Genomic DNA, 285,748 nt, shown 5'->3' with positions numbered 1-285,748 from the left:
ATAAAGGACAGATAACTAGAATCTATTTAGAACTCAGGAAAATCAGCAAGAAAAAATCAAACAACCCTATCAAAAAGTGGTCAAAGGACATGAACAGAAACTTTTCAAAAGAAGACAGGCTAATGGCTAACAAACATATGAAAAAATGCTCAACATCTCTAATCATCAGGGAAATGCAAATCAAAACCACAATGAGATATCACTTATGTCCAGTGAGAATGGCCTTTATCAAAATATCCCAAAACAATAAATGTTGGCATGGATGCAGAGAGACAGGAACACTCCTACACTGCTGGTGGGACTGCAAACTAGTGCAACCTCTGTGGAAAGCATTATGGAGATACCTCAAAGAGATACAAGTAGAACTACCATTTGATTCAGCAATCCCATTACAGGGCATCTTCCCAAAAGAACAAAGACATTCTATTAAAAAGACATTTGCACTAGAATGTTTATAGCAGCATGATTCACAATTGCAAAGATGTGGAAACAACCCAAGTGCCCATCAATACATGAGTGGATTAATAAAATGTGGTATATGTATACCATGGAGTTCTATTCAGCCGCAAAAACCAGTAGTGATCTAGCACCTGTATTTTCCTGGATAGAGCTGGAACCCATTCTACTAAGTGAAGTACCCCAAGAATGGAAAAACAAGCACCACATGTACTCACCATCAAATTGGTTTTAACTGATCAACACTTAAGTGTACATATAGTAATAACATTCATTAGGTGTCAGGCAGATGCAGGGGCGGAGGGGATGGGTATGTACACATGTAATGGTGTGGTGTGCACTGTCTGGGGGATGGACATGCTTGAAGCTCTGACTTGGTGAGGCAAGGGCAATATACATAACCTAAACATTTGTACCGCCTTAATATGGCGAAATTTAAAAAAAGGCATTTGACATCCTCCTGTCCAAATAAGGGGCTCTTTTTCTCTCTTTTCTAAAATTACTTTTCTTAAATCTCTAGCTAAAATTTCTCCAAAGATGGTTAAAGAGTTTTAAATCTCTGGGGGAGGACAGTCAACAGTATTGGCTTTGGGTTTTAGTCCTTAAGTCCTCCTATGCAAAAGCAAAGAGTTCCTGTGATTCAGGCACAAGGGGATGCAAAAGAAGGCACCTTCTATGTCTATTACCAATAACCCAGCAAAACTGCCAGACAGAGTAGTGAGAAGAGTGTAGGGATTAGGCACCACAGGCTGAATGCCTTCCACTAATTGGCTTATTGCTCTCAGATCCTGAAGACAGCAATATTCCCGAGTTGCAGGTGTTTGAACTGTCAAAATGGGAGTGTTGTAAGGAGAGCAACAAGATCGGAGAAGTCCATATGTTAAAAAGGCCACAACCAGGAGTTGAAGACCCTCTCTACCCTGAAGCTTTAATGGGTACTGCTTGCGTCAAGGGGGAGAAGTTTCTGTTTTTTTCCTTGATATGAACAGGGTCCACATGTGCCTTTGCAGGTTGTCCAGGAGCCCATACCTCAGGGTTGACTTGATTGAGAACTTCAGTGGGTGGCTTTTGAGAGACAGCCAAGGGGGCAAGCAGGGCTGCTTGAAAGGACAGGCATGTTCTGGGGTAACTGCGATGTGCACTTGTTTATTCTGAAATGTCACTTGAGCCTGCAATTTAGAGAGAAGATCTCAACCCAGCGATGGGAGAGGGCACTCAGGCATGTACAGAAAGTTGTGTGAGGGGAAAGAATTTCCAATAGTACAATCCAATGGCTGCAGAAAATATTTTATTTATTTATTTATTTATTTATTTATTTATTTATTTATTTATTTATTTTTTATTTCAGCTTATTATGGGGGTACAAAAGTTCAGGTTATATATATTGCCCATGTCCTGCCCATCCCCCCGAGAGGGTTCTCCAGATACCCTGATCACCAGCATTGAGTCTTTAGTAAGCTCGGCCAATTTAAGGTTTAAAACTGAGTAGTTTGCACCACTGTCAATCAGAAAATCAATCAATTTTTCTCCCACTTTTATGGTTACCCCAGGCTCCTGGTGTGGGATAGTGATCACTAGCCATAACGTGGTGGATTCTGGGGAGCCCCAGGGACCTGTCATTGTATAGCTTCAGAATTTAGCCCCATCAGTGGTACAGTAGGTCCCCCTTAACTCTTTTTCTGTTCTTTAGTCTGTTCATGGTTTATAAAGACTTTATAAGCCACTTTAACCAAATAAGATATGGGCAAAGTGAGAACCCCCTCTAACTTCTGTAGCTTTTGCTGGATAGCAGGCATGTTCTGGCCAAAAAAGTTAATGTTCATTAACCTTGAATTATCAAGACTTTCTGGATCTATACGAGTATATTTCTGATTTGCCTCCACAATCCTATCTAGGAAGGCTGATGGATTGTCATCCATTTCCTGTGTTATTTCCTGAACCTTTTCAGGCTTTTAGTCTTGGGGTCCCCTTTCCTAAGCCCAGCCAGGATGCAGTCTTGAAAATGTTGAACCTTAACTTCATTTCCATTATCTGTGTTCCAGTCGGGGTCCATTCTCATTTATTCTTCCTCAAGGGACATGTCTGAAAAGAAATTGCCCTGTTGGGAAGGAGGGAGGACTTGACCGAGTCGTGTACCCTGCTGGGTCCATGAAGGGGAGCGCATGCCCCCATGCTCCCCGTGACTGTTATCAGAGAAGGAAGAAAGCGAAGGATAGACGGCTGGAGGAGCCAGCGGGGGTGAAGAAAGGGGATCCAGAGCCATGAGGGGGGCCGGACAGCCAGGAGAGGGATCTCTGAAAGAAATCAGAGCTGCAGCTAGCCCCGCAGCCACAGCTGGAGCTGCTGTCACGGCTTCGCTAAGGTCATCTTCAACATGGGAGTTTTCTTCTGATGGCAAGATGGGGTTCTTAGATCTGGCTTGTTGTTCCCCAACCTTTCTGAAGGCTTCTGTCCCCTGTACTAGAATCTTACACTTAATGTACAGAAACATAAGAGATTGTACACAAGGGATTTTATCCCATTTCCCAACACAGTGACAAAATAAATCTAATTGGAGAATAGTATTGTGGATCAATAATCCATTAAGCAGTCATGTTTCCCAAGACCTGAAAGAGTACTGGGGCCAGGCAGTATCATACAAATACAACATTTTTTAAAGGTTTATAGCCATATTCAGACCAGTTTGCAAAAGATGGTTGGATCAAATTGTTTTTGACAAACTTGGAATTTATCAAACTTTAGCTGCCCCAATTGTAATGTAACGAAAACTATGGACCAAGGTTTTGGGTAAAGCAGCTTTCATGGCAGTTTGAGTCTTTCTTTAAAAGGCCTCTTTAACCTTTTCTTTTCCTTCAGTTCCAAAGGAGTTTTCAACGCTCACATTACTACCGGAACTGACTGCTTCAACTGACCTTGAATTAATAAAACAGACACAGAGTCTTATCTCAATGCCAGTAACACAGCAACCACAGTTCACAAGCAGGCAGGAAAAAAAATATTTAACAAACTCTACGTTTTAACTCTAGAGTGGCAGGTTGACCATTTGAGCTCTGAAATTTTCTTGATGTAATTTGCCTATCAGTTTAAACGTGCACAAGAACAGAACATATTATGTGGAGATCAGCTGTAGTCCTAGGAATCCTGGCATTTCCTTAAACTTCCTCATAGACGTACATTTATATGCCACACAATATAGATAAAACACTCAATACAAGGAAAAATGTAACAGGTTTCAAACACAAGCCCAAGAACACCACATCAGACAAAACAAAACTCAAACAAACAAACAAACAAACAACCCCCCCCCCCAAAACAGAGTACTTCCAAACAAATTTCTACAGAGGGAGACTGGAGAAAACTTTCCAAGAATCTTATCTCAAACCAACCGGGTACTGCAAATGACCTGTCCTAGGTTCCAATGGCATAAGAGCCCACGCAGCAGAGACAGAGGATTTCCAGCGTGCACACCAGCTTTGAAGATTGTAGTGGAAAGGGCTACATTGAGGGATCAAATTCTTATTTTCCATAGTCACAGACACAAACACATTCATGCAGCAAATGCACTGCAGTTCCAACATACAAGCCTGAGGAGTGCCAAATACAAACAGCCAGAGGTCCTGCTCTCCTGAATGAATGGTTGAGGCTTCCAACCCAAACTGATTTTCCCTTGAAACGCCCCAAATGGAGAGAGGAGCCAGCAGGTCCTATTGTCCCAAATGGTTGAGGCCTCTGGCCCAATGGGAACTCCAGAGAAATTCCCCAGGTGGAGAGAGGAGTTTTAGGTGCTACTCTCCCAAATGGCTGAGGCTCCCAACCCAAACAGAATTCCAGAGAATCTCTGCAAATGGAGAGAGGAGGTTCTTCACTGTGCGGTACCTTCACACAGCACTGCCCTGTCCAGGCACAAATGCTAAAATCCAAAGTTCAGATGTCCATCCTTCCCTGACAATCAGGCACATGTTTGGAGCTGGTGACAGAGAAGCTGGCGGGAGAAACCAAAACCAATCTCCAGCAGAAATCAGCCAGGCAGCCACTAGGGAGGCTTTAAAGTCTCTCCCCATTCCACAGCCACCAAGCCACGCAAAGGGGTCCTGGACGAGCTGCCAAATTGTCAATGAAGCCACGGGGGCGGGGGGGAGTTCACTGTTCCTTGCTGCACAGAAAGCCAATTACTGACACAACAATCGTTGTCAAGGGAGAAATGATTTATTACAATGGCTGCATCTATGGGGGGGTGGGTATGAACTGCCTCAAATCTGCCTCCCCAACCAACAGGGTCAGGGTACTTTTCTGGAGGCTAAATGAATAATGCACGAGGGGAGTGAGCATCATCACATGTTTGCGGTGGAGTGCAGGGCACACCAGGGCAGTGAAAGATCACATGTCCCATGATCAAAAAAATGGTGGCTAAGTCCCAGAGCAGGAATTTTGGAATAGTATTATAATAAGCTCGGGATTAATATTGGTCATTCTTTCAGCCTTGTGTGCAGGCTGAGTGGGTCATCAGGCATGATCTGTGATGGATTATCACTTACCTTGTCTTCTCCAAACAGGTGGTGTCAGGCTTTGTAGCTAAACTGTGGCTTCAAGGAGATCTGCCCATTTCTGGGAAAGAAACTCAAAAGAGAATGCATCACTGCAACGGAAAGGTACAAAGTTCTGGTCAGCAAATCTCACTGGCCTGGGAACTTGAAACATAAGAGAACTACAAGGGGAAAAAATCACGTAAAAATGTTTTCCTCCTTACGGAGCCAGTTACAAAATTTTGAGGGCTCAGGAAGAGCAGCAGGGCATGTGGCAGCACCCAGAACCTTCCCACCTGCCAGCCATGGCCTGGGTGTGAGCATGATGGGCCACCAAGCCTCTAACCCAACCACCTGCTCCTGCCCAGGACCAGCCACCCCCCATGGCCACTTCCCCACACAAGGACAGCCGGTGGGGCTGCCTATGTGGGACTGGAGGGGTGGCCTTGTTTAGCCTGCCTTGCCCATCCCATGTTACTTTGGGCCCTTCCTGCCAACATATCTGAGGCATCAGGGGTGAGGGCTGAGACCCCTTCTTCAGTGCTCGAAAAGACTCCCACTCTGGGCTTTCCTGAGTCCAGGACCTTGGGCAGTCAGGACAGAGCAAGAGAACATCCGGCTTTCTTGTGTATCTCCTGCCAAGTGAGCTGGACCAAGGCTATCTCCGGAATGTGGGTGCCTGGGTACCAGGGCTCCAAGTTCTGTTGGGGTATATTATCCAGAAAGTGGAGTCACCCTCCTGAGGTCCACTTTCCTGGGCTTCCTCCTCAGAAAAGACCTACCCAAGGGCCCTGTAGGCTACTGACCACTCACACTCCCCCCCCCGATGTGTCATAACTGTGCACAGTTACAGGCACACAGCCCACCCTCAGCCCTAGGTTGGGCCCAAGTGCAGCCAGGGCCGCGGCTTGAGGAGACAGAGCTGGATCCACCCAGTTCCTCTTTCTGTCCAGGACTATGACCGTCAGTTGAGCCTCTCAAGTCTCCCCTTCAGCACAATGGGAATTATATTATTCTAGCATCTACTTTCAAACAATGTCACCAAGTGTATATACCTATAAATACTTACATCCTCCACGGGCCAGTATCCCATGTGGCTAACGCACAATCTCAGAGCTGGAATTATTACCAAAAGTAGCATGGCGCCTCTCAAAACAGGCCTGGGTCAGGCTCTGTTATCTGGGGCAATTCCCTTCCCTCCTTGTGGTGTTGCCCAGACTGTCCATGGGACAGTGGAAATGAACTGGAATTCAGATGTTGTCCCCTCTAGCATAAAACCTTCCCATGCCTTCCCATCATACTTAGAATCAGTCTCTAGTGTCTCATGTTGAGCTGTGTCACAAGAAGCCCCCACAATGGCTTCCAGCCATCCACACCTCCTGGCCCACACGTTTTTGTGTAATCACCTGCCTTTGAGGGGGATTGAATTTAGCACCAGCCTTCTAATCTTTAAGGAAAAGAAATGAAATGTCACTTTCAAGACTGAGTCATAAAATTCATGACTTCTTTGTAACTCCCTCTCTCATGTGTTCATCTCCTCCCTCCCTCCCTTCCTCCCTCCCTCCTCTCCCCCGTCGCCTTTCTTCTTTCCTCTAGGGAAACAACTGAGATAGGATAACCTGCCTTACGGAAAGGCTCCAATGTCAAAGAACGGATGTAATGCCCTGAGCAACAGGGAGGATTTGAACAGAAACAGCTTGATCTCCACTCCCTGGGAAGGGCACCAGGAACACCCTCCCACTGAGGACACCGTGTTCCGCTTCCCCCACTGCCTCACAAACACAAATGGCTTGAAGGACAGTGTTTCTTCCAGAGTGCTGGGCGTGCTCTCTTCGCTTCCAATCCACTGCCTCCCACAGAACACACCAGGTTCAAACTCACAGCTGGTTTCTTCACCAGACAGCCCTGTCCACACTGGCCCTCACACTGAAGACTGACGGACCCAGAATGAGTGACTCTACTTACGTGAATCTCAGCTTTCACACCTGCAACATGGGGTCACAGCACATATGGTCATGAGACTTCAATGAGATAATACAAATAATGTTTCTTGGTGCGAATCCCTTTCCACACCTGGATTGAGCAGTTTCTGGGTGATTTTCAAGCAGCCTCCATGGACCACTGCCACTGGCATGGGCTCTGAAGTTCCGACTGAAGAGTGCTGGACCCCAGCCTTGGGGCGTGGAAGACAATGGACTCAATGACTCAGGAACAGGGAGTGACCTGGGAACGACCCTCAGGAGCATGAGGTCATGTTGGGGTGTCTAACTGACACAAAGTAACCTGACCATGAGGGGCACAGTGGACCAGGAGGCAGAACCCCAGGGTTGAAAACCAAATCACAGGCAGAGTCTCCAGGCCAGACGTTGCTTGCCATTATCTTCCCAGAGCCAAGGACAACACATTCTGTCTGTACCACGGCCCCGTGGGGCCATTTAGACCAAGCCCCTCGGCTCTCGTCATAAGCTTATGGGCCTGTCCACACTGGAGAAATTCATCACAATGGGGAACCGACACAGCTCAAGCCCCAACCCGTGGCAACGCTCAGCAGTAGGTCGCTGCTGAGCCTGTTTGCGGCATTGTTAATACTGGGAGGATATTGTTAATACTAAGGAGGATCCTGGCCACTACCGGTGCCACTGAACATACCCCAGGGGATCTGCCCAGGTCTTGGACATCTTTACTGCTGCTGCACCTTTCCTCCCTGGTGACACTCACGTTTGTAACTGCAACTGGGATCACTCCTCTAAGCCCTGCGCCTGTGTATCCTCGTCAGCACTTGGTATTTCTGCCCTGCTGTCACAGAACCCTCCCCAACAGACTCATTCCAATGCCCCTGTCCACGTCACTCTCTGCCATCCCTCCCTGCCCCGGTGAAAGGCACCCCCCCACACAGATGCCCCCAGAGGAGCCCCGGTCCTCATCTGGACTGCCCTTTCTCTGCACCCGCAGGATCAGCGAGTCTCATGGTCTCCGCCTGCAGCTCAGGGCCTGGCCCTGGCCCTGTCTCTCCATCTCCACACCCACTTCCCCCCCGGTCAAGATGTCACCATCCTTAGCCTCTGTCACTGTCACGGTCTCCCACCTGCTCTCCCCGTGTCCACGTTTGCCCACATGAGAAATTCTGAACTTTCACATTGAAATTAAACTTTATCATAGTGACAGCTTCTTTTCTCATCTGGACCACAGTAACATTGCACAGTTCATTCTGCCACCGTTCTCAGTTTTCAGGCCAATCTGACCTATGGCTGGTCCTCAACCCACCAAACTCATGCCCACTTCAGGGCTGTCACCAGTTCTGTCCTTTCATCCTGTAAAAAATTTTCCCCAGGTGTCCTCACTGCCCAGGTGTCCCCTACTCAGAGAGACCTGCCTGACCACTCTACTGAGATGGCCCCATTCCGGCACCCATCCTCCCAACTCTCCACTAGTTATTCTTCTCCACACATCACCACTCCTGGTGGACAGTGTCTATTTAACTCATTTCTTCTTTAAAATGTCAGCACCACAAGGATGCAGACTTTCTTCCTAGTCTCCAGTCCGCTGCGTCCAACCCAAGCACCATTTCATTAAACCACTTTTAGGAGAAGTCATTTACTTTCTCATGGTGCCATCCCTGTCATTTGTCTCATGTCCACCCTAGTTGCTCAGTGTCACTTGCTGCTTACCTTCCACCACAAGCCCCACTTCGTGTTCACTGCCTAATAAGGGTCTGCAACTACGAGATCTGATCTTTGGAAACTGGGCCCACAAAGTAAGACAGCAACCCCTTGAGACTTCCCCATCTTTCCCCTGAGGCGTGTTAGCGGGGGAATGAGGCAGGGATGAGTGGCAGTGAAATGGAGGTTCTCCAGTATTGTCCAAGGCATTATTTTGGAGACAGGGTCTCACTCTGACACCCAGACGGGAGTGCAGCAGCATGATCGTAGCTCCCAGCAGCCTCCAATTTGTGGGCTCCAGTGATCCACCCGGCTCAGCCTCTGGAGTACCTGGGACTACAGGTGCACCACCAGATCCAGCTAATTTTTTTTTTTTTTTCGTATGCACAGGGTCTAACTATGCTGCCCAGACTGTTCTTGAACTCCTGCCTCAAGTGATCCTCCCCCTTTGGCACCCCTAGGCACTGGGATTATAGGCATGAGCCACCATGCCGGGCCAGAATTTCTTCTTGGTCAAAAATATCTCCTATAACACTCTTACAGTAAAAGAAAACCATCTCTATGGAATTTATCAGTTTTGTTTTCTGAGAGAAAAATATCTAGCCATCAGTGTATTAGAACATAAATATTAAATAGTATAAATTTATCCCCAAACATATCACTTAGGTGAATCCCCAAAACACACATGGCTTGATATTTTCAATTAATACACACTGTGGCAAAAAAAAAAAAATTGCATTTACTCTCGTGACGGTCGGGAATGAAACACGAGAACAAGCACATTGCTGTGCATGCAGGACACCAGGCAGCAGAGCAGGTCAGCAACACAGAGCAAGAGAAAACTCGCCCCTGGCGTGTGATCAACATCTAGACATCCTGCTTACGGTGCCAGTGGTTATAGTCACCTGAAAAGGTGTGGTTCTGATGTTGACGCAGATGGCTGCGTGGCACGCACACACTGAGAGAGCGTTAAAAGTCCTATTCAGGGCAGAGTTGAGGTCTCAGGCAGAGCAGGGCAGGCCTCTTGAGGAGATGTGAAATGGACTGGGAGATCAAGGAAAACAGCATTAATACCTGTTACGAATGCTGATGGAAAAAGTCCTCAAACATCAGCAACTCATAGGAAGTAACATATTAAAAGCATTATTTATACAACATGACCAAGTGAGATTTATTCCTGGAATGTAAGGATGGGTCAACATATGAAAATCAATCAGTGTAATACACCACGTTATCAAAATGATAGAAAGATAACCATCGTCTCAATTGAGGCCAAAGGCCCTTTGATATGATTCAACACACGTGCAAGATAAAAATCTGTAATAAACTGTGAACAGGGAACAACTTCCTCAGCTGGCTTATAAGCCATATGGGAAAGACTCACCACATAATTCTGAGTGGTCAGTTTATTTTGAGTGAAAAACTAAAGTTTTGATATCTAAGATCAAAACCAAAATAAGGATGTCTCTGTTCTCACCAGTTTTACTCTGTGTGTTAAGGGAGGTGCTCCCAGGGAAATCTGGTAAGAAAGTGAAATGAAAGCACACAAGGCCTTCTGGACTCTGCTCCATGTTTTTCTCCTTCCTTAATAATAACCCCCATGACACACTGGATATTTTTGCTTGTTTTCTTCTTTCTTCTCTTCTAGAATGTCAGGTTGAAGGAGCAGCTTTGTTCACTACCCCAATTAAAGAACCTGTTGTACAGAGGATATTAACACTTATTGAATACCAGGATTCTCCCTCCCTCTCCCTCTCACACACACACAAACCTCATCCTAGACCCACATTCACGTGATTCCACCAAATGAAGTATTCCCACCCCATTCCAGGGGGCAGAGGGGTATCTCGTAGCTCCCGACCCTCTCCTAAAAGGTGGCTCTTCAGCCCATCCTGATGGGGAAAACATTTCACACTACCTGAGCACACAGACTACAAAAATTGCTTTTCTAAAACACACACACACACACACACACACACACACACACACACACACACACAGAAGGATGCAAAAGGGCCTGAAATGGATTAAATAATGACGTCCCAACCCCTCACACTGTTATAAAGATTTTCAGAAACATCCCATAGACTTGATGCTTTGTCAGTTTACCTTTTCATTCAGAGCTCAGTGAGTACAGCAAAGACAATGTATCTCATGGCTCAGCCAACATGTTGCCCGATGTGTTCTCTGTGACCTCCACCTTCACTGAGGACTCATCTGGCAGCAGACCTCACTCTTGATAGCCTCATGTGGCCCCACCACATTCACTGTGCCTTGTACAGCTGCCAACTGGCACACAACTACCGTTCGGGGAGGGTGGAGGGCTAGGAAACTCCGATGGCAAATCTCTAAGTGAGAGAGAGATTACTTCTGGGGCCCAGGTACATATCAGGTATTTTGGGGAGGTTGGATGGTGAACTGGATTTAGTAGTTCCTGCCACTCCCCTTGCAGACACTCTTATTACCCAAGAAACAGCGGGCACTGCCTGTGACAGAGGAAGGACTTGATATCTCCCATGCCTGGCAAAGACAGAAATGGAGCAAATGCAGAAGTCATCGGCAGTGTCAGGATGCAGTTTATTGGGGGTTCAGTATAACTTTTGTTTGGGGAGTGATGCGAAGTGAGCCACCCCCATAGCATGTGGAGCCTCCCTAACGTGGCCCCCAGAAGGTCGGTGCTATTCTGAAAGGAAGTAAGTTCTGGCCTTGGTGGGGAGGCTATGGAACCTGCCCTGGAGCAGCACACATGCAGAACGCATTGGGGTACAAAGGTCATGGCACGGGCAGTGCATCCACCGCTGAATATCCCAGGATGGATGGAATGTGCCAGAAAATGTGGAGGCAACAAGGTAGGGAAGGTAAGAATTTTAAGTGTGTCCTACAGCTAGGACATGGCAGGGCGTATCTTTGTGACACCAATAGCAGTTTTGAGAATGTTCTGACTACAGCTGTGGGTGCAGAGCCGGTGACTATCTGACAGTGGATGCTGTGTTGTCAAAGGGGCTGCGTGCTGCAATGCAGGTTCTGCCACTGCTTTCTCATCCTTCACACCTCACACCCACCTAGTGTTGCCACAGACAATATTTCCAGTGTGAGGCATTTGTGAATTTTTAAACATGTTTTCTAGCAAAAACACAGTGTAGGATTGAGAGGGGGAAAATGAAGCTGAAAATGACCTCAAGACAGCCCTGGAATGACATGACACTGATGCCCATGAGTGAGGTGGGGTCCAGGCAGATCCCACGTGGAGAGAACTGTGGGATGTATGTTTGTTTCAGAACCACAGCATTCCCCAAAGACACTGATGCAAACTAAAAGACAGATCCTGGGAGCTCCCTCACTTTTACCCAGCTTTGTAGGTGAGCTGAGGTCAGGTACTGCCCTAGATGGAGTTTTGTAACTTCAGACTATGTTCCAAGAAAGACCTGGTAGGGCCCAGGTGCTTCCTCCATAGTCCTTCTGTTCTTCCTACAAAGGCTCATGAAGAGATTTGCACAAGAAATTAAACATGTTCCCACATTGTATACATTCAAGTGTTTCTCTTCAGTGTGAGTGGTACTAGTATAAAATGGGATGAAGAATTTCCCATGGTGTTTATGTCTATAGGGTTTCTCTCTAGTACACATTCGCCCACGTGCTCAAAAATCTGTGTGAAGGCTTACCCACATATGTGACATTCACAGGGTTTCTGTCCACTGTGAGTCCTTTCATACAGTCACTCACCTAGAAGAGAGCTGAAGGTTTTGCCACAATTTTGTCAGTTTCACTGTAGCAGGAGTTTTGCCTTTGAAACAAATTGGGAAAACTGAAGGCTTAATTGCAACATTTACAGTGATTTGGTTTCTGACAGTGTGACTTCTTTCACACACTCCTGTGTTCAAAACAAACCGGAACAACAGAGGGCTTTAAACAGTTTGTATTTAAATAGTTTCTCTCCAGGATGAGTTCTTTCATGTATTCAGAAGGAATTGGAACTGAAAGCCTTAAAACTTTGTTTACATTCTTCAACTTTCTCTCAACTATGAGTCTTTTCATGCCCTTGAAGGTGATGGGGAGAAATGAGCACTTTGCCACATTGTTTATATTCGTTACTTTTTTCTCCAGTATGAGTTCTCACATGCACTTGCACTGACTTCACCAGTATGGATTCTTTCGTGTTTTCAGAAAGAACTTGAACAACTGAAGGCTTTACCACGTTGTTTACATTCACAGGGTTTCTCTCCAGTGTGAGTTCTTTCATGCATTCAAAAGGAACTAGACCAACTGAATGATCTGCCACATTGTTTACATTCATGGGGTTTTCCTCCAGTGTGGGTCCTTTCATGCACTTGGTGGGATTTCATTTTTCTTATTCTTAACCTGACAGACACAAGTTTGTCCAAAATACTACCAGCAACAATGTATCTGGTAATTATAGCTTATGGATAAGTGACATATATAACAGCAGTGCTACAAAGGACAGGAAAGGAGGAATTGAGAATATTTTTTGAGTTTCTTCCACAACCAGTGAAGTAGAACAGTGCTACTGAATAGAGGACCAGGGTTACTTGTAAATGTGTACTGCAAACTCAAAGGCAGTGACTAAAGTTGTAAAAAAATAAAAAATAAAAAAATAAAACAACAAATAATAATTGATATGCTAATGGGAGAAAAATGGCATCAGATAAAATGCTTAATAAAAGCAGAGAAGATAGAAAAAGAATGGAAGATGAAAAAACACATAGAAATCAAATGTAAATAGATATCAATCCATCTAAAGTAACAATCATGTTCACCATTTATGGTGTGAATACAACTATGGAAAGACAGAAACTGTCATAGTGGATAAAATAATTAACACATAGTACATACTGTCAAAAAGAAATGCAGTTTAAATATATGCTTTAAATATCTAAAAATGAAGAAAATTTTATTATGCTAACACTAATAAAGAGCAAGCTGACATAGCTATATTAATTTCAGACAAAGCTGACTTCACAGCATAGAAATCTTAGTGGTAATTGGGCATTACATAATGATAAAGTGGTCAAGTCACCAACAAGACAAACATTACTGTGTATATACATAAAAACAGACTGACAAAATAATGATGCAAAACTGAAAGAACTGCAAGGAGGCATACATACATGAATCCATTAATACAGCTGGATACTTCAACACCCCTCTATTAGTATTAGGAGATCCTGCAGGCAGAAGATAAGGAATAATATAGTTGAGTTGAACGACACCATCAAACAACAGGACTTAACTGAAAAACAATACTTCCTCAAGAAATAGCAGAATATTTACTTTTGTTAACTTCACATGAAACTTTCACAAATATAGCCCACATTATGGAACACAGAACACATCTTAGCAAATTAGAAAGAATATAAGTAATAAAAAATATGCTTTCAGACTACCATGATATTAATCCAGAAGTCACAAACAAAAAGACAGCTTGCAAGTCCCCAAGTACTTGGAGATTAAACAACACACTTCTAAATAACATATGAATCAAAGAAGTTTCAAGAAAGATTAAGAATTATGTTGAATTCAATGAAAATAGAAATTATCAAAATGTGTGGAATGAAGCAAAAGAGTAGAGAAAAATTTATACTATTGGACACACACACAACTACAAAAACAAAAAGGAAAGCTCTATAATGAAAAAACCTGTATCTACCTTAGAAAACCAAGAGTAGAGGAGCCAATTAAATCTAAAGGAAACACAAGACAAAGAGTAACAAAAAGAATAAACAAATAAAATTATGGGAAATAAACAGAGAACGGTCAAAAAAAGGTCAAGTGAAACATGTTTACTTAAGGTAACTTAGAAAAGAGGGGAAAAGTAAAATTATTAATATGAAAAAAGGAAAGGGGGGAAATGAAAATACATAAGCATTTAATAAAATCTAACATCCATTTATGATACCAAACTAGGAATACAGAGACACTTCCTCTTCTTCAGAAACAACATCTATAAGAAACCTGTAGTTAATATCAAACTGAATGGTGAAAAACTAGATACTTTCTTGGTAACATAAAGAACAAGGCAAAAAAATTCCCTCTCACCATTTCTATTTAACACTGTACTGGAAGTCCTAGCTAATGCTATAAGACAAGAAAAGGAAATTAAAGCTATACAGATTGCAAATAAAGAAATAAAACTGTCTTTGTCGACATGACATCATTGTCTACATAGAAAATCTCAAAATATCAACAATGACACAGAAAACTCCTGGAACTAATAAGAGTACAGGCCGGGCGCGGTGGCTCACGACTGTAATCCTAGCCCTCTGGGAGGCCAAGGCGGGTGGATCGCTCGAGGTCAGGAGTTCGAGACCAGCCTGAGCGAGACTCCGTCTCTACTAAAACTAGAAATAAAAAAAAATTATCTGGACAACTAAAAATATATATAGAAAAAATTAGCCGGGCATAGTGGCACATGCCTGTAGTCCCAGTGTTAGAACCGGTTCCCCGTTCCACCCTAGGAACAGAATGGCAGAGTCCAAGGCTGCAAAAGGCAAAGGAGTTTATTGGCTGGCTCGAGCCAGGGTCCAAGTCCCAGAGCACCAACGCAGTGGTCTCTTTACGAACTACGACCCCGCTCAATGGGACATATGCCCTTTTATACTCTTTGCTACAGCTTGTTACAAAAGATTGTCCAATATTGATCGCCCAAACCCCCCCCACACACACACCCTGCACAAGCCGTTTACGTGCGATTAGGAATGTTGCCCTGGCTGTTAGGCTGTTTACATGCTGATCATGCCTCGGCCCCTTTATCAGTAAGTTACTTGTAGTCACCCCCCCAGGGCCTGGGCCTTGTTTACCAAGCATTTGAGCAAGCAAGCAAGCAGTTCACAGAAGCGGAATTTGGCCGTTAGCTATAAGCAAATTATTTTACTTTTTAACACACTTAGTTCAACGAAATAGCACAACACACTTGTAGGGGCTGCAAATTATTTCTGCTCTTCATTCCCCCCTTTTTCTTGTTTATACGAGCACTCTTGCTCGTATTTGGCTTATGGGCCTCTTATGTCCCTCATTTTTAAGCTCTGGTATTGCTGTCGCAAAACCATTAATTGTACAGTGTTAACCCGTTTTTTTACAAAGGCAACCAGCCTATTTAGGATACATGGTCCGAAAGTGAGGATGAGCAGGGTTATAATTAGGGGTCCTAGTATAGTGGAAAGCAAAGTAGTCAGCCAAGGGGAGCTGTTGAACCATGACTCAAACCATCCTTCTCTTTGTTCACGCTCCCGTTTTCGCTTCGCCAGTCCTTCCCTGACTTTAGCCATGGTATCTCTAACTATCCCAGTATGGTCAGCGTAAAAACAGCACTCTTCCCCAAGGGCCACACATAATCCTCCCTGTTAGAGGAATATGAGGTCCAGTCCTCTCCGGTTCTGTAGCACCACCTCAGACAGTGAGCTTAGGGATTTTTCTAAAAAGGAGATGGATTTTTCAATCCTGGCTATCTCTTCATCCACAGCGGCCCTTAGATGATCGAATCCTCTATGTTGCATGGCTAGGGATGAGATGCCTGTCCCTGCTCCTATTATACCCAGGCCAAAAAGGGTGGCCAAGGTTATTGCTGTAAAGGGCTCTCTCTTTTTTTTAGCCAATCCGGCTCTGTCTGTGCCCTTTATCCATGCATCGTATACTATATCTTCTTGATGGTAAATAACCTTAGGGAATATTAGCACCTGAATACAGAATTCCTCAGACTCATTAAGCACAGACAGGCTGAGACATGGAGTCAGGCCTATCTTAGAACAAATCCACCACCCATTGAGCGCTGGAACGATCCACTTTGTTCTTTCAGTCTGGTTTACAGATGGGTGGATTTTGGCACAGAACTGTGTATGACTAGGGGGCACCTTTCCTATGCAGGTTCCGCTCTTGGCGATTACCTGAAGTGTTAGCCCTGGGCCCTTGCGGTCCCACATGCAGGACCCAGGGGTCTCCTCTCCCGAGTAATGGAAGGGAGCAGCCACTCCTACTGCTTCATAAAAAGGGGGTCTAATATCATAGCATAACCAGCAAGCTGCCGTAGCGTTGGGGTCGGAGTGGTTTGGGAGCCTCTGAAGGTATAAGTGGGGTGCTTGTTGGTTTCAGGGTCGTCGGGTGCGAGGTGTATTATTTCTCTATCAGCACTGCATTGGGTCCCACAATATCTGCGATGGGAGAAACCTTTAGCCTAATTTGTATCATAGTGCTAAATTGTGGGCACTGATAGAGAAATAGTCCCCAGATTAGTCCCGAGGTCCACCGTCTATCTTTCTTTCCTTTATCTGTAAACCTTACACGTATTAGGTTACAGTTATGGCCATATAGTCTGCGTGTGCAAGGTCGAACAAAAGACATCTCAATAAAAAGGGGAGTTGTCTGCCATTTGCTCTCTCCATCATTGGTGGTTACACACTCCCAGGCCACGCAGAAATGAGAAAGGATTCCCCCACATTTGCGCTTCATCTCCCCTTCTCTAAATCCAGGACACGCATAAAACCCATTTATGCTCATGGTTATTCGCCTTTGGTACTGTCTCATCTTTGGCCCTTCCATATCTTCTAGAGGGTTAACTTTTTCCAAATTAAAGTATAAGTCCGGCCACCAGGTGTTTAGTGGGGCTATCCCTGAAGTCGTGTTAAAAACTTCATGGGTTTCCACACTACTGATTTCCCAGGTGAGGCTATAAGGCATGTGGGGATTTGGATCAGTCACTATTTTTCCCATAAGGGTCAATACTATAACAGTCACCACAAGCATCTTCATTCCGGGTACTTCCATCATTGGTCCGACGCCAGTCTGGTTGCCACGCGAGTCAGTCTGGTCCTCAGGGGATTCTTTGGATCTGCCAAGGCCCTCCACTGATCTTGCTGCTGCTCTTGTTTGCCCTCGCTGGCAGGTCTCACGTGAGAGTGGTGTATCCAGGTTGCCACACCATTAACCTTTAGGGCAGTGTGGGTGACAAGAATAATCTGAAAAGGTCCCTTCCACCTGGGCTCTAGGGTTTTGTTATTATGCCTTTTCACCCATACCCAGTCTCCTGGCTGGTAAAGGTGCCCAGTATCCTCTCTCTTCCCGTCTTGGGTTGTCTGGTAAAAAGCTCGGAGCGCAGGCCAAATCTGGCCCTGAACTCGCTATAGCGCCTGTACAGCCTGTAGCACCTCTCTTGGCGCTTCAGGCGCAGCCCCAAAAGTTATTTTTGGCACTACTGGTGGAGGAGCACCATACACAATCTCAAAGGGGGTTAGGCCTAAATGATAGGGGGTGTTCCGTGCTCGGAACAGGGCGAAGGGAAGGAGGGTCACCCAGTCTCCGCCAGTCTCTAGGACCAGTTTAGTCAAAGTCTCCTTTAGAGTTCTGTTTATTCTTTCTACCTGCCCCGAGCTCTGGGGATTATATGCACAATGTAATTTCCAATCTGTCCCCAGCGCCCGGGCTAGTCCCTGACTAACTTGACTTGTGAAGGCTGGTCCATTGTCAGACCCTATGCTCTCTGGCAGCCCATACCTGGGAACTATTTCCTCTAATATTTTCTTTGCCACTATTAAAGCAGTTTCTCCTTTAGTAGGAAAGGCCTCTACCCACCCTGAGAAGGTATGTGCCATGACCAGTAAGTATTTGTACCCATATTTCCCTGGTCTTACCTCTGTAAAATCTATTTCCCAAAACAACCCAGGTTGCCTCCCCCGTTCCCTGGTACCTGTATGGGTCCCTCTGACCTTCCCCGGCTGTATAACCTGGCAGACACGGCAGTTTTTGACAATGTCTTCTGCCGTCTTCTCTTGTGATTTGAATCTGAGTTGTGCCATGGCCAGCAGCTGTAACATCTTCTTCTTGCCAAGATGCGTTGTCTGGTGCAAGTGTCCTAGTAGGTGATTTCCTAAGGCCTCAGGGACTACCAGGCGATGTTCTCCGTCTTGGAACCAGCCGTCCTTGTTTGGCGTCGCCTGCAGCTTTTCTGTGGCCCACTTTATGTCCATGCTGGAATAGTCTGGTTGGGGGAGCATCTTTCCCATCCCAGGGGGCGGCAAGCTCAGATGCAAAACATCGGTTAGTACCGGCCCTTCCGCAGCCCTTTTTGCCTCAATGTCCGCGGCCCGGTTGCCCCTGGCCTCAAGGGAGTCCCCCCTCTGGTGCCCCGGGGTATGGACTACAGCCACTGCCTTGGGTAGCAGGATGGCTTCCAGTAATTGGAGTATCTCCGATTTGTGCTTAATCTCTTTGCCTTCAGCTGTAATGAAGCCCCTTTCCCTATAGAGGGCTCCGTGTATATGCACTGTCCCGAAGGCATAGCGGCTGTCAGTATACACCGTCAGCCTCTTCCCCTGGGCCCGGCGAAGGGCTTCTGTCAAAGCGACCAGTTCAGCCTTCTGGGCCGAGGTCCCCTGTGGAAGGCGCGTGGCCCAGATAAGCCTGCCTTGCTCATCTACTATGGCCGCCCCTGCGTACCTGTGTCCGTCCCGGATGAAGCTGCTCCCATCCGTGAACCACGTCAGTTCGCTGTTCGCGAGGAGGCGGTCTTGCAGGTCACTCCGGGCCATCTGGGTCTCGGCCAGGATCTCAAGGCAGCTATGTTCAGGCATTGTTGGCACCGGATTTGGCAGAAGCGTGGCTGGGTTCAGGATGGCAGGAGTCCGGAACTCGATGCAAGGGGCGTCCAATAGAAGTCCCTGGTAGTGAGTCAGCCTCGCGTTTGTGATCCATCGTCCTGGCGGCTGCTTCAAGATCCCCTCTATGGCGTGAGGGGTGGTGATGTGCAGACGCTGGCCCAGGGTGAGCTTGTCGGCGTCTTTGACCAGCAAAGCAGTAGCTGCAATGATGCGCAGGCACGCTGGCCATCCTGCTGCTACCGGGTCTAGCTTTTTTGACAGGTACGCTATCGGCCGCCTCCAAGGTCCTAGTGTCTGCGTAAGCACCCCCTTGGCTATTCCCTTTCTCTCATCTATAAACAGGTGGAACTCCTTTGTGAGGTCAGGGAGCGCCAAGGCCGGGGCCTCTAACATAGCTTTTTTTAGGGCCTGGAAGGCGTCTTCCATTTGCATAGTCCATTTCCATGTCTGGCCCACTTTACAGCCTTCATATAAGGGCCGAGCTTTTTCTGCAAAACCTGGGATCCAGAGACGGCAGTACCCTACTGACCCCAGGAATTCTCGCACTTCTTGACATGAAGTTGGGGTGGGAATCCCTAACACAGTCTGTTTCATTGCCTCAGTCAGCCATCGCTGACCTCCTTTTATTTTATATCCTAGATAAGTGACTTCTGCCTTGCAAATCTGGGCCTTTTTAGCACTGGCCCGATATCCCCGTTCACCTAGCACACTAAGCAGGTCCTTAGTGCCTTTCAAGCAGGTCTGTGGGGTTGGGGCGGCTAGTAGCAGATCATCTACATACTGCAGCAAAGTCACTTTTGGGTGGTTGGCACGGTATTCACCAAAATTATCATGAAGGGCCTCATTGAACAAGGTGGGTGAGTTCTTAAACCCTTGAGGCAGCCTTGTCCAGGTCAGTTGCCCCTGGATTCCCCTCTCCTTATCTTGCCATTCAAAGGCAAATATTTCCTGGCTGCACGGGGCTACTGCCAAACTGAAGAAAGCGTCCTTTAAATCCAGGACAGTATACCAGGTTTATGTCGGGGGAAGGGTGCTTAGCAGGGTATAAGGGTTGGGAACCATAGGGTGGATGTCTAGGACCCGCGCGTTGACCCCCCTGAGGTCCTCCACTGGCCTATAATCTTTTCCACCTGGTTTTCTCACTGGCAACAACAGAGTGTTCCAAGCTGACTGGCACTTTCGGAGGATTCCAGCATCTAGAAGCCTTCGAATGTGGGGTGTTATGCCCATTTTGGCCTCCTGGGGCATGGGGTACTGCCTGACCCGGGCTGGTTTGGCTCCTGGTTTCAGTTCAATATAGAGAGGCGGCCGATGCTTTGCCCATCCTGCTCCCCCTGTCTCAGCCCAGGCTTCAGGAAACTCGTGAAGCCAGTAGCCCGTTTCCCCTTCCTGACTGATCTTCATGGTCTGATATAGTCGGTACTCGTCTGCCTGAGTCAAGGTCAGGATTTGAGTAACCCGGGGGCTACTGATAAGATTGCCTTTATTATCAGTTATTATTATTCCTTCTTCTTCAAAGTAGATACGGGCCTTTAATTTTGTGAGTATGTCCCTTCCTAATAATGGGGTGGGGCATTCTGGAATGACCATGAAAGCATGACTCACTTGCCCCGAGCTTAAATCTAACTTTCGTTGAGTGGTCCATTGGTAGGGCTTGGTTCCAGTCGTCCCCTGTACCCAACTAGTCTTATTGGATAGTTTTCCAGTAGTTTTGGTAATCACCGAGTATTCTGCCCCCGTGTCCACCAGGAAGCTAACTGGGTTCCCCTCCACTTGCAAAGTTACCCTGGGCTCGGGGAGGGGCACCAAACCCCGTCTTCCCTATTCACTATCTTCTCCTTGCCCCGCTAGTAAGACTCTCTTAGGCGATGCTCTCCTCCCTGGGCACGCCTTTTTCTTGGGACATTCTCTAGCCCAATGTCCATGCTCCTTACAGTGGGCGCACTGATCCTTGCCTAGTCTTTCCCTCCGGGGTCGTTCTTTGCCATCTTCCCCTGACTGTCCCCTTCCCATGGCTGCAAGTAGGATCTTAGCCATCTCTTTATTTGCCTTACGTGCCTTACCCGCCTGGAACTTTCTATCTTCCTGTCTCATTCTTTCTAACTTTTCTTCCGGCGTCTCCCTATTATTATAGACTTTTTCTGCCACTGCCAGCAGGTCTTTCAAAGTTTTCTCACTCAGCCTTTCTATTTTTTGCACTTTACGCCTAATGTCTGGGGCTGCCTGGTTAACAAAAGCCATCATTACTGCCGCCTTGCTCTCTTCTGCAGTAGGATCTATGGGAGTGTACTGTCTGAAAGCCTCCATAATCCTTTCTAGATAAGCCGCTGGACTCTCCTCGGGCCCCTGCCGAACATCCCCTACCTTAGCCAAATTGGTCGGCTTCCGTGCTGCCGCTCGGAGACCGGCCATCAGAGTCTGCCAGTAGACCCGGAGACGCTCCCTACCTTCAGCCTCATTGTAGTCCCACGGTGGCCGTTCAAGGGGAAAGGTCTGGTCGATGACTCGAGGGTTGACAGTAGGGTGGCCGTTCAAGGGGAAAGGTCTGGTCGATGACTCGAGGGTTGACAGTAGGCCTGCCATCCTCTCCAGGGACTAACTTTCGTGCCTCTCCCTGGATTCGCTCCCTCTCCTCTGTGGTAAAGAGAACCTTAAGTAACTGTTGGCAGTCGTCCCATGTGGGCTGATGAGTGAAAAGGACAGAATCTAAAAGGTTAATTAGATCTCTTGGATTATCAGAGAAATTCGCATTTTGAGATTTCCAATTATAAAGATCACTGGTGAAGAAGGGCCAGTACTGATGCGCCTGCTCCCCGTCCATTCCCGGGGGTCCCACGGCCCTCGAGGGAAGCACCCTCACTGGTTCAAGATCTGGAGTTTGTCCAGTCCGTTGTCTAGTGCCGTACGCCGGCCCCCCTGTCGGAGGCCCTGTCCTCCCCTGGGCAGCGGGAGCCGCAGGAGCCGCCTGGGCCCCCTGGGCCACCCTGGGATCATAAGGTGGGGGTGTATGCCACTCTAGGTCTATTAAATCTGGATATAGATTAGAGTCTGGCAGCACAGGTGACCCTGTGGGCTGAGGATCCCGCACCACACTCTTCTTTATCTCTTTGGTAACTAGGGCTTGTGTCTTCTTCCTTGACGCTGGCAGGAGGGTCTTTAGCCAAGGTGGCGGATCCTGGACCAAGTCTTGCCAGACTATAATATAGGGGGCTTGGTCCAGATGGCCGTGATGACCAAAGACTATCCCTTTTATTTTTTCAATAAGCTCAGCATCAAATGTTCCTTCCTGTGGCCATCCTACCCCGAAGGCTGGCCACTCTGCCTCACACAAAGTGATAAATATATTTTTCTTTATATCCAAGGAAAGGCTGTGTGCCCTTTCCTTAACATCTTTGAAATGATCAATGAGGATAGACAGAAGTGTTGTCTGAGTCTGACCCATGCTCACAAGGGTGTTGGGGAAGGGAGTCCACTCAGGTGTCCACCTGGCTGCGTCCCTCGTGGGAACTTAGGTGCGTCTTGGCTAAGGTGTACCCGTATAAAGCCCGGGCCCGGTCACTCCTTTTCAGGGGAGTGAATCACCGTTATGCCGTACGACGTTGCCACAGAACCGCAGGTTAGGACCCACTCAGATTCCGTAGCCGTAGCCGTGGAACCTCATACAGTCACACTTCATTCACTCAGTCAGACAGACAGACTTTACCTCTTAGAAGGGAGGGTCGATCCAGAGCCAGGCTAGGACTCCCACTACGACCCAGTAGAAGAATGTAAACGCACACTTCTGTGGAGTACTCCAAGACTGGGGTGTTACAGCATATAGACCGACACCAAACACCAGGGCTAGTGAACAGAGGAGGAAGAGCGGCACCCAGAATACTGCACCTTCCAAGACCAGGCGTGTCATAGAAGCGAAAAACACAGACGAGACGACAAAGTAACGACAACGGGGAACAAAGACAAAATGACAGACAGCGGCCCCGGACTTATCCCCGCTTGGGGAGCCTCCCGCTAGTGACAGACAAAAGACAAACAAGGAAACAACAGACAACTAGCCGGCTACCGTTTGGATTCCTCGTCAAACAGATCCACCTGGTTTCGCCTTTCCAAACACTGTTTCCACCTACTGGCCCCGGACTTATCTCCCCTCTTGGGAGTGCCTCCCACTGACTGGAAACAAAAAGAAGCGAAACCAACCATGGGGGTGACGGACGTCTCCTGTCACTCCCAACCGGCGACCCACCACCGCCTAAGTCTTCTGCCGGTCTCTTCCCAGGGCCCAATCACCTACACCGTACGGATTTTAAGAGTTCCAACTCCTCCTCGGCTCCGGATTCTGTTCCGGGGGTTTGGGGATCCCGGACGAGCCCCCAAAATGTTAGAACCGGTTCCCCGTTCCACCCTAGGAACAGAATGGCAGAGTCCAAGGCTGCAAAAGGCAAAGGAGTTTATTGGCTGGCTCGAGCCAGGGTCCAAGTCCCAGAGCACCAACGCAGTGGTCTCTTTACGAACTACGACCCCGCTCAATGGGACATATGCCCTTTTATACTCTTTGCTACAGCTTGTTACAAAAGATTGTCCAATATTGATTGCCCAACCCCCCCCCCACACACACACCCTGCACAAGCCGTTTACGTGCGATTAGGAATGTTGCCCTGGCTGTTAGGCTGTTTACATGCTGATCATGCCTCGGCCCCTTTATCAGTAAGTTACTTGTAGTCACCCCCCCCAGGGCCTGGGCCTTGTTTACCAAGCATTTGAGCAAGCAAGCAAGCAGTTCACAGAAGCGGAATTTGGCCATTAGCTATAAGCAAATTATTTTACTTTTTAACACACTTAGTTCAACGAAATAGCACAACACACTTGTAGGGGCTGCAAATTATTTCTGCTCTTCACCAGCTACTTGGGAGGCTGAGGCAGAGGATTGCTTGAGCCCAGGAGCTTGAGGTTGCTGTGAGCTAGGCTGATGCCACGGCACTCTAGCCCAGGTAATAGAGTGAGACTGTGTCTGAAAAAAAAAAAAAAAAAAAAGACAAACAAGTGGATTAAAAATGAGCAAAAGTTCAACACACGCACATCACCCAACATTCAGAAAGGGCAAATGAAAAGATGCTCAACATCATATGACATTAGTGAATTGCAAACAAAACTGAATGAGATCTCACTAGGCACTTATTGTAATGGCCAAAATTCAAATCAGAGAGAAAACCAAATAACGATAAAGAGGTAGAATACCAGAAATTGGCATTTCCTGCTGGTGAAAATGGCAGCTTGTGTACCTACTTTGGAAGTTCGCAAGCTTGCTGCAAAACAATACATACTCTTAACATATGATTGCAGTATCATTCTCCTAGGTATTTACCCGAGTGTCTAACTTACGTCCATGCCAAAACGTGCACTTGAATGTTTATAGCGATTTCACTCAGCTTCCAACCCTTAGAATGAACCAAACTATCTTTCAATAGGCAAGTGGATAATCTGTGGTAAATCCATAGGATGAAGTATTGTTCAGTAACAAAAAAGAAATCAAGTATTGAGTCATGAAAATAATGAAGAAATTGAAAAGTATACTATGAAGTAAAGGAAGACAATCTGAAAAGGCTGCACATGCCGTGTGATTTCAAGTACGACATAATGGAAAAGACAAAAGTACGACACAGAAAAACTATGCCGTGTGATTTCAAGTACGACATAATGGAAAAGACAAAAGTACGACACAGAAAAACTATCTTCGGTTGTCAAGTATTGGGGATGACAGGGAGGGATGATGTGACTGATATTTTCAGGGAAGTAAAAGTACATATATGACATAGAAATGATGGACAGCAGTCAGCACACACTTACCAGAACCCATAGCTTGTATAACAGTGTCAGCCCTACTGTGAAATGTGGCCTCTGTTGGATCAATGTTGCTACATCGATTGTAATAGATGAATCATAAAGATACAAAATATTCAAAAAAGGACAAATAGTGTGGAGGAAGATAGGTTTTGTGGAAACAGGATATTTTCTGGTCAATTTTTCTCTAAAATTAAACTGCTCTACAAAATAATAAAGTCTATTGGATAAAGAAAAACAGATGAACACAGACTTGTGATAAGACTGGCTGATAAATAAAACAAGCAGCCTTCCATTCACCTAATTTGAATGTATTTTAGCAAGTAATTATGGCGCTTTCTCAGCCTGAGACTGGTGAAGGATGTAGCGGCCCGATTACAGAACGGGGGATAAACACAGAAAGAAACATATAGACACACAAAGACGGTACAAGACTGCAGCGCTGAAAAGCACCAGTCGCTTTATTTTTATACTCCTTTTGTCCAGCAGCTACTTTCTGGTACATGACTATCTTTAGAGTCCTGAGGTGATATGTTCCATTTCTTATGGAAATTGCTCAAGGAAGGTAGACATTTGCATGTTAACCTTTGGACCTCATTACTGCTGTGCAGGACAATGAGACATGCCTTGGCTTGTGTGCAGGACCTAAGGCCCTTGGCTATTTGCCATAGGGAACAGTTTGTCTGTTCAATAGGCCATTGACCTCTAGCTCCAGGGAGCATTCAGCAGTCAATAGGCTGCTTCCGGACCTATTGACTTCTGGCGTCAAGGAGTGTTCTGGACCTATTGACCTTTGGACCCAAGAAGCACGTCCAGCTTCGCTGACTCTGGGCTCAAGCCAATTCTTGCCCAGGGACGGTCCCTACAAAGGAGGTGATAGCTCCACAGAATACCGTGTTCAAACCCCGTCGCCGTAAACTCGGAAGTGAAATGAGGGTCTTGGTCAGTATCTGTAGCATCTGGAACTCTGGTGTAAATAAGGAGTGTCCTGGTGGAGCCCCACACCATGGACTGACTATATATAAAGACATGTGTTAACTTGACTTACATTTTGGGTATCTGTGAGTTCAGAGATTCCCAGAGTTCTTTTACCACAAAGGGGCAACCCAGACAATCACCCAAAAATGTGTGAACACGTGCAGATGGAGTCCATTGCTGGCCAGTGCTAATGTGACTGCCTGATGTTTGGTCAGGTGTGCTGACCGTCAGGGCTGGTCCTTCCTCAGATCTATCAAAATATAGAGATGAAAAGCAGCAACTGCCTAACGAATGCTCCATCAAGTAGGAGTCACAGGATGTCATCCATAAAGTCTACAAACTCTATTTCCACTTTTAGAACAGGAGCTATTAAAATAACTTTATTATAGAAGTAAGCCACCATGCCCAGCCCTTCCGTCTGTCCTTAAGAGTGACCTGTGACCCAAAGACTGTGGCTGCCATGTGTGACATCACCAGACAACCCCCCCCCAAGACCAGCCCTGCTCCTGAGTTTGCTCCATCCCAGCCCTGCCCAGAGGCAGCCTCTCAACCCTGAAGTCCAACAGCCACGGCCATCTCTCTCTGCTGAGCCTTTCCCAGCCCACATCCTCCCTGCCCTCTCATCTCTGAAAAATTGTCCCCTGGCAGCTCCCCCAGCAGATGAAAGCTCAGCCCCACAGGCCTCAGCAACACACCAGGGGCAGTGAGAGGTGTAAGAGGATGGACAAGACTGAACCTGCCCCGAAACCCTAGATCCCTGAAACTCTAGGGTCTCCGAAACCTAACTGAGGAGGATGAACTCAGAGATGGCCACCAGGAAGGTACTGGAGAGAACAGCTCTGAGCACACTTGCTTCTCGAAGCCATAACTCCAGTCTGCTGGGGAGAACATCAGATACACCCCAAGGGGGCTTCCTACAGGGCAACTGGCCAGTGCTTCCAAGACTGCCAAGGTCATGGGCAGCAAAAAAAAATCAGCAAGCCGTCCCAGGCTGGAGGACACTCTCAATGCAGTGGGGCGCCCTGGAAAGGATCCTCGACTCGAGAGGGGACATGAACGGAAGAACTTGTGACACCCAAACAATGCACTGTTAGAGCCGGTTCCCCTCGGTCCCAGGAACAGAGAGACAGAGTCACTGAGGCTGCAAAAACGCAAAGGAGTTTTATTGACTAGCTCGAGCTAGGGTCCAAGCCCCGAGCACCAACGCAGTGGTCTCTTTCCATCGGCAGGGACCCCGCCCTAGGGTAAGAACTACGCTTTTATACTTTTCAGCAGGTTACATGCACTGGGCATACCATCCCCCCTCCCTCCCTTAGTTCATTTGCTCCTTCAAAAGTGGCTGATCCTCTTGGCTCCTGATTGGTTGGTTTCCAAGTCACGGGACTGGCTTCTGATTGGTTGGTTTCCAAGTCGCGGGACTGGCTTCTGATTGGTTGGTTTCCAAGTCGCGGGACTTTTAGTTGTTATCAGCAGCATTCCGGGGAAGGGGAGGACCCGCATCAGGGAAACCGAAACTTAGGCCTATTCTAGGAGGTCAGTCTGTCATGGAGTCACTCCTGTTCTCCTTCCTGTTCTACATTCCTCCCTTTTTTTTTTTTTTTTGTCCCTACGAGCACTCTTGCTCGTACATGGGGTCTCGTGCTTCTCCTTTTTCTAAGCAGGAATCACGGCTCAGCCTCTGGTATTGTTGTCACAGTACCATCAATTTCACGGTATTGACTTGTTCTTTTATAAAGGTAACTAACCTATTTAAAATACACGGTCCGAAAGTGAGAATGAGCAGAAGCACAATTAGGGGTCCTAAAAAAGTTGAAAGCAAAGTAGTCAGCCAAGAGGAGCTGTTGAACCATGACTCAAACCATCCTTCTCTTTGTTCACGCTCTCGCCTCCGTTTTGCCAGTCCTTCCCTGACTTTAGCCATAGATTCTCTTACTATTCCAGTATGGTCAGCGTAGAAGCAGCACTCTTCCCCTAGGGCCGCACATAGCCCTCCTTGTTGGAGGAATACTAGGTCTAGTCCCCTCCGGTTCTGCAGCACTACCTCAGACAGTGAGGTTAGTGACTTTTCTAAATGGGAGATGGATTCTTCGATTCTGGCTATATCTTCATCTATGGCGGCCCTCAGGCTATTGAACCCCCTGTGCTGCACCGCTAAGGATGAGATACCTGTCCCTGTTTCTATTGCACCCAGACCGAAAAGGGTCGCTAAGGTTATTGCTCTAAAGGACTCTCTTTTTTTTGTAGTCAACCCGGCACCTTCTGTGCCTTTCGCCCATGCATCATATATTATATTTTCTTGGTGGCAAATAACCTTAGGGAACGCTAGCACCATGATGCAGACTTCCTCTGACTCATTAAAGACAGACAGGCTGAGGCATGGAGTCAGGCCTGTTTTAGAACAAACCCACCATCCATTGAGCACCGGAATCACCCATTTTGTTCCTCCAGTCCGGTTTACAGATAGGTGGACTTTGGCACAAAACTGTGCATGGCTAGGGGGCATCTTTCCTACGCAGGTTCCGTTCCCAGTGACTGCTTGAACTGTTAACCCCGGGCCCTTGCGGTCCCACGTGCAGGACCTAGGGGCCTCCTCTCCTGTACGGTTGAAGGGGGCATCTATTCCTACTGCTTCATAGAAAGGGGGTCTGATGTCACAGCATAACCAACAAGCTTCTGTAGCATTGGGATCGGAGCAGTTTAATGCCTCACATGCTGCTGTCAGCATTTTCCATAAGGGATCTCCTGACTCTTTTGCTCCGGGGGTTACTTGTGCTTCCACCTCTGCCACTGGGGTCCTTAAAAGTGTGGGTGGGGCGACAGTCAGGCGTGGGCTATTTTGTCTTCCCCCTAGCACTCCCAAAATGTTAGAACCGGTTCCCCCCAGCACTGTATTGGGCCCTACAGCGTCTGAGATGGGAGAAACCCTTAGATTAAATTGTATTACAGTGCCCCGCCCCCCCAGCAGCGGTCATAGAGAGTCAATCCCCAGTATAGTGCCGAGACCCATCGTCTGTCCTTTTTTCCTTCATCTGTGAACCTTACATGTATCAGGTTACAGTCAGAGGCATACCTGGTTCGTGAGCATGGCCGGACATAAGACATATTGATGAAAAGAGGTTGGACCTGCCATTTCCACTCTCCGTCACTGGTGGTCACACACCTCCAGGCTGCACAGTAGAGGGACTTGATCCCCCCACACGCACGTCTTATTTTCCCTGTTCTAAATCCTGGACATGCATAAAACTCATTCCTACTTAACTCTATCCGGTCCTGGTATTGGGTATATTGATATTCATAGCCCAATCCCTGCTGCTTAGGGTCGTACTGCAGATTGTCCATGCCTGGCAATCGTTCTAAGTTGAAATACAGGTCCGGCCACCAAGTGTTTAGTGGGGCCATTCCTGAAGTCCTATTATAAACTTCATGGGTTTCTAAGTTACTGATTTCCCAGGTGAGGTTATAGGGCATGTGGGGATTTGGGTCAGTCATTGTTTTTCCCATAAGGGTTATGAATATAGCAGTCACCACAAGCATTTTTATTCCGTGTGTCTTTATCATTGGTTCTGTGGCGGTCTGGTTGTCACGCGAGTCAGTCTGGTCTTCAGTGGATTCTCTGGATCTGCCGAGGCTCTCCACTGAACTTGCTGCTGCTCTCGCTCGTCCTCGTTGGCAGGTCTCATGTGAGAGTGGTGTATTCAGGTCACCACTCCGTCAACCTTTAGGGCAGTGGGCGTGACAAGAATAATCTGAAAAGGTCCCTTCCACCTGGGCTCTAGGGTTTTGTTATTATGCCGTTTTACCCATACCCAATCTCCCGGCTGGTAGGGATGCCCGTCAACCTCTTCTCCCTCCTGTCAAGCTGCCTGATAAAAGGCTCGGAGGGCAGGCCAGATCTGGCTCTGAACTTGTTGCAGGGCCTGTACAGCCTGCAGCACTTCTTTAGGGTTTTCAGGCAGAGCCCCGGAGATCGTTTTTGGTATTACAGGTAGAGGAGCACCGTATACAATCTCAAAGGGGGTTAGGTCTAAATGGTAGGGGGTGTTCCGGGCTCGGAACAGGGCGAAGGCAAGGAGGGTCACCCAGTCTCCAGAACCAATTTAGTCAAAGTCTCCTTTAGGGTTCTGTTCATTCTTTCTACCTGCCCCGAGCTCTGGGGATTATATGCACAATGTAATTTCCAATCTGTCCCCAGAGCCCGGGCTAGTCCCTGACTAACTTGACTTGTGAAGGCTGGCCCATTGTCAGACCCTATGCTCTCCGGCAGCCCGTACCTGGGAACTATTTCTTCTAATATTTTCTTTGCCACTATGAAAGCAGTTTCTCCTTTAGTAGGAAAGGCCTCTACCCACCCTGAGAAGGTGTCTACCATGACCAGTAAGTATTTGTACCCATATTTCCCTGGTCTTCCCTCTGTAAAATCTATTTCCCAAAATAATCCTGGTTGCCTCCCCCGTTCCCTGGTACCTGTATGGGTCCCTCTGACCTTCCCCGGCTGTATAACCTGGCAGACACGGCAGTTTTTGACAATGTCCTCTGCCGTCTTCTCTTGTGATTTGAATCTGAGTCCTGCCGTGGCCAGCAGCTGTAACATCTTCTTCTTGCCAAGATGCGTTGTCTGGTGCAAGTGTCCTAGTAGGTGATTTCCTAAGGTCTCAGGGACTATCAGGCGATGTTCTCCGTCTTGGAACCAGCCGTCCTTGTTCGGCATCGCCTGCAGTTTTTCTGTGGCCCACTTTATGTCCATGCTGGAATAGTCCGGTTAGGGGGGGCATCTTCCCCATCCCAGGGGGCGGCAAGCTCAAGTGTAGAACATTGGTTAGTACCAGTCCCTCCGCAGCCCTTCTTGCCTCAGCGTCCGCGGCCCGGTTGCCCCTGGCCTCAAGGGAGTCCCCCCTCTGGTGCCCCAGGGTATGGACTACAGCCACTGCCTTGGGTAGCAGGATGGCTTCTAGTAGTTGGAGTATCTCTGGCTTGTGCTTAATCTCTTTGCCTTCTGCTGTAATGAAGCCCCTTTCTCTATAAAGGTCTCCGTGTATATGCACTGTCCCAAAGGCATAGCGGCTGTCAGTATACACCGTCAGCCTCTTCCCCTGGGCCCAGCGAAGGGCTTCTGTCAATGCAACCAGTTCAGCCTTCTGGGCCGAGGTCCCCTGTGGAAGGCGCGTGGCCCAGATAAGCCTGCCTTGCTCATCTACTATGGCCGCCCCTGCGTACCTGTGTCCGTCCCGGACGAAGCTGCTCCCATCCGTGAACCAGGTCAGGTCGCTGTTCGCAGGGGGCGGTCTTGCAGGTCACTCTGGGCCATCTGGGTCTCGGCCAGGATCTCAAGGCAGCTATGTTCAGGCGTTGCCGGCACTGGATCTGGCAGAAGCGTGGCCGGGTTCAGGATGGCAGGAGTCCGGGACTCGATGCGAGGGGCGACTAACAGAAGCCCCTGGTAGTGACTCAGCCTCGCATTCGTAATCCATCGTCCCAGCGGCTGCTTCAAGATCCCCTCTATGGCGTGAGGGGTGGTAATGTGCAAATGCTGACCCAGGGTGAGCTTGTCGGCGTCTTTGACCAGCAAAGCAGTAGCTGCGATGATTCGCAGGCACGCCGGCCATCCTGCTGCTACCAGGTCTAGCTTTTTGGACAAGTACGCCACCAGCTGCCTCCAAGGTCCTCGTGTCTGCGTGAGCACCCCCTTGGCTATTCCCTTTCTCTCATCTATAAACAGGTGGAACTTCTTTGTGAGGTCAGGGAGCGCTAGGGCCGGGGCCTGTAACATAGCTGTTTTCAGGGCTCGGAAGGCGCCCTCCATTTGCATAGTCCATTCCCATGCCTGACCTGATTTACATCCTTCATATAAGGGTCAAGCTTTTTCTGCAAAGCCCAGGATCCAGAGGCGGCAGTAGCCCACTGACCCCAGGAACTCTCGGACTTCTCGACATGAGGTCAGAGTGGGTATCCCTAACACAGTCTGTTTCATTGCCTCGGTCAGCCATCTCTGACCTCCTTTTATTTTATATTCTAGATAGGTGGCTTCTTCCTTGCAAATCTGGGCCTTGTTAGCACTGGCCCGGTATCCCTGTTCACCTAGCACACTAAGCAGGTCCTTGGTGCCCTCTAAGCAGGTCTGTGGGGTCGGGGCAGCTAGTAGCAGATCATCTACATACTGTAGCAAGGTCACTTCCGGGTGGTTGGCACAGTACTCACCCAAGTCGTCGTGAAGGGCCTCGTTGAACAAGGTGGGTGAGTTCTTAAACCCTTGAGGCAGCCTTGTCCATGTCAGCTGCCCCTGGATTTCCCTCTCCTCATCTTGCCATTCAAAGGCAAATATTTCCTGGCTGCGCGGGGCTACTGCCAAACTGAAGAAAGCATCCTTTAAATCCAAAACGGTGTACCAGGTTTTTGTCAGGGGAAGCGAGCTTAGCAGGGTATAGGGGTTGGGAACCGTAGAGTGGATGTCTAGGACCCGCGCGTTGACCTCCCTGAGGTCCTGCACAGGCTGATAATCTTCCTACCCGGTTTTCTCACTGGCAACAACGGAGTGTTCCAAGCTGACTGGCACTTTCGGAGGATTCCAGCATCTAGAAGCCTTCGAATGTGGGGCATTATGCCCATTTTGGCCTCTTGGAGCATGGGGTACTGCCTGACCCGGGCTGGTTTGGCTCCTGGTTTCAGTTCAATATAGAGAGGCGGCCGATGCTTTGCCCATCCTGCTCCCCCATCTCAGCCCAGGCTTCAGGAAACTCATGAAGCCAGTAGCCCGTTTCCCCTTCCTGACTGATCTTCATGGGCTGATATACTCGGTACTCGTCTGCCTGAGCCACGGTCAGGACTTGAGTAACCTGGGGGCTACTGATAAGGTTGTCTTTGTCATCAGTTATTATTATTCCTTCTTCTTCAAAGTAGATACGGGCCTTTAATTTTGTGAGTATGTCCCTTCCTAATAATGGGGTGGGGCATTCTGGAATGACCATGAAAGCATGACTCACTTGCCCCGAGCTTAAGTCTAACTTTCGTTGAGTGGTCCATTGGTAGGGCTTAGTTCCAGTCGTCCCCTGCACCCAGCTAGTCTTATTGGATAGTTTTCCAGTAGTTTTGGTAATCACCGAGTATTCTGCCCCCGTGTCCACCAGGAAGCTAACTGGGTTCCCCTCCACTTGCAAAGTTACCCTGGGCTCGGGGAGGGGCACCAAACCCCGTCTCCCCTATTTGTCTTCATCCTGCCCCAGCACCATAACCTTTCCAGAGGGTCCACCCCCATGTCCCCCTTTCTTTTTGGGGCAGTTCCTATCCCAATATCCCTGCTCCTTGCAGTGGGCGCACTGATCCTTGCCTAGCCTCTCCCTCTGAGGTCGTTCTCGGCCGGTTGCCCCTAACTGACCCCCTCCCGTGGCTGCAAGTAGAATCTTGGCCATCTCCTTATTTGCCTTACGCGCCTCGCCTGCCTGGAACTTCCTATCTTCCTGTCTCATTCTAACTTCTCTTCTGGCGTCTCCCTATTGTTATAGACTTTTTCTGCCACTTCCAGCAGGTCTCTCAGAGTTTTCTCACTTAACCTCTCTATTTTCTGCACCTTACGCCTAATGTCTGGGGCTGCCTGGTTAACAAAAGCCATCATTACTGCCGCCTTGCTCTCTTCTGCAGTAGGATCTATGGGAGTGTACTGTCTGAAAGCCTCCATAATCCTCTCTAGATATGCCGCCGGACTCTCCTCGGGCCCCTGCCGAACATCCCCTACCTTATCCAAATTGGTCGGCTTCCGTGCCGCTGCCCAGAGACCGGCCATTAGAGTCTGGCAGTAGACCCGGAGATGCTCCCTACCTTCAGCTTCATTGTAGTCCCAGGGCGGCCGTTCAAGGGGAAAGGTCAGGTCGATGACTCGAGGGTTGATGGTGGGTCTGCCGTCCTCTCCAGGGACTAACTTTTGTGCCTCTCCCTGGATTCACTCCCTCTCCTCCGTGGTAAAAAGAACCTTAAGCAACTGTTGGCAGTCGTCCCATGTGGGCTGATGAGTGAAAAGGACAGAATCTAAAAGGTTCATTAGATGTCTTAGATTTCCAGAAAAATTCGCATTTTGAGATTTCCAATTATAAAGATCACTGGTGGAGAAGGGCCACTACTCATACGCCTGCTCCCCGTCCATTCCCGGGGGTCCCACGGCCCTCAAGAGAAGCGCCCTCACGGGTTCAAGATCTGGAGTTTGTCCAGTCCGTTGTCTAGTGCCGTAAGCCGGCCCCCCCGTCGGAGTCCCGTCCTCCCCTGGGCCGTGGGAGCCGCCAGAGCCGCCTGGGCTACTTGGGCCACTCTAGGATTATAAGGTGGGGGTGTATGCCACTCTAGGTCTATTAAATCTGGACATAGATTAGAGTCCAACAGCACAGGTGATCCCGTGGGCTGTGGGTCCTGCACCCCACTTTTCTTTACCTCTTTGGTAACTAGGGCTTGTGTCTTCTTCCTTGATGCTGGCAGGAGGGTCTTTAGCCAAGGTGGCGGATCCTGGACCAAGTCCTGCCAGACTATAATATAGGGGGCTTGGTCCGGATGGCCATGATGACCAAAGACTACCCCTTTTATCTCCTCAATAAGCTCAGCATCAAATGCCTCTTCCCGTGGCCATCCCACCCCAAAGGTCGGCCACTCCGCCTGGCAAAGGCCAATGAATTTCTTTTTCTTTACTTTTAGGGAAAGGCCGTGCGCCCTTTCCCTAACATCCTTAAAATGGCCCACAAAAATGGACAGGGGAGTCGATGGTGTCTGTCCCATGTCGACGAAGCACTCCTACAAGGAAACAGACACCATTAGTTGGTCTGATTTGGTGCTACCAGCTGATCTGGCGTCACCGGCGAGTTCCTGCTGCCTACTCTTGTTGCCCACTGGTTTTTCTGGTTCCTTGCACAAAATGGGCAGCAGGTCTTGGCCTTGGTCAGACCGTGTTTTAGTTTTATTTCTTTCCGCGGTGGGGCCTCAGAGGACGCCCCGTCCTCCTGAGTCATGTGAGGAGAAAAAGGGTTATTAATCAAAAGGGGGCAATGAAGACATTCAAAAGATACCAAATGACACAAAGCCACTAGAAAGGGGGGACAGTTCGCAGCCACACAAGGAGTCCCACCAAGAGCCAGCAGAGAAGTGTGAAGGCAGCCTTCTTTAGAGGTCCCCAAGATTGAGGGGTCACAACGTACAAGCCAATACCAAGCAGTAGCGCCAACAGGGAAGGGAGCCCCCAAAGGACAACCTGTAACCAGGAGACTGTAAATCCAGAGATTGAGAGGGCCATAGAAAAGGAGAAGCTGTTGGGCTGCTCCACTCAGCAGCACCTCAGCTCAGCAGACTCACCCACAAATCTCATTCACCATTAGTTGCACTTACAGACACTCCACACAGTAAGCATTAATTCCAATCACACACCTGACCTAAGAGTCCAGACTCGTTTCTTGGTCTTTCTCTCAAAAATTGCCCAATATTACTCAAAAGAAATCCACAAAGGCACAAACAGACAATACTAGACCGGTCCTGTGTTAACCATTTAAAACTCAGACAAATAGAACCAGAATTTCCGCTGAGTGGCCCCGGACTCACCCCTCCTGGGAGCCTCCCACTCTTTGGAAAACGAAAGAGAAACAAAGGAACAACAGAAATCAACAGAAATTTTAGCCGGCTACTCCGCTTGGACTTCCACTTCAAATGGATCCACTTGGTTTCGCTTTCCCAAATAGAGTTTCCGCCAAGTGGCCCCGGACTTACCCCGCTCGGGTGCCTCCCACTCTTTGGAAAACAAGAGAGAAACGGAAACCTACCAGGGGCGAGGGACGTCTCCCTTCACTCCCGACCGGCGACCCACCAGCGCGTCGCCTAGGCCTTCTGCAGGTCATTTCCCAGGGCCCAGTTACCTGCACTGCACGGATTCTCAGAGCTCCAACTCCTCCTCGGGTCTGGATTCTGTTCCAGGGGTTTTGGGATCCCGGATGAGCCCCCAAAATGTTAGAGCCGGTTCCCCTCAGCCCCAGGAACAGAGAGACAGAGTCACTGAGGCTGCAAAAAGGCAAAAGAGTTTTATTGACTAGCTCGAGCTAGGGTCCAAGCCCCGAACACCAACGCAGTGGTCTCTTTCCATCGGCAGGGACCTCGCCCTAGGGTAAGAACTACGCTTTTATACTTTTCAGCAGATTACATGCACTGGGCATACCATCCCCCCTCCCTCCCTTAGTTCATTTGCTCCTTCAAAAGTGGCTGATCCTCTTGGCTCCTGATTGGTTGGTTTCCAAGTCACGGGACTGGCTTCTGATTGGTTGGTTTCCAAGTCGCGGGACTGGCTTCTGATTGGTTGGTTTCCAAGTCGCGGGACTGGCTTCTGACTGGTTGGTTTCCAAGTACGGGACTGGCTTCTGATTGGTTGGTTTCCAAGTTGCGGGACTTTTAGTTGTTATCAGCGGCATTCTGGGGAAGGGGAGGACCTGCGTCGGGGAAACCGAAAGTTAGGCCTACTCTAGGGCAGTCTGTCATGGAGTTACTCCCGTTCTCCTTCCTGATCTACAGCACATTAGCCATAATCAATATTGAGTAATTTATACCAGTTAATATTAAATCATAATATTAATAACAGGTTGTTAATAGCAATGTAACTATGTCCATTTCTTTTTTTTAATTTTAAAATTATTTTACTTTTTTTTTCAGAGACAGGGTCTTGCTCTCTTGTCCAGGCCAACGAACTCCTGGGCTCATGCGATCCTCCCATCTCAGCCTCCCGAGTAGGTGGGTACAGAGCACACCAATAATTTTTTATTTTTTGTAGAGATGATATCTCACTATGTTGCCCAGGTTGGTCTCTAACTCCTGGCCTCAAGCGATCCTCCTGCCTTGGCCTCCCAAAGTGCTGGCATTACAGGTGTGAGCCACCACACCTGGCTGAAGCTGATAGCAACTTATTCTTTGTGACTAATGTGCCCTGATAATGTAAGCTGTTCATATTCCGGGAAGCTGAGTGTGGGGTATAGGGGGCCCCTCTGTAGTATCATTGTAACTTTTCTGTAAATCTCAAGTTATTCCAACAGAAAAGGTTTATGTTTTCTCCTTTTTTTTTTGAGACAGAGTCTCACTCTGTTGCCCAGGCTAGAGTGCCGTGGCGTCAGCCTAGCTCACAGCAACCTCAAACTCCTGGGCTTAAGCGATCCTACTGCCTCAGCCTCCCGAGTAGCTGGGACTATAGGCATGTGCCACCATGGCCGGCTAATTTTTTTTTTTCTGTATATATATTTTAGTTGGCCAGATAATTTCTTTCTATTTTTAGTAGAGACGGGGTCTCCCGCTTGCTCAGGCTGGTCTCGAACTCCTGACCTTGAGCAATCCACCTGCCTCGGCCAAGGTTTATGTTTTTAACAATGCATTTGCTTCTGAAGGTTGTAGGAAAAAGAAAATGCACCTGAAGCTGGTGACAGCCTGTCTGGGGTCTTGGAGCAAGAGACATAAATGCAGCGCAGGGGACAACCAAGGATGGCGGAGGGTACGAAGGTGAGCAAGACCCTGGCTCAAAGCCCAGCAGGAGAGGTTGGTGTGCAAACAAACCTGAGAGCTGTCAACTATGACAGATAAATGGCACACACCAGGAGGCATTATCCTTGAGGGCCAGGACATTGGCAGCAACATCTAAGAGGGGTTCTGAGGGATGAAGAGGAGTTCGTTCATCAGGCACACCAAAGGATGGAGGAGGGTGTGATAGGCCCATGGCCTGTCTTTATAAATAAAGTTCTGTTGGAAGGCAGTCTTACCTATTCATTTACATCTTGTCTGTGGTTGTTTTCCCTACAACAGCAGAGTGGAAAAGTCACGTCAGAGAATATAATATGACACCTCGGAAAGCCTAATGTAAGTACCATCCAGCCCTTCACAGAAAACATTTGATGACCTTTGCCCTAAACCGAAGCATGACTTGGCACTGTGAAAGACAGAGGGCAGGGCCACGAGAAGCTGAGACGACCCAGGTTCTGGGAGGAGAGTCCTGCAGCAGTGTTAGGAAGGAAGGTGGAGGAAGGGGGAGGCTAAAGGAAAACTGTGACTTATGAGACTGCTGCAGTGGTGCACAAGGCGGGAGGGCAGTGGCAACAGAAAAGAAGGTTGGGGGAGATGAAATATTTAATCTCTAAAACTTTTCCCTAAGCCAGGTGTGGTGGCGCCCACCTGTAATCCCAGCAACTTGGGAGGCTGAGGCAGGAGGATCTCGAGTCCAAGAGTTTAAAGCTGCAGTGAGCTGTGATCATGCCACTGCACTCCAGCCTGGGTGACAGAGTGAGACCCCTTCTCTATAACAAGCGAAGAACCTCCCCCTCCAAAACAACAACAACAAAAAACCCCAGCACTTTTCCCCCAAATTAGTAAGTAACTGCAGTATCTATTCCAATTGAATAGATACATGGTATATACAGTCTAATAAAGTTTGGAGTGTATCATACATTTAGTTGTAAATTCTAACTCTTGATATGTTAGTACGAGTGAATGTTTTCTGAGTCCTGAGAGAAGCTTTCACAGAGTGGCTTTTTAACAGCCTCTCGGGACTCAACTGTACACAGAGGAATCACAAGGCATGTGATCGCCCTGCTACTACTGGGCACTTGGTTTCCAACTTCTCGTTACCCTTCAGTGATTGTCCTGAATCACACGTCTTCCTGTGCATCTCTGAGCATTTCCTCGGGATCGACTCTTTCAGGTGGAATTAGATAAATGGATACAAACATTGCTGAGTCACTTGATTCAAAGAGTCACGTCACCCTTCGGAAAAACTCCATGAAAGGAGGCAGCTGATCCTTTGGAAAACACTGTGGCAGTTTCTTTAAACATTCAATATGTACCTACCATGTGGCCAGTCAATTCCACTCTCAGGAAATACCTGAGAGAAATGACACATATGCCTGTATAGAAACTGGGACATTCATGGCAGAAGTATTTCTACGAGCCCCAAACTGGAAACAACCTGAATGTCCGCCAAGCTGCGAACAGATGAACAAACTGACCACACGAGGGAACACGACGACTCAGCAATGAGAAAGAACCAACCACTGACACTCGCCAACAATACACAACGAACTCAGAATCACTGTGCTGAGTGGAATAAGCCTGACAAGAAGAGAACAGACCCAGCAATTCTGCTCCTAGGCATGGACCAAAAAGAACTGAAAACAGGGACTCAAATTCTTGTACACCGATGTTCACAGCAGGACTATTCCCAACTACCAAAACGTGGAAACAACCCAATGGCCACCAGCAGATGAATGGGTAAACAAAATGGGGTCCGTCCAGGATGGAATATTATGCAGCAATAAAAAGGAATCAGGCACTGATCCCTGCTATAATATGAATGAACCTCAAAAAGATTATGCTGAGTGAAAGAAGCCGGACACAAAAGCCCACATAGTGTGTGATTTGATTTATATGAAAGGTTCAGAACAGGCAAATCCATAGACGCAGAAAGCAGATTAGTGGTCACCAGGGGCGGGGGCAGGGGGATAGGACATGACTGCTAGCGGGGACCATGTTTCCTTCTGGGTGATGAAAATGCTCTGAAATCAGAGCTGGTGGTTGCACAACATTATGAATATACCAAATGCTACTGAACTGTACAATTTGTTTGAATTGTGCACTTTAAAGGGTGAATTTTGCGTTATGTGACTTCCCCTCAAGAAAATTTTATTAATAAAAAGGTCCATACTGTATGATTCCATATATATAAAATTCTGGAAAATGCAAACTAACCTATAGAGGCAAAAAGCTGATCGGTGTCTGCCTGGGGGTAGGAGGTGTGGAGGGATGACAAGGGGTCTGGGGACACTTTCTGGGGGATGCACGTGTTCACCACCTTGGTCTTGGTGGTGGGCTTACACTGTTTGCACAGCCACAACTCAGCAAACTGCACACTTCTGGTAAGCACGGTTTATTATGCAACAATTACACCTCGATAAAAATGCTTAAAAATTATGACAATTATGAAAGAATCCACTTTCCTGGGAGCTTATCTTTCTAAAACTTGCTCTATTTTCAAAATGTTCACCCCTTGAGCCAGGCACTGAGTTCCTAGGACAGCACAGCAAGGGAATACCTGGGAATCACCAAGTGCCTCAGGGGTTCAAAGGTGCTACTTGGTGCTGCTCACCTGGCCGGCCCAGGACATGATCAGAGTTAGTCACTGAATGTTCCTGGGCAGTGTCATAGGGCCACAGAAGGTGGACAGAGGTTTACATGCTTCCCAGCCAGGTGAGAAATCAGAGGAATGTGCCATGACGGCAGCTGCACAAAGGCATAGGTGTGTGCACAGGCACGTGTGCTTACGCCTGCTCACACGCACACATGAATACACATGCTCACACGCACAAATGTGGACACGCATTGTGCATACAACACTCTGGGGCAACCTCCAAAAGTAGCTCTTGGGAAGAGAATCTGAGATCTCTAATCTCGGGAGAAGAGCAACAGTTCGTTCTGAGACGAGGACGGTTCCTCCAGAAACCCAGGTCAGTGCTCACACAAAGAAGAGAGAGACAAGGGCACCTGCTGTCCATCCTTGGGCAAATTGTCTAACTCCCCCTGCATCCGTTCCTCCTCTTTATCGAGACTGGCTCCCTCCAAATTAAAATTGACTGGACAGCAAAATTCGCTTCCTGGTCCCTGCCCCCACTCCCATCCTTGCTGGCAGCTTGTCAGGAGCTCCACAAACACCAAAGACCCACTGGGGCAGTGGCGGGCTCCGGTTGGGAATCTGACCTTAGTATGGAGCATCAGTTCTCACCTGGGGGGCTGGGGGCAATTGTGTCCCCAGGGGACACATGGCCATGTCTAGAGACATTGTTGGGACCTTACAACTCAGGGGGAGGAAATACTACTGGCATCTCATCAACAAAGACCAAGGATGCTGTCCAACACCCTACAGTGCACAGGACGGGCCCAAGGCAAAGAACGATCCAGCCAGAAATGTCCAGGGTGGTGCGTTTGACAAAGTCTGCCCTGGAGACCTGGGCCTCACCAATGAAAGGCTACTAACGGTCCACTGTGTTCTAGAAAGCCCACGGAGCCATCTCTGAAGTCATCTCCTGCCTGGGCCTGTTTCTGCATCAGGAAACTAGGAACAAGGACCCTCTTTGCTGGTGGCTGGCAGAATAAGAGAGTTGGGACGTAGAAAAGCATCTACCATAGGAGATGTTCGGTAAAGGGCTCTGCTTGTGCAACCCCCTCTTCCTGGCTTGGGTTAACACTCGGTACCTTTCCAGCTTTGACTCGGGGCCAGACACCACTTCTGAGGAAACTTGCTGGGATCTCCCTCATCCCAAAGCTTGTGCCGGCTGTCCCGAATCCTACCCCCACAATATCTCATGCCACCTGTGTGGCTGCAGTGGCCGCCTGATCTGAGCTCCAGTCTTTCCATGGGGAGGGCACTAGCATGTCCCCCCTCCAGGGCATGAGGGCTCATCTCTGTCCCTGGGAACCAGCCAAGCGCCTGGCACGATCAGCCCTGAACTGAACTCGGGGCCCACCCAAGACACACCACTTTGGAGAGATGAGGAACAGGAAACACCAAGCCCCTGCTGAGGAGAGAAAAATGAATCTTACAGCCAAATAGAAATGGGGAGTCACCATGCAGGACCCGAGGGAGGGTCTTGCTTAGGGATTCCAACCAGAAGGTTGCAGCCAAAGCTTTGGGAACAGGTGCAACGTGCCAAAGCTCATTCCACACCATGATTTCCTATTTGGAAGATAAAGAAGTGGTCAAACATGGTTCTTGCATATAAACTGTTGCATGGGAAGTCGTACAAAAGTAGGACCACTGTAGCAAAGAACTGAGAGTCAGGGGCTGTATAAAGTCCAGGTGGCGTGTGTACTGGAGACAAGAATGTTACTGAGAGGGGTTGGGTTTCAAGGTCGAGAAACGCTGATGGAGGCCAAGCCGTTCATTTTGCAGGCGCAGAAACAGGCAGAGGCTTGACCAAGGCCAGGACCTCCATCACATGAGACCCTGCCTAGCCACACACCTAGAGCAGGGAGGAGGCAATACCGGGGCCCTGGGATCAGAAGATTCCAGATCTGACCATCAGAGTGTCTTGGCCAGGGCAAGGCCATAGTCATGTCTGCGGGAGGCACGACTGTGGGCTGTAATCGTGCCCTCGGGCAAGCAAGGCCCAAAGCCACCTTTCATAAAAGCCACAGCATTTTGGAAGTGGAACACCCCTGTGACTGTCTTTATATCCAAACTATCCAGATTCGCCTCCTGAACCAGCTATAATACACCAGACACAAACCTGGGCTCCCCAGCACTTCTGGCAGGTCCCAGACAAAGATCCCTGCAGTCGGGAAAGGAGACACATTAATGCGGATAAAAACAACCCGAGGCCCTTGCCAGAGCCGGAGTCAGACCCGTCAGACGGTGAAATAACTCTCCGGTTGCCAGGCCACCTCCTGCTAGCTGCTCCTGGACACCTCAAGACTCTGGAGACCTGAAGACCAAAAATGAACTCAGGAAGGTAGAGCTGGGACCCTCTGGCTGCAAAGCACAGTGTCCCCACCAGCTGCCACCTCAGACAAAGAGGCACAGAGAGGTCTTCCCTTAAAGACCCCAGGACTATAGGGTGCCCAAGAAAGAAGGGAGGGCACGCAGCTGCCCAGCATCTCCAGGACTGAGCTCACGGCCGCCTGGGGACAGATTTCCTGTATGTCGTTTTACCCACTTAAGTCCAAGGATGCAACTCCGCAGAGGTGGTGACAGCCCCGCACCCTTGGGTGAGTGCACACATGCTCCCGCACTCCTGAAACACAGTTCCGGCCCCACTGCAAGCCCTGAGGCTCCTTCCTTGGTCCCTGGGACCCCAGAATCCAGCCAGTTTTAAGAGGAGAATGGTGCAGTTTCCAAGACCAGGAGACTGCTACAGAGGGTGCTGGGACTTGCCTGGGTCACCCAGCTGTTGGGTGTGAAGTCAGGAAGGAGAGGAATCAAGAGCGATGGGGGGGATGGAATCTCCACAGCTGCACCCCAACATCTGCATGGGGCTATTCTGGCCCTTTCCTTCTCTCCCCTCCTCTCCAGGCCCTCCCTGGACCTCCCTCAGTTCTTGCCATGACTTCTAACCCTTTTTTCCTTCCCTTCCAGCCCTATTTCCTCCCTTCCCAGTAGTCAGCTGCCACATCAGTGGGTTCAGAATCTCTTGCATTTATTGAGCACCCACTGGGTGCCAGGTGCCCTTCCTCCGGCGCTTCAATCGTGCGGCTAGACGCCCCCAGACCAGTCCTGTACCCCTTCCCCCCACCGCTCCCCAGCTGTTCCCCCATCGGCCTGGCCCCCTCCCCCAGCCTGGGCCTCTCAACCCCGCCTCCTTGCCTTCCTCCAACCCCGTTTCCTGCGACCCCCAGTAACCACCTAAGCCACGTCCTCTTCGCAGAAGCTGCTCAAAGCCACAAGACTCACCCCTCCCACGCCCGCAAACTCCCTCTCCAGCCCCCATCCCACCCAACTTTCTTCTCGTTCGTCTCGCTTCCACTTCGTCCCCAGCAACCTCCCCACGACCCCCAGGCTCTTTCCCGCTCCTTGGACCTCCGCCGTCGCGTCCCAGTTACCCTCAGGGTTCCGTCCCTCTCCTCTCTGCAGCCCCCAAACGCGCCCTTGGAGCTCAAATCCCCAACCCGCCGCCGCCTGGAACTCACCTGGGCCTCGGCCGCCGCGCGCCGCCGGTCGCGGGCCGGTCCCCGCCCGGACGCCCGTCAGCAAGCTTGCCCCCCGGGCCTCCGGCCGCTCCGCCCCGCGCGCTCTGGCTTCCGGGTTCCGGAGAGGAGGGGCCGGGAGTAACGGCGAGCGCGTCACGGGGCGGAGCGCCATGAACGCCACGCCCCTTCCTAGAGATTCGGCCCCACCACCAGCTCCCACCGCTCGTGGGCGAGACCAAGTGCGAGGGGAGGAGGGGAAAAGCGCGCGCGTGGTCGCCCCTCCTACAGCTTGCAATTGGTCCGACCCGCCGCGAGGGGGCGGGGCCGGCCGTGAAAAGCCGCCTTTGAGTGGAAGGCGGGAAAATGGCGGATTCCTCGGAGCGCGGCGCTGGGTGAGTAGAGGCGCCGCGGGGATGGATGTGTGGGTGCCAGAGGGAGGGGCGGAGCCGAGGGCCGGGGCGGACCGGGCAGCACAGCTACGGAGTGGGGGCCCTCGGGGCGAGGCCGGAGCCGACCCCTCCTAGAACCGCTCCGGAAGCGCAGGCCCCGGGAGGCCCCGGCGGCGCGCGGGCTCTGCGCATGCTCAGGAGCGCGGCGCCGGACCAAGTTTTGCATGCTGGGTGACCGCGGGCGAGTGGCCTTGCCTGTCTGTGCGTCACTTTCCCGCATTGCGAAACGGGGCTGATGACGCCACACAACCTCGTAGGTGTCCTGAGGCTTCAACCCGCTTAGAACGGCGCCTGCCTGAGTCTTAGCTGGCCTGCCGCTCTTAGAATTGTCGTTTGCAGTAGGCAAGTGACAACTAAAGTATCTCCTTTAGTTCTCTGTCCGGCTTTATTCTGTGCTCCCCGTTTACGGAGGAGAGGATGGAGACTCAGGGAGGCGAAGTCATTTGCCCGGGGTTACACAGCACGAACAAGAAAGAAGTTGAGCACTTTACTGGGTGCCAGGCGTGATCCTGAGCTTGTTTGTCTAGTTGGTTAATTTGGCCAATCTTTATTGTCCTTTGCGTGAATTGACGTGAAATAGGCCAGCGGGAGGAATCACTCCTCTGCCCCTTGCCCGAACTGTGAGGTTGACTTTAGTGCCTCCCAGTAACAGGTGAAGTACCTGAGGCTCACACAGGTGTAGTGACTCCCCGCAGGTCCCAGCAGGTTGGGCCTGGAGCCCATTCGGTTTGACTCCAGAGCCCTGGGTCAGATTCCAGAGGGAATCCGAGTTCTGCCCCTTCCTGCCTCTGAGACTCACCAGGGGTGACTTGTGTAAACCTCAGACGCTGGCCTGGAAAATGAGAGAAGTCATGTGAACAGTTAGGAATCCGTAGGGTTGAGAGGATCCCGTGAACGAGCACAGCTGCTGGCACCTGCCGAACATTTGTTAAGTTGTCTCTCCCCATGATGGGCTGGAGGTGCCCCCATCACTTCCTGGGTCTCACTTCGGGGTTCCAGGAGCCCACTCCAGAGGAGGTGGCTGCAGTGGCCACTGGAGCCGCTCCTAGTGGTGGCAGCAGGAGTTCCAGTGCCCGGCCTTGTCCCTGCTCCTCCTGTGCCACTGGTCTCTGTTCCTGGCTTCCTCCTCCTCCCACTCAGGCTGAAACCCAGGAGTCATTCCGGACCCTCCCGCCCCCCCACAGCTGGTTAGTCAGCGATTCCTGTCTCACAGCCCCTGCTTTCCTGTGACATCAAGTGTCACTCATTCTGTGTTTCAGTTGAGGTGAAATATACGTAGTGTGAAATTAACCCTCTTAAAGGGTACAATTCAGTGACATTTAGTATGTTCACAGTGTGCGAAACCATTGCCTGTGCTCTAGTTTCAGATTTTTATCACTTCAAAAGGAAACCCCGTCCCCATTAGCACTCACACCTCACCCTCCTCCCCAAGCTCCCGGCAGCCACTAAGCTGCTTTTGTCTCTATGCATTTACCTGTTCTGGACATTTCATATAATTGGATCCTGTATGACAGAGTCTTTTGTGTCTGGCTTGTTTTACCCAGCACAATGTTTCTGAGGCTCATCCTTATTACAGTGTATCAGAACTTCACTCATTCCTTCTTAGAGATGAATAACGTTGAGGCTTCCTTACTTCTTGATAGGAGTTTGTGGCACCTTCTAAGTCTTCTGTCTGCCTTCGGTCCCAGGCTTCCAGTCACCCACTCACCACGGCAGGGGCTCTCAGCCTCAGCACTGTTGACATCTGGGGCTGGATCATTCTCTGTGGTGGGGGCGTCCTGTGTGTTGTACGGTGTTGAGCAGCGTCCCTGGCCTCCACCACTATGCCAATAGCTCCCCCTTTGCGTGACAATCAGTAATGTCTTCAGATCCAATAGGATCCGTATCCCCTGGGGAGAGACACCAGACAGCTCACTGGCTCACACTCTGTTCATGCGCCCGCAAAGAAGAGGTCACGTGAGCACACACGGAGATCGCGGCCACCTACAAGCCAAGAGAACAGGCCTGAGAATGAAACCTGCCTTGCCAGCCCCTTGAGCTCAGCCTCTGGCTTCCAGAACTCTGAGAAATAAACCTATGTTGTTTAAGCCACCCAGTCTTTGGTATTTTGCAGCCCAGACTGATACACAGGCTGTCGGGTGCAGTGAGGAGCAACAGCAGTTGGTCCCTGTCCTCCTAGAACACTGGAGCCTGTCTTCCTACCAGCTGCCGTGGTTTTCATGAAGCACGGCTCTGACGTCATCCATCTCCCCATCTCCCCGGTGCCCACAGCAGGGCTTGGCCCTCTGTAGGCTGCAGGTGAAAGCTAGAGTAAAAGTGGCCTGACTAGCAACCTATCTAACAGAAAAACTATCAAACTGAAAGCAAGAAAAATAACTCACAACACATAATTGCCCCTTTAAAGAAAAAACTCACAACACAGCTACCCCTTGTTTTAACTAAAACACCTGTGGCCTAACTCGGTAACAGTTTTTCCATCACCTTGAAAGGCCCTAAGCGGACAGTAGGGATGCGAGCTCCCTACTCCAACTCTCTGCCTCAGATCCTGCCAAGAAAACAGATTTCAAAGACTCAGTTAAGCTGGTTTCACAGAGCAAAAAAAATGAAAAACACCTACAACAGCTTTGCCACCACTTCTGTTCTCAGTTTACTGAAGCAGAGGGAAAAAACCCATTTTTACCCTCTAAAACTCCAAACAACATTCCTCAACTGCCCGCACTTTCACTCCTTCGTTAGGGTCCGTGGCCAGTCCTTCCTGCTCTCTTTCTTGGAGAAGTAAATAAACATTGTACTTCTTTCTATCCTAAACTCTCTGTGAAAGATCTTTCTTCAACCCATGCCGTGAGCCCTCACTCTAACACAGAGTGCCCCCTTTTTGTTAGGCTGGTAAGCTAAGAATGGTTTGTACATTTTTAAGTGGTTGTGAAAAATCAAAAGAATTTTCATGACACATGAAGATTGTATGAATTTCAAATGTCACTGCCTATAAATAAAGTTTTATTGGGACATAGCTCATCCATTGCATTCTCTACCATCCATGGCTGCTTTCATGTTAGAACAGCAACGTTGATTAGTTTCTAGTTTCAGCAGTGCCCAGGTGACCTACAAAGCTACAAATATTTACTGTCTTGCCCTTTACAGAGAAAAGTTGCCCAGCCCTGGGCTGCAGGAACAGGGCTGAGCCCTTAAGCTAGAATCCAGGACTCTTACAGCCTGGCCCAACCATCTGTCCTCCCTGACTTCCTGTCCCTGTTCATCTTCTGTAATTGAACCATAGGGCTGCTCAATTCCTGTGTCCACATCATTCTCACCCCAGTGCCAGGCCCTTGTTGAACCATTGTCTCAGGATGTCCTCTGTCATGTACCTGAGCCTGTTGCACTTTGTCACACCCATCCCCCCAGCCCTGTACCTGTCTGGGCCACTCCTCACACTTGCCTGCTGAGGAACATGCTGATCTTCCCTTTCTGGGAAGGAACTCTTTTGTTCACCACTATATCCCCAGTGGCGTACAGTAGGCACATAAACGGCTGGTGAACGAATGAACCTGTGGCTGATTTGAGATCGTGGACACTGAGCACAACTGCGGTCTCTTCCACACAGCTCTTGTTACTCGTCCCTTCTCAGCTCAGGTGTTCAGCTACCCTGTGTTGCCCAGGTGGGCAGGGGTGGCAGCTGCCTGTGTCACTGTTCCTGTTGAGGTGTCCCAGCCTTGCTGAGATAGTCCTCAGGCAGCACTGGGATGGGGTCGTCCTGAGGAAGCCCGAGCTCCAGCTGGCGGAGGTGCCTCAGTGGCCCCCCTGTGCTTCCTGGGCAACGATGAACAAGGTCGCTCTCTCTCCTCTTGCAGGAAGCCTGCCTCGGCCGGTCCCAGCACTTCCAGCGGAGCCAGGAGGAAGGAAGGAAGAGTAGCAGGTGAGCGATAGCAGGATCCATTTTAATAAAAAGTGATTGTTTTCTTTCATTACGTGCTTTTGGGGCAAGGAAAAACCCGTCCAGAGAAGAGGGCCTGGGGTATTACTTCCTCGTGGTCACAGCTCTGGAGATTGAGTCTGGCCATCCTAGCCCAAGGCCAGGGATGTGTCATGAGACGGTGGCAATCATTTTGGACAGTGGGGTCCCTTTCAGCCATGGGTTTCACGGGCTGTGTCCAGGACACATCCCTGGGAAGGGGGGGTGTAGGGACCCACGAGTTGAATTTATTACTAAAATCAGTCTCAAAACGAGAGCACGTTAGTTATATGGGGATGCCCGTATGTCCAATTTAACTCCCCAGTGGGTCCGGGGTCACTGTTAACAGCCCCCCAACCTCACTGAATCTCAGCAGGGCCTGGCTTGGATGGTAGATTCTTGGGTCTCGGTCGTTGAAAGCCAAGACTACGACACGATGAAGTATTTCTCAATGTCTGCCGTGTGGCATTGCCCAGTTTACAGAACATAGGGTAGGATTTTCGTTGCAAAGGGTCAAGGCTTAGGTGTTCCAGCGTCGCTTTTTAATCTTGTGTAGGACATCTGTGATATTTGTGTGCTGCCTAGTTCTTAGACACAAGCTATACCCTTGATTGTGTCATTGCTTCTCTGCAAAATTCAGCACTATTTAAAACAAAACAGGGGTATCCTAGTTTTCCAGAAATTGAAACTGCTTTTCTTCCCCACTGTGCCAGACAGCCAGAGCCTTAGAGCCTTCTTGTTGAGCAAAACCATTTGCTCATGGTCTTAAAAAGACCCAAAGCAGGATGGCCTCCCCTGCTTGGAACTGGGGGTGTCCTTTACCCCACGTCCTTGGTTGCCATCTGGTGGCAGACCCTCCATAGGGATCAGTTCTGTCCCTGAGACCCTGCCTGGTACTGGCCTTGACCCTTAGGTACCTGCACCCTGAGAGTGGCCTCCTGGTTGTCCCCAGCTTCCAGGTACCCCCCGCCCAGTGCTCTGAGCACACTTGCTCTGCCGACACAGCTCATCCCAGCCCTGGCGACGCTCAGATTGCCCACCAGCTCTTTGGCTGACTCTGGGGTCCCTGTTAACCGTGGGGGTGGCTCCATTCCTCTTACTGTTGTGGCTGCCGTCCCAATCCCCAAGGGAAGAATTGAACCCTGGCATGAAGTTATGGTTGAAGTCACAATTGCACTCACAAATGCTTTTGAGCTGTGTGGCATTGACCATGTCAAGCAAAGGGAAACCTCTGGGCTCTATAGTCACCTATAAAAATGTAGAATCATTCTTTTGACATATTCCTGAGCACCTATTCTGTGCCAGCTGGTGGAATATAGCAGCAAGCAAAGGAGACAAAATCCCAGGCCCTCAGGGAGCCCTAGGGAGGGGAGGCGGCAGTGCAGCAGAAACATAGGAGACGTGGTGTGTTAGACCATGGCAGATGCTGTGGACGAAACGGGCAGCGTGTGCTGGGATCTGAGCTGAGTGGAGCCCTGAAGAAGGGAGGTGCTGGGGGCAGGGGGCACAGTGAGGGGTCAGGGTGGCAGAAAGGAGCAAGTGAGGAAGGTGGGGACAAACAAGGTCAGAGGTGGTGCAGAGCCCTGAGGGTGCCTAGAGGCTCTCAGGCCTCCTTAGCTGGTGGACCCAGCGGGCCTCAGCCCCCAGAGGGGCAACCTGGAGGCCCAGCGAGGGGCTTTTCAGGGAAGAGGGAGCTACTGATGGCTGTGCTGACCGCTCATATGACCAGGACTGAGGGTGGCCCGTGGGCTCAGGAGTGGGGAGGTCCCGGTGGTCTGGCCTGAAGGAGTTCAGTGTAGGGGTGGGTCTGAAGGTGGACTGGGGGATTCAAGGGAAGAGGGACGAGAGGAAGAGGAGTGGGCAAGTACACGGCGCTTGTTGCAAAGGGGGGCAGAGAAATGGGAGGTGAGGTGGGCGAGGGGTGCACACTGGGATTGGTGGAGGCAGGACCTGAGGGGCTGCAGGGTGGGAGGCGGGAGCTGCTGGGTGTTTCCTTTGGGGGTGAGGGCTGGGCTCTAGCACCCAGAATGGAGAGTTCACTCTACCCAGGAGCACGGAGGTCCATCCACGGGGCAGGCAGGATGCAGCTCTTAGGCCTGGAGGGGGCTGGATGCAATGGTAGGAGGGTCTCCTGGGCCCACTTCTGTCCTCCCATGAAGCAGGAAACAGGCCAGCAGCTGAGACTGGGGGAGGGGCAGGGGGGAGGCACAGGAGCTGGAGGTGGGCGGAACAGGTATGGGGAGGGGTCTGGGCAAGGGGTGGGGGACAGAACAGAGGACTGGCTGAGCCCAGTTGAGACGCCCACCCCCTAGGATGGGGTGGGAGGTGGCATTTGCTCCATCCACATTCAGCCTCACAGGAGCAGCCCTGGAAGGGGATCTGGGGTGGGGCCGTCACCAGGGATTTGGCTGTGTCTGCAGAGGGCCTGTGGGTGGAGTGTGTCTCAGGGGAGGGTCATGAGCTGGAGGTGGGTGAGGAGAAGTAGTACCAGGAGTGGGTCCTAGGCTCATGCAGGCAGGGGAAGGGGCTGCTGGGGTCACACCCACAGGGACCGAGCTGGGAGGAAGCAAACTGGAGGCTCTCGGGGAAAGTTCTTTCTTTCTTCCTTTCCCTCCCCCACCCCAAGTGCACTTGCTGCCTTGACCTTTGGGCATGTTCCTTGGGGCATATTCCTTGATCTTGGCTCTTCTGCTACTCTGCGGTTCCACCCCTGGCTTGGGGCTTGTACACCAGGTGTCCCGTAAATGTTCTTGCATACAGTGGGTGTCCCATTCATGCTTGGGGCTGCTAAGGGACAGGATCAGAGAGGAGCAGGGGAGCAGTGGCTCCTGTTCCTGTCACTGAGTAGGGAGAGTCACAGCCTCTGGCTCTCTGGGGCGGGGGGTCCTGGGTGGGTGTGGGGTCTGGGCGTGTTGGGTCTTCTCAGGCCACGACAGTAGTTTTGTTATAAACCAACAGTGTGTCCCCCACAGGTGGAAAAGTGGTTGCGTCCCGATACATGGACTACGAGAAGAAAACAACCAGAAAGGTAATACAGTGCTCAGCTTATGCTTGGAGCAGTTCTGAACATGGTTCTGAGTAACTGGAATTTTGAAACACTCAGGTGAGCCGGTCACAACCGGGTCCTGAAGGAAGCAGGTCCCGGGCCTTCATCCAGGTGCTTTTGAGATTGTCAGCTCTTCACGCCGAGTTGGCATCTCTGTTGCGAGCAGCCCACTGCTTTAAGCATCCTTCTCACAAAGCTATGATCTCTGTTGAAACGTGAACTTGTTCTTGCCTTTCAACCCAATAGTGCACTTTCTGGACTTTGCAGCTGTCTTATCCAATGCCCAGCGCATGGTCCTTGGTGCATGGCTGGCATTTATCCTGTCTGCAGGAGAGAAGTTTTACTTTTTCCTTTCCAACCTGTTTACCTTTTGTGTTTTATTCTAGGACCTCCACTGTGATGTTAAATAGGAGTGGTGTCTGTACCTTGCAATATTCTTGCCCTGTATAAGATTTTCCTTTTGTTTTTGGTTATTATAAGGGCAGTACTCCATGTGTTGCCTGGTTCTTTTAATAAGTTTTGACAATTAATACCTGTATAAAAACTTTGTTTTTCCTGGTGACCAAGGTAATATGTTCTTTCTAGAAAATGAGCGGATACTGAAAAGTATCCAGAAAAATCAGTCATCTGTAATCTACCATGTCAGAGGTAATCACCAGCAGACATTTTGGTGGTTTCCTATGCTCTGCACATGTGTGTGTCTACTTTTTGAAAAAATTTGTTTGGCCTGTGTATATGAGATAAAATTTCCAAACTCTTTCAATCTCTCCCTTGCCTCAAAGTAAGAGTATTTACAAAAAGCAATGTAGACTGCGTCAGGGACCCTTCTCCTGAAGGGAAGGGGTCTTGCCCTCTGAATGTCATGTGTTCCCATCGCAGCCTCCTGCAACAGATGCCTTAGAGACAGGTGGGAAGATACCTGGAGGTGTAAAGAAACCCAGCCAGCTCCAGAAAAGCAAAGGTACGAAGCAGCCCTGACCCCCAGTCAGTGAGGAGCATGGTGGTAAAGTTTGTTTTCACGTATGCTGAGTCAAAGCTCCCTCTTTCCTTTCTGGGAAGGGTCAGAGCTGCTATCAAAGAGTTTGAGTGTAAGGACAGATTGGGGGGCATGTGGGGAGCTGAGTGGATGGCTGGGAAGTGGGGGGGTCACTTCTGCCCTGTGTGGTCCCAGAGAAGGGCCACTTTGCCACCATGGCGCTCCCTTGTGGCATCAGTTCCTTGTCTACGTGACAGTTTCCCCACTGGCACTCAGAGCAGCACTCTCAGAGAGGGTGTGAGGCCTTATCCTCCCACCTCTCACCACCTTGGGTTGCCTTCCTTGTCTCCTGCACCAGCAGCTGCATTGGTCTGTCCTAACCCCTCCTTCTAGAAGCTACCACCAAAGTGATATGAAAATCTTTTTAGTTTTCCTAATTGTGGATATGACATGTATTCATTATAAAAAATGGAAAACGAGGACTAGGCTGGGGGACCTCCCTCATGATCTGCCCACTCCGACAATCACCGTTGGTGTATTTGGTGTTCAAGGCCAGTCAGCATGCCCAGTCACGAAGTCTAGGAAGGCCCCTTCTCAGCGTGGCACTTCACCCTGACTCTCTGTCCAAGTCCTCATGTGCCTGCCTCTGCAGCACCCGTGGGCCGCTCTTTGCACAAGGCTCTTTGTGCTTCCAGGTCATTCATTTCCCCAGCTGCACAGTTCATGTTCAGTTCCGAGCATGAGAGAGCGCATCATACATACCACCTGCTGCTGTTTGCAGTGCTCTGGAGCCCTTGTGTAGCTGTGGCATGCTGCATGCTGGCGCCGATTTTAGGCAGCGTAAAGCAAGATTTCATGGTTTCGAATACAGGCTCAAAGATGAAGGGCACTCCCAGGGGAGACGAACAGTCCAGAAGCTGCAGGAGAAAGCAGCCGAGAGCACGGAGGGCAGAGCAAGCATGCGGCGCTGTCTCTGACTCTCAGCATCTTCTAAACCAGAAGAAAGGCCTATTTGCATTTTTTTTTTTTTTGTGGTTATAAAGAATGTCCCTTTTCTAGTTGTACTTTAAAAATGGATTCAAGTTGCTGGCTGGGAGTTTCCACAGGTTTTTCAGTCCTTTCTGCTACCTAGGAAGAAATTGGGGTTTTAGAGAGAAGTAGTATGGTTTAAAAAGGTTTCCTGTGTTTCCCCACTGACTGTGCTGACTTTCTGGGACTCTTGTCTGGACAGCAGATCGCAGTGGGGTCGCAAAGGGTGACCTGCAGTCCACGTTGCTGGAAGGGCACGGCTCGGCCCCACCTGACCTGGATCTCTCTGCCATTAACGGTAAGTTGTTCGTTTCACCCCTTCTGTCACTAGCTGGGGGTTGCGACAGATCTCAGCAGGCCCCCAAAGTACAGACGCTCCTTCACTTACGATGGGGTCTGCATCCTGAAAGATCCATCATGAGTGAAAACACCATAAGTCAAACATGTATTCAATGCCCCAATAAAGCCATTGTAAAGTGGGACAATCTTAAATTGAACCATCGTAAGTCCAGATGGTGCTCAACTTACGATGGGGTTACATCCCAATAAACCCACTGCAAAGTCAAAATATAAATCAGGGACCATCTGTATGCTTTTCTCACCATTAAAATGCTCTTCTTTATCTTAGAGAAAAGTACAGTCAGAAAGACTCCACAATTAGAGAAAACAAGATCAGAGAAAACGGAGTTGACGTCATTTTCTGCCCCTCGGAAAAAGAGCCCAGTAAGTGTCTGAGATGAAGGGGTTGCCGTTCACAGTTTGCATAAATCTGATTCTGCACCTGCCCTCCGCCAGGTGTCACCTGAGGCCCCAGGGCTCCTAGAGCAGACAAGACAGCCGTGCCCCTTAGGATAAAAATTAAGAGCACAAACGTTCTTGGATCATCCGTAGAGTTTATGTTTCCCCAAGTACACATACAGCAGTAGAAACCAACATGGGACCGTGGGAAAAGTGAGATTGCGGCCTTCTCTGTGCCGATGCTGTGCTAGGGAAGACGTGAGGCCAGGCCCCGTCCCCTGGCAGGAGGACAGCTGGGCTGTGGTCCCACCTGGGTGAGGACAGGACCCACGGGTGAGGTCTGGTGCCGGCACAGCACCGAGTCGCTAGGTGCTGTCAGTTGGCCTTTGCCTGGCTGCTGCCACCACCCCTTCACCTGCCCGGTGCAGTGGGAGGGCCAGACCTGCCTCTTCCTTCTCACAGAGTGCTGGAAAACACTAAATACGTGAGAAAATAGAAGCAGTGGGGCCGCGTACCATAGAGGATTCCCAAATTATCAAATTAAACACAGAAAACACGAGTCACGTTCTGCCCCTGCTGGGTTCACACCAGTTCCCTGGGAACTGAAAGCGTCTTTTTCCTCTTAAGAGCTTGTCCGAGGAGATGGAGATGATGGAGTCCCAGACGCTGCTGCTGACGCTGCTGGTGGTAAAGGTGAGAGCAGTTCCCTGATCACGTGTGACGTGGTGCAAGGCGGCCTCGATTAACCACCGGGAGGGAGTCCCCTCCAGCCTGAGCTTTCGTTTCTCATTTAACAGATGGAGAAGGGTCTTGCCCAGTTTGAAGAAGAGGCAGAAAAACATTTATTAAAACTGTGCAAAGAGAAGGAGGAGCTACAGAAAAAGACCCACGAGCTGAAGCGCAGCCTTCTCCTCTGTCAGAAGAAGCGGGAGCTGGAGGAGGCCCTTGACGCCCAGGTCGGTTGTGAGCCACACTTGTGACCGGAGGCTCTGAGCTGAGCATTCTGGCGGGGCCGTCTCCCACTATTTCAGGGAGCGTTCGTGGTAGGATGTCGCTGCTCGCTCACTTCTCACTCTTTGCTGGGCTTTTGGTGTCGCCCACACTCTGGTCCAGGTGTTGGTCTACGATAGTTTCCCAGAGAATGAGGCTCTCACGTGACGTGCCAACCAGTGAGGGGACCAGTGCCTTCAGCTCACTTGTGCAAATGTTCCTTGAGCGCCTCCTGATCACCATCGTGTGCGGCGACAGGAAGACATGGTCTGGGCCTGCCCTGGAGGGTCAGTGGGCTGGTGGGAGACACGTCAGTCTTGGCACCGTGTGGCCAGCACTGGCACAGAGGTGTCCACGTTGGGGAAGGACACGGAGCAAACGCTGGGAACCCAGAAAGGCCTGGCCAGGGGGACGGGCCCCCTTGTCCAACGTGTGGGTTTCCTGCGGCTGCTGTAACAAGCACCACAGCAGTTCATTATCTTGCCGTTCCGGAGGCTGAAGGTCCAAGGTCAAGGCTTTGGTGGTGGCGGCGTGGGGTAATCTGTCCCAGGCCCCTCTCCTTGGCTTGTGGACGGTCGTCTGTGTCATCTTCTCCCTGTGTCTCTTCGCGTGTCCTCCCTGTGCGTGTCTGTGTCCAAATTGCCCCTCAGGACACCAGTCATGCTGGATTAGGGCCCACCTAGTGACCTCACTTTAACTTGATGACCCTATAAAGACCCTGTGTCAGAATAAGGGCACATCCTGAGGTGCTGGGAGTCGGGACATCAGATATGAATTTGGAGGACACAGTTCAACCCGTAATGCCCAGCATGTTCATGTGAGCAGCCCTGCAGCCAGGCCCTGGGCTGAGACCATGGCCCCTGACCTTATGGAACTCACAGAGGAAGGAAAAGAAAAGACACTCAAGTGAGCAAGTACGGTTGACCCTTGAACGTGGGTTTGGACTACGTGCGTCCACTTATCAGCAGACTGTCTTCAATAAATATGTTGGAAAATTTGTTGGGGATTTGCAACAACTTGAAAAACCTCATAGATAAACCTTATGGCCTAGAAATATTGAAAAAATTAAGAGGAAGGTATATCATGAATGTATGAAATATAGGTAGATAGTGGTCTATTAATGTGCTAATCAACTGTTTGTTATTGGCAAGGCTTCTGGTCAACTGTAGGCCATTAGTAGTTCAATTTAGGGGGAGTTAAAAGTTACACACAGCCAGGCACAGTGGCTCATACCTATAATCCTAGCACTTTGGGATGCTGAGGCAGGAGGATCGCTTGAGGCCAGGATTTCGAGACCAGCCTGAGCAAGAGCTGGTCTATTTCTACAAAAAATAGAAAAATTAGCCGGGCATGGTGGTGGCGCACCTGTAGTCCCAGCTACTTGGGAGTCTGAGGCAGGAGCAACGCTTGAGCTCAGGAGTTTAAAGTTGCGGTGCGCTATGATTGCGTTATTGTACTGTAGCCCAGGTGACAGAGTGAGACCCTGTCTCCAAAACAAAAACAGTTGTATGTGGATTTTCTACTGCTATGGGTCGGGGGAGGGAGGTGGCAGCCCCAACCCCCAGTTGGTTGAAGGGTCAACTGTATATTGTCACAAACGCCCATGAAGACCCAGGCAGCACGTATGGGATGGGGGTGGGCCGTGCCAGGCTGGCCTTGGGAAGGCAGGCACGTAAGTGGAGTGCTCCGAGGCAGGAGGGCCCAGGCCCGGAACACACTGGAAGGGGACACGTGTCCGTGGTGAGGAGCCTGGGCCGCCCTACTGTCTGCTGGGCCGTTGCCAGGAGCGGGGAGCACACACCTGCCCCCCGCATCCTCAGAAGCCTCCCGAGCTCTGATCCCCTTGGGGCTCGTGAAGGAGCAGTGCCGTATCTTAACCTTGCTTGAGCCCTTAAACTTCCGGGCTGGTGACTGCAGGGTCCCCTCCCACAGCCCTCTTCCGTCCTGCTTGCAGATCGAGATGCTCAGTCCCTTTGAGGCAGTGGCCGAACGAACGCTTCAAGGAACAGTACAAGACGTTCGCCACGGCCCTGGACACCACCCGGCACGAGCTGCCCGTGAGGTCGATCCACCTGGAGGGAGACGGGCAGCAGTTCTTAGGTAGGAAATGGGACGTCCCGGCTGCGCCGTGCAGGCTGCGGCGGTGAGGAGCATGTGTCAGTGCTTCCCATGGGCCTTATTTTGACAAGTGTCCTCTTCCCCGTCCAGTGGCAGAGGATGGTGGGGACTGGCCGGGCTGTGGTTCCTCCAGGGTCTTGCCCTGAGTAAGCGACTTTTGGGATTTGAACCCAGGCCTGTGGGATTCACCGTGATCTCCTGTCCTGCTGAAAGGCATTCTTGCGGGGGCAGCCTGCAGTCCCCTGGGCCCTACACGTGCCAGTCGGTGGCTAGAGGGGGCTACAGGGCCACCAGCCCACCCTGGCTTGCCCTCTGCAGAGCAGTGAGGTCCTTTCTGTGCACAGGTTTCCCACCTCGTCCCCACTGGAAGACCTTGGCAAGTGTGAAAACTGCCATGCCCCATCCTAAAACCCTCTTCGGAACAGCGGTCCTGCCAGAGAGAGATTTCAGCTGCCCTGGAGTCTGGGTGTTCCTGAGAAGAGCTCTCATGAGTCATCTCACTATGTTTTGCCTGAGGCTGTTGCAGGAGAGCGCTGGTACCTAAGACCCAGAGGTGGCCTTCCCTGCGAGCTCCACCGGGAACGCATCTGAGGCAGAGTGAAAACACAGTCCAGGGTCCCAAAGGATGCTGCTTGATTGGCAGCCTCGGACAGAAGTGGTTTTCAATAAATCGAGCTTTCTCCAGTGTGACCTGGTATAGGCATGACATCGAACTTTGGAAAGTGAGCCAAGTTGTAAAGAAAAAGTGACAATTGTGGGTAATGTCACGGGGTTCCAGGATAAGCGCTGTTTGTCCATTGGAGTGTTTTCTTTCCATCGTTAGTGCAGCATAATGTCTGCGTAAACAGACTTGACATCGAGCCATGCGTATCCTGCTTTCCCGCTTATTTCGTGCACGTTTCTTTGTTGGAAGTCGTCATCAGAAGGGTGTAATGAGCACATAACTCATCACACGGGTGTATACAACTCAGCCCTCATTGGATGCTTGTCAGCGTCTGGGTTTCTGATTTTAAGGTGACTGCAGTCACTTCCGCAGCAGTAACTCTTGGGCTCCGTCCCTACTACGTTCCTTAGGTCGTTGCCAGGAGCTGGACTAGGGACTTGACGCATTTTCTGCGGCTGCTGTTAACAGATGGCCACAGACTGGGTAACTTAAAAGAACAGAAATGTATTCCCTCACAGTCCGGGAGGCCAGAGTCTGAAGTCAAGGTGGTGCAGGACTAGTTCCTTCCAGGCTCTAGGGGAGAAGCTAGTCCAGGCCTCTCTCCTGGCTTCTGGTGTTGCCGCTGACCTTGGTGGTTCCTTGGCTTGTGGCTGCATCACTCCAGTCTCTGCCCTGTCGTCACATGGCTTTCTCCCTCCGTGTCTTTATCTAAATTCCCCTCGTCTTGTAAGGACACCGGTTATTGGATTAGAGCCCACCCTAATGACCTCACCTTAACTCAGTCACATCCGCAGAGACCCCGTCTCCAGCTAAGGTCACACTCACAGGTAGTTGAGAGTAGGACCGGAACATTGGAGGACACAGTTCAGTCCACAACAGGACGGAGATGCTGTTTGTGAGGCTCTTAGGTTCCCGGAATGTGATCGTAATGTTCAGCTGGCCTAGATATGACGTGTATCTGAGGGGAGAGAGGTGTGTTGTCTTAATGCACGTGGCGTACATATGTGGGTTGCAGGTGTCCCTCGGCTCAGGGGATGCAGGGGTGCTAGGATCAGGGAATGCAAAGGATGGGGTTTTAAAGTTGCTCCTGGCCTGGCTGGGAGACCCCGAGTGAGGCTGGCACAGCAGAGCCTTTCCTGCATCTGGCATTGGTTTCTGTTGAGGACGCCAGAGTGGCATTCTAGGTCTGTTTGAATGAGCACCTAGTGGACATGCCTGTCCCACTATCTCAGGCCACCGTGCTCTCTGGCCAAGGGACAAAGAGAAGGTACCAATGCTCAAGTGTTTTGCTTTGGTTACCCTTGCCTGTGTGCTCTAGCAGAGCATTGCAGTGAAGTGAGAAAAATCTAGTCGGATACTCAACTCGTGCGTCTGTTGCTTTGGGCACCTTGCAATCCATCATTGACGACCACTTTCCCCCACCCTAGATGCCCTGCAGTCTGAATTGAAGACCACTCAGAAGCTCCTGAGAGAACTTGGCATTGGCAATTCAGAAACAAACGTGCAGGTGCTGGACTTGCTGGGCGAACTCAAGGACGTAGCTGTGAAAAAGGACCTTGAGCTCCAAAGGTATCTCAGAAAATATTTTAAGAAAAAGGTGGCACTGTGTCCAGGCAGGACGTGGGGCGTTGAGGGCTGCACTGTTTAGAGTGGCTCCAAATTCCCCCTGGGGTTCAGCTCCCTGAGCCAGCTGCTCTTTCCCTAGACCGTGCGTGCTACGGGAACAGCCAGCAGGTGTCGTCGTCCGTGTTGTGGAGAAAGTCTCAGTCCAGGAGCACCTGCCGCGTCTTATGTCCCCTTTCTCCCTGCTCTGGAGTCAGTTCTGAGGGAGTAGGGGTGCTGGTGCCTTGGGGATCAGAGACGTTGCAGGGTGGGCCCAGAGTCACAGTGCGAAGGTCGGGTGAGGCAGGGGGAAGGGAATGGCGGGAGAACTGACACCCGGCTCTGGAAGATCCGAGAAGTTCTCAAGCAGCCCGAAGAGAAAGTGCCTCGCCCCTCACGCACCCTTTGCCCCCAGAATAACCAGCACAGTACGGGCGCCCTCAGATCAGCCCTGTTCATGTTCTGCATGTCTTCCAGGGTTAGGGTTTGGGAGGATGTTTTTGAACTCTTTATTGAGGTATAAACACACATAGAAAAGACACAGATTCTAAGGGACTGTTCGATGGCCATCACGGAGCCCGTGCCCTTGTGGGACCAGCCCTAGATCTGACACAGCCTGTGCCCAGCCCCCCGAAACCCCTCAGGACCCCTTCTTTTCACCTTCCCCAGGAGATTTCTAACTATGAGCTTTTGCACCTCTTCTAGAAAAGAATCTTGTTTTCTCTTCCTTACGATGCTCAGTCTATCTCCTGAGATGCCTAAAATATTTGGAAAGGACTCATGAGAAACAGCTGCCACCTGCTGTGGCACGTCTTCCGTGGGTGGCTGCAGGGTGAAATCAGGGCACATCAAAGGCTTCCAGATGGCAAGGGTCACGGGTTTGAGGGGTTAAACACGCAGGTGTCACACACGCTGCTCATTTGCCATGTAAGTGGCATGGAGGCAGGGACTTCATCCTGTTCACAGCTGTCCCGCCTGCTCCTGAGACAGACGTGCCCAGCTGTCTTGGTTTTCTGTTGCTTCTCACTATAACTGAAACTGGGTAATTGATAAAGACAAGGAATTTATTTCTTACAGTTCTGGAGACTGAGAAGTTCAAGGTCAAAGGGTCCCATCTGGTGAGAGCTTTCTTGCTGGTGGGGACTCTGTAAGTCGGTGGTGACAGAGGACGTCACGTGGTGAGGGAGCTGAGTGTGCCAGCTCAGGTCTCTCCTTTTATAAAGCCACCAGTCCCACTCCCGTGATAACCCATTAATCCTTTAATTCACGAATGGCAGAACCCTCATGACCCAGTCACCTCTTAAAGGCCCCACCTCTCAGTGCTGCCACTATGGGGATTGCGTCTCAGCATGTGTTTGGAGGGGACAAGCGTTCAGACCACGGCACCAACACCGTGCTGATGCTCTGAGTATTTCTGACCCCGTGAGTCTTTCACGCCTGCCGATTCCGCCTTGGCTGTGTCCCTGACTGAGTCTTCACAGACCAGTCCTGCTCCCCCCGCTCTCCCACCGGGCACACAGGGGACGTGGAACCCCTCCCCCCCGACACCGCAGCCCCTCGCTCGCCATGAAGGGGCTGCTTGACCTGGCGCTCAGCTGTGAGTGAGAGGCCTCAACTCCTCCTCTGGCCTCCACAGGAGCTTGGCCCAGCTGCAGGAACTCTCCGCTGAGGCGAGTAAAGAGGCCGCCTTGATAAACCAGGGAGTCTGGGAAGAGGCCCAGGGCCCGGCGACCCCCAGCAGGTGGTACTTCAGCGAAGACAGCGCCTGCGAGGAGTCCCGGGGAGCAGTTGAGAGCACATCCTTGCCTGAGGACAACGCGCCACATGCCCCGGGAGGCCACACTCATGCCGTGTTCACCAACCCCAGCGAAGACCGTCCTTCCAGCAGATGAGAAGAGAGCCTGCTGTGCCTCTCGTCCAGCGGGTTTGCAGTGACATGTTGGTGAAACTCAGGACACTGGAGCACTCTGTACACGACCTTGTTTGGTGCTTAAAATAAACCCGTTTGCAATTGAAGCCTTTGTTTTCTACGCAGGGCACTTGGAAGGCCTGTGTGGTCTCAAGTTCTGGTGAAGGGCCGACCCTGGGCCTCGGGACCTCCGAGACATGGCACGTGTCCCGCTGTCAAGATGATTTCACGTCCTTCCGTCACAAGGGTGGTTTCAGTGACTGTTTGATAGCAAGACAGGAATTGGCACACAAGTGGACATTTTTTGGTCCCAAGTTCCAGTAGTTGCTGGGAGGTGCTCACAGGCTTGGGCTGTGGCTGGAGAATTCTTCCACTCAGCTCTCCAGCTTCTACCCTACTCTGTGTGGGCCTCGGGGGTCTTCCTGGTTCTCATCGCACATTTCTGATTAATAGTGCTTGAGGGCAGATTTCTGCGCCTCTGTGTGACATCTCCAGGTAGGGGAAACAAGCCCCAGTCAGACACAATATGCACCCCCATCCTACATTCGGGTAAAAGAGATGTACCTCTTCACCTCAAGTGGTTCAGGGGTACAGTTTTGGACTAAACTTTCACCTGAATACCACCAACCCTCACATTCCCCCCTGTAGCCTCTGCAAGGACTTTAGCAGCAGGTTCTGGTTTTACGATAGTAGATCAGGGGAGAGGAGACACAACTTCTGCAATTTTCATCCAAACTTCCACCCCAAACCCATCGCCTTAGTCTGTTCAGTCAACTATAACGAAATACCATAGACTGGGTGGCTTATTATTAATAACAAGAGAAGGTGATTTCTCACAGTTCTGGAGGATGGGAGTCCCAAGTTCAGGGTGCTGGCAGATTTGGTGTCTGGTGAGGCGTGCTTCCTGACTGGCCACCTTCTGTCTGTGTCCTCACATGGTGGAAGGAATGAGGGAGCTCTCTGGGGCCTCTTATAAGGGCACTAATTCCATTCAGGAGGGCCCCACCCTCATGACCTAATCACCTCCCAAAGGCTCCACCTCCTGATACCATCACCTTTGGGGTTGGGGTTTCCAGCATAGGAATGTGGGGGGTGGGCACACTTGCAGACCACAGCACCCACCAGCCCCACATTGCTGTATCCTCCCACTCTAACTAAAAGCCTACATCAGGGCTAATCTAAAGGCTCCTGCATCAAGGAATCCTGGAAACTGTTCTGCACACTTTGACTTTATTTCCAACCCATGAGCAGAAAGCTTTGAGTTCACAGCAGGGGGCTGAGCCAAGAGACCTTCGCCCTTTTGTTATTCTTTATCTTGATTAATCTGATTATTGCCCACGATGATTCCAGGTGTGGTTACACATTGTAATCTCCGCCTTCCAGCTTTTAAAATGTCTACAAACTGGAGTAAATATAGCAGACTTGTCTGGGGCTCCTTAAAATATTGAAGGACCCTAGATGGTCCCTTTGGTTCAACCAACCTTCCAAAGTGCTGTCTTAAGACCCTTGTTTCAACCCTGTGAATGTCCATGCCAAGGGTTTTAGGAACCCTGTGCCAGGAACTGTGGACAAAGACCAAATATTATATATTTTTATTATAGTATGGGGACATTATTAAATCCACATCAGATAAAAAGGAGCCACGTGCAGTGGTTCATGCCTGTAATCCTAGCAATCTCAAAGGCTGAGGTGGGAGGATCCCTTGAGGCCAGGAGTATGAGACCAGCCTGAGCAAGACCTCATCTCTACAAAAGATAGAAAAAATTAGACAGGTGTGATGGTGCTCACGTGTAGTCCCAGCTACTCGGGAGGCTGAGGCAGGAGGATCACTTGAGCCCAGGAATTCAAGGCTGCAGTGAGCTATGATGATACCACTGCACTCCAGCCTGGGTGACAGAGCAAGACTCTGTCTTAAAAACAAAGGATGTGTTTGTAAGCCTCTGTTGAGGTCTCAAAATGTTATCCTAGCAAACATCTGTCCTAGATGTGACCCACACAAGAAGAAAAGCAGTTTCAGGTTTCCAGAAAACTGAAAGTACCTGTTTGTTTTAAACAGTGGAAGATCTTCCACAGAAGCAATGTTACAGTGAAGAATATACCTTATGTCCAAGAACTAGGCAGCCTCTCAGTACAGTGCGCATTATATGCAAGATGCAGGAGCGATGCTGTAACAAAACCTGGACTCATTAGGGACTAATGTTCTGCTCTCAGTTCTCTGAATGGGGCACTGCCACATGGTACATTTTTAGGGGACACTTCATTGTATCGTAGTCTTCACTTCCAACTCTGGGGACCCTAGAAACCCCCCTCTGCTGAGGCACTTCTGAGGACCAACAGAAGGAGGGGCTGTTAACAGACACCCCAGTGGAAACTGGACACATGGGCATCCCCTAAGGCTGACATGCTCTCATGGTGCAAATTAAGAGTTTGATTTTAGATAATGAACCCAGCTCATCAGCTCCATACCCATGTTTCCAAGGCATGTCTCCTGGACATAGCCCGTGACCACCCTCAGTGACAAGGACCCCACTGCTCAACATGATCACCACCATCCCGTGACACATCCTTGGCTGTGGGGCTTGGATGGCACCCCTGCGCAGGGGGCTACCGTCAATCTCACAGGGCAAAGAGTGGTGGAGGAAACACAGGCAATTCCTGGTGTTATTTCAATTTGCACCTGGCACAATGAACATTGGCAGAACAAATAGACAAACACAGCCCTGGAATCATAACTAACAGCCGGTGTGTGTTTGACATCTCTCTTTCTCGTTCTGCTGTTGAAACCGGGGCAAATGACTTTCTCTCTCTGAGCCTCTGTCATCTCCTCTGTAAATGGGGAATGTTAAAAACTGAATTATGTCTCCCCAAAATGCATATGTTGACTTTGTAACCCCAGTACCTCAGAATGAAACTGTGTTTGGAGATATGGTCACTAAAGCAGTCATTAGGTAAAGCTGGAACTGAGAAGAAATCTACTATAAATGGGTCTTTCACACAAATGTGAACCAGAACCTTCCAACTCAGCACAGAGAAGAGGAAAAAGAACCACAAGGGGCAAGGAGAGAGGCACACTGGCTGGGTCCCTTGTGCTTAGAATGAGCCAAGACCCCAGGACACACCAGGCACAGCCAAAGCCCACCTAGCTCTGCAGCCAGGGGCGCCCTCGGCGGATTCCGGGGTCCACCCGGAGGGAGGGAGAGCTCACAGTCTGGGCAAACGCTCCTAATTGCTCGGGGTCAGTGGGTCGCTGAGCTAATCCTGCCAAGGACGTCAGGGGCTCTGGCATCACTGAGGGGGGCTTCCGGAACTCTCTGGAACCCAATCAAGTCCAATTAGCCAGAAAGGCAGGAATGTGGGCTGGGGCCAGGGCAGGGCTGGAGGGCTTCTTGGCGGGAGACCGGCCTGGCCCAGGGACTGTGTCACTCATGGAAACAGGCCCCGGGCCCTGGCCCCGTTCAGGGCAGGATGGGAAGGAACCCAGGCTCAGGTCACCAGGGTCTCTCTGTTCAGTGGGCCTTCGGCTGTGGGATCCAGTGATGTGACCCTTTGTGGTTAATTTGATGTTCTGCTCACAGGGCCAAGATCATCAAAAAGCCACATTTCAGTAAGGCACACAGAGAGGGATGAATACGGTGTGATTGTACTTCTCTGAGCGACCTGGGACAAGCAAATTCATAGTGACAGAAGGTGGAAATGAGGTTCGAGGGGCCAGGGGAGGAGCCCTGGGGAGTTAGCGTTTAATGGGCCTGGGGTTTGTGTCGGGCGATGAACAGTGTCCGGTACAGAGAGTGGTGATGGTTGAACACGTTCTGAATGTTCTGATGTCACAGAATTGTACACTTACAAATAAACGGTCGACATGATCGCTGTTATGTATACTTTGCCACAGTGAAAAAAAAGACCTTGCCTAGGTGTGAAATCAGCATTTAATCACTCAAGTCAACTGGCTCATGAAATGTGTAGTTTGATTTATTAGCTGTGCAGCAGCATTTAAAGATCGGGGAAAATGTGCTTTCTAGATATAAATGCTTCATAAACTGAATGTTAAAAATAAATAAATCTTACAGAGCTCCGTGTCAGGGCGGGCGGGAGAGAGAACGTGCCTGCCCCAGCGGGATTTCCAGGCTTTTCCACAGAGGGCTGAGGCGACAGCTCCCTCCCGCTCCACTCTGGGTGTAACGGAGTCCGTCCCCCTGTGCTCATCTGATGGAGGAAACAAACCGGTCACCGAGGCTCTGGAGTTGAGAAGCTGGATTCCTCGGATGTTGCTGTCACCCTCCCTATTTGTGGAGGAGGGTGAGCTCCCAGGGGGGTGACACGGAGTACCGCAGGGTCCCCTGAAGCACCCGGGGGAAGGCTCCACATGGTCTCTGCTCCACCGTCCTGCCTGCCCCACGTTCACAGTCACTCCTCAGGGTCACGTGGAGCTGGGATTTGTGGGAATAAACCTGCCCCAGCCCCCTGCCATGGCTGGTGCTCAGGTGAGTCACAGCAGGGAGATGGCCCAGCTGGTAGCAACAGGGATGGTTCTGCCTTGTTCTGAAGCGGCTCCAGGCACCCTGGCTGCTGACCTCCAGGGACTCTCCCAGCCTGAGGATGTCGTTCCCCATCCCCTGGTTCATCCCAGGTCCTACACGTGGTGGGCGCAGCTCCAGGATGATGCCTGGGATGACCGAACTAGGCCAGGTGACGGTTCAGAGGGCTGAGCTGGGATATCTGAGGAGAGAATTGGGGTTCATGCCGTGCTCTGTTCGATGCTGGTGCAGCCCTTGGTTGGGGGCTCAGGTTTTTTTTTTTTTTTTTTTTTTCTGAGACAGAGTCTCGCTTTGTTGCCCTGTAGAGTGAGTGCCGTGGCGTCAGCCTAGCTCACAGCAACCTCAGACTCCTGGGCTTAAGCGATCCTCCTGCCTCAGCCTCCCGAGTAGCTGGGATTACAGGCATGCACCACCATGCCCCGCTAATTTTTTCCATATATATTTTAGTTGGCCAGATAATTTCTTTCTATTTTTAGTAGAGATGGGGTCTCGCTCTTGCTCAGGCTGGTCTCGAACTCCTGAGCTCAAACGATGCACCCGCCTCGGCCTCCCAGAGTGCTAGGATTACAGGCGTGAGCCACCGCGCCCGGCCGGGGGCTCAGGTTTGAGGCCACAGACTCAGCTGCAAGCCTTGCCTGCTACAACAGGGAATCAGAAACAGATCCGCCTCTCTGTTCCTGAAAATGCTAAATATACAATGACCATATGATCCCGAGATGTCCCTCTTTGGGACATTCTCAAAAGAACTGAAAACAGGTGTTCACAGCAGCACTAGTCACAATAGCCACAGGGTGGAAACAGCTCAAATGTCCAACAGCAGATGAATGAAGAAAATATGGTTCATCCATACAGTGGAGCAGTACTCAGCCACAAACAAGCATGAAGCTCTGACACCTGCTACAGTGTGGATGAAACTCGAGGACACGGTGCTGAGTGAGAGATGCCAGACACAAAAGGCCACGCAGTGTATGATCCCATTAACATGAAATGTCCAGAACAGACAACTCCACAGAGACAGGAAGCAGATGGGTGGCTGCCAGGGGCTGGGGGAGGGGGAGTGGGGAGTGACCGCTAATGGGGATGGGGTTTCCTTCTGAGGGGACGAAAATGTTCTACAATTAGGGACCTGCTGCTAATGACCTTGGACTCTGGCCATTCGGGGATTTGCTGCCCCCTAGAGCCCATTGGGAGAATCTCCACCTCGGCCGGGTAGCTGCAGCCCACCTGCCCAGCGCCAGGACAGCAAGGTGGAGCTTCACTGAACCCAGATGGAAAGGCTGGGTAAGTCCCCTCTGTGCAGTGCTCTGCTCTCTGCAAACCCCTCTCCCCTGTCCCCTCCTTGAAGATCTGGCTGGGCAGTGGCCCCCCGGGGATGCTGTCTTCCACCACCCACAGCCACATGGAGGGGCGGCATCCACATTGAATACCCAGCTCAAGATGTGAGCCACCACGTCTGGCCCCTTATGACTTTGTTAATAACATTTTCTTTTCTCCAGCTTACTTTATTGTAAGAAGACAGTATATAACACATATACAAAATCTGTGCTAATCCTCTGTGTATGTTATCAGTAAGGCTTCCAGTCAACACTAGGCTATTAGTAGTTAAGTTTTGGGGAAGTCAGAAGTTATATGTGAATTTTCAACTCCACGGGGAGTCAGTGCCCCTAACCCCTGCATTGTCCAAGGGTCAACCGTACATACAGACCCGAGAGTTTGACAGACACTTCAAGAGCTTGGGTTGTGTCAGGGTTACCTACTGTCAACCTTTGAGCTAATCTCTATGCCTCACCTGCCAACACCAGCATTGCCCTGCAGTGTCAAGGGACCCTGTGTTGTCACAGATCTCGCCCTGTTGGTCCATCCATCTCTCTGGAAAAGCTCTTGTATAAGGTACACCTCAAACTTCAACTAGACTTTAGATTCTGGTTTAGAGGCCTGCTTCTACCCTAATTAAGGAGCTAAACTTTAATGATTAGACTTGAAGCCAAATGCAGTGGCTCATGCCCATAATCCCAGCACTTTGGGAGGCTGAGGTGGGAAGATTGATTGAGCCAGAGAGTTTGAGATGAGCCAGGTAACACAGCGAGATCCTGTCTCTACAAAAAATTAAAAAATTAGCCAGGTGCAGTCATGCATACCTGTAGTCCCAGCTACTCGGGAGGTTGAGTCAGGAGGATCATTTGAGCCCAGAAGTTCAAGGCTGCAGTGAGGTATGATGATGCCACTACACTCCAACCTGGGTGACAGAGCAAGACTCTATCTCTTTAAAAAAAAAAAAAAAGAAAGAAAAGAAAAGAAAAAGAAAGAAAAGAAAAAGAAAATGCTCTGAAATTGATTATGGTGACGGTTGCACAACTCAGATCATTAAATTGTACACTCGCACACTTTAAATGGATGGGTTATATGTGGGTCATATCTCAATAAATCTGTAAAAAAAAAAAACACCCAGAAGTAGAAACAAAACAAAACAAAATCCACATAGGTAAAAGTCAAAAAGTAATAATAAACCCACTCCCATGTGTCCACTGCACAAGTTAAGGAATGAGCTGCTTCCTGACCCTCTTCTCGAACTTCCTTTCTGTAGTAACCATAAGTTTGTATGTACGAATTGTCCTGTTTTGTGTTAGTTTTACCACCTGTGTGTGCAGTCCTTGTGATGGTTTTTAGTTTTGAAAAACTAATGGTAATCACACAAAGCCTGGTTCCACTGTCTCTCAGTTCCCAGTGCTGCTAGGGAGAATGTGAACTCCATTGAGTTTTTAAATTTTTTTTTTTTGAGATAGTGTCTCACTCTGTTGCCCAGGCTGGAGTACAGTGGTGTCATCATAGCTCACTGCAACCTCAAGTGCTTGGGCTCAGGCAATCCTCTTGTCTCAGCCTCCCAAGTAGCTGGGACTGCAGGCGCACACCACCACACCTGGCTAATTTTTTAAATTTTTTGTAGAGGGAGGGGGTCTCCCTATGTTGTCTAAGCTGGTCTCAAACTCCTGCCCTCAAGTAATCCTCCCATCTTAACCTCCCAAAGTGTTGGGATTACAGGCATGAGCCACCACACCCACTGACTTTGATTCAATGAGCTTCGATGTTGAAGCAGCCAGGACCTGAGGGTGAACTCCAGGCCAGCCAGTGAGGTCACCAGTAGAACAACCCTTGAGGAACTGAATCCTACTACTATGATCTGAGTGTTTCTGTTCCCCCCAAATTCATATGTTAAAATTCTAACCCTGAAGGTGTTGGTATTAGGAGGTGGGGGCATTTGGGAGGTGATTAGGTTATGAAAACAGAGCCCTCATGAATGGGATTAGTGCCTTTATAAAGAAGACCCTAGAGAGCCAGCTAGCCCCTTCCGCTGTGTGAAAACACAGCAAGAAGGTACCATCTGTGAACCAGAAAGCAGGACCTCACCAGACACCAAATACACCAGTGCCTTGATCTTGGACTTCCCAGCCTCGTGAATTGGAAGGTACAAAATTAGAGTAAAATTAAGTATGTGGGCAAACCCAGAATTATCTAATACTGTAAGTGTGGTGTGCAATCCACTTGTAACTCTAGTATGAAGCCCGAAAGACAAATATACCAAAAACAATAATACCTATAGCAACCTGTTAAAAAATAGGCAATATAAAAATATGTAAATTGAGACAACAAAAAGTATAAATGTGGGGGAATGGAGTTAAAAGTGTAGAAGGTTTTTTTTTTCATTTTTTCTTTGTTTCTATTCTTTTCTTTGTGATCTAAGATAAGTTGTAATCTCTTTAAAATAAATTGTTGTATTACTAAAGCAGTTTTTCTTGTAAGCCTCATAGTAACCACAATGCAAAAAAACCTATAACAGAGTCACTAAAAATAAAAAGAAACAAAACTGTACAGGGTGGCATGTGCTTGTAGTTCCAGCTACTTGGGAGGCTAAGGTGAGGAAATCACTTAGCCCAGAAGTTTGAGGCTGCAGTGTGCCACAATCATGCCTGTGAATAGCTACTGTACTCCAGCCTGGGCAACACAGCATACCCTGTCTCTAAAAAAATAAATAAAAATAAAAGCAACAAATTAAAATATACTATCAGAGAAAATCATTTAACTACAAAGGAAGACAGTAAGAAAGGAAGAGAACAATTGTAAAACAACTAGAAAAGAAGCAAAAATGGCAGTAGTAAGTCCTTACTTATCAGTAATAATACTGAATGTAAATGGACTCAATTCCCCAACTAAAAGGCATAAAGTGACCAAATGGATAAAGAAACAAGACCAAGTCATGTGCTGCCTACAAGAAACCCACCTCACCTATAAAGACACACATAGACTGAACGGGAAGAGGTGAAAAAAGATATTCTTTGCAACTGAAAGTCAAAAAAGAGCAGGAGTAGCTATATTTATATCAAATAAAATAAACTACAAGTCAAAGACTGTAAAAAGAGACAAAGAAGGTCAATATATAAAGAGATCAATCAGCAAGACGATACAGTTATTAATATAAATATTCATGAACCCAAACTCCCAGGTATATAATGCAAACATTAATAGATCTAAAGGGAGAGATAGACTGCAATACAATAATTGTAGGGGCCTTCAATACCCCACTGTCAATAACGGACAGATTGTCCAGACAAAAAAAATCAACGAAGAAACAGTGGAATTAAACTGTAATACATACTAGATCAAATAGGCCTAACTGACATTTACAGAACATTTCACCCAACTGCTGCAGAATACAAACTCTTTTCATCAGCACATGGAACATTCTTTAGAATAGACCATATCTTAGGCCACAGAACAACAAGTCTCAACAAATTAAAAAAAGTAGAAATCATACCAAGTATCTTTTCTGACCATAATGGAATAAAATTGGAAATTAATAACAATAGGAACCTCAGAGAACACACAAGCACATGAAAATTAAATGACATGCTCCTGAACAACCAATGGGTCAATGAAGAAATTAATAAGGAAAGGAAAAAATTGCCTGAAACAAATGAAAACGGAACAACATATCAAAATCTATGGGATATGATAAAAGCAGTATTAACAGGGAAGTTTACAGCAATATAATTCTATGTCAAAAAAGTAGAAAGGCTTCAAGTAAACAGCCTAATTATGTACTTCAAGGAAATAGAAATGCAAGAACAGACTCAAATCCAAAATTAGTAGAAAGAAAGAAACAATTAATATCAGAGCAGAAATAAATGAAATTGAGGCTAGAAAATAATACAGGTGATCAATGAAGTAAAAAGTTGGTTCTTTGAAAAGATAAACAAAATAAACAAACCTTTAGCTTAACTAAGGAAAAAAGAGAAGACCTGAATAGATAAGATCAGAAACAAGAAAGGAGACATAACAACTGAAACCACAGAGACACAAAGAATCATTAGAGACTATTGTGAACTACACGTCAACAAATTGGAAAACCTAGAAGAAATGGATAACTTTCTGCACACATACAACCTATCAAAATTGAACCATGAATAGAAAACCTGGACAAATCAAATTCAAGTAATGAGATTGAAGCCATAATGAAAAGTATCCCATCAAAGTAAAGCCCAAGACCTGATGCTTCACTGTTGAATTCTACCAAACATTTAAAGAACTAATACCAATTCTACTCAAACGCTTCAAAACAAGAAAACAAAAACTGAAGAGGAAGGGAATGCTTCCAAACTCATTCCACAAGGCCAGCGTCACCCTGATCCCCAAACCAGACAAGGACACAACAAAAAAAAGAAAATTACAGGCCAAAAACACTGATTAACACAGACACAAAAATCCTCAACAAAATACTAGGAAACCAAACTCAACAACATATTAAAAAGATCATTCACCATGATCAAGTAGGATTCATCCCAGGGATGGCAGGGATGGTTCAACATATGCAAATCAATAAATGGGATACATCACACAAACAGAACCAGGAAAAAAACAAACATATCATTTCAATATATGCTGAAAAGCATTTGATACAATTCAACATCCCTTTATGATAAAAATCTTCAACAAACTAGGTATAGAAGGAACATACCTCAAAATAATAATGGCCACATATGACTAATCCACAGCTAACATCATACTGAACAGGGAAAAATTGAGAGCCATTCCTCTAAGATCTGGAACAAAACAAGGATGCTGACTTTCATCACTTTTATTCAACATAATACTGGAAGTCCTGACTAGAGAAATTAGGCAAGAGAAAGAAATGAAGGACATCAATATTGGAAATGAAGAAGTCAAATTTGCTTTGTTCACAGATGACATGATGTTATTAGAAAAACCTAAAGACTCCATCCAAAAACTGTTAGAACTGATAAACAAATTCAGTAAATTTCAGGGTACAAAATCAACGTGTGCAAAAATCAGTAGCATTTATATATACCAACATAAAAACAATCTGAAAAAGAAATCAAGAAAGCAATTCCATTTACAGTAGCTACAATGAATATAAAGTACCTAGGAATCTATTTAACCAAATAAGTGAAAGATCTATACAAGGAAATCTATAAAGCACGGATGAAAGAAATTGAAGAGGAAACACACACACACAAAATGGAAAGATATTCCATGCTCAGGGATTAGAAGAATTAATATTGTTAAAATGACAATACTACCCAAAGCAATTTACAGATTCAGTGCAGTCCCGATCAAAATGCCAATGAAATTCTTCACAAAAATAGAAAAAACAATCCTAAAATGTATATGGAACCACAAAAGACCCCAAATAGCTGAAGCAATCTTGAGCAAAAAGAACAAAACTGGAGGCATCACATTGCCTGACTTCAAAATATACTACAAGGCTATAGTAATCAAAGCAGCATGGTACTAGCATAAAAACAGACACATAGACCAATAGAACAGCATAGAGAACCCAGATATAAATCCACACATTTACAGCCAACTTATTTTCAACAAAGGCACCAAGAATATATTAATACAATGGAGAAAGGACAGTCTCTTCAATAAACGGTTCTGAGAAAACTGGATAACCATATGCAGAATAATGAAATCAGACCCCTATCTCTCACCATATACAAAAATCAAATCAAAATGGATTAAAGACTTAAATCTAACCTGAAACTGTGAAACTATTGAAGAAAACATTGAGGAAACATTTCAGGACATTGGTCTGGGCAAAAAATTTTTGTGTAAGACCTCAAAAGCACAGGCAACTTAAGCAAAAATAAACAATTGGGATCACATAAAGCTAAAAGCTTTAGTACAGCAAAGGAAACAATCAGCAAAATGAAGAAACAACCTGTAGAATGGGAGAAAATATTTCCAAACTATTCAACTGACAAGGGATTAATAACCAGAATATATAAGGAGCTCAAACAATTCAATAGCAAAACAAACAAACCCAAACAATCACACTAAAAACTGGGCAAAATGGCTGGGCACAATCACTCACACCTGCAATCTCAGCACTTTAGGTGGCCAAGGTGGAAGGTTCACTTGAGGCCAGTAGTTAGAGACCAGCCTGGGCAACAAGTGAGACCCCATCTCTATATAAAAAAAATAGCCAGGTGGGGGTGATGCACACCTGTAGTCCCAGCTACTCTGGAGATTGAGGTGGGCGGATTGCTTGAGCCCAGCCTGGGCAACAGAGAAAGATCCTGTCTCTAGAGAGAGAGAGAAAGAGAAAGAGACAGAGAGAGAGGGAGGGAGGGAGGGAGGGAGATATCAAAAGAAGACATTCAAATGGCCAACAGGTATACGAAAAAATGCTCAACATCATAATCATCAGAGAAATGCAAATCGAAACCACAATGAGATATCATCTCACTCCAGTTACAATGGCTGTTATCGGCCAGGCACGATGGCTCAGCCTGTAATCCTAGCACTTCGGGAGGCCAAAGAGGAAGACATAACAGAGTTGGATCCAGGCCTGACGTGCCTTGTTCCTCAAATTATCTGTGAGCTGCTCACCTCAGGCCAAGCACCCACTGGACTGAGGGGTGGTTTTGTGCCCCGACTCTCTGTAAATTTACTTCTCAGAGATGTTCACACCCAGGTTGAGCTGGGTATTCAATGTGGATGCCGCCCCTCCATGTGGCTGTGGGTGGTGGAAGACAGCATCCCCGGGGGGCCACTGCCCAGCCAGATCTTCAAGGAGGGGACAGGGGAGAGGGGTTTGCAGAGAGCAGAGCACTGCACAGAGGGGACTTACCCAGCCTTTCCATCTGGGTTCAGTGAAGCTCCACCTTGCTGTCCTGGCGCTGGGCAGGTGGGCTGCAGCTACCCGGCCGAGGTGGAGATTCTCCCAATGGGCTCTAGGGGGCAGCAAATCCCCGAATGGCCAGAGTCCAAGGTCATTAGCAGCAGGTCCCTAATTGTAGAACATTTTCGTCCCCTCAGAAGGAAACCCCATCCCCATTAGCGGTCACTCCCCACTCCCCCTCCCCCAGCCCCTGGCAGCCACCCATCTGCTTCCTGTCTCTGTGGAGTTGTCTGTTCTGGACATTTCATGTTAATGGGATCATACACTGCGTGGCCTTTTGTGTCTGGCATCTCTCACTCAGCACCGTGTCCTCGAGTTTCATCCACACTGTAGCAGGTGTCAGAGCTTCATGCTTGTTTGTGGCTGAGTACTGCTCCACTGTATGGATGAACCATATTTTCTTCATTCATCTGCTGTTGGACATTTGAGCTGTTTCCACCCTGTGGCTATTGTGACTAGTGCTGCTGTGAACACCTGTTTTCAGTTCTTTTGAGAATGTCCCAAAGAGGGACATCTCGGGATCATATGGTCATTGTATATTTAGCATTTTCAGGAACAGAGAGGCGGATCTGTTTCTGATTCCCTGTTGTAGCAGGCAAGGCTTGCAGCTGAGTCTGTGGCCTCAAACCTGAGCCCCCGGCCGGGCGCGGTGGCTCACGCCTGTAATCCTAGCACTCTGGGAGGCCGAGGCGGGTGCATCGTTTGAGCTCAGGAGTTCGAGACCAGCCTGAGCAAGAGCGAGACCCCATCTCTACTAAAAATAGAAAGAAATTATCTGGCCAACTAAAATATATATGGAAAAAATTAGCGGGGCATGGTGGTGCATGCCTGTAATCCCAGCTACTCGGGAGGCTGAGGCAGGAGGATCGCTTAAGCCCAGGAGTCTGAGGTTGCTGTGAGCTAGGCTGACGCCACGGCACTCACTCTACAGGGCAACAAAGCGAGACTCTGTCTCAGAAAAAAAAAAAAAAAAAAAAAACCTGAGCCCCCAACCAAGGGCTGCACCAGCATCGAACAGAGCACGGCATGAACCCCAATTCTCTCCTCAGATATCCCAGCTCAGCCCTCTGAACCGTCACCTGGCCTAGTTCGGTCATCCCAGGCATCATCCTGGAGCTGCGCCCACCACGTGTAGGACCTGGGATGAACCAGGGGATGGGGAACGACATCCTCAGGCTGGGAGAGTCCCTGGAGGTCAGCTGCCAGGGTGCCTGGAGCCGCTTCAGAACAAGGCAGAACCATCCCTGTTGCTACCAGCTGGGCCATCTCCCTGCTGTGACTCACCTGAGCACCAGCCATGGCAGGGGGCTGGGGCAGGTTTATTCCCACAAATCCCAGCTCCACGTGACCCTGAGGAGTGACTGTGAACGTGGGGCAGGCAGGACGGTGGAACAGAGACCATGTGGAGCCTTCCCCCGGGTGCTTCAGGGGACCCTGCGGTACTCCGTGTCACCCCCCTGGGAGCTCACCCTCCTCCACAAATAGGGAGGGTGACAGCAACATCTGAGGAATCCAGCTTCTCAACTCCAGAGCCTCGGTGACCGGTTTGTTTCCTCCATCAGATGAGCACAGGGGGACGGACTCCGTTACACCCGGAGTGGAGCGGGAGGGAGCTGTCGCCTCAGCCCTCTGTGGAAAAGCCTGGAAATCCCGCTGGGGCAGGCACGTTCTCTCTCCCGCCCGCCCTGACACGGAGCTCTGTAAGATTTATTTATTTTTAACATTCAGTTTATGAAGCATTTATATCTAGAAAGCACATTTTCCCCGATCTTTAAATGCTGCTGCACAGCTAATAAATCAAACTACACATTTCATGAGCCAGTTGACTTGAGTGATTAAATGCTGATTTCACACCTAGGCAAGGTCTTTTTTTTCACTGTGGCAAAGTATACGTAACAGCGATCATGTCGACCGTTTATTTGTAAGTGTACAATTCTGTGACATCAGAACATTCAGAACGTGTTCAACCATCACCACTCTCTGTACCGGACACTGTTCATCGCCCGACACAAACCCCAGGCCCATTAAACGCTAACTCCCCAGGGCTCCTCCCCTGGCCCCTCGAACCTCATTTCCACCTTCTGTCACTATGAATTTGCTTGTCCCAGGTCGCTCAGAGAAGTACAATCACACCGTATTCATCCCTCTCTGTGTGCCTTACTGAAATGTGGCTTTTTGATGATCTTGGCCCTGTGAGCAGAACATCAAATTAACCACAAAGGGTCACATCACTGGATCCCACAGCCGAAGGCCCACTGAACAGAGAGACCCTGGTGACCTGAGCCTGGGTTCCTTCCCATCCTGCCCTGAACGGGGCCAGGGCCCGGGGCCTGTTTCCATGAGTGACACAGTCCCTGGGCCAGGCCGGTCTCCCGCCAAGAAGCCCTCCAGCCCTGCCCTGGCCCCAGCCCACATTCCTGCCTTTCTGGCTAATTGGACTTGATTGGGTTCCAGAGAGTTCCGGAAGCCCCCCTCAGTGATGCCAGAGCCCCTGACGTCCTTGGCAGGATTAGCTCAGCGACCCACTGACCCCGAGCAATTAGGAGCGTTTGCCCAGACTGTGAGCTCTCCCTCCCTCCGGGTGGACCCCGGAATCCGCCGAGGGCACCCCTGGCTGCAGAGCTAGGTGGGCTTTGGCTGTGCCTGGTGTGTCCTGGGGTCTTGGCTCATTCTAAGCACAAGGGACCCAGCCAGTGTGCCTCTCTCCTTGCCCCTTGTGGTTCTTTTTCCTCCTCTCTGTGCTGAGTTGGAAGGTTCTGGTTCACATTTGTGTGAAAGACCCATTTAGTTTTCTCCTCACTCTTAACTTGTGGGCAAAATAAGATTCTGCAAGAGCACTGCTTTCCTGCCCCGAGTAACCTCCCTGTAACCTTTATGGGTGCCCTTCCCTTAAGCATGTGCAGGCATGGTGGTCCAGGCTGCAGTGAGAGTGTGATGGAAACACTTAATTTACATCAGAAGCCTGTTTTCAGCCTACTGTATCTTTTTTTTTTCTTTTTTTGAAACAGGGTCTCCCTGCATTGCCCAGGCTGGAGTGTAGTGGCATGATCATAGCTCACTGCAGCTTTGAACTCCTGGACTCAAGCGATACTCCTGCGTCTGCCTCCCAAAGTGCTGGCATTACAGGCGTGAGCTGCCACGCCCAGCCTGTTTTTGTAAATAAAGTTTTATTGGTGCAGGGCCACATGCATTTATTTACACGTTGTGTGTGGCTCCTTTCTCAATACAGCGGCAGAGTTGAATCATTGTGAATGTCCCGTATTAAATCTTCTGTTAAAAGACCTCAAGTGGTTTCTATTTCCTGCCTTGATCCCTGGCTGATATGCTTCCTGATGATACATAATGAATTGATCCACCCAATTACAACCGTGCCAAAGGGCACATGTGGTAGGCTGAATGATGTCCCCTCAAAGACATCTATGTTCTACTGTTTGGAACCTGTGAATGTTACCTTACGTGAAAAGGGACTTCACAGATGTGATTACCTTAAGGATCTTGAGATAATGGGTCAATAATTTTGGATTAGTGGATGGGTCCTAAATGTAATTACAAGAGAGAAGCAGAGAGAAATTTGAGGAAGAACTAGGAGATGCAACAATAGAACCAAGAGGGTTGCAACAGAAAGGGGTCAGGAGCAAAGGAACGCAGGTGTCCTCCAGACACTTGGAAAGGGAGAGACACAGATTTCCCTCCAGAGTCTCCCGAAGGAAGCAGCCCTGTTGACACCTTGATATTAACCTGGTGACGCTCATTTTGAACTTCTGGTCCCCAGAACTATGAGAGATGAATTTTGTGTTATTTTAAGCCACCAAGTTGGTGGTGATTTTTTACCGCAGCCGTCAGAAATGAACACAGCTGTGCTTTGCTTTTTGCACCAGCCTGACGTCTCAGTGTCAGATGGCACCTCGATCGACTTAGCCATCCACACCCCTGCTGGACACTTATGGTGTCCCCAAGGTTGCCTCGTGTGACAATTAAAAGCATTCTGTCACAGCGTGGCATGAGAGTGTTCATTAACTGCATTTGTCTCTTTCCCTCTTTATGATTGATTAAAAATGTCTCATGGGTGTTCCTGCTAAAAAGGACCCCGGGGATTATGTGGATGCCCCCACAACCCCGCCCACACAGCAAGGTGGCTGTGGCCAAATCCCAGCCAGAGCCCCCTCCTCCTCTATGCTGCATTTCCCTCGACGGCCAAGCCTGGGACGGTTCCCAAAACGGTCCAGGAAGCAGTTCACTCAGCAGATGTTTGGTGATTTCAGAAAACAAAAAGGGCCGGTGGGTCACGTCCATCAGCTTCCTGAAGAGTCCCCTAGGATGGCGCCTGCTGCCTTGCCTAGCCCAGCCAACACCATGGCGATATGGGCTCTCCACCTACACTGTCCTTTTAATTGCTTCCCCAGCAGGTTAGCTCAGCTTACAAACCACACAAATATTTTCCTGTAGGCATAAAACTTTCTCCCTGGGGAGCTGGAAGCCCACAGCTGACCTTGGATGTGAGCAGTTGTACCAGCTCAGCTGCAGTGAGAGGCCACGGGGAACAGGAGGCTGTTAGGATCGTCACCCTCCACAGATATGGCACGGGGAACCAACAGGATGGAAGGCAGAAGAAATGTGGGGTTCTGGGCAGTTGCTGAGCCAAAGCACACTTGCGATCAGGAGGCCAAATAAGATGTTTATCGAAGAGTTACAGCCAGGTGCAGTGGCTCACGCCTGTAATCCCAGCACTTTGGGAGGCCGAGGCAGAAAGATCACTTGAGCTCAGGAGTTCGAGACCAGCCTGAGCAAGCGTGAGACCTCGTCTCTACAGAAAATAGAAAAATTAGCCAGGCATGGTGGTGGCACCTGTAGTCCCAGCTACTTGGGAGGCTGAGGCAGGAGGACTGCTTGAGCCCAGGAGTTGGAGGCTGCAGTGAGCTATGATCATGTCACTGCACTCCAGCCTGGGTGACAAAGTGAGACCCTGTCTCTAAAAAAAACCCAACCAACACTATGCTGAGTGAAAGAAGCCAGTCAAAAAAGGTTACATATTGCATGGTACCGTTTACATGAAGTGTCCAGAGCAGGCAAAATCCATAGAGACAGGAATCAGGTTAGTGGCTGCCAGAGGCTGGGGGAAGGGGAGTGGGGAGTGACTGCTGATGGGAACAGGGTCTCCTTTTGGGATAATGGAATGTTCTGGAACTAGATAGAGGCAGTGGTTGCACAACCTTGTGAATGTATTAAATGCCACTGAATTGTACATGTTAAAATGGTTACAATGCTTATAAAAAATTTTTTCCCACATAGATGGAAAAAACAAAAAAGCACTACAGAGACTTAAGGGTCTGCCCTGGAGTGGACACTTTGCTAGGACAAAATTTCCATTCCTCAGGGGGCGGAGCCCACCCTACACAATTCCCTCTTGTCTTTCTAAGCGATGAGCAGAACACCCCAGTTCTGCAATTAAGTCATACTCTGTCTATAAAGGCTCCATTCGTGCTTAAAGCAAACAAAAGTCACACCTCCCTCGGTGTGACGCACATGTGGTGACAGCTACTACGTTCTGGCCGTCCCTGGGCCCCTGGTGGGTGGACATCATCTGTCTGCAGCTCACATGGGGACCCATGTGTACCCCCCACTCCTAAAACCACTCAAACGTGGGGTGTGCCCCTTCTGAGGGCTCCTTTGCCACCATCCACTGGTGTGGTCCCCCGAGGGGTGGAAGGGACCCTGGTCACCGTCACAGTGAATGGCTGCATGATGCGTCCTGCCGAATTACATGACATCTCATGGCACTTTGCACCATCGTGTCCATTGCACAGGTGAGGCCAGGGTGGTGCCAGGACCCCCATCCCTGCGACCACACAGGGTCAGCCCCAAATCTCTGGCTCAAGGTCAGTCCCCACCTTCTCTCCTGCCACCCCCCTCCTGTCTGCTCAGAACAGTATAGAGGACCAGCCCTGCCTGCTGCCTTTAGGACCAGCCTTCTGGAGGGGTTGACAATGGGGATGAGGTCTCCTTTTGGGAGGGATGAGAATGTTCTGGAACTAGATAGAGGTGATGGTTGCACAACTCTGTAAATATACCAGAAGCCATTGAATTGGACACTTTCAATGGGTGAGCTTTGTGGTATGTAAATTGTATCTCAATAGAGGTATATATTTAAAAAAGCAATAAAATTGTAAAATAGAAGAAAGAAAGGAGGGCGCAAGGGAGGCAGGATGTGGGTGCTCTGTCCGCCAGAGCTGAAGCCCACTGGAGCCATGGCAGGTGAGAAGACTGTCGCGCCGCACTCGCCTGCAAGGACGACGCAACAAACTGGAGTTCTTCCAACAGCAGTTTAATGAGGCATCTAGTCTAGTTACATGGCGAGAGACCCCGAACAGGAAGGACAGTGGGCTTATATACCATTGCAGGTAGTCGTGGCGGGAAGTGATTGGTAGAGGGCCCTGACAAGGCTCCCAGCAATGATTCTATTGGCTATGTGCTCACCTGTAATCAGAGACCGCTCCCAACAGAAGACGATGGCTGGGGATGCGGGAATGGGCCAGCCGGGCTCACCAGGCAGCGGGACACCATGTCCTGGGCTGGGAGAAGCCATGGACTCAATGGGGGCTGGTGAGCTGGGCTGGCGAGGGAGCCTCAGGAGGTTTGTATTGACAAATGATGACATGTCTCCTCCTGCAAAATGTCCCTCCCTGTGGGAGCCAGCCCCTCCTGCCCCTGGGCTGTCTGGCCCCTGCGTCCCCAAGCTGTCCTTTGTGGCCCCACCAGAGCCCTGTGAGGTAAGCCCTGCTGACAGAGGTTCTGAACTCGCCTGGCTAGAACTGATCTTCCTGAACATTGTGAGCCACTGAGGCTGGGCCAGCCTGGAGTGCTTGGTTCGCTGGCCTGGTGGGCAGTGTCTGCAGATGCTTGGTGAGGGGAGGGAAGAAAGGAAGGAAGGGGTCGCCTCACCTGGGGGCCATGTCCCTGTGCACCTCTCCTGGGGGCTGTCTACACCCGTCCACTTCCCCTGGGGCCATGTCCCTGTCTACCTTACCCAGGGGCCGCCAGCTGGGGACAAATGTTTTAGGCTTTGTTCCAGCAGACATGGGCCAGCAGGGGGACCGAGGGTGGCGAGCCCCCTTCCCAGCTCCCACCCAGCATGTGCTTGGAGCTGCTGGCAGCCCGGTGGCTATTCAGTTCCTTCCTGGCCCAGGTTGTGTCCAGAACATTCCTGGCACTGAGCTGGCATCTTCCTTGGGACAGACGTAGCTGGCGGAGCTGAGGTGTGCCAGGGCGTTCACTGTGGCACTTTTATTCCCAGTCTGTTTGCCCAGACCCTGCCTGTCAGGGTGCCTATTGAATTGTCTGGCCATCAGTTTGTTCATCTGGGTGCCATCGGAGGCCTTGTCCTGGCTCAGAGCTCATGGCAGCCTCCAGGAAGGAATGGTCGGGCTGGGACTCAGCCTAAGGGACAGAAGGCGGTGCGGGCCACCAGATCCCAGTGCCTGGGGAGTGTTTGACTCCGAGTTGCACTGAGGGCCCTGGTGGAGACAAAGGGCTGCAGAGGGCACCTGCAGTCCCCTCCCAGGACAGACACACACATACCCTGCCCTGCTCCCTGCCTTCCACCTGTGCTGGCTCTGGAGGGACCCAGTCCCTAGTTGAGGTAAGCAGGTGTAGACATCCATCAGGTGGGGTTAGCAGGGACACAGTCCCCCAGGTGAAATGAGCCAGTGTAGACAGCCCTCTGAGGAGGTGGGCAGGGACATGTCCCCCAGCTGAGATGGGCAGGTATAGATAGCCCCTGGATGAGGTGGACAGGCATAGACATCCCCTAGGGGAGGTGAGCAGGGACACAGCCCCCCCCCAGGTGAGGGGGACAGATGTAGACAACCCCCAGGAAAGTTGGACCAGTATAGACAGCCCCCAGGTGAGGTGGGCAGACACGTGGTTTCCAGGTGAATTATACAGGCCCTAGGTGAGAGGGGTGGCCACACAGTTTCCAGGCGAGCTAGGCAGGTGTGGATAGCGCATATCACAAGGATGCATCTGGTGGTGCAGTCACCCATCTGAGGGAGCCCCTCAGAAAGGGGCTTATGAAGATGAACCACCTAGAAGGGGTCAGAGAGATGGAAAAGGAGCCACCAGTTTTGGTTTCACCAAGAATGGAGGGCCTCACCCTCAACATAAGAAAATATTGGTGGGGCTGGTGGCTCACACCTGCTATCTATCCCAGCACTTCGGGAGGCAGAGGCAGAGGATCACTTGAAGCCAGGAGCTTGAGACCAGTCTGGGCAACATAGCAAGACCCCATCTCTTAAAAAAATACAGAGAATAGTAAGATATAGTAAAATAAAAAACAAGTGATCAGTTTTGAGTACTTACATCACTTCACATTTGTCTTTTATAGCTAAATATTCCAACTTGTCTTATAAGTACCGATGTATAAGGAAACATGTTTTCAAACATGTCTATTAGTTCATATACGGGAATTTCCTTGTCAAACTCGTGTTTTCAATACATGTTGAGCATCCACAATCCAAAAAATCCTAAATCCAAAAGCACTCCAAAATCTGAAACATTTTAAGCACCAACAGGCCACTCAAAGGGAACACTCATTGGAGCATTTTGGATTTGGGGATTTTTGGATTTGAGATATTCCACCGCTGAGTATAATTCAAATATTCCAAAATCTGAAAAAAATCCCAAATCTGAAACACTTCTGGTCCCAAGCATTTCAGATAAAGGTTACTCAACTGTATAACGTGTTTCATTGCAAGGTTTGTGTCATTTAATTTTTAGTAATGGCTTTGTTAATCCCTCAGCTCACATGATTCCTGGAAAAGTATCAACTGACTCTTCCAAGTGGTGGGTCTTTTCCCGTGTGCCGAGTGCTTTGAGCCAGGGGCCGGGGGTCCGGCAGCACACGAGGCTCACATGCCAGCAGAGACATACAGGAAGCAGGTATGCACGGGGTAGTAAGATCATGTTCCGTGTTTGGGCACCGTGGAGACAGGTAAACTGGATGACAGGCTGTGCTAATATTCCTGCTTTCTCCTAACCACTCTCTTGGTGCAGGAGGAATCTCTGGCCCTAAATAGTACAAGATGGGGCCAAGCACACAAAACACCTGACCCTGGACAGATGCAATTGACCATGGTTTATTACTCATATATGAGGTCTGTCTGGAAAGCACCCAGCCATGTAATGTGAAAAATTAGAGACACTGATTGAAGACGATATAAGATACAAGAAACATTGTGCAAAGGAAAATGACACCTCAGTCCCCTTCAAAGTAGGCACCTTGGGACCTCACACAGTTCTCCCAGCATCTCTTGACCTGACCCGTACACGTTCAACATCCTCAGGTGGTCTGTTCATGGCGGGCCTTCCAGATCGTGGATCACTTTCAACAGATTCTTGACCCTCACTGAAGGGTTTGTGCCACACTTTGATCTGTGCCACACTCATCGCATTGTCCCTGAAAGCCTCTAAGTCATCCAAATAGTTTCTGCAAAGGAAGGTTCAAGCTTAATGCAAAATTCGATGCAGATTCGTTGCTCCACTCACTCAGTCATTTTGAATGTGACAGCCACACGGTGCACATGCTCACTCCACGGCATCCAGCGCCCCACTGACTAGTACAGTGATGTTGCCATTGCTCAGACAGGCGCATCCCAGTCCACTCTCCTTGGCTGCCGGGTTACATCGACATCATGCAAACTATTCTCGTTCTATTAACAGCAGCTGGATGCTTTCTGGACAGATCTTGTATACTGTCAACCTGCAGGGGGAGGACACCACAGGCCGAGCAGGGGCATGGGGCGGGGTTGCACCCAGAGCAGAGTGAACAAGTGGGGGCTTGGGAGGCCGGCTTTGTAGTAACAAGAGGGTGAGATGGCCCCTGGTTCCCATGGGAGGATGTGATTGGCCTGTTTGAATATTGTCTCAGCCGGCAGGGAAGTGAAATCTGGCAGCCGAGGGCCCTGTGGGGTGTAGCTGGCCTGGCTGCTACAGGAATCACCTGCTGTGTTGGGGGACAAATCTGGCCAGAGCAGGGGGACTCATGGTGAGGACTTAGTGGCTCTTTGAGGCTCAACAGTGTTGTCAAGGCAGCCCTTGAAACTGTAGGCCTTAGGACTCAGACAGTCAGAGATGGCCCCTCTGAGCTAACGCCGAAGGTGGAGGGGAGGGTGGCCAGGGCTAGAGCATCTCAAGCAGAGAGGACGGCTGCCACCTTAGCCTGAGATGGTGGTGGCAGATGGGGGTCCATGGAGCTGAGAAGTCCAGCGTGGCCAGAGTCTGATGATGAGAGGACAAGAAGAGAGGCAGAAGGCTGGCCCATAGGCTGAGGAGTGGAATTGGCTTGTGTAGGAGCAAGGGTTGGTTGCAGGCACTATGCAGGGCAAACGCTGAGTATAAGGGGCTCGGTGCTCCCTGGGTGTCAGTGCTTGGCCCAAAGCCTGTGGAGAGGGCCCAGAGGCACCCAGAGGACCCCCATACCTAGGAGCGGGGACGGGGCCAGGGAAGCGTCTCTCCAGTCTCCTGGAAGCATCTGAGCCGGCCGGTGAAGGAGGTTCACAGAGCGAAGTGAGAATTTAAGCAAAAGCAGGCAGTGGGGTGGAGACAGGGTGTCAAAGGAGCTAGGCTGAGGTCAGGACCAGCAAAGCCAGAGTTTGGACTTGGTCTCAATAAACAGGGAGTCCTGAGGATTTGGGGTAGCACCAGAGTTTTAGGACAGTAGCTGGTGGCTGGGGAGAGGGGTGGGGGGTAGGGAACCTAAGTTCCTGCTAGAGGGACCTAGGACAGGAGGATCATGGATGAGGTGGAGACACATGGAGGGCAGAAAGAAAGGGGGTGCCACCCAGCCCCCTGCATGCTGGAGGGGAAGGGGGACCCTGAGGCCCAGAGGGGGAGGGGAGGGGTCTGACCGATTTGTGGATGGTGAGGGTGGGGAGAGGGGACAAGTGAGGACAGTCTGGGGCCTGGAGCAGCTGCAGGTCTGGAAGGTCTGACTGACCCCCGGCTAGACTCAGTTTCCCCAAAGGGTCCTCCACTCCTTGGCCGTGCGTACTTCCCTGGGTGCCAGGTCCAGTCCAGGGCCCCGGGTCGCAGCGGGCCTTGCAGGGTCAGGGGTGAAGCCTGTGCGGAGACTCAGAGTATCCCGGGACTGGACGGGGATGAGGCGGGACCGGGGAGGGGGGCCCCTCCGAGGAGGGGGCAGTGCAGGGGGTCAGCCAGGCAGGGAGGAGAGGGAGAGGGGGAGGGGAGGAGTCAGAAAGGGAAGGGTGGGGGTGATGCAGGGCGGGGTGGGTGGGAGGCAGGAATACGGGGGTGGGGAGTCTGGGGGGAGTATGTGGCAGGGATGGGAGGGGTCCCAGCTGGTGCGCTGCAGGTCCGGGAAGGGGGTGACACGGGAGGTGGGCGGGGCCGGCGTCCAGGGGCGTGTCCAATAGGGGGCGCGCGGGGCGGGCCCGGGGACTAGGCGGGTCCGGGGAGGGGGCTAGCCGGGGGCTGCCCCAGCCCGGCCGAGCGCGGAGCGGGGGCGTATGGCGCGGGGCGCACGGCTCGGGGGCTGCGAACAAAGGGCCCCCGGCGGTGGCAGCGCGGGCCGTCTGCGCTCCGACCCCGGCCCTGGCTCGGCCCGGGCCCGGCCCCCTTCCTGGGCGCGGCGCCCCCACGGAGCCGAAAAATGAAAGGCGCCCTGCTCGGGCCGCTGCTCCGGCTCCTGCTCCTGCTGCTGTCGCCGCTGTCGCTGCGGGATGGCGTGCGCGCCGCGCAGCCCCAGGCCCCGTGAGTATCCCCGGGCGGCGGAGGAGGTTGGTCGCCTTCCGGGGTGGGGGTCGCGAGGACTGGCTCAGAGAGTTACGGCGACCTGTGGAAGGCCCCACAGTTTCCGCGCTGGGGGGGAAGTGCAGTCTTGTACCCGAATCGTACTGGGGAGGGGGCGCCCGAAGTGGACCCGTGGAGGCACAAAGACTCCCGAAAGCTAAAGACTGGGAGACCAGCCACGCCCCTCCCACTTCGCCCCCTTCGTGTGACGGGGCTGTCATCTTGGATGGTGATTTCCAGTTGTCCAAGGCGTGGAGGTAGGAGGGCGCGTCTTAGCAGAGACATGGGAGGGGTGTCCTGCTGTGCCTTGCCCTTGGGGGGGCCTGGTGGGGGGCGGGAAGGAAGTGTTTGTTTTGCTTACACATTTTTCTGGAGGTTTGCTTAGAGCTTCTGGTGGGTGGACACAGGGAGGCGGTGAATCCACTAGCTGCTGGGGACAGTTTCCCATTAGTTGGCTCGTAGGGCATATTTCCAGACCTGCTAAGTTTGGGTAAGTCCTGCGTGGCTGTGGGTTCAGGGGGGCTGCCCAGGCCGCACAAGCCCAGCCTTTGAGTCTAGCTGGGTGTTCAGGAGGTGGCTGGTTCAAGTAGCCCTTGTTTAGGAATTTCCAGAAAACAGGTAAGCAGTGAGACGAGGTGGACGTCGTCTTTTCCAGCTTGCTCCTTTCTGGTCACAGTTGGAAAAGTAAGACAACATGCTGTGCTCTGAGCATTGAGATTTCCCTCGAGCTCGGCTTTGTGAGGCTATGTGGGAGGCTATGTGGCATCGGAACCTTGCAAAGTTTTGTCCTGAGGCTTCTTGCAAAATTGCATCTCTTAGAATAGAATAGGCAGTTTTTGTCTCCCTGAGGACATTCGGCAATGTCTGGAGGCATTTTTGGTTGTCACAGCTAGAGGAAAGCAGTGCTGCTGGAATCTCCTGGGTGCAGGCCAGGGGTGCTGAAAGAGAAGTCCCCAAATGACTGACTGGCTTCAGGATTAGCTGGCCTTTTGGCCAGACCATGATCTTCCGCACCCCCCAGCCCAAAGGATCCTATCTTAGGAACAGCCACGGATACCCACTTGTGACCCGAGGAATTTTCGTATGAGGAATTCCTGACCCCAGAAAGCAGCATGGATTTGCATACTGTTGAAAGAGCAGTTCTGTCGACACTTAACCAAACATACTTTCCCCAATCTAGAACCTTCTGAGACCAGCAGGGTGAGAAGATGCCAGTGTCAGCCCAGATGCTGGGGGATGGAGGGGGGTCAGGTGTGATAGCGAATGGCTAGTGTTCATCCCAACAGCTGCAAACAGCTGCGACTTCTGAACAGCAGGGATGGTCAATTTGGTTACATCAGGTTCTCTGGGCAGTTGGAGGAAGACGCTAACCCAGATTTTGGGTTAGGACTCTAGAAGGTGACCAGGGAAAATGAACATGTAGATGGCGTATTTCTCAGACGCTCTTCCACACTCAGCACGTGTATTCGTGACACCCATCTAAGCTCTAGGGGTTAGAGAGAAAGAGTATGTCCCTTCTAAAGGAGGCCACATTCCCGTGCTGGAGTGGAATAGGGCACCTATGAACCTAGGGTCATTCTGTGCCCTGGTCAGTGCAGGAGTTAGATAGTACACAACATGTACCTAGAGTCTTGTAAGCTCCAGTTGGTCCTGGACTTGGACAGTCCACAGATGATCCCAGGGGACTGTGCCTCGTGGTTGTTCAAACTGAATGGAGCACAGTGTAATCCCAGGGTCAGTGTACACTGTGGCCAGTGCTATGGCCAGGCAACACACAACACAAACCCATTGTGTCTTTTGAAACACAAAGTGTTTAATGATGTTTTCATGAAGTCCAGTTTATGAGTAATTTCTTTTATGGATCATGCTTTTGGTTTCTTGTCCAAGCAATTTTTGCCTAACCTATGCTCACAAAGACCTATATTTTCTTCTAGTACTTCTACAGTTTTACATTTAGTTCTGTGACCCACTTTGAGTTAATCTTAGTGTATGTCGTGATGTAAGGGTCAAATTCATCTTTTTGCATGGGGATGCCATATTGTCCCAGAGGTGATTTTGAGGAAATAGAAATCTCTCCTAATCTCATTGCCCTGTCCAGTGTTTCCCTTTACCCTCCTTTCTTCTGGTGTCCATTGTTCTGCATGGTTGGGTTTGAGTGCCTTTTTCTTGCTGGTGCTGTTGGCACTTGCCAGCTCATTGTAAATATTTCATGAGGTTACAGAGATTTTGTAATTTTCCTTGGGAGTCTAGGGGAGGCAGGACCTCTCCTACCTGGCTATGATCTGGTACGTGTTCCTTGTTCTTCTAAAACATCAGCTTCCTATCGGGAAAGTGAGATAGCAACACTTCCTTCCCAGAAGTGTCTGCACGGTCAATCAGAGGATTTTCAGAAAGAGAGGGCTGTTTTGATTCCATTGTTCCCAGAGCTTTTCTCATCTGGGGCTGTCTAGTTTGTTTCCAGGGTTTGTTCTGAAAGTTAATGCTGCAGCAAAGCCCCTTGTTCCTTTCCCCTGGGCTGTGGTCTGGGCTGGCTGAGTTAGCATTCTGGTCTCTCAATGATTAGGTCTTGACTTGACTTCTCCAGGGCTTATGTTCTGATTCTGTAAGTGGGACTCGTGTTAGCACTTCCCACAAGGTGGCTGTGAGAATCAAGTAGCATCCTGCTGGTTACCTGGCTTATAGAGGAGACTATTTCAGACAGTGGGCATGGCATGTGCAAAGGTCCTGGGGCAGAAGGAAGTGGCTGAGAAAAGAGACTGGAGGCCAGAGTACAGAGAGTACGGGGTGTGTGTGATGCTGGGTAAGTCCAGTGAGGCCAGATTCTTATCCAGCATGGGACTTCAGAGGTGAATAAGCCAATTTCAGGCCTCAAAGACTGTTGGGGAACAAAGACATACAGAGCAATAGTGCCAGCCAGGTATGGTCAGGAAAAGGCGGGAGTCTGCCTGGGGAGTGCCCTGACCCAGCCAGGGTGGCGGTGAGGCCAGAGGTGGGTCAAACCTTCACTTCAGTTCTCATTTCCTGCAGGGGCTATTTGATTGCCGCTCCCTCTGTCTTCCGCTCGGGAGTGGAGGAAGTCATCAGCGTGACCATCTTTAACTCCCCAAGGGAAGTCACGGTCCAGGCTCAGCTGGTGGCCCAGGGTGAGGCAGTGGCGCAGAGCCAGGGAGCCATCCTGGGTAGGTCCCTTGGGTGCCTGACCAAGGCTTCCTCTCCCATTGCAAAGTGGAGCCATTTGCTAGCCTTTAGGGCTGGGGGCAGTGTGGGCTTTGCTTTGTTTCCTTTCTGCCTCACATCCCCAGACGGAGAGAGGGAGGGCAGGTTGCATTCTCCCCATTTTACAGATGGAAAGAGTAAGGCCCTGCCTTGTCTTGGAAGCCAGCATACATTGTTCTTTGGCAGCACTGATTCTGTGGGTGCAGATCTGGACAGAGTCGGGGCTCCCTTCTGTGCCAGCTTTGGGCAGAGGTAGAGCTGGGGGCCTGGCAGGGATCTCGTGACCACTTCAGACCTTTTGTTGGGTTTCCAGGACCCTTGTGCCATCAGACCCTCACCTGGGCTCACAGGTCTTTTCACTGAGTGGACTCAGGCCCTCAGCCAGTTTCTCCCCCTCTCTCCTTGCTCAAACATGGATAACAACAGTGTCAACCTCCTGCGCAAAGGTGGTGAGTGCAGGGACCTGCCTGCAGGAGCTGGAGTCTCGCAGGGCAGGCAGACTCATTCCCCATGCAGAGCCTGACGCAGCTGTGGGAGACACAGAGAGATGATGTCGGGGGCTCCAAGGCCAGCGAGGCAGCACCTGGGGACAGTGGGAGTCGTGGTCAGAGGAAGTGAGATTGGGGAAACTAGAAGAAGGACTACCTAGATGAAGTCCTCCTAGAACCTTCTAGAAGTCCTTCTAGTCCTAGAAGAAGTGGGCAGTCCTGATCAGTGGCTAGCCAACTAAAACCCAGCTCAGGTTAGCTTCAGTAACAGAGAGTTTATGGTCTCTCATAACTAGAAGGAAAATCCCTGGCATTGCTGGCTAGCTTCTTGTCCTACATCCTCATGGAGTCTGTGTTTCCCCCAAAGATCAGAGGGAGTGCCAGCTTCCCAGGACTACTGGATAAAGTCCCAGGATTCCCTCTGGTTGGCCCATCTTGGGTCATGTGATCAACCCTTAGCCAATCATTATGACCAGAAGGGATTGCCTATGCAGATTGGCACAGAGCCCCAAGAGAGGGGAGTGGAGACTTTCCAAAGCCACATGGACTGGGAACTGGGCAGGTAGCTCCCCCATGGTAACTGAGGTCCTGTTAGCAGGAGATGGGGGAATGGATGCTGGGAGGCTAAAACAGTAGGTGCCTAATTGAGTCCTGGAGGCCAGAAAACCCAGGACAGGTTTTGGAACCACAAATGACCCAGGGTGGGTAGCAGAGTGAGGTGATAGGAGACCAATCAGGTTCAATGGGCTGAGGTCCACTGGGGACCTCTGTTTCCTCTTCTTTCTCTCCACTCTTCTTCTTGTTCCTCTACCCTGGTGTTTTCCCTTTACTCTCCTCACAGCTTACTTTGGGTAGGGGCCAGGGGTGAAGTCAATTAAGTACATAGGCAGGCCAACTTTCCCCCGAATAGCTCAGCTCTGTGCGTCCCCTCCAGCCTTCAGCTCTCACCAGCTTGGAGGAAACCTCTTGCTTCTGCCAATCCCAGCCAGGCCAGCCTGACCCAGGGTGCGTCTGTCCACAGAAGAACCCCTCTGGGTTGAGAAAGTTTCTGTTTGTAAGGCCGCAGCTTGGGGAGGCAGGAAAGCATGGCTCCTGATTTAACCCTTTTTCATTTTATTTTCATTTTTAGATAAAGGGACAATCAAACTCAAGGTAAGCTGTGAATTTTTTAAATCATAAACCCTGCCTCGAAAATAAAGAATTGGAATTGGAAGGGAACAGGAGACATTGTGTGTGTTGCGAGAAAAATCATCAATGGTGATGTAAGAAACGAATAATGAAATTTAGAAAAGGCAAAATCCTCCCATAGTCGCCTTTTCTTACTTTTCACTTTGTATGTTTCCCACAAAGCCTTGTACATATATTTTCTTTCATAGTTTCAATTAAAGGGTACATACCGTGGTGTTTCCTGCTATTTTCTCTCAACATGTTGCCGTAAATGTACTTCCCTGTTTCTAAGTCTCTGTCATTGTGGTTTGCATCTTATTATAAACAACACCCTGTTGTGCCTCTCTTGTATACTCATTTACTAACCTCTATCTTGTCTAGGTTAGATTTTTTTTTAGATTATTTTCAGGGTTTTGATACTATAATCCAAAAGTTGCCAGCATCTTTGTGCATAAAGCTGCATTAGCATCTTGGATGCTTTCTTTAGCCCAAACACCCTGAAAGATTTGCAGGTTAGGATCCAGGCCTCTCTCTGGGTCTCGCTATGTCTTAGAGCTGGGGTCCCCAAGCCCTGGGGACCTATGGTGAGTTGTATAATTGTTTCATTACATATTGCAATGTAATAATAATAGAAATAAAATGCACAATACATGGAATGCGCTTGAGTCATCCTGAAACCATCCCCCTTCCCAGTCCGTGGAAAAATTGTCTTCCATGAAAACAGTTCCTGGTGCCAAAAAGGTTGGGGACTGCTGCCTTAGGAGACACAGCAGTACCCGTTCATGGCACCACCTGCAATATATTCGGGACCAAATTTCCCCATGTCCTCTTAGAATTGAATAGTGTTGTTTTTAAATTATTTCACATACCAAACTGCACTGCAAGGAATTCTCTGACATGGGTTTTTCAACTGGAGTCCTTAGATTTCAGGGGATTTTGAAGCCTTGAAATTGCAGGCATTTTGGGAGGTTAGCTGTTCCTTAAGTTTTACCAGATGCTCCAAGGAGTCCCTGACAAATGGGCACAGTTGAGAATCATTCTAAATTATAATGTGCCCACCCACAGCGATCAGAAGGGAGGCTGAGACGGTTCCTCTTCCACGGGGTGTGTCATTAGTGTCTAATTGCTGTGGGGCCTTATGTTCGATGATAGAATCCTTCCCCGAAGGTAAAGGTAGCAGTTTGCACCTGTGGGTAGTTTTGTCCCCCGTGGGACATTTGGTAATGTCTGGAGACATTTTTTCATCGTCACATCTGAAGGAGGAGGGGGCTGCTATTGGCACTTGTCAGGTCAAAGGACAGGTATGCTGCCAAACATCCTAGGATGCACAGGCTGCCCCACAGCAAAGAATGGTCCGGCCCCAAATGTCACCAGTGCCGAGTTTGAGACACTCTGCAGAACCATGGTGTGGGCATTGGGCGAAAGCCACGCTGCTCTTACGTGCGCAGAATCCCCCTCCCCACCCCCAGACGTGCCTGCCCTGGGGACTCGTCTGCGGACATGACAGTTTCGGGACACACAGTTTGCAAGCCAGTGCTGTGGGCACCCAGCACATTGGCATTGGCTGCCACGGGAAGGCCCTACCCAATCCTTGGCCTTCTCACCTGTGTGCTGAGGATGCAGCTTAGATGCTCTTGGTGGAACTTTCTAGAGAAAGTGTCCCTAAAACCTTGTGACACTTGCTTTATTCTGATGTTTCATACTTCACCCATGCCTCTGTGTAACAAATGTCTCTTAAGCATCTATTAAGTCCTGAACATGAAGCTGGACAGGTTCCCTGCTCTCTCAGCTACTGGCCTTGTTGGTGGCAGGCAAGGGCGTGGATCAGACAGTTGACACCCAATGACATCAGTAGGATCACCTCATAGAATAGAAAGTTCAATAAAAAATTCAATTTTATTTTAAAATATACTGGAGAAAGGCAGGGAGGTGTATAGGGCTACATTTTATACGGCAGGGAGAGCCCCTCTGAGGAGGTGACATTTGAGCTGAGCCCAGGAGGAGCCACCCTGCAGGATCTGTGGGAAAGGCATTCCAGGCAGAGGGAAGAGCCAGTGCAAAGGTCCTGGGGCAGGAAGGAGGAAACAAGAGGCAGTAGCCCATGGCCTGGAGCAGAGTGAACCACATGCTCTCTTGTAACCCATGCGAGGGAGATTTTCCCATCTTTGCAATCAGTCTCGCGAGGATTCCTCTGCTCCGGAGGCTATCCAGTTTGGACAGCAATAATGACACCTTGTTGCCACCATCCATGGGTGTCTAACCATGCACCAGGTGTTTTATACTCATGATTAACTCTCCTCACAGTAGACATCCTCACCGCTTTACAGCAGAGGAAACGGAAGCTCAGAGGGTCAGGCCAATCAGGTTGCTTCTCTCACAGACACAGTTGAAGGGCGACGTCCCCCTGCCACGGGTCTGAGTCTCAGGGAGAGCATGAGGCCTTCTGGGGACTGGGGTGGTGCCTGAGGCCAGGCTTCTGGCTGTTTGCTCTCCTGGGCACACATCCGAGGGATGCGATGGGTCAGTGGGCTGCATCCTGGGCTTTTAGGAGGGCAGAGAAGGGTCCTTTAAGGTGGGACACACATCCAGAGCCCGGGGGTGTCCTGGCCTGGCGGGGCGCGGCGCTGGGTAAAGCCAGCTGCCTCTGGATGTTCATGGGGGTCAGGGGACAGGCCTGCGGTGGAACTGGACACTCCACAGGGTCCTCCCCAAGGGGGGGCCTGCCCCAGGAGCCTCTTCCCTCAGCCCTGTCCCCCTTCACCTGCCATCTCAGCCTCCAGCGGTGCCAGCCTTTCCTGGCCACCTCCCTAATGGCCTCGCAGGGCACCTTTCCCCTGCGTGGGTCTCAGCCCCCAAGCCTTTGGTTGTCCTCCATGTTAAACAAGTGAACTTGCATCCCTGAGATTGGGTATGAGGGGGAGCGGAATCTGCTTAGTCTAGAATATTCCAGAAAGACCTCTGGGAGCAGGCAGGTGCAGGACCAGGTAGGACCACTGCTTTGAGCTGAGGGGACTTGGTTGCAACGGTGGCTCTGCAGCCTTCCTGACCTGGAGCGAGTCACTTCCTGTTCCCAAAGGCCACGTGTGATTCAGGCCCGGTACTTCCGAGCACCCTGGGTGGGAGTTGTCTTGTCACCCTGTCCCCAGACTTGGATGGGGGCTCTGAAGTGCTCTGAAGTGCTTGGGCACCTGATGGGAGGGAGCTGCAGCTACGCTGAGCTCCAGACTTGGAGCTGCACTTCCTCTTGTGAACAGGGACCCGTTCTGTCCCTACACAGAAGGAAAGAAGGCAGGAGAACCTCAAAGCCAGGCCCGGCCCACTGAGGGTCCTTCCTGCCTTCTTTCCCTGTGGGAGCAGGAAAGCTCTTCTGGGGGCTGCGGTTTGTGGTCTGCCCCCCTTTCTGTCCTCAGGGGAAGTCTCCTGTTCCCCCAGCCTCTCTGTCCTTCTAACATGCAGTCCCCACCCCTGCAAATTTCCCTGCTGCCCACACATGCCTTGCCCCTGGGTGGTTGGGACTTTTTCCTCCTTATTCAGCCTCAGGCCAATGCTGAGAGGTTTCTAGAAACAGAAGCAGCTGAGGGTTTTCTGTTTGGAGCAGGGAGTGAGGTTGGTTGGTTCTGAAAAGAAACTCACAGGCTCCAGAAGGCTGGTCCTAAAGGCAGCAGGCAGGGCTGGTCCTCTATACTGTTCTGAGCAGACAGGAGGGGCGTGGCAGGAGAGAAGGTGGGGACTGACCTTGAGCCAGAGATTTGGGGCTGACCCTGTGTGGTCGCAGGGATGGGGGTCCTGGCACCACCCTGGCCTCACCTGTGCAATGGACACGATGGTGCAAAGTGCCATGAGATGTCATGTAATTCGGCAGGACGCATCATGCAGCCATTCACTGTGACGGTGACCAGGGTCCCTTCCACCCCTCGGGGGACCACACCAGTGGATGGTGGCAAAGGAGCCCTCAGAAGGGGCACACCCCACGTTTGAGTGGTTTTAGGAGTGGGGGGTACACATGGGTCTCCATGTGAGCTGCAGACAGATGATGTCCACCCACCAGGGGCCCAGGGACGGCCAGAACGTAGTAGCTGTCACCACATGTGTGTCACACCGAGGGAGGCGTGACTTTTGTTTGCTTTAAGCACGAATGGAGCCTTTATAGACAGAGTATGACTTAATTGCAGAACTGGGGTGTTCTGCTCATCGCTTAGAAAGACAAGAGGGAATTGTGTAGGGTGGGCTCCGCCCCCTGAGGAATGGAAATTTTGTCCTAGCAAAGTGTCCACTCCAGGGCAGACCCTTAAGTCTCTGTAGTGCTTTTTTTCTTGTTTTTGTTTTTTCCATCTATGTGGGAAAAAAATTATAACCATTTTAATCATTTTAAAATGTACAATTTTAACCATTTTAACATGTACAATTCAGTGGCATTCAGTACATTCACAAGGTTGTGCAACCACTACCTCTATCTAGTTCCAGAATGCTCTATCACCCCAAAAGGAAACCCTGTCCCCATTAGCAGTCACTCCCAACTCCTCCTCCCCCAGCCCTGCAACCTCTAATCTGTCGCTGTGGATTTGGCTGTTCTGAACATTTCATAGCAATGGAGGCACACACTGTGTGTGTGCCATGTTTTTAGAGCAAGGTAACATGTCTGTATGTGATATATGTACATATACATATGTACACACACATAAAAATGTGCATATGTACATGAGGGCCCTGGGTTCTCAGTCCCCTGTTCATAGGCTGTGAAGTCACTTGGCAAGGTGAGAGACAGCTCTGACTGGACAGGGCTAATGAGTGAAAATAGCTTTGCAACTTTGTAGTGTTGGCAGAGGAGACTCTGTCACTGTAGCTGGGCTGGCATTTCCTAGGCTTAGCACTGTTGGTATTTGGGGATGGGTCATTGTTTGCCATGGGGGTGTCGTGTGCACTGTAGGATGTTGGGCAGCATCCCTAGCCTCCACTCACTAGATGACAGTAGCATCTCCCACTCCCAGTAGATATGACACCCAGAAACATCTCCCAAAACTCCCAAGTGTCCCCTGGAGGGGCACAGTCACCCCCAGGCTAGCACTTCCATTGGAGACTTCCAAACTACTTTCCCAACATCTTGGCCCCTGGCAGGGTAACACCTTTGTCCCAAAGCTCTGGTCTCTGCCTGCAGGTGCCCAGGGGCCTCCGTGGCCAGGCGCTCCTGAAGGTGTGGGGTCTCAGCCAGTGGGCAGAGGAGGGTCCCCTCTTCCACAACCAGACCTCGGTGACAGTGGATGGCCGGGGCACCTCTGTGTTCATCCAGATGGACAAGCCGGTGTACAGGCCCCAGGACCGAGGTGGGTGGCTGGAGCAGGCCAGTGCGGGCTGGGTGAGGCTGGCCATGGTCTGCAGGTGCCGCACGCCTCTCTTTTTCTTCTAGTGCTTGTACACATCTTCATCGTCTCCCCAGACCTGAGGCCCGTCAACGAGAAGGTGAGATCGGCTTCTAAAACCGTGTGCCTGGAGCACACCCACCTGGGACCATTGGGCCAGGGCCACCATCAGCAACCCCTGCACCTTTTATTTTCTGCCCTCCTCCTGAGGCTCTGTGCCCCTTGAAGGAAGGAGCCTCTGGGGGTGTCTTTGTGACAGAGGGAGGCTGGTGGGTGCTCCCGGCTTACTCCTCCTTAGCCAGGAAGCGCTGGTGACCTTGGAGGGCTTTCAGTGGCTATGGAGTAGCATTTAAATCCTAACTGCCAGGCATTTATTCAACCTTTATTAGAAAGAAAACATAACTGCTACATCAAATCCATCATTTTTGCTTCAGAATAATAAATACATTCTCACAAAAAGGGCACAGGTCTTCTTTTAACTTTTTATTTGGAAATAACGTCAAACTTACAGACCTGTTGGAAGACCAGCACAGAGAACTCTGTGGCCAGGTGGATTTCGTAGCAACTACTCAGATCTACTATTGTCACACAAAAGCAGCCATAGACAGTATGTAAATGAATGGACACGGCTGGGTGTCAATAAAGCTTTATTTACAAAAAGAGGCAGAGGGCCAGGTTGGCTGAGGGCTATAATTTGCCAACCCCTGACCTGGAGCAATAGTTCTTGAACTTGAGTGTTCGTCAGAACCACCCGATAGGTTTGTTCACACACAGATTGCTGGGCCTACTCCAGAGTTCTACATTTCTGCATTCCCAGTTGCTGCTGGTGTGAGGAACACACTTTGAGAACCACGGGTGTAGATTCACTAATTACAAATCTACAAATGTAGCAAAACCTACATTTTGTACATTTATGTCCCCTCCCCCTCTGTGTACATATATGTATATATACACAAATATATATGTATTTATGTATTTAGTATACTTATATATATATATACACACATATACTTATAAAATTATTTTAATGAGTCATTTAAGAATAATTTACAGATATTATGTCTTTTTACCCCTGAATGCTTTTGCCTGTGTCCTTTAAGAAAAAGACTTTCTCTTACATGAGAAATCATCACATTTAAGAATTTTGACATCGATACAGAAATGTTATCTGTTAATAATATAAAATACATGTTGTTCCAATAATATTATTTATAGCATGTTTCTTTGCTGGTCCCGGATCTAATCCTGGATAATTTCTTGCATTTGATCATCACGTCTCTTGGTCTCCTTTAATTCGAATCACTTCCTCACTGCCTTTCTGTGTCTCTCACGACTAACATCTTGGGAGAGTCCAGGCAGTTGTCTTACAGAGTGTCCCGCATTTGGCAGGCCTGCTGCTTCCTTGTGGCCAGGCTCAGGTTGTGCACCTTGGCAGGAGCCACAGAAGCAAAGCTGGCTCGTCCCTGGTGCCTCATATGGGGAGGCACCTGACGTGGGCTGTCCTGTTGCTGGAGGATGTTAACAGTGGCCAGTGGTTCAAGTAGAGTCTGCCTGGTTTCCCCTCCGCAAAGTCCCTGTTTCTCTTTTCTAATCAATAAATAATCCATAGAGAACACCTGAGACTCTGCGGACACCCTGTTACCCCTCAGAGTTTCCCCTGAGAGTTCTAGCATTGGCAGATGATGCAAAAATCATGTGAGTCGAAACTTACCATTGCAAAGTGGTGATTTTTCTAACTCAGCTGTTTCCTCTGCATTTATTTGTTGGCATTCTGCTACAAGGAGGAGCTTTCAAAAGGCATTGGTTGTAAAGAAAGAGATTTGAGTAAACTGGGTAAACTGCACCCATACATAGCAAAGATGTGAAGGTGGTCAGAGGGCAACTCCCATTTTGGAAACCCTAAGAAGACTCATGGAAGGTGCCTACTGTGTGTCAGGCTCCATTCTAGTGCTTGGGGCTCGTCACTGAGCAGATCAGACGTGGACCCCACCTGTGGGGCTATATGTTAGGAAATAATCCTGCAAAGTTCCCTGGTGAGTGGCCACCAGCCTAGAAATGCAGTTCTGTGGGTATATGCAGCTTTTTCTTAACTGGAATCACCTGCAAATTATGATGCTACTTTTTTGGTTTCATTTGTGTGTGTGTGTGTTTTTTTTTAGAGGTGGGGTCTTGCTTTGTTGTCCAGGCCAGTCTTGAACTCCTAGCTTCAAGTGATCCTCCCCCATCAGCCTCTCAAAGTGCTGGGATTATGCTACTTTTTTTTATTGGATACTCTGATGCATTTGCCCATGTTTTTGGACACAGCCTTGTAAACTCACCTCCATACCTGAGTTCCTTCTGCCCCGGGAAGGCTTCGTATCTAACCACCCACTCCCAGTGGATATTTGCATGTCTCCAGGTTTTGCTTTTGTCAGAAATGCTGCCACAATTGTCTTTATACTCGAACCTTCCTTTTCCACAGGTGTTTCCTTCCTCAGATTCAGGTAGATTCCAGGAGTGGGATTCCAGGGCCCATGGCCAGGCTGGTGTTGAAGGCCCTGGGTTGCTTTCTGAGTGCACAGTGCTGGTTCCCTGTGCTTGGATGTCTGGGGACCGTGTGCTCAGAGCCCTCCCTCTGTGGCCTTGGGCACTTGAGATCAGCTTTTGCCAGATGTGCAGTTATTGCTGAGGGCTTGATGCCCATGAGGAAGGAAAGAGCTTTGGATGTTTGCAGCTGTCTGTTTTCCTCTAAGGGTTGCTGAGAGCCCGCAGGAAGGGTAAAATCACAGGGAATTGAATCCAACGTGCAAGGCTTCTAGGTGCCTCTGGCCTCAACAGGGGCACCCCTGGATACACAGGCAGCCCTGAGCTGGTGGGACAGACCCACACACCCAGCATCAGCAACACATGGGGACTGGGGCATGTTGCAGAGTTCGGGAAGCGCAGGGCATGTGTAAGCCACGGAACTCGACTGGAGAGTTCTACAAGTTGGAGGCAGCATGTGCTACTCAGATTGATGGGCACTGGCTCACTGCCAAGTTTTGGGAACATTAGGGCCTAAGGGGACCCTGGCATGGGCCACCTGGGAAAATGTCCCAGTGGCACACCTAGGAAGGCTGCCTGGAGGAGTCGTCCCTGGGCTGGGTCTGGAAGGGCAGGCGGGGGCTTGGCCACCTCCTTGCCTATGGTGATGGTATGAGTTTGCTAGCGCTGCCTTAACAAAATACCGCAAACTGGGTGGATTAAACAACAGAGATTTGTTGTCCCACAATTCTGGGGGCAGAAGTCTGAGATCAAGGTGTCAGCAGGGGAGGTTCCTTCCGAGGTCTCTCTCCTTGGCTTGGAGATGATGTCTTTTCCCTGTATCTCATCGCGGGGTCTTCCCTCTGTGTGTGGCTGTGTCCAAATTTCCCCTTGTATTAAGGACACCGGTCACATTGGATTAGGGTTCACCCGAATGACCTCATTGTACCTTGATTTCCTCTCTAAAAACTATTTCCAAATACAGTCACATTCTGAGGTCCCGGGGCTTAGGACTTTGACACATGTAATCTGGGGGAGGGGGAGAAAAATTCAACCCAAAACAGTGACAGTGCCTGTCCCAAGGGACCCAGGCTACTCGTGGATGATGACTAAGCGTGTGCAGAGGGTTTGATCACCGCCTCTGTGTGTCTTTGTTGCAGCTGGAAGCCCACATCCTGGTGAGTGGCCTGTGTCCCTCCGTGCTTGAACTCAGGGAATGGTCAGCCCACCTTCTGCAAGATCGGTCTGTCTTTGCCCACCGCCTGCCTTCTGGGTTGAGCCCTCGTGCCCTACAAGGCTGGGACCTGGCCTCTCCTGCCTGGCCTGGTCCCCATGTCCTCCCTGGGACAGGCCAAGCATGTGTCTTTCCATCTCTGTAGATTTGCACGCAGCTCCCTAAGTAAGCAGAGCCCAGCCCGGCCCCTCTGTCTTCAGATCTTTCTGCCTCCAGAGCTTCCTTCTGCTCCCATGCTGGTGTTAAGGATTCATCTTGGGGTTTGCCTGCCACGGTTGTCTGCCCAAGACAGAGAAGGCTGGGGCATGTCCTTGAATTGAGCACACGCTGGGCTGCCCTGAGTTCTCCACGTGTGTCTGTCCCCCCTACAGGACCCCCGTGGCTCTCGGATGATGGAGTGGAGAAACCTGAAGCCCGTCTGCTGTGGTGAGTGTCCTTCTTCCCTTCCTCGCTGTTTCTTCCTCTGCAGGTTGCTGGCTGCATGTGTGATCAACTTTCCAGGTAAACAGTGTGATCTGTCCGGGGGCTCCCTCCCCAGTGTACCCCCACTGCCACCACAGCTGGAGGGGACCAAGGAGGAGCAGAGGGCAGGTACACACCCGGGAGGCAGCAATACTGTGGGTTCCGGTCCAGGAGCCTCAGCCCAGCCCATGGCCCCGGCCCTGCACATTTGGACCCTCTGCCCATGCTTCTCTGCGCAATTCCTGGCTGGGAATTGTGCCCAGAACTCAAGACCTTTCTGCAATATTCTGGCCTTGTTCATTTGCACCTGCTCCCACTGTCTTCCTGCTGCAGGTTGAAGATCTTGTCATCCACACTGCATGAGACATTTCTGTTTCATTTAGGAGTCAGAACAGACTTTGCTTTGGCCAAAGGAACCAGCTTTTTTCTTTTTTCTATGACTAGAAGGGCTGTGAAATTGACGTCGCCCTCTTTGCTTTGGCCGTGAGGGACATGGTGTCCCATCAGAGGACAGGGGATAGGTAGAATTGGGGAAGTCCAAGGACAGCCGTGCACACATTAGGGCTGTCCAGAAATGGAGTGGTGGTGGGACCAAAGGCAGAACTCACAGGGGTCGCTTGGTGATCCCCCTGCCTCCTTCTGTCTCCTGCCCTGGTGCTCAGCCCTTTTGTTCTGTTCCATTGTCCCTCTCTGCCTTCGTCCCTCCCTCTCTCTCCCTGGCTTGCCATCTTCCTACCAGCAGATACTTGCTGGGGACCTTGTAGCTACTGTGATGGAGTGAGCTTCCAGTCCCATGGGGGAAACAAACACTAACTAAACAGCCCAAATAATGTCAGTTGTGATGAGTGCTAGGGTGGGGAAGTCCAGACTCAGAGAGGGCAAAATGGGGCTCTATCTCAGCCTGAGGTAGCAGCGGCAATCCTGGAAGGCTGCCTGGAAGAGGCATCTTTTCAGTGACAAAGTGAAGAAGGAACAGGAGGTAGCCAGGCAAAGCAAGCAGCCAAGAAGCACATTCCAGGAAGGGACCCCACATTTGGGAAGAGCTGTGGGTGACTGAGGGAGTGAGGCTGGAGGCCAGACAGAGGCCTGGTGTCTGGAGAGTTGAGGGCATGGGTGAGGTCGGTGAGAGCCGGGAAAGAGTACAGACTTGATCTTAAGAGCACAGAGGAGAGGAGTGGTCAACTTCTTGTTTTTAAAAAACCCCTCAGGTGTGATGGCTCATGACTGTAGTCCCAGTGACTTGGGAGGCTGAGGTGGGAGGATTGCTTGAGGCCAGGAGTTCGAGACCAGCCTCGGCAGCATAGCCAGACCCTGTTTCTAAAAATAATAATAATAAAAAACCCTTGGGATGTATGTAGACTAAGGGTTCTCAACCAGGGTGATTTTGTGCCTCTTTCAGGGGGCATTTGGAGATGTTGGCCACAGGGTCCTTAGAAAACGTGTGCTCCCAACACTACCTTAAATGTCCTCCAGTCATCAAAGACCTCCCTTCTCTGAATACTTGGAGAAAGAATCGTCTCAGCCATCGCGTTTTCCCATTCCAGTGTGATGGAGGGAAGCTGTGGGTGCTGCTGTAGGCTCTGGGTTCTGCCTGAGTCTCTGGGGCACTGTCCTTCCTGTCTGACCACTAGGGACAAGTGCAGCATGTCACACTCAGGGGCGGAAGATCCCCCAGAGCTGCCTGGAGTCAACGTGCGCATTCAAACACCCCCCCCGCCCCCCTTCCCGTCAGCTCCCAGTGTGAAAGTAGAGCCCGGGCAGGGCTCAGGGGTGCTGACCCAGAGCAAGCGGCACCTCCCGTGCCAGAGGCCAGTGATGTTTCTGGGGCGATATTTGGAGGGTGGTGGTCTGCCCTATCCCTGTCCATCTGTCTGTCCATCCATCCATTCATCTATCTCAGTGATTCTCACCCCGGGGATGACTTTGCCCCCTGGGATACTGGCAACATCTGGAGACTTTTTAGATTGCCGCCATTAGGGGAGGCGGTGGTATCCGAGGCCAGGATGTTGCTCAGCACCCTGCAGTGCTGGACGCCCCGCCCCGGAGAAGAGCGCTGCCCCAGATGTCAATAGCCGAGGCCAGGAATGACTCCTGCTCAGGAGCCGAAGGGCAGGCGAGGCTGGTCCATCTCCCTTGTTTGTCCAGCTCCCGGCCTACACTTGACCTTGGCTGCAGGCTCTCCCAGGAACATGGGGTGCAGTCCCTTCCTGTGCCCCTCCCTCAGCCCACTGGGGGTCTCAGGCCTGCTCCGGCCCTGCAACGTCGGGCTCCTCACAGACCCCACCAGCCTCTGTGTGACCTCCTGCCCCCCAGGGGGCTGCCCAGGGCATTGGGAGCAGCAGGGTCTTGGGGTCCCTCTTCCTGGACCTCACTGCTGCTGGGTGCTGAGGCTGGGCACCCGCTGGTGGCTCTCCGCAAATGCCCTCGCCCGGCAAAGCATGTGTCTCTCCTCACACAGGCATCACCAACATGAGCTTCCCCTTGTCCGACCAGCCCGTGTTGGGAGAATGGTTCATTTTTGTCGAAATGCAAGGCCACGTGTACAACAAGTCCTTCGAAGTTCAGAAGTATGGTGAGTGAGTTGGAGGCCCTTAGAGTCCTGGGATTTCAGATCTGGGAGGAACCTCAGACGTCACAAGGATGCTGATGAAGAGGAGGAGGACAAGGGTCCCCATTCATTGAGGGCTCACAGTGGCTGAGCGTAGTGGTGGAGGACAATCCTCCCTTCCCACCTGGGCCTTCCAAAGTGCTACGATGACAGGCGTGAGCCGCTGCACCACGGCCATCTTACCCATTTGTAAGCGTACAGTTTGGTGGCATTAAATACATTCATCCTGTTGTGCAGTCATCACAGCATCCACCTCCAGAACTTTCTCATTTTCCCAAACTGAAACTGTCCCCATGAAACACTAACTCCCCACCCTCTTCCCCAGGCCCTGGCACCCACCATTCCATTTCCTGTCTCGATGAACTTGATGACTCTCGGGGCCTCAGATAAGGGGAATCGCACAGTATCTGTCTTTTTGTAACTGGCTTATTTCACTTGGCGTAATGTCCTTAAGGTTGATCCGTGTCGTAGCCACGTATCAGAATTCCCCTCCCTTTTTAAGGCGACTCTATGAGGTCTCTCCAATTTACAGATGGGGACACTGAGGCTGAGAGAGCCGTTCAGGAAATTGTTTGGGTAACAAGCGCCAAGAGGTGAACATGAGCCAGAGCTGCTTACGATGCGTCTGCGCTAAAATTCTCCCTCCTGTGGTCAAGGGCTTGTCCTCACCATCTGGGCCATGGCTTGCAAGCAGCAGGAGCCCGGTGCAAAGTCTCATAATGACAGGAAAGGGATTTGTAGCTCCTGTAAAGAGGCTCTCACAACCGGGTTCTCTCTGGTTTTCGGAGCTGTGCCCCATGTCTGTGCCTCCCTTGGCCGTGCAAGGTGACAAGATGGCTCTACACTCCCAGGGTTGTCCAGCAGCAAAGACAGAGACCTGCTCCCAGCTACAGTCACCCTGAGGATGCCTCTTGTGGGCTCCCAGGAGTCACAGCAGCAGAGTGGCTCCATCTGGCCACTTGTCCAGCCTTGGGATGGGCTGGAATCCGCCACCCTCAAAGCACATGGTCTCAAAGTGATGGGAGGTGCCACCCCCCCACCCCCACCCAGGAAAACAGGATCCTGGTCCCTCAAAGACAGGAGATAGATGCAGCTGGCAAAATCCCCAGAGAGCCTCTCCACAAAGCAGGGTGTGCACCGGTATACCGTGCCAGCTGGGGCAGTGGCAGTGCAGCTTTACTGCTGTCCTTCTGACACATTAAGTATGCTCCTGAGGCCACCTCGGTGGGAGCAGCTGCCCCCTCATCATCTCTCCACTCTGTCTGTTCAGTGTTGCCCAAGTTTGAGCTTCTGATTGGCCCGCCCCGGTACATCCGAGACCTGGACGCCTGCGAGACTGGCACTGTGTGGGCCAGGTGAGAAAGAGCTGGGGGTCCCCCGCCCCACCCCACAACCGTGCTGTGGAGGCTCCCTCCCCCAGGGCATCCCCTCCCCCACTGCCTGCCTCCCTCCCACGTGGTGTCCCCTTGCCCCACAAGCACATCCCACACCACCCCTTGTGTGCCCTTCCCACGCTGGCTGGCATCACCACGCCTGTGGGTGTGCCCCTGCCCCCAAAGCATCCCTCTCCCCTACTACCATCCCCTACCTCCTGCGGGTGCGTCCCACCTGCTGTGGGCAGGCTGTCCTCCCTGTCTGACCACTGGGGACAAGTGGAGAATGTCACGTGCTCCCCCCATGGGCGTTCCCCTGCCCCCCATGGCTGTGCTCCTCTCCCCCAGGTGTGCCCCTCCCCCTGCACTCCCCCGTGGGAGTGCCCCTCCTCGTCCAGGCTTGCCCCCTCACCTGCATGCCCCCCACGCTCCTCCCCTGCGGCCCCTCCCCTGCCTGTGGGCGTTCACTCCCCACCATGGCCTTGCCCCCTTCCATGAGGGCTTGCCCCTCCCAAATGTCCCTTGGGGTCTCTCTCCCTTGAGGGCACCTCCTGCCCCTGCAACCCCCTGACATCCCACGGCACCCCTAGCCATGGTGCTGCCCGGGGAGAGGGGTTTCTGGAGGGGCTGCGCACCTATGACCGGGTTACTGACTGGCCCCGAGCCAAGGTCGACCCAAGGGCGTCAGGGGATGCTGTCCCCTTCTGGGTGTGCCCGGGACAGCCCTGAAGGCCCCCCAACTCCTGTCTCCCCTCTGTCGCCTTCCCAGAGGTTGTAGCGGAGAGGGCCCTCCGGTCTGCGTCTCCTGCAGCTGTGTGCTGTTTCGAGTCCAGCGCGCAGACAGTGCACATGCGTTTGTAGTCTAGGAAGTACCACTGAAATGCCTGGTGTTATTTTTTTATTTGCTGAGCTGTCCCATTTTGCTCCTGTTCCCTGTGCACAGGTGTCCCCTCTGCACCAGGCGTGACATATTAGTACAGACATTTAAGTTTCACCAACATCCCTGAGAGGATAGTTTTATTCCCATTCTCTGGTTGAGGAAACAGGCTCAAAGAGGTCAGGTCCCTGGTTCAAGGTCGAACTCATTAGGTGTGACCAGGTTTCCCAGGTGCCCACAAGTGCCTGTTCCTCTGCTCTGCCCTGCTCCAAAGGTGGCACCAACCTGGTGCTCTCAGGTTCAGAGTTCCTCTCTGACCTTCGGTCTGTTTTTCTGTCAACTTGGTGCAGAGGATCACAGGGCCCTGGCATCATCTGTCCCGATTCCAGGCTGCAGGGGGTCTGTAAAGACAAAACACAGGATGGGGGAGGGGAGCTACATCAGTCACTCTACTACTGGCCTTTCTGAGGCTGGCAGCCCCCCTCCGCCCCATCTGGGGGCTCTGGGCTGTGAAATTGAGTGCCAGTTATCCTTCCATTTCAGGTATACCTTTGGGAAACCCGTGTCGGGGGCCTTGACCATCAACATGACTGTAAATGGCGTGGGGTACTACAGCCACGAAGTGGGGCACCCCGTTCTCAGAAGCACAACGGTGAGGAGTGCGACCCCCCGCTCTAGCCCCCAGCCGCAGCTCTGCCATCAACCATTTATTTCATTTCACTTTCTAAAACAGTTATGTGGGGGGATCTTGCTGAGGGTAAAATTGCCGCGGGCTGAACATAGAAACTTTAGAAAATATATAAAGGAAGAAAATAAAGATGACTGGCTCTCTAATAGGCAGACACAGCCTCCACTGGTGTTTTGGTGTGTTTCCTCCTAGGTTTTGGTATGTTAAGTTTTTTTAAAAAAAAAATAAATGTATCACTTGTAGTCCCAGGTCCTTGGGAGGCTGAGGCAGAAGGATTACTTGAGCCCAGGAGTTGGAGGTCAGCCTGGGCAACATAGCGAGACCCTGTCTCTAAAAATATAAAAAGTAATAATAATTTTATTGAGATATAATCCACATACCATACCATTCACCCTTATAGAGTGTACAAGTCAGGGAATAGTCTTCATTAAGTTGCAGAGTTGTTCCTTTTGAGGAACCACCAGATTGTGAATGTCACTGCACTATTGTACATTCCAGTGTATGCCAAGTTTTGGAGCCTGTTTTTGGTGTTTAACATAGTCACACTGTGAGCACACTGCAATATAACAGGCACCCACCTTCCTGGAGATTCCTTGTCTCTGTAGGTGCCTGCGACATTAACCCTTTTGGCCCCGGTTGCTCCCAACTCCCCAATCAAAGTTCCTTTCCTGTCTCTTTGCCACCTGGGACACATCTCCGAGGAGTGGACACCCTGGCCCCTCACCTATTCCGTGCCTGGCGCTGGCACCCTAAGTATCCCAGCCGTTCTCCTGGGGGGCTGACAGTTGGTGGCCTTTGTCTTATTCTCCCGTTTGCTGAATCATTTATTCCATAGTTCTTTCTGGACGTGGATTATTTGCTGGGCCCAGGGAGGGGTCCTGAGACAGGGGTTGAACTGGGGCATTCTGTGCTCTGGAGTGGGGCTGGCCTGGTTCAAATGTAACCCCTGCTGCCTGGGCTGAGGGAGATTATGTCAGCACCGTGGGGACCTCTTTCCTCTTCTGCCCAATGACACCAACACCCATCTTCCCTGGGACATTGTGCGGATCCAGCAAGAGACCCTCTGCACAGTCCCCATGCAGTAGACTATGTCACTTAGTGTCCCCCGGCCCTCCACGTGGCCAGGGAGTCCTGCACCTCGGGTGTGTGGTTGAGGGACAGCCCCTGAGGCTGCCCCAACCCCACGTGAGCACAGCCTGTGTTTTTCCCCCTCCAGATCCTCGGCTCCCAGGACTTCGACATCTGCGTGAGGGACATGATCCCGGCAGACATCCCCGAGCACTTCCGGGGCAGGATCAGCATCTGGGCGACAGTGACCAGCGTGGACGGGAGCCAGCAGGTCGCGTTCGATGACTCCACTCCTGTCCAGAGGCAGCTGGTGGACATCCGCTACTCCAAGGACACGAGGAAGCAGTTCAAGCCGGGCCTGGCCTACATGGGGAAGGTAAGTTTGGGGCTACTGCACCGCCTCCCGCCTGAGGACCACTGTGAGACTCCTGCCACTGCCAAGTTCCCCTGGGTCCCCAGTGGTGACTCAGCTCTGATTCAGCTGAAAACGGGTCTCCTGGTCACCCTGACATAAACTTTGCCCTGGCTGCTGTGTGGAGTGTGATGAGAGCTGGCCCCCCAGCGAGGGACACGGGACATTCCTCCACCTAAAAGGACGATCTACTTTATTCCATGCAGATATCCCTGTACCTGTAGTGGTCATCCAAGACACTGGGTGGCCATTTATTAAACCAGTTCCTCTAAGGCAATGCTGCTTCATTTTTTATTCATTTATTTATTTTTTAGAGACAGGGTCTCACTATGTTGCCCCATCTGGTTTCAAACTCTTGGCCTCAAGCAATCCTCCTGCCTCAGCTTCCTGAGTTGCTGGGACTACAGGTGTGAGCCTCCATGGCTGGTCTAGCTTCTTAATTGGGTTGATTTTATCCCCTGAGGACCTAACATCAGAGTCCCAAAAGGCAGATCCCCTGTCCTCGAGACCAACTGATTCGGACCCCCTGTTGGGGGCAAGTGGCATTTTGAACAAGCCCCTGCCTGCCACCTGCCACGTGATTCTTATGCACAGTAAATATTGAGGTGATCAGAAATTGTGATCCTTGTTGCAATTCTTTAATGGGGGTGTCTTCATGCCAGTTGCAGCTGTGAGGATGGGGTGAGGCCAGCAGAGCCCACTGTCACCCAAGGGAAAGCAGGCCATGCCCCTAGAACCCTGCCTCTGCCCGCCCACCACTTCCCTCTTGCCACCCATGGGTCGCCCACGTGGTGCTGGCTTCTGTCCTCACACTGAGGCCTGACTCTGCTGCTCCACTCTGGGCCTCCCTTCTCTCTCTGAGCCGGGGTCCCACTCACCACTGCCTCACACACAGAGACACACTCCTGTGCCCCTCCCTTTGAGGGCCCCAGCTTGAGTAGAAACTAAAGGACTTCGTGTAGGCTCAGAACGTGCTCAAGGAAGGGGCTCAGGACTCTCAGTTTGGTCAAAGGGGAGCATTTCCCATATGACCGAGAAAATCCACCTCTGCATTAAAGAGCAGAGTGTTTAATAGGATCATGTGGGCTGAAGCCTGGGTCACTCTGTCACCAGATACCTGCACAGCTGAGGGGCTGTTCCAGGGTCCTTCAGGGGCCATGATCCATGCTCCTTTCAAAACATCCATGCCTTCCTCATTCTGACTGACTGTCTAAGGGTCACACGGAAATGTTCACAGCACTGTCCACTAGTCCCTGCCCTTGTGTGGCATTGGGTTAAGGTAATTTGTACTTTGTGACTTCTTTGCCAAATCCAAGAGCATGAAGGAAACTCTTAGGTTTTCTTCTAATAGTGTTATAGTTTTAGCTCGTACATTCTGGTCTCTGATCCATTTTGAATTAATCTGTGTATATGGCATGAGGTAGGGGTCTAACTTTGTTGCATTGCATACAGATACCCAGTTATCCCAGCACCATGTATTTTTTTTTAAGAGACAGGGTCTTGCTCGATCACCCAGGCTGAAGTGCAGTGGCCTGATCATAGCTTACTGCAGCCTTGAACTTCTAGGCTCAAGCAATCCACCTTCCTCAGCCTCCTGACTAGCTAGGACTACAGGCACATGCCACCACACTCAGTTAATTTTTACAATTTTTTGTAAAGATGGGGTCTTACTATGTTGTCCAGGTGGATCTCAAACTCCTGGCCTCAAGCAATCCTCCTTCCTCAGCTTCCCAAAATGCTGGGATTACAGGCGTGAGCCACCATGCCTGATCCCATTTATTGAAAAGACTTTTTTACCCCATTGAATGGTCCTGGCACTCTTGTCAAGGCCTCTTGTCAATTGACTGGAGAGGTATGGTTTATTTTTGGACTCTCAGTTCTACTGCGTAGATCTCCATGTCTGTCCGTCCTTATGCCTGTATCTTGATTACTGTAGCTTTGCAGTAAGTTTTGAAATTGGGTCCTTCTTCTTTGTTCTTTTTCAGCATTGCTTTGGCTACTCAGGGCCCCTTGCAGTCCCCTGTGAATTTTAGGACCATTTTGTCCATTTCTGCAAAGAAGCCAGCTGGGATTTCAGTGGCGATGATATCGATTTTGCAGATCACTTTGGGGCATGTTGCCACCTTAATCGTGTTGAATTTTTGATGACCCCTTCTAGGTGGAGCTGTCCTACCCAGATGGCAGCCCTGCCAAGGGGGTGACGGTCCAGATTAAGGCAGAGCTGACGCCAAAGGACAACATCTACACCAGTGAATCAGTGTCCCAGGGTGGCATGGTGGGGTTTGAGATTCCTTCCATCCCCACATCAGCCCAGCACGTGTGGCTGGAGGTGGGTGAGTTCCCTAGACCCTGGTCATTCAGCCAGCAGGTAGGGATGTGGCGTTTCTCCCAGGCTGGGGTTCCCAGTCTGATGGAGCCAACCAGATGATGGGGTGGATGACCCAGCCATTCCAGGGAGGGTCGGGAGGCTGGGGAGAGGTGAGGGTGTCTGGCCCAGTCATGCCAGAGGAGGCCTCCCAAGGGGGTCTCTCCAGGTGGACTCCTGACCACAAGGGGGACAGCCAGGTAGCTTGTGGATGGAACAGCATGCGTGGAGGCTCAGCGGTTCCTGTGATCATACTGTAATCAGGTCCTGCAAATGCTCAGCTGTGCTGAGCCACTTCAGAAAGAAATGGGGGAGGGAGCTCATGGGGGTGCTCAAGGTTTCCCTGGAAAGCAGCATCAGGGAGACAGAAGGATCTGATTGGTTTTTTAAATTAAAAAAAATTTTTTTAGAGACAGGGTCTGTTTTGCTCTGTCACCCAGGCTAGAGTGCAGTGGCGTCATCATAGCTCACTGCAGCCTTGGATTCTTGGGCTCAAGTGATCCTCCTGCCTCAGCCTCCTGAGTAGCTGGGACTACAGGTGCAAGCCATCATGCCTGGCTAATTTTCATATTTTTTAAAGAGTTGAGGTCTTGCTATGTTGCCCAGGCTGGTCTCAAATTCTTGGCCTCAAGCAATCCTCCCGCCTTGGCTTCCCAAAGTGCTGGGAAGCCAGGTGTGAGCCACCACGCTCAGCCAAGAGGGATCTGATTTTTGATAACCAGTGGTCACTCCAGGGCCTTCAGTGGGGGGTGTGGCCTGGGGGGCACAGGAGGCAGGACACAGAGGCCACCAAACTGGAGCTGTTGAGGAAGTAGAGTCTGCAGGACTTAGTGTCTCATCAGCACGGGAGGGACGAACAGGAGTGATAGAAGACGGAGAGGATGTCCCAGCCCTAGGCTTTGGGACTGGATGGACACTGCAGCCCCACACAGACTCCCCAGGGAGAGACAGGAGAGCAGCTGAGGGTAAATGTGCACATGGGAACCAAGGACACTCGTGGTTACTTTGTCCTCTGTGGGTGACACGCCCTTAAAGATTTTAACCACTGAAGCCACTGCATTACCAAGTGACATTCACAGCAAGATGCGTCCATGCTCTCCTGTGTTTGCACTGCGACTCAACGCAGAGCACAGCCGTTTGGTCACCTGGGCCACTGTCCTGTATTGAGAGAGTGACCATAGCCTGGCACCTCTCAGACCCCTGGAAGAACCAGAGACTACCTCCCCAGTTGAGAGATTGCAATGACTTCTGCCACCCACTACCCAGAGTTGGGCCATACTTCCCAGGTGACAGGCACAGCCCTCAATTCACACACCGCGGCCATAAGCCCAGGGGTCCCTGGGCCACCTGTACTTCTGACCCACTGGCCACAAATTCGGGGCTTCCAACTGCCCCACCACCTTTCAATTACAGTTTTATCACAGCAAAAATGATACGAGTTAGGACCAACCAAAGAGGCAGACGCATAGGGCAAGGTCTGCGAGCGTCCCAGACCTGAAGCTTTGTAAGGGAAGCTCCTATGAGCTTCCGTGTCCATGGTTTTTTGGGAGGCTCATGACACTTGCATGATTGGTTAAATCACTGGACGGAGGACTGATCTCAATCTCTAGGCTTCTCCCTTCCCTTGGAGGTCAGGCTGATGTCACAGGGCTCAAAGCCATAACCCTGTGATCACATGGGTGGTCTTTCCGGTGTAGCCGGTCCCCACTCTGGGCCATGTTATTGTTATTAGCCTGTACTATTGAGATCCATCGTGAACAAGGAAGATACTCCCATTGCTCCAAGAATTGCAGGGGTTTAGAGGCTACCTACCTCCCAGGAACCAGGGACACAGAGGTCTTAAACCCCTCTGGCCTCTCCATTGTATAAGCCACATTTTTTCAGCAGCAAGTGCTGGAGACCAGCTCAAATCCCCCAAGGGGCAGAATAACATAACCACCCAGGGCCTGGGGCTTGCAGGGTAGGGCTGCAAGCTATGAGTGGGCTGGGTCCGGAGCCCCAGGGGATGCTGTCCAACACAGCTGCCTCTTTTCCTCTGTGTTTATTTCCCTGGGGGAGGGGGTGGGTGGGGTTATCGCCTCCAAGAAGCCACCAGGGCCACTGGCTAGCCGGAGGAGAAGGAAAGAGGCTTTCCCAATATGTCCCTGTTGGAGCTGCCTGCCCCTGCCTGAGCCAACCCCAAGCACCCTTTGGCTGGTCTGCGACACTCGCTTCTTGGTGGGGGAGGCGCAGGTGCTAGCCACACTGGACCCCAGTCCCTGAAGATTGGGGAAGGGGTTCCCCAAAGGGAAACTGAAGCATGAGAGGGTCTTGCTGCAGGGCAGAGCAGGCAGAAGTTCCCCAAGACCCCTCTCCGATGCCCGGCACCCAGGCCTTGACCACATGTCCTCTGCTCTTCAGACCAAGGTGACAGCGCTTAATGGGAAGCCCGCAGGCACCCAGTACCTGCCTAGCTACTTCTCCCTCGGCAGCTGGTACTCTCCCAGTCAGTGCTACCTGCAGCTGCAGCCTCCCTTCCGTGCTCTGCAGGTAAGATTTTCAGGTCCTGCCCCTTCCTGGGCCGGATGGCACCCAGGAATTGACATGTGTGAGCTTCCAGGGGATGTAATACTGTGGCTGATGGGGGGGCCCTCATCCCTTTAGCAAGGAAGGTATTCCGTGGAATGAATGCATTGCCATTTATGTGTGATGGACATTTAGGCTGTGGCCCAGGACTTCCTGTGACAAACACCACCACGGTGCCCCAGGGTGCGGTGCCCCTAAGCCAGACAAGGGGCCACTGCTATTGGGTTAGCATCTGCCCTGTCCAGAGCCTTCCTCTCTCATGCAAAGGCACCAGGGGTTTCTCCAGCCAGACATGTTGGTTGTGAAGATGAACTTGGGGTGATGTTTCACATAAGTCTTTCCTGGGCTGCTATTTTGCAATCTTGATTAAGATTATGTGTATAAGATTGTGTATATATATTTTTTTAAATTAATAGACTTAATTTTTAAAGAGCAGCTTTAGGTGGACAAAGACATCGAACAAAACGTGCAGAGAGTTCCCAGATATTCCCCTCGCTGCTCCCCTTCTCTGGCCGCTGTTACTGGCATGTTGCATTGGTGCGATACGTTTGTTACAATTGATGAATGGATATTGATTAAATATGCATTTAAGGTTTTTCTGCATCTTTTCATGGCTTGAGAACTCATTTTTTCTTATTGCTGAATAATATTCCCTTGCGTAGATGTTCCACAGTTTGTCTACCCACTCACCTATTGAGAGAGATGTGTGTGTGTGTACATGTACGTATGTAGCATGTGTGCACATGTGTGTGTATATACATCTTTATGCATACGTTTATTTATATGTGTATATACCTGTATGTATGTATGTGTATGTGCTCCACTCACCTAGAGGAAGATATATATACATATGTTATATGTACGTATATATTTTATATGTATATCCCACTCACCCTCAATAAATGAGTGGATAAATATATAGATGTGTAAAGTTGACCCTTGAACAGCGCTGGGGTTAGGGGTGCCAACCCACTGCGCAATCAAAAATCCACTCGTAACTTTGACTCCCTAGAAACTTACAGCCTGCTGCTGTCTGGAGGCCTTACCGATAACATGAATAGCCAAGTAAACATATTAATATTTTATATGTTATGTGTGTTATATACTGTGTGCTTACAATACAGTGAGCTAGAGAGAAAAGAAACTGTTATTAAGAAAACCATAAGGAAGAGAAAATACATTTACTATTCCTTAAGTGGAAGTGGATCATCGTAAAGGCCTTCATCCTCGTCATCTTCATGTTGAGTAGGCAGAGGAGGAGGAGGAGGGGTTGGTCTTGCTAAGGGGTGGCAGAGGCAGAAGAAAATCCACACGTAAGTGCTGTTCAAACCTGTATTGTTCAGGGTCAACTGTATATATAAGTATGTGTATGTAGATACATGCCTATGTGTATGTGGATACCTAGCTACCTACACATGCATACCTATATTTAAGTTCCGTCAACCCCTCTGTTAACTCTGTGGGCTGGTGGCAGGCTTGCTGGCCCGCCATTTGCACCCTGGCTGCATTCCTGGTGGGGCTTCCAGCTCCAGCTGCGGCCCTGGCCTTGGCAGAAGTGTTGCTCTTAATGGAAACCAGTTGTCATCGCAGCTCCCAGGGCCCCGCCAGCCCATAAACCTTTCACACTCCTGAGCGTGTGAAGGGCCCCTGGGGTCTGGCTCGGAGGAAATGTGGTGCCATGGTGACCCATTCCTTGGATTAATGGCCACCTTTGCAGGAGTTGTAACAATGAGAAACTCAGACAGGACCATACCCAGCTTGGCTGAACACACTGTTCTTGTTGTGATGCTGTTAAGCTGGTGGTGCGGGATGGGACACTGGTCTTGGCCTCCTCCTTGGGGCACAGGAAGAAGCCCTGTGCTGCCAGCTGCCCAGACTGTTGTTCAGATTAGGCGAGGACTTGGCTTGGCCACACAGACTTTGCTATCAGGGTGACATCTCCATCCTGTCTGCATTGGGTCAGCATACTCCTGCTCCTCCAGCACTAGACTGCCACCAAGGGGCCCGGGGCACAGCCTCAGGGCATGAGGGGAAGATGTATTCATGCTGGGGCCCCTTCTGGCACCAGGGCACATGCAGGGGGGGAGCTGGAGGTCCCCACTGCCTGCTTCTCTGCTTCTGCCACTCTAAGCCTGTTTTGTTCTGTAAACAGGGGCTGTCACCCTAATCTTTTAGGGTTGCTGTGACGCTATGGGGTTAGTGCACAACAAGAGGAGGAAGGTTTGGGCTCTTTCCTTTTATTTTTTCCAAGATCTCAAACAGAAGGGAACTTTTGCTTGGGTGTCTTTTTATAAGGGGGACATTTATAAATTTAGAGTGAAATTGGAAGAAAGAGTATTAATGTAATAAACAACCATATGCCTTTCACCTTGATTTACAAACTAATATTTTGCCTACATCCTTCCATCCATCCATCCACTCTCCATCCATCCACCCTCCATCCACCATCCATCCATCCGTCCATCCACCTTTCACCCATCCATCCATCCACCTTCCACCCATTCATCCATCCACCTTCCACCCATCTATCCATCCACCTTCCACCCATTCATCCATCCACCTTCCATCCATCCACCTTCCACCCATTCATCTATCCACCTTCCACCCATTCATCCATCCACCTTCTATTACAGTCTGAGTTTTGTGCCGAAAGATCATTAATCTGCCATTCTGCTTCTGTAAACCTGCTTGCTCCTGCTTGCTACCCCCAACACAAAAATTCCTAAGTGACTACAACACCCATGTTCTGCGTAAAATGATGACAGCCCCCACGTTTTGCATAAAGCTATTATGACACTCATGTTTTATGTGAACAAGATATGGCCCAGAGCCCAAACTGCCCAGATCCTGTTACACCAAAGATAAGAAAATGATATCATGCTTACTCAAGGCTTTTTGTACACGTGCTTGTTCTGTCTTAGTAATTGTCCACCCACAAACTTACACTATAAAAACTTTCTGTTTGAAAGGCTCACTGCTGCTCTCTGTGCCGCCTTTGGGCAGTGCAGAGGGCAGTCGCTGGCCAGCTAATAAAGACTCCTGATTTGGCTCAATTCGGTCTTCAGGTGGTCATTTCTCGCATCTCAGACCATAACATTTGGAGGTCCCACCGAGATCCTGCCCTAAGATAGGGCACCTGGAGACCACCGGTGCCTGGAGACCAGGTGCAGAATCGAGTGTCTTGCCCAGGGGAAGGCCTCTGAGAGACATTCCTCAGCCCCGGGCAGAGGCTTGACAATGCACTGCCCCGGCACCTTCAAAACTGCAAATTCTTCTGGATGAGTCTTCTGAGTCTGTTTCCGGGGCAGATGGGAACCGGCTCTAACACTTGCACCCATCTATCCATCCACTTTCCACCCATTCATTCATCCACCTTCCATCCATTCATCCATCCACCTTCCACCCATCTATCCATCCACCTTCCGCCCATCTATCCATCCACCTTCCACCCATCCATCCATCCACCTTCCACCCATCCATCCATCCACCTCACACCCATCCATCCATCCACCTTACACCCATTCATCCATCCACCTTACACCCATGCATCCATCCACCTTCCCTCCATCCATCCATCCACCCATTTCTCTACACATTTTTTGGCTGCAGCATTTGAAAGCAAGTTACAGACATGCTAATGCTTCACTCTTAAATCCTTGATCACAATATGTGCTAAAAATAAAGACATTCTTTTACCTGACCTCAAGGCCATTGTCACACCTAAGAGAATTCCATTAACTCAATCATGTCCTCTAATTCAAGGCAATATTTAGGTTTTCAAAGGGTGTTCTCAAAATGTAACTTGTATTTAGTGTGTATGCGCATGCATGCATGACTACACAATTGTGTCACACGTGTGGCTGTGCATGTGTATGCGTGTGTTACACATGCATGAGTGTGCATGAGCATTTGTGTGGTTTGTGTGCATGCGAACCTGTGTGTATGTTCTTTTTCAGGATTCATTTACATGTTGCATTTGGCTCTTTCATCTTCATAGTTGCTCTTGATCTACTGCCTTTTGTCACAGTGATCTTTATGAAGCATCTTGGCCTGTTTGTCTTGTAGATGATCCTACATTCTGAACTAAATTCAGTTTATAAAAAGTTTGGGGTGAAATTACTGTGCAGGCGCTGCCCTTGTTGCATCTCATCAGGAGCTGATATTTGTGTGGGTCCACCCTTGCTTAAACTGATCTGATTTTTGGTTTGGGTCTGGTTCCTGCCAGCCCTTTCCCTCTATGGGTGAGATTAGTAAATACAGGTGACACTCAGGCACTCTAGTGACTTGGCACCCAGTGTCTTTTGCATCATTGACAATTCTTATTGCAGTTACCACATTGGGGCTTCATGATGGTGCCTTCTGAATTTTACCTCTGCTTTACTTTTATGAACTGACATTCTTCCATAAAAAAAGAATTTTCCCTTCTTCCCCACCATTATTTTTATTTTGAGATAAGGTCTCACTCTGTCACCATGGCTAGAGTGCAGTGGTGTCATCATAGCTCAGTGCAGCCTCAAATGCCTATGGTCAAGCGATCCTCCTGCCTCAGCCAAGTAGCTAGGAGCCACCATTATTTTTGTGGTTGTTCTGAGTATGCCTGTGGACATATGAACATTTATTATCCAGTATGTTGTAATTCATTACATCACACTTGTTTTTTTAAAGCTTTTTATTTTGGAATAATTTTAGATTAACAGCAGAGTTGCCCAGACAGTACCCAGAGTTCTGTATACCCTTCATCCAGGTCCCCTTACTGTTTAGAATTGGGTTGTTTTGTCTTTTTGTGGTTGAGTTGTGAGAGTTCTTCACAAATTCTAGATATGAGGCCCTCATTGGATGTATGATTTGCAGATATTTTCTCCCATTGTACAGGTTGTCTTTTTATTTTCCTGATAGTGTCCATTGCTGCAACAAAAATTTTTAGTTTTGGTGAAATACAATTTATCTATTTTTTTTTTCTTTTGCTACTTGTGCTTTGGGTACCATATCTAAAAGAACCCATTGCCAAATCCAAGGTCATGAAGATTTACCTCTATGTTTTCTTCTAAGAGTTTTATAGTTTTAGCTCTTACATTTAGGTCTTTGATCCATTTGAGTTAATTTGTGTATATGGTGTGAGGTAGGGATCCAACTTCATTATTTCGCATGTAGAGATCCAGTTGTCCCAGCACCATTTGTTGAAAAGACTATTTTTTTCCCCATTGAATAGTTTTGGCACCTTTATTAAAAATCAATTGACCATAGCTATATGGATTCATTTCTGGGCCCTCAATTCTATCCCATTGATCTATATCTCTTTGCTTATTTATGCCAGTACCACACTGTCTTGATTACTGTAGCTTTGTGGTAAATTTTGAAATTGGGAAGTGTTGAGTCCTCCAACTTGGTTCTTCTTTTTCAAGGTTGTTTTGGTTATCCTGCATCCTTTGCATTTCCATATTAATTTTAGGAACAGCCTTTCCATTTCTGCAAAAATAGACCATTGGGATTCCAATAGGTTTTCCCTAATGTTAACATTTTACAAAACCATGATACATTTGTCAATACTGGACATAACTATTAACTAAATTCCAGACTTTATTTGGACTTCCCCAGTTTTTCCACTCAGGGACTTTTTGTCTGGTCTCGGATTGCCCTTAGGATCCCACATCACATCTTATCATCAGATCTCCTTAATCTCCTCCAATCTGATGATATCTTAGTCTTTACTTGTCTTTCATGACCTTGACACTCTTGAAGAGTTTACTCCTCTTTTTGCTGCTCAAATTCCCCAAATTTGGCCATGAGAGTCCTTTCGGGCCAGCTCGTTAAACAGGCAGATGCTTGCTTCAGGGAGAGGTGGAATGACATTTATTAAGCACCTACAGTGTGCAGGTGTGCTGTTGAGCATGACATATTCATCATCTTATTGGAACCTCAGGACTCTCTGTCTAGGAGATACAGCTATATTTTACATGTGGGGAAACTGAGACTCAGAGAGGTGAAATGACTTGCCAAAGGGTCCACGACAAAAATGATACTTCTTCTGCCCCAGATTTCCCTCTTCTGGGCTTTTGGAGTGGTCTAGATATAGGGGAAAGTCACAGACCACAAAACCTGGGGCACAGGGGAGAACTCTAGGGCAGAGGCCCAGAAGGTGACTCCCCATGGAGGCTATGACTTCATTGTTGGACATGGTCACACCCCAAACCCCCAGAGAGGTCACAGGATCTGGGAGGCATCAGCTTTCCTGATATCAGAATAAGGGCAACTTTGGGGTTAAGCGTGGAGCTCTGACATCAGCCCTCCTGAGTTTGAATCCTGCCCCTACATTGGGCAAAGAAGCAAGCCTCAGTTTCCTTCTCCAGAAACTTGGGGATTTTTGATAGGACCCAACTCATTGAGTGTACATCCAATGAGAAGGTCCAGCCCATTGCCAGCAGTGGCACCTATGAAGTTAGAGAGTAGTTCTTAAGGCTACTCTCCCTTCTGACACCAATTGCAGAGTTTGAGAGTCCTCAAACCACCCTTAGTTTCTTTCATTCTCTAGAAGGATTCACAGAACTCACTAAAAGCTGTTCCATTCACAGTTACAGTGTATTATGGTAAAGAATACAGATTAAAATCAGCTAAGACAAGCAGAGTCCAGGACAGTTCTGAACATGAACTTCATTTGTTGAGTTATAGACATTGATACTTTCCCAGCTGCAATGTGTCGCAGGGTGTACTGACAGCCAGGGGAGCTCTGTGTCCACAGTTTTTACTGGGACTTGGTCACATAGACATGAATGGCTATGAATGCCTGTGTGGCTGAACTCATCCTCCAGCCCCTCTAGAGGTCGAGCTGATGCCTCATGAACCAAGGTCCCTACCAGAAATCACATTGTTACTATTTGATGCGACCCAAGACCCCTTATCAGGCAGGACATTCTAAGAGCTTAGAGATCACCTCCCGGGAGCTATGGGCAAAAGCCAGGCCTCTGTCTTTGGGTCAGATTCAATTCTTTACTACCTGACACCTTATTGAGAGCTTCCATCTGCACCACCTGCCTGCAGAGAGGTGAGCCTCACCCTGTACATTGACTAGAGGCAAGGACTGTATGTCAGGCACTCTGCCCCAAGGCTAGCACACCTCCCCCAGCCATCCCAGCCTTCCGTCTGGCCCCAGAGCATCTGTCTCTCTGGAGTGGGCTGCAGTGTTAGTGGCAGGCAGAGCCCCCATGCTGTGTGTGTCTTCCACAGGTTGGAGAGGAAGCCTATTTTTCTGTGAAGTCCACATGTCCTTGCAACTTCACCTTATACTACGAGGTGGCTGCACGGGGCAACATCGTGCTCTCAGGCCAGCAGCCCGCCCACATCACCCAACAGCGAAGCAAGCGGGCAACCCCTTCCCTGGAGAAGCCAATTCGTTTAACACACCTTTCTGAGACAGGTAAGGCCTGGCAGCAGGGAGAAGGCTCTGTTTTTCTTTCACAACCACTGAGACTGGGATGGGTGCCCCACAAGGAAAGACAAGGGAAGACCCAGCAGAGAGGGAAGCCCACCTCAGGACAGAGGGGACACGTCCCCAGTGAGACCAGACTGGGTCCGGGAGGGTGGGCAGTGACCAGCTGCTGGAGGTGGAAAGGTTCAGACTCTAGGTTATTTTCACTGTGTGTCTGCAGGGGACAGGGACAGGCCAGCCTCAGGCTGGGCTCCTGCACTGGCCCACACTGTGCTATCTTGTCTCTTTGCCCAGGCTCTTCCCCTGCCTATGAATCCTCCTCCTCCTCCCTTTCCTTGACTCGACATGCCCCTCACAAGACCCAGCTCCCCTTCAGGGTCTTCCCTAGCCCCCCCTGCTCTTCAAAACCTTTCTGCCCAAAGCAGGGTCCACAACCCGGGCACTATGGACATTTGAGACGGGATCACTCTCTGAGGGTAGGGGTGTCCTGTGCACTGCAGGGTGTTGAGCAGCATCCATGGTCTCTACCCACTAGATGGCAGTAGTACCAATGCCCCCAAGGCAGAGTTTTTCAACCTCAGAACTATTGACATTTGGGGCCAGATCATTCTCTGAGGTGGGGGTATTCTGTGCACTATAGGATGTTGAGCAGTATCCCTTTCCTCCACCCACTAGATGCCAGTAGCATTATAGGTAGATGATGGATGGACAGATAGACAGATGGATAGAAGGATGGATGGAAGGATGGATGGATGGATGGAGAGATAAGAAGATGGGTGGATGGGTGGATGGATGGATGGATGGATGGACAGATAGAAAGATGGGTGGGTGGATGGATGGATGGATGGATGGGTGGACAGATAGAAAGATGGATGGGTGGATAGATGGACAGATAGAAAGATGAATGAGTGAATGGATGGATAGAAAGATGGATCAGTGGGTAGGTGGATGGATGGGTGGACAGATAGAAAGATGGATGGATAGACAGGCAGACAGACAGGGACTCTCTCATCCTAAGGCAGGGTTTCTCACCCTCTACACTATCAACATTTCGAGTCAGATAATTCTCTGTGGTGGGGGCCATCCGATGCTTTGTAGGATGTTGAGCAGCATTTCTGGCCTCCACCCACCAGATGCCAGTAGCACCCCCTCCAGTGGTGACAATCGAACAATGTCTGCAGACACTATTAGTGTACCCTGGGGTTGCAGGATTGCTTTGGTTGAGAACTGCTGGCCTGAACTCTGCTTTGGGCATGGTGCACTTGCATCCTTTTGAGTGTATCTTGGCTTCTGGGTGAAATAACAGGGACTTTGAGTCTTCCCAGAGCTCTTGTCCTGGGCCAGCCCTGGGCCCAGACCTCCCATTCTCTGCCCCGTTTAATCCCCACAGCAGACTGGGGTGGTGGCGGCCCCACCGTGTCCACCTGCAAGTGAAGGAGCTGTGACTTGGGGAGCTTCGGGGACTCCCCCAGTGCCAGGGACTTCCCTGTACCCCCACCCTGTCCACTGGGTGCTTTACACTCTGTACAGATCCTGGGACCGGGAGCTTTTTACTCTCATTCTTGTGCATTAGAGTGTTAGGGAGCACCTGAGCAGGCTCATATGCTCTTTTGTAAAATGTGTGCTTTGGGGATCATTTACCCACAGGGAAAAAGCCTTGGTTCAAGTTGGCAAATAATGGCCGCTCAGGTCTGCTGGCCCCCGGCCCCAGCAGGACAGGGCCAGTCAGGGAGGGAGGGTTTGGGGGTCGGAGGCATTCTTGGGGGCTGGGATGGTGCTGCCTGGGCGAGCTGAGATGGCTTTGCCGCCACGGGAGGAAGCAGTGTGCTGGTGACGGAGCAGGGACTATGCTTCCCAGCACAGAGGGGAGAGCGGGTGATTTTAGGCAAAGTCCAGCCTGCTCTGTAGGAGCCTCAGGCGACCCTAGAGCTGAGCCACTGGGAAGCATCAGTGTTGACCAGAGACAAAGGGCATTGCAAAAACAGAGATATGAGCCGTCTCAGTGCACAGACAGAAGCATAGCACGGGGTGAATTGGAGCAGCGATCAGATGGCCAAGGTTGCAGGTGGGATGCAGGAATTCACTGCCTGTCCCCATGCTTGACTGACCTCAGAGCCCCCTCCAGCCCCAGCAGCCGAGGTCAACGTGTGTGTGACCTCTCTCCGGCTGCCTGTGACTCCCAGCATGGTCCCCCTCGGCCGTCTGCTGGTCTTCTACGTCCGGGAGAACGGAGAAGGGGTTGCAGACAGCCTCCAGTTTGCAGTCGAGACCTTCTTTGAAAACCAGGTAGAGCATTGGGGACCAAACCGGGGACATGGGCACATGCCACAGGGGTTCTCCAGGGTGTCACCACGGTGGCAGGGTGGGCTGTCATATCTGGGACTCAGACTCCCTGTGGCATTGCAGGCACGACTCATGAGGGCTGCTCCATCTCTAGGAATTACTGCAACATAAGTTCCATCTTTACTGAGGTGTGTCCTAAAGTCGCCCAAATGGAGATCATATTCCTAACACGCAGGGAAAGCGGTCAGCTGTTCTCTGCCCTTGCTGAACTCTCAACCTAAGGGACAACACTCATGTCCCCAACAGCAGGCTCAGCTCCCTGTCCCCTCTCTCTGCAACCTTCAAAACAAAGTGCCACATGCTCTCAGCTGGCACCTGCCTCCCTAGCACCCCTCCAGACCTCCCTGTCTCTTTCCTGTGTCCTCTGCACGAGGACCCCCTGCCAGTCGTGGCATGGACCAGTTCCACCTGGGTGACAAAGCCAGGGTCCTAGCTGGGCTGGCAAGGACCAACTGGATGGGTGGGGCAGGAGAGACACCGTGGATCGGACCAAGCTACCGATGTCCTGCTGTGTTTATGTCCAGGTTTCAGTGACGTATTCAGCCAACGAGACCCAACCCGGGGAGGTCGTTGACCTGCGGGTCAGGGCTACAAGGGGCAGCTGCGTGTGTGTCGCTGCTGTCGATAAGAGCGTCTACCTGCTCAGATCAGGCTTTCGGCTGACTCCTGCCCAGGTGAGCTCTGGGCTCTAGCACCTACCTCCGTGGAGAGGCTTCCCTCTCCTCGCTCTCCCCGTCCCATCCCCCTTTCCAATGCGTGAAGAGCTGGATGTGAAATCAGATTTGCTTTCTGCATTGAGTTCATTTCTCAGGGAACCCAGTGGGTTTCTCTGGTAAATTCTTGTGGCCACTTTGGTGCAGTTGCAAGAGGTCAAGTTCATCAGACCCTTGCAACATGACATTGGACCAGGTCCCGTCCCTCTGGCTCCAGTTTGCCCATTGTAAAATGGGCCGGTGCCACCAATGCCCACCTCCTAAAGTTGTTACAATATGATGTACATGGAAGGAGGTTGGGATGGAAGCATGCTAGACGTATGAGAGCCAGTTTGGGTTGTAAAGAAAACCTCAACTCACCAGTCCCCTTATGCCTGCAGGTTTTCCGGGAACTGGAAGATTATGATGTTTCTGATACGTTTGGTGTGTCCAGGGAGGACAGACCCTTCTGGTGGGCTGGGCTGACGGCCCGGCGACGCCGGCGCTCCTCCGTCTTCCCGTGGCCCTGGGGCATCACCAAGGACTCCGGGTTTGCCTTCACCGTAAGGAGAGGTGGTCTCAGATCCCTCTGCCCCCTTGAGCTCCTCTTGCCTGGACACAAAAGGTGTCAGGGATCCAGGGATGACTCAGAGCAGAAGTTTCCAGACTCTTCTAACTGCAGAATTTTTTGTCTGTTTGTTTTAAAGAGAGGGTCTTGCTCTGTTGCCCAGGCTGCAGTGATGTGATCACAGCTCACTGTAACCTCCAACTCCTGGGCTCAAGTGATCCTCCTGCCTCAGCCTCCCAAGTGGCTGGGACTATAGGCATGCGCCACTGTGCCTGGCCAATTTTTCTATTTTTTGTAGAGATGGGGTCTCATTCTTGAAAGGCTGGTCTGGAACTCCTAGCCTCGAGCCTTGGCCTCCCAGAGTGGTGGAGTTACAGGCGTGAGCCACATGCCTGGTCAGGGTTCTTTTTGTTTGTCTCCAGTGAAAGGTCACAAGCAGATCCTCTTGATTTGCAAAGCACATGAGAGCAGAATCTTATGCATGTAAATGGTCAGGTTCAAACTGGTAACTTGAACTTGTTATGGAGCAATGACGTTGAGGGTGCTTTGCTGGAAGGAAACCTTCTCACCGGAAGCTGTGGGTCCTGGGAGCACACGTTAGCATGCGGAGCATCTGCCCTCAAATGCTTGTCCCGTTGGTGGGTGCCTTTCAACCTGGTTTTAAAAATCACTTCAAAGGCATTCTTCCCTCCCCCAACCTCTATTGCTTTTATTATGGAAAATTTCTAAATATACAGAAAAGTTGAATGAATTAGCCAACAAACACCCACATACCCACCACCTAGTTTTCACAATTCACATTTTGCTTTATTTGCCACCCCGGCAAATTTTTTTTTAATGACGTTTCCATTACATGTATGTGGACTGTCTGACAGTTTGGGCCCAGGCTTTTGGAAATCAGAGGTGATGCCTCTGTGTGAAAGCAACTGGGTTTAAATTCCTTGTTCACACATTCGAGTCATCCCAGTCTAGCGTGGGTCAGTCTTCTCTTCAATCCAGTTTCTCCCAGTAATTTTGCAGTGATGCAGGTAATAATGAAAGTGATCATTGTGGCTGGGTGCGGTGGCTCACGCCTGTAATCCCAGCAGTCTGGGAGGCTGAGGCAGGAGGATCGCTTGAGCTCTGGAGTTCGAGACTAGCCTGGGCAAAAGTAAGACCCTGTTTCTACCAAAAATAGAAAAAAATTAGCCAGGCATGGTCGTGTGCACCTGTAGTCCCAGCTACCTGGGAGGCTGAGGCAGGAGGATCACTTAAGCCCAGGAGTTTAAGGTTGCCGTGAGCTACAATGACACCACTGCTCTGCAGCTGGGGTGACAGAGCGAGACTCTGTCTCACACACACACACAAAAAGTGATTATTGCAATCACAATTTTTGGCCCTTGGTCCGGGTCAGGGACAGGGCCAACTGATTATATTTTCTAATTGAGGTGAAATTCCCATAATGTAAAATTCACCATTTTAAAGTGCACAATTCGGTGGCATTTAGTACATTCACAGTGTTGTGCAACCACCACCTCCATCTAGTTCCAGAACATTTCCATCACCCCAGTAGGAGACCTGTCCCCACCAGCAGTCACTCCCCACTCCCCTCCCCACCCCCTGCAACCACTAATCTGTCTCTATGGCTTTGCCGGTTCTGGACATTTCATGGCAATGGAGTCACACACTACGTGGCCTTTTATACCTGGGCCAATGGCTTTTGGTCCTCTCGGGCCTGGATGGTCACAGGGTCCCATGACCTCCTCAATTTGTGCCACCAAGCCTAGAACTGAAGGATGATGCCCTGAGGCCTCCCAGCAGCTGGGTGGGCGGACACAGGTGTACTCATTCCCATGTGCCTCTGGGACTGTCGGCATCCACTTCCCCACCGTTGGTTTGGGCATTGTCTGTTGCCTAGGAAACGGGACTGGTGGTGATGACCAACCTCGTGAGCCTGAACCACCGGCAGGACGGTGGCCTGTACACTGACGAGGCTGTCCCTGCTTTCCAGCCCCACAGCGGGAGCCTGGTGGCAGCAGTTCCTTCCAGGCACCCCCCCAGGTAATGGCCTGTGCCTTTAGCAAGGTTTATTCACCTTGGAGCTATTGGCTTTGGGACTCATCTTAATCTTTCCTGGCTGCTTTAACAGAATACTACAGACTGGGTGGCTCATAAACCACAGAGATTTGTTTCTCATAGTTCTGGAGGCTGGGAAGTCCAAGATAAGGCACCAGCAGATTTGATGTCCAGTGAGGATCTGCTTCCTACTTCATAGATGGCACCTTCTTGCTGTGTCTTCACGTGGTAGAAGGAGTTGGGGACTCTCTGGGATCCCTTTTATAAGGGCACTAATCCCATTGCTGAGGGCTTCACTTTCATCACCTAATCACCTCCCCAAAGCTCTGCTTCCTAATACTATTACCTTAATAGATTTCAACATATGAATTTTGAGGGGGACACAAATATTGCATCCATTGCTTGGCTGGGTCATTCTTGGTGCTGGGGGCTGTTCTGTGCATTGCAGGGTGTTGAGCAGTGTCCCTGGCCTCTACCCACTAGATGCCAGTAGCACTCTCCCCAGTTGTCAACTCAGAAGGTCTCCAGACAGACATTGTCCAATGTCCCCTGGAGGGCCATTGGCCTAGTGGGCTGGGACACCAAGGACTTCATGACCCCCCAGTTCTTGGCCCTGCCCCAGTTCCCCAGTGTACAAGATTGGGGATACAGAAGAGAGAAGATGCATCAGGAAAATTGACCTGTCTGTGGACAGAGGGATCCTGGCACAGTGAGAAGCCATTGTCTTGAGTTAGACGCCAAGTAATTACCTTTCAGTCTTCTTTATTTTACATATAAACACTTAAGCCTTTAGAGGGTTATGAATTTTCCTCTGAGCACTGCTTTGGCTGCACCCACATTGTGTTATGAAGTATTTCCATTATTGCTTGGTTCCAAATAGGTTCTAGCTAGTGGAGTGTTTGGGCTATGACTTGTCCAGAGGTGTTTTAAATTTTCAAGTGATTTCTTTTCATGATTATTTGTATATGTTTTTTAAATTCATGTCAAATGTGTACTGCAGCCAATGAAAACATGGTCTGTATGCTAGTCATCCTTTGATTTTTATTTTAGAGGCTTTCTCTATGGGCAGTTTTTGTAAATGCTTGGGTCTACTTAAAAAGAATGTCCAAGTCCCCATTATTGGGCGCAAGGCTCTCTATGCATGCTTTAGGGCAAGTCTGTTGGTGATGGTATCCAAATCCCCTATATTCTTACTCATTGTTTGGTTTGCTTGCAATATCAATTCCAGAGAGAGAGGCATTCAGCTCTCCCCCTTAGAATTGGGGCTTTGTCCCAAGCCCTCTCTGCACAGATCAGGAACGTTCTCATGCTCCTCCATCCCCTCCACAGCCTCAATCTCCCAGTCTCTTCCTGCTGGGACCACATGTTTACCAGGAGTGTTGCAGATGCATACGAATCCTAGTTTCCAAACTTCAATCAGGGCGACGGCAGACCAGGCCCCCTCCTGGAGTTTGGACACACATGGAAGCATTTCCAGTATGGGTTTGGAGGAGAGAGGTGGGATACTTGCCCTGGGGCCTCCATCTGCCAGCAGCCACCCTAGGGGCCCTCACCCACTCATGTGCATGTCGCTAAGATCTTGGCCTGGGGCAGGTATGGAAGCAGCTTTCTGACACTCAAAACTGTGCAGGAAGGTGTAAATCCCAATGCAGAAAGCCATAAGAAATGCCTTCAAAAGCCAGTGTCCATGTTTTTTTGTAATTGGAAAACACATCCTTATTCCGAGGACAAGGTATTTTTTTTTAACCATATGAATATGGTTACATTTTTTTTCAAACAGTATGAAGGGACATATAATGAAATTTAAGTCTCCCTCCTACCCCCAGATGTTCCATTCCCTTCTTCAAAAGCAACCATGGTGAATAATTTCTTAGATATCCTCCTTCTGTGCATAGACAGAATTTATAAAGAACATTAATAGAAGAATACTATAATACCATTCTGTACTCTCCTTTTTTAAGTTAACAATGAGCCTTGGAGATCATTCTATATCAGTCCATGCATGCTTACCTCACTTTTCACTGATATGTAATATTCCACCGATGAATACGCTATTATCTGATTAGCCAGTCCCCATCTGGATGGAGATTTGGGCTGTTTGCTAATGCTCACAGCACTGATGTGAAACCACTCTGTATCTGTGGATATTTCCAGGGTGCAGTGCTAGGAGAAGTATTGCAGATGGAAAGGATGTGACCACTTTAAATGGCCACATTTTGAGGACTTATTATTATCATTATTTATTTATTTATTTATTTTTTTGAGAAAAGGGCAGTCAGTGTCTGGGGAAGGTGAGCTCTGAGGCTCAAACAAGAATGAATGAAAGGCATTCTTTTTTTTTTTAACTGTGCTAAAAGTTTTATTAAAATTATTATTGCTTTTTGTTGGAGTTCCGATTACAAAGTTGCATGAGTTTTCATTTGTTTCTTCTAGCTTTTTTAATTTTTATTATTTTTTATTTTTTTATTTCAGCTTATTATGGGGGCACAAAAGTTCAGGTTATATATATTGCCCATGTCCTGCCCATCCCCCCAAGTCAGAACATTCAAGCGTGACCATTCCCCAGACAGTGCGCATCGCACTCATCATGTAGGTATACACCCATCCCCTCTCCCCACCCCCCACCTCAGTCCGATACCCAATTGGTGTTATTCCCAAATGTGCACTTAGGTGATGATCAGGGAAACCAATTTGCTGGTGAGTACATGTGGTGCTTATTTTTCCATTCTTGGGATACTTCACTTAATAGAATGGGTTCCAACTCTGTCCAGGAGAACCAAAGGGATTCTATATCACCATTATTTCTTATAGCTGAGTAATACTCCATGGTATGCATATACCACAATTTACTAATCCACTCATGAATTGATGGGCATTTGGGTTGTTTCCACATCTTTGCAATTGTGAGTTATGCTGCTATAAACATTCGGGTACAGGTGTCTTTTTTATAGAATGACTTTTGTTTCTTTGGGTAGATGCCCAATAATGGGATTGCTGGATTGAATGGTAGGTCTACTTGAATCTGTTTAAGGTATCTCCATATTGCTTTCCACAGGGGTTGCACTAGTTTGCAGTCCCGCCAACAGTGTATGAGTGTTCCTGTCTCTCCGCATCCACACCAACATGTGTTGTTTTGGGACTTTTTTTTTTTTTTTTTTTTTTTTGAGACAGAGTCTCACTCTGTTGCCCGGGCTAGAGTGAGTGCCGTGGCATCAGCCTCGCTCACAGTAACCTCAAACTCCTGGGCTTAAGCGATCCTACTGCCTCAGCCTCCCGAGTAGCTGGGACTACAGGCATGCGCCAACATGCCCAGCTAATTTTTTCTATATATATTTTTAGTTGTCCAGATAATTTATTTCTATTTTTAGTAGAGACGAGGTCTCGCTCAGGCTGGTCTCGAACTCCTGACCTCAAGAGCTCCACCCGCCTCGGCCTCCCAGAGTGCTAGGATTACAGGCGTGAGCCACCGCGCCCGGCCGGGACTTTTTGATAAAGGCCATTCTCACTGGAGTTAAGTGATATCTCAGTGTGGTTTTGATTTGCATTTCCCTGATGATTAGGGATGTTGAGCATTTTTTATATGTTTGTTAGCCATTCTTATATCTTCTTTTGAAAAATTTCTATTCATGTCGTTTGCCCACTTTTTGATAGGGTTGTTTGATTTTTTTCTTACTGATTTTCCTGAGTTCTAAATAGATTCTTGTTATCAGTCCTTTATCTGATGTGTAGTATGCGAAATTTTTTTCCCATTCTGTAGGTTGTCCGTTTATTCTCGTGACTGTTTCTTTGGCTGTGCAGAAGCTTTTTAATTTAATCAGGTCCCATTCATTTATTTTTGTTGTTGCTGTGATTGCCTTAGGGGTCTTCTTCATAAATTCTTTGCCTAGGCCAATGTCTGTAAGAGTCTTTCCTACATTCTCTTTTAGAATTCTAATCGTTTCACACCTATCCTCATATAGCCATCTAATCTTTGACAAAGCAGACAAAAACATACTTTGGGGAAAAGAATCCTTATTTAATAAACGGTGCTGGGAAAACTGGATAGCCACATGTAGAAGACTGAAACAGGACCCACAGCTTTCACCTCTCACAAAAATCAAATCACGGTGGATAACAGAATGAAAGGCATCTTTAGGAAACAGAACATAGCGTGAGTGGGAGGTGGAGAGTTCAATGTCATGGTGGGGAAGGGCATGGCAAACTCAGCAAGGGAAATTAGCAAAGGGCAGGACGTGGGGTGGTCCCTGTGGCCGTTCCTACCTTCTGCATCCAGGAGATAAGGCAACACTGTTGTTTTAAGGTGAACTCTGCCAAGCCTTTGATACCTTGCTTCCACTGTTCCTAATCAAGTAGGCTGTTAACCCTTCTAGGTAAAAGAATTAACAAGCTATGTCCTCATCAAGTAGAATGTTAACTGTGTCAGGTAAAAGAATGAACACATTCTATCTAATCAAATAGAATGTTAATCTGCCGAGCAAAAGATTTGTTGTGTCCGTGAAATTTTAATCTTTTTTTTTTTATATTCATAGAGCAGAGAAGAAAAAAAGGACTTTCTTCCCTGAAACATGGCTTTGGCGTTGTCTCAACATCAGGTACAGTAAGATTCCTCTCCTGTGCTGTCTGCTGGTTGGCTCAAAGGCACTCGTGCAAGTCCACGGAGTTCCCAGTGGGATGGGCAGAGCTGATGCCAGCATCTGAGTACGACATTGTGCATCTTTTTCTGATGCATAAAACAAAGCCATGAAGTCAGCCTTGACTCCCGCTGCAGCCTTGAACATCTGCCCGTGAAACATGAAATGTGAGGGCTTTGTGCCTCTCACCACTCCCTGTTGGGGTAACTCTTATCTGCTCTGTTTGCATAACGAGCTCATTACATGATTACAGTTGCCTGGAACATGAACGTGACCTCACCCTCTACCCTCCTCACTCCTCAGGGGACTAAGCTAATGCTCGAAAACAGGATGCTTTCCTCAGCACATTTCCACATTTTTTTTCTCTCTCTATTAATTCTCCTTGAAGCAGGAGTGCAGGGGCCAAATTTCTGACCAATGCAATTGGCTTTTTTCTCTGGACGCTTGGTGTCAGAGCACCAATGGGACTTGCAAAAGGTGGCAGTGCCTGCCCTGGTAAACCAGTTGGGCATGAAAGTTCTGACCCTCAATTCAGCATGCGCTGGCGGGTAAACTCACTTCTGAGCTGTGCCCTTCTAGGTATGCTGTGCTATGACAATGCTCCTCGTGTCCTCAGGGTGGGAAGGCTTAATTCCTGCTCAGAACAGGTCTGAGGTTACCGTGTTTTGTTCTGGGAGCTCAGTTGTAAGACAGACTGTCTGTCCATCATCACTCAAATGTAGCTATGTTTTAGGTGCTGGGTGATGTTTTTTTGGTGCCGAGGATAGCCGCTTGAACAAGGCAGACAGGGTCTCAGCACTCATGAAATTTTCGTTTTAGCTGGAGTAGACAGATGCCCAAAGAGTCGTCATATTGCAGTAGGGTCAGTGTTTTCAGGGAGGGTTGAGCACAGGACTTAGGAGGTGGAAGAGGGTGGTGGAACCCTTTTGAGAAGCAGAGAGAATCCGAGCGCTGAGAGGGGTGGTACGGCTGTGGATAGCACAGAAGGGCTGGAGTCAGGGATTTGGGATTAGGGATAGTCCCTCCCCTCTGTTGGCTGGAGCAAGGGTGACTCAGATGGGGAAGGTCTGAGACCAGGGTGGGGGTGCCTCTGAGCCCAGAAAAAGGATTGGTCTACTCTTTTTTTCCCCAATTTTTAAAATTGTGGGCAAAATCATATAAAATTTACCATCTTAACCATTTGTAAGTGTGCAGGTTAGTGGTGTTAAATACATTCATGTTGTTGTGCAACCATCACCACCATCCCTCTCCAGAACTTTTCCTTGTTCCCAAACTGAAACTCTGTCCCCATTAAACACTAACTCCCCATCCCCTCTCTGCCTAACCTCTGGCACCCACTATTCTACTTTGTGTCTCTGAGTATTTTTGGTTTTTGTTTTTGAGACGCAATCTTGCTCTGTTGCCCAGGCTGGAGTGCTGTGGCGTCATCACAGCTCACTGCAGCCTCCAACTCCTGGGCTCAAGCGATCCTCCCGCCTCAGCCTCCTGAGCAGCTGGGACTACAGGCGCTGCCACCACACCTGGCCCTGAGTTTGACTATACTAGGGACCTCATATAAGTCGAATTATACAGTATTTGTCTTTTTTGTGGCTGGCTTATGTCACTGAGCATAATGACCTCGGGTTCATCCATGTTGTAGCATGTGTCAGAATTTCCTTCCTTTGTAAGACTGAATAATATTCCTCATTTGTTTATCTATTTGTTTTCACTCGATAGACACTTGGGTTGCTTCTACGTTTTGTCTATTGTGAATAATGCTGCTATAACAGGCGTGCACAAATATCTCTTTGAGACCCTACTTTCAGTTCTTTTGGGTATATACCCAGAAGTGGAATCGCTGGATCATAAAACAAGGTTAGGTATTGATCGGTGCACAAAACTGTGACCAGGGGCCCCCAGGAACCTAACCCTGCATTTTCCCCAGGAGCCATTGTCTGGTGTTTGCCAATTCAGAGTCTGCGGCAACTTCATGGAATGTAGCTGCCACAAATAACGGGCTTCCACTGTATTTGAACCAACTCTCTGAACTTGCTCAGTATTCTTGGAGGACACCCTAAATGACTGGTCTCATCAATGGGGTAGCTTTCTCCCCCTAGACTGGGCAGAGCATGCACTGCCAAAGTTTGCATCCCAGAACCCATGTGCTGGTTGGTTCTATGTTCACAGTCACCATTGCTGTTTGCTGTTAGAGAGAGCCAGGGCTGAGGACCAGCGCTCCCATGTCACACACCTGCATGGGGCTTTCTATGCTTGTTTCTAAGGTGCTGGGGTGCCTCCCTGAGCCACACAGCCTGTGTTGTTCGTTCCCACCTGGCCCCGGAGAAGGCCTCATGGTTGTCCATCTCTCTGCAGTGACGCATCTGGTGAGGACACTCTTGGCGTGCAGGTCCCAGACTCCATCACCAGCTGGGTGGCCGAGGCTGTGGCCCTGTCCACCTCTCGGGGCCTGGGCATTGCCGAGCCCGCCCTGCTGAAGACCTTCAAGCCCTTCTTCGTAGACTTCACGCTGCCATCTCTCGTCGTCCGCGGGGAGCAGGTCAAGATCCCGCTCAGCGTCTACAACTACATGGGCACCTGCGCCGAGGTACTGGGGCCCCCAAATGCACGGCCTTTCCCCGTTTGCCAGGGGGCTGGGCCTGCAGCCGTGCTGTCAGGGAGGCACGTGTCGGTGGGGTCAGCCTGGGGGCTTTGGGGGTACACAGCATCTATGTTGTCAGGGAGGCAGGGGCCGGGAAGAGACCAGCCTCTAATTCACCAGCTGTCTAAGCCGGCAGGGCAGAGGTAGGGACGTGTGTGGGAGGGGGAGGGGACGTGTGTGACAGAGCCACCATCCCTACCTCCCTGGGCATGGGGGCAGTGGTATCATAAGTGATGACATGGAGCATTTTCTGGAAGGGGCCAAACTGTAGATATTTCAGTCTCTGCCAGACATACAATTCCTGATGCAGCAACTCAACTCGGCCACTGTAGCACGAAAGCAGCTGTAGACCATCCATGCCTCATTGAGTATGGCTATGTTTCAGTAAGATTTCATTTCTAGACACTGAAATCTAAATGCCATAGAATTTTTCCTTTTTTTTTTTTTTTTGAGATGGGGGTCTCGCTCTGTCACCCAGGCTGGAGTGCAGTGGTGTGATCAGAGCTCACTGTAGCCTTGAACTCCTGGGCTCGAGCCATCCTTCTGCCTCAGCCTCCTGAGTAGCTGAGACTACAGGCGCACACTACGACACCTGGCTAATGTTTTTATTTTTGTAGAGATTGGATCTCACTATGTTGCCCAGGCTGGTCTCGAACTAGTGGCCTCAATTGATCCTTCCAGTTTAACCTCCCAAAGTGCTGGGATTACAAGCATGACCCACCGCACCCAGCCTTGAATTCCATAGAATCTTCATGTGGCACAAAATATCATTCTTCTTTTAATTTTTCTCCCCCAACCATTTAAAAAAGGTAAAAAGCATCCTTAGCTTTTAGGTCCCACAGAAACAGGTGGTGGGTCAGGTTTGGGCTTTAGGCCTTAATTTGCAGGCCCCCAGGACAGCATCAGGAAATCCTGGTGGTCAACAGAGATGGCACTCAGAATCTCAGTCTGTACTTACAAAGTCACCGACCCTGGGCATGTCATTCGATCTGTTGGTGGATTGGCCGGTACCATCAAGCCCTAGGGGGTGGGCTTGGGGTGACCCTGAAGGTGGAGAAAGGGTGTCAGACCCTGTTGACGCCAAGCGAGGTAGAGACAGATGCTGGAGCCCCCAGCAGGTGGAGGCAGGATGCAGAACCAGTGTTTGGAGGCCAGCGGGACAGTGTGGCTGGGTTTCGGGATGCATTCGTTCCTCCCCACTTTTATAATCCTTGAGTGCTGGGTTGTCAGCTGAGAGGATGAGAGGGAGGGAGGAAGGACTGTCCATGGTTGGGGCAGCCCTCAGGGACAGCTGGACTCTGGGGACACCTCAGACCATCTCCTCTTGGCCCTCCCCATGTGCTCAGGGAGCCTCGAGCCTGTGGTTCATTCCACGCCTCGTTTGAATGTGAGCCTCAGTCTCGGGCCAATGATGATATTGGAAACCAAAAGATTCTATATCCAAAAAACCAGATTTCTGGCTTTTACTGAAAAAATGAGGGTATTTAGCCAGGGAGTTGTTGCAAATTCCAGCCACGGGGTGGCTTCGTTAGAGGACGAAAGGGAGGTGTTGTACTCAGAACCGCCAGGTAGTGGTGCCCAAAAACCCAGCTCCAGACTTTACCTTTACAGTCTATCCTTCTTTGTTGTTCTTTTTGTATGGACTATGGCCAGGAAGAACAGGATCCCAGTTTCAAGAAGACAGAATACAGCAGGCTCAGTCCCTGACCTGTAGGGTGTCCCCCAAGGGAGGCTTCCCCCCAAAGCCTGCGGGTGCCAGTTTTGGCGCTGAGTGGCTGGTGGCTGGCTTGTCCAGCAGGAAGAATAAAGCCCTGCTGGGCAGCACATGTGCTCAGGGTCAGCCAAGCCCCAGTTTCAGGAGCAGTCCCCAGCCCATGTGCCTGTCCCCGAGGCACAGGGAAAACAGCCCCAGCTAGACCCTCCCAGTGGGGACAGCTGATCACTTCACTGAGAACCTAGAAAATGTGGCTCACTGACAGTTGTTGAGTTTCTTCCTTCCTTCCTGGAAGAATGCTGAAAATGCACACACATGCACAGAGACTACCATGCACACAGACACACAAGCACACACATGCATGCACACATGCCTTCACAGGGTGTGCATGCACACATACATATGCCATGCTTGCATACCCACACATGCACACACTTGCATGTGGAGACCCCTGCATGCATCCACAGCACATCCACATCACACGTGCACACATACAGGCACACATGTACACACAGAAACACTAGCATGCACATGCATGCATTTACCCACTGTACACACGTACATGTACATGAATGCACGCATGTGTGTATTCACCCTGTGCTTGCATGTGTGCACACAGATGTGCACCCAGAGATGGATGCATGCATTCACAGCACATGCATGCACACACATCTGCACACAGGGGCATACACGGAGCTGTACTCTGACACCATGGAGTGCCGTGGTTGGAGAGAGAGCCAGAGGAAGCTCCTGTGGGGTCCGCAGTGGGTGGGGTTGCTTCTATCTGGAGGCCCAGGGCGGACATAGCAGGAGAGGCAGCCCTTGATCCGGTTGAGGGGACCTGGGCTTGTGGGGATCTGCAGGGCTTGAGGGAAGAGGGGCTTCCAAGTAAGGCAGACAGGCATGGGAGGGCCAGAGTGGGCTGCCAGACAGTGGTGGGTAGTTTGATCGGAAATGGAAGGAACCTTCCGAGTGGAGCCTGGCTCTTAGAGAGGCTGACAAGGCCAGTTGTGCACAGTGGGCTGTGGGGCGCAGGGAGGGTAGCCTGATCCCAGGCACCATGAGCGCACCTCACCCCCTGCAGGTGTACATGAAGCTCTCAGTTCCCAAGGGCATCCAGTTTGTCGGGCATCCTGGCAAACGCCATCTGACCAAGAAGACATGCGTGTCCCCTGGGGAGGCTGAGCCCACCTGGATCGTTCTGTCCTTCAGCAACCTGGGCCTTAACAACATCACAGGTGAGGGTCCCGGCTTCTTGGGGTACCCCCCTTTCCAGGTCACCAAGGGGTCCAGGCGCTGACCCCTGTTGGGCACGAGGGGTGGATGGGGCAGCAGGTGAGGTCAGGGTTGTCCCAAGGGACAGGTACACACAAACTCATGCACAAATGCACACACATGCACACAAGCACTCCTGGGACAAGAGTGGGGGACAGGACACCCCCTGGGTGGGGACCTGTTCTGGGAGCAGGCAATCACATCTTTGCAGCCAAAGCCCTTGCTTACGGAGACACAAGCTGCTGCCAGGATGAGAGACCCAACAAACACCCGGAGGAGAATCACACTGACAGGAGGGTCCCCATTGGGACAGATTACGTCAGGCGCAGTGTGATGGTTGAGGTAAGGCCACATCCTCACCCAGGGTGTTTGGCCAGGGCCCAGTTCCTTCAACCACGAGGCCAGGGCTGCTGGAGCGTGTGGTCTCAGCCCACGCCAGGGCCTGGGCAGCCACCACGGGTCCTGCTTGGGAGCTCAGGACGGCTGGGGTCTGGGGGGCTTCCTTGGTGGACCACAGCGGTCCAGCTCCTCCCAGAAGTGAGGCAAAGTGGCCTGGAACTCTTGGGAGGCAGATTCTGGACTCATAGCCAGGCGGGGCTGCGAGATCCACATGCCTGCACCCCCACCCCCTGCTGCAGGCTCTGCCCACGTACCTGTGGGGCTTTGCAAGCACCATGGCTTTCTGACCCTGCTGCGTGAGATGGGGTGCTTGCTGCTCCAGGGATGCCACATATGGGCATGTCACGGTGCTGGGCAGGTAGTAGCGGCGATGCCCCGTCTTTACAGAGCTGCTCGGACGCATCAGAGCACTATCCAGGACTCCATTTGGTGCCACCCCAAGAGCATGCTGCAGCCTCCAGTGAAGCTCCTGACAGTGGCCCCTGGGGGTCTCATATTCCCTGGATGCCCAGCTTCCCACAGCTGCTCTCCCTCCTTGCTACGATCTTGCTGGCCCTGAGCACAGATGGGTCCTGCTGGCACCAGGAGTCACACATGCACTGGGCAGAACTCCAGGTCGGGGACAGGTTGTCACCGCAGCATTTTTGATATGATGGGATGTTTTTCTGGGATCAAGAGCTGTAGGATGAGGAATGAGAGCTCTATAAACCAGCAAGGTGGGGTGGTCCCAATGGGGACGCAGAGACCCCTGGCCACCTTTTGCTCAGCCCAAGCCAGCATGCACCCTGGGCCACACTGTGCCCACTCATGGCCCAAGGAGGAGGCTGTGAGACCCCCAGGTACGAACCAGCAGACCTGGAGGGCTGCAATTCTTGCCTCCTTCCTTTCCTTGCAGAAGAGATTTCTGAGTTCACAGAGAGGGATTTTGCCCGAGCTTGCATCTGTGGTGTCCACTGGTCTGGGTTCATTCAGGCAGCTGTTGGGGACAGAAGGGAAGATCGAGGCAGCAGAAGACTTGAAATTTTGTTGCGGCCGGGCACGATGGCTCACACCTGTAATCCTAGCACTTTGGGAGGCCAAGGCAGGAGGATCACTCGAGGTCAGGAGTTCGAGACCAGCCTGAGCAAAAGTGAGACCCCATCTCTACTAAAAAAATAGAAAGAAATTAGCTGCACAACTAAAAATATATAGAAAAAATTAACCAGGCATGGTGGTGCACACCTGTAGCCCCAGATACTTGGGAGGCTGAGGCAGGAGGACCACTTGAGCCCAGGAGTTTGAGGTTGCTATGAGCTAGGCTGATGCCACGGCACTCTAGCCCAGGCAACAGAGCAACACTCTGTCTCAAAAAAAAGAAAAGAAAAGAAAAGAAAAGAAAAGAAAAGAAAAGAAAAGAAAAGAAAAGAAAAGAAATGTCGTTGCAAAAAATGAAACTTCCATTAGAAAAGCAATTTGTGAAATAAGAGACAAGACTGTGTGTGGCTCAATAAAGCAGCAAAAAACTCCTCCCAACTCTTCCCACTGGAGAGCTCTAGGCATTGAGGCCAGGAGTTCTAGACCAGCCTGAGCAACATAGTGAGACCCCATCTCTATAAAGAATAGAAAAATTAGCCAGGCATGGTGGCACCTGTAGTCCCAGCTACTCGGGAGGCTGAGGCAGGAGGATCGCTTGAGCCCAGGAGTTTGAGGTTGCTGTGAGCTGTGATGACACCACTACACTCCAGCCTGGGCAGCAGAGCAAGACTTGTCTCAAAAAAAAAAAAAAAAAAAAGTCTCGTGGTGGACTTGGGAACAAGAAGCTGAATATGACAGAAATGTCTTCCCCAGGAGGTGCACAGCTGGCACAGAGGCAGGCAGTGACTGTGCCTGGTCATGGGAGCTGTACCGGAATGGGGATGGCTGTCCAGGGGGAAAGAGGACAGGCACCACCCTGCCTGGGTGGCCTGCAGGGGACTGAGATCTGTAAGTCCGCTGGAAGGCTGAGAGCCTTCGATCACCTCCACATGTCTTGGTGACATCCAAAGGAGCAGAAAGGAAGCTGATGTGATTCAGACCCATAAGGAGAGCCCGGCGGGGCCGGGCACGGTGGCTCACGCCTGTAATCCTAGCACTCTGGGAGGCTGAGGCGGGTGGATCGCTCGAGGTCAGGAGTTCGAGACCAGCCTGAGCAAGAGCGAGACCCCGTCTCTACTAAAAATAGAAAGAAATTATCTGGCCAACTAAAATATATATAGAAAAAATGAGCCAGGCATGGTGGCGCATGCCTGTAGTCCCAGCTACTCGGGAGGCTGAGGCAGTAGGATCGCTTAAGCCCAGGAGTTTGAGGTTGCTGTGAGCTAGGCTGATGCCAGGGCACTCACTCTAGCCCGGGCAACACAGTGAGACTCTGTCTCAAAAAAAAAAAAAAGGAGAGCCCGGCGGGTGTCACTGGAGGGAGGCCTGGCCAGCCACGGGGTGGTGCCGGATTCACACGGCGCCACTGGGTGGTTAAGCGAGGGTGTGCATGGAGAGTCTGTCGCAGTGCCTGGCCTCAGTGCTGAAGACCATTGTCATCCAGGCAACTCCCCAGTCAACTGGGGAGTCCCAGACAAAACCAGGAATGCGCTTTCATTTTAGGAAACTTCTATCAGCTGAAAAATGCGATAAACAAATGCGGCTCGATGGACTGCAGTTTCCCAGTACATTGGATGTCACTCAGCCGCCAAAAGGGATGAAGCGCTGACACCTGCTACAGTGTGGATGAACCTCGAAAACGTGGTGCTGAGTGAGAGAAGCCAGACACAAAAGGCCACATGGCGTGTGACTCCACTTATAGAAATGTCCAGAACAGGCAGATCCGCAGAGGCAGGAGGGAATGAAGCTCGGACGTGTGCTGAATGGTTGCGGAAAAGCCCAGCCGGAGCTAATGCCAGCGGCATCATAGCAGGCCCATGCTCTGAGACCCAGCCCCGAGCCTGCGTGGGCACAGATGCCAAGGAGACTGGCACCAGGAAGGGCATGTGCAGCCCAGGCTGGACCGACCCATGAGGAGCAGGGCCGAGGACGTGGGCGTCAGTGAAGAGCCTGCCGCTTGGTCCTCTGTGAGCTGAGTCGACAGTGGAGACAGGGCCCCACTGGGTGTGTGTCCAAGAGCCCACCCAGGACTTGCCACCAACAGAAGGAGCCTGGTTCTGTCTCTGGATTTGCCTGTTCTGGACATCTGGACATTTCTTTTCGTTTCTTTTTCTTTTTTTCTTTCTTTTTTTTTTTTTTTTTTTTTGGTAGAGATGGGGTCTTACTCTGTCACCCAGGCTGGAGTGCAGTGGCTTGATTATAGCTCACTGCAGCCTCAAATTCCTGGGCTCAAGCAATCCTCCTGCCTCAGCCTCCCAAGTAGCTGGGACTACAGGTGTGCACCACCATTCCCAGCTCATTTTTTCTATTTTTGTAGAGACAGCATCTTGTTGTGTTGCCCAGGCTGGTCTCAAATTCCTGGCCTCAAGCAATCCTCCCCCGTTGGCCTCTCAAAGTGCTGAGATTACAGGTGTGATCCACTGCACCCAGCCTGTTCTGGACATTTCATATCAATGGAATCACACACTATGTGGCCTTCTGTGTCTGGCTTCTGTCATTCAGCACAGTGTGTTCAAGGTTCATCCCCATTGTAGCAGGGATCAGGGCTTCGTTCCTGTTCGTGGCTGCATAGTATTCCACTGGATGGATGGGCTGCATTTCGTTTACCCATTCACCTGTTGGTGGACATTTGGGTTATGACTAATATTTATGACTGTCTAAATCTGTGGGTTTGTAATTGCCTGGCCCTGTCCTGTGCTATTTAACTTTTTTTTTTTTTTTGAAGCATAGTCTTACTCTGTCGCCCCAGCTAGAGTGCAGTGGCATCATCATAGCTCACTGCAGCCTCGAATTCCTGGACTCAGGTGATCCTCCTGCCTCAGCCTCCTGAGTAGCTGGGACTACAGGCATGCACCACCACTCTTAGCTGATTTTTAAATTTTTTGTAGAGATGGGGTCTCACTATGTTGCCCAGGCTGGTCTCAAGCTCCTGGCCTCAAGCGATCCTCCCTCCTCAGCCTCCCAGAATGCTGGGATTACAGGCACAAGCCTCTGCACCTGGCCTGGGCATCCCTTTTTAAGAGAACAGGGCAGCTGCCTTCCAGTATTTGGGGTCACCTGTAGAAGAAGCCAAAGCAGAAGTCTGGATGGAAGAGACTCCACTGGGATGTGTCAGACAGTGGGACAGAGACGTCCCTCGGCAGACCCGAGTGCCCCTTTCACAGTGCTCAAGGATGTCAGACGGGCTCTCAGATCCCGGCAGCCTTAGCTTCAGTGTTCCCTGCCCACAGGGAGATGGAAGGGAAGGGGCAGCCGGGAGTGCAGGATGTGGGTGTGGGAAACGTGACACGTCAAGAAGCAGTTGGTGAGTTTCATTTGGCTGGCATGGGGGAGTAGCCTCAGTTTCCTCATCTAGGCCTGGGAAGTGGGCGGCCCAGTCCTCTGTGCACCTGTGATCTTGGTGTCACCCTGTGGATGCCATGCGAGCCCTGGTGGCATGATTGTGCTGTCTGGACTTGGAGCCGCTGCCGTGGGAGGACGGTCTGCCCACATACCAGCCCAGCACTCAGCTCTGCCTGTTTCTCTGTTTCAGCCTGAGGGAGTCCCCCGGGCGTACACCTACAGCGCTTTCTTCTGTCCCAACGGTGAGTCCCCTGTGCCCACTCTGCTAAAGAGGGATGCCTGTCTGAGTCAGGACTGTGGCAGCTCTCCCACTGCAAAAGGCACAGCAGCCCTCCCTGGGGGCAGAGGGCACAAGAAATGACATGTCCCAGCTGGGGACAGCTGTAGCCAGAGTGAGGGCTGGGCGTCTGCCACACAGGGAGTGAATGCACACGGATGTACACTGCAGGCACCAAGCAAGAAAGGGGGTCAGGAGTAGGGCTGCCCTCGGGGGCCCTGGGGCGACAAGCCCAGGGTCACAGGAAGGGAGATCTTAGGGTCACATCAGGGGAAAGTTGTGGGCCCGAGCGTGACCCAGAGACACAAGGCAGCAGAGGAGGACATGGAGATTAAGGTGAGTTCTGGAAGATGTGCAATTTGGGGTCAGTTTCTCTCTCTGCCTCAATCCCCTAAAATCTATATTATGCCTACACGTGATATGTAAGGAGGAAATGGGTACAGAAAGAATGTCCTCCAAGAAAGACTCATTCACACCTCTGCCTGGTGGGGTCAGAGAAATACTGGCAGACATGAACTTGGGCTTCCTGTAAGAGTGTTTGCCCCTCTTCCATCCAGCCCTTTCCCGAGGCGCTATATAGCTGGAAGGTAGCTGAAACTACAGCCACCACACCCAGCTAATTTTTCTGTTTTTGGTAGAGACAGGGTCTCGCTCTTGCTCAGGCTGGTCTTGAACTCCTAACCTCAAGCGATCCTCCTGCCTTGGCCTCCCAAAGTGCTAGGATTACAGACATGAGCCACTGTGCCTGGCCAGCAAAGACTTTTTAGACTTGACAACAGAAACATAATCTGTAATAAGAAACATTTATAAATGGATCTCATCAAAATTAGACATTGTTTGCTCTGCAAAAGACCCTAAGAAGTGGAAATACAGATTACAGACTGGGAGAAAACATTTGCAAACCTGTCTCAGGCACAGAACTAGTATCTAGAATATATAAACAACTCTCAAATTCAACAGTGAAGAAACAAACAATCTGATTAGAAAGTAGGCAACATAAATAGACAGACATTTCACCGGAGGAGACATACAGGAGGCAAATCACACATAAAAAGGTGTTGAACATCATTAGGGAAATGCAAATTGAAACACAGTGAGACATCCCCACACACTATCAGAATGCCTAAAATAAAAAATCGTGACAACAGCACGTGATGGCAAAAGTGTAGAGAAATGGGATGACTCACACATTAGCAGTGGGAATGTAAAGTGGTACAGCCACTTTGGACAGTTTATAAGAACAGTTTGGTGGTTTATTTAAAAAGCTAAGCATGCAACTAGCATAGCATTCAGCACTTGCACTCCTGGGCATTTATCCCAGAGAAACAAAGACTTACGTTCACACAAAAGCCTGTGCACAGCTGTTCATATTAGCTTTATTTGTAATAGCCCAAATCTGGAGGCAACTCAAATGTGTTTGGTGGGTGAGTGGTTGAACTCACTATGTGGTCCCTCCATACTGGAATACTACTCAGCACTACAAAGGAACCAACTATTGATACTTGGATGAATCTGGAATGAAGGGAATTGAATGGAAAAAGAATCCCAAAGGGGTAAAAAAGTGATTCCATTTATATGACATTTTTTAAAAGACAAAATTTTATAAATGGAGGTCATATTAGTCGTTGCTATGGGTTAGAAAGAGGGAGGGTAAGTAGGAGATGGATATGGTTATAAATGGGCAATGTGGAGGCCGGGATTGGTGGCTCATACCTGTAATCCTAGTACTTTGGGAGTTCGAGACCAGCCTGAGCAAGAGCGAGACCCCTCTCATAAAAACAAACAAACAGGACCAGGCGCAGTGGCTCACACCTATAATCCTAGCACTCCAGGAGGCCGAGGCGGGTGGATCTCTCGAGGTCAGGAGTTCAAGACCAGCCTGAGCAAGAGCGAGACCCCGTCTCTACTAAAAATAGAAAGAAATTATCCGGCCAACTAAAATATATATAGAAAAAATGAGCCAGGCATGGTGGCGCATGCCTGTAGTCCCAGCTACCTGGGAGGCTGAGGCAGTAGGATCGCTTAAGCCCAGGAGTTTGAGGTTGCTGTGAGCTAGGCTGACGCCACGGCACTCACTCTAGCCAGGGCAACAAAGCGAGACTCTGTCTCAAAAAAAAAAAAAAAAAAAAAAAAAAAAACAAGGCATAAAAGAATAGATTCAACCACATAAAAAAGTAAAAATTATTTAAAAAAAGAAGTTTTTCATTTTAATGAAGTCCAATTTATCACTTTTTTCTTTTATGGATGAATGCTTTTGTTGTACCTAAGAAATCTTTGCCAAATCCTGTTTTCTTCTTACAGTTTTATAGTTTTATATTTTACATTTATAAAATGGCTGTGATCCAAAGTTAATTTGGGATACCATGCAAGATGTGGATCAAAGTTTATCTTTCTGCATTTGGATGGCCAATTGTTCTAGCACCATTTATTGAAAAGACCTTCCTTTCTCTACGGAACTGCCTTTGTACCTTTGTTGAAAATCAGTTGTTCTTATGTGCCTGGGTCTATTTCTGTTCCTTGGATGCTTCCTTTGTGAATTATTTCTTTGTATTGGTAGATAATATTTTTACATATTTGTGGGGTACATGTGCTATTTTGTTACATGCATAGAATGCATAATGATAAAGTCAGGGTATGTGGAGTGTCCCTACCTGGAGTATGTTTCATTTTGTGTGTTGGGCATATTTCAAGTTCTGTCTTCTAGCAATTTCGAAATACATAACACATGGGCTGTGAGGGCAATCTTGCTGCGACATCTGTCACCCCATTGACTGCCAGGGTTCAAATACATAATACAATGTTGTTAACTATAGTCATCCTACGCTGCTACTTAACATTAGACCTTATTCCTTTTATCAAGCTGGATGTTCATACCCATTAACCAACCTCTCTTTATTTATTTATTTATTTATTTATTTATTTATTTATTTATTTATTTATTTATTTTATATGAGCATATTATGGGGGTAAAAAGGTTTGGGTTACATATATTGCCCTTGCCCACCCCCCAAATCAGAGCTTCAAGTGTGCCCATCCCCTAGATGGTGCACATCGCACTCGTTATGTATGTACACACCCATCCCCTGCCCCCTATATCTGCCCGACACTGATTTATGTTATTCCTGAATGTGCTCTTGGGTGATGATCAGTGAAAGCAATTTGATGGTGAGTCCATGTGGTGCTTGTTTTTCCATTCTTGGGATACTTCACTTAGTAGAATGGGTTCCAACTCTACCCAGGAAAATATAAGAGGTGCTATATCACCATTATTTCTTGTAGCTGAGTAGTACTCCATGGTACACATATACCACATTTTATTAATCCACTCATGTATTGATGGACACTTGGGTTGTTTCCACATCTTTGCAATTATGAATTGTGCTGCTATAAACATTCGGGTGCAGATGTCTTTGTTATAGAATGTCTTTTGTTTTTTTAGGTAGATGCCCAGTAATGGGATTGCTGGATCAAATGGTAGGTTTACGTGTATCTGTTTAAGGTTTCTCCATATTGGTTTCCACAGAGGTTGCACTAGTTTGCAGTCCCACCAGCAGTGTATGAGTGTTCCTGTCTTTCCGCATCCACGCCAACATTTATCGTTTTGAGACTTTTTGATAAAGGCCATTCTCACTAGAGTTAAATGATATCCCATTGTGGTTTTGATTTGCATTTCCCTGATGATTAGAGATGCTGAGCATTTTTTTATATGTTTGTTGGCCATTCTTCTGTCTTTTTTTGAAAAATTTCTATTCATGTCCTTTGCCCACTTTTTGATACGGTTGTTTGATTTTTTCATGCTGATTTTTCTGAGTTCTAGATACATTCTAGTTATCAGTCCTTTATCAGATGTGTAGCCTGAGAAAATTTTTTCCCATTCTGTAGGTTCTCTGTTTGCTCTTGTGACAGTTTCTCTGGCTGTGCAGAAGCGTTTTAATTTAATCAGGTCCTATTTATTTATTTTTGTTGTTGCTGTGATTGCTTTTGGGGTCTTCTTCATAAATTCTTTGCCTAGGCCAATGTCTATCAGAGTTTTTCCCACATTTTCTTCTAGAATTCTAATAGTTTCGCACCTTAAGTCAGTTATCCACCGTGATTTGATTTTTGTGAGAGCTGAAAGGTGTGGGTCCTGTTTCAGACTTCTACATGTGGCTATCCAGTTTTCCCAGCACCATTTATTGAATAAGGATTCTTTTCCCCAGAGTATCTTTTTGTCTGCTTTGTCAAAGATTAGATGGCTATATGAGGATGGTTTTATATCTGGATTCTCAGTTCTGTTCCACTGGTCTGTGTCCCTGTTCTTGTGCCAATACCAAGCTGATTTAATAAGCATAGAATTGTAGTATAGTTTGAAGTCTGGTAAATTAATACCTCCCATTTTGTTCTTGTTGCCTAAAATTGCGTTTACTGAACGGGGTCTTCTCTGGTTCCATGCAAAGCATAATATTATTTTTTCTATATCTGTAAAAAATGATGTTGGTAATTTAATAGGGATTGCATTGAATCTGTAGATCACCTTGGGTAGTATAGACATTTTAACAATGTTGATTTTTCCGATCCACGAACATGGTATGGTTTTCCACCTGTTTACGTGCTCTGTGATTTCCTTCCTCAGTGTTTCATAGTTCTCCCTGTAGAGGTCTTTTACCTCCTATGTTGCTATTGTGAAGGGTATTGAGTCTTTGATTTGGTTCTCAGTTTGACTGTTATTGGCACATATGAATGCCTCTGATTTGTGTGTATTGATTTTGTATCGTGAGACTCTACTGAATTCATTTATCAGTCCCAGGAGTCTCTTGGTTGAATCCTTGGGGTTTTCTAGATATAATATCGTATCATCAGCAAAGAGTGAGAGTTTGATCTCTTCTGTCCCCATTTGGACACCCTTGATTCTGCTCTCTTGCCTGATTGCTCTCGCAAGGACTTCCAGGACTATGTTGAATAGCAGTGGGGATAGTGGGCAACCTCATCTGGTTCCAGTACTAAGTGGGAAGGATTTCAATTTTTCCCCATTCAGTATGATATTGGCTGTGGGTTTGTCATATATGGCTTGCATCATTTTTAGGTAGTCCCCATCTATGCCTATTTTGTTAAGTGTTCTTATCATAAAAGGGTGTTGAATTTTGTCACATGCCTTTTCTGCATCTATTGAGAGGATCATGTGGTCTTTGTTTTTGCTTCTATTTATGTGGTGTATTACATTTATAGATTTGCATATGTTGAACCATCCCTGAATCTCTGGGATGAAGCCCACTTGGTCATGATGGATTATTTTCTTGATAAGCGCCTGGATTCGATTTGCCAAGATTTTATTGAGAATTTTTGCATCTATATTCATAAGGAATATTGGTCTGTAGTTTTCTATTTTTGTTGCATCCTTTCCTGGTTTTGGTATCAGAGTTATGTTGGCTTCATAAAATGTGTTGGGGAGGATTCTGTCCTCAATGTTGTGGAATAAATTTTGTAGGATAGGCACCAGTTCTTCTTTGTAGGTGTGGTAAAATTCAGGTGTGAAACCATCTGGTCCAGGGCTTTTCTTTTTGGGGAGGTTTTTTATTGCTGTTTTGATTTCAGTTCTTGATATTAGTCTGTTCAGGAATTCTATTTCTTCCTGGTTGAGCCTAGGGAGGTTGTGTGTTTCTAAAAAATTGTCCATTTCCTCCACATTTTTCAATTTCTGTGTGTAAAGGTTTTTGTAGAATTCATAGATGATATCTTGTATCTCTGTGGCATCAGTTATGATTTCTCCTTTCATGTTCCTGATGGAGTTTATCAGAGATTTTTCTTTTCTGCTCTTAGTTAGTCTAGCCAAGGCGTGTTGATTTTATCTTTTCAAAGAACCAACTTTTTGTTTTATTAATCTCCCATATAGTTTTCCTGTTGTCCATTTCATTTAGTTCTGGTTTGATCTTATGGATTTCTCTTCTTCTGCTGGGTTTGGGGTCGGTCTGTTCTTCTTTCTCCAGCTCTTTAAGTCTATTCATTAGGTTGTCTCTTTGTAACTTTTATGTCTTTTGGATATAGGCATTTATGGAAATAAACTTTCCTTTCAGGACTGCTTTAGCTGTGTCCCACAGATTTTGATAACTTGTGTCTCCTTTGTCATTTAGTTCAAAGAATCTTTTGATTTCCATCTTGATTTCTTCATTTATAAAATGATCGTTCAGGAGAAGGTTGTTTAGCTTCCAAGACTTTGAGTAGAAATGAGAATTTCTGTTAGGGTTGATTTCTACTTTTATTCCACTGTGATCTGAGAAGATGCATGGTATAATTTCTATTTTTTTTTAATTTTTGAAGACATGCTTTGTGTCCTAGGATATGGTCAATCTTAGAGAATGTCCCGTGAGCTGATGAGAAGAACGTATATTCAGTGGATTTTGGATAGAATGTCCTGTAAATGTCAGTCAGGCCCATTTGTTCTAGCATTCTGTTTAAGTGCATTATTTCTTTGTTTATTTTCTGTTTGGAGGATCTGTCCTGTACTGTCAGTGGGGTGTTGAAGTCACTGGCTATTATGGTGTTGCTGCTTATCATTTGGCTTAGATCGAGTAGGGTTTTCTTTATGAATCTGGGTGCACCTAAGTTGGGTGCATACATATTAAGTATAGTTATGTCTTCTTGTTGAACTATACCCTTCACCATTATATGGTGACCATCTTTGTCTTTCATTACTTTTGTTGATTTAAAAACTAAGTTATCTGAAATTAAAACCACCACACCAGCCTTCTTTTGGCTTCTGTTTGCTTGAAATATCAATTTCCCACCTTTATTTTCAGTCTAAATGCATCCTTGCAGGTTAGATGAGTTTCCTGGAGACAGCAAATACTTGGCTTGTATTTTTTTATCCATTGGGCCAGCCTATATCTCTTGAGTGGGGAGTTCAATTCATTCACATTTATTGAGAGAACTGATAGGTGGGGCAGATTTGTTTTCATCCTGTTGGGTAGAACTTCATTGCTATGTTCTCTCTTGAGCCATTGTGGTATCTGGCCTTTGATCTTTAGTTTTTGAGTAGTTTTACATTCGTGAGTGTTTCTTGTGCTGGTCCAGTGCAACTCTGTTTTGAGGACTTCTTGGAGGGTTGGTCTTTTCTTGGTGAATTCCGTCAGTCTTTGTTTATCTGAGAATGTCTTAATTTCTCCTTCACATACAAAACTTAGCTTTGCTGGGTACAAGATTCTAGGCTGGGCATTATTCTGTTTCAGAAGAGTGAGAATGGGGCCCCAGTCTCTTCTTGCTTATAAGGTTTCAGTTGAGAAATCTGGCGTTATTCGGATGGGCTTTCCTTTGTGTGTTACTTGTTTCTTTCGCCTCTTTAGTGGATATTTTGTTCAGTCTGATGACTACATGACATGGTGTCTTCCTATTTGCAATGAATCTCCCAGGGTTCCTTTGGGCTTCTTGTACCTGTATATCCAGATTTTTAGCAAGGCCTGGGAAATTTTTATCAATTATATGTTCAAATAAGCTTATCCAATCCTTGCGTATTATCTTCTTCACTCTCAGGAATGCCCATAACTCTCATGTTAGGCTTCTTCACACAATCCCACATTTCTTGCAGGCTCTGGTCTTTTCTCTTATTTCTTTGCTCTATCTCTGTGACTGACTTATTTAATTGGAAGGTGTTATCTTTGATCTCTGAGATTCTTTCTTCTGTTTGATCTACCCTGCTCTTGAGGCTTTCCACTGTGTTTTGTAGTTCCCCGAATAAATTCTTCATTTCCAGGAGTTCAGTTTGATTTTTCTTTAATATTTCAATTTCTTTAGTGAATTTTTCTTCCAAGTCCTGGAATTTTTTTTTGTGTGTGGTTTCTTTGTGTTGGTTATCCATTTTTTCTTGCATAACGTTGAGTTTTCTGATGATCCATGTTTGAAATTCTTCTTCTGTCATTTTGGTGTTCTGAGTTTGGTTAATGTCCATTGCTAGAGAGCTGGTGTTTCTCTTTGGGGGTGTGATTTCCGTTTGATTCTTCATACTTCCAGAGTTCTTTCGCTGATTCCTTCCCATCTGAATCAGCTGCTGCTTCTTGCCTTTAGATTTTTGTTTGGATGATGACACACCCTGTTTAGTCTCTGAGCCACTAGGTGGTGTTTGTGGGTGAGATTTGACCGCACCCTATACAATGAATCAGTAGATGCAGTAAAAGGGTGTGCAGAATGACCTCCCTGTCAGTAGGTCATGCTTGCTGGGAGGGGAAGGCTGCAGTGTTGTTTTTGGGTCCTATAACCAGCTCTCGTTCCTCTGGAGAGACACTCTAGTGCCTCACATGGTGGGTGGGGCCCTGGGACTTCCAGGTGTGTCCTTATTCTGCACCTCAGTGGCCAACCTCTCTTTATCCCCCTGCCCCCAGCATGCTTACCTGTCCTAACCTTTGGTATCTGTCATTCTACTCGCTACCTCCATGAGATGAACTTTTTGCTCCCACATATGAGCAAGAACATGCAATATTTATCTTTCTGTGATTGGAATATTTCGCTTAACGCGGTGTACTCCAGTTCCATCCACATTGCCGCAAATGACATGATTTCCTTGATTTTTATGGCCAAATAGTATTCCATTATGTGTATATACTGCATTTTCTTCATCCATTCATCCATCGGTGGACACCTAGGTTAATTCCAGGTCCTGGCTGCTGTGAATAGTGCTGCAATAAAAGTGGGGATGCAGGCATCCCTTCCATACACTGATCTCTTTTCCTTTGGATAAATACCCAGTAGTGGGATTGCTGGATCACCTGGTAGTTCTAGTTTTAGTTTTTTGTGAAGTCTCCATACCATTTTCCCTAGTAGCTGTGCTAATTTAGATTTCTACCAACAGCATAGAAGAGTTCATTTTCTCGACATCTTCACTAATGTCTGTTATATTTTGTCTTTTTAATATTTTTTAATATTAAAAACTGGCTTTGTAGTAGCTAGTCAAACTGGGGTAAGATGACATATTGTGATTTTGATTTGCATTTCCCTTATGATTAATGATGTTGAGCATTTTTTCATATTCCCGTTGCCCATTTGCATGTCTTTTTTTTTTTTTTTTTTTTGGTGGAATGCAGTGGCATCATCAGAGCTCACTGCAGCCTCAAACTCTGCACTCGAGTGCTCCTCCTGTCTCAGCCTCCCAAGTAGCTCGGACTACAGGTGTATGCCACCACAACTAGTTAATTTTCCTATTTTTTACCATTCTATCACGCATGCCTCCTGTGTGGCCTTTGTGGCCCCAGTGCTCACCTCTGGGCCCCAGCAGGGAAGGCAGGGGTTGTGTCTAGCTTGCAACTCCCTGTCTCCTCTCATCCCTCCAGAGAGAGTCCACATCTCCACTCCCAACAAGTACGAGTTCCAGTATGTGCAGAAGCCGCTGCGCCTCACCCGTTTTGATGTGGCTGTGCGAGCCCACAATGATGCCCGTGTGGCCTTGTCTTCTGGGCCCCAGGACACAGCAGGCATGATCGAGATCGTGCTGGGGGGTCACCAGAACACCAGGTCATGGATCTCCACCAGCAAGATGGGTGAGCCCGTGGCCAGCATGCACACAGCCAAGATCCTCTCCTGGGATGAATTCAGAACATTCTGGATCAGCTGGCATGATGGGCTTATCCAGGTAAGGCGGGACTGGCTGTGGCGGGCACGGAAATCTCATATTCCTCCAATATTTGCTGCTTCCTGTGCTGTGCCGGGCTCTGATTGGGGGTGGGGAGGAGTGAGGGGAAACACCGGGCACCACCCCTGGTTGCTCTCAGTCTGTCTGGAGTCACTTGTCCCCTCAGATTAGCGAGAGCTGGAGCAGAGGAGGTGTCCAGAGATCTGGGAACACAGAGGGGTGGTAGGTGGTCAGGGAGAAAGAAAGAGTGGATATGAGCAGAGGAAGTGGTGGCTGGGGGCTCTTTCTGGGGCTAAGCAAAAGGAATATAGAAAAGGATCGGCTAACACAAGTTCCTAGAGAAGGGACATAATCAAAGTGGGTTTTGAAATATGAATAGGAGTTCAGTAGGTAAAATAGGAACACAGGGTGTTCCAGGCAGAGGGAACAGCATATACAAAGGTCCAAAGATTCCAAGGAACCTGTTGACTTTGGAACCCACAGACACCATGCTTGTGTCTCTGTTGGCCATTTAATGGATGGGGCTACCTCTAATTTCTCTCATCTCTGACTCCTTGACGCTCTGAGCATGGCCAAGGCCTCTGACCATGGCTCTGTGGCCAGTGTCGCTGCTGCCTGAGTGCTGTTGTGTGCTTCTTGCCAGCGTCCAGCAGCCTTGGTCTCTTTTCCCAGGTGGGCCACGGTGCAGAGCCAGCCAACAAGTCTGTCATTGTGGCCTGGACCCTCCCAAGGCCACCAGAGGTCCAGTTCATTGGCTTCTCCACCGGCTGGGGCTCCGTGGGCGAATTCCGAATCTGGAGGAAGATGGAGGTGGACGAGAGCTACAGTGAGGCCTTCACCCTGGGGGTCCCACATGGCGCCATCCCTGGGTCTGAGCGGGCCATTGCCTCCATCATAGGTGAGTCGACCCCTCAGCCTGGCTTGGGGAGGGCAGGGGCTGGGAGGCAAGGTCCACTTCAGGCTCAGTCTCAAGGTGACTTTGCTGGGGACCTGTGCTCCTTGTGTCTCTACCCACTCATCTGACATGTACCTTCTAGCACTTTCTCTATGTCTGGCCATGTGCTGAGTGCTGAGGCAGCCCCAGAGCTGACCCTAACTACGCCCTTGAGGAACTCCCAGTCCAGCCAAGATGGTGTGTCTAGACCCACCCAGTCCAAGCCCTGTGTGGAGGTCAGGGTGGAGCGACCCCTAGGGACCTGAGGTGAACCCTGGGAGGGTGGTGGGCCAGGGAAGGAACCCAAGAAGGCCAAAACCCAGGTGAAGTCAGCCAGGTGCAGGGCGGGGAGAGAGACCGCTGGTGGTCCTGGTGAGAGGGGCAGGCTTCCTGAGTCATTGCTAAGTAGGGGTGAGAGGCTGTGACTGCAGGGTTTGGGAGCAGCCTCAGGAGTCTCTAGAGTTGGAAATGTCTCCAGTAGGGGCTGTGTTGTGATCCAGCCTTGGGTGTCAGGCAGACGGGCAGTGAGAGTTCGGGGTGGGCCCAAATGAGGGAGGAGAGGGCAAGAGGCCAGAAGGGGTGGATGGACCCAAACAAGGGAGTCTCGGGTCTCTCTGACATCAGAGAGTAGTGGTTCTGGGGCCTGGGTAGGTTGGCGGTTGTGGGCAGATCAGAGGATGTTAAAGTTTACAATTCTGAGGCATGAGAGTAAGTGAGAGGCATCCATGGCAAGGGGTGGCCCAGATGGAGGTGAGGGGCATAGAGGAGGGGACAGATGGGCAGGGATGGAGAGGAGGTGAAGGCTGGAACCCATGTGCCAGTGCTCGAGTGGAGAAGAAGCTGGGAAACCCAGAGAAGGGTGGTGAGAAAGTAGTCCGGCAGTCCCAAGATAGGAGGAGGCTGCAGGAGCAATGCCAGCCTCAAAAAGGCATGAGCAGAGGACAAGAGGGAAGGGAGACATGTTCAAGGGACATTGAGGGTCCCAGAGGGCCCATCAGCAATGTTTGAGACAGGGAGGCCAAGAAGAGGCAGACAGCATACCAAAGGGATAAGAGAACAGGAAACTAGAAATTTAAGAGAGAGAGAGAGAGAGAGAGAACTTTTGTAAATGTGCCAACAATACACCCATATGAAAGGAAACTTTTAAAAAATTGAAATACTCATGGTTAAAGAGAAAATCACATTTTGTGTTGGAAATTCAAAAACTATTTAGACTAGAACAAGAATAGCTACCTTGACATACCAACATTTCTGGGATGCAGCTAAAGTCGTACTTAGGGGACAATGCATAGCCTTAAAATGAACCTATTTTAAAAGCCAGAAATAAAAGAAGCATTCAACAGAATGAAAAGCTAGATAAAGAACATCTAAGTTAAAACTAAAGAACACAGAAGGAGTCATGTAGGAGAAGGTCACCAACCCTGGGACACCAGGTGGTTTAAGTGAGCAGAAGGTGCAATCTGGTCCCAAACGACAGAAGCAGCAGTCAGAGGTTCGGTGGCCAGTGTGAGGGCACAGGTGGGCTCCCATCTCTGAGAAAAGCTGTTTCTGTGCCCCACTAGGCTGGGGCAGCCCCCCCGCCCAGCCTTCTTCTCCTTCCCACCAGGAGACGTCATGGGGCCAACTCTGAACCATCTCAACAACCTCCTGCGGCTGCCCTTTGGCTGTGGAGAGCAAAACATGATCCACTTTGCTCCCAACATCTTTGTCTTGAAGTATCTTCAGAAAACTCAGCAGCTCAGCCTCGAGGTGGAGAGAGAGACCACTGACTACCTGGTACAAGGTACTGGGGAAAAATTGCCAGGGGGAAGTGAGGAGGGAGGGAGGGAGGGAGGCTCAAACCTCAGTGAGGAGGACCATGCTGAGAGCTGCCCACACACCAGGTGCAGAGATCAGGAGGAAGTGGACAAAACGACCATTCAAAGTGGCCCTGATCTGTCACTCTCTGCAGAAGCCTAGCACCATGGCTGTTAGGATGAGACTCCAAATTCTGATGCTCAGACAGGGAGAGGAAGAGCATCTTTTAAAAATGTAGATTTTTTAGAAAAAGAACAAGAGCAACATTATTTAAAAACATTTAGAAAAGAAAAAAAAATTCTGTATAACTCCCCCATTATTGTTGGTTCTGAGTTTACCCACCCGACCCAACCACTGCCACCATCTAGCAGTACAGATTCGCTTTGCCACTCTTGGTACCTTATGATGCGGCATCCTACAGTGCCCCCCCACACCCTGAGCTGTGTGCGTAAGATTTGTCCATTGGCTCCTATGGAACTGTGGTCAGCTCACCCCCACTGCCCTGTGGAAGGACCGTAGTTGGCATATCTGTTGACAAGCATTTATTTGAGCAGCATCCAATTCAGGGCTTTTAGAAGGGTGTTGTTGTAAATTGTCCTGTTCATGTGCTTCGTAAAAATACATTCAAATTTCTGTGGAATACATAAGGAGGAGTGGAATCACTGTGTCTCAGGGTGTGTTCAGTTCGTCATTTTCAAGGCTACACTATTTGTCCATCACAGGTGTTTATGGAGTACAATGTTCTGAACTCACCCCTTGGAGTATTTGGGGTATTTCTAGTTCTTCTTTCCTCCAATGACAGAGCACCTAACATCTTCAGAGATAAATAACACAGCACTGAACGTCTTCAGAGATAATTAACACAGCGCCGAATGTCTTCAGAGATAAATAACACATCTCTGAACATCTTCAGAAATAATTAACACAGCACCGAACATCTTCAGAGATAATTAACACAGCACCGAACATCTTCAGAGATAAATAACACAACATTGAACATCTTTATAGATAATTAATGCAGCACTGAATACCTTCAGAAATAAATAACATAGTACTGAACATCTTTAGAGATAAATAATGCAACACTGAACATCTTCAGAAATAATTAACACTGCACTGAACATGGTTAGAGATAAATAATGCAACACCAAAGATCTTCAGGAATAATTAATGCAGCACTGAACACCTTCAGAGATAACGCAACACTGAACATTTTCAGAAGTAATTAACACAGCACTGAACATCTTCAGAGTTAAATAATGCAGCACTGAACATCTTTCATTGTCATGTGTGGAGGGCAGGGCCTCTAAGTGCCTTCCCTGTCCCCTCTGCACATCTTAGCCCCATGGGGGAGGGACGGGGAGACTGGAGCCTTACCTCTGTCATGGTCACCCACTCTATGTCCTCAGGGCCTGTTCTTCTCAGTGCCTCAGTTTCCAATCTGTGTCACAAGGAAGTTAAGTCAGTTGACATGAAAGTCTTGGGGCCTCCTAGGGTTTGCTTCTGTCCCTGGTCTGGAGCTGTCATGTAATGAGTTGGAATGTGAGGGGTGGCCAGGTAAGTCCGGTTGCTGCCCGAGGGAGATGAGATGCCACAGGCATGACCTTGGAAATTTCTGCCATTGGAAAGACCTGCGCGCAGCTCCTCAGACAATGCCAGCCCCTCTCATATGGAGAAACTGGGTCATATGGGCACACCCAGATTCCTGGGGCTGGTCTGGGGTTCCTGACTCCTGGCAGTTAAGGTTTGCACAGTGACCCTGCTCTGAGATCTCCAAAGGTGGTCTTGACTCATCCATTCGCATGAATGGGAAAAGGAAAAACATGTACTATAAAGAATGTGCGACTCTCAGATGGAGAAAGAAACAGAGGTTGCTACGGGCTGCAAATCCAGCTTCATGAAGGCTGACCCCGGACTGCCAGGAAGGCCAAGTCCACTCGGGCTGGGGCCTGGGGCTCAGGTTGGCACTCGTGAGGATCTGGGAGGTGGGTGGTCACTGTCCGCCCTAGTGAATGCATACGTGCTCAGGGCCTTAAACGCCTGGAGCATTTATTAATAATAAGCCCTGCTCATGAGTGACAGCCTGGTCTCCCCCAGGACAGCCAGCCCCTGCATCCAGCCAGCCAGCTGGCAGTTCAGCCTCGACAAACCCCAAATCAGCGTCCTCCATCTTTCCCCTAGACCTGCTTGTATTAGTTTCTTGGGTTAAAACAACAGAATTTTTTTTTTTTTTAATGAGACAGGGTCTCACTCTGTCGCCCAGGCTGGAGTGCAGTGGTGTCATAATAGCTCCCTGCAGCCTCGAACTCCTGGGCTCAAGCGATCCTCCTGCTCGAGCCTTCCTGTGTAGCTGGGACTATAGGCACGCACCACCATGCCCAGCTAATTTTCAATTTTTTTTTTTTGGTGGAGACGGGGTCTTGATATGTTCCCAAGGCTGGTCTCAAACTCCTGGGCCCAAGTGATCCTCCCACCTGGCCCTCCCAAAAGTGCGAGCCACTACACTCAGTTCCCTTTCTTTTATCTTATAGGGATGCCAGTCATTGGATTTAGGGCCCCCCCTAAATCCAGTGTGATCTCGTCTTGAGATCCTTACCATAATGACGTCTGCAAAGATCCTGATATGGTCCTATTTTGAGGTTCCAGGTGGATGTGAATTTGGGGGACACTGCCCACCTGGTAGAGTTCCTCTTGCCAGTTTTCTCTGTGGACACAGCCCCATCCTTCCGGAGGCTCACGCCACAGACCTCGGCTGCTTTGGATCCTTCCTCCTCCCCCTCACACCCCGTGTCCAGCTGAGCAGCCCTGCCTACCCCATGAAACCGCTCCATGCCTCTGACGACACCCCTGGGTCCAAGCCCATCATCGCACACCCGCAGGGGTCCCCCCCAGCTTCCTGTCCAGACCCTACAGTCCACCCGCTACATATGTCCTCTCACACCTTCCCCTGCTCACACACCTCCCATGGCTCCCTGCTGCCCTCGCAGTAAAACCAAACTCCCAGCCCACCTGGCGGCCTCTCCCCAGCCCCCAATCCCCTGTTCCAGCCATTCTGGCACTTTCTGTTCTCCAAGCTCACCAAACTCTGGCTCTAGCTGGTGGAGCGACCCTCACCGCTGGGGACAGAGGGTGCTGCCTCAAGATGGTGCCTTTCAGGGACTGCCTAGGCACAGCTGAGGGCCAGTGTGTGACCAGGAGTCACAAAGCGATGTCAGCAAACAAGGAATGAAAGAAGTGGAGGTTATGGCCACCCCAGATGTGGTGTGGGGCAGTTTCAGGGACCTCAGATGTTGTGTGGGGAAGTTTTAAGGACCCCAGATGTTGCGTGGTACAGGTCCAGGGACTCCAGACTTGGTGTGGCATCTTTTGGGGGTCTGGGGTGGGGGACGACAGAGCAGTGTAGGACCCCGTCAGCAGGTCTGGGCCAGGCCACTCAGCAGGACAAAGTCCCCTCTGCTCACCCGCAGGCTACCAGCGCCAGCTGACCTACAAGCACCAGGACGGCTCCTACAGCGCGTTCGGGGAGCGGGATGCCTCGGGGAGCATGTGGTGAGTCCCCCTGCCTGGGCACAGCCGCGGAGTCTCCCCTACCCGAAGCCACGGCCTCATACCCAGCACAGCGTGGCCAGACGCTTGGGGCCTGATCCCTGGGTGACGGGGAACCTGGCTAGGAAATGAAAATCATGGTGATCCCAGCCCCAGGGGTGCAGAGGGACAATGCAGGCGGCTCAGGGTGTGAGGCGGAGCAGGTGATTATTATGGGTACTGTTCCTGCTGCTGTTGTTACCACGGTGACCAGGAGCCAGTCCCCTGCTCTCTGGCCCATCTGAACCCAGGCCTGGGGTGACCCCGAGCAGGAGGAAATGGGCAGAGAGAGGGCCAGAGGCCAGATCAGCCCCTCGAGGCTGGGGTGAGGGCAACGTGGGAGAAGTGGCCTGGGGTCTCGTTTCCCTGGCTGTCAGGGGCTGACCAGGGCAAGGCAGGCCCAATGGGAGGGTGGGCATACTTAGGTCCGGTTCCCTGGGCTCCTCAGGCCACAGCAATTTTTGGCGCCATCTTGGGGCTTACCTGAGACTGTGGATCACCCTGCAGCTCCTGTTCCAGTCCTCAGACTCCGCCTTGGGGATGGTCCCCCTGGCAGCCCCTGCAGCTGCTGTGGGCATGGAAACCACCCTTAGTCTAACAGAGTGTCCACTACACAGCTGCAGTGGGTCGTCACTGGCCAGGATTAGCGAGTTGTGACCCACCAGGCACCCTCCCATTGTACACGCACACGCTCAACATCTTTCAGGACTAAACCCTCAGTGTGAACAAAAAAATCAGATTCTGCCGTGTTCGTGGAAATGTGATGCTGAGCAGCTTCCCTGTCCCCTCTCACCCTGGAAAACGTCCCTGTTGGTCTCCAAACATGGACATCTTCCTGGGGACCCTGTAGGACAAGGGTGCAGTAAGCACAAGGCAGCCACCTGGGGCTGGGCAAACCCAGGCTCTGTCTCATGTGAGCTGTGTGGCCTTAGACCTGATGCTCAACCTCTCTGAACCTCTTTCCTACCACACACATCCCTCTTAGGATCCACATCTGTGGGAAGAGCATGTGGCTCACTCAGCACAGAGCTGTCCTATTGGCGCCTCCCCTAACTAGTTGCCTGAGAAGTCCAAGATCCAGCCTGGAAGCCTTAAAATCGGGATCTGTTATATTCAGTGCACATTCATTCTTTCATTCATTCAACAGTGAGTGCTTACTATGTGCCAGGCCCTGTTCTTAGTCCTGGGGAACAAGGAAAGCATGATCCTTGCTTCCAGGTGCTCATTGTCCAGTGGGGGAGAGAGACCCTGTACAAGATGCAATAGCTAGCTACTGCTGTATAACAAGTTACCCCAAAACAGCCATTTAAAATAATAGACCTTTTATCTCAGTTCCTGTGGTTGAGGAAGTCAAGAGCAACTTAGCTGGGTGTTTCTGGGCTAGGATCTTTCCTGAGGTTGCAATCAATATATTGTCTGGGTCTGTAATCATCTGAAGGCTCGGCTGGGGCTGGAAGATTTATTTACAAGTTGGCTCACTCACATGGCTGTTGGCAGGAGGCCTCGGTTTCTCACCACGTGGACTTCCTCATGGGGCTGCTTGAACATCCTCACAACATGGCGACTGGCTTCCTTTCAGAGCGAGGGAGCCAAGAGAGAAAGCAAAGAGGATGCCACAATGCCTTTTGTCATCTGGTCCCACAGGTCACATGCTCACTTCTGCCATATTCTATCCTTGGAAGCGAGTTGCTAAGTACACTCTAGACATGAGGAAAGGAGAATTAGGCTCCACCTCTTAAAAGGAGGTATCAAGGCATGTGTGGACATATGCTAAAACAACTACACCAGGTATATATATAATTTCTTACATCTGTAAAACAAACAAAGCAGGGTATAGAGTGTGATGGAAGAACATATTTGTATTGGGTAGTTGCAAAAAGTTTCCTGGAGGAGGTGAGGGAGGAATCATGTGAAAATCCAAGGGAAGAGTGTTCCAGGCAGAGGGAACAGCCAGTGCAAAGGTTCTGAGGCAGGACTGAGCTTGACGAGTTTGAGCCACTGCAGGGAGGCCAGAGTGGCTGGAGCAGTACATGCCAGGAGGATGGTGCCCCAGCACAAAGGAGGAGGCAGAGAGGCCAGGCAGAGAGGGCAAGGAGTTTGGATTTTGTTCTCAGTGAAACAGGATGAGGCTAGAGGGCTGGGAGCAGACAGCATGGCAGACATCCACGTCTCATGGTGGGCCATGTGTGTGCACCCACGTGAGTGTTTAATGACAGATTGAACATTCTAAATTGGAAAACCCAAAATCCAAAATGCTCCAAAATCCAAAACTTTTTGAGTGCCGACATGATGCTCTGACATTCTTTTCCAGAATGTCGTAGAGTTGGAATCACACAGCGTGTGTCCTTCTTTTGCTTAGCAACATGGATTTAAGGTTCCTCCACAGCCTTGCGTGGTTTGAGACCTCATTTCTTTCTGTCACTGAGTATCATCCCATGTGTGGATGCGCCACCGTGTGGTTGTCCTGTTTGTGATCTAAATGTGGAAATTAGAACAGCATAGTAGACTGCGGCAATGCCAAGTTCCAAGCGCATGGCTGGCTGAGTCCCACCCTTGCTGCATGCCCCGGCACACACACAGTGTTAGACCTTATTCTGCGACCTCTCAGCCCCTGCCTCGTCCTCTTCCAGGCTCACAGCCTTCGTCCTGAAGTCCTTTGCCCAGGCTCAAAGCTTCATCTTTGTCGACCCTCGGGAGCTGCAGGCTGCCAAGGCCTGGATCATCCACCAGCAGCGGGAGGACGGCTCCTTCCCAGCTGTGGGCAGGGTCCTGAACAAAGACATCCAGGCAAGTGGCCCCTCGGCCTCCTTCCGGGACCCCAGCCCTGCTCTGCCTGTTCCCGTCCCTGGAGCTGCCTGGGAGAAATCAGGGAAGGTAGGCTGTCCCCTCTGGCTCGGCGTGAAGCCTGTGAGTCTTTGCAGGGCGGGATCCACGGCACAGTCCCCCTGACGGCCTATGTGGTGGCTGCACTCCTGGAGACAGGCGCAGCCTTGGAGGTGAGCACAGGTGGGGCCCGGGAGACTCGGGGCCGGAGGCTGGAAGAGAGAGAGTGGGTGGTCACTCGCACTGATGGTGGGGTTTATTTCTTCCTCGTTGAACTCCCTCCTCTCATTAAGGAGACTTTTTTGTGTTTTCATAAAAATGGTCACGTGACGTCCAACTCCTTGCAGCCTGAGCAGAGGAGAGAAAGATTCTCATGGTATTCATGATGGGGGCAGAATGGGAGGAAATCAGGCACATGTTGGGGGGCCACCCTGAGTAAAAGGTCTTCCAAGCACTGTCCACAGACCCCAGGCTTTGTTAAGAAAATCATTTCGGGCCAGGCAAGGTGGCTCACACCTGTAATCCCAGCACTGTGGAAGGCCGAGGCAAGAAGATTGCTTGAGGCCAGGAGTTTGAGACCAGCATGGGCAATGTTGCAAGACCCTGTGTCTACAAAAAGATTAAAAATTAGTGGAGCATGGTGGTGTGCGCCTATAGTCCCAGCTACTCGGGAGGCTGAGGCAGGAGGATCACTTAAGCCCAGGACTTGCGGGTTACAGTGAACTATGATTGTACCCTTGCACTTCACCCTGGCAACAGTTTGAGACCCTGTCTCTAAAAACAAAAAGAAGAGAGAATCTTTTGGGGCTAATTCAGCTTCCTGACTACCAACCTGAGGGCTGGCATCAGGGAGCCCTACACAAAATGTTGGGCTCATAAACGGTTTTTGGGTGGAGGAGGGTAGAATGTTCAGAGGCAGTCAGTACTGGACCCAGTTGGGGCTTAGGTGGTCCAAGACGCTTGAGGGCCACAGTTGCTTCTACAAGGCTGTCCTGGGGTGGAGGTGGCATGGTTCCCACAGGGAGGGCACCCACAATGGATCTCAGCCCAGAGTGGGAAGGAGCCGGCCATCTCTAACACCTGCATTAGATCTACAACCTCGGATAATGAATCATGAGGTGTGACACCTCTCTGATTTCTTGGCCTCACAGTCCAGATTCAATTGCTGGGTCTAGGGTTTGCTGTGACTTAATTAAGACCCTCTGTGTCTCATGCACAATGCCCAGAGGGCCCCTTGCCCTGTGCTGCAGGCTGAATCTGTTCTCCTCCTACCCCAAATTCATATGCTAAAGTCCTAACGCCCATCTCTGCTGGAGTTTCTATAACAAAACACCATGGACTGGGTGGATTCAACAACAGACTTATTTTTCACAGTTCTAGAGGCTGGGAAGTCCAAGATCAAGATGCAGGCAGAGTTGGTTCTCGGTGAGGGCTTCCTTCCTGGCTTGTAGACAGCCACCTTCTCACTGTGTGTTCATGTGGCCCTTCTTTAGGCAGCTGGAGAGTGATCTCCCTTGGCTCTTCCTCTTCTTTTAAGAACACTAATCCCATTAAAGAGGTCCACCCTCATGACCTCATCTAAACCTGTCTCCCAAAGGCTCCAACTCCTAATACCATTGAATTAGGGGTTAGAGCTTCAACATATGAATTCTAGGGGTACACAAATATTCCATAACACCCTCAGTACCTCAGAAGTCATTCCCAAAATCTCCCATGGAAGTGGTCAAACATGTCAAGTTGGCTGGGTGTGGTGACTCACACCTGTAATCCTAGCACTTTGGGAGGTTAAGGTGGGAGGATTGCTTGAGGCCAGGAGTTCAAGACCAGCCTGACCAACATGGTGAGACCCCATCTCTACTAAAAATAGAAAAATTCACCAGGGATGGTGGTGTACACCTGTACTCCCAGCTACTTGGGAGGCTGAAGCAGGAGGATCACTTGAGCCCATGAGTTTGAGGTTGCAGCGAGCTATGATGATGCCACTGATGCCACTGCACTCTAGCTGGGTGACAGAGCAAGACCCTGTCTCAAAAAAAAAAAAAAAGTCAAGTCATCTCTCAAGTGTATTTTTCTGGAGACTTCTCTGGCAGAGTCCTTGATAGTTGCCCCCCCCACACACCCTTCTTGGAGCACTTCCTACAGTGATTTACTGAGAAAGGGTATTGGAAGGCAAATTTTTTGAGGCCTTGCGTGTCTGAAAATACTCTTATTCTGCTCCCACACTTGCATGATAGTTGTGCTAGGTATAGAATTCCAGGCGGGAAATTACTTTCCTGTAGAATACTAGATGATGTTCCAGCATCTTCTAGTTTCCAGTGCTCCATTGAGAAGTCTGTTGTCATTCTGAGCAACTTATCATTTGTATGCGGCCTATTCTTTCATCTGGAAGCTTTCAGATCTTCTCCTTGTCCACTGTGATCTGTACTTTCATGACACATATGTTGAGGTGAGGCTTTTTTTCACTTACCATGCTGGGGGTATGCAGGGGTCCTTTTTCAGGGCTAATATTTATAGGTACTGTGAAGAAAATCAAAACATATATTGTGAGAGTGACTAAGGGTCACTGCCTCAGCGAAAGTGGTCAAGGACAGGCTCTCCGAGGAGGTGGCATCTCCCCTCCTGATAAAATATAAGCTCCAGGAGGGCCAGTGTTTTTGTCTCTTTTGTTACTATTAGGTACTCAGCACCTGGAATGTTGCCTTGTACAGAGCGAGTGTTCAATAAATATGTGTTGAATGAATGAAAAAGTTGAGAACTAAATAATGAGAAGGAAGCCTGAGGGAGGGTGTTTTCAGTAGAAGGAACAGCACATGAAAAGGCCCTGAGGTGGACCAAACTTAGCACATTTGAGGAAGAGCAAGGGGGCGGGTATGGCTGGAATGGATAAATGAGAGGGAGATTGGGAGGGGAGGCGGTCAGAGGGATGACAGAGGCAGATTGCAGCAGGCCTTGTGGGAGATGCTGAGAAGATGGAATTTATTCTTCAGGCAGGCGGCAGAGAGTGTGCTACGTGAGATGGGACAAAATGATGTCCCATGGATATGTCTCCTTCCCACCCTGTTTGAGTTCCCCAGTTCCCTTCAGAGGATTCCCTAGGGATGGGCTGTTTCTTCCCCTTCCCAGAGATGACATCTGCATATACATGAGCACGTATGTTGCACACACACACACTGCCCTTCACTGCACATTTATTACTAAGCAGCATCCCAGCTGCCGTTCCCAGTATGTTTCCACCATGTTCCATGCTATCACTATGCCTTCATTTAGTTCACTGTGGTTTCCACTGCGGGGTGTGTAGGCTGTTTGCAGCATTTGGCCATTGTAGATGGCAACTACACAGGGAACATCCTTGTGCGCATGGCTTTGTGTCCAGAACCATCACTTCTTAAAGTCAAGCTGCCTTGAGTCTTCAATGAGCATTCAACATGCCATCCACCTCCCTCCCATCCCCTGAGGTCACCTCCTTTCTCCCAAGAATCTTTCTCTGCCTTCTTCACATCCCTCTAACCTGTTTGTCTTCTAAACGTGAAGGCATTCCTTGCAGGGCAGCAGGTGGTGCTCCCTGCTTGGGTCTCTGAGACTGTCCCCATAGAAGGCAAACCCTGTTGTCTTAGTTGCCTAGTGCTGCCATAATGGATTGCCACAAACTGGGTGGCTTAAAAGAACAGAAATGTATTTTCACAGCTTTGGAGACCAGAGGTTCAAAATCAAGGCAGAGCCACACCCCCTCCGAAGGCTCTAGGGGAGGGTCCTTCCTTGCTGCTTCTGGCTTCTGGGGGATCCAGATGGTCCTTGACTTGTGGCCACATCACTCCAATCTCTGCCTCTGACTTCACATGACCTTTTCTCTCCCCTTCTCTTCTCTTATGAAGACACTTGTCATTGAATTTAGGGCTTCCCTAATTCACAATGATCTCATTTTAAGATTTTTTTTTTATTTTTGAGGCAGAGTCTTACTCTCTCACCCAGGCTAGAGTACAATGGCACAGTCATAGCTCACTGTAACCTCCAGCTCCTGGGCTGAAGTGATCCTCCTCTGCCTCAGCCTCCCACATAGCTGGGACTTCAGGCGTGCACCACCATGCCTGGCTGATTTTTAAATTCTTTTTTTTTTTTTTAGAGACAGGGTCTTGCTATGTTGCCCAGGCTGGTCTTGCACTCCTGGACTCAAGTGATCCTCCCACCTTGGCTTCCCAAGGTGGTGGGATTACAGGTGTGAGCCACCACGCCTGGCCTCATCTCAAGATTCTTAGCTTAATTACATCTGCAAAGACCCCTTTTCTAAAAAAGATCACATTTATAGGTTCCAGGGAACATATCTTGTCGTGGAGGAGGGAAGCAGGCACCATTCAACCTACCACACCTGCACCAAGTGTCCGAGTCCTTCCCAGCTTGGTGTGGTCTCAACAGCATCCTTGAGACCCTTCCTGGTCCAATGGCCTGGAGTAACCCCTTGCCTCTGGGATGGCATCCAGCCCCCACCCCTGCCCCAGGTGATGGGCTAGTGTGGGCCAGGCCTGGGGTCTGGTTAATCTGCCCCGTTCATCCCTGGCACATGCCCCAGGTGGCACATCACAATGGCGCACCTTGGGGACAGTTCCCATGCTTTGTCCTGGTCTAAGGATCAAAAGTTTTGGAAGGCATTCTTTCTGCGATCACATTTACCAAAGCTGGGGCTGCCGGAACACCTTTGCCCATTTCTTAAATTCACTCATTCTCCTGGTCACTCATTTCTTCCATTTAATCAATATTATTGGGCAACTTCTCTGAACCAAGCCCATTGCTAGAACATGGACTCAATCCCTGTCTTCCAGCAGCTCACATTCCCAGGGTGTGAGCAGGGTCGGTGGGCTTCTCCAAAGAGGTGACGAGGCCTGGAGGATGAGGAGGGCCTGGGCAGGGTGGTGGTGGAAGCCAGATGTCTTAACAAAGACCTGGCCATGGGGCATGGTGGGACAGGGTGGCCAGGGCTCTGCCCACTTCCCCCAGGATGTCTCTGTGCTCATTTGCTATACACACAAGCATTCTGGCCAGACCTCATCTGGGGCTTGAACTTAAAAGAATGGAGATGGGGTTTGAAAGCTGAGTCTGCAGGAAGTGGGAGCCACAGATGGTTGCAAAGCGAGAGACAATGAGCCATCCAGGGCTCTCCCCAAGGAAGCCTGTGTGTGGTGGGTTGGATGAGGACAGGGCAGCCTCCCAGGTTTCCCCTTCCCACCCTTTCCTGCAGGAGGAGAGGGGCACCATCGCCAAGGCGAGGCGCTTTCTGGAGTCCAGCATGCCCCTGGCCACGGACCCCTACAGCTGTGCCCTCACTGCCTACGTGCTGACCCTGCTCCGCAGCCCGGCAGCCCCCGAGGCACTACACAAGCTCCGCAGCCTGGCCATCATGCACAGTAGGTGACACCCTCCCGCCAACACCTGAAGCCACCATGTGGGGCAGCCCCCTGTGGACCTAGTAAAAAAAAAAAATTAAAGTCCAGGCATTGTTGCTCATGGCTGTAATCCCAGTACTTTGGGAGGCAGAGGCTGGAGGACAGCTTGAGCCCAGGAGTTTGAAACCAGCCTGGACAACACAGCAAGACCCCATCTCTAAAATAAAACAGTTAGCCAGGTATGCTGGCACCCGGCTCCTAAGTCCTAGCTACTTAGGAGGCTGAGGCAGGAGGATTCCTTGAGCCCACGAGTTCAAGGCTGCAGTGAGCTGTGATCACACCAGTGTACTCCAGCCTGGGCAAGAGAGCAAGGCCCTGTCTGAAAAAAAAAATAGTAATAATGCAAAATTCTAAAACACCCAATTGGATGAGTGACAGTGTCTATTCCTGACTAAATGTTCAGGATCAAGTGTGGGTGGAATGTAGGAAGGAGGGCTGGTTTCTCTCTGGGGTTGAGGGCTTTACAGCCCATGGGAGCTCAGAATCCTTGGAGCCCTGAAAGTGGGGAGTCACTGTTGGGCACTGAGTGGGAACATCTGGGGCTACCTCAGGCCCCAGCCAGGAAGGAGGCCATTGATTGGTGATGCCTGCCAGGGGCACAAGAAGGAAGCCATTGATTGGTGATGTCTGCCAGGGGCACAGGAAGGAGACCATTGAATAGTATGTCTGCCAGAGGCATGGGAAGGGCTGGGGCTGCCACATGTTTGCAGATCTGAGATGGAGCTCTTAGGCCCTTCCTGTCCCAGCTGTCTTCCCCCCGGCACTCTCTTTCCACTGAGGTCCAGTACCCCAGTTTTTCTCCTCCTGAGACCACATGCACGGACACCCACCAATGGGATGCCAGGCGGAGGCCTGGGTGGGGTTATGGCCCCTGACCAATCCTGTCCTTGCAGATGGGGTCACCCACTGGAGCCCAACAAGTTCCTGGGACATGGACAAGGATGCATTTCTGAGCTACAGTGATGGGGTCTCTATGTCAGGTACTGGCCACTGGCTCCCTGGTGCCTGCCTTGGCCGCTGTCTCCATGGCACTGGGTCCTGGGTGCCAGTATCGAAAGGGCACCCGCTGGCCTCTTCTGTTGCAGTGGTCTCAGCCGAGGTGGAAATGACGGCCTACGCCCTTCTGACCTACACCCTCCTGGGCGACGTGGCCGCCGCCCTGCCTGTGGTGAAGTGGCTGTCCCAGCAGCGGAACGCACTCGGGGGCTTCTCCTCCACTCAGGTGAGCTGGGCGGGGCCAGAGGGTGGGGCAGGGTGGGGTTGCCACAGTCCAGGGCTCTGAGCTTGCCAGGCAGTCAGGCCCATTCTCACCTGCAGACCCTGGAGGCACGGACCCCGAGAGGGCAGGGATGGGGGACAAGGGACAAAGGACAGTGCAGCTGGACCCTCTGCAAGAACCTAGCCCCTACCTCTGTGGACACGCCAACCTGGCTGTCTCAGGACCCCCAGCTTCGTGGGTGTCTGCCAGGTTCGGTCTCCATTCCAGCCCCACTGGTGGACAGGGGCCAAGGGGCCTCTGGCCAACTTGCTCTCGGGGCTGATGGCAGCCTCCCCCTTCTGTCCCCAGGATACCTGTGTGGCTCTTCAGGCCTTGGCTGAGTACGCCATCTTGTCCTATACCGGACACATCAACCTCACTGTCTCCCTGGCCTCCACCAACCTGGACTACCAGGAGACCTTCAAGCTGCACGGGACCAACCAGAAGGTTCTGCAGATGGCGGCGGTGCGTGTCCCCGGAACACAGCGTGGGCTGGGGTGGGTGTGTGTCGGCAGTGGGGTTGACAGGGCCTCACAGTGACTTCTCTCTCCAGATTCCCAGCCTCCCCACGGGGCTGTTTGTGAGTGCCAGGGGGGATGGCTGCTGCCTGATGCAGGTGAGTCTTTGGGGACCGTAGGGCACTCTGGGTCTTGTCCTCTCCTGGCCCCCCTGCCACACACAGTGGCATCTGGAACCCCAGGGACCCCCAGAGGGCTCTGAGCTCAGCGTCAGGCCAGACTGCAAGGCAGGCTTTCAGCCCTCTAGTATGCAGCCCGCCATGCCCGAGGCAGGTGGTCAGGGAGCCATCAGGTGTGGGGGCTCAGGATCCCCCCAGGAAAATCCATTTGACCTTCAGTCCAGTGGTCTCTGAACCTAAGCAGACCCTAAGCAACGGGTCAAGGTTATTCCCCCTCTGTGGCCTGGACAGGGACACCCCACCTGGACTCCCCCAGCTCTCACCCTTCAGCCCAAGCCCCACCTTCCACGTTCTCGGATTTAGCCCCCAGCTGGGCTGGCGCAGGCAGGACTCGTGGGCTCTGCCTGCCTGTCAGAGCGCAAATTGCCAGCCTCCGCCCCCCTGTCTCTGCAATGGGAGCCCAGACCGCGCAGTGCGTGGAGAGAGAACCCTGCACTAGGATGAGGTTTGAGCGCAGCTCTGCACCTGCACCTGCACAGCTGGGCTGACCATGGCACCTCCACCCGCGTCTGTGGTTTCAAGGCTAAAAGGAATAATGGTCATCCCTAGAACTGTCATTGATGTCATTGCCATCGTAATTCTCATTGTCCCCATCTCCTTCCTGCCCTACCCCACACCTGTGGGGCAGGGCTGGGGCCCCTAAGCCTCAGTCCTCTAATACCCTCCAGGTTGACGTCACCTACAATGTGCCCAACCCGGTGGCCAAGCCGGCTTTCCAGCTGCTTGTCAACCTCCAGGAGCCTGAAGTCCAAGGGCCCCCACCTGCTGCGCCCGCTTCTGTCACTGCCGAGGACCCCCGAGGGGACCGGCACCCAGCCGACGATGATGACCCTGCAGCGGACCAGCATCACCAGGAATACAAGGTGACGCTGGAGGTGTGCACCAGGTGAGGCCACCTGTCCCGCTGGCTGGTACCCGGGAGAGTGCTGTAGGTGGAGGATGGCCTCCCAGGACCAGGGGGAGCTTCCAGGCAGGAGCTCAGTGATGGTTTCTGAAATGAATGAAAGAAAAGCAAATGCTTTCCAATGGACACAGCAGATGCCAGTGATGGACAGCTGTGTGTGGCCAGCGTGCTGGGCCCCTCTCACTACACCAGCTCCAGGCCCCTTGGTTTCCAGCAGTGAGCCTGATACCCAGCCACAGGGCCCCTCATCCACAAAGAGGATGCTCGTTGCCATGGTGACAAGGATGCTCATCACCATAGTGATGATCTGGCAGCCCAGAGGTGGGTGGGTCAGTGGTTGCCATGATACCTGTGATACCCACAGCCCATCAGAGCAGCCCAGGTACCTGCCCCGCCCACAGCCTGCAGGTTCCACTCTGAATGTCAGCCTCCCCTCCCTGTCCCCAGTGCCCTGCAGGAAGGGCCTGGCATGTAGCAGGCCCCACAGAAAGCCCAGTCAGCCACTCCCGCTATGTTACAGAAACTGAGACCTGGAGCTAGGAAGTGACTTGCCCAGGGTCTCCTGCCAGGGGGGCAGTGGTTGAGCACCTGGTCTGAAGCTGCCCTACAGGGCCATGGCCCCCCATCAACAGACCTGGGTCAGGCCTAGAACCCTCGGCAAAGCCCTTTCCCTCTCGCCTCAGTGTTCTGGCCGTAAAATGGGCTGATTGAACTGACCAAGCCAAAAATGTTTGTGCCAATGGCCCACCGGCCAAACCCAGGGCAGGTGTCCCCAGGACATCAGCTGGGTGGTCTCCAGAGGGCAGAGAGGGGAACCATGAATTCAACCTTGGGGCTGGAGTTCTAGGGCCTCTCTGTCTCCCCTGTCATTGGAAGGTGGCTGCATGCAGGGTCCTCCAACATGGCTGTCCTTGAGGTGCCCCTGCTGTCGGGCTTCCGGGTGGACACCGACAGTCTGGAGCAGGTAAGGTGGTGCTGGTAGTGGAGGAGGGCAGGGGCCTGGCGGGGTCTGTGGACAGTGGGCACCCAGGGTCAGGCTGGCTGGCAGCTCAGCCCTTTGTAAAATATCGTGGGTTTTTTGTTCTTGTTTGTATTTGTTTTGCCTTTCTGCACAAAGATGGGCCTACCTAGGAGCTGGTGGGGCGGGAGAAGGTGATGGGGAGGCTGAAGGAACACCAGAGGAGGGGAAGGGCCAATTCAGAGGGCCCTGGAGTGGGAATAAGCTTTTGTATCAAAAACTAAAGAGAAGTCTCAGGCTGGGAAGGGAGGTTACATGGCACAGTGAGGCCAGAGCAGTTGGCAGGGCTCAGCCGGGTGCCTCATGGGCCCCAGAGAAGCCAGACCTGGTCCTGGGGCTGGATTGGGGGAGGCTGTAGGGAGGGAGGCAGATTCTCTGGGCAGGGGTACCCAGCCTTTGAGCATCCTCTCCCAGGTGCTGGGGGGCCCGACAGGGCCTGGGGAGCACTGATCATCACCCCCTGGCCCCAGCCAGGTGCACATAGACCCTGGCCCATGGGGACTTGACAGATGACCACAGGCAAGTTCCTGAACTTCTCAGAGCCTCAGCTTCCTTCTGGGCCTGGTCTGCCTCCCACTGACCAGTGTGGATGCGGAGATCTGGGAGGAGCAGAGGGGCTGAGCGGACCCTGACTCTGGCTTCCTCTCCAGTTGCTCTTTGACAAGCACATCGGGATGAGGAGGTACGAGGTGGCTGGACGCAGAGTAGTCTTCTACTTTGATGAGGTACAGCTGGCCAGGGTTGGTGGAGGAGGCTCCCCTGCTGCCCACACTGGTGAGGGAACAGCGGTCACTGGTGCAGCTCCCCACAGTCTTGCACCTTGAAAAAGACACAGGGAGGATAAATTCCAGGCAGAGCTGATGGCTCTATGTCCCAGATGTATGGCGCTTGGTGGGAAAAATGGGGAGAGGGATGTGGTGGAATATTATGCAGCCATAACAAGGAACGAAGCACTGATCATGCTACAATGTGGATGAACCTCAAAACCAGGATGCTGAGTGAGACACAAAGGGCCACACAGTGTATGAGTCCATCAATAGAAGTGTCTAGAACAGGCCAATCTGGAGACACAGGAAGAAGATTCGTGGCTGCCAGGGGCTGGTGGGGAGAGGAACAGGGAGTGACTGCTGATAGGGACAGGGCGTCCTATTCTGGGAAACACATTGTTCTGGAACTAGATAGAAGTGATGGCTGCGCAGATTGTGAATGTGCCCCATGCCACGCGCACAGTGAGGAAGTGCCTGTGTGGGCAGCAAGGGATTGACACCGGGCAGGTCCAACTGAGGACCCCAAGAATTGAAAAGTGAGATCGGGTTTCTGTGTGTCAGCCTCCTGGCTACCTCTAAATCAGCCAGTTCTGGGCCCATGCTTTGGGGCGTCACAGAGCAGAGGGACACACGGTGGCCCCAGCCGAGCGTGTCCGCTGTCCCCGCAGATCCCCAGCCGGTGCCTGACATGCGTGAGGTTCGGGGCGCTCCGCGAGTACGTGGTGGGCAGGACGTCGGCACTGCCCGTGTCCGTGTACGACTACTACGAGCCCGGTAGGCCCGCACCCCCTGCGCCCAGCCCAGCCCTCGCCCTGTCACCCCTTGCCCGGGTCGGTCATCCACCTGTCATCCCTCGTCCCGCAGCCTTCAAGGCCACGAGCTTCTACAACGTCAGCGTGCGCAGCCCGCTCGCCCGGGAGCTGTGCTCCGGCCCCGCCTGTAACGAGGTGGAGCGCACCGCAGCCTGGGGCCCCCGGTGAGTGTGGGGGACACCCCAAACCCGCCACCCGCACCTGCCGGGGCATCCCTGGGGTCTGGGCAGAGGAGGGGCCGCACAGTGAGGTCAGGAGGACGCAGACTCCTGGTGGCCCCGCGCGTCCTCTGCATGGAAGGGGACAGGCTGCTGGGGAGTCGGTCAGTGCGAGGGGCGGGGCTGAGCGGGGCCGGGGTGGAGGGGTTGGGGTGGGTGGGGGGTCCCTCAGAGCCCTTTTTAAAATTTTTCCAGATTTCTTGGAATGAGTTTGGGTTATTTTAAAAGTTTTAAAAATTTGTTTTCCTAAGTTCCTAAGTACTAGGCAATATTTGTGAAATTCCACAGGATCAGAGATCAGGACCTTTCATTAACTGTCGCGCCCACTCCACCCTATGTGGGGCGTGGTCCCCGCCCCCAGGGACTTCTCCCCCCCAGGCCCTGTGGGACGCGTGCAAGCTACGGGGTTGGGGGTCACCGTGCCCCACCGACCCTGCCTCGTCCCCCAGGCTGGACCCCCGGCGAGCCTGGCCCCGCGGTGGCCCCTAAGGAGGGGGCGGCGGTCCCGCGATGCAGCTGCGCCGGCGACTGTGGCGCCCGCGGGGCCCCGGTGTGCGGCTCGGACGGGGCGGTCTACACCAGCGCCTGCCGCCTGCAGGAGGCCGCCTGCCGCAGTGCTGGGCACCTGGAGCCAGCGCCCCCCAGCCGCTGCACCCTCGGTGAGGACCCCACGCCCCGCCCGCCTGCCCTCGGCCCCCGCCGGCCGTGCATCCATCCTTTCATCCATCACCTCCCCGTCCTCCCTCTCACCTCCCCTCACCTCCCCGTCCTCCCTCTCACCTCCCCTCACCTCCCCGTCCTCCCTCTCACCTCCCCTCGACATGGGCTCCTGGTTCCTTTCTGCCTGTTTGTCCCACCCCCCCTTCCCTTCTCCCACTTATTTTTTCTCCACAGTGCCCCCCACTCCCCCAGTCCCTGCCCTGGTCTCCTGCCCTCTCCCACTGATCCCTGCCCCCGCCTTGTGACGCCTCTCACCTCCCACGTTTGCTGCTCTGGGCCACATATGTGCTCCCCTCCCTGGGTGCCGCTGGGCTGCCTGCAGTCCCGATCCCCTCCCCCACAGCGCCCTTCCCTCCAGAGCAGCCCCTGCCGTCGGCCCCTGCGGCCTACACCCACCCCGATGACCCAGGCCCTCTGGACTTGGGGCACCCACAGCAGGATGTGAAGCTGAGCGGAGCCGGCCCTGAGGCGGTGGACTCAGACCCCTAGCCTGAAGGAGGGTGGGAGCACAGGTGAGAGCTGGGCCTACCCCCAACCTCCCACCTGCCCTGGCCCCAGACAGGCAGTGGGAGCCACTCAAAGAGAGGGGTCAGCCTTGGAGTTTCTGGGGGGATCCGGTTTCCCTCCACTGCACACCCCTCCCCCAGCACACACTGGGGAACAGCCCCGTGGGGGACAGGAGCCCCGAGCCTGAACCTTCCTGAGGGCTTGACCCCAGGACAGACCCATCCCAGGACCCGGAGAGAACTGTGTAAGGTGCTGCCATGTGGTCAGGGAGCCCTGTGCGCTTGAGACTGGGAGAGGGCTACAGGGCAGGCTTCCTGGAGGAGGCAAATCTTTTGTGTATAAGCGAGAGAAAATTCAACTCAAGATGTTTCAGTAAAAGGTAGATGACATTGGCATGGGTATGTGGCAATTCCTGGTCACTGGCTCTACCTCAGGCATTGGGCTCTCTCTGCCTGGGGCCCTCCTCGGCCAGGGTCTCTTTGGCACAGGCCCTCCCTCCCCATCTCAGTGGCAAAGGCAAGTTTTCATCTCCACTCAGGAAACCCAGCAGGCAGGATACTCTTCCCATCAGTGGTCACCACAGTCCCTGAGGTCCAGGGCTATGTCACCCCCACAAGGCACTAGGATTAGTCCACGTGCATTTGATGTCATTATCGATAGGGCTGGGTTTAGGGCTACCATTTCAATACTTCAGTTGTTTATTCCCTCTGGCCCCTCTGTCCATACCCTCTTGGGAATTAATTGAATATTATTTTAGAATTTCATTTGAATTTAGCTATTGCCTTTTAGCATTTTTTAGTGGTAGCTCTGAGGATCACAATATACATCCTTAACTTTTTCACAGCATTAATATTGTATTCACTTCATCTAAAATGTAGAGACTTTGAAGCTATAGATGGCCGTTTGTCATGTTACAATGTTTGCAGGTACAATTCTAAATCTCCCAAGGGTTGCCCACCTGCCTCTAGTATCTTCTAACTATCTCCAGTGCCACCGCTGTGCCTCTAACCACAGGTAACCTGTAAGCTATTCTGCCTCTATGCAATTTTGTCACTTCAAGCATGCTAGGTGAAGCCATGCTCATGCCTATAATCCCAGCACTTTGGGAAGCCAAGCTGGGAGGATCACATGAGACCAGCTGGGCAGCAAAGCAAGACCCCATTTCTAAAAAAAAATTTTTTTAACTTTTAAATTGGGCATGGTGGTGTGTGTCTGTAGTTCGAGCTACTCACTCAAGCCCAGGAGTTTGGGGTTACATTGAGCTATGATCTTGCCAGCCTGGGTGACAGAATGAGACCCTGACTCTAAAAAAAAAAAAAGAATGCTAGGTAAATGGAATCTAAGAACACGTAACCTTTTGAGACTGTTTCTTCCTCACTCAGTGTAATTCCTTTGCATTCTCTCATGTTGTTGGGTATATCCATAGTTCGTTCCTTTTTTTTTTTTTTTTGAGACAGAGTCTCACAGTGTCACCTGGGGCTGGAGTGCAGTGGCATCATCATAGTTCACTGCAGCCTCAAACTCCTGGGCTCAAGCATCCTCCCTCCTCAGCCTCCCAGAGCGCTAGGATTAGAGGCATGAGCCACCTCGCCTGGTCAGTTGGTTCCCTTTATTCCTGAGTAGTGTTCTGTTTGGCCAGTGGCCTGAGACAAACGGCTCCACTCCACCCTTGCAAGTGAACACCTTCAATGCATCACCGTGGCCCATTTGGAAGAGGCAGGGCCAGGGTCATGAGGTGCCAGGCCTGGGCCACATGTGCCCCTTCTCAGGTGGGGTTGTGCCGTCTAAATGGGGAGGTGGGGCCAGGTGCAAGAAAGGCACGCAGGGCCCTGTCCTGAAGGCCCGGCAGCGCCATGGAGGCTTTCTTCTCTCCTGGCCAGCCAGAGCGGCTTCTTTTCCTAACGACCGCCCTGCTCCCTGCAAGACGACACCCTGTGGCTGCATCTTATTCCTGTCAGCCTGTTCCTGTCAGGCTGTTGGTAAAATCAAAGTTTATTTCCACAGTCATGGACTGGCGGAGGCCTCCTGCAGCCAGAGGGCAGCACCCAGGCCTTGAGCCCATTCCACACGGGGCTGGAGCCACCAGTCCCCCCTGGCAGCCGTGGGCTCCCGAGCCTGTCTTCATCTGTGGCCTGGACTTGCCGAGCAGGTGGGAGGAGGGTTTGTGGCTGTCAAACACCTGCACCCCCAGGTGATCGTACCTTCCCGTGCAGCTGTAAGAAATCATACAGAGTGGACCCAGGACCCTTCACACCCACCTTCCCCTGTGGGTAACATCGTGGAAAATTCTAGTAAATAATCATACCAGGATATTGACACAGATCTATGTCACTGATCTCATTTCCATTTCCTCAGTTGTACATGTACATGTGTTTGTGTCCCTGGCACCCGGCATCTGGGCTGATCAGAGACACAGGCCCACTGGGGAACCCGGTAATGGCCCCCACAGCCCCTGGCTTGGCGGGGGGGCTGGTGCCCTCAGTTCAGGCCCCAGTGGCTCCTGACTCTGCCCTGTGACGCTTGGTGGTGTGGGGGCCAGGGGACCAGGGGGTGTGCTGGAGGCTGCAGCTGTGTCCTGCTGTGTCCCTGGCCTGCACAGGCACAGCCTCGGGTGTCCCCAGCACAGCTCAGAGCAGGCTGCAGACAGCTGGGGGTGGGGGGGATTCCAGGGCTGCAGCACCCTGACCGCACTCTCCTGAAGCACACACTGTCCACCCTCTTGTCCCATCTTGTCCACGGTGAAGTTGACATAAAGTGAAAAGAAAAATGAGGCCACAGGTCAAGGGAGAAAAGGGGATGGTCTCCCATAGCTGGAGGGACAGCAGGAGGCTGAGTCATGCTACTGGTGGGTTTGGGGGAACAGAGTGTATGTGGGTGGGCACTCTGATTGCTCAAGGGACATCCCAAAGCTAGAATCTGGGCTTCTGGGCACAAGAATGTCAAGCAGGCTCTGGGCCACCTGGGGCCCCGGCACTGGGCACTGGGCATTATGGGGCAGGGGCACTTGAGCTTCCTCCTGGGCACAGCCCTGTGGCAGGGCCACGGGCGCATCAGTCCCGGCTGTCCCCACCTCGGCCCCTGTGGCATCAAGTGCTTGCTCCAGCCAGCCCAGAGAGCCAAGCTGGAGAGACTGGGCCTGGGAACATGCATTTAACCCATTTTTGGATTCCTGCCGTGACAAAGCACCACACACCGGTGACTTCAAACACAAGGAATTTATTGTCTCAGTTCTGGAGGCCAGAAGTCCAAGGTTGAGGTGTTGGCAGAGCTGGATCCTTCTGGAAGCTCGGAGGGAGACTCCAGCTGTGGACCCTCTCCTGGCTTTTCTGGTGGCTGCTGGGGATCCTGGGTGTCCCCTGGCTTCTGTCGCATCACTCTGATCTCTGCCTCCGTCGTCACGTGGCAGGTCCTTGTGTCCTCTGCTCTTAGAGGACACCACTCAGGTGGGATTTAGGGCCCACCCTATGCCAGTGTGATTTCGTCTTAACTAATTTCAGTGGAAACGACCTATTTCCAAATGAGGTCCCGTTCTGAGATCCCAGGAAGGATGTGAACTTGGAGGGGGGACCAGATTCAACCCAGTTCAACTCTCTCCAGTTCAACTCTCTCCTCCCTTCCCTCCTGGGAGGGCTGCTAGAGGAGTGAGGAGGAGTGGGTGCCTGTGTTGCAGCTGCCCCCCCTCCCCGGAGGCCTTGGAGGCCACGTGCCCCCCAGTGGCCGGCGGCAGAGCCTGGCCCACACCTTGTCCCTGAACTCAGCTGACACGTAGTAGTAGACGAAGGGGTTCACGCAGCTGTTGAGGGGGCTGAGTGCCAGGCTGGGCACGTAGGCGCCGTAGAGGTTGCCCCAGGCGTCCGGGCTGGGCTTTGAGTAGCACGGCAGCAGCAACACGTTGCTGGGTGCGAAGAAAGCCAGGGCTGAGGCCAGCGCTGGTGCGGCCAGCTTCCGCGCAGGGCCGTAGCGCTGGCGGGCAGCACTCAGGGTGCGCAGGGTGGCCCTGTCGCACAGCAGCATGGCCAGCAGCGGCAGGCGGGTGAAGGCCGGCTGCCAGTGGGAGGCCTGGGCGTCCAGGGGCAGCGCGTCGTGGCAGAGCTTATGGCCAGAGTACGATAGCCGGAAGGTCTGCTGCTGCAGGGCCAGGGGCAGCGCCAGGGCGTGGGCCTGCAGAGGGTGCACCAGGGCCAGGTAGCGGTCAAGATTGACGGCGGCCAGCAGCAGCACAGAGCCATACATGTGGCCGTAGGGCGTGGCTGTGTTCAGGTGGCAGGCGGCCTCACCAAAGGGCCAGTGCTGGTCCCACAGGTGGTAGGTGACCCACGGGGGTAGCGCCAGGGCCAGCAGCAGGTCAGTGGCTGCCAGGTTCATGAGCAGCACGGTGTATGGCAGCCACGGCATCTTCGTGGCCAGCACCCACAGTGCCAGCGCGTTGACAGGCAGCCGGATCGCCAGGACCAGCCCGTACAGGGCGGGCACCAGCCGCGTGGGCACCCAGCCCAGCAGCAGCGCCCGCGAGCTGTCTGGGAGCTCCAGCGTGTCGCTGTCGTTTGCACAGACCTGTCCTGGGAAGCTGAGGGGGTGGACCGGGAGCGGGGGTGCTGTGGCCTCCGTGGGACCCAGTAAGCCGTCTGGGGAGAGAGGGGGCCATGGTCAGCCTCTGACTCTGGGGCAGGAGGGCAGTGGGGACAGAGGTGCTGAGAGTCTGGGGTCAGGGCTAGGGTGCAAGGTGGGCTGGGCTGAAGGTCCCCAAGTTCCCTGGCTCCCCCCCCACTGCCAGCTCTGATGTCCCTGCTCTCTGGTCCTGGGGCCAGGGTCACTCAGCACTGGCACCTCCGGTGCTCACAAGCTCATCATAGACACTGGGGGTCTGAGTGCTACCCACTGGGCCAAGCCCCAGCACCGGGGGCCACAGGAGCAGGCACCCCCACATGGCTCTGCTCGGGCTGCTCTGGGCTGTGGCCTTGGGCTTCCTGCCTCGCCGGACCCCCATGCCCGGCTTCCGGAGCCTGGGCCAAGGAGCAGACCGTGCCGGGAGATAACCCAGGAAGGCACAGCCCCTTCCCCTGCCCCCTCGAACCCTCGGTCAGCCGTGGGAGGCCCAGAGGAGGAGGCCAGGCCGCTCTGGGTCACTCTGTCCTGCTGAGGCACTTCCCCGAGGGCCCAAGTGCTAGAGGGGGTCCCAGGCTGCAGGCTCCACCCCCAGCCCCTGTCCAGCCCGGTCACATCTGCAGCCCGTTCTTGTGACAGCCCCACCCTCCAGGTACCATCCCCCCCACCCCAGCCTCTGCCCATGTCGGGGGCCCTTGGGTCTTCCTGAAGCCGCCCCCACGCCCTGTCTCTGGGCAGGATAGCAAGAGGCCTGCCTGCCTGGGTCCGAGGTCAGAGCAGGTGAGCAGCAACCCTTGAAGTACTAGGATCCTCAACAGGGGCTGCCCTGTCTCGCCACTGCCTCAACTCCAAACTGCCCCTGCACCACCCCCTGGGCAGGAGCAAAGTGAGGTGCAGAGACAGGGGTGCCTTGCGAGTCTGGGGTCTGCTGAGGACAGCTGCAGGGAGGCGGGGGTCTCTGTTCAGCCAGTCCCTGATGTTGACCATGTACTACCCTGGGGGCCCAAGGGGACCCTGCTGGTGCCCCCTGGAAGTCACCTGTCCTGGTTTTTGAAGCCCCTCTGCTCCTGTCCTGGTCCCCCCTCAGCCTGGGACCCCAGGCGTGACTGTGGGTGGCCACCAAGGGAGGTGGCATTCCCTCCTCCAGCCCCTCCACACACACCCCCCGCACATCCCTGCTCCCGGCTGCCCTGTGGGGACGCCCACTGTGCAGATGAAGAAACTGGGGCTCAGAGGCCCTTTCTCTTTCCTGCACACAGGACCTATTGTGCCCTGGGGGAGCAGGAGGACCAGGTGGGGGGCAGTGGGGCAGGGGCAGGGAAGATAAAGTGAACTAGGGATGGGGGAGAGGTCCGGCCCCAGTTTCCTGCCTGTTCCAGCCCTGATCTTCCAGTCACACACTCAAGGACTCAGGCACCAGCCAGGAAGTGACTGAGCAGAGTCCTGGACAGAATCAGCCCCCAACCTGGGGAGGGGAAACTGAGGCCTGGAGCGCTCCCGCCCAGGCAGGACACTCAGCCAGAGGCCTCGCCCCCCGTTTCTGAGCAGTTTCCACCACCACCAATGACAAATCCAACTCCACGCCTGTGTCTCTCGGAAGCAGGTGGCCGAGGACACGCTCAGCACAGGGGAAACCCAGGCCTGGGCCCCCTGCTTCCTGTGTGAGCAGATCGGGGAAACCGGGTGGGCAGGCTCGAAACACCGGCAGCCTGGCGACGCCGGGGCAGGGCCCTCGGTGACTATGCACGGAAGAAGTTGTGACCGCACACCCTCAGCCTCAAGGGCTGCAAGTCGGGGAGTTTCTGCCAGTCAGTCACTCACGCACAGGAGGACATCTGTGCAAGGATGTTCATGGCAGCGGAGCGAGGAAGTGCCTGGCAACGGCCTCTCCGAGAAAGACGGTACCAGAATGGGGTGGATGGGGAACCCCAGACGCGGCGAGCGAAGGTGCAGGGCCTCAGGTGACAGTGATGCCATCGTAATCAGGCACAAGCTGTGCCCAGGCACCTCCCAGAGGACGCTAGGCACAACTGCTTTTGGGGAGAGGAACCCAAGTGTCTGGTGTCTTACATGTTCTCATTTGTACTGTTGGAATTTTCTTTCAGCCTGTTATTGATCATAAAAACTTATTTTTTTAAAGGCAGACTATTATCAGCCTTAAAGAGGAAGGAGATTCTGACACATGAACCTGGAAGACATTCTGCTCGGTGAAATAAGCCAGTCACAGAAAGATGGATACTGTGTGACCCCACGTATGTGAGGTCCCCGAGTCGTCAGATTCACAGCCAGAAAGTGGCATGGTGGGTGCCAGGGGCGGGGAGGGTGGAGTGTCAGTGTGGGAAGGTGAGAACGCTCCGGCGGTGGCTGCACAACATCATGAATGTCCTCAGTGCCACTGAGCTGAACGCTGAGATACGGTGAGATGGTAAATTTTGTTATGTGCATTTTCCAGCAATTCGAATAATTTTAAATGGAGGGAAATTGGCAAACAGACACGGGTCAGTGGCTTGTCCTGGACTCTTCACCCTCCAACCCTTCAGGACTTCTGAAAGCCCTCGGGAGTGGTCCCTACACAGCCCCCCTCTCCTGCCTCAGTGTCTCCACTGAAAGATCGAGGGTGGCGGCCGAGTTAGATGCCACAAATGTGACGCCACCTCCCCTCATTCCCAGGCTGGGCTTCACCCTCTGGGCAAGGACTTTAACCCCCTGGACTGGGCAGGGAGGAGGGTGCCATGACCTTATGTCACCAGGGGCCAATGGTCACACCCAGGGTCGCATAGGTGGCCATGGAAGAACCAAGGCTTGGGGTCCAGCCAGCCTGTCTGGAGCCCCAAATCTGAGCCTGTTTGCTCAACTGTACTAAGGGCTGACACTCCACTCAGAAGGAGGTGGACAACCTCAGGGTGGGGCAGAGTCGGAAACCCAAGCTGGGCCCAGGAGCCCTGCCTGGATCCCAAAGGCCCTGGAAGGGACGGGAAGTCTCGTGCCCAAGACCTCGGCCCGCAGGCTCCCACCCAGCCCGGCCCAGCCCCACCACAGGATCCTGAGACTGACTTTGGTTGGGTCAACTTGCTTTTTCTTTTCAACTTTATTTTTGAGAGCAGTTTTAAGCTCACAGCAAAATGGAGTGGAAGGTCCAGAGTGTTCCACATGCCCCTGTCCCCACATGTGCATAGCCTGCTGAACACCCCCCCCTCCAAGTGGTGCATTTGTTGCTGTAGACGAACCTGCACCAACATGTCCTTGTCACCCAGAGCCCCTGATGGACATTAGCGGTCACTCTCTGTGCAGTACATTCTGTGGGTTGGCCAAATGCCTAATGACATGTGCCCACCATTGTAGTGTCACACAGAATAGTGTCACTGCCCCAAACATCCCCTGTGTTCCACCCACTCATCCCTCCCTCCCAGCCCCCGGCAACCGCCGGTCTTTATGCCGTTTGCAGTTTTCCTTTCCCCGAGCGTCATGTAGTTGGGATTGTGCAGTCTGTGGCCTTTTCAGACGGGCTGCTTTCCCTCGGTAATACGCGTTTGCGGTTCCTCTGCGTCTTTTTGTGGCTTGATTGTGCATTTCTCTTTAAAGCCAGATAATATTCCGTTGTCTGGATGTAGCACCAGGTGAATGTTTATCCATTCACCTCCCGGAGGACGTCTTGGCAGCTTCCAAGTTTGGGCAGTGATGGGGTAAAGTTGCTGTCACTCTCCGTGTGCAGGTTTTTGGGGGGACACCAGTTTTCACCTCCTTTGGGTAAATGCCAAACAAGCACGATCCTTGGGTGGTATCCAGTTTGCTTTCTGGAGCCACCAGCCTCCTTCTCAGCAAGGGCCATCGCTATAAAGTGCTGGCTCTAAGTTGCAAACGGCCAGCGAGACAGTTCACTAGCAACAGGCCAACGCACCAGACTTGAAGGAGGTGGAAGGGACGGTGCCGGCCACGTGGCTGCTTTATGAATGAGGCTGTTTCTCCATCACTGCGTGACACGGCTCCAAGCAACAAGTCTTCGTGACCTCATGTTTCCACAGGTCAGGGGTTGGGGCCTGGCAGGCCGGGTCCTCTGCTTGGGGTCGCACAAGGCTGCGACTGGGGTGTCAGCAGGGCTGTGCATCCCCATCTGCGTATCTCAGTGTCTTCTTTGGAGCTCACCTGGCCGTAGGCAGAATTCCGGTCCCAGGCATGGTAGCTCTCAGGTCCTGCTCTTGGCTCCTGGAGGCCACCGCCACTCCTGTTTTTCCCAAGGAAGGCCAGTCTGGGGGCCCAGAAGAGGTCCTGGGCACTCCCCCAACTGAAGGCAGGAGACCGGGGCTGGCATCCATGACCCTCTGGTGGGGGGTGCAGTCGGACACTGCCAGGGCAGCTCAGCTGTGCCGTGTGCACACGGCCACCAGGGAGGCTGGGGACAGCGCCTGGAGAGGTGGCAAGCCCACAGAGTGGAGGACCAGCCAGTTCTGCTGCAGAACCCTCCAGGGGTATCGGCCAGGAGCAGAGCTGTGTGGGCTCCTATCACCTGGAAGCCGGTGTGGGGACCCGGGGGCGGTGTCGGGGGGGGGGGGTCTGGCCTGGAGAGGAGGAGACACGACCACAGTGAAGACCAGGAGGTGAGATTCCGGGTGGGGGACACAGCTGGGGAGGGGACCAGGGACCAGCACAGAGACTGGTTTTGTGGGGCTGCAGGTGTGGGCCTCCGTCGGTACGAGCCTGGCTGCACAGGCTGGACACAGAAAGCTCGGAGCAAACACTATGGTCTTGAAATCAGATGTCATACACACAATGCTAGAGCAAAGGAGACATTTGTGATTTTTACTCGATGTGAAAACTGAGTTGGGCAAGAATATTCTAGAAACACTTCCATGTTGTGGCGAGGCAGGGGTGGGTGTGTGATGACCCTGGTAGAGCCCGCCTTTGCCATCTGAAGGGACCCACTGTACAGAGAGGGCTCGAGGGACCCTGGGGCAGGGTTTGGGGGCTCCCAGGGGCCAGGCAGGCACACTCAACGCTCCCTCACTCACGGCGAGTCCAGGCCATTCCCCTGGCAGTGGCAAGTTGTCAAGATTCTCGCAGGAAGTGACCAACAGAACCCCAGGGCTTTACATCAATATTTAATTTTTAACTTTAATGTGCAAATAAATAGAAAAGGAAAACTACATTCAAAACATCTGCAAAGGAATAGCAAGACCCGGAACAGAAATTCCTCAAAAAACGGAAAAGAGACGCTCCCTAGAAGCATGCGGGGTTGGGTAGGGGTTGGGGTGACAAAGGCAGGGCTCTGAGGGATCTCCGGGCCTGGGGTATGGCCCATGAGGCCCCCCGGGGGGCAGGCTGGCCAAGGTCCGGTTCAGGAACCCCAGGGGTAACCAGGATGCGTGTGCACACAGTGCCTGCGTCACGCTTGGGGAAATGCCGGGGATGGCCGTGGGCAGGCGGGTCAGCCTCAGAATCCCCCCAGGTCCCTAGGAAACCTCCAGAAACATGTGGCCACCTCCTGGAACCTTGAGTTTGGCACAGCTCTGTGGCATGAGGACGAGGGCTGTGGTTGTTCCGGGCCTACCTGTGGATGGAGACGCCCCAGGTGTGCAGGTGCCAGGGCCAGGCTGGGGTTCTCAGCAAGGGACGGGTCTGGGCCACCCCAGCCCCAGCCGCTCGGGACTCTTGGCACAGAGAGCCTCTGCGGGACAGTCACCTCAGCCCCTCACAAAGGGACCAAATGGCCTGCTGAGAGGCCAGGCTGCCCTGTGACGGGCCTGGGATGGGTGGGAGGACACTTGGCTCCTCGGGGGCAGCTGCAGGAATGGGGGGTCAGGGTGGCACTCAGAGTCCCATGAGGAGAGAGCTCATCCCCAAGGAGCCCGGGACTTGGCTGCAGAAGTTACAAGCACTGAGAGCATAAAGGAATAAATATGCTGTGCGTGTGCGTCTCCCTAGGCCCCATCCACCTCGCGCCCGTGGCCGAGCCCTCCCTACGGCGGGGGCACGCGGGCCAGGCAGGAACGTCGGCCAAGCAGACAGCTGCCCCCGTGGGCCCAGCCGACATGGGGTTCAGCATCTCTTTTGTCCAGAGTGGGGCTCCCGGAGGCTCCTCCTGCCTGCTCGTGGCCCTCACTGCCAAGCGGGACCCGACGGTGTGGCTGAAGGGCTCACTGAGGGCCCTGGGCATCGGCTCGGCGTTTCTGGCAGCTCTCAGCGTGTTCCCAGAGGACTCGCTTTTCAAGCGGGTCCACCCAGGGCCCGACTCCTTCCTCGTCTCTCGGACACCTTCCCAAGGGTGTGTCTCGAGGGGCTCATCTGCCACTTTTCCAGGACACCTATGAATACAGGACAGTGGTGCTGCCTGCCGGGGGTTTGGCACGTGTGAAGGACGGACGGGGCCAGGGCAGGTGCACAAACACAGTCGCTTGTTCCTTGGCCAGGGCGCCCACCCACCCCTGTGGCGGGGGCTGAGCCCCAGGGTTCGAGGGCAGGAGGCTCAGGCTGGCACGTGACGGGTCCATAGGAAGCCGAGGCGCTGGGGGAGGCGGTGCCCTGCTCTGGAGCAGCTGTCCCGCAGCGGCGGGGCTGGGAGACGCTCCCCTCAAGTTGTCAGTGAACACGCCCCCGATGGGGCCAGGCCGAGGGAGGTGGGTGCCCTGTGAGGCGCCAGCTGCGGCGGGCCAGGTCAGGGCGAGGCCGGGCGGCGGCTGTACTGCACACGGTAGCGGGTCACGGGCAGGCCATGCACGTGCACCGTCTCGCAGAGCGTCTTGCAGGGCACCATGTCCTCGTCCTCCTCACCCATCAGCCAGTCCTGCACCAGGCTGGCTGCCTCCACTGTTACGTTGTCCTCCAGCCAGCGGCCGTGCCACTCCTCAAAGTGCTGGTGGTGGCGGAGCAACACCAGCGGCTGCACCTGTGGGGAGGGGTTTGGGTATCAGGGTGGCCCAGGCACCCCCAGGACCCCAGGACGAGAGGTGGGGGCAACAATGGGGAGACCCAGGCCCCAGGACGTGGCAGGAGGGCTGGCACCTGCTTAGCGCGGCAGAGGGTGCCGCGGCGGTACATGTAGTCCTCAGAGTTGACGATGAACACCATCTTGTGCGTGCTGAGCTTGAAGCGGCAGTCCACATCGCACGCGCTCTCTACCCCGACCAGTCGCTTCCAGGAGCTCCGGGCCTCGCCACGCAGGGCCCGCGCCTGCTCGCTCTGCCACCGGCGGCGGAACTTCTTGAGGTTCCTGGGGGTGAGGGGAGGCCTCATGGACTCGAGGGCCCGGTGGCAGGGCAGAGGGGAGGGTTTGCAGACCTGGCAACCCTCGTGGCCCAGGAACAGTGGAAGATGTGCCACCTCCCAGGGGTAGAGGGAAATGCAAATTGAAGCAATGGGAGAGACCCCTCCCACCCACCTCTGCCCTGACCCTACGGGCTCTGGCAGCCTCTGCCTCAGGGATGGGCACTCACTCTCCACCCGCTGACACACTGTGGCATCTCAGAGCAGGACCCCCACCCCAGATTGTACCCCTCACTGCCCTGGGGTTACCACTCTGCTGGCTCCAGACCCAGGCGCCAGGCGGGCAGGGCCACACCTCAGCACATGCGGGTGCTCAGAAGTGCTCCCAGATGTCCAGCTTCCATGAGGACAATGGGGGTTCCCTGGGACTATATGGAGGGACTGAACGCGAGCGTTGGGGCCTCTCACCTCTGCAGGAACACAGGTTTCAGGAAGAAGCCCTCAGTGGGTGAGCTGGACGCACCCTCGGTCCCCACGTACTGCTCCACATACCGGGCCAGGTGCTGGGGACAGGGAGAGACACAGCCTGTGACAACTCCACATCAGGGCCCAGGCCTCTCTGACCCTGATGAGCTTGGGGGGGTTTCATTTCCTCTGTCCCCAAAGCATATGAGGACAACAGCAGCTGCTGAGGCCTCTGATCTGTGATGGGGACCCCAGAACCCCCAGGCTCCGGCTCTCGATAAAGGACTCGGCCACAGCAGGACAGGCACAGCCAGGCTGTGGTTGAGACAACTATGGAACTGGCATTTTGTGCCTCAGTAGATAAATCCAGGCTGTGTCAGGACAGTTCTGTGTTCATCACATGCTAACTTCACAGGGGGAGACGGGTGGGGGGGCTCCTCACACACAGAGCAGGGTCCAGGCCAAGAGCGGACAGAAAGAAAGAGACACCAGGACACAAACGACAGGTAGAAGACCAGGTACGAGTTGGGGTGAGTGACAGGCAGGGCTTGCAGGGGCCGCCCAGGTACAGGGTGGGCATGGCCTGCAGCGTCAGTGACCTTCTGCTCACCACTCTGTTGAAGCCAAAGTCTCCTCCAGAGTCAAACTTCGTAATTAAAAACCATGTTTCCTGTAAAGTCCCCCGAAGTGGCAGAGTGTGCAGCCCCCACACTCTCTTGCCTTTGAAAGTGTCTCCTGGGTGGGGAGCCCTGCAGCCTGAGAGCCCAGAGGCAGGGAGGGAGGGGTGCTGTGAAAGGGAGCCCCTCGTTGCTGGGGGAGTGGCAGGGGAGCCCCAGCTCCTGAGGGAGGCTTGGAGCCTACTGGCCCTGCACCCCCCACCCCAAGCCAGCACCACAGACACAGGGCATCTTTCAGTTTCTCCAGAAAGCTCTTGGGCAGACACAGTGTTCTAGCCCCTGCTTCACAGATCTTAGCTGCTTCAGTTAAGGACAACAAGGCAGCAGCAGCAATCATAGTTTTCCTTTTCTTTTTTTTAAGAGACAGGGTCTCATTCTGTCACCCAGGCTGGAGTGCAGAGGTGTGATCATAGCTCACTACAGCCTTGAATGGCTGGGCTCAAGTGATCCTCCTGCCTCAGCCTCCTGAGAAGCTGGGATTATACGTTTGTACCACCATGCCCGGGTAATTTTTCTATTTTCTAATTGTGGTTTTCTGTTTGTTTGTTTGTTTTTTGGAGACAGGGTCTTGCTATGTTGCCCAGGCTGGCCTAAAACTCCTAGTCTCAAGCGATTCTCCTGCCTCGGCCTCCCAAAGTGCTGGGATTACAGGTGTGAGCCACCGTGCCTGGCCCTAGCAATCATATTTTTGATGTACTTACTTACTTGTTTATAGACAGCTGGCTCCAGGAAAGGTTTTAAGGCAGCTAAGTGCAGACCCACCATCCTGGTGGGAAGGGGTTCTCAGCACATGGGAATTTTGGTGCTGACACCTGGAACGTGCCAAGCCAGGTGAGGCGAGCTAGTCACTGTGTGGGCTGAGTGGCATCCTCCAACAAGACATGTCCAAGTCCTGACCTCTAGTATCTATGAATGTGACCTTATTACAAAATAGTCTTTGTAGATATAATTAGTCAAGGTGAGGCCATCGTGGAGTAGGGTGGGCCCTAAATCCAATGACTAATGTCCTTGTAAGGAGAGTCACAGAAACACACAGCGAGGCCACATGGACACAGAGGCAGAGACTGGAGTGACGCAGCTACAGACAAGGAATGCTTGGAGTCAGCAGAAGGTGGAAAAGGCAAGAAAGGAAGGATCCACCTCAACAGCCTCTGGGGGCGGGTGGCGTCTGTCGACACCTTGACTTTGGACCTCTAGCCTCCAGAACCGTGACAGAACCAATTCCTGTCATTCCCAGCAATGTCTGTGACCCTCTGCTGTGGCAGCCCCAGGACATGACCTCGGCCACCCCAGCTGAGTGACAGGCACACAGGCATGGGAGACAAAGGCAAGCAGGAGCCGTGGACAGGAGGAAGGAGGGGGATGAGGAGGGCTGGCAAGGACCCCCAGCTGCCTCCATGACTGCCCTGGGGACAGTGCCAGTCTGTGTTTAACTGTTACCAGGGTGGCGGAGGCAAGTGGGGAAACATCTGTGCTTGTGGAATATGTGACCTGGAGTCTGGGCCAGGTGGGTCATCACCTGGTGATTGGGAACTAGAATGCCGAGCCCTCAGCCAGAGACATGGGGTGCGGAGGGCACGTGCCCTGGAGATGCCCTGGAGCGGGGCCAGGGGAAGGCGGGGTGGCAGCCCGGCTCTCGCCCACCCTCCTGCCTTCCTGCCCTCGGACACACCCGCCGGCTCCTAAGGGGTCACCTGCTCTTTGGAGACCGAGCACAGACGGAAGGCCAAGGGGCAGGGAGGGAGGCAACCCCCAGCCCTGCTGGGTTCCCCAGATGAGAGTGCTCAATGCGCAGTGAGGGTCCCCGGGTGGACACTGCGGCTGCCTGGCTAGCAGAAGCAGGGGCCCTTGGGGTGGGAGCCCCACACTGCGGCCCTCGGTTGCTCCCTGCCCCCCACCGTGTGCATACAGCGTGGACTGCGGGGCCGGGGCCTCACCTGGACCTCCACAGGGTCCTCTGTCTGGGCCTCCTCAGTGTCCAGGAGCTCGATGGTCATAATCACCTGCCCTTTGCGCTGGAGGAACATCACCTGGCGGGGGTTGGGACACAAGCAGCCTAAACTTCTGAACAGCTTGGCCAATCACAGGACAAGGGTGCAAGGCCACCGGGACCCCGCCTCTGCCATCTTCCCGAGGCCCTGATTCCTCCGTGTGGGACAGAGGACCCTCCTGGGCTCAGCACATGAAGCTGTGGTATCTGGGCCTGCCCGGTGGCCGAACCAGAGTCCAGCCCAGGCCTGACTCCAGAGCGGAGTGCGAGCAGCCGGTGCTCCCCTGCTGTCACCAGGGCGGGGGGCTTCCTCAGGCCGCCCCTCTCGCTCCCACCCAGGCTCCCATGGCCCAGCATGTGGCCGAGTTCAGCCAGCCCCCCACCTTGAAGCAGTTCTCGTCGGCCATGCACCGCTCGGCCTTCCACTGGTAGCTGGTCTCCCTGGCGGCACGGACGCAGCGAGAGGACAGGTTCCCGCCAGCAGCCCCCCGCTTCCTCTCGGTCAGGTACAGCTCCACCACCTTCAGGCAGACGTCGTCGCTCACGAGGTGGTGCAGCTGGCGGAAGGGAGAGCAGTGGGTGCCCACCACCGCCTCCCGCTGGCGCCCCCCACCTCACCCAAAGAGCAAGTCAGCAAAGACCTGAAACACCAGGGTGGAGAGTCCGGGACATGAGGATGAAAACCAAGAGCCAAACAGGCTACGTGGGGTGACCTCAGTGCTGTACACCGACCAGACCAAAACCAGATCCAACAGACCAAACCAGACCAGATCAGAACAGACCGAACCAGATTAGACCAGACCAGATCAAACCAAACCCAGACCCAAACCAGACTGGACCAGACCAGACCAGACTTGCGAACCCCACCTGGGTGTGAGAAACACAGAGGGAAGACATAGAAGACACACACGGGTCTCATATGGTGCCTGGCACATGGCAAGTACCCACTAAATACCATTTACCACTGCTAAATACCAGAAATGTGAATTTTTAAGAAAAAGTGAGGCAAAGCATTCAGACAGGACCTTGACAAGGCAGGTGACAAACGTCAGCATGGAGGGGCCCTTGTGGGCACCTGGCCGGGGTCTGGCAGAGCCACAGCAAGGCTGCTCGAGGCTCTAACCACAGCTCCAGCTAAACAGCTCCATTTTCTTTGTTTTTCATTTGTAAGTTTCTAGAGGAGGTATTTATGGAAAGGGGGATTGTTTTTCTCAAGTATTCATCGAAGTGCCAAATCTGGTACAACCTCCGTTGCTACAAATGAGGCCAGAGCTGTGGATTCCCAGCCGGGGCGCAGGGCTCAGCCTCCTGGCGCCCCCAACATCGCTGCCTCCCCCGCTGCGCAGGGCCCTGGGCGTCCCCTCCAGGTTGCCCGGTGCCAGTTTCTCCGCCGCCGGCTGGAGTGGCCACTTCTGCAGATGGTGACGGGGAGGGACCCATTCCTGGCACGCAGAGGGAAAGTGAAGGTGTCAAGATGCAGCTGTGGGTTGCGATAAGTCCTCTTGGCCAGAGACACAGGCCTCCCAGCCACCAACGGGAACAGGGCAGACTCCATGGACACAATCTAGAAATGGGTACACTGTGGACAAGTTTCTACAACTGAGGGTGTCCCTGGGGTCACAAAGGGATGACAAGGCCTGGACCAGAGGAGCCATCAGGGAACTGTAACTTGAGCCCCCGTGAGATCCCACCAATCCCCAGCAGAAGGAACAATGACCCAGAGCCCTGGTAAGCAGGGAGTGTGGCCTTGGCCGCTGCTGGTGGGAGCCAACCACGAAACCAGACAGTTCCCCCGAGGCTGGACACACCTGCCTGTACCTCATGCCGGGACAGAGGCAGAAATGTGCACAGACTCCAGCGGGGACTCCCACTACACGGGGCGCCACCCCATGCCCGTCCTCAGGACACTGGCGGACAAACTGGAGTTGGCTCCCGGGAATCCCTGGCAGGTGTGAGCACCGCAACATAGGGTCTCACAGAAAGACGCTCCCTGGACACAGCCGGGACAGTCGGCTCCAGACAGGGAAGCTACCTCAGTGCAGGAATCGGGGTAGTGGGTGGCCGTGGGAGGTGGGTGGCTGGGAGGGGACATGGTGGCAGGGCGGGGGTTCTGTTTGTGAAAATGTGTTGGGCTGCCTGCTTTGGATTTGGGCGCTGTAATGCACATCTGTGTTAACTTCAATAAACAATCTTTCCATCCTGGAAAGACACGTCTTTTCCGGGACGTTCTCGTGACTGCAGCTGGGTGGGGAGTAATGGCATTACTGTTTTTTACAGCTTCCTTTCCGCGTCACAACAAACAGCCTACTCAGTGACCAGGACACCAGAGGTCGTGAGCAGCAATCCGGCAGAAACCGGCTGTCGGGGATCTCTGCTGTTTCTGTCTGTGACTCGTTTCCGCTCACTCACGTTCAGATGGGGCCGATTTTCTGACATCCACCCTGTTCCCCTCCACAGGAGAAGTGGGTTTTTCACATGTTGCCGCTTTACCCTCCAGAAAGGTCTGTGGACAGGGACTGACACCAAAGCTCGCGCACAAATGCCCACAGCAGCACTGTTCGCAATCTGCCAGGCAGCCACAACCCGAGCGTCCACTAACACATGAAGGACACACAAACCGCAGCCTGTCCACGCAACAGAGTATCACGCAGGCGTGACAAGGAATGAAGCACTGATCCCCACAAGGTGGATGAACCTCGAAAACACGATGCTGAGAGAAAGCAGCCAGACACAAAAGGCCACACAGTTCCATCTGCAGGAAACATTCGGAACAGGCGAATCCACAGAGACAGAAAGCAGATTGGTGGCTGCCCGGGGCTGGGGAGGGGGATGGGGAGTGATGGCTAGCGGGGACAGAGTTTCCTTCTGGGCGGATGAAACCTTCTGGGCGGATGAAACCTTCTGGACTGTAACGGAAAGAGGTGGCGGTCCCACGATATTGTGAACGTACTAAACGCCATGGAACTGTGCACTTCAAAATGGCCAACTGTATATTATGTGAATTTCAACTCAATAAAGTAAAAAACGAAAGGTTTCTGTGCTAAGCCTGCAGCTCCCCTCCTGGCCCCGGCGTGCAGGAAGGGCTGGTTCCCAGCATCCTAGCAGACAGGTCCCGCCGAGGACGGCAGGGGAGCCGTGAGGACGCCCCACTTACCTGCCGCGTGATGTTCTGCACCAGCTTGTCCATGGTGAAGCCGATGTAGGCGTGGATGGTGAACATCTCCCGCAGGGTGTCCTCGTACTGCGTGGGGTCGATGCTGCCCTCCAGCAAGCTGCGCACCATGTCCAGGAAGGCCGGGTAGTACTCCTCCAGCTCCACCTCACCTGCGGGGACGGCAGGAACAGCGCGGCTTTCATTCACTCACCTCCCAGGGCAGCGAGAACCCACCAAGCCAAGCCCCTGCACCCAGGAGCCCCGGGAAGCCCCTGTGAGGCCCAGCGGCCCTCACCAGCCACCCCTGGGACAAATCGGAACACCGGTGTTCACACCACCCGCCACCCAGGCTGCTGTCTACTCTGGGCCGCAGCTGGGCCCTGTGACCGGGCCATGGCAACCAGAGAGCCACGGAGCCAGGCCACGATGGCTTTACACGCCCAGGGGAGGCTGGTGGGAAATGCAGGCTCCCAGTCTGGTGAGCTGCTACAGGTAGAAAAGGAGCCACCGCTGTGGGAGGCTGGGCAAGAAATACTCGGGACCTCTGTCTTATATTGGTAACTTCCCATGTGAAATCACATAATTATTTCAAAATGAGAAATCAGAAAAACAAACAACAGGACGTTTCAGATGAGGAGCTCTGACCCTGGACCCCGGGCGCCCCCAGGTCTCCGGCGGCCGCAGGAGCCTTACTGGGCTGCTTCAGCCGTAGCTCCATGGCGGGGTCGCTGCCCTTCTCCCTGCGGCCCTCGCAGAGCAGCTTCTCGCGCTCCTTCTCCGTCCGATACTCCAGGAGCTGCTTCTGCGCCTGGCGGTAGATCTTCAGCAGCCGCGAACACAGGGTCTGGTGCAGCCGCAGGAAGAAGTACCAGTTGTTGTTGGCAAAGAAGAGGCTGTAGACGTCGTCCAGGGGCTTGTGTGGTGGCGGAATCGGCAGCTGCTCAGCGGCCGGCATGTCCCCGAAGGCCCCCTTCTCCTCCGGGGGGCTGCTCTGTGGCCCCGGCGCTGGCTTTTTCCGCTCGCCGGGGTCTGCACCCTGCCCCTGGGGGCTGTCCCGATCCTCGTCAGCCGACTCCTCCGACGCACCCAGGTCCAGCTGCTGGGAGAAGAAGAGGCTGGGCACGAACTGGTGTAGCAGCTGGTGGATGGTACCCTGGTCCTCCTTCTGGATGGCCGGCTGCCGCTTCACATAGTAACTGATGAGGGCCGCCGCATCCTCCAGGATCTGCCGGTCCTCGTACACGAAGATGAGGTGCGGCTCGCTGGAGGGGGCGCTCCGGCCCTCCGAGTGCTGCTCCTGGTGCTGCAGCGTGACAGGGCAGCTGTTAGGGGGGAGGCGACCCAGCACCAAGGGGACCCCCACGCCCGCCCGTAGATCTCCATGGACATACGTGGCCCAGAAAGGGGCTGGTGACCACTGTCGGGGGAATGGCAGGGTCTGGGGCAGGTGGATCGTTTGCCTTGACCCCATGTGAAGCCCCTCATGTTCCCAGTCCCCTCCCGAAAGGCAAGGCAGCCCCAAGTCACCATAGGATCTCAGATGGCAGAGCTGAGGGGGGACACTGAGGGCACAAGGGCAATGACAGTGTTACACTTGGCTCTGGGGCTCAGCCCAGCTCCTCTGCGTCCTTGCTGTCACTGTCATCGGCCCCCTCTACCTGCTCCCCTTCACCTGCCCACTCCAACCCTCTCATGCGTCCAAAGCTATTTGGCCAAAAGGAGCACAGTCACCCTGGTGACCCCTCCCGGGCATTCCCAAGACACTCGGAAGACCCCTGACACCTGCAGAATGAAGACTGGGGAGGGGGCGCCTTCCACACCTTCCCGTGGCCAGGCCTCAGCTTTCTGGGCTGGATGAGCCGTGTGTCTTCTCGGCACAGGCTGTGCTCCTGGACTAAACATGCATTTTTTCTAGCAGTCTCAGGAGTCCTTCCCCCCCCGCAGGGCAGCATGCAGTGCGGTGGGGCTCGAGCACACTGAGCTGGTGCCCAGGGAGGTCTGTGAGGTTGGTGTCCATGGGCAGCCCCTGTCTCTGGCGTCACCTGCCCTCTCCTATGGCTTGCTAAGTCCCATGTGTCCCACTTTTGCCACAAACACCCTCAAAATTCTTTTCACGTCCTCTCCGCAGCAGGGTCCAATGCACGTGATATAACGTACATGATATGTAACCCCGTGTTCCAAACCACGTGACGGAATGAGGGTCGAACGCTGGAACGCGCGGAGAACCTGCACCTGCGGAGACGGCCTCGGCGCCCCACCCCTGGGACAGGTCCCAGGAACTTGGCAGTGACATTGGTGGGTTCCAGGGGCCACATCGTCAACCCTGCAGACACCACAGGCCCCTTGGGGCTGGTCCTGGGTCTCGAGGCCCCACCGAGGACTAGTGCGAGGAAACCAGACGGCTCCTGGGGTGGACCCAGGGTCCTGCGGGAGTGAGAGCAGCGGGAGGGAGGGGGTCTTCAGGACTGGTGCCGTAAGTGACCTCGCACTCTCACACGCTCTGGGCAGGCCACACCTGCCAGCCGGGGGGCCCGGGGCCAGCAGGCTGGCTCCTAGGCCTTCAATTTCCGTATCGTAAAAGGAGGTGCGAGCGTCGCTGCGAGCGTCGCTGCGCAGTTACACAAGGAATAAGGGAGAGACAGTGAGGGGATGCCGCCTGCCCTGGTGGGTATCTAGGACAACAATGTCCCTTCCCCATCCTGTGATGGGGGCACTGCCCAGGATGCAGCATCCCCTCCCGTCCCGGCCGCCTCCTCAGGCTCCAGCTGAGCTCCTGGCAGGGGAGGCTGTTCCCACCAAGCTCCCATCTCAGGCTCAGTTCATGATCCAGGCCCCGCCAGCCTTGAACAGGCTGAACCCCACCGAGAGGGCGTACGGCAGGAAGCAAAGCCCTAGGGTCAGAACCCGCATCCCCTGTGACTGGCTTTGGCAAGTGCAACCACTCATGCCTCGGTTTCTCCCTGGTAAAGTCAGGACCATGATGGTACCACGTAGTAAGGTTTGTGAGCGAGATTAGATGAGCTTCTCTTTCTGAGGGGCTGACAATGTCTGGTACAATCACCAATGAAGAAACGAAGGCTGCTGCCACTGAGTCACCTAAACCAAAGGTCATCGATGCCCAGTGGGGGAGGGAGGAAGCCTTTCCTGGACAACCGTAGAGTCACCAATTCTCCTCCTGGGCCGGCCCTACCTGAGCTGAGCACTGCAGAAACGGGAACCCTCACCTCGACTCAGCCCTGCAAGGGTGATGCCAGTAACCCTGTCCGACCGCAGGGGAAACAGAGGCACAGAGACGCGGCAACTGGCCTGTGGCAGCCGGGAGAGCCCATTGCCCTGCCCAGCCTGCCCAGACCTTGGGCTGGGAGGGCCTCACCTCATCGTAGACACTCTCGATCTCATTGAGCAAGCTCTTGGAGCGCAGGGCCTTGGTGTCGTTCTGCTTGAAGTTCACAGCCTGGTGGTCAAGGGACTTGAGGTACGCCTTCTCATACTGCTCCCGCCAGATCTTGTTGAAGCCCTGCTGGGCCTCCCGCCACTCCTCCTCCTTGGCCTTCAGCCTGTGGGGGCGAGAGGGGCTCAGTGTGGGGACAACCTGGGGCGCCCTCCTTGAAGCGTCCTGCACTGCCCTGGCCTGCCTTCCTCTGGACTTGACTGCGGACGGCCAGAACCCAGGCCCAGCCAACTCCCAGCCTGCCCACCTGAGTCAAAAGCCGAGGTGGGGGAGGGGAGGCCCTACAGAGCCAACGAAGCTGGTTCACGGCTTCTCCACTTCCTCCCTGGCACCCAGCACACTCCGTGTAGCTGCTGGCACAACCGTCCGGCTCTCTCGCGCCAAGCCCTGAGAGGGACTCAGCTCGGCAACCCCGGGTCTGAGCACAGCGCAGGCCTGAGCATGGCCGCCCGACAAATACCTGTTCACTAGTATGGGACGCTGCCCGAGATAGATCACTAAATAGAAAGCAAGCTGCAGTGCACAGGGGTCCCCTTTGTGTTCTGCAGTAGTTACTGACATGTCTGATGTGACTGTGATTGTGTGCATTGTGGAAGGTCCTAGAAGGTCAGGAGAGGAGGGAAGACTGGGAGGTGGTGAGCCAGCCCACAGCCCTGGGGACCCCCTTTGAGGTGGCACCTGTTGACAAACAGCACTAATGAGCTCTCTGGGGGCTCCCTGCAACAGGCCCGGGTGGGGGACGCCATGGGACACCTTTTCAGGACGACTGGGACGGCAGTGACAGGGTTCTTCTTGAGGCTCTCAATGATCTCCGGGGCCTTGTCACCGTAGATGCGGTGGATGGCGCGACGCTGGATCACCTCCGATGTGCCCCCCAGGGAGTCGTCCAGGCGGAACTTCTCCTGGTCTTCCGGCGCCATCCGGGAGAGCTTCTTCTGCACGCTCTCCAGCACCCGGATGGTGGCCAGGTTGGTCTCCAGGACGACGTCTAACTGCGGGAAGGAAGGCGGGAGGGGCTCAGCCACTAGGGGGGTTGGAGACCCCAGAGATGTCTGAAGGCAGCAGCCCTAACAGGGCCTAGTGAGGACTCAGGTGAGCACAGCTGGTTCTGGGGGCGATGGTGCCACTGACCAAGACCCTCAGCCGCCCACCACAGGAGCGTCCAGCAGCCAGAACAATGGACCCGTCTAAGGACGGACACAGGTCCCCACCCTCCCCCAGGACATCCAAAGGACAGAACTCGTGGTACACACAGTCCCCCAGTGAGGCGCAAGCCACCATGCTGGGGGGAATGCCAATCCCAAAGGGTCACACACTATGCAATTCCACTGACACAACCTTCCCGAAGTGTCATAGTGATAAAGATGGGGAAGAGGTCGGTAGCTGCCAGGGTTGGGGACAGGGTGGGGGTGGAGACAGGCTGGTGTGGCTCTAAGTTAGGGCAGCACAGGGGATCCAAGCGGGGCTGGGACTGCTCCAGATCTCCCTCTGCTGATGGAGACACCAGCTCCCACAGGTTAACAAGATGACACAAGACCAAATACGCAGGCACACACATCACACGCACACATCACACGTGTACAAATGCACACGCACACACGCGTCCAAGTCAAACTGAGGAAGCTCAGTGAGACCGGTGGGTTGCAGCGATGTCAGCACCCCGGCCGGGACAATGTACCAGAGTTCCACAGATATCAAACCTTCCCCTGGGGAAGCGGGGAACGGGGACCTGGGATCTCTTTGTGTTATTTCTTATGCTGCATGGGACTCTACGATGATCTCAATAAAAGATTTCAGTTAAAATATTAGACAAATTAAATTTAAAAACTTTTAAAACAAACGAAAAATGCCATCCTGTAGCCTGTCCAGAGGCTAGCAAGGGCTGGCAGAAATGAACATGTCGGAAAGTGCTGGAATCCTTTTTCCTCCAAAGCAGCCTGGGGAGGAGAAGGATCAGGATGTGTCCCTATGGGGAAGGGGGGAGAGACATGGACTTGGGGAGGTCACAGCCCACCCAGGGAGGACCCAGAGCCATCTGGAGCCCTGACGCCCAGACACACACCTCGAAACGCTCGTCCTCACAGCGGTGCAGCTGCTCCTCGTAAGGCGTCTTCTTGGAGCTGACGAAGGTGGAGTCTTCCGACCAGGAGGGGAAGGAGACCCAGGTGTCATTCAGAACCTGCACACAGAGGACACACTGTGACCGGCACAGCAGGCCCCAGTGGCCCAAACCGTTTACTCTGCCATCCGGCGTAGAAGACAGGAAGACACGTAATGCCATCCTGATTATGTTCTAGGCAATGACCTTATCACGCAGATGGTAAGATTAATTTTAAAGTTTTTAAGGGAAAACATGACTTTGGTCAAGTGAACACGTTATACTAGGGTTGTCCCCTGGTATCTGCAGAGAATTGGTTCCTGGAGCCCCTCAGCTACCAAAATCCCTGGATGTTCAAATCTCTGATGTAAAACAGCCTAGCACTTGAATATAACCTACACATATCCTCCTGTATATTTCAAATCACCTCTAGATTACTCATAATACCTAGTACAATACAAATGCTACATAAATAGTTGCTATACTGTATTGCTTTTTTATTTTGGATTACTTTTGTTACACTCTGTTTTTATTCCCAAACATTTTCAATCCAAGGTTGACTGAATCCATGGATGCAGAACCGGTGGATACTAAGGGCCGACTGTACAATTGGCAAACTTTCTCTGGAAAGGGCCTGGTAACAAGTATCTTAGGCTTTGCGGGCCATCTGGGATGAATACTCAACTCTGCCTTTGCAGTGAGAAAGCAGCCACAGGCAATATGTAAATGAATGGTCGTGGCTGTATGCCAATAAAACTTTATTTATAAGCACAGGCAGTGGGCCAGGGCCCACAGACCACAGTTTGCTGACCCCTGCACTGTATCTTGGAACCCAGCAGGTACTCTTGAATTCTGGTCATGCAGTAATTGTCTGTCCATGAACCCTGAAGAAGTGTCCAACAGTCAAGCTAAACAGAAATATACTGAGGTCAGTGAACCTGGACACAGCAGGATAGTGGCAGCAACGAACGTACATCTCATAATGTAGGAATAGGCCAAACTCCATACTGTCAACATGTGCTCTGTGTTTTGCCAAAACTACCAGCACGTGTGATACCAGTGTGTCTTCTTAGGCAGTTTTTCACTGGGCCACACCCCAGCACCACCCACTATCCAACATTGTGGGGGGCTGAGCACTGGGTCTTCCATCCACAGGACAGGGAGCACCTGGTATTGGCTGGGGAGGGGTGGGAGATGTGCCATATCCGCCGAGCCCCAGGGATCACTACCTCCTTGCAGATGGCCGTCCTCCCACTGCACTTGGGCTGCTGGTAGGTTTTGGGGAGCGCCCGGTAGCTAGATCCGATGCGCTTGCAAGAAGCGTAGTCGATTTCCCGGCTTATTCCGTCCCCGGATCTGTCGCTCATGGGAGGTGCAAATGACAGCTCTTTCACCCCCAGGAAGGACTTGAACTGTGCAAAGAGTTCCGGAAATTTCCTTCAAAGATAAAGACAAAAGGTAAGGTGGCATCCATGGGACCTTCTGAGAGGGCTCTAGAGATTTCAGAGCAGCTTCATGTGGACACTGGAGGTTAAAAACAGTCAGAATTCAATGTCATGTCATAGAGGGACCAAGAGGTGGAACCAAGCGTCAGCTGCACATAAAGTCACTGCAAGTGCCTGGAGGGTGTGAGTGACTTTGCCCCACACCCATGTCAGCACTCCTGTGCTGAGTTAAAACAAAATTGGGGGTTGGGGGGAAGTGCAGCCCAGCCTGACTGTGTGACCCTGTTTATGAGCAACTCAACAGCTACACATGCGCCCAGAAGGCAGAGGATGAGCAAAGAGCCACACTTTGGGGCTCTGGGGCCAGAGCACCCCAGACTCTGCTCAAACCGCACAAAGCTCACTTATGAGTGCCTGTCCCAGGCTAAGGAAGAGGGATTCCATCTTAGCCTCAATTTTCTCAGCTTTAAACCAGGACTAGAGGCCGGATGTGGTGGCTAACGCCTGTAATTTCAGCACTTTGGGAGGCTAAGGCGGAAGGATCACTTGAGGCCAGGAGTTCAAGATCAGCCTGAGAGTGAGATTCCATCTCTACAAAGAACAGAAAAATCAGCCAGGCATGGTGGCGTCTGTAGTCCCAGCTACTCGGGAGGCTGATGTGGGAGAATCGTTTGAGCCCAGGAGTTTGAGGTTGCTGTGAGCAATGATGAGGCCACTGCACTTGAGCCCAGATGGCAGAGCAAGACTCTGTCTCAAGGGAAAAAAAAAAAGAAGCAGTAAGGCCTAGAATCAGAGGGAAACTCGGGGATGAAAAGAGACTCACTGGACGTAACAGAAAACAAAACGCTGATGAGGGCTGTTTGGCAATGCCCACCTGGGACCAAGCATAATCAGCGCAGGAGGCAATCAGTCCCAAAGTCTGGGCATACTCGAGGTGAGAGGGGAAGGGACTGGGATGGCATGTGGGGGGGATCCCTGGGCCAGGTAAAGGTCTGTTTCTGACTCAGGGGTGGGTACTAGGGTATCTGCTGATGATGACTCATTAAGCCATTTGTCTATCGTGTGGCCTCCTGGATCTGTGTGTCATTGTATGTTAGAAAAAAGTCTTAAAGGAAGGTTTTCTTAATTAATGGAAAGTGGCTTACACAGCATCTGCCTGGGTTGTTTTAAGGACTGAACAGGCCAATCACGGATAATGTGAAGTCACAATGTACGAGATCCTTTTTTTTTTTTTGGAGACAGGGTGTTGCTCTGTTGCCTGGGCTGGAGTGCCGTCTCTGTTGCCTGGGCTGGAGTGCCGTGGCATCACCATAGCTCTCTGCAGCCTCAAACTCCTGGGCTCAAGCAATCCTCCTGCCTCGGCCTCCCAAGTATCTGGGACTTACAGGCACATGCCACCACCCTAAGTTTTTGATTTTTTGTAGAGACAGAGTCTCACTGTGTTGCCTGGGCTGCTCTCAAACTCTTAGCTTCCCCGCTTGGCCTCCCAAAGTGCTGAGATGACAGGCATGAGCCATCACACCCAGCCCAGAGACCCATTTTTAAAAAAAAAATCTTCATTTATACATTTCTCTGATGCTCTTCCTTTCTTTCAGCAAATCCACATTTGTGACTTAGATCATTTCCTTCTGCCTAAAGAAATTTTTTTTTTTTTTTTTGAGAGATGCTAGTTTAAGACTCCTACAGGTAGAGCTCACCTGGAGCTCTCAGGAACTCTCAGGAGCTCTTGGGAACCTTGAGTAGGTACATTTACAATCCCCAACTCACATGCCATCAGCCCCCGCAGGCCCAAGAGCCGCTCTGCCCAGCAGGCCCCTCCCTCGGCTGCCCTGGTCACCGGGCGCTGGAACTCTCTCCCACAGACGAAGTTTCTCCCTGTGTGGCAGGGGTCCAATTCTAGGCGGTAGAATTTTTTAAAGCATTTATTGGGTGAATCTCCAGGGAATTACACTGGCTGTAAGAAAGCCCGTCCCAGAATGTTATCCCCTGCATGGTTCCACTAATGCAACATTTTTGTGATATAAATTTTCCAGACAGAGAACAGATGAGTGGTTGCCAGGGTCTAAAACGGACGCAGGTTGAGGCAGGGTTTGGGGGATGGAAACAAAAGGTCAACGCACGGTCCCTCTCGGTGCTGGAGCTGTTCGGTGTCTTGCTGCGGCAGAGGCCCGAAGCTCCACAGTGAGAACACTGCGCACAGCACATACACACGAATGGGGGCAAATGAAATGGGGTCTGAAAAGGTCGGTGGGCTGCGTGAGCGTCAACAGAGTAAGTCCCACTTAACGTCATCATCGACAGGTTCTCGGAAACTGCGACTTTAAGCAAAGTGAGTATAACGACACCAATGTGACCACAGGCTGATTGACATAAACAAGAGTGAAGTCCCGACAGTACATTTCTGGTCACAAAAACATCACCAGACTTTAAATAAAGACCAAAACACTTCTACTATTACAGATTGAAATAAACGTGAGCTACACACACAGCTAAGAAAGCTGAATAAAAACAAGTAAGATGACAATTTACCCAATGATTCCCGTTTAGGGTCTCAGGTGCCCAGAGCCTGTCCTGGCAGCTCAGGGCCCCAGGTGGGGACTGACCTGGAGAGGACGTCATCCCATCCCAGGTGGATGGAGTCTACGGAAACAAAACCCACCCGGGGAGCGCTGGGAGTCGGCCGCTCACCCTAGAAACGGGCTGACAAGCTGCAAAAGCTCAGAGCCGGACACCAGCTCCTGGTTGAAGAGCGCGATGCAGCGGAGGAAGTTCTCGTACACCTCCTGGCTCTTCAGCACCCTGCGTACCTGCAGAGAGAGCGCACCAGGGGCCCACTGTGAACCCCTGCTCCTCAGCCCCCGGCCAGGTTCAGATGTCACAAGTCACCAACACAGGCACGCTCTACAGGAACCAGCTGTGGTCTATAAGTGGATGCTGTCTGTGCAGCATCTCTCGGCTTGGGCTGACAGCGCGTGCACACAGGCGTCTCGCCTCATCTGCCCACGGGCCCTGGGCAGGAGTCCCAGGACACCCCAGATTTAGAAAAAGCCACACCACTGCAGAGTGGCAGATGTGTATGTCCTCGAACCCTGCTTGGACTCTCAGCTCCGACTTCCCCCTGCTGTGGCCTCTGCCCGCCATGCCGTGTGCCTCCACTCCCCGTGGGGAGAGCTGGGGGCCAGTCCCTCCTCCCGGCCCTGCCTGCCCCCCCACCCCATGGACCAGATGTAGCAAGGCCTGCCTGGATGGGGGCAGGCCCAGGGGGCATCGGCCCAGCTGGCTGGACCCGGCATCCCCAAGAGGGAAGCTGGGGGCCACCCTCACCTTGTCAAAGAAGGAGAATTCCTGCAGAGTCCCATACTTCCCCACAGCTGCAATGGACAGGTCTTTGGTACCACGGAGTTTCATTTTCTTCTGTGGAGAGAAGTTCCAACGCAGTTAATGCTGTGTGTCCCGCAGACGGCCTCTCTATCTGTCTTTGTCAGAGTCCTGACAACAGGAAGACCAAACTCTCCTGACGGAACCACCGTGAGGTACTCAGTGAGGGATGGGCAGGAGCCTCCCTGTTGCCCGGGACCCCCAAAATGACGCCTTCGAGACCACCTGCCAATTTTTGTGGTAGCACCATCCCCTGTGTGGAGTGAGGACATGCTTTCTTAGGGCAGCCTTGGCCTCTGTGACCCAGGGAAGGGTGAAGGCCACACAACCACCCCCGCCAAATCTGGGATCTAAATCTCAGCAGTTTAGGGCTTTTGGTAACAGCGGGAAAGCCACTAAGTTGGAATGGCAAGGGGAACACGCCCCTGGATACGGTGACATCAGAAACCTCTCCTGCCACCTGTTTTGTCCTGTGGGCTGAAGCAGTAACAAGGAGACAGAAGTGGATGACACTGGAGAAGCCAGGTTTCAAGTCCCTGTGAAGACTTTTGTCTCTAAGCTGGACTTGGACCCGAGCTTGGCCACACACCCGTTCAGGATACTATTTTGTGCAGCCAAAACCATCTCCAAAGTGCCTGAAGAATGAGGACGATATGTCAGGAGGACACAGGAGTCAGCTTGAAGGGCCACTGGCCAAATCTGGAACAGTCTGGATGTCAAGATCAACAACAGTAGTAATGGATAACCCAGAGTCCATACTGATACATATAACTATATAAATGGGGAAGAAGAGAGAGTTCCTCCTTATAGTAGAAAGATAACTGGTAAAAGTACAAGGAATAATGGAATTAGAAAACCACCATCACCAGTGATGAACGTGACAGGAGCTAGATCTCAGCCCCACTCGCCTCTGAGTTGTGTAGTGATTAATCCGCACAACTGTACGTGGCAGGCTTGCCTGTTAAAGAGTCCCAATGGTGAAATGAGCAGACTATACTCTCCATTTCTTCTGACCTTGGGAGGGGTACCACTCCACCTCCTCCTCCTTACACCACTCTTGTGAGACAGAGAGAACAGGTGAACGGCCACCTCAGAGGGCAGTCAATGTCCCAAGATCCCATGGCTGGTGAACTTCAAGCCAAACCAGGGTCCAGCCTTGGCCCCCTGCCCTGGGCTTGCTGTCTCTCTCTGCAGTTGCTCCCTGGTCACCTCCAGGCAAGGCCAGGCTCACAGGAGTCCACCCGAGCAGACAGCAACACGTACGGCTCACAGTTACCTTGGCCGGCGCCGACACGGGCCGGAGGAGCGAGGGCCGGGAGCGCTTTTTGCTGTGTTCCAGACTCTTCTCGTGCTCGTTCTTCTGGACGCTGTTCATTTCGCACGGCCCGTTTCCCGTGAACTGCGGACACAAACGCAGACGGTGGTGAACGCTGGAGAGACGAGGCCGGGCCCGCGTGTCTGAGCACACAGAGCTGCTTTCGGCTCGGCCCACGGCCCAAGTGGGCTCTGTGTGCACAGGAGGTGACTCTAGCGAGATGCTCATGTCTACTGGGGAGAGACCTGAGCACCCGAATCCTCACAGACGAACGCTACAAAGCCGGGAGGAGGCCTGAGTAAGGCCTTCATGGAGGAGGGAAGGAGAAGCTGAGCTGGGTCTCCCAGTGCAGGGGCTCACCCAGCCGACCACCGACACGGCGTCCCACCGCACACACACCAGCGCCACAGACACGCAAGGCACGCTGGGCAGAGAAACAGGCAGCAGGAGGAAGCAGCTGACGCTCACCAGGTCGCTGGTGGGGCCTTGCAGCCGGGCTTTTAACTGATTTCTATGAATGATGGAACGCCTCCTGGGGGCAATGGCATCGCTCGCTGGGGTGTTGTAGCAGGTCGAGGGCCTCCCTCCCAGGCTCTAGCCATCGACTAAGAGGTCTGGGAGGTGCATCCCAAGCAGGGTCCCTACCTATAGGGTGCTGACAATATTTGTGGAGAGTGGTTCTGGAACAATCTATGCAGGATTTGCATCTGTATGAATGCACCAGAAAGCTGGAGCAGGCAGGAGAGGGACAGACAGACGGCAGGTTTCCTGCAGGATGTGGCAGGGCGGGAGAGGCCCTACAATGTTCTGAACCACTGCGATCACCCCCACTGCATTCCCGATTCCCACACCACCACAGGACCTGGACACGAAGACACCACGCAAAGCCCGTGTTGTCAGCCGGAAGCACGGGTGAGATGGACAGGTCGTGGTGCACCTGAACAAAACAGCGGGCAGCTATCAGACACAGCGAGCAGGCTCTGGGTTGCTACCAGGGACAGGTATACCTGGCATATTAAGTGAAAAAGAAAGAAAAACAAACAAAAAAAACCCTGCAAAACCCAACGGGCAGAATAAACAAGATGGCATTTGTTACTTTTATTAATATTTAAAGGTAAGCATTTGTCTGTAGATGCAAGGGAAATTTCTGGAAAGATATATAAGACACTTGCTCGTGCTGATCTCGGAAAAGAATGACTGGGAACTGAGTCAAGGGATGGAAGTCTGCATGTTATATTTGATACCCTTGCTAATGCTTGGTTTTTTTCATCAGCATGTACTATTTTTACAGTAATAATGAAGACCTATTATTTAGCCACATGCAAGACCTATCCCTTAGGGAATTAAACTTATTCGGGGAATAATTACCCAAAGATTCAAGGCTATTCCAAAAACCGTAAGCAGAAAAATTGCCATCCATGTAATGATTCTCCACTAGCATTTCTTTTTGTAGATCCTAGAACAGGGACAAACATCAGTTCCTAAAAGGGGCAGCCAGGTGGTGATATGACATGTGCTGAGTGGGACCAAGGACCGGGAGGGGACACCTGCTGCTCGCCAAGCAGGTATCACCCATCTTCTCCCAAGAGTTCACATGGTTCTCAATTTTCACTTAAATGTCCCAATTTGTGAATGCTTGAGACAGATCCCAGAAACCACCTAGACCAGGAGTTGGCAAATTAACCACATCAGAGCCTGCTTTGGGGAGTAAAGTTTTACTGGTACGCAGCCATGCCCATTTGTTTTGTCAATAAAGTTTTACTGGTACTCAGCCATACCCATTGATTTTGTTAATAAAGTTTTATTGGCACATAGCCATGCCTATTCATTGACGTACGAGTAGATTCCAGGCCACTTTTGAGCTACCGGTCTTTGCAACAGAGGTCAACTGGCCTGAAAAGCCTGAGCGATTTACTATCTGGCCCTTTATAGGACAAGTTCGCCAACCCCTGATCTAGGCGAAACGGTTGAGTTTAGTTAGGACAATGTCAGATTTCATCTTTGCTTTCTCCTTCCTGCAGTTTTAACAGATGCCCCAAAATTAACATAAAAGATTGTGAAGGTATAACCTCAGTTACAACAAATGGTGTAGTGGGTGTTTTTAATAATTTTAAAAAGTTGATACAATCTTTCTAAATGTACAAGTTAGCTCTAATCACCCAGTTTACACTAAAAATATTTGCTGAACTGGTAAAAATGCCATTTAAAGAAACTATGTTGGCAGACAGTTTTCTGAGAGAAATACTTTTTCTAGGGTGATTTTGAAAGGACCAACTTCTTAACTTCGTAAATGCCGGCCTTTTCCACCAGGGGGCGCTGTGGTCACAGCCATCAGAGGACAAGGGGCTCAGCACTTGCAGAATGACCAGAGATGAAAACTCAGAGCTAAGGCCGCCCTTGCTGCAGGACTCCACAGAGCTGGGGCGAGTAGTGCAGGCTGCTGGTTCTATCAGTTAGCAAGTGTCCACTGTGCACGGCCCCCACAGCCTAGCAGATGGGGCTCCCCACCCACTACCCCCAAAGTGGGGGTCTCAGAACCAGCTTCTTCCGCGCAGCCGTCTTGGGACCTTAGAGCCCCAGGCTCACCCTGGCCAGGTGCTTCCCTGAGGAATCTTCTAACCATGCTAGTGGGAGACATCCTCATGGCCACCTCGTAGGTAAGGAAGCTGAGGCACAGGAAGCAACCTGCCAGGCTCCCGAAACCAGGAGGTGACAAGGCAAGACATGAACTAGGCACACAGCCGCCAGCCCTGGCTCCAGGCCCCGCCCCCCCCACCTCCTGTCAAGGCAGGGCCAAGTGCGTCATTCCAGAACACCTCCAGGTGTGGAGCAAGGGTGTGCCCCGGGCCCCTGGCCGTCCACCAGGGCAGCAACAGCTGGCGCAGGCCATGAGGGCTGGACTGTCCTCGCCCCATCCCTCTGCACCGTCAGTGATGCCTTGGGGAGGCCAGCTGGGGACACCAAGTGCACCCATCTCCTTGCGGGGACGGGGTGTTCCGGAGAAGAGCTGCAGACACTGAGTCAGAGCTGAGCGCCGAGGCCCAGATCCGAGAGGATGAGACCCGAAGACGAGCCAGCGAGCATGCGAGGCAGGAGGATGCGGCCTCACGGCGCGGGTGACAGCACTCGGCCCAAGCTGCTGGGGACTCGGAGGCTGAACAGCTGCCACCTGGGGCTGCACCAACACCACCAGGAAGGAGGCAGGAGGGAGGCAATGAGACCCCTCTGCTCCGAGTGGCCACGTGGCCCTGGGAGCCAAAGTTAGGAGGGATCCGACGTGCAGCAAGGCAGTAGTGACGCCAGGATTCCCGAGGGATGAGGGAGAAAAAACCAAATGGAGATTCTGAACCTCAGAGACACACGTGTGGCAGACAGTGGACTCATGGGAGAAGGCTGGGGTTGAGGGAGGGGCCCAGGGCAGACGCCTGTGGAAGAGGTAAGTCCCTGTCACGAGGAGTTCCACATAAAGGCTCTGTCCAACCTGCCACCAGGTACTCCCCGAGGCCTCCTGCAGGCCCAGCACCGCACTAGCTCTGGGGACACGGCGGCGGGGGTGTGGCCTCTGCTCTGCTGGAGCAGACATTTGGGAAGGAGGGGACAAGTCATGGAGCCTCTGGACTCTCTGGCTGCTTTTCCTGCACAAACACTGCTGCCCCTTCTGGAACGCTGAGCATGTGCCACATGCCGTAGGAAACACCTGAAGGACAGCAGCTCCCCGGGTCACCACCTGGCTGAGAGGGATGACCACTCCTGTGTAAGAAAGAGGGAAACGAGGCCCAGGGGTGACACACCTGGCTCAACTCTCCGGCCTGAGGCATCAAGGCTGCGGCCCAGGCGGGAGGGAAGGTCAGTTACAGCTCCCTTGATGACAACCTGGACTTGACGTCAGCTCCACAGATGAGCACACGGTTTCCCTGACTTGGAGCTAGGCAGTGTCTCCAGGTGCCATCCCTGCTTACGGATGGTGCTGTACGTCCTAGAGACACTAACCCACAGGGACAAGCCCCAGCCACTGGCCTAGCCAGTCTGGAAGAGACTTTGGCAGAAACGAGGGAAGGAAGGATTGCTGGGGAGAGGAAAGCCCAAGAAAAAGCCCCGGAAACTTGCAGGGCTCCACACCCAGCCCCGTCGCAGTGCAAGCTCCTCCCTTCAAGACCCACTTTTCCCAGCCCTACCCGCCCCATCTTCGTTCAGAGGCAGGACTCGGGCAAGGAGGTCGTGACAGGTGAAGCGGGGGACAGGGGAGACTCTCACGTCAAGACTCACACTCAGGGCCCAGATGGTCATCAAGGACAAAGAGGAAGAAGAAAAAGGAAACAGACCACTGGCAAGCTAGGAACAGAAGGAAGCTTCCTCAACCTAATAAAGGGCATTCATGAAAAACTCACAGCTCACATCATATGCAGAAGTGAACTGAAAGCTTTTCCTCTAAGATCAGGAACAGGCAAAGATGCCTGCTTTCCCCACTCCTATCCAACACAGTTCTGGAAGGCCTTGCCAGAGTAATCAGGCAAGAAAAAGATGGAAAAGACATCCACGTTGGAAAGAGAAGAGGGAAAACTGTCTCTATTTGCAGATGACATGATCTGATATACAGGAAATCCTGAAGAGTCTACAGAAACTATTAAAGCTAATAAACAAGTTCAGCAAAGTTGCAGGACACAAGATCAACACGCAAAAAAATCAGTGTGTTTCTATATACTAGCAATGAGCAATCCAAAAACAAAATGTAAGACAATGTTTCCATTTACAATAGCATCAATAAGAGTAACATACTTGGGAATAAATTTTACCGCAGAGGTGCAAAATTTGTACATTGAAAACTATAAAATATTGCCAATGGAAATTAAATAAATGGAAAGACTGTATTTGTAGACTGAAAGACTTACTGTTTTTAAATGGCAACATTCCCCAAGGTGATCTAAGGATTTAATGCATCCCCATCGAAATCCCAATGGCCGTTTTTGTAGAAATGTAAAAGCTGATTTTCAAATGCATATGGAATTGCATGGGGTGCTGAACACCAAAACAATCTTGAAAAAGAACACAGCTGGAAGACACACTTCCTGATTTCGAACTTGCTATAAAGTTACAGTAATCAAAACAGTGTGGTACTGGCGTAAGAACAGACACAGACCAAAGGCTTAGAAGTGAGAGTTCTAAAATAAAACCATACAACTATAGTCAGTGCATTTTCAACAACGGTGCCAAGATCATTCAAAAGGGGAAAGAATAGTTTTTTCAACAAATACTGCCAGGACAGCTGGATCCCCATTTGCAGAAGAATGAATTTGGACCCCTACCTCACACCAGATACAAAAATTAACCCAAAATGGGTCAATGACCCAAATATAACAGCTACAGCTATAAACCTATTAGAAGAAAACACACGAGGGTAAACCTTCATGACCGTGACTTAGCAATAATTTCTTAGATTTCACATTAAAAGCATGAGCAACATAAAAAAACAGATAAATTGGACTTCTTCAAAATTAAAAACTTTTGTGCATCAAAGGATACTAACAAGTAAGACAACCTACAGAATGGAAGAGAATATTTGCAAATCATGTCTGATAAGGGTCTCATCTCAGAATACACAAAGAACTCCTATTACTCAACAACAAGAAAAACAAATTAAAAAATTAGCAAAGGATTTAACAGACACTTCTCCAAAGAAGATACATTGCCAGAAAGGATGTTCAACAGGGAAGTGCAAATCAAACCCACGGTGCGATCTAACGACACACTGATTATGACGGCTGTAAAACACACACACACACACACACACACACACACACACACACACACACACACACACACACACACACACACACACAGAGAGAGAGAGAAAACTAGAAAGTAAGCACTGGCCAGAATGCAGACCCCAGCACATTGCTGGTGGGAATGTAAAATGGTGCAGCCACTGTGGAAAACAGTTTAGAGGTTCTTCAAAAAGTTCAGCACAGAATTAGTGTATGACCCGCAATGCCTCTGCTGGGTATAAACCAAGAGAAGTGAGAACAGGGGTTCAAACAAATCCTTGTACACGAATGTTCACAGCACCATTCCCCACAGCCAAAATGCAGAAACGCACAAACGTCCATCAACAGATAAAGGGACTGGATAAATAAAACATGCTGTACCCACCCATGGGAGCATCTGATCATAAAAAGGAACGAACCTTGAAAACAAGCTCAGTGAGAGAAGCCAGACACAAAGGCCACACAGCGTGTGACTCCACTGATGTGAAATGTCCAGAACAGGCAAATCCACAGACAGGAGGCAGATTAGTGACTGCCAGGGGCTGGGGGAGAGGGAATGAGGAGTGACTGTTAATGGGGATGGGGTGTCCTTTTGGGGTGATGGAATGTTCTAGAACTAGATAGTGACGAAGCTTGTACAACATTATGAATGCACTAAATGCCACTGGATTGTTTGCTTTAAAATGGATGAATGGTGAATTTTTTGTTACATAAAGTTCACCTCAATTTTTTAAAAAGGTGTATGTTCAGAGGAAAAAAAAAACAAAACAGCAGCCGAGGCGAGGCTCAGGCCACAGCTGAGGGAGAAGGGCTGACGTGCAGTCCAAGCCCTGAACCTCCCCACGCAGGGCCCCTCCTCACCACCGCTGCTTCTACCCCCACAGCCACTGCCCAGCCTCAGGCCGCGCCCCACACCCGCCCAGGCTCTTGAGATCCAACCTGGAGCCCCAAGGCCAAGCCCTGCTCAACAGAGCCAGAGATGGAGGCTCTGACCCCTCCTGCACCTTCCCGCAGGGTCACAGGTGAGGTGGTGGCTCCTTTGCCCTGGGTGACAGCTCCAAGGGCAGGCCCAGGGGGCAGAACATTCGGGGTCCCAGCAATTGGGGTCCCAGCAACCGGGTCCCATCGTCTCCGTGGGAAGACAGGCTCCGCCTTCCAAACCAGCCCTCAAGACTCAGGTACTGTCTGCACGGAGAAGCGCTTCTGAGCATCAGTTACCGGCTTGCTGTGCAAGTTCAGCCTATGTTGAGGGGCCCCTAGATGCCTGCCGCACCCTTTGTAGCTTCCGGGGGACCCTGGGCGTGTCTTGGGGGGTGGACGGGCCTGCCTGGCCCTGGGCTGAGCTGGCTGGGGCCGTTCCTCCTCGCTGAGGCCCCCCGCTGGGCTGGGGTTCTCTGTACTCACCAGGGACCGCTTGGCTTCAGGAAGGAACTGTCCAAACTCCGAGAGCAGGTCCTCCTGGCCCCGGAAGAGGTTGGCCACCTCGGTGAACACCTCCTCTTCAGACATGCCTCGGAACGGCCGGCCCTTCGTGTTCAGCTGCTCCTTCTGCCAGATTTTGGAAAAGGGGAAACAGGTCGTTAGGCAAGGAAGGAGGCACCCCGGGCTGGGACATTCAGGCACCCCACCGTGGAGACAGAGGGACGACCCTAGGAGCAGAACCTGTTGGCGGCGCCCACGACATCCTGTGTGCCTGCTTCGCTTGCAGATCCCACTGCCTGGCACATCCTCAGCCCCGGGCTGGGGACAAGGCCTGTGCCAGGAGTGTGGTGGGGACACAATGAAGGGCACCGAGAAGTATCCACGAGCAAAGGGAGCGAGACAGGGTCGGGGTTGCTGGCTGGAATCAGGGGCAGGCTGAGGAAGTGCAAGGTCACGGGCAACCCCAGGCCCTCCCAAGGGCAAGGCGGAACGCAGGACCTAGCCCTGGGCCCTGAAGGGGAGATAAGGGGTAAAGAACAAAGGGAAGGGACTTCCAGGCCCAGGGACCTGCTGGCCCGGGGTCAAAGACCGAAGGCAAACAATCTGATCAGGAGCTTAAAGCAACAAGAGGACCAAAGGGGACCCAGGTTGGAGGGCAGGAACTGGCCAGCACAACTGAAGGTGGCTGTTAAAAGTACGTCCCTGTCAACTTTCTATGCAAGAATGTATGTCACGGTGCAAGAGACAGCGGTGCCGGGGCCCTGCAGAGTGCATGACCCAGCTTTCAATATTCCCACCCCACCCCACGGGTGCAGCGAGGGATGAGTCACTTGCTGGCGGCTCCTCCCCACCGGGTGGCTGCAGCCTTCGGGAAGGGAAGCGAGCTTTAAATCCTGGCCCTGTAGCCCCCGTACAGGAGGGGGAAATCCCAACAACCATCCTTCCAAAAAGTCACTGGTATACTTGAAAGCCAAATAAAAAAATGAGCAAAGGCCCCTTCGTTCAGAGAGTAAGCAGAAATGACCTGTGTACAGATGAAACAATGGCCAAATTGACGGACGTTTAAAGAAACACAATTCAAAACAGGGCTACGGCCACCTTTTGCTCACCAGCCTGACACAGATGGAAAGGGCTGGGGATTTTCCATGAGGATGCGGGAACAGCAGCTCTCAAACACGGAGGCAGAAAGGAAAATCGGTGCGGCCTTTTAGAGACAAGTTTGGCGACCTCTGCTACCGTAGCAGACCTCAACGCAGGAACGCGCTTTCTGGGAATTCATCCTGCAGAGACAGTCAGTCCTCCCACAACACTTGTTGAACACAAAAATCTGTCTGAACACAATACTCGTACTGGGGACCAGTATGAGCACGATGGGAATTTTGTGTTTGCTTAGGCACTATTTTGCCAGGAGAAACACCAGAGAACGCAGAGAACTGCACCTGGCTGACCCGAGCCACGTGGGAGCACACAAAACCACACCTGCACCCCCTCCCACATCTACTCGCTCCCTCAGGGCCCCGTTGTGCTCGGAGCCACCCTTGTCCCGGTCTGGGGGTACAATGCCCCATCTGATTTCAGACAACCTCCCGCCAGCCCTTCTCAGTAACTCACAGGCTGCCACCTCCCCACACCCACAGCCACAGTGAACCTCCGGGCTTTTCCAAGATCAGTACTGTATTTGCTGTAGTATTCATGTCACTCTTAGCCATTTAACATGCATACGACAGCGCCACCGTTTTGAGCAGGTACCTGTATTTTTCAGGTATCGCTGGGGAAGTTTCTGGGTGCTGTGCTCTCACACTGTCTTCCCACGAGCCCTGTGGTTCAACTGAGATTTTGCAGAAGGTCATTTTGGGGGATGCAGCTGCATTAGGGCAGGACTGTGTTCGTCTGATCACACGCAGGACATATGCACAAGGTTGTATAACGGGTGGCAGCTGCCCAGGGCTGACTTGAGGCAGGCCGTGTGCTCGAATCGGCTGCCTCAGTTAACTTCATTAAACCCGGGGTCACTTGGCACCACCAGCTTTATGGCCATTTTATGGACAAGAACCCCAAGCCTCAGGGAGGTGAAGAAAAGGGCCCCAACGGAGCAGGTGGCAGAGGGAAGGTCTGAGGGGAGGCCCCATGGAGACAGAAAAATAGTTACGTGCGATCAAATGGACCCTAGAGCCTCTTGGTTTGGCTGTAATGGTATCTCAGAAAACTCTGAACCAATGTTCTAACATCAGGATAATTCAACAATTCAGATTTCTCACTTCTCTTCAAGAGATGGACAACCTGAAGTTGGAGTGGCCGAGGGGCTTGTTTAAAATGCAGATGCCAGGTGGCCCTGATGAATGGCAACCCCATGTGTGGAGGCCCAGCCATCTGCACGTTCAACCAACTACCAGCGGTTTGGGTTGGGGACACTGCGCTGTCCCGTCCCCCGGTGCTCTCTCTGAAATAGTGCATGACATGAACACAAAATTTGTATCATGCTCAGATTGTTGCCCAGTACGTGTAGCGTGTTCAAACAGATTTGCGTGTGCAAAACTAGCATTACAGCAGCACACTGTCCGTGTTGTGTGACCCTGGATAAATAAGTCTAACTCCCCTGGGCTTCCCCTTCCCCAGAACGGAGCCACTGCACAGCTCTGCCGATCCTCCTGGCCCTAAATGTGAGGACCCCGTGAAGCCTGGGAGGGATCCGCACACTCCACAGTCACAAGCGTCATCCCTCCACCCAGATCCAATGCTCACAGGTACCACCTGCCACCACTCGTCTGCATGAAGCAAGAGTTTTGAGGCTGTACCAGCACCCCAAAGACGCCAGACACTGAGGCCAACAGGGCCTGCATGTGACACCCACACTGCAGACGGCAAATAGTCCCCCAAAACAGCCTGAGTGTACAGGGAGCAAATGCCATCAGTCTGGTCTTAAGTGTTCTCTAAGCATTTACGCTAAAAAGAATCCTACTTCTTTACTTGACATATTAAAGCTGTACGGATTTCCTTTTTTTTTTTTTTCTTTTTCTTTTTTTGAGATAAGGTCTTACTCTGTTGCCCAGGCTGGAGTGTGGTGGTGTCTTCATAGCTCACTGCAACCTCAGACTCCTGGGCTCAAGTGATCCTCCCACCTCAGCTTCCCAAAGTGCTGGGATTACAGGCGTGAGCCACTGCGCCCGGCCAAATTTCATTTTTAAAAGTGGGTTCTGCTGCTTAAAAATTAAAAGTGTAGGCCAGGTACAGTGGCTCACGCCTGTAATCCTAGCACTCTGGGAGGCCGAGGCGGGTGGATCGCTCGAGGTCAGGAGTTCGAGACCAGCCTCAGCAAGAGTGAGACCCCATCTCTACTAAAAATAGAAAGAAATTATCTGGCCAACTAAAAATATATATAGAAAAAATTAGCCGGGCATGGTGGCGCATGCCTGTAGTCCCAGCTACTCAGGAAGCTGAGGCAGGAGGATCGCTTGAGCCCAGGAGTTTGAGGTTGCTGTGAGCTATGATGATGCCACGGCACTCTAGCCAGGGCCACAGAGTGAGACTCTGCCTCAAAAAAAAAAAAAAAAAATTAAAAGTGTAGGCCAGGTACAGTGGCTCACGCCTATAATCCTAGCACTTTGGGAGGCTGAAGCGGGAAGATTCCTTGAAGCCAGGAATTTGAGACCAGTTTGAGCAAGAGCAAGACCCCATCTGTATAAAAAAACAGAAAAATTAACCAGGTGTGGTGGTGCGTGCCTGTAGTCCCAACTACTTGGGAGGCTGAGGGAGGAGGGTCATTTGAGCCCAGGAGTTTGAGGTTGCAGTGAGCTTTGCTGATACCACTGCACTCCAGCCTGAGCAATGGAGTGAGACCTTATCTCAAAAAAAAAAAAGAAAAGAGAAAAAAGCAGCATGGGAAACGCCACGTGTAGGTGAGGAGGACATCTGAGCCTCGTACAAGACACAGACGTTCCTCCCCACCAGCCTGCCTGCGTTTCCCAACTCCCCTGCAGGCTGCCCTGACACCAGCTGTCTGCCCTGGCCCCTGGACCTTTGCACAGGCTGTTCCTGACACTGAGGGAGTTCACCTTTCCTCCGTGCTTATCCACCTGATGGTCTGACAATTTGTCAAGATTCAACCTGACAGTCCCCTCCCTGACCCCTGACCCACTTCTCTCCCACCTGAGGCTCCTCCTGCCACTGGACTGAACAACTAAGCACCAGCAACCATTTGTCTCCGTCACCTCGGCCCTGGCACCAGGTCCAGTTGCGATGAGCAAAACTAAAGGGCAGTCGTATCATCTAAACAGTAACAAAGTCGTCTTACAAAAAGACAACTGTATTCTTAGGTTCTTTTTAAACTCCCCTAATGCACGTTTCCTAGCAGTTCCTGGGTGCGGAGGTGCACAAAGGGACAAGCTAGAATTAGAACTGAGCAGAACTCCAGCAGGGCTTGTGTTCACAGCAACGTCATCCAGGGCAGCCAAGGGGCAGACGCAGCCCAGTGTTCACCGACAGACGGGTGGATGAACACAACGTGGTGCATCCGTAAAGCGGAATCGTGTTCAGCCTTACAAAGGAAGGACATGCTGCCACACGCTGCCACACAGCTGAACCTTGAGGACATCCTGCTACGTGAAACACGCCAGTCGCAAAAGGACAAATACTGTGTGATTCCATGTATAACAGGTCCCCAGAGATGTTAAATTCAGAGAGACAGAAAGCAGAATGGGGGTGTGGGTCTGGGAGGAGGCAGGAGGGGAGTGAGCGTGCAACGGGGACAGAGTTTCAGCCTGACGAGATGACGAGCTCTGGAGAAGGGATGGCTGTGACGGTACACTCACAACAACGTTCATGTGCTTAATGCCACCAAACTGTACACTCAGACATGGTTAAACGGGTAAATTTTGTGTATATTTCACTAGAGTAAAAAAAAAATCAACGCCAAAAAACAAAGCAAAAACCAAACCACCACAAATCAGAATTTTACAGGATTTCATGAATTCAGACAAGAAAATCTGACACTGGATGATGCCACAGAAACCCACAAAGAAGTGTGACCTGAGTCCTCTTACCTGGTACGTGTGCAGTATCTCCAGGAAGGACCTGTAGATTTCCGGGTGGTCCAGGAAGCGGGTCTTGATCTTATTCACGTAGCTGATGGCGTTGTTGAATTCCACGGAATCCGACTCCAAGGGCACCTGGGGTTTGTCTTCCTTATATGGCATCTGTTGCTTGAAGTCCTCTGCACAGTCACTGTGGTTGTGTGAATTTTCCTGACAACAATGTGACAATGAGCTGATGCTGGGAACAGATTGTGAAAAACACCAGGCCCAGCCGCTGTCTGTACAAGAGCAGACAAAATCCAGCGTGGAGCCAGCTTTTACTAGATGCAGAGAAAGGTTTCTCTGGGGGCCTGGAGGGAGGGGGGCAGCCCAGCACATGCCAACAGAGCCTTCCTTGGCATCCCAGCGTCTGCGAGTTCCCGAGTCAGTCTCATTGACTCACCTCCACCCGATCCTTCCCAATTTACCCCAAGAATACAGGAGTTTAAAGAGCTCTTTACATTTTGAAAAATGAGCATTCAGGAGAAATTTACAAAAAGTGGATGTTTAATCCTTTGCAGAGCCAAGTGTCAGGCTGTGTGTAAAAGGAGTCTCCCCATACCTTCTGTGATCCCGTTTCAGCAAGACTGTTTCCAGGTGGGAAACACCTGCTGTCAGCAGCGATGGGGAGGTCAGGATGTACAAAATGGGGCCCACCGTTCAGGCAGCTGGGGGTTTCAGGGATTCCCAGGACATGGGACTTTTGGTGCCAAGGCCAGGCCAATCAGAACAAGGTGCAACAGTCAACTGAGAGAAAAGACTGTCCACCAAGCATGTCCTCTATTTATGCACTGTTCTGCCGATACAAGTAAAACTAGAAAACAAGCATGTCTCTCTCCTATGCACACAGAATCCTAATTCGTGGTGGGACAGGACCACCCCCCGAAGGAGGTGACGTTCTGTTTATTGCTAAACCAGAATTATGCTCCACGTCCCCAGCTCACAGGGGCACACTCTTGAGCAGGTCAGGGTCCCTCCAGCTCGGCTCCAGGTCTTGGCTTATGCAACACCTTCTCAGTGAGGCTTCTAGAACCATCTTGCACCAAAGTAAAATGACCCTGTCTCCCAGCATTCCTGCACTTTTCTCCATGGCATCTGTCACCGCCCCACGTGTAACATAACTTACTTGTTTTATTGTCTGTCCACCCTGACTAGGTGGCGAACTCCACGAGGGCAGGGATTTCATCTCACCCAGTGCTGTGTCCCCAGTGCCCAGAACGGTGCAGGCAGGTTTCCCTGTAGGGGGTGCTCAGGTGAATGGATGAGAGAACAAATGGATTTCTCTCCCGTTTCTGTTGCCCAACATCGCACCTGGCCCCAGTCACTGACCCGAAGAATCTGCCGGGACAGGCAAGGCCGGATGCGCTGCTGCCCACAGCTGCAGACCTATTGCTGTAACAGACATCGCTGCTGGGCCGCACCGAGGCTGTGCTGCAGTCAGTGTGTCGGGCACCGTCATCCGGGTGGGTGTCATGAGTCAGCTCAGGCTGCCATAACAAAGTCCCCCAAACTGGGTGGCTCACACAACAGAAATTAATTTTTCTCACAGTTCTGGAGGCTGAGAGTCCAAGATCAAGGTGCTGGCAGATTTGGGGTCTTCTGAGGCCTCTCTCCTTGGCTTGCAGATGGCCGCCTTCTCGCCGTGTCCTCCCACGGTCGTCTCTCTGTGCATGAGCGTCTCTGGTGTGTGTCCCAACCTCCTCTTCTGGTAAGGACGCCACGCGGATGGGATTAGGGCCCACCCTGATGGCCTCATTTCACCTTGATGACCTCTTTAAAGACCCTGTCCAAACACAGTCACATTCCCGGGGTACTGGGGGTTAAGGCTTCAACATAGGTACTTTGGCAGGGGACGTATTAATAATTCTGCCCAGAACAGTAGCTACAGAGACAAATCCAGAAAGCCTGAGCCCAGGCAAGCAGAGACACACAAGATGCAGAGCAGCCGCAACGCTAAACACCATTTCTCCTCCACGGGGGGATTTGTTCTAGGAGACCCTGAGGATGCTCTTGCAGTTCCATCTGCTCAAGCTCAAGTGGCCTGCGTTTGTGTTCCTTTGTGGTGCATAGGTTTGGTGGTGGAAGGAGCTGGCTGAGAGGGTGGGAGGGAAGGCTGTGGGCCCACTGGGAGCCCCCCTCCACTCTCAGGAGGTGTTTTCAGGCCCCCAAAGGTCCCCTAAGATGCCCTGAAGTGAGCCCCTGCGACAAGATGGAGAACCACCCTCCAGAGCAGGCTTGCCAAAAAAGGACGGAGAGTGACGGTGCAATCGCTGTGGAAATTCTGGCAGTTGCCTCAACAAATTTAACACAGAACTACCATTGGATCCAACAGATCTGCGCCGAGGTGTACAACCAACAGGATGAAAACAGGTGCTCAGACAAATCCTTCTACATGAATCTTCACAGCAGCACTGCTCACAGTAGCCAACAAGGTAGAAAGAACCCAATCATCCACCAGTAGATGGAAAGAAACAGAATGTGGTCCATCCACACAGTGGAATATCACTCAGCCACAAAGAGGAATGCAGCTCTGACACCTGCTACAACGTGGATCAACCCCAAAAACACGGTGCTGAGTCAGAGAGGCCAGACACAAAAGGCCACGCAGTGTGGTTCCCACTGATACAAAACGTCCAGAACAGACAAATCCACACAGACAGGAAGCAGACGGGTGGTTGCCAGGGACTGGGGTGAAGGGAGAATTAGGAGGTACCGGACTTGATCTTGGGGTGATGGAAATGTTCTGGAATTAGGGGTGATGTTTGCACAGTGTTATGCATATACTAAAAACCACTCAAATTATGATGTTGAATTTTCTGTTATGTGACTATTATCACAATTTAAAAAAAAACTTTTAAATGTAATCTTTTGAAAAATGTAAAAATCACCAACCATACAAAGCCAAGGTGGCTTTAGCCCACGGGCCACAATTTGCCCACCCTGCTCTAAACATTCTGGAACAAGCCCAGTCTTGCCTTTCTCTGCCCACACGCCCTCCCTCCCATGCTGCTGCGTGGCCACGTCCCGGCGGAGTGAGACACGCCTCCCACGCCATGACGAGCCACCCCGGGTGGCCGACGCCTCCACCAGAGTGTCCACACACAGCCCCCACCTGGATATTTAAAAGAGGCCTCCAGTGGCACCTGTCACACAAGGAGCAGCCCCCAACTGCCTCCCAGGCCTCACTCACCTCAGCAGGGGCCACCACCTGCACCCAGGGAATCAGGCATCCTGGAATCACCCCAGACTCTCAACTTCTCACTGACTCCCTCGCCCGCTGCCCCTCATCACTGCCCAGATCACCCAGCACCCCTCCCTGGTCTCCCAGGGGTTTCCCGATACCCAGAGCATTCCCAGCACAGCAGCAGAGTGGCCTTCCAGAACCGTCCACCGGCCCCCATGTCCCTGGCTCTCTCTCCCTACTTTCTCTCCTTCATTTCCCAGCCCCACTGGCCCTCTGGCTGTTCCCTGTGCACACCCACCTGCTCCCACCCCAGGCCTCCACACCCCACCAGAAGTAGCCCCCTAAGCACTCCAGACCCAGGCCGGGTCTAGGGACCTCTGCACACCCTCCCCTGGCCTGCCCTGTCCTCTCTCTGCCCCGACGCTGCTCTGTGGGCCACGGCACTGAAGCCCCTCGCACAGTCGGCATCCGCACATCTGGCTCCCATTTGAGTCCCCACCTCTGCCGTGCAGGCACCCCAAGAGCTGGTGCTCTGAATAAACCCAGGGCCTACCTTGGAAGAAGGGGTCACCCACCGCCCGCTCCATGAGCAAATAAGACACAAACACAAGAACTGACTTGTCGGGAACTGGCTGGGGCTCCCCCAGAGAGTAGTAAGGTGTGGGGGGTCTCCCTTTGCATGTACGGCGGCCACTTGTGTTATGAGCTGCACCTTAAGGGCTTCTCTCTGTCTCTGTGCAAGCCGGCTCTTGTCTCCCGGGAGACAGGGTCTGCCCTGAGAGGACCTGGGAGCCGAGAGTCGCTACTTTCCCACTGACATCCAATTTCTGGGTCTTGCTGTGCTGCTGCCTCAGCAATGTTCTGGAAGGTAGATACGGTCAAGAACAAGACAAGACTTCATCTTAAGGACTCAATGATTTTACTTCTCTTCCTACTTATTTTGCTATTTTGAAATATATTAATATAACCCAGGGTGGTGTGAGAATGACATGGGGTTGGGAGTGGAGGCTCTCTGCAGAGGTGACATTATGACTGAGGCCCAAACTACCAGACCCAGAATGATGGTGACCCAGGAGGATGAGGTCCCAGCAGGAGGATGGTGTTTCTTCCAAGCTCCCCAGGTCCATGCTGGCCACACATGCCATGATGTGTCTGTCTTCCCCTTTATAACTGCATTCTCAAGTGAGGGGATTCCACCCCCCAGGGACACCTGGCAATACTGGGGGATATTAATATATTAAAATACTGTCACATCTGGGAGAGGGGTGCGCTACTGGCATCTGGTGGCTAGAGCCAGGGACGCTGCTGGACACCCTACAGTGCACAGGACGGCCCCCACCAGAAAGAACGTCCCAGCCCCCAAATGGCAACAGTGCTGAGGTTGAGACCCTCCTCACCAAAGGATCCACAAGGGCTGCGACTCTCTTATTTACCTTCCTCAGCACCTGACAGCCACTCCTTCTTTGTCTGTAGTTGGCGGGCTTCAGGGTGAAATGAAAAATGGAAAAAACAAAAAGGCTCCCCTTTAAAACAGCAAAGCTAGAAAAACCAATAGAAAAAGAGTATTACCAGGGCATTTGTGGGTGAGGAGCCCTGTGAGGTTTTCAGGCTACTGTGGCCTCTAAAAGGACTCCAGGAACCCGAAAGGCCATCTAATGTCCCCTGTGTGCCTGTCCAGCAGCCATACGAACACCAGCCCAAACTGCTGGGAAGCAAGGCTGGAAACCTGGCGGGTCCCTCAGTACCCACTGAAACTGAATGGCCTTGCGGGGCCCGAAGGGAACCAAGCTCCCCAGCTGTGGGAGGAGGCCCCAGAAGTGGCTGCTTCCAGGCCGTAGCAAAACTACGAAGCCCTGTTGAGTAGCTATTAAGTGGAAGTTCTTGTCAAGCCTCTCTCTAAGTCGCTGTCACCTAAGCCACCTATGGGGAGACAAGACTGCCAGCCGTCCACTGTGCTGGGAACAGCAGGGACGCCGCAGCTATTTAAAGGAAGTACCAACTCCGAGTCCAACCACAGTGTGGCTCCTGTCAAGCTCCAGCCCTGACAGCCGAGCTACTCCCACGGTCAGGGACTGCTGAAAGGCAATTTCCACATGCAGAGGCACAATTTACACCTTCTGACTCCGGCGCTTGCTCAGTGAGTGACTGGTAACAACGCCAGCATCTACACAGCACTCACACGGTGCTGAGACCCTACAAAGCGCTCTTGCAGATGCTGTTGCAGCAAACGGGCTCAGTTTCCCCACAGCCATGACTGTTCCAGAGATTAATCTTGCCGAGGCTTTTATGGCCTGGAGGCGCAGACCCTACATCTGGACCCTGGGGCTCCATTTGCAAGCGGGAAATGGAACCTCTTCGGGATTCAGCAGCCACACACTTCCAAGTTCCCTTTTAAAACTGAGACGGCTTTAGGCCAGGCGCGGTGGCTCACACCTGTAATCCTAGCATTCTGGGAGGCCGAGGTGGGTGAATTGCTCGAGGTCAGGAGTTTGAGACCAGCCTCAGCAAGAGCGAGACCCCGTCTCTACTAAAAATAGAAAGAAATTATATGGCCAACTAAAATATATATATAGAAAAAATTAGCTGGGCATGGTGGCACATGCCTGTAGTCCCAGCTACTGGGGAGGCTGAGGCAGTGGGATCACTTAAGCCCAGTAGTTTGAGGTTGCTGTGAGCTAGACTGACGCCACGGCACTCACTCTAGCCCGGGCAACACAGCCAGACTCTGTCTCAAAAAAAAAAAAACAAAAAAATGAGATGGCAAACTGAGACGGCTTTAATGAGGCAACATGCTGACAGCAGAGCTCGCCTTACACAGAGAAAAAGCAGCATTAACGCACAAGCCACTCTCAGGGAGGGACCCACCATCACTGCCATGTTACCTTTCGCTGTTCTTCCAAATCCTGGCTCCCTAATTGATCTGACACTCTGCAATCTCCCCTGTCAAAGGAGAGACCTACCAAGTGCTTCCAGCCATAGATCTTTATATCCCTACTCAAACTGTCAGGGTGAGACTGGAGGAGGTTGACAGAGCTGGTTCCCTTATACCGATGGTTTGTAACAGGGGCAATTTTGCCCCCAGGAGATACCTAGTGGTGTCTGGAGATGTTTTTGGCTGTCACAATTGGGTGACGGGCAGTGGGGCAGAGGCCAGGGATGCTGCTAAACATCCCACAATGCACCGGGCAGCCCCCAACAGCAAAGAAGCGTGCCCAAAATGGCACCAGTGCTAAGGAGGAGAAAAAGACAATGGTCATCTTATAAAAGTAAAGCTCAAATAATCTGTTTTTGTCTCAGAGGTTCCAGGGAGCACAAGCAAGAGACTGCAGAAACAGACCAGGTAGCAACCTATCACGAGAAAGAAAGAACCAAAGCCACAAGCCTTAGCCAAGCCAAGGGCCCTATCAACAATTAAATGAAGCACAGAAAGTAAACAGTAAAAATGGCCACTCACATACGCATCTTAACCATTTTATTACGTCGCTGGCACTACTGAGAGCTCCCAGATGCAGACTAGCACGTGCCCTAGCACATGCCCAAGTACGAGGGCAGGCATGCCTGGTCCGCTCCCTGGGGAAGCCTCAAGCCAAGACCTCAGCAACTGTTGATGTGGTTATTTCGACTTATCATAAAATTCTGTGTCAGAAGGATGCCTCCCTGACATCCACTCTTGATTTAAACCTTCCAAACAGGTCAATTGCAGGGGCAGAGGCTGCCTGTGTCGGTGCTTCTATCTATTTTGATTTGTGCTAGAAGCGATTAGCATGTCTAGGAAAAGAATAGATCGTAAGTGGCTTTCCAGCAGTGACACAAAGGAGACACATGGCCCGACCTGAGTAGCAGGGTGTGCTGTGTTAAGGCCGAGATCACCTGAACCACCGCAGCAGCATACCTGGCTTGTCAGAGGCGACTGTATGTTTAACTTGCCATTCTTGGGAATGTCTATTCTGTATCCGAGGGGAAGGAAAGCGTTGAATCCAACAATGAGGTCAGGGTGCTCGTGAAAGAGCTGTGAGACACGTCTGATGACTCCAGGAGTATCAATGCTAGAAGAAAAAGGAACACAAGTGGGCAAAAGGGTCTTGGAGAGCAAATTAAAAACAAAATCTATTCCCAACTCCCTTGATACTGCCACACAACAAGCTGTTCAACTGACAGCAAAACAACCTAAATGTGACTCTGGTGATAGCATCTGCAGACTATGATCTATTTCCAGAGTGGCCAGGCCTCAGCTCCCTGCACCCTCCTGAGGAGAACCAGAGAATGTTTACATGGCACAACCCCTAAGCCACTCCAAGCATGTGCACACACACTCAGTTCTGAAAATGTCAGGAGAGCCGAATGCAAGGCCTGGACTCCAAGATGTGGCGGGAGGCCAAAGCCCTCTAAGTGATGTGATAAATTCCCTCATTTCGTATGAATCAGGGATGACCATGACACAGGTTTTGATCTGAGCAACTGATTGCAAAGCATAAATACCAAAAGCCCTTCCAGTGAGGCAAATGCGTAAGAAAGTGAGAGATGGGGTCTCCCTCCTGGCTGCGGTCATGGCCCAGGCCTTAGTCAGCCCTGCACGGGTGGAAGGAAATCGGGCCAGCCCCACCACCATCCCTAAGGGAACAGCATGGCTGGTATGTGATGCGCAAAAATCTAAGAGTCAAAGGCTCTGACTTCTAGTCTCACTTCTGCCACGAAGGTGGGTTTCTTTCTATCTCTAACCCTCCTGATTCTGTGTCTACAAATACAGCTCATGTGTTTTAAATGCTCTCTGTGTGCCAGGTCCCTTACTAAGCGTTTTATGCACCTTACTTCCAAACAGGCCTGAGACCAGGGTGAGCCAAGTAAAGCATCTTGGGGACAGGATTTAGGGGAGAGAGGGGGCCAAAAAACTCAATCATCAAGACAAATAACATTTTAATGCAGTGCTTGGGAAAAAAAATCAAAATGAGTCTCCCCAAATCTTCCACGAAGACAACTTATTTAAAAATCAACATTTTAAATTGAGGCAGGATCTGACTCTGCCTGTGCACTCGCCTCCCCTCTGCCTCCCCTGTCCCTGCCCTCCTTCCAGGACTCCCCACAACAGCTCTCCCCACAACGGCTCAACAGCTCAACAAGGTGGGGACTACCCATTCCCATTTTTTTTGTTTTGTTTTTAGGAGAAGGAGCCGAGGCTCTGAGACGTTCCGACAACCTGCGCAAGGTCACCCGGCTGGGGGAGGAGGAGACAGCGGGATTGGGGCAGCCCACCCTGCTCAGCCCGATTCCGGCCCAGGAGGGCCCCCCGGGGAGGGGAGGAGTCCCGCGGGTACCTCTGGCTTTTGAACTCCTTCATGATCTCCAGGAAGCCGTTGTAGGTGGCAGGATCGCTGCCAAAGCGGATCTTCACCTGGTCCAGGTAGGTGAGGGCGTCCTCCACCTGCGAGGAGGGGCAGGGTCCCAGTGGGCCAGGGGTCGCGGGAGGAGCGGACGGGAGGAGCTGCTGGGGTCCTGGCGGGGAGGGGGACGGGCCGGGCCTGCGGAAGGCCGAGGTGAGGGGTGGGGGGTCCGGGGCAGCGCGGAGGGGAGGCCGAGGCGGGGGCGGGGCCGGGGCCAAGCGGGGCCCGGGTGAGGGGCGCCCGCCCGCTGGGTCCAGAGGACTGGATCCCTGCGGGACGGCGGGGATGCCACTCACGTGCACCGGCAGCTTCTCGTGGCCCGCGGAGCCAGAGCGACCCCAGCGGGCGCCGCTCAATCCCCGGCCCGCGGGGCCGCCGCCGCCGCCAGCGTGCGCCATGTTGGAAGTCAGAGCTGCGACCCGCCCCGCCCCCGCCCGAGGGCCGACCGCGCACGCGCATGGCCCGCCCCTGTGGGTGGGTCCCGGTGACGTCAGAGAATGGGGCGGGGCTCTTAGAAGGACTCCTTGGCTCAATTGGAATCATAACTAGCGATTGATCTAGCAAGGGGGTGGTGGGCAAACCAAAACCTGCCGCCTGCTTGTGTCCGGCCCCTCAAGCTCAGAGTGATTTTTACAAGTTTACATGGTTGGGGGAAAAATCCAAAGGAGAAGAATATTTTGTGACGTGTGAAAATTCTATGAAATTCACATTTCAGTGTTCCTAAATAAAGTTTTATTGGCACGCAGACACGCCCATTCGTTTACCTGGCTGCTCTTGCTCTAAGGAGGCAGAGTAAGTAGCTGTGAAAGATCCAAAGATCTGCAGAGCCCGATGTATTTGCCAACTGGCCTTTTATGGGGTAAGTTTATGCATCTCTGCTTTGAGGATTAATAGGACAATGGGAGTGTGTGCACACGGCACCCGAATACAGGCCCCTGCGCAGTGACTTTTTGCTAAATGGCCTTTGACTTAGTCCCACTCCTCCTAGCTCTACTTCCCTAGCTTTGACACCATTACTTCCCAACTGGACCAGTTCAGGAGCCTGGTACTTTCCCAGCCCTGGTACTTTCAAGAACTCACAGCATTCTACCATTGCTTCCAAACCTCCAAAGCCATCCTATTTCTTAGGAGATGAAATCTAAGCCCCTACATTGCAGCCCATCAGACTTTACCCTTCTGAACCTTTTCTTCCAGGATTTTCTATACAAGCGAACTGCCCTGTATTCATGCAGAACCTCCTGTTCCATTGCCTGACCAGGCTGGTGGCTTCCTGGCCTCAAGCACGTATGTGAAGAGGTGCAGGAAAGTTGAGACTAAATCAGCATTGAGGGCATCATTTACCCGGAACTATGCTAGGCGTTGGGAATAGAATGGTGAAAACTAACATGAACTTGGAACTGAGAACTTTCAGTCTTTCTGGGGATAGACAGGTAGGAATCAAATAATCACACAAATATAAAGTTTCAAGTGTAACATATACTTCAAAGGGCAGGTAAAAATGTAACAGTTACTAAATTCCTGTTACTATGGCTGTGTAACAAACCAGCCCAAGATTCAGTAGCTTCAGATGACAGCAACAACATTTATTTCAGTCTCCAATCTGCAACTGAGGCAGGCTTGGCCATAAATAGCTTATCCCTGGTGGCTTTGGTGTCAGCTGGGGTGACTCAAGGCTGGGGGCTGGAATCACTTGAATGTTTGTTCACACACATGTCTGTCATTTGCTCCTGGCTATAGGCTGAGACCCTTCCTGGAGCTGTTACCTGGAACATACACATGTGGCCCCCTCCCCACCCGACAGGCACCCTGGGCTTCCTCACAACATGGCTGCTAGGTTCCAAGCACAATCGTCCTGAGAGTGAGTTAGCCAGGTGAAAAATCATATTGCCCTTTCTTTTTTTGTTTGGTTGTTTATAGAGATGGGAGGTCTCATCGTCTTGCCCAGGTCAGTCTTGAACTCCTGGACTCAAGCGATCCTCCCACCTCAGCCTCGCAAGTAGCTTGGACTACAGACACACACCACTGTGCCTGGTTCCCGTATTATTTTTTCTAACCCAGCCTCAGAAGTCACACAGAATCACTTCCATTGCATTCTGGCCATAAAGGCTGTTACACAGTCCCTCCCAAATTCAAGAGGAGGGCAACCTGGGGAGGGGCCAGCTTCTGGAATAGCCTGTGGGACAGAAAATATGCTATGCCTATTTTTGGAAAATATCACCTGCCACTTAGGGAACTTAACCCAGACCAGGACGGGATGGAGGAGGCTTCCCAGAGGAGGTGACATTGTAGCTGAGGTCTGAAGTTTGTATAGGTGTTTGCCATAAGAAAATTCATAAGCAGCTGTGACTGTTTATGGTAGGAAGAACTTAAAGAGAGAGAGAAAAAAAAGACTAGTTTCCCAGACTGCAGAGAGGGAAGGAAAGGAAAAGAGTGCAGGATAATCGTGAGCAACCAGGAGGGGCAGACCACGCAGCACCTTATGGGACTTAAGGCTTTGGAGCTTAGCCTTAGTGCTGGTGGAAACAGCGCTTGGGTTTTGAGTTAAGGAGCTGCACAATCAGGTTTGCATTTGAAAGTGATCACTCCGGCTGCTCTGCAGGGAAGTGATTGGAGGGCACCCAGGGAAGGTGTAGGGAGCCGGTTTCATCATTTAGGCAAAGGACAATGGAGGATTAGACTAGGGTGGGAGCAGTAGAGAGAAGGCAGAGGAAGGGAGAGATATCTAGAAGGTAAAACATCGAGGATTCACGGCTCCCAGCCCAGAAAGGGATATTCCTGTATGGATAGCAGTGAAGGCAGCCTGAACCCATTGTGGCCACCAGATATCTGGACAGCCCATTTCACACCAAAGCCTCCTGTTAGTCACTGTCTTTGAGGGCCAACAGGGTTGTCACACAATCCCCGCTCCCTCCATGGAGTGTGGATTCTATTCAAATTTTAAGGATCACTTTCATTTTTTTCTCAAATAGGTAAAGCCTTCACTCGTTAGGGGAACAGCCCACCTGGAACATGTGTGTGCACGTGTGAGCATGTATGTACATGTGTGTGTGTGTACATGTGTGCATGTTCATCATGAGGAAAATAATACACATATATTTTTAAATTCTTCCTTTATTTATTTGTGGGTTTTTTGTTTTTTGTTTTGTTTTGTTTTGTTTTTTAGAGACAGGGTCTCACTTTGTTGCCCAGACTGGAAATTCTTATTTTTATCAAACATAAAAAGTTGCTACATTACATTTTTTTCTTTGTTATTCTCACCTACACAGATTAAATTGGGAAGAGTTGACAATTTAGATAGACAATTAGATAGACAATTTAGCTTCGGAATGCAAATTTCTTTACCATTTGTCAAATGGAATGGCTTTAAGGCAAGGTTCTTAGGTAGGTCTTTCATGGGATAGTATTTTGGCAAGGTTAAAAAGACAAGATGAGGCCGGGTGCAGTGGCTCACACCTGTAATCCTAGCACTCTGGAAGGCCAAGGCGGGAGTTCAGGAACTCCCAACTGAGCCTAGGAGTTCAAGACCAGCCTGAGCAAAAGTGAGACCCTGTCTCTACTAAAAAATAGAAAAAATTAGCCAGACGTGGTGGCATGCGCCTGTACTCCCAGCTACTTGGGAGGCTGAGGCAGGAGGATTGCTTGAGCCCAGGAGTTTGAGGTTGCAGTGAGTGATGATGACATCACAGCACTCTAGCCCAGGTGACAGAACAAGACTCTGTCTCAAAAAAAAAAAAAAAAAAAAGACAAAATCAAAAGATTAATCTCATCTTCCCAGTGGCAAATTTTATGACCCAATTCTCTGAAGCTCAGAATCATGTGTTATGGTGGCAAAATTCTAAGGTGGCTCCCAAGATGCCCACTCCCCAGTAGTCATGCCTCTGAATGCCCTACCCTGGGGCTGTGAACAGGACCTGGGACTATGATGGAAGTCACTCCTGTAATTAGGCTACCCGAGCTGGCAAAGGGGAGGGGATTTTGCAGGTGCATTTAACATGCCAAATGAGTTGGTTTTGAGTCAATCAGAGGGGAGATTGCTCTGGGTGAGCCTGACCTCATCAGGGACATCATTTAAAAGATAATGTGAGTCAGATACTAGTACCTATATTCCCAGCTACTCTTTAGGCTGAGATGTGAGGATCACTTGAGGACAGGAGTTCAAGACCAGCCTGGGCAACATAGCAAGACTCCCTGTCTCTAAAATTTTTTTTTAAATTAGCCAGGTTTGGTAGCCTGCACCTGTAGTCCCAGCTACTCGGGAGGCTGAGGCAGGAGGATCACTTGAGCCCAGGAGTTCGAGGCTGCAGTGAGCAATGATTGTGCCACTGCACTCCAGCCTCGGTGACAACATGAGACCCTGTCTCCAAAAACAAAAAGATGGCAGAACTGCAGGCTATAGATTCTCTGTCAACTCCTGTTCTAGAATATGTGAGGAGGGTGAGGCAAGTTCCCAAAAGTGCAGGGTCAGATCCCAACTTTATATAAAATGTTGATATTTTCTTTTCATCATTCATTTTTAAATTCATTTGATTTTTTAAAAACTGACAATAAATTTCTAATAAATAGTAAATGTTCACTCATTGTCCTTACATTGCAACTTTGCTATAGGTTTGAACATTTTCATAAAGGAAAAAGTTGAGATAAGGAGATAAATACAAAGTCTCTAGAATTATTTTTCTTTTTCTTTTTTTTTTTTTTTTTTTTTTTGAGACAGAGTCTTGCTCTGTTGCCTGGGCTAGAGTGCCATGGCGTCAAGCTCACAGCAACCTGAAACTCCTGGGCTTAAGCAATCCTTCTGCCTCAGCCTCCCGAGTAGCTGGGACTACAGGCATGCGCCACCAGGCCTGGCTAATTTTTTTCTATATATATTTTTAGCTGTCCAGATCATTTCTTTCTATTTTTAGTAGAGACGGGCTCTCACTTTTGCTCAGGCTGCTCTTGAACTCCTGACCTCGAGCAATCCTCCCTCCTCGGCCTCCCAGAGTGCTAGGATTACAGGCATGAGCCACCATGCCCAGCCGAATTATTTTTCTTTTTTTAGAGATGGGGTCTCGCTATATTGTCCAGGCTGGTCTCAAACTCTTGGCCTCAAACAATCCTCCCACCTCAGACTCCCAAGTAGTCCCAAGGGACTACAGATTCGAGCCACCATGCCCAGCCAGAGTGTCTAGGATCTAATATAAATCCATTCTTGCTGAAACTAAATGGGCTGTGTATGTCAATTGCCCTGGGAGAGTTCAGTTTATTTCTGTTGTCCAGGAGTAATTGTTAAAAGTGTTCTATTTTGGATGACACGTTATGTGGTTATGTTTAGCTTCAAGAGTATAAGGTGGGGATTGAAATAACCACATTCTCATCCTGGCTGTGCCGTGGCTGGGAGACCTTAGGCAAACCAGCCCTCCTTAAAGCACAGTGGTTGTCAAACATTCAGAGCAAGCAAACTCTTTCTCAAATGAAAACTCACCGCAAAACCCCCAATATAAGAAATAATTTGGAGTAGCATTTTGTTAGTAAAAATTTCTTTCCGATGTTCAAATTAGGATGTACATACCAAGCAATTGATTCTCACTGAGGCTGTTGAGATGGTCACAGAAATTTTGAACCAGAAATTGTATATGAAATGTTCCTCTGTCTCTCAGCATCCACTTTGTTTCTGTTTTGGGTAAATCTCTGACTCACTGAGAAGTTGGAGAAAAAAGTAGCTTTTTTTCTTTTCTTTCCTTCTTTTTTTTTTCCTTTTCTTTTCTTTTCTTTTCTTTTTTTTTTAGAGCAAGGTCTTGCTATGTCACTGAGGCTAGAGTACAGTGGCACCATCATAGCTCACTGTAAATTGAACTCCTGGGCTCAAACGATCCTCCTGCCTCAGTCTCCCAGGTAGCTGGGACTACAGGCATATGCCACCATGCAACACTAATTTTTTAACTTTTTATAGAGACAGGAGGATCTTGCTATGCTGCCCAGGCTGGTCTTGAACTCCTGACCTCAAGCAATCCTCCCCCATCAACCTCCCAGAGTGTTGGGATTATAGGTGTGAGCCACCACACCCAGCCAAGCAGGTATTTTATTCCAGGGCTCTCTTCAAAACCTAAGTGGCCTCTTAAATGGAGATGGCAGAAGAATCCTAAATTAGTCATCTCCAACACCTTAAAAGCAGCTTCCCAATGTATCTGAGCATGCACTCTAAAATTATAGTTTAAAATATTTTTTAATGGAATTTAATGCTCATGTTTACAGAACTGCCAAAGCCTACGTTGGAACACTGGTTTGGGAGGCAAATGAATGAGCTAGACAGTAGGGTCTCATTGAGCTCAAAAACCTCTGTTTCTAAGGTTGCTTTTCCTGAAACTCTGTCTGCAATTCAACAAAGGGGAGAAGAAACAGGACCTTGAAGGTTTGGACTCTCCTATCATTATAGCAAAAGCCCCGGAAGCAAGTGGGGATTTTAGAAAGCGGTGGGCAAAGAAAAAAGATCCATTTACGTGGAATGAAAATAGTTCGAAAAAAGATCCATTTACGTGGAATGAAAATAGTTCGACTATTGAACTTGCACAAGGCAGATGGTCCAAAAGCGAAGCAGAGATATGTCAGCAGCTCTTTCTGTCAAACTCCAAGAGCCTCCAGTTTTTAAGATTAAAAAAGCATCTTTGTCCTGAAAGTTTGGAAGTCAGGGAAGAGGGATAGGAGAACTATAACATGGTTATTGTTCTAATGCCAGCTTGAATCATGAAGTCAGCTCCTGAACCCAAGGCACACAGGCCAAATACACCTGTACATATAAATTTGAGCCAATTGCCCACTTTACAACATGGGAATGTTTTTGCATAAAAGTCTGCATTTCTGGCTTTGCTTATGACAACAGGAAGATCTGACAATGGGCTGTTTTGTCATGTTGATTCTGGGCTACTGTCAGGGTGCCTGTGCCCATCCTAGACACAACCTATGCCCTCCATGTGTCCAGAGCCTCCATCCCTTCCTCCTGCTCACCTAGGTGCGTGGAAATCATCTGGATGACTCACTAGCCTCTGGGAGCATTTGAGGGTGCCACCTGTGGAATAGATGGTCGTGCTTCTGAGACTAAAATTAGAATAAGGTGGTCCAACAAGGATTGGGACAAAAGGCTCCTGGCTCTTAGAGCTCTTGCACCTTGGACCTGTGCCCTGGAGCAAATCTCAGCTACCTCTGCAAGGCTCTGTTTCACCATCTGTAAAATGGATGCAGAAACTCCTGCCCTCCCTTAAGTATGGGCTGTGATGATGATCAGATGACAGCACCAGGTGCTTTATAGACTGATCCTCATCAGTGGTTTGGTCTGTTTCACACTCATCCATCCCCACTTTACCTGGTACCAGTGCTCCACTTTGCCTCCCAGAAATATTCTCTTCCATTCTCAGTCTACATGATTGGCTGGTGTCATCTCCAACCTCAGCCCCAGTGGTGGACATTGGGTCCATCCAGCCAATCAGAGTGCTACATTCTCCCAGAGATAATCACTGGTTCAGAGTATGAACCAACTGGGGCCAATAGAGTTGAGGCCAAGACTTTGGTTCAAACTGTAGGAAAGGGAAGCCCTCTTTTCTATTGAACTTGAAGAAAACAGCATGTTGGCCACCATGTTGCTAACCTGGGGGTGGAAGATCTGAGACTAAAACCGACAATGAGGAAAGAAGAATAGAAAGATGGGAAGAGATGATATCTGGGTCAAATAATCTGAGGCCTTGGGTCCAGGTATACACCAGCAAATACATTCTCTTCACTTCAACCAGATTAAATGTGACTAACTCATTGGAGCCCCATCCAATGTTTCTACACAATCAGGCAGACTTGTGAGCATTTGTTTGATTTGGATTCATTTCCCTGGGTACTTTCTGATCCCAAGTCCTGGGGTGCTCCTGCAGCTGCAGCCAGCTCTTCTGTCTGCCTGGATTTGACCATCCACACTGCCTTCTTGAAGTTTTTGAGAGGGTCTTGCTGCGAGGCTCTTGATGAAGGGCACTGGAAATGCTCTCGGATGAGATAACCTGTCTGATGGGGGCAATGAAGCCATTGGAGGTTGGAATGATTCTGTTTACCACAGCATGGAAAAGCTGGAGAGCCAGCAGGGTGCCTGTGGAGGTGAAGAGCAGGGCACAAATGAGAAAACTGGGGTGCATAGGTCCAATCCTACACATTCTAGAGTTGGTTGCATGTGGTCAAATTTTTGCTCTACCCCTGACTAACTTAGGCATGACATTTAGAGGGACTCTTAGAGTCCTTCTTGCTTCATCTGCAAAATGAGAATGATAACAGAACCTACATGCCCTGGGGAATTTTGAAGATTTAAAGACATCAGACTTCTAAGGTGGTAAGTATAGGATTTTGACCCACAGTGAGCTTAGTTAATATTATTGTTGGAGGGAGAAGAAAAAGAGGTTGTGAACCTGCCCAGGATGAGCTTTTAAGGCCACAATCCTCAACCCTCACCCACTGAGCCATCTGTGACTTTTTTACCAGATATCTTGACTACAATGTATTGGACTACAGTGTATTCAACCACAATGTATTAGATTAATGTAATAGATTATAATATATCAGATTACAATGTATTAGGCTCTACCTAATATTCTCTTAGCTGCTAACTTGCTTTGTGACCTTGAGCAAGTCCACTTCTCCATTTGTCAAAAGAAGATAGCAATGATACTTATCCCCCACCAGGGTCATCAAGGTTCATAGAGATAATACATAATGAGAGTCTTCTCTATAGGAGACAGTGCAAGAAAGTGACAAAGGTGAGCACTGGAATCAGGCAGATTAGCTTCAAACCTCAGCCTACCATTTACTCACTGTGTGACCTTGGGCAAGTCAGCAAGCCTCTCAGAGCCTCAATTTTTGCTCTGTAAAATAGAGATGACTGTTGAATTAAATGATTCAGGGATTATACCCAGTATACAATATAACTCTTGCTCATATGACCTTGGCATAATATTGAACAGACCAAGCAACAAGGGGGTTTTCAAAGTGGTTGGTCTTAAAACAGGCTGCCCCTAACATTTATAGGGCCTGGGGCAAGAGAATAAATTGAGATCCACATCCTATAAGACAAAATATGGAAACACTGCAAATCTTCTGAATAAACTATTAAGTAAAATATTCTCTATCCTCCTACATTGAAGAAGGTATCTTCAGAACCACCTGGAAGGCTGGGATTGGATTGAGAATTCTCGGGCTCTTAAGAGTTTAGTACTGGAATGTAGTGATGTGGGAGAACCAGTACCTGCTGTTTGTGACTTGGCCCCCTTCTCTTCCCACTTTTCCCAGTTTTATCTCACACTGTAGGGCCCTCACATATATAGATATGAACCCTCCACTCCAGCTCAGACATCTGAACTCTACCCACACCACCCTATGGCTACCTCCTGAGCCTAGGGGTGCACACACAAGGAACACTGTCTACCCTCAGAAAGATTATCCTATGGAAGAAGCCTGTGTGTGCCCTAAAGAGGGCTCAAGATCATATGGCGAAGGTATTCTGGAGTTCCACAGCATTGTTCTAGAAGAGAGGTTGTGAGCTGGTCTCAAACTCCTGACCTCAAATGATCCTCCTGCCTTGGCCTCCCAGGATTGCAGGTGTGAGCCACCATGCCTGGCCAGGAGCCAGCCTTTGAAGCATCCCACAGGGGAAGGATCAAGTGAAAACTTGGAGAGATGGGTAGCACAGTATTCCCAGGAGCAAGGCACACCTCCATGGAGATTGCATTGAAAGTTTGCACTGCAGAGTGGGAATTATAGGATTCAGCTTCTAAATTACCTTGGTTATACAAAGATTAGCTGAAATTGTATTTAATTAAAAGCTATGTGCTAAAATAAATAAATAAATAAATAAAAGCTACGTGCTAAATGCAGTATGGCATCCCGGATTAGATCCTAGAACAGAAGAAGATGAGTTGAAAAACTGGTAAGATTCCAAATAAAGTCTATATTTTAGTTGATAGTATTTTCCCACATTAATTTCTTAGCTTTAAAAACACTCTAGTTACGTAAGATGTTAACATTAGGGAAGGTGGGTGAAGCAGGTACTTTGTACTATTTTTGCAACTTTCCTGTAAATCTAAAATTAAGCTGATTTAAAAACAAAGCTGTGTGTATTTAACTGTTGTGTTGAAATTTCCCATCTCAGCAAGGCAAAATACATCCCAGTCTTAGCAGTGGCTTCATAAAAACAAATAAGTCAGGTGGGACAAATACCTTTTAAGATGAAACTATAAATATGTGTTCTCTCTCTCTCTCTCTCTCATCTCTCTCTCTCACTCACTTTCTCTCTCTCTCTTTAAGAGACAAGGTCACACTCTGTGGCTCAGGCTGGAGTGCAGTGGCTCATAGCTCACTGGCCAGCTAGGACTACAGATACATGCCACCACACTTGGCTAATTTTTTAAAAAAAATTTTTTATAGAGAAGAGGTCTTGCTACATTGCCCAGGCTGGTCTCAAATTCCTGGCCTCAAGCAATCCTCCTGCCTTGGCCTCCCAAGTAGCTGGGAATACAGGCATGAGCCACCACACCCTGCCATTCTGTTCTCTTTGTTACAATATCATCTCCCTATGTTTATTAATGATTTTTACATCTTGCAACCTAACATATGACCTCAGTTCTCCATCTGAAAAACTGGAACAATAACACCAACCCTACAAGACTGTTGTAAGGATTAAATTATATAATGATAGCATGACATATATTATGTATTATATTGCATCCGTATATAAGTATATAATATATAAATATATAACATGTAATATACCCTTAAGAATAATATCGATACAAAAAATGATAATAGCTCCTTATAAGAGGACCCTAAGACACTTTGCCAGTTTCCCTCCTCAGAGCCTTTGCAGCTGCTGTTCCTTCTGCCCAGAATGCTGTTCCACTACACTTGCATGCCTTTCTTACACAGCAGCCCTTGCCTCTATCCACCCACTTTACTTTGCTGTATTTTCCTTCAAATCCCTTATTACTCTCTAACCCATCATGTACTTTTTGCTTTGTTTTTATTTCACCAACATTTATTGAGCACCGAGGAAATAGTCAGGAGCTCTCTTAGGGACCAGGGACACCTCAGTGAGCAGAACACAGGAAACCCTAATGGTTCTCCCACAAGAAAGTGGCTCCAAGACTTGGGACAGTGTCTCCCCTGGTCCCAGCTGCCTCCTTGGTGCTAGAAAGGGGCAGGCAGAGGTCGTGCAATAAATATCAGTGGAATGAAAGGACAGTAAAGAACCAGGGTGAGAAGAGTAAGTCAGTGCTATTTTGTTCTTCAAGGATTTTTGGTATTCCTTTTGGGTTTTTAAAAAAATATTTCATTAGGGCTGAACGAGGTGGCATGGTGGGCCGCGCACCGTGAAACTCATCTCGAATTTTCACTTCCAGGCCTGCAGGTCCCAGAGTCCCAGCACTTTGGGAGGCTGAGACAGGAGGATCGCTTGAGGCCAGGAGTTTGAGACCAGCCTGGGCAAACACAGCGAAATCCCGTCTCTACAAAAAAAATTTTAAAAACTAGCCAGCATGATGGCATGTGCCTGTAGTCCCAGCTACTCGGGAGGCTGAGGCAGGAGGGTCACTTGAGGCCCGAAGTTCAAGGCTACAGTGAGCTATGATGACACCACTGCACTCCAGCCTGGGTGACAAAGTGAGACCCTGTCTCTAAACTAACTAAACAAATAAATATTGCATTAACATATTATTTATCTGCATTGCTGAGTTTTTTTGTACCTCCTTAAACTTTGCTTCCAAGCCAAGTGCCTCACTTTCCTCATCCTCGTTCCACCCTGGTCCCCCCCCCCCCACCGAACTTAATAAATGATGGCTGTTTATTGGTTTTCCAAAGCCAGGATCTAGCAGGACCAGGGTGTGGCGGGCCACGCACCGTGTAGCTCATCTCGAATTTCCACTGGCACGCCTGCAGGTCCCAGAGACACAGCAAGTCTTCCTCGGACCCACTGACCTCCAGCTGCTCCTTGTGGCCGACCTCCACACAGGTGACTCAGCTCCTGTGCACCTGTAAGGGGAACACTTTGGAATTTGTGCACTCGTAGAGGAAGAGGTCGCCATTAGTCATGCCGTAGACCACGCGGTAGTCACTCAGCACAGCCACGCTGGATATAGTCTCGGGCAGCTGGGTGTAAAAGGTGTATGTTGGCCCATCGATGACCAGACAGGGGTCCCCAGGGCTGATGTCCAGGACCAGGACGATGCTGTCATAGGCAATAGCCAAGCGGTCCTCACCCTTGCTCAAGGACATGCAGTTGACGGCTTTCGGGCCTCGGGAGGGGCGATGCACATCACATCCTGCCTGGAATTCAGGGGGAACACCAGGACAGTCCCTGAAACAAGGCCAGTAAAAAGGAGCTTGAACTGCTCAGCAACCTCCAGACACCCGACCTCATTGGAAGTGTCCAGGACGTCTTGTTCCTCACCTGCCAGGGGAGAAGACCACACTGAGAACTCATCATAGAGGCATTGATTGGTTCCCCGGATTTCCTATTTTTTTACATTTATTCTTATTTTATTTTATTTTTTAGAGACAGGGTCTTGCTTTGTTGCCCGGGCTGGAGTGCAGTGGCATGATCAAAGCTCACTGCAGCCTTGAACTTCTGGGCTCAAGCGATCCTCCTGCCTCCGCCTCCTGAGTAGCTGGGACTATAGGTGCGCACTTCCATGCCTGGCTAACTTTTTCTATTTTTAGTAGACACGGGGTCTCGCTTTTGCTCAGGCTGGTCTCGAACTCCTGACCTCAAGTGATCCTCCTGCCTCGGCCTCCCGGCGTGCTAGGATTACAGGCAGGCCACAAGCCACCCTGCCATGCCAATCTGAGCTGTTTAAAATGTAACTCACATCATCTCAGGCCCCTGGTTAACACTCAAAAATGCAGGGGGCTGAGGAGTAGGGTGCGAATCCTGACTTCCCACGACTCGTGTTTACTGTCCTCAAGGCTTCACGTGACCTCTCAGACCTCATCCTAAACTTTTCCTTCACAAATGTCTTCTGCAAAGGGCCAGGAAATAAATATTTTTGGTTCATGAGTCCTATGCACCCAGTTACCTGCTGTTGTACCTCACAGGCAGACGCAGATAGTATGTAAACAAACGCATGCTTCTGGCTTTGGCCCTCAGGCTGCAGTTTGCAGACTCCTATGTCACTGAACACCACTCTCCATTGCTTTGTGTCCCACTCTGCTCCCCAACTCACGGACAAGCACCTTGAGAATAGTAACCTTGTCAGACTTGTGCAGTACCAACTCCTCAGAACCTAGGCTAGTGGGCTGGCACTCAAAACATATCTGTCTAGGCTGGGCGCGGTGGCTCACACCTATAATCCCAGCACTTTGGGAGGCCAGGGCAGGAGGATCACTTGAGCCCAGGACTTCAAGACCAGCCTGGGCGATAATGAGACTCCTTCTCTATAAAAAAACCTAAAAAAGTTAGCCCAGCATGGTGCTGCAAGCACCTGTAGTCCCAGCTACTCGGGAGGCTGAGGCTGGAGGATCGCTTGAGCCTAGGAGTTTGAGGCTGCAGTGAGCTATGATGATGCCGCTGCACTCCAGCCTGGGCAACAGAAAGAGACCCTGTGTCAAAAAAAAAAAAAAGAGGCCCCAAGGACTCCTTTGTTACCGTCTGCCATGTGAGGACAGAGCAACATATGGCCGTCCATGAACCAGGAAGCAAGCCCTCACCGAATTCCAAATCTGTCTGCACTTTGATCTTGGACTTCCCAGCCTCCACAGCCATGAGAAATGAATTTCTGTTCTTCATAAGCCAGTCTATGCTGTTCCATTATAGCAGCCCAAACGGACCGAGGCAGTGGCACCATTCGTCTTCCGGGGCTCCCATGGGATTCCAGCCAAGTTCACATCCTTGCTCTGCCCTCCCCCTGCCCCAGCCTCCTTCCCTCACTCCCTTTCAACACCCCTTCATACATCACTTGTGCAAATATCCTCATCACAGGCCCAGCTTCTAGGGAACATGAACTAAAACTGGGATTGGGCAGCCAGATCACCAATTGCTTTCTGGGGGAAATGTGTAAAATCAAGTCCTGTTTTCAGTCAGCAACTTTCAACCTGCCTAGAGTTGTGGGGGTGTTCTGGATTGAACCTTTGTGTCCCCGCCTCCCAAATTTCTAGGTTGAAATCCTCACCCCCAATGGGCTAGTATTAGGAGGTGAGGCCTGTCTTAGTCCATTTGTGTTGCTATAAAAGAATACCTGAGGCTGGGTAATTTACAAAGAAAGGATGGGTTTTTGGCTCACGGATCTGCAGGCACCAGTGTCTGCTTCTGATGAAGGCCTTAGGAAGCTTCCACTAATGGTAGAAGGTGAAGAGAAGCTGGCGTGTGCAGAGATAACATGGCGAGAGAGGAGAGGAGAGAGAGAAGGGGGAGGTACCAGGCTCTTTTTAACAACCACCTCTCATAGGAACTAATAGAGCAAGAACTTGATCACCCCCTCATCCAGGGAGGGCATTCATCTATTCCTCAGGGAACCACCCCCATGACTCAAACACCTCCCATTAGGCCCCACCTCCAACATTGGGGATCAAATTTCAACATGAGGTTTGGGGGGCAAACATTCAATCTATAGCAGGGCCTTTGCAAAGTGATTAGGCTGAGGGATGGGGCCCTCATTCATGGGATTAGTGCCCTTCTAACAAGATGCCCAAGAGCTTGTGCACTCTCTCTTTCTCTCTCTCTGCAGATACAATGTGAAAACGGCCACCTATGAATGAGGAAACGGGCTCTCACCAGATAGCAGATCTGCTAGCACCTTGATCCTTAACTTCCCAGCCTCCAGAACTGTGAGCAATAAATGTTCATTGCTCAAGCCACCCAGTCTATGGTAACTTGGTACAGCATCCTGAACCAACTAAGACAGCTTCAATTCTGACCCATACACATGACTATACTTATATCTCACAAACCTTCTGTCAAGTCCCAAAAGGTGACTTTGTTTTTGTCCCCAATTTTGGGGAAGTACACGTAGCTTCCATTGTGGGACACTGTAGTGAGGCCAGCGCGGTCCAGAAAGGGGGTAGATTCTTGGGGTTTCTGAGCATTGATGAGATCCCAGACTTTGAAAGATGAGGACTGCCAGGAAGCAGATGCCACCAAAGCCCCACCCCGGGACAGCAGGCTCACAGGGGCCCCAACGCCATCGAGGATGTGCAGCAGGGTCCCCTGTTCCGACAGACTCCACACCTGAGGATAGAGAACAGGAGGGCAGATGTGACGTCTTCCTTACACAACTGTAGCTTGGAAACAGGCTTTATTAAGCCCATTTATCCATTTACGATGAATTTTTAGGCTGCAGCTCAAGGGACTTCACATCTCCCCAACCCCTTAAAGTTCCTCATGCCTCACTGATCAGCTACCACAGCAGTTCCCAAAGCATGTCCCGGGGAACCCCTGCAGAGTACCCCTCGGCCCTTTTAGGGGGTCTGCAAGATCAAAACTATGTTCCTAATAATTCTTTTTTTCTTTTTTGTTTCTTTTTTTGTTCATAATGATTCTAAGATATTATTTGCCTTTTTCACTCTCTTCCTCTGACAAGTAAGTGGTGGAATTTTCAGAAGCTACATGATGTGATAACACACCAAATATGAGAATACAGAATCAAACATGAGAGTCCGTCTGCCTTCTAATAAAGCAAACATTAAAGAGATTTGCAAAAATGTGAAACATTACCACTCTTCCCATGAATTTTTCTTTGGCTTTAAGAAATGTAGTGGTTTTTTTTTTAAAATAAAAGTATGTTATTATGTGACTATCATGTTAATGAATTAATGGATATTTGTGTATCCATAATGAAATATCCCTTTTCATTTTTAATATGGTACATATTAATAGATACAAAATGCAATGAGGGACCCCGGATTATATCCTGGAGGACATTATGCCAGGTGGAATAAACCAGGCACCAAAAGACAAACACTGCATGATCTTATTTATGTGTGGAATCTAAAAAAGTTGAACTCACAGAAGCAGAGAGTGGAATGATGGTTACCAGAGGCTGGGGTGAGAGGGGAGGTGGGGAGATGTTGGTCAAAGGGTGCAAAATTTCAGGTAGACAGGAGGAATAAGTTCAACAGGTCTGTTGTACAACGTGGTAACTATTATTATTAATAGTAACAACATATTGTATACTTGAAACCACTGAGAGTAGATTTTGTGTTCCCACCACACACACAAAAATGAGAAGTATGTGAGCCAATGCATGTTAGTTAGCTGCATGGAGCCGTTCCACAACGTGTACGTATTTCAAAACATCATTGTGGTACACCATAAATACACACTTTTATTATTATTTTTTTTGAGACAGCCTCACTCTGTCGCCCCAGGTAGAGTGCAATGGCATTAACATAGATCACTGCAACCTCCAACTCCTGGGCTCAAGTGATCCTCCTGCCTCAGCCTCCTGAGTAGCTGGGACTACAGGCACATGCCACCATGCTGGCTAGCTTTTAAAAATTTTTAAACAGAACGCCCAGCTAATTTTTCTATTTTTTGTAGAGACGAGGTCTGGCTCTTGCTCAGGCTGGTCTCAAACTCCTGACCTCAAGCCATCCTCTTGCCTTGGCCTCCTCAAGTGCTAGGATTACAGGTGCGAGCCACTGCACCCAGCCAAATATATATTATTTTTGTCAATTTCTTAAAAACTGGAAATAAATAGCTCATAAGAAGGAGAAAGAAAAGAAAACACCACAAGAGGCACTTAAAGAGCTCCCGAGACTATCACGTTACCACGTGCTTCACTCTCCAGCTTTGACAACTTTGAACTTACCGAGAATTTTCTTCCCCCACGACCCTGCTCTGCTCTGAAGGCCAAAATCTTCCCAACATTTCAGGCTCCGTTGGGAACACCAACTCCTCCCTTGAGCATTTTAGTATTAAATAATTCCCACCCACATCTGCCATTGGTGCAGGAGACACCCTCGTGTCCTCTCAATGAACTGCTATATTTTACCTCACTCATTTGTGTGGGTTTCTGTATTTTGCAACTAAAAAAAAATCCCTAAAGAATCACATTTTCTATTCCAGAGGCGGAGGTGAGGATGAGGGTTCCTGGATCTCCCACCTGAATGAGTGCATCGAGGGACCCAGTGACGATCAGGTTGTTCTTAGGACCAAAAACGGCTGTCTGGACTGTGTCCCCGTGTTGCAGATCGGTGGCCAAGAATATGCGCACGGATCTTCCAAACCCTGAACCGGCAGGGAGCTGGGCTTACTCCTCCTGTGCCTGGAGGAGCTTGAGGGTAAGGCGTTCAATCACCAGGGATGTTCTGGAGCACCTGCTGTGTGCCGGGAAGGTGGACATGACCCCTGGGGAGGGAGCGCCCCCTGCTCACCTCCTGGTTTCAGACTTCAGGCCTCTGGGACTATGCGACAATCAATCCCTGTTGTTTTAAGCCCCCCAAGTTTGTGGGCTAGTTTGTTACAGTAGCCCCAGGACATTTGAGCCGATTTAAGTGGGATGAGGAGGTGGCAGCCACTGGAAAGGTGGGAACAGCAAGAGAATACCAGGAGGTAGGAGCATCCTGAGTGTGTTTGAGGAGCTGCAGAGAGACTGGTGTGGCTGCCAAGGAGTGAAGAAGGGGGAGATGGAGGATGAGAAAGCGTGGCTCGATTTAACAAATAAACAAATACCAGGACACCCAGTTAATTTGAATTTCAGATAAGACAATGAGGTTTGTTTGTTTTTACTTTTTCACTAGTATAAGTATATCCCAGATAATTGTGCGGGACACACTTACTCTAAAAACTTAATTTGTGCAGGACACACTTATCCTGAAACTTAATTTGTCGTCTATCTGCAATTCACATTTAACTGAGGGTCTTGTATTTTTTCTGGCAACGCTAACCCAGGGGACTTGCTCACTGGCATTCCAAATATGATCTGAGTGATGTTTTGGTGAGAGGACCCCTAGCAGGGCATGGAGGTGCACAAAGGACAGATTTATGTAGGATCACTGAGGCCCCAAAAAGGACACAAATGGGCCGGGCAAGGTGGCTCACACCTGTAACCGCAGCACTTTGGGAGGCTGAGGTGGAAGGATCCCTTGAGGTCAGGAGTTGGACAACATAGTGAGACCCCATCTCTACAAAAAGTAGGAAAATTAGTCGGGCGTGGTGGCATGCACCTGTAGTCTCAGCTACTAGGGAGACTGAGGCAGGAGAATCACTTGAGCCCAGGAGTTTGAGGCTGCAGTGAGCTACGATAATGCCACTGAACCTCATGTCCGCGCAACAAAGGAAGACCCTGTCTCCAGGAGAAAAAAGAAAAAGACTTTTATCCTTAGAACACCATGGATCACCAGTTGATTTTCCCCTTTCTGTTGGCACCATCAGCTCAGGTGCCGTGTGTGCCTGGTGAACGTGATACCATTCAAGCGGGCATCCTGCCCTGTCACAGGCACTATTTGCTTGTAAGATAGGTGCACCATCAATTCTTCCAGATATTCAGAAACAGCATATTGGTGAATAAACAGATGTTCTGATGCAAGGCAGCATCATGTTTGTGGAGTCAAGCCAGACTCTGGGTTCAAACCCCAGCCCCTCCACTTACAGCTGTGTGACCTCAGGCAAGTTACTTAACTTCTCTGTGCTTTAGTTTCTGCATCTATCAATGAGAATAATGACAGTGCCTACCTCCCAGGACTATTGTTGAGAAGTAAAAGAGTTAACACCTGCAAATCCCTTAGGACAGGTTCTGACACATTGTAACCACCCAAGTATTAGCGACTATTATGACAGTAACTCTCATGAGTGAGTCGCTATGCTATGTGCTTCACATACATCATCTCATTTTAGCAACTGTCTGATGACACACGTCCACTGTGCAAGGATATCTGCATTACATTCTTGTGCACAGAAAGATTCTCAGCAGGCCTAGCTTGACCACACCCTGCACATGAAAGGTTTGGCCTTGACCTACTCCTGGGAGGCCACCTCTAAGCACTTGCAATGTGCTGTCTGATAAGAATGGTTTGCTTACCTGGAGGGTTTGGGTTACACCAGATAGTAATGAAGTGATTTATGGTGGGAGCTTTGGGACATATGGTATCACCTTGACCTATGGAGGGGCTGTAGGCTAAGGGAAGCCCCTCCTGGCCGCCCTGGAGCAAGGACAGTCAGCCATGTCTATGTGACCGACTCCTGGCAAAAACCCTGGATACCAAAGCTCAGGGGAGCTTCGCTGGTAGGCAGTGCACCATGCGTATTGTCACACACTGTCGCTGGGAGAATTAAGAGCTGTCCATGTGACTGCACTTTGAGAGGAGAATCAGAAGCTGACACACCTAGGTCTCCTGATCTCTGTTGCACGCACCCCTTCCCTTTGCTGATTTTATTTTTATTTCATTAATTTTCTTTTTCTTTTTCATTCATTCTTTCTTTTTTTTAGAGACAAGGTCTTGCTCTGTCACCCAGGCTGGAGTGTGGAGTGCAGTGGCATCATCATAGCTCACTGCAGCCTCCAACTCCTGGGCTCAAGTGATCCTCCTGCCTCAGCCTCTCGAGGAGCTGGGACTACAGGCATGTGCCATCATGCCTGCCTAATTTTTCTATTTTTTGTAGAGAGGGGGTCTCACTCTTGCTCAGGCTGGTGTCAAACTCCTGACCTCAAGTAGTCCTCTCACCTTGGCCTCCCAGAGTACTAGGATTACAGGTGTGAGCCACCATGCCCGGGCCCTTTTTTTTTTTTTTTTGATATGGGGTCTTGCTATGTTGTCCAGGCTGTCCTCAAACTCCTGAGCTCAAGGGATCCTCCTACCTCAGCCCCCCAAATAGCAGAGCCCCTTATTCATATCTTGTCATAACACCAACCAGAATTTCTCATGGCTACCTAATTGTCCCTCTTTCCTGCTAGACTGGAAGAACCTAACAGCTGGGGATTGTGTGGACTGACTCATCTGTGTACAAAGTCATCCTCCTCCTTATCCTCGAACCTGGCCCACTCTATCTCTGTGACTATTTGGCAAGGATGATAACTCCTATGTCAAAGATAATAAAGTGAAGTCCAGTAATTTAGGAGATTTTCCAAGAACAGGGATTGGCAAACTACATACAGCCCAGGGGCCAACACCAACCTGCTGCCTGTTTTTGTGTGCCTGTGAGCTAAGAATAGTGCCTGCATTTTTATTTGATTTTATTTTTGAGACCGGCTCAAGCTGGTCTCAAACTCTTGGGCTCAAGCAATTCTCCTGCCTCAGCTTCCCGAGTAGCTGCGACTACAGGTGTACACCACCATGCCTGGCAGTTTCTACATTTGTTTTTTTTTTTTTTTTTTTTTTTTTTTTGAGATAGAGTCTCACTCTGTTGCCCGGGGTAGAGTGAGTGCCGTGGCATCAGCCTAGCTCACAGCAACCTCAAACTCCTGGACTCAAGCAATCCTCCTGCCTCAGCCTCCCGAGTAGCTGGGACTACAGGCATGTGCCACCATGCCCGGCTAATTTTTTTTCTATATATATTTTTAGCTGTCCATATAATTTCTTTCTATTTTTTTAGTAGAGATGGGGTCTCGCTCTTGCTAGGCTGGTCTCAAACTCTTGAGCTCAAACAATCCGCCCACCTCGGCCTCCCAGAGTGCTAGGATTACAGGCGTGGGCCACCGTGCCCGGCCAGTTTCTACAGTTTTAAATGGTTAAAAAAAATCAAAGTAAGATTCATATTTCATGACACATGAAAATGATATGGGATTCAAACTTCAGTGTCTGTAATAAAGTTGCATTGGCACATGGGCACAGCACTTTTTAGTGTCCAGACCAGGTGTGGTGGCTCATGCCTGTAATCCCAGCATTTTGGGAGGCTGAGGTGGGAAGATTGCTTGAGGCCAGGAGTTCAAGACCAGCCTGTGCAACAAAGCGAGACCCTGTCTCTACATAAAAATTAGAAAAATTAGCTGTGTGGTGGTGCGCACCTGTAGTCCCAGCTACTCGGGAGGTTGAGGCAAGAGGATCTCTTGAGGCCAGGAGGTGAAGGCTGCAGTGAGCTATGATCAGGCCACTGCACTGCCCCAGCCTGGGCAACAGAGAAAGACCTTGTCTCAAATAAATAAATGAACAAACAAATAAATAAATAAATACTGTCTATGGTGACTTACGTGCCACAACAGCGGAGTTGAGTCATTACGACAGAGAACATCTCATGTGGAGTGCAAAAATGTTCCCCGTGAGGCCCCTTTGCAGCAAAAGTCTGCTAACTTCTCACCTAGGACTCTTCTTTGTCCCCAAGCCCCACCCCCATTCCCACCCCACCCTGATCTGCTTCCTTGATCCCCCGAGATGAGAGCCAAGTGCTACCTGCCGCGAGAAGGGACTCATCTGCAGAGACCACCAGGAACCCCACAGCATCTGGAAGCTTCTCCAGCAACCTGTCTCCTTCGGAGGAAACCTGTGCAAAGTCAAGGATACCTGTCGAACATTTCCGTATGGTTGAGGGTTAAGCGATTGGATTGGACGCAGGGCTCTGCCAGCTCTGTGACTCTAAGCAAGTTCCTTAACACCTCCGTGCCTCAGTTTCCCCCTTCTGTTAAATGAAAGATGATCTCAAAACCCCTTATCAGAGATATGGCAGGATGAGAAGTACATAGAATTATTGTTCAGCATATAGTCAGCCCTCCCAGAGTAGCAGCTATTATTATTGTTGACGTCATACCATTGTTGTAAGCAGTCAGGGGCCCAGAGGATATCCCAGCACTCCTACTGGCATCTGGTGGGTGGAGGCCAGGGATGCTGCTAAACATCCTATAAAGCACAGGACAGCTCTCTCAGCAAAGAATGATCCAGCCCCTGACATCCATCGTCTCAGGTCGAGAGCCCCTGCTTTCAGGTAGCCTAAGAGTAGCAGTTAAAAGCACGGATCCCAGAGCCAGACTGCTTGAGTTCAAAATCACTCGCCAGTTTTGTGACTTTAGGCAAAGGACTTCACCGCTCCTTGCCTCAGTTTACCCATCCATAGCATAGACTACATCATAGTGTTGTTTTCAGGGTTAAATAAGTTCACAGGGCCAGGCATGGTGGCTCACGCCTGTAACCCCAGCACTCTGGGTGGCTGAGGCAGGAGGGATCACTTGAGCCCAGGAGTCTGAGGCTGCAGTGAGCTGTGATGACGCCATTACACTCTAGCCAGGTCAACAGAGCAAGACCCTGTCTCAAAAAAAAAAAGACAGGGAGTGAATCCTGTATTGGATCCTGAAACAACAAAAGAACATATCTGAAACCATTGATGAAATCTAAATAAAGTCTGGAGTTTAGTTGACAGTAATTATCAATATTAATGTCTTAGCTGTGACAAACATACCCTTGTTATGTAAGATGTTGACATTAAGGGACACTGAATGAAGAGTGTATGAGAACTGTATTATCTTTATAGCTTTTCCGTAAATCTAAAATTGGTCTAAAATAAAAAAATTTTAAAAATAGAAAAAAAAAAGTCAGCAGCGCCATATGCATTCATATATATGTTCATTACAAGTTTTCATGTTCAATTTTACCTCCCCAAAAGTATCTTTTCATTAGCAGTAACCATCTAAATATTAAACATTTGCCCATTCGTTCTACATCTGGCGTTTCAATTAACAAAATAAGGAGAGATACACACAAAGATATGTGTATAAGGAAAGTTATTTCAGCTATTTGTAAGACCAAAGAACTGGAAACAACCTATTTGTCCAACAACAAGGGATTAGTTAAATAAACTCCAGTGAAGCCAGACGATAGAATCTTGTGCAATCACTAAGCATGCTGTTTTCAAAAAATTAAGGTTATAAAGAAATACTCATGAGCTCATGACATATTAAGTGGGAAAAACAACTTTATAAAACTGTACATGTATGTGGGTTTTTTTGTTTTTTGATAAACAGTCTTACTCTGTTGCCAGAGGTAGAGTGCAGTGGTATCATCATAGCTCACTGCAGCCTCAAATTTCTGGGCTCAACGATCTTCCTGCCTCAGCCTCCCAAGTAGCTAGGACTAGGGCTCACACCACCAAATTGGGCTAATTTTTCTCTTTTTTTGTAGAGACAGGGTCTCACTATTTCCCAGGCTTTATCTTGAACTCCTGGGCTCAAGTGATCCTCCCACCTCAGTCTCCCAGACTACTGGGATTACAGGCATGAGCCACTGTGCCTGGCCCCAAGTATGTATTTTAATCCCAATTTTATTTTGTAGACATAGCCACACACAAACACACATGCATGCACACATCACATGAAATAAAATCATATAAATGTCAACAGTGGTTATTTGGGGGATTATTTCTATATGCTTTATTTTCCAAACTTTCATTGATAACAAAGAAGATTTTTATAAATGATTGTAAAATCAATCAATACTTCTCTAATATTTCAGCCTGCCCTGTCCAATAAAAATATGCAAGCCACATATGACTTTAAATTTTTCATTAGACACCTAAAACAAGGTAAAAAGGAACAGGTGAAATCAATTTTAATAATATGTTTTATTGAACCCAATTGGTCCAAGTATTATCACTTCAACATGGAATCAATATAAAAATTACTATAGAGATAGTTTATATGATTTTTATTATACTAGGTCTTTGAAATCCAGTATGTGGGAACAGCCACATTTCAAATGTTCAGTGGCCACATCTGGCTAGTTATTCCCATTTTGGATAGCACAGTTGACATATGGCAATATCACTGTCAACAACCACCAATTACTAATGTAATACAATAATTAAAAAATACTAATTATTTGGTGCTTACTATGTGCCAAGCACCATGCCACGTGTTTTGCTGTCATTATCTTATGAGGAAGATGAGAAAATGGGACTCAAAATGGTGAAGTGACATGACCAAAGTCACTCAGCTCTCAAGAAACTCAACTGAGAGTTAAATACAGATTTTTCCACCTGGCTTTAGTTACTAAGCTCTTACCCACAATGCTATTGTGTATATCCCTTTATAATATTATCAAATTATAGGGTGTGATTTACATAAGGGAATAACACAGTGGAATATACATTGTTTTCAGATGCACATGGAAGATTTACCAAGAGAGACCATAAAACAAGTCTCAATAAATTTGAAAGGATTCACATCAAATCTTTTTTGTGGATTTACCTGGGAACCCCTCAAATATTTAGAAACTAATAGCACACTTCTAAATAGCCCATGGATCAAAGAAGAAATCAAAAGTGAAATGTAAATGAAAATACAACATATCAAAATCTGTGGTATGTAGGCAAAGCAGTACTTTGAGGGAAATTTATAGTACTAAATGACTATATTAAAGAAGATGAAAGGTCTCAAATCTTAGGATCAGAAAGAACTATCAGGAAGCCAACCATGAAGTTTGAAACCTCTTATAGCACTCTTTCAAGTGGTTGTGTCCTCCTGCCCACAGTCCCCATGCATATAAGGGAGCCCCTCCTTATAGAAACAGCTTATTCCTGTCTTTGAACACTCTGGTCTCCATTTTCCTTTACAAACAGGGCAGGTGTTTGTTGCCTTTGAGCCAGATGCCGAATATACAACCTTGTTTGCTTCATCCATGTGAAGGCTCCAGATCTGAGGTTCAGTGGGAGTTTTTGAGGCTCCATCCCAAATGGTGAATTTCTCCTAGCCAGAGAGTAAATTCCACAAGCACGGCATGTGGTCCTTTGAAGCAGAGATGGAGAGGGTCCTGTTGGCAAACACTTTCACACACCTCACCTCTCCTGCAGCAGGCCAGGGTGGGAGAGAGTATATTAGCTTGCAGTATATTTGACCATGCAGCTACTAAAATGCCTGTTGGCTTAGACATATCCTGGTTTACCAAAGAAAAGATGGATGGATTTGAACATATCCAAGTTGAAAATAGTGGAATGTGGCAAAGTAAAATTAAGAGTGCAACATATTGGGATTCAATCAGTTGCCCCATATGTTGAATTTGTAATAAGCAAAAATAACTGAATTTTATGAAGATTTAGCATCCAGGAAGTGTCTAAAATTAATAAATGTTAAAAAAGCATAAAATTGTGGAAAAATTATAGGACTTCTCTTACAATTTTTATTTCCTAAGAAAAACATAAAATTTGGAAGACATAAAGGGGAAAAATTGACCAAATGGATCACATAAAAATGTAAAACTTCAGGATGATAAAATGTAGTTGAATGGCACATGACAGATTGGGAGAAAATATTTGCAACATGTAACAGACAAATGGAGGCTATCCTTAATAAACAAACAGTTCTCACAAACAAATAAGAAACATTCAAATAACCTACTAATTAGACAAAACATATAAACAGGAAGTTTACAGAAATAGTACAAGTGGACAGTGAGTGTTTGAAAATAATACTCAACTTCACTGGTAAGCACCAAAATGCAAAATGAAACACCAATGCTCTATTATTGCCCACCATATTGGCAAAAATTTTAAAGATTGATCACTTGAATGCTGGCAAAGATATAAAAAGAATCAGTTACTTTATTACATTGCTGATGGGAGTATAAGTTGACAAAACTTTTTAAAGGGTGATTTGGTAACATTTATTAAAAGTTAAAATGTGCAGTCTCTTAATTTTGAATAATGTTCTACACTGTAGTTATATAAGATGTTACCACAGGGGGGAGATGAATAAAAGATCTGCAGGACCTCTCTGTACTATTTTAGCAACTTCTTTTGAGTCTCTAATTACTTCAAAATAAAAAGCTAAGAAAAAGGGAAAAAAAGGAAAATTATGCATATGGTTTGACTCAGAAATTCCACTTCTAGGAACGTGTCTTACAGAAATAACAGCCAAGTCATCTAAAAACGTAGAAAGATTTAAATTGTAGCATTGTTTGTGTCAATAAAAAGTTAACCAGGTGTGGTGGCTCACACCTATAGTCCCTACTCTGGAGACTGAGGTGGGGGGATCACCTGAGACCAGGAGTTTGAGAGCAGCCTGGGCAACACAGCAAGACCTTATCTCTAAAAATAATAGGATAATAATAATAAGACCAAAAAATTACAAACAACCAAACTGTCTATGAAAAAGGAGTTGGTTAAATAATATATTGCTTCCATCAAAAGAATATTATGCAGACATTAGAAATAATAAGATGAGGCTGGGCGCGGTGGCTAACGCCTGTAATCCTAGCACTCTGGGAAGCCGAGGCAGGTGGATCGCTCCAGGTCAGGAGTTCGAGACCAGCCTGAGCGAGACCCCGTCTCTACTAAAATAGAAATAAATTATCTGGACAACTAAAAATATATATATAGAAAAAATTAGCCGGGCATGGTGGCACATGCCTGTAGTCCCAGCTACTGGGGAGGCTGAGGCAGTAGGATCGCTTAAGCCCAGGAGTTTGAGGTTGCTGTGAGCTAGGCTGACGCCATGGCACTCACTCTAGCCCAGGCAACAGAGCAGCACTCTGTCTCAAAAAAAAAAAAAAATTGATGGATCATAGCAGTATTATTTATAATAGCTGAAAACTGGAAACAATGTAAATATCCATCCATAGACTGATGAATGGATAAACAAACTATGATTCATTTAGACAATGGAATACTACTCAGGAATGAAAAGTAACAAATTGTTGATACACGCAACAATATGGATGAATTCCAACACATTATGGTAAGTGAAAGAAGCCAAATACAATAACAACATATCCCGTGATTCCATTTATATGAAATGTCCAGAACAAGCAGATCCGTAGAGACAGAAAGCAGATCGTAGCTGCCAGGGGCTGGGCTGGGGATTAACCCAGCGGGGCAGGAGGAGTCTTCTTGGGGTGAGACAGATGTTCCAAACTGGGATGGTGGTGATTGCACAACTCAGTAAATTTTCTAAAAAATCATTGAATTGTACATTTACAACAGGCAAATTATGGTACATAAATCATACCTCAATAAAGTTGCTAAAAAAGTCAATGGAGGCTGGGTATGGTGGCTCATGCCTGTAATCCCAGCACTCTAGGAGGCCAAGGCGGGAGGATCGCTTGAGGTCAGGAGTTCAAGACCAGCCTGAGCTAGAGCAAGACCTTATGTCTATAAAAAATAGAAAATTAGCCAGATGCAGTGGCACACGCCTGTAGTCCCAGCTACTGTGGGGGCTGAGACAGGAGGATTGCTTGAGCCCAGGGGTTTGAGATCAGCCTGGGCAACGTAGTGAGTCTCTGTCTCTAAAAAATAAAGATAAAAAAATTAAAACTAAAATTAATTATCTTGGTGACAGAGCTTTTGGGGGCACCCCTTTACGTTTTTTCAAAAATTGAATAAATCCTATTTAGTAGGAATTTAGTTGAAATTTTTTAGTCCTTTCTCATCCTTACCCTTTTTTAATTAAATGAAGATGCTGCGCTAGATTCTTTCTAAAGCTAGTATTCTGTGGTTTGACCCTGTTTGCTTTATTTTTTAAACAAATAAAGTTTTTTTAAACTTATAATCATTGAGTATGTTGATTAAAACATACCCCCTACTCTCAACAAATAGTAACAGAGTCAACAAATACCTGTGAGTCATAAATGCCAATGTGGTCTTACGTACTTTCAAGCTACGGGATGCCACTCAGGGAGCCAGTTTTCAACTCTGCTTTGGGAATCCTCTCTCCCAAAGGGAAGACCCTTGAGATATATCTTTAAAGATGAATACTTGTCTATCCTACTCTCTCTTTAGCACCTAAAACTGGATTTTGTATACAGTAGGCACTCAATAATTGACTAAATAAATACCATATCTGGGCCGGGCGCGGTGGCTCACGCCTGTAATCCTAGCTCTGGGAGGCCGAGGCGGGTGGATCGCTCGAGGTCAGGAGTTCGAGACCAGCCTGAGCAAGAGTGAGACCCCGTCTCTACTAAAAATAGAAAGAAATTATCTGGCCAACTAAAAATATATATACAAAAAAATTAGCCGGGCATGGTGGCTCATGCCTGTAGTCCCAGCTACTCGGGAGGCTGCGGCAGTAGGATCGCTTAAGCCCAGGAGTCTGAGGTTGCTGTGAGCTAGGCTGATGCCACGGCACTCACTCTAGCCCGGGTAACAAAGTGAGACTCTGTCTCAAAAAAAAAAAAAAAAAAAAATACCATATCTGTAGAGGAACTACGCGGAAATGAAAAGTCTTGTTAAGGGTCTGAGGTAGACAAATGGCAAAAAAGGACCACAATTGTTTACCCTCCCTGATCCATACCCTTGGTGGTGTGACCTCATCGTAGCTCCTCGCATCAAAAGATGAAGCCTATTTCCCTACTCGTTTACTCTGTACTGCTCTTGTGACTTCCTTTGGCCAATACAATGTGACAGGGTGCCAGTTCCAAGTCTGGGCCTTAAGAGATCTTGTAAACTTCTACTTGTTTTCTGGAAACTGTGCCTTTGCCAGGGCTGGGCTGCTGAAAGATGAGAGAACATGTGGAGCAGAGCTGAGTTGTCTCAGTTGAAAACATTCCGATTCAGCCAGCTCCCAGAGCATCCACCAACTGACTGTAGATGCATGAGCAGCAGAACTGCCCAGCTGAGCCCAGCCTGAATTGCCAATTCTCAGAAGGCGAGCGAAAGAAACAGCTTGTTTGAAGCCACTGTGTTTTGGGGTGGTTTGTTATGCAGCTCTAGCCAATCTATGCAGGAACAAAGGCCAGAGTTTCTATACAGAGAAGTGAATCTGTGGGGAAGAGGTTCTGGGGAGGGACTGTTCCCTGTGGAACACTAGAAATAAGCTGACCATAAACCTCATTTCTCAAGCCTCACCTGTGTGTGCAGTTAGAATGTGCATCACCTGCTGCTCTTCCATGTCCCACACAGCCACGATGCCATCCTCGGTGCCAATCACCAGCAGCATCTCCTCCACACCCCACGCCATGGCAGTGATGCCTGCAGCCACGCAGAGACAACAGCAATGACCTCAGATCCTGTGTCCAAGTGCTCAGCCACGGGCTTCTCTAATAAGCCGCCACTTCACAGATAAGAAAACTGAGGCATGGACAGATTCAGTCCCTTGCTCAAAGCCACACAGCTAGGATTTCAAAGTCAGTGCAGTCAGACGCCCAGATTCAAACTCTGGGCTGCCTGTGATATTTATGTTGCTCTTAGGTAGGAAAAAGGACTGAACCACAGCTCAGCCATAATTGTCTGTCTAGTCTAGCGGCTCTCACCCAGGGGTGATTCTGTCCCCCAGGGGACACACGTTGGTGTCTGCAGACATTTTGAGGTGCCACAACTGGGGACGAGGGTGCCACTGGCATCTGGTGGTGGAGGCCAAGGATGCTGCTCAACACCCCACAATGCACAGGACACCCCCACCACAGAGAATGATCCAGCCCCAGACATGAACGGTGCCGTGGTTGAGAAACCCTGTCCTAGTTGGTTACAACCCCAAAATAGAAATATAGGCCAGGCACAGTGGCTCACACCCGTAATCCTGGCACTTTGGGAGGATCGCTTGAGCACAGGAGTCCAAGACCAGCCTGGGCAACATAGTGAGACCCTGTCTCTCTGTCTCTAAAAAACAAGCAGGGGAGGATTATATTGGTTGAGAATGAGGACCCTACTTCTGACTTCTCTTTGAATTTGACCTATGTGAAAAAATAAAGGTCAAAAGGAAAAATGATTTGCCAATAGTTTGGGCAAACACAGCCCAAGGCTCTCTGCTGGGTGAATTTTGGTTAAAACATCACTGGAGAGAGAAAGAGGAGTCACATTATATTATAGAAAACATCAGTCCAGATATTAAGAAACCAGACTTTCTGACTGTCATTGAGTAAGCACAGAAAGTCCTTTTCTTTCTCTGTGCCTCAGTATCCCCATATGTTAAATGGTGCAAGGAGTGTTAAATCAGAGCCAGCACAGCTCTGAGAATCCAGGGTTTTGTTCCCACCTCACTGAGACAGAGAATGAGCAGATGGGATTTGTTTTCTTTTCTTGTTTTTCTGTTTCTTTTTTTATTGTCACACACACTCACTGTGTGACCTCGGAAATAATTAACTTAAACTCTTCCTTTTTAAAAATGAACAAACTGAAGCCCAGAGCAGGTAGGAACTTCATTAACTTCAGTGTGACTAGAGGATGTATGGTGGGGCACAGGGAGTCTGAAGCACAAAACATTTCCCTGCCGTGAAGATGACAAAATCATCACTCCGAGCTGTAGCTTCCTAGGCCTGTGTCATGGCGGACATCACTAATCGATCACAGCACTATATGTGATTTGAGGCCCCATAACCATTCTATTGCCATGGCAGACATCACTAATCAATCACAGCACTCTAAGTGATTTGTGCCCCCATAGCCATTCTATCATTTGAACTTTAGTAATAAAACCCCAAAGCCCAAAGGCTTTAGCTGAGTACATGGTTATCCACATAAAGACTGGATCTCCAAGGCTCCCTTATAGTTGACAATATCCACATTCTAGCCAATGAGACAGGAGCAGAAATGATCAGCCCTACTTCTAGGTCATGCATTCAAAAGGAAGGAGCCTGCCATCCACTCTTCCTTCCCACTTCCTGCTTGCTGGAATACCATAGTGATGGTAAGAGCTAGCGCAGCCACCTTGGGCCAATGAGAACAGCTCCACACTGAAAATGTCAGAGCAACCAAATTGAAGGAATATGAGTCCCAGACACCCTACGGACTCCATGTTACATCTGTTTTTGCTTGAATTGTTACATGAGAGTGAAATAAACTCCTATGTATTTATGCCACTGCTATTTTGACCTTTGTTACACATCTGAACCTATATCCTAACACACACTCTTTCCCACTAAACCAGCTTCCATCTCAGAATCCTTCTCAACACAGCACTCTAGGGGCTGCCCCTATGTCATGTTCTCCATGCATTGTACTTAGCATCTCTCAGAATTTCTATTTTGGAACTAATGTGCCTAGGGAGTGCAGCTTTGGCTAGCAGATCATGTGGTACAGAAAGAGCCTGCATAGTAATGACTCTGACATGTGAACCCCAAGCTAATTGTATTCAGTGGTCTCACAATTAATGTGAGAGACCATGGATGGACAGATAAAGGCATGGGCAAATGGAGGTGGAGAGACAGGTGGCTGGTGAGATGAGTGGGTGGGTGAATGGATAGGTTGGTAGGCAGGTAGATGGATGAATCAGTTTCTAGATGGCAGGCAAGTTGATGAACAGCTGAGTGCATGGATGGGTGGAGGGTTAAGTGAGTGGATGGAAGATGGCTGGATGAGGAAAATGGAAGGGGAAGTGGGCAGAGGGGTAGATATATGAAAGGATATATGAGTAGAAAGATGAATAGAAGCATAGATACCTGATGGGTGGATAGATGAATGGAAGGAAGGAGGGAAGAAAGGAAGGAAGGAAGGAAGGTAGGTAGGTTGGTTGAGGGATAAATGAATGGATGAATGGATGGATGGGAGGGTGGGTGGGTAAGTGGATGGATGAATAGATGGATGGAAGGAAGGGCAGGTGGTTGGATGGATGGATGAAAAGAAGGGTGAGTGGGTGGATGGATGGATAGATGGAAGGGTGGGTGGGTAGTTGGATGAATGGATGAATAGAAGGGTGAGTGGGTGGATGCATAGATGGATGAATAGAAGGGTGAGTGGATGGATGGATGGAAGGGTAGGTGGATAGTTGGGTGGGTGGATAGATGAATGGAAGGAAGGAAGGGTTAAGGGATGAATGGAAGGGTGGGAGGGTGGGTGGCTGAGTGGATGGATGCATAGATGGAAGGGTGGGTGGGTAGTTGGATGGGTGAATGGATGGTGTGAATGAAAGAAAAAAATGGATAACAAATGGAAGGCAAAAACTAAGTCTTCTCTCCCTGACATCCCAGGGCCCCAGGAGCAGTTACAGTTCCATCAGCCCCTCAGGGGCCAGCCAGGCGTCAAGTGCTAACTTTCCCACTTCCTACTATGAGCCTTTCTGCTGCAGAGACTACCTGCAAGGTGGGTGCTAAGCTCCTGGCGATGGGAAGGTAGGAGGCATCCTCCAGCTGCAGGCTCGTTAGTAGTATTTACACCAGTCATCTAAAGTCCCTGGGGCGCAGAGAGAGCCGATTCTGCATGAGACAGCAGGGGCAGGCCCTGATGGCACCCTTGGGGCCTTCCCACTGGCAGAGGGGAGCCCCAGAGAGCAGCCCCCAAATCCCTGCCAGCCACTGCCTCCAGGCAAGCAGGGGCCTGGCAGGACTTTTGCTGTGCTGGGGAGACTCACCTTTGTGACATCCAGTCAGGGTCGCCTGGAGGGGTCCTCCCGGGGGCTGGAGGAATCCTCCAAGGGGCACCAGCACAGGGTGTGGGCACACCCGGAACCAGCTCTGGGCCTGCTGGCACAGCGGCCCCACCAGTGCTTCATGCAAGGGGGTGAAGAAATAGAGTCTGGCCAGGAGTTCCGTGTACAACAGGCTCTGCTCCGCAACAAAGGGGACGTTAGTTAAGTCACCTGGGTTGAGTCCCCACGCTCTGCAGGGGCTTCCGGACAGAAGAGAAGACCCAACACCTTGGGTGCTGGCCCCTGCCATCCTCTCCTGCCTCCTCTGCCATTCAGACACCCTCACCCCTACTTCAAGCACCCGGCAGTCTCCAGCCTCAGGGCCTTTGCACATGCTGTTCCCGCTGCCTGGAACACTTTCCCATCTTCCCCCTTTCTCATAGCAACTGTTGACTAAGGAGGGGGGGAAATCAAGCTTTTAAAGAGTTCCAGTTAGTTTTACTTAGAAGTCTTACTGAGGACTACAAACCGGGACCTGTAGCCCGGGAGCAGCCGTTCAGATGGGTTCAATCACACTGCCCCAGGACAGTGTTTCAGCCCAGGTGGTGGAGGTTTAGGACGTGCAAAATCACATCAGACTTCCTCAGAAGTTACATTCCAGCAGCACACCAAGGTTTGGATATAAGAGTGCCTCTGATTTTAGATCACAGAAGCATATTCATTAATCCCGTCAGATGTTATTTTTTGTGTAGAAAAAAGCCAAGGCCACATTCATTCATCTTTTAAGGAATAGAGTGACTCAGGCAAGAGACATGGGGGCCCCCTGCTCTATTGTGTTTTGTCTTCAAAGCATTTTTTCACAGAGCTGCAGGTCCTCACAGAGTCAGGAACTTCGTGAAATTATGCCGGCAAGCGGCGATGAGCACACATGGTCTCTGACATTTGCTACTTTGTGTCGCACAACCAACCCCTCGGCCTCAGCTTAGCCCAAAGGTCGCTTCTGCAAGAAGCACTCTGCAGCCCAACACGCCAATCCCCACCTCGCCCCCAGCTCAGGTTGGTATCACAGTTGCGATTTCACATTTTTTGTGTGTATTTTTACATTTCATTTCATTTTGTTTTATTTCCTTTCAGTTTTGGAGACAGACTCTCACTCTGTCACCCAGGCTGGAATGCGATGGCACAATCAGAGCTCACTGCAGCCTCTAACTCCTGGGCTCAAGTGATCCTCCCACCTCAGCCTCCCAAGCAGCTGGGACTACAGGTGTGCACCACCACAGCATGCCCGGCTAATAAGGTCTTTAATAAATCTCTAACTTAAACATCTTTTGCCATGCAAGGTAATAATCACAGGTTGAAGGAATGGGGAAGTAACACGGTCAGCCCTGTGAGATATGGTCTGTATCTGAGTTCTTCATCCATGGATTCAACCAACCATGAACCAAAATAATTTTTTAAAAAAATTTGAATTTTGACAATGAAATGTTAAAGAATTTTTTAAAAATGTAAAAAAAAAATTGCACTGCTACTGAACATGTATAGACTTTTGTCAGGATTCCCTAAATAATATAGTATCACAACTATATACATAGTGTTTATATTGTATTAAGCATTTTAAATAATCTAGAGAGATTTAAAGTGTGCAGGAGGATGTGTGTAGGTTATATGCAAATACTACATTATTATTATATCAGAGACTTGGATGTCCATGGATTTTAGTATCCATAGGAGACCTAGAACTCATCCCCCATGGATACCAAGGTAGGACTATATACCTTTTAGGGGAGCAGTTTTCTGTTTACTACACAGAGATACTGCAATTATTATTCCAAGTTTATAAAGGGGAAAATTGAGGCACAGAGGTTAAGCAACTTGCACAAGTTCACACAGCCAGTAAGAAGAGGGGCTCTGGTCCAAAATGATTCCAGCAGGGCACAGTGGCTCACACCTGTAATCCCAGCACTCTGGGAGGCCAAGGCAGGAGGATCACTTAAGGCCAGCAGTTCAAGACCAGCCTGAACAGGAGTGAGACCCCGTCTCTACTAAGAGCAGAAAAATTAGTAGGGTATCTTGGCAGGCACCTGTAGTCCCAGCTACTCAGGAGGCTGAGGCAGGAAGATCGCTTGAGCCCAAGAGTTTGAGGCTACAGTGAGCTATGATGACACCACTGCACTCTACCCAGGGTGACAGAGTAAGACTCTGTCTCAAAAAAAAAAAAAAGACAAACAGTTTGATTCCAACACTGGGTAATGAAGACCAGAGATGGTGAAGGTAGCTTGCTCATTCTGACCCTGTCGTTGGGACTTCCTAACTGTGGAGCCTGGGGCAATGGTAGAATGCCCTTTGGCCTTGGCTCGCTGGTGGGTTAAACGTGGCAGAATCGGAAGGAACCAGGGCCAAACAGTCCACTTGCCACAGGTACCAGAGTTGGCCCCAAAAAACTCAACCATTGAAATAAGTACTGTTTTAACACACTATTTTTTTAAAAATCGAAAAGTAATGTTCCCCAAATCCATGATGAACCAAATATCATCCTTTTCAATGAAAACATCATCAGAGGAGGGCATATTTCGGAAATTCTGTACCTTCCACTCAATTTTGCTGTGAACCTAAAACTGCTCTAAAATATAAAACCTATTATATTGAAGCCAGGCACAGTGGCACCTGGAGTCCCAGCTACTCGGGAGGCTGAGATGAAAGGATCACTTGAGCCCAGGAGTTGGAGGCTGCAGTGAGCTATGATGGTGCTACTGCACTGCAGCCTGGGCAACATAGCAAGACCCCATACTTAAAAGTAATTTTTTTAAAAGTCTGTTTGAGAAAAACACACAGGATCAGAAATAGCGCCATGTCCAGTTACATTGGAGCTTGAGGCAAAAGGGGTCATGAGGAATACTGATTGTGTTGGTTAACTTAGGTTGTTGGATGTCCCCCTTTTCTGAGCTTACTGAATGTACTAGAACATACTGAGGGCGTATGGCTGTCTCAGGGTGCCCTCTGGTGCTGATATTTGTTTCTGCACCTCCTCGTGCTGGGGGAGCCACAGGTTGTCAATCAAGGGGGTTTGCAAAGAACATGCTGAGATTTGGGCTTTCACATCTTCCCTGAAACTGTGCAGTCATGCCTAAGGCCATTTTCCTGGGAAGTCAGAGCCAGTGCAAACCTTAACTGTCCTTGGGCCTCCATAGACATAACTGATTGCAGGGTCTTCCAAGTGGGGGAGATCTTATACACACTTTAGTTCAATCCCACATATTGCAGATTAGAAAGACAGGGGTTCAGTGCAGAAAAAGCTCATCCAAGGCCATTCACATCAATGACATTGATGTCATGTGACAGTAACAGGACCCTCTATGGCACCATGGGGACACACTCTGCATGAATTGACTCACATATCCTTCCCAACAGGCCTAACTGGGATAGTCACATGACCATTTTGCAGTTGAGGAAACTGAGGACCGTGGGACAAAGGAAGGTATAGTAAGGGTCTGGTAACATCATGGTGCCTGTAAGTGACAGAACCAAGATTTGAATCAACACAATGGGTTCAAAATCTGTGTTCATGGCCAAGCTTGGTGGCTCACACCTGTAATCCTAGCACTCTGGGAGGCCGAGGCAGGAGGATCGCTTGAGGTCAGGAGTTCGAGGTCAGCCTGAGCAAAAGTGAGACCCCGTCTTTACTAAAAAAATAGAAAGAAATTAGCTGGACAACTAAAAGTATATAGAAAAAATTAGCCGGGCATGGTGGCGCATGCCTGTGGTCCCAGCTACTCGGGAGGCTGAGGCGGGAGGATCGCTTGAGCCCAGGAGTCTTAGGTTGCTGTGAGCTGGGCTGACGCCACGGCACTCTAGCCACGTCTACAGAGTGAGACCCTGCGGGGAGTTAGCTACGCTCTTTCTCCCGATCAGGTCTCTCAGGCAGGGGTCATCTCAAAGGAAGAAAAAATAGTAGGAAACAGAAATAAAAATAAAATAATAATAATTATACACAGAGCCAAAGACATAAGTAAAGATTTATGAAAATAGACAAAGGAGGAGTCTGGATGGATATATTTCTTCCTGCAAAAATATATCGAAGACTGAAACTCCCCACAGGTATTTTATAGGGTAGGTACAGGCTCCCGTTGCCAAGGGCAATGGGATTTACATACTAACGGGCAGTTTGGTTTAGGGTCAAAGTCTTCTAAAAGGCTACTACAGATCCTTTAACTAACTCTAACTAGGGGAACAATGAGTTACAAAATCTTCTTAGGGCAAACTTCTAAGTTTTCTGATAAGGCTATTACTTTAGCAAAAAACAGAGACATCTTGGCTCCGGTGATTGTGTTCGTGGAGACAGAGATGATCTCAGAAGTCAACATGAGCTGTGCTTTGTGTTAATTACTTTAACTGAATGGCTCCTTCTGGGCCAGGCTTGGGCATTAGCATCTCTCTCTGATCAGCTCTCATCTCCGGGGGTCTTTGTCGGTCAGCTCTGGCAACCCATGGCCCTAGGTAAAGCCTGTCTTGTCTTTCAAAACAGGTGAGAACCATAGGCCCAGTTTACAGCTGTCTCTTTGAAGTGCAGCTGTTACTGACCAATGAATGAGACGACCACCTGAGGCGAGGCAGCTTTTGAACTAACACATTTATTTTTTCTTTAAGGCAAGGCCTTATTTGACTTCTGAGATCAAATCTTGTCTCCAAAAATACAGGGGGCATTTCTATAACTCAGTATTCTTAGGCTCAACAAGACCCTGTCTCAAAAATAAAAGTTCCTACAGCCATGTGTTTGCAATGGACCGAATGGCAGGAAACATCAACTTTCAACCCTAAATTCTGCTGTCATTATTATTATATTTTGAATTTCATCAATACAAATACGTGGGAACTTTGTTTTCTCTCGTTACATAAGTACCTACACAATTTCCTCAATTCTGCTTGAGATATTTCCTGTCTGGCCCTTTCTAGAGAAAGGTGCCGGCCCAGGGTGAGGGGAGGGCGCTGCTCTCCCAGGTTCAATTCAAAATTCTAAAAGTGCTAGAAGAAAACCTACCGGTTTCACCGGGAAAAGGGAGAGGTTTAATGAAAATCCCCCTCACAGCTCAGGCAGCAGAGTGGGTTTCTAGAGGTCTGTGCAGAGCAGCCCCACCCCCCGGCCAAGCCATGCGGACTCACCCATGCCTAGGAGCTCCACGGCCGGGCGGCAGAGCTGGAGGGCTTCACGGACCAGGCTGACCTCAGGACAGTCCAGGTAAGGGGCACACAGGTCGAAATCATCCAGCAGGTCCTCAGTGTCCCCGGAGATGCCCTGGCAAGAAATCCAGCTCATGCTGCCTGTGGAGGAAAAGCGGGAAGGATGTGGGAAGGACACATCCACCTCCAGTTCATCCTGGGGGCAGAGAATCACCTCCCCAATTCATTCAGGCTCAAGCTCAGCAGTACTGACGTTGGGGCTGGAGATTCTCTGGGATGTGTGTGTGCGGGGGTCAAACTGTGCATTGTGGGATATAGAGCAGCAAGGCTGGCCTCCACCTACAAGAAGCCAGTAGCACCCCTGCCCCCGAGGGTGACAGTCAAACATGTCTGCAGACATTGCCAACTGTCCCTGGGGGGCAAGGTCTCCCTTGGTAGAGAATCACAGGGATAGATTAGTGGGTGGATGGCTGGCTGGCTGGATAGGAAGATAGATGGATGGATGGATGGATGGATGGATAGATAGGAAGATGGGTGGATGGATGGATGGATGGATGGGTAGATGGATGGATGGATAGATGGATAGGAAGATGGATGGATGGATGGATGGATAAGAAGATAGATGGATGGTTGGACAGATAGGAAGATGGATAGGTGGACAGATGGATAGGAAGATGGGTGGATGGATGGATGGATGGATGGATGTATAAGTAGGAAGATGGATGGATGGATAGGAAGATGGATGGGTGGATAGATGGATAGGAGGATGGATGGATGCATAGATGGATGGATGGACAAATAGGAAGATGGATGGATGGATGGATGGATAGGAAGATGATGGATGGATGAACAGATAGGAAGATGGATGAGTGGATAGATAGATGTACGGAAAGACAGATGGATGGGCAGACAGACAGACAGGGTCTCTTGCGCTGAGGCAGGGTTTCTCATGCCCTGCACTCTCAACATCTGGGGCCAGATCATTCGCTGCGGTGGGGTGTCCTGTGCACTGTGGGATGTTGAACAGCATCCCTGGCTTCTGCTCATTAGATACCAGTAGCCCTTCTCCCCCAGTTGTGACAAGCAAAACTGTCTGCAGACACTGTCAAGTGTCCCCAGGTGCAGAATGGTCCCTTGCGAGAACCTCTGCCTTAAGAGGAGCCCAGGATGTCCATGTTTGCCCTGCGCCTCCCTGGGCCTCGGAAGGCAGGAGCATGTGGCCCGATGCCCTCTGAGATGGGGAAGCCCTTACCCAGCACCTCCTGCTTCAGCTCCTCCCAGCGGCCCAAGTAGAGCAGGTGATAGGGCAACTCCTCCAGCTTCCGCATGTTCGCAACCGTGTCCGAGAACCACAGGGGTTGCGGGGCCACCTGGCAGGGGAGAAGGGAGGCTGCAGCTTGGAAACAAACATGGGGTAGGCCCGACAGTGCTGGAGGGGACAGTGACACAATGGCAGACCAACATACCCTTCGTCCCCCATGGCCAGGGCTGGGGTAGGGGAAGGGATTTGGGGAGAAAAGAGTCCAAGGGGGTGGTGTGTGACACTTCCTGGGGAAATAGGGAAGGTTTCCTGAAGGTGGGGGCATTGGAGCTGGGCCTCAGAGGACAAGTAGGAGTCTGTCTGGCAAATGTGTCAGAAAACAATGCATTCCAGGGCAAAGGAACAGAATGCCAGGACTGAATTATTAATGTGGCAGGCCGGGTAGAGAAGCACAGTGAGAAATGAGATTGAGGAGGTTGTAGGCGGCAGGTCATGAAGGTGAACATCAGGCTGGAGGTCTAGCTCAAGATAGAGAACACCGGGGAGGTATAGAAGGTGTTAGAGGAGAGGCATGATCAGGTTGGATTGTCAGAGCATTCCTTGGGAGGATGAACTGGGGCAAGAGGTCCCAAAACTGAGAGACCAGAAAGGGGGTCAGACTATGCACTTGGAAGGACAGGATGAGGCTGAGACCACAGGGGCTCTGGGCACACAGAAGAGGGTCTCTGAGTCATTGGAGAGAGGAAAGTTTATCATCAGAAAAGAATCAGGGTCTGGCCCTGCCTCTGGCCTCCCCAGTCCAGCAGGGGAGACAAAGACAAAGAAAAAATTGAGGTATAACCAAAGAATTAAATATGTAATTTCCTAGTTGTGATCATTGTATATGGTTATATAAGATTTTAATATCTAGGGAAAGAGTACATGGGAACTCTCTGTGCTATTTTTGCAACTATTCAGTGAATCTAAAATTATTTAGAAATTCAAAGTGTTTTAGGATCTCACTGTCACCCAGGCTGGAGTGCAGTGGTGCAATCACAGCTCACTGCAACTTTGAACTCTTGGGTTCAAGCGATTCTCCCGCCTCAGCCTCCCCAATAGCTGGGACTACAGGCACATGCCACCACACCCAGCTAATTTTTGTATTTTTTGTAGAAACGGGGTCTTGCTATGTTGCCCAGGCTGTCTCCAACTCCTGGACTCAAGGGATCCTCCCACTTTGGCCCCCCAAAATGCTGGGATTACAGGTTTGAACCACCCACTATGCCTGGCCCATGGAGCGACTTTAAACAGGATGAATCATTGAAGTATCAGTACCAGGACTGGAGTGGCCTTCCTAATACCTGGGAGCATCAGACTGGAAAAACTGCAAGATTTGCTGGAAATTTCATCAGGGGTGCGGAACAATCAAATGGAGTTTATTTCAGAGCAGGGAAGAAGGGGAGGCTGTTTTCTGTTTGCAACACACAGGGCCTGGCTCATCCACAGAGCCCCGGCACTCTTGCTCGAGGGCTACTGGTGGAGTGTCGTCTCTGTAAGAGGCATGGTGCTGCCTGACCCCCGGGGGACAGGGAGCTAGGCACCTATTTTAGCACATTTGGACTGCTACGAAAGAAGTACGGTTGATTGGGTGGCTTGACTAACGAACATCTATTTCTCACAGTTCTGGAGGCCGGAAGGCCAAGGTCAAGGTGCTGGCAGATTCGAGGTCTGGTCAGGGCCTGTTTCATGGTTCATAGATGGCACCTTCTTCTGTGTCCTCGTGGTGGAAAGAGCAAGGGGGTTCTCGGGGTTCCTTTTATAAGGGCTCGAATCCCATTCATGAGGGGTCCCCCCTCATGACCTAATCACCCTCCAAAGGCTCCCACCTCCTGATATCATCTCCTTGGGGGCGAGGATTTCGGCATAGGAATTTCACGGGGCACAAACACTCAGTACATCACAGTCCCTGGAGCTTGTCTTCTAGTGCAGGGAGCCAGGCAGGAAAGACACACAAAGCATTGAGTAGTACCAAGTGCAGGAGGATGATCAATGAAGTACCGTGAAAGAGAGGGACAAGGTGAGGGGTGGAGGAGGGATAGGGATCTCGGAGCAGGTAGGCCTCTCTGGGAAGGCGCCATGTGAGCTGGGATTAGATGGGAGGGAACCAGCAGGGGAAGATGTAGGGGTAGGTACTCCAGGCAGGGGGTGGCCAGGTCTGGCAGGCCATGGTAAGGAGGGTGGATACTTTCTAAAAGCAGTGGGCACTAGGCTCAGCAGCTCATGCCTGTAACCCCAGCACTTAGGAGGCCAAGGCAGGAGGATCCCTTGAGATTAGGAGTTCAAGACCAACCTGAGCAACATAGTAAGACCCCATCTCTACAAAAACTAAAAAATAGAAAAATTAGCCGGGCATGGTGGTGTGCACCTGTAGTCCCAGCTACTCAGGAGGCTGAGGCAGGAGGATCACTTGAGCCCAGGAGTTGGAGGCTGTAGTGAGCTGTGATGATGCCACTGCACTCCAGGCTGGGGACAGAGCAAACTCGTCTCAAAAAAACAAAGGGGGGGGGTAGAAATAGATAATTAGAGGTGACAGACAGACAGGATCTCCCTGGCAGGGTTTCTCGCCCCGTGCACTACCTACACCAGGGTCTGGGTCGTTCTCTGTGGTGGGGCTGTCCTGTGCACTGTAGGGTGTTGAGTGGCTTCCCTGACCTCCACCCACCAGAGACTCCGGGGGCACCCACCCCCCTCAATTGTGACTCCCCAAATGTCTCCAGACAGTCAAGCGTTCCTTGGGCGGCAGAGTCACCCAGAGGTGAGGACTTCTGGCCTACAAGGAACTCAGATCCGCCCCAGGAGTGAGTCTCTCAATCATCCCAGCACACTGACTTCACATGTAAACGTAACGTGCTTTCATGGCACCGAACGTACCGACATCATCCTCCTTACTGTCAGCCTTGGTAAACCGCCACCCCTGCCAGCACCCCAGGGTGGGGGTCCTACACCCTGTGAGCCCCCTGGCTTTGCTGATTGCAGCAGACATGGGGCCAGGTAGGCCAGCTGGTTTCTGTCTCCCAAGATTTTCGAATTGGGACTCAAAGAGCAAGCCAGTAAGAGGGTGCCTGGTCCCCAAAATACAAGCTCCTGACACCAACCGAAGCTCAAGGCAAGCTGAAGTTCCAGGGTGGCAAAAGGAAGAACCTAGAAGAGAAGCCAATGTTCAGAGAGAACCCCTGAGGGAGAAAGGATGGGAAAATGCCCTGATTCTCATGACTTTCTGGTTTCCATGACAACTCGCTTCTTCCAAGTAGACTTGACCAGAAAGTCCTGATGGGCCACCTCTCTATTCTGGAACATTCCCCAATCTGTCTTGGGGATTTTTTGGAGTTTTTATTGTTGTTGTTTTGGAGACAGGGTCTCACTCTGTTGCCCAGGCTGGAGTGCAGTGGCGTCATCATATGTCACTGTAACCTTGAACTCCTGGGCTCAAGGTATCCCCCCCCCACCTCAGCTTCTCAAGTAGCTGGGACTACAGGCACGTGCCACCAGGCCCAGCTTTTTTTTTTTTTTTTTGGTAGAGATTGAGTCTCACTGTGCTGCCCTGAGTGGTCTTGAACTCCTGGCCTCAAGCGATCCTTCTGCCTCGGCCCCTCAAAGTGGTGGGATTATGGGTGGGGGCCTCAGCTCCCAGCTTGCCTTTGTACCCTTGTACAGTCCAGGCCAGTCATGAACTCTGGGGTGCAACATGAAATCTGGGGTGCACCCTTAGAGTGGGATACAAGGTGGCCCTGGACTTCCCCAATTCCCACCTGGAATAAGACCCTTAGTTCTCAACACTGGCATGAGCGGTTTCCATTGAAAGGAAACAAGCTAAAAGCTCCTCCTCACTGGGATCTGCCCTCTAGGCAAGTATGTTGTAACAGACAAGTCTGAAATCCCAGGGACCGAGAAAGAAAAAACCGCCCCCTCCCCAAACCGAGAAGAGGCACAACTGTTAGTCTGTCACCCAGCACCTGGGGTGACGGGCTGCAGCACCTTCTGTCGGCCCGTTGGGGCAAAGCAAAGCTTTGTGCCTTGGTGTCTCTGCTAATTGGCCTCTACCCAACCCTCCTGGGGAGGCAGCTTGGATGCTGGGGTGACTCTGATTAACAACCCCCTCTCTGTGACTCCTCGTCCACACCCAGCATTTCTGAGCAAAGGCTCTGGTCTGTCCTGTCCCTGGTTGATTGGCGTTCACAGCCCTGAGACTTTCATCGGGTTGAGCAACCAGGTAGGCAGTCTCTTCTTTCTTTTTTATGTAGGTACTTATTTTCCAGGCTTTATGAAGGTATAGCTGATGAATAAAAATTGTATCCGTGCAAGGTATACAAAATGATGATGTGATACACGTATACATTGTGTAATGATGACCACAATCAAATTAGTCAACACGTCTGTTACCAGGCAGAGTCAAGATTTTGTGTGTGTGTGTGTGTGTGTGTGTGTGTGTGTGTGTGTGCGCGGGTGTGGTGAGGACACTTAAGATCTACTCCCTCTAGGCCAAGTGAGGTTCTCACGCCTGTAATCCCCAGCACTTTGGGAGACTGAGACAGGAGGATTGTTTGAGGCCAGGAGTTCAAGTACAGCCTGGGCAACATAGCAAGATCCCGTCTCTACAAAAAACTAGGAAAAATTAGCTAGGCGTGGTGGTGCACACCTGTGGTCCCAGCTACTCAGAAGGCTGAGGCAGGAGGATCACTTGAGCAGGAGTTGCAGGTTGCAGTGAGCTATGGTGACACATCTGCACTCCATCTCTCTGGATGAGAGTGTATCAAAACAAACAAACAAACAAAAAGACACAGAGACACTCAGGGAGGAGAAGGCTGTGTGAAGACAGAGGCAGAGATCGGAGTGGCGCATCTATAAGCCAAGAAATGCCCAGGGTGGCCGGGACCTAGAACCTAAGAGGAAGTCGCAGAATACGTTCTTCTCTAGAGGCTTCGGGAGGATCGCGGCTCTGCAGACACCTTGATTTCAGTCCTCTGGCCTCGAGAAGTATGAGAGAATAAGTGTCTGTTGTTCTAAGCCCCCCAGTCGGTGATTTGTGACAGCAGGAAATGAATGCATGAACTATATCTCAGTTTTTAAAAAGGGGGAAAAACAGAGTTAAAAAAAAAAAAACACAAAAAGCAGAGACTTACCGGCAAAAAACGATGTAGCCCAGCATGTGGCCCACGAGGAGCTGCCCGTGTGTCTGCTCCAGGCGGGTGCAGAGCTGGTGTGTCGCTTCCTCGGCCGTGGCGGCTAAAGAGGCTGGCATGGAAAAGGAGGCCCATTTCCGGGGCTCCTCGAAGGCCAGCCTCAGCCGCCCCGGTTGCTCGCTCTCCGGAAGGCTGACCCAAAGCAGGTCCCTCTGCACAGGGGTCAGCATCCTTCTTGCAGCCACCAACAGGAGCTGGATCATCTCTTGCCCTAGGTTTCCTGAGAGGGGCTTTACCTCCCAGTAAGCCCCGGGGTCTGTGAGCATCTGCCGCATGGTGTTCAAAACCCCCCGCTCCCCCGAGCCAGCCGAGAGAATGAGGTGCACCCTCGGGGGGCACGTGAGAGGCAGCCAGGGGACCCTCCTAGTGCGGTGGGCCAAGTCCAGATCATCCATAGAATCCAGTAGGAGCACCAGGGACTCGAAGTTTCTGCAGGATACCGTGCGGAGGAGGATGTGGAAAAACTGGAGCACCCTAGTGTGTGCATTCAGGACTTGGTCGGGGGGCAGGGGCAGCCCGTAGGCCAGGCACACCTGGAGGCAGATGCCCTTAAGAAGGCTGCAAGTCTCTGAGCTCATCTGTGACGTCCCCAGCAGCTGCAGGACGGTCACCGTCTTGTGGCCAAGCAGCCCTGGCATCTGCTCGGCCAACTCGCACAGCAAGGCTGTCTTTCCAACACCCGGAGGACCTGAGAGCACCAGTGGGGTGTGGGGCTTGCTGTTGTTCTGCCTGAGCCGCTGCCCAAGCTGGGCCAGGAGCTCCTGGTGTCCACAGAAGGTCCAGGTGGCCTCTGCACTCTGCCAAAGGTGGTGGCTGATCTCCTGGTAGAGCCACCCCAACTCCTGCCTGGCCACCCCCAGCTCCAGCTTAGTTTGCATTTCCAGCAAGCTCTGAGGCTTGGTGGTCCAGGGACTGCAAAGAACGCTTGGGGTAGGCAACACAGAGACCCTGTGTGAGAAGCAGTGCCATTGTAGAACAATACTCTCATCCTCAAAAAGTGAAACATGGCATTATACAGGACCAAGCAATTCTGCATCTACTATCTGCCCCCAAAGAACTGAAAACAGAGACTCAGAGAAATGCTGGCATACTCTTGCTCACAGCAGTGCTATGCACGGTAGCTAAAGGGAGGAAACAACCCAGGTACCCATCAACAGATAAGAGAATAAACAATATATGGTGTATCTGTGCAATGGCCTATTATTCAGCCATGAAAATGGGCAAGGTACTGACATATGCTACAACGTGGATGGACCTTGAAAACAGTATACTGAGTGAGAGAAGCCAGGTGCAAAAGGTCACATATTGCATGATCCCAATGACGTGAAATGTCCAGAACAGGCCAATAAGTAGAAGGAAATGGATTAGTGGCTGCCAGGGGCTGGCGGAGGCGAGTGGGGAGTGACTGCTGATGGGGACAGGGTCTCCTTTTGGGGGGATGGAAATGTTCTGAACTAGACAGAGGTGGTGGTCGCCCAACATGGTAAATGTATTATACTAAATGCCACTGAATTGTATACAGCTGACCCTGAACAACAAAGGTTTGAACTGTGTAGGTCCACTTACACTCAGATCTTCTTCCACCTCTGCCACCCCTGAGACAGCAAGACCAACCCCTCCTCTTCCCCCTCCTCCTCCTCAGCCTATTCAACATGAAGACAACGAGATGAAGACCTTCATGATGATCCACTTCCACTTAATGAATAGGAAATATATTTTCTCTTCCTTAGGATTTGCTTAATAACATTCCTTTCTCTCACTTAGTTTATTGCAAGAATGCAGTATGTAATATATATAACATACAAAATCTGTGTTCATCTAGTCTTCATGTTAACGGTAAGGCTTTCGGTCGACTGTAGGCTATTAGTAGTTAAGTAGTCAAAAGTTACATGTGAGTTTTCAACTGCACAGGGTGGGGGGGAGATGGGGGGGGTGACTGGCATCCCTAACCTGAAAGTTGTTCAAGGGTCAACTGTACTTTAAAATGGTGAATTTCATGCTATGTGAATTTCACCTCAATTAAAAAAAATCGAATGTTGTCAGTTTCAGGTGCCGCCCTCACCCATTCATTCAACAAACTGTTGAGTTCCTACTTGTGCCTCTGCTCTCCACACTGGGGATCTAGCAGTGAACACAGCACTCTGAGATCCCTGTGGAGGTGGAGTGGACATTCCAGAATGAATGAATAAATGAACACAAAAACAGACAGACAGATAGCAAAGGAATGAAATTGGGACATCCGAAGCTGCAGAAAACCATTTCCAAAGCCACAGAGGCTGGAGAGAGAGTTTTTAATGAGTTTGGAGGCTGCATTCCTGGAGAGGTAGAAACCAACTCATGCCTTTCTGAGAGCAAGGGTTGGTACATTTTTCTGTAAAGTGCCTGAGAGTAAACATCTGAGGCTTTACAGGCCAGATGGTGTCTGTCACAGCTTCTCAGCTTTGCTGTTGTGGCATGAAAGCAAATGGACAACATGCAAACTAATGCACTTGAGTAGGTTCCAACAAAACTTTATTTACAAAAGCAAGCAGTGGGCCAGATTTGGCCCTCCAACCATAGTTTGCTGACCCCTGTCCCAGAGCATCCAGCAGCTGCCCCAAGGACCCATATTTTCTAGAGTCACAGGTCCATACTGACTTCTGCTTGGAGGCTGTTGATTTGAAATAGCAGTCAGATATAAGGAGTTATCTTTGAAGCAGCTCTGGGCTCAGTGGAGGCGCCCAGATCTCTGTGGCTGAATGAGCCAGGCCCTTGAAGACAGGGCTCAGCCTCCAAGCCACAGACAAGAGCCACTCAAAAGTCCTCCTTGGAGAGACCTCACACACACACAATGCACTTGGCCCTGTGAATGAAGGTCAAAGATGAAGGCAACTAACAATTCCAAAATGGGATCCTTCTCAGACACATTTCATCATGAACCAATCTAAGACCACCTGCAGGCTGGCTGTGTGGCCTTGAAGAAGTCACTGCACCTCTCCGATCCTCTGTGTTCTCCTCTGCAACATTGGCGTACTATTTCATCCTGACAGGGGGCTGTTGTGTGAACTTTCTATGGAATAAGCCTTGTACAAAGCTGAACCTATTGTGCAGAAGGAAAAAGGCCAGTCTCTAAAGGTTAGAGGTCATTCCAACTTCTGTAACATTGTTAAAATAACAAAATTGTAGAAATAGATGGGTGGTTGCTAAGGGTGAGGGATTGGGGCGGGGAGAGTGAGTGTGGCTATAAAAGGGGTAGCAGGAAGGGCCTTTTCAGCGAGGAACAGGCCTGTATCTTGACTGCGATGGTGTTTACTCGAAACTGCATGCGATGAGATTGCATAGAACGAAATACACACACATGCAAAAATGTGCCTATAAAAGTGTTGCTCTTTCCGGATTATAACGATGTCCATTTCTTGGTAGTAATATTGTTCTCTAGTTTTGCAACTAAATGATGCTGGGGACACTGAAAGCCTAACTTCTCTTGAGTCTTCTTTCCTTGGGGTAAACCAGGGTGAAGATACATGGAATCTCTCCATACTATTTTTTTTTGCAACTTCCTGTGAATCTCAAATTATTTGGAAATTAAAAGTTTTAAAAGAAATAGCTGAGCAAGATGCCTGAAAATCATATGCTCTGAAGACACAGTCACTGACATGCCCCTGACCCCCCTGAACTCAGCTCTAGTTTTCTGCTAATTTCAAGGCATTCCTATTCGTTCATTTGCATGGGGCTTCTCAACGGGTGAGGTTGGACATTGTCTGATGAGGTCAAAAGAGGTCATGGCTGAGACAAGATCCTTTGCATCCTCATGTGACACCATGAGGTCTGACTTCTGACTAGTTCACTTTGCAGATGAGGAAACTGAGGCTCTAGCTCCATATAGCTAGAAACGAGCAGGGCTGAGCTGCAAATCCCTGCCTGTCCCAAAGCACAGACCCCAGATGCCGATTATGACACCAATCGCAGACACCTCTATGAAAGCAATTAGCACGAGCTTCATGTCACAGAGCAAGCAATAATGACTTGATAAGTCTACAATGAACAGTAGCCATTAACATCATTCACATAAGCCATGTTTTCAAAATTAACGTGTCATATACTAGCTTAACTAAGGGATCAAAGTTAACATCACCCGTGATGTCTCTTGGGTATCAGGTGCCCCTGGTATGATGAAATAAGGTCTTCCTCCCACAAACCTGTAACCCCAGTCTAATTATGAGAAAGCATCAGACAAGCCCAGATTGAGGGACATTCCACAAAAGACCTGACCAGACCTCTTCAAAAGTGTCAAGGTCATCAAAAAACAAGGGAGACTGAGAAAGTGTCACAGATCAGAGACGCCTAAGGGAATGTAGTGGCTGAATGCCATGTGGGATCCGGAAACAGAAAGATATTCATGGGGAAACTGATGAGGACCCCATACAGTCTGGAGTTGAGTTAATGGTAAGGTACCAACGTTAAGTACCAATGTTAATTTCTTAGCTTTGGCAAATGTACCCTGGCCGTGTTGCATGTTAACTTCATGGAAAGTTGAGCGAAGGGCATGCGGGAGCTCTGTATTTTCTTTGTAGCTCTGTAACTTTGTAATTATAATTTCTCTGTAAATGCAAAATTATCCCAAAACAAAAGGTTTATTTTTAAAATGGATGTGTCATTGGTAAAATGAATATATATGCATATAATAGTCAACATATTATTAATAAAATTAAAACACTCAGCCAGGTGCAGTGGCTCACACTTGTAATCCCAATACTTTGGGAGGCTGAGGTGGGAGAATCACTTGAGACCAGGAGTTCGAGACTAGCCTGGGCAACAAAGCAAGACCCCATCTCTAAAAAAAAAAAAATAGCTAGGTGTGGTGGTGCACACCTTTGGGACTCTAGCTACTCAGAAGGCTGAAATGGGAGGATCCCTTGAATCCAGGAGTTTGAAGCTACAGTGAGCTATGACGATGCCACTGCACTCCAGCCTGGGAGACAGAGAGAGACCCTGTCTCTAAAAAAAAAAAAAAAAAATTAAAACACTTTCATATAAATTCCTGTGTTCAATATCTTTAAATAAATCAATATATTTTATGTTGATAATATAAATTCACATACTGAATATGTTGATGATACAAATTCATATATTTAACATTCTTGGTAATATAAATTTACATACTAATAATCCACACACTGACGTATTACTAACTCATAAGTAATAAGAAAGAATCTATTTCTTCCTGGCAGCAGGTAGTGGAGAAATGACTTGATCATGTTGCATTTTTAGGAAAAAAAAAATCTTTCTAGGGCCAGGCATAGTGGCTCATACCTGTAATCCCAGCACTTTGGGAGCCTGAGGCAGGAGGATCGCTGAGGCCAGGAGTTCAAGATTAGCCTGGGCAATATATTGAGACTGTACCAGTAACAGTCACTCCATCTTAAAACTAACTAATAGCTCTTTCTTTTTCAATGCCTAATTTTGTGTTTGCTTAAGAATTCCCAGGAACTGGCCTTGAACAGCTGACCAAAATGAAGACTGCGGGACTCTCCCCTGGTGGAAAATGCTGAGAAGCTAACCTTGAATTTTGTTGCAGTCTGGCTGGTGTCAGCCGCACTGCCAGATGGCCCCTACTCAAGATAACTGTGGGAACAAGATATGCTGACCTGCATATAGGCAGCACCTGCACATAGCTCCCCACAGCTTCCTCCCACAACTCCTTCCCCTTCAAAATCACTCGTTCAACCCAGGCAAGGTGGCTCACGCCTGTAATCCTAGCACTCTGGGAGGCTGAGGCGGGTGGATAGTTTGAGCTCAGGAGTTTGAGACCAGCCTGAACAAAAGCAAGACCCCCTCTCTACTAAAAATAGAAAACTTAGCCAGTTGTCATGGTACGTGCCTGTAGTCCCAGCTATTCAGGAGACTGAGGCAGGAGGATCGCTTGAGCCCAGGAGTTCGAGGGTGCAGTGAGCTATGATCTTGCCACTGCACTCCAGCCCAGGTGACAGAGTGGGATTCTGTCTCTAAAAACATAAAAAGTAAATATTTTAAAAAATAAAATCCTTTCTAGTAGCCAGTGTGGAAGATAGAAGGGGCAGGGAGAGGCTAGAGGTGAGAGGCAGGGAGGAGACTGGTGCCCCAGGGGAGGTGATGTTCACAGAGGTGGTATTCAAGCGGAGGGACTCCCTGACATAGGACCCTTGCAGGGAGGTGCGGCCACAGCCCGCTGGGAGCTGGATGAGGAACTCAGACAGTCCCAGGTTTGAAGGTTGGAATCTTTACTCACCCCCTGGGCAAATGAGTCTCCTTCTTGTGCCTCAGTTTCCACATAAGAGCAGCAAGAGGGTAGGGCTGGCTCTCAGGCCAACGTGGGGTAGACCCATACTTGCAGCTTGCCAGGTTTTGCTTTAACTTTTTTTTTTTTCAAGACAGGGTCTCACTCTGTCACCCAGGCTAGAGTGCAATGGCACAATCACAGGTCACTGCAGCCTCAAACTCCTGGGCTCAAGCGATCCTCCTGCCGTGGCCTCCCAGAGTGCTAGGTTTACAAGCGCACACCACCACGCCCGGCAAGAATGTTGCATTTTTGGCAACAGCACATGGATATTCTGAACATGTGGTCAGTTCCTCATGGACTGCCCCACCCCACCCCCGGAGAGTCCCCGTAGCCTCACCTGACCGGTGGTAGTGGTGCCACTGCTCCTGCGAGATGAGGCCGAGCCTCCGGGCCCCCTGGGCTCCGGAGTGTAGGACAGAGGTCAGGGTGGCCTCCTTGGGCCCGAGGGCCTCCCTGGCACCCGGTGCCTGCAGGACGTAGATGGGGGGGATGGCATTCTCGTCCCTCCGGAAGTGTTGTGCCACCAGTTCCAGGTCCTTCAGCCTGGCAGTTAGCTGCGCCCTCAATGCCTCCCACTCCTTCTCCTCGATCAGCGCGGGGAGCAGACAGGGGCCGTACAGGACCCCCAGGAGGGCCTGGCAGAGAGGTGGGCAGAGAAGGAGGCACAGGTGTCTCCACCCAGACACTGAGCTCTGTGACGGTGGGTGAGGCCCAATGAACCCATAAAAATGAGACTGCAGGCAATACCATCGTGATAATTACACTCAGTGCAGGCAGAGGTGGGGACCAGTGGCTCACCCCTGTAATCCCCACACTTTGGGAGGCAGAGGTGGGAGCATCACTGGAGGCCAGAAGTTCGAGACCAGCCTGGACAACATAGTGAGACCCCCATCTCAAAAATAAAATGAGAAAATTGGCCGGGCATAGTGGCAGTCACCTGTAGTCCCAGCTACTTGGGAAGCTGAGGCCGGAGGATCGCTGGAGCCCAGGAGTTCAAAGGCTGCAGTGAGCTGTGGTTGTGCCACTGCACTCCAGCCTGGGTGACAGAGCAAGACCCTGTCTCTAAAACAAACAAACAAAAAACACCAAAAATGCTCTGGTCTGTGGGATCAGAGCGAGGGAAATAGGAGGAGGTCCCCCCAGAAACAAGTCTCAGAGCTCTGGAGGCGCCAGGGCTGCTGGTGGCCCAAGAGAGCAGAGCCTCTTAGCAGCAGTGCCGTGGGGAGCTGTCCCCGGACTCGGTGCTGCCTAATGACTTATTTACCAGAGAGACACCTCTCCAAGGGCCCCTGCACATCTCTGATTTTCGTGGAAAGTCCCCCAGATCAGAATCTTGGAGCAGAATCATGCTGTGCCTCTGGGACAACAGAGGGGTGATGGTGGGTTCAAAAGGAGAGCAGAAAGTAAGTAGACCTTAGCCAGCCATGGGACCTTCTGGAAGGTTCCAAGGCTGGTTGGTCAGGCCTGGAAGAAGCTCATGGATCATCCTCCATTTCCCAATGCAGCCTGGAAGCCACGTTGTGCTTTTCGCTCCCTGCAATTTGGGTTGCAAAACCAAATTCCTCCTGGAATTCTTTTTCCTGAGTTAGAAGACCAGGGAAAAAAAATCTATGAAGGAGATTTACAAGCAGGGGTGTAGAGCCTTCCAAATGTGAGAATGTATTTTAAAGTGGTTACAATGAAAACAGAGCAGTGCCCACATGCCATGGAAGTGTGGGACAAAGGAGTGAACACTCAGGCCTGACTATCTAAACCCTAATACATAAATCATAAAAACTTCTTACATTTTGTGATATTATTATATGTACACACACACACGTACACATATGTATACATATAGATGGTTTCTTGTGCACCGATCCTGGCTCACAAATCCCATAGCCTTTTTTTCCCTCTGTGTGCTCACTGGTGTCTTGTCCCCCTCCCACTGCACCCCCTCTGCCACCATATCAACCCCTGGCGCACAATTAATGGTTTGGGCTGTTACTGTCAAATGATACTCCAGAGTCTTGATTTATTACACCACCAAGTTCCATATACATACAAGAACTATGACATTTTCTCTCATAAATTCTAGAGCAGGGGCCAGCAAGCTACAGTCCACTGGGCAAGCTATAGTCTTTTGTTATAATGTTGGATACTTTATGTCCAAAAAGCAGCCTCAGGAAACAGAATTTCTCTCTGCCCTTCTCCTGCCCTCCTTCCACCTGCTCCTTTCTCTCCGAGGCAGGAACCTTCCCCTCCCTTTCTGCCTTAGAGCTGCCCAGACATTCTCTGACCTACCTTGTCTCACTGCAGACCCCCATTTCAGAAGGGGTCCTGCCCCACACCCTGGAGGAAGGAATGCTGCCCAGAGAGGCCAAGAGGGAAGTCGACAGACAGGCCCTGCTGGCTTCCCCTCTCCGTCTGGGAGTGTTGGATCATGCCCTTGTTGTCCAACCACATTGCTACGTGGCTGCAATCAGGCCTTTCCAATGAGGGTTCCATAAAAGGCACAAGAGGAGGGGGTTTGGGGATTGCTGAACACGTGGAGCTTCCTGGAGGATGGTGTACTGCCCCCGGGGAGGACATGGAAGCCCCAGGCCCCTTCCCTATGCATCTCTTGATCTGTGTGCTTTGCAGGGTCCTGTATAATAAACCCAGTAACTAAGTGTTTCCCTGAGTTCTGTGAGCTGCTCTAGCAAGTTAATTGAACCCAAAGTGAGGGTTGTGGGAACCTCGCCTTGAAGCTGCTCAGCCTAAGGTTCCAGAGGCATCTGAAGGTGGGGGGCCATCTTGTGGCACTGAGCCTCCCGCTGTGGGATCTGACTGTCTCCAGGTAGATCGGGTCTGAGTGGAAGTGGAGGACGCCCAGCCGGTGTCCGCGGCAGGACTGACTGCGGGCTTGCTGGTGGGGAGATGCCCACACACTTTTGGTCATAGAAGTCTGTGTTGATTGCTGTCGAGGTGTGAGGACAGAGGAAAACACAGTTCCTGTTTTTTCCACTCACCGCTTCCCTGCCCAGATCTTAGTTTTATTCTCCTAGGGAGGCCTCATCTCTAAGCACTGCTGCCAGAACTTTCTGCAAAGCTAGAAGATTTCTAACCTGCGCTATCTGATATGGTGGCCGCCCGCCATGGCTGTGCGTTTAGTACAACCCAGGAATGAAGATTTAAATTCCATTTGATTTTAATTCACTTAGTTTTTGGCTACCACATTGGACAATGTAACTCTAAGGCCAAACAATCCTTCTGTATTTTTCTTATTTCACTAGAAAACAGCTTTTAGAAAGGGGACCACTCTCTCTACATTCTGATTTATTTTCAAGAGAGGTTCCACACGGCTTTTCCTCTTATTTGGAGCTGCTCAAAGCTTCCTGGTGAGTATGGTGTGTTGAGCAAAAATACTTTCTTCACTTTTTTTTTCATTTCTTTTCTTTCTTTTTATTTATTTATTTATTTATTTGAGACAGGGTCTCACTCTCTTGCCCAGCTAGAGTGTAGTGGTGTCTTCATAGCTCACAGCAACCTCCAACTCCTGGACTCAAGAGATCCTCCTGCCTCAGCCTCTCAAGTAGCTGGGACACAACACCTGGCTAATTTTTCTATTTTTAGTAGAGACTGGGTCTTGCTCTTGCTCAGGCTGGTCTTGAACTCCTGACCTCAAGCAATCCTCCTGCCTCAGCCTTCAGAGTGCTAGGATCACAGGCGTGAGCCACTGCACCTGGCCCCTTTCTTTACTTTTTTCCTCTTTACTGTCTAGAATAGATGTCAGCAAGCTTTTCCCAAAAAGGACCAGAGAGTCAATATTTTTGGTGTTGCAAATCAGATGGTCTCCATCCAAAACCTCAGGTCTTCCATTATAACTCAAAGGCAACTCTAGAAAATGTGTACACAAATGGACATGGCTGTGTGCCAATAAAGTTTTATTTACAAACGCAAGCAGTGGGCCGAATTTGCCCAATAGACTGTAGCTTGCTCGCCCCTGCTTTAGAATTTATGAGAGAAAATGTCATAGTTCTTGTATATATCTGGAACTTGGTGGTGTAATAAATCAAGACTCTGGAGTATCATTTGACAGTAACAGCCCAAACCATTAATTGTGGGCCAGGGGTTGATATGGTGACAGAGGGGGTTCAGTGGGAGGGGGACAAGACACCAGTGAGCACGCAGAGGGAAAAAAATTCCCAAGACCCGATAGGTTTCTACCTTCTTTATGGTTTTCCAGGATCCCAAAGCTCCACAGATATGAAGTGGATGGGGTGGGAAAGGTGGCAGAAGGTCCAGATCAAATTCTAAGATTCCGTTCTGCTTCGACACTGTACTCCCCAGCTCACCTGCTGCTTCTATTTGACAGTTAATGCCTGGATCCCAGCTAGCTCTGCAGAGAAGAGTGCTGTGATCAATTAGCAATGTCTGCCACGGGCAGGCTATAGAAAAAGGGTGTGATCGCATAAACGCCACCCACTTCCTTCCATTGATCAGCTGGGCTAGGGAGCGGAGGCTATATCCTAGTGATGGAATGAAGAGTAAGAGCTAACCCATCCCTCCGAAGAGATTCACAACAAAAGCAGGTCCTATGGATGTTTTCCGACACCGGTCAACCTCCTCCAAGCAGAGTTCCGTGGTCAGGTAGTTGGTGGCCTCAGTGTTCTGCATACCCCACCTCAGATCAACGACCTGAGGATTACAAGCACCAGTTGTCAGGGAGGTCGCATGACAGGTGATTTTTGTTTCAATTCCCTTTGACAAAAGCATAAACTTTCTTTCAGTACTTTTTGACAGCCTCTCGCTGTAGTGGGATGTCTGGATTAAAAGAAATTGAACAAAACCCATAAGCTCGGCGTAATCCTGAGGAAAACATCAGACAGACCAGATTGGGGGAAAGGGTAATGTCTACGGTGCCCTTCCAGTCCTCCCTAACACTGCCAAGGTCATGAGCAGCAAGGAGACTGAGAAACTGTCCCAGACCAGAGGATACTAGGGTGACATTACAACTAAATGCAATGGGATATATCCTGGGCGGGAACCCTCTAGCAGAAAGAGGATTTAGATGGAGGACTGGCAACATCTGAATACAGTCTGGAGGTTGGTTAATATAGTAGTAACCTACCGGTGTCAGCTTAATAGCTGTAACAAAGTTACAACTATGGTAACATTGTTGGTTATACCACCCTTAGGCAAGATGTTAGGCGTTATGGAAAACGGGTGTGAGATACATAAGAACCCTCTGTACAGTCTGCGCAACTTTCCTGTAATCTAAATTCCAAAATCAAAAGTTTATTTAAAAACCACATTTAGCTGGGCATGGTGACACATGCCTGTAGTCCCAGCTACTGGGGAGGCTGAGGTGGGAGGATCTCCTGAGTCCAGGAGTTTGAGACCAGGCCCCTGGGCAATATAACAAGACTCTGTCTCAAAAAAATAAATAAATAAACATAAAAAAAGGTTTTTAAATGAATAAGATTTTTAAATAAAAATTAAGAAAACAATATTTGATAAACTTTTTTTAAAAAAGGAACTTGGGTGTTTTCAAACTGTGCTTTTGAAAGTGAAGACATGTCCACACTTGTTTGCAGAGCTTTCTTTGCGAAGGACCGTGGTTAGTTTGGCCAGAATTGGACGTGGCAAGATCTCCTTGGCAACCGCACACTTACGGTCCCTTTCTGCCTGCTTGGAAGGGGGGGCGCTGGGCAGAATGGCTTGATTCAAGTCGGCAAAGCTGACCCTGTGGAAGGCTGGGGTGAGGGGAATACAATGGGGGCGGGAACAGTCTCTGCCCCTTGAATTCTTTAGCACAGGGAGAAAGACACACAAATTTCCTAACCTATTACAGCTTAAGCTAAAATGTCAGCAGTACTGAATGTGACTGCAGGAAGAGGGGGAGAAGCAATTAGTTGTGGGAACAGGAAAGGAAGTGGGGCCAGGGACCAGCCTCCAGCAAGAGCTCCTGTCCCCCCACAGGGGTGTTTCAGGATATTTACAACATCTGCCTCGGAGTTTGGAGAGGGCTTTAAAGAGACGACACGGAGCATTTCAATGCAGTTCTCCATGCAGATGTTTTCCGTGTTAGTGCCTCTGACCTTGAACTATGTCTCATGATCAAGGGCAGGGCAGAGTGGAATTGCCAGCACTGCTTTTTTCTTGGTAATAAATATATCAACTATGTTGTATCTTTTAACCAAGGGGGACTTGGATGCGATGAATCACTGTCATCAGTGGCAAGGCGGCAGCCACTGAGAGTCTCCACCATTTAAGCTGAGACTCCAAGGATGATTCACCAGTTTCCACATGGAAACGTGCAGGCTACATCCCCTGCCAGGGATTGGTGCCAGGACACACTGTTTGGGGTCCATGGTGGCTGTGCCCAGCAGGCATATCATTAGTGCTCCAGAAAAAGACGTGTCCCACCTCCACACCCACCCCCCACATCCTGCAGCTCTCCTGCTCTTCCTGAAGCGGCCCCAGTGTGTACAGGGCCAGGAGGTTCTGAGAGCAGGACAAAAACAGCAACAGCTCACACCTGTAATCCCAGCACTCTGGGAGGCCAAGATGCGAGCATCACTTGAGGCCAGGAGTTTGAGACCAGACTGAGCAACATAGCAAGACCCCATCTCTACAAAAAATAGGAAAATTAGCCAGGCATAGTGGCATGCACCTGTGTCCCAGCTACTCAGGAGGCTGAGGCGGGAGGATCGCTTGAGCCCAGGAGTTTGAGGCTTCAGTGAGCTATGATGACACCACTGCACTCTAGCCTGGGCAACAGAGCAAGACCCTGTCTCAAAAAATATACATATATATATCATTAGGAACTTCCAGACTCATTAGTAAAGCATAGAACAGAGCATGGATCCCGGGCTGACTTCCTGTTAGCTCGAACATCAAGCCATGCTTCTGGCAGAAGGTTTGCACTTCGAGGTAAGCGGTGCCCTGCAGGGCTTCCCTCTCTGCAACCATATCTGCAAGGAAGAGCACAGAGGGGGTTGGGAGGAGCCCAGAACTCTTTCCAGCTCCACTGATCTGCTTTGAACCTCATTGGCCACCCCCCACCCCCCACCCCCAATACCCACTAAGGTACCCCCTAAGGCTGGAGTCCTTCACACAGCAAATCAAGATACAAGAATAACATGGTAAACCCAGGGAGGCTTACCATCCCGGATTGCCCAGAACTTTCCTGGGGTTAGCTCTAAAAAGCCCACATCTCAGCAGAACCCTCAGGCCTGGGTTAACCAAGATGGCTGGTCACCACCCCTGGGTTAGGGTTGCCAGATATTATACAGGAAGCCCAGTTGAACCTGCATTCCAGATAAACTTGTTAGCATAAGTATATATCATTCCAGCACTATTTGGGATGTACTTATACTAAACGGTTATTTGTGGTTTGTCTGAGATGTAAATTGAACCAGATGTTCTGGTTTTGTGATTGTTTTGGGTTTTTGTTTGTTTCTGCTAAATCTGGCAACCCCACTCACTGTAAACCTGGATCCTAAGACCTTCTCTACCACTAACCTCACTGTGTAGCCTTGTGCCAAGTGCCAGCTTACCCTCAGTTTAACCCTCTGTAAAATGGGAGCAATGCATCTGTTTGGCAGGGCTAGAAGCTCCCCAAAGTCAAGAACCTCCGCTTGCCATGGTCATTGCTGCATTTTCAGCACTCAACGTAGGTGCTCAGAAAATGTTGGTTGTGTCACCGAATCCTACAAGTACAAGCACAGACTGCAATGTGGGCGTTGAAGAAACATTTGTTTTCTCCACGTGGCCAGGAGGGAGGTCATTTGGGTGTCCATGAAAGGAGCTCCCCAAAGCCACTGGCCCCAAAAACCTACCCCCTCAAAGAAATAAAATATTTTTTAAAAAGCTGCCAGGTGTGGTAGCACATACCTATAATCCCAGCTACTTGGGAGGCTGAGGTGGGATGATTACTTGAAGCTGGGAGTTTGAGACCAGCCTGGACAATATAGTGAGACCCCATCTCTAAAAAAATATAAATAAATAAATAAGAGAAAGAAAAAAAATAACAAAAGAAAGCTGCCCAAATCCTAGCACTGGAGTTGACGTGAACACCAGTCTTGGATCTGTCTCGTATCTAAATATTTTCATCGCTTTCCTCATCTGGGATGTGGTACAATTGTGGCCTGCCTTACAGACTCCACAGGCTATTTAAATGTGTCCATAAAATATTTATTAGGCAGTTACCTTATGCCTGGACCTTTGCTACACATCCGGGTACAATGACAAACAAGACACATATGTAATCAATGTGGCGTGCTACAAGCCAGCCCCTACTGGCTTGGGAGAGCTGATTGCTAAATCTTCAGAAATTTTATGAGTCATTTGTTAACACAGCAATTATTAAAATTACATTAAATCAATGTAAAAATTAAAAGCAGAACTTACAATGGAAAGCATGATACTAAAGGCAGAAATAGAAAATACTCAAAACTCATCACCCCCAAATTGTTTTACTACATTTGACTGTGAACTCTGCACTGGAGGTTGTTTACAAATATCGAATTGGCAGGGGGCGGGGCTGGAGAAGCAGCATCCCCCATAACGCTGATACCCTCTGCCTCCCTTCCCCAAATAAATAAAAAAATATTGATTTGGCATCAGAGAAATATTAGATAGTGGTGTGCTACCACACAGCTCCACCCAACTCTGTGTTCAAGTGAAGTCCATTGGCAGCTTGAAATTGACTGTGGTGGGAGCATTTACCCCATAGAAATTGGCAAACAAAAAATGAAAATAAAAAAAACCACTGGAGGCTGGGCATGGTGGCTCAGGCCTGTAATCCTAGCACTCTGGGAGGTGGAGGCTGGAGGATCCCTTGAGCTCAGGAGTTCAAGACCAGCCTGAGCAAGAGTGAGACCCCGTCTCTACCAAAAACAAAGGGAAAAAAAAAAAAAACCCAGCCAGGGTTTTCAGGCACACACCTGTAGTCCCAGCTACCCCCAGGCTGAGGCAGAAGGATCAGAAAAAAGAAAAAAAAAAAACTTGGCGAACATTTGCCAGGACATCACGCTATATAGTCTTCGTCCTCACGGAGTTTACAGCCCAGTTGGGAAACTTACACATAAATGAAATGATTGAAATTAAAAAAAATAATAATTGGAATTTATGAAGAGTGCTGTCAAAGAAACCTGAGTGAGCCGGGCTAGAGAAGAACAAGGACAAACCTATTAGACTGGGGGACAGAGAGGGGCTCCCTGAAGAGGGGGTGTTTATGCTAAGACCCAAAGGATGGGAAGAAGGAAAAGAAAGATCTCTGAAGGCGAAGGTCTTGATATGGGGTCCAGAGCTTCATGGGCTGCGGGAGCTGCCGGAGGCAGCATGGCTCTAGCATGTGGTGGGAGAAGATCATACGAGATAAAGGTAGGGAGGTGAGCAGCGTCCAGTCACACAGGGCCATGGATCTGTGGCAAGACTCTGGCACTTTTTAAGCCTAGCACATAGTACGTTCATCATAAATGTTACTTGCAACATCATATGCCTGTCACATATAGCAACTCTATCAAGTCTGGCTCTTAGTCTGATTTATCGAGGAGGAAACAGAGGGTCCAGGAGGATCCCTCTCACTGGTTCCCACGTTGGTCACTAGCTGAGCTGCATTCACATCCAGGTCTCTGCCCATTGCCCTAACTGCCCCTTAGAGTGCCTGCAGGCACTAAGTCCCCAGCCCTGCCCTGCTCCTTACCTGACACCGTGGAACTGATAAAGACGGTCACACTGCAGGACGGAGGCACTGGGAGGGGGCCCACCTGACCTTGGAGAAGCCGCCGGCGGGTGCCTGGGCTAAGGGGGCCCACACTCATTGCTGCCCGCCCACCTCGACAATTCTTCCCTGGGAAAGGGCCTGGGGTTCAGCGATCTCACACCAGTAGCCCAGCAGTCTTCCTGGAAGGCCAGCCTGGCAGTGCCATCAGCAGCGGGGCACCTGTCTCGCCTCCCACGGTCCCCTCGGCGTCCTGCAGCCCCCACCACCTCCAGCGACCCTGAGGAGTTGAACCAGCTGCTCCCCACTGCCCTCGCTGGTCTGTAAGTGCTACCGGGTGGACATTAGACAGTGGCCTCCCAGCCACGGCCTCTGGATGTTGTCTCCTCGAGGCACAGGCTCCCTCCCCAGCTCCCAGCCCTGAGTGCTCAGTGGTAGCCACAGCAAGGGCGGGTTCCTGGCACTGGGTGTTGGGGCCCAGGGCCCAGCCAGCCTCTCAAACACCTGGGTCCCCCGGGGCCTCCCTGTCAGTTGAGCCTGAGCCCAGATGTGCACAGGGAGATGCTGGGAGCTGTGCCCAGCCCCAGCAGCAAAGGCGAGAGGGACAAACACTTGCCCACCAACCAGGAACAGTCCTTCCAGGTCCAGGCACCACGTGTACTATTTATTTACACTTTTTAGAGATAGGGTCTCCCTCTCCCACCCAGGCTGGAATGCAGTTGTGCAATCGTAGCTCACTGTGACCTCAAACTCCTGTGCTCAAGCGATCCTCCCTCCTCAGCCTCCTGAGTAGCTGGGACTACAGGTGCATGCCACTCAGCTAATTTTCCCTTTCTTTCTTTTCTTTTCTTTTTTTCATTTTTAGACAGGATCTCACTCTATCACCCTGAGTAGAGTGCTGTGGTGTCATCATAGCTCACAGCAACCTCAAACTCCTGGGCTCAAGTGATCCTCCTGCCTCAGCCTCCCGAGTAGCTGGGACTACAGGTGCACACCACGACACCTGGCTAATTTTTTCTGTTTTTAGTAGAGACGGGGTCTCACTCTTGCTCAGGCTGGTCTCAAACTCCTGACCTCAAGTGATCCTCCTGCCTCAGCCTCCCAGAGTGCTGGGATTAGAGGCGTGAGCCACCACGCCTGGCCACGTGTGCTATTTAAACCATTGGTTCTCATATAGGGGCTATTCTGCCCCCAGGGGACACTTACAATGTCTGGAGACAGTTTTGGTTGCTACGAGTGGTGGGAACGGTGTCACCAGCGTCTGGAGGGTGGAGGTCACAGATGCTGCTCAACACCCGACAAGGCACAGGACAGTCCTCACCACAAAGAAAGACCAGTTCCAGATGGTCAGCAGTGGGGGGAAACCAGCTTTAAATCTTCGCCTGCCGGAGGCGTGGAGACTGAGACCAGCTCTCTTTGACAAGGAGGGAGATTGGCAAGCCTCTGAGTTGTGACAAAGGACCTACTGGTGTCAAACTGAGACATGCTGTTTGAAATAGCAGCATATGCTGTATGTCCAGGGAAGACTCTCACTATTCGACATTATTGAAATTGTCCCGGGGGCCTGACCCTTGCCCACCTCCTGTCAACTATACCCACCCACCACTGGAGGCAGAGACAACAGATGACACCTTGGCATCCGTGTGCCTGGTTTGAACGCTGGCTCCTCCATCCCCTTCCTGGGGGGTTTAGGAAGGGGCTTCAGCCACACGGTCTGAGAAATAGGAACGAGAAGCACTCAGGACACTCAGAGGCAATAGGCAATGGAGTGCAGTGTGTTAACAGATCAAGGTCAATGCCAAAATCCACCATGAACACCACATGAATAACGCAGTTGGGTCTGTAAAGTGCCCAGTGTGTAGTGGGCACCCGATAAACAGTGATATCACTTCTACTGAACAACCTGGGCTTTTTCATATACTTTTGTGTCTTTGTTCATATTATCCTTTCTGCCTCAACTTCCCTTCCCTGCCTTGTCCACTCAAGAAAGACTCTGCCATTCAGGGGTCACCCAGACCATCCTCAGGTTCAATGATTTGCTAAGAGGACTCTGAGAATTCAGAAAAGATGTTATACTCATGGTTGTGGTTTATTACCATGAACTTCCAGGTGTCTCCTCCCAATGAAGTTGTGTGAACAGTGCTTAAGTCTTGAAGCAACAACATGTGCCAACACGCATGGTGTACTGCTGACCAGGGAACCCCTCCCTGAGCTTTGGTCTCCAGGGTTTTTATTGGGGGTTGATCATGTAGGTAAGGTTGACCACCTGCATGGCTGACCGCAATCTCCAGTACGTCCAGGGCTCAACTGATACCATGTGACCCAAACCTCACACCATAAATCACTTTGTGACTGTCCAGTGTGACTCAAGACCCTCCAGGCAAACAAAGACCCTCTTATCAGACAGGATATTCTAAGGAGGTAGAGGTCAATTCCCAGGAGGAGGTCAAGCAATAAACCTTTAATGTGCAGGGTGTGGACAGCCCAGGCCTCCTGAGTTAATCCTTTAGTCAGCAGTAGCGACACATTAAGTGGAGTTGACTGTCACCATTTGACAGATCAGAGTACTGAGGCTCAGAATGAGAAATTTCTCACTAGCCTGAAGGGCAGAGTTGGGGAGTGAGGGTGGGTCTGGCCCCCACCCCAAAGCCAACCTGGCCATCCAGCCACCTTCCCACAATGCACCCAGACCCTCCAGTTTGGCCACACCCCACTGACTTCTCTGAGGCCCCAGTTCTGGGCTCCAGTGTCAGTCCAGACCTTCTTTTAGCACCTCGTCTCACCCATCTCTAGACCTTGAATTGGCCTGCACCGTAATTTCTGTTCCTTCCCCCATTTTCCTGGGTCCCAACAGGCTCCTTGGACCTATCTCCGCTGTATGGCTGTATATGACTGTGACCCCTTGGTGATACCTCGGGGTTGTTCATAGGAGGATCAGAAGGCTTTGACCTTGACTTTGACCCCGGCTTTCTTTCTATTCTCTAAACTGGGCTTCCTCAATCTCACCATGACTGACACTTGGTGCCAGACCATGCTCTGCAGTGGGGCTTGTCCTGTGCATTGTAGGATATTGAGTAGCATCCCTGGCCTCCACCACTGCCCCAGCTAAAAGTTGCAACAGTTAAAAAATATCTCTGGACATTGCAATGTCCCCCAGGGGGCAGAATTCCCCCTGTCTGAGAACCCCTGGTCTAACGCATCTAGCTTATTTCAGCCTCAGGGCCTTTGTACATGCCATACCTGAAGTCTCCATCCCGTATCCTTTCATGTCATTCGCATTTCAGCTTAAATGTTAACTCCTGAGGAGCTCTCACTGACCATCCGTTGCTCAATGTCCCCTTAAGTCACTCCCGATGCCATCACCCTATTCTAATTTTCTGCATGGCACTCTCCACCAGCAGATATGTTTCTACTTGTTTACTGTTTGTCTGTCCCATAAGAACATGAGTTCCATGAACACAAGGATCTTGTCGGCCAAGATCGGCATGCCTGGTGCATAGTAGGTGCTCAGTAAATAATCGTCACATCAAAGGGCTGATCCACAATTGTTTTGTCTTTCCCTGCTCTTGTGTGTTACTGTAGACAGCTGAGCAAGACTGAACTGCCCCCGGGAAGGACAGAGGCCCTCTGCAGCACCCGCCTCCTTGGCATTCCTTGGGGGCTCCAGCCTCCCTTTTGCTCTTGCTGGTGGTGGAAGGGCCAATTTAGAACCCTCTGGAGAAGTAAGTTGGAGAAGAAAGTTTTCTGGGCTCAGTGCC

At 50.5% G+C, this 285,748-nt stretch overlaps 5 protein-coding genes and 1 long non-coding RNA gene across 8 annotated transcripts; 2 read left to right on the top strand and 4 right to left on the bottom strand.

Moving 5' to 3' along the window:
• Positions 1-36,328: 36,328 nt before the first annotated feature.
• Positions 36,329-44,257, bottom strand: LOC123638420. Its single transcript, XR_006735349.1, has 2 exons — positions 43,714-44,257; positions 36,329-36,494 (listed from the first exon to the last, which is right to left on the bottom strand). It is a non-coding gene; the product is annotated as an uncharacterized LOC123638420 (long non-coding RNA).
• LOC123638263 (HAUS augmin-like complex subunit 8) lies at positions 43,903-61,290 on the top strand. Its single transcript, XM_045551765.1, is given in 12 exon segments — positions 43,903-44,105; positions 48,011-48,075; positions 51,084-51,139; positions 52,037-52,118; positions 53,365-53,460; positions 53,791-53,885; positions 54,528-54,593; positions 54,698-54,856; positions 56,845-56,880; positions 56,882-56,990; positions 59,100-59,241; positions 60,911-61,290. Coding segments are annotated over 12 exon segments (1,191 nt in total). The 5' UTR covers positions 43,903-44,076; the 3' UTR covers positions 61,167-61,290.
• A 24,290-nt stretch (positions 61,291-85,580) lies between these two features.
• Positions 85,581-174,324, top strand: LOC123640082 (C3 and PZP-like alpha-2-macroglobulin domain-containing protein 8). The gene is given in 45 exon segments (XM_045554465.1): positions 85,581-85,681; positions 88,748-88,899; positions 90,554-90,576; positions 95,747-95,912; positions 95,996-96,048; positions 99,611-99,628; positions 100,056-100,110; positions 102,605-102,718; positions 104,025-104,109; positions 105,548-105,656; positions 106,909-107,136; positions 109,331-109,501; positions 111,938-112,066; positions 119,324-119,513; positions 121,639-121,811; positions 122,393-122,542; positions 122,962-123,123; positions 125,026-125,168; positions 129,713-129,775; positions 132,167-132,398; positions 135,251-135,404; positions 135,653-135,783; positions 140,486-140,537; positions 149,866-150,164; positions 150,837-151,062; positions 152,705-152,881; positions 156,363-156,444; positions 159,111-159,267; positions 159,402-159,476; positions 164,534-164,699; positions 165,632-165,718; positions 165,824-165,960; positions 166,306-166,461; positions 166,550-166,612; positions 167,362-167,579; positions 168,474-168,561; positions 169,266-169,340; positions 170,051-170,156; positions 170,247-170,345; positions 170,850-171,071; positions 171,491-171,644; positions 173,263-173,408; positions 173,831-173,905; positions 173,995-174,072; positions 174,179-174,324. Coding segments are annotated over 45 exon segments (5,886 nt in total).
• A 948-nt stretch (positions 174,325-175,272) lies between these two features.
• Positions 175,273-176,566, bottom strand: F2RL3 (F2R like thrombin or trypsin receptor 3). The gene is made up of 2 exons (XM_045554363.1): positions 176,459-176,566; positions 175,273-176,241 (listed from the first exon to the last, which is right to left on the bottom strand). The coding sequence occupies exons 1-2, from the start codon at positions 176,564-176,566 to the stop codon at positions 175,273-175,275; spliced, it is 1,077 nt and encodes a 358-aa protein (XP_045410319.1).
• Positions 176,567-181,327: 4,761 nt separating this feature from the next.
• Positions 181,328-222,650, bottom strand: SIN3B (SIN3 transcription regulator family member B). Of its 3 annotated transcripts, XM_045551519.1 has the most exons (19): positions 222,526-222,650; positions 222,164-222,270; positions 220,744-220,897; positions 213,638-213,838; positions 208,581-208,724; positions 201,376-201,498; positions 200,046-200,135; positions 199,410-199,528; positions 196,506-196,713; positions 195,241-195,357; positions 193,932-194,170; positions 193,101-193,284; positions 190,421-191,030; positions 189,728-189,897; positions 186,957-187,130; positions 186,521-186,613; positions 183,910-184,004; positions 183,241-183,448; positions 181,328-183,124 (listed from the first exon to the last, which is right to left on the bottom strand). In XM_045551519.1, exons 1-19 carry the CDS (start codon positions 222,625-222,627, stop codon positions 182,894-182,896), a joined length of 3,369 nt encoding a protein of 1,122 aa, XP_045407475.1. In that variant the 5' UTR covers positions 222,628-222,650; the 3' UTR covers positions 181,328-182,893. The 3 variants fall into 3 exon arrangements, with proteins under 3 accessions (XP_045407475.1, XP_045407480.1, XP_045407483.1); XM_045551524.1 differs by lacking the exons at positions 220,744-220,897; positions 222,164-222,270; positions 222,526-222,650 and adding an exon at positions 214,997-215,208 and having other exon boundaries at positions 213,638-214,903; XM_045551527.1 differs by lacking the exons at positions 213,638-213,838; positions 220,744-220,897; positions 222,164-222,270; positions 222,526-222,650 and adding an exon at positions 209,708-209,902.
• Positions 222,651-234,007: 11,357 nt separating this feature from the next.
• NWD1 (NACHT and WD repeat domain containing 1) lies at positions 234,008-285,477 on the bottom strand. The gene is given in 22 exon segments (XM_045554246.1): positions 234,008-234,507; positions 234,510-234,671; positions 237,167-237,443; positions 239,320-239,444; positions 243,542-243,632; positions 246,712-246,920; positions 250,914-251,036; positions 254,350-254,542; positions 259,082-259,086; positions 259,504-259,662; positions 260,774-260,891; positions 260,988-261,069; positions 265,942-266,913; positions 268,095-268,122; positions 272,637-272,934; positions 276,842-276,960; positions 279,154-279,186; positions 279,189-279,237; positions 281,753-281,807; positions 281,973-282,065; positions 283,622-283,704; positions 285,412-285,477. Coding segments are annotated over 22 exon segments (3,840 nt in total).
• Between the last annotated feature and the right edge of the window lie 271 nt (positions 285,478-285,748).

Source organism: Lemur catta, chromosome 1, assembly GCF_020740605.2.
Source record: "Lemur catta isolate mLemCat1 chromosome 1, mLemCat1.pri, whole genome shotgun sequence".
Taxonomy (NCBI): Eukaryota; Metazoa; Chordata; class Mammalia; order Primates; family Lemuridae; genus Lemur; species Lemur catta.
This window is presented reverse-complemented; position numbering and strand designations above follow the sequence as displayed.

Excerpts from the sequence above, each read along its gene's own strand:
- SIN3B (XM_045551519.1), bottom strand. The coding sequence starts at position 222,627 with ATGGCGCACGCTGGCGGCGGCGGCGGCCCCGCGGGCCGGGGATTGAGC. Across the intron at positions 193,285-193,931 it reads GTCCCAGTCGTCCTGAAAAG|GCTGAAGGCCAAGGAGGAGG; the intron begins GTGTCCCATGGC and ends TCGCCCCCACAG. Across the intron at positions 184,005-186,520 it reads AGGACCCTGTGGAGGTCCAG|CACCTGGCCCGGTATGTGGA; the intron begins GTGAGGCCCCGG and ends CCCTGTCCCCAG.
- F2RL3 (XM_045554363.1), bottom strand. The coding sequence starts at position 176,566 with ATGTGGGGGTGCCTGCTCCTGTGGCCCCCGGTGCTGGGGCTTGGCCCA. Across the intron at positions 176,242-176,458 it reads TGAGCACCGGAGGTGCCAGT|GCCACAGCACCCCCGCTCCC; the intron begins GCTGAGTGACCC and ends GGTCCCACGGAG.